Source organism: Papio anubis, chromosome 17 (assembly GCF_008728515.1).
Source record: "Papio anubis isolate 15944 chromosome 17, Panubis1.0, whole genome shotgun sequence".
NCBI classification, from domain to species: domain Eukaryota; kingdom Metazoa; phylum Chordata; class Mammalia; order Primates; family Cercopithecidae; genus Papio; species Papio anubis.
This window is the reverse complement of record NC_044992.1, coordinates 61,779,290-62,067,647: the sequence shown is the minus strand read 5'-3', so window position 1 is coordinate 62,067,647 and position 288,358 is coordinate 61,779,290. Positions and strand designations below refer to the sequence as shown.

Below are 288,358 nucleotides of genomic sequence, written 5' to 3'. Positions count from 1 at the left end.
TTTTAAGCAGCGTGATTTTGGTCAAATCACCAAAATTTTCTGATCTTCTGTTTCTGTATCTGTTACATGAAGGTGTTCACAGTACAGGTCTACTATTGTGAGCATTGAATTAGATGTGTAAAGGACTTAGCACAGAATAAGGTGCACTCAATAAATTACAGTTATTATGGTTTCTTATTTCTAAGATTCCTGGAATAGAATGTGGCTTTAAAAAAATATATGAAGAACACTGTAGTCCTGCAGAAAGGGAAAAATGGAGATTTTAGTTCATTGTGACTTACTGACCTCCAGGGAATCATTTACAATTTATTTGGGTATGTTGAAAATGAGAACTGTGCCAGTCCTCTCAACTCAACAAATTGCAGCTGGTCTGGGCTGGTGCAAAAGGAAAGACTGTTTCCTCTGGGAAGAGTCTGAACTCTATTTAAGATAAGTCTGAGTAAGCATTCTACTTAATAGTCGACCTTACTAGTTAAATGCCAGCTATAAAAATATGTATATAACGCAAAATAAAAGTGATGTTTGGGCATTATGCTTATCATTTGCAATGACATTCATAGAAGGCATTAGAGATGATCACTGCCATAGTTTACACGTGAACCCAGGAAAAATCTAACTTGCTTACCTTAGAGTTACTTAGTTTTATCATCCATCCTTCATATATTTATTTACTTTGTAGCTTTGCTTGCTTAAAAATATAAATGAATACAACTCAGATTAAGTCCATGGATTTCTGAGAATGGATATATCATTAGATTCTTTCCAAAGTGAGGGTTGAGGTAGGTATCTGATGGAATAGAAGGGTTGTTCAAGGTAAGGGGCTGACTCAAAGGGGCTGACTCAAAGTCTTTCCATAACAAGCCCCCAGTTTTATATTTCATTGTAATGTTAACTGTAGAAGTCTGATGCTAAAGTAATTACTTATCCTCTTACCCCTCATCCAACCTTGTTTGGCAACATTGTAAAATGAAGTATGCATATACAAATGACCGAGTCCATTGAGGTTCCTATTCAGAAGGAAACGTTTTTGTCAGCCAATGCCTTTATGATCTGTGAGGTCAATTTTCTGGGAAACTTGAAGAATTGCCTTTGAATTGACATTTGTTTCTAGGCACAAAGCATTTCTGTATAATCAAAATGACTTGTAGGGTAAAGAAGGGATGGAGAAGATTGTTCAAAAATGTCAAGAGGAGGCCGGGCATGGTGGCTCACACCTGTAATCCCAGCACCTTGGGAGGCCGAGGCAGGCAGATCATGAGGTCAGGAGATCGAGACCATCCTGGCTAACATGGTGAAACCCCCATCTCTACTAAAAATACAAAAAATTAGCCAGGTGTTGTGGCGGGTGCCTGTAGTCCCAGCTACTTGGGAGGCTGAGGCAGGAGAATGGCATGAACCTGGGAGGTGGAGCTTGTGGTGAACCGAGATCGTGCCACTGCACTCCTGCCTGGGCAACAGAGCAAGACTCCATCTCAAAAAAAAAAAAAAAAGTGTCAAGAGGATCATAGAAAGTGAAGAAAGTGAATAAACCCCAGAGACCTGCTCCCTGAAAAAACACATGTATAAGGGAGGTTCATTTTGCAGTGAACAGTCTGACATATAAGACATTAGTATGAATGGAAAGAGTCTAAACTAGACCAAACTCACATAAAGTCATGGTATCCCATGTACAGAGTATTTCCTAAAATACAATGAAAAGGACTCATTGGGGATGAAGCTGAGTCCATGCAGGTTTGACCACAGCTTGTATATAATAACCCATGCTAAATTCAATTTAAAAAAATCATTCAGAAAACAATTGCAAAAGGCATGGGCCATTTGATTTGATCTTATCAATTTAGAACTTTGACCTAAGTTATCACAAAATGCTGTACAATAACCTAATGGAAGAATGATCTTTCCCCTTCCAATTGAGAGTTAAATATTTTCTAGATTATACTTTATAGGGAAGAATAACATGTACGATGGAAGATTGTAGAAGTATGCATTTCTGACATAGAAACACATCAGTGGTACTCTAGTCTCTGTGCCAAGGTCATACTTTAGAGGACGCAATTCTGTCCCTTGTCTGGATGCACCCCTCCTCATGAAGCAAAGAGAGAATAAGGGGACATGCCCTCCTAGGAACTGTGCTTCTTTTCTAGACTATATTCCAGGAAAATCTAGAATCATTGAATTTCTTGCCCTAAGAGCTAGAGCCTGCTTCTAGGTTAATCCTCCAAAACCATCACCCATATGTATACCCCATAACCCTAGGTTCAAGTAGACCAAGGTAGCTATTTATAAGGGTGGAGACGTTGAGGGGTGTGGAAGGATCTTGCACCTTGTAGGTGAATATCTGTACAGGCACACCTGCAAGTATTCTCACAGTTGCCTCAGAACCAGGAGAAGTAAGAGACACACCAGGTGAGCCTACAGCCAGACCCTAGGGACTGGCACTTCCTTACTCCTATGTGCCGACAAGAAACTGCAAAGGATCTGAGAATTCTAAATTCAAGCTTGACTAGCCACATCATTAAAAAGCTATAAGCTATATTTGTCAAGACACTTGAATGGAAAAGATTTTATCTAGTCATTTTGACTTGGTTTCCAATATAAATACTTAGGCATACAGTATATGGCCTTCCATATTAATTCTCACCCTGTATCCCACAGATGTTAGGAAACTGCATTCTTCTTGTTTGCATTTGTCTTTGATCCAAGATAATTGATTGTGGGTGCATTCAGAGGGCTGCTAGACCAAGCTGAAGGCTTTGAGGGGCTAGAAAAAGCTCAAAACTTATTCATACCTCTCAACTAAAATACAAGAAAAGGCCAATCTGTTCCTTCAGGATGTATCTAGGCACTGAGGAAACAATATTGTCCAGACCTGTGTCTCCAACTCATCATGTCTATTGACAGTAAGAATAACTATTGATAGGAAGTCAAGCAAAGTTGTATATTTCCAGTGATTTTTTTTCACCTCATCTCTGAAAACCAGAGAGTGATATTTTTGTTGATAGAGTCTTCACTGATTTAGTGCCAGAATTCATGAGAACTAGTTTCTGTTGCTGAATTTATTTTAGTTTATGTGGCTGAAAATGCCTTAAGGATTTGGGGAGATTTTTTTTTTTTTCTGGTTTTGAGCATTATACACAACATTTAAAAGTGCTCTTTACATTTGAGGTTGGATGTTAACATAATTTCTCCTATAAGAGTCTTGAAATCTGCATGACTGATGATAATTATTCTTGATGTCACCTTCTGAAATGAAGCAAAGGAATCCAGGGGCATGTTATGACAGTGTTGATTAATGGTTTTTCCTCTGAGCACTACATCTTGTCTTTATGTTTGCTCTGGCAGGGAAAGATTTAACTGGATAACTCACTTCCCTAGAAGAGTTTTTAGTTTTCAAGTGAAAAGAGTAGCCATCAACCTGCCTGAGCATCCACTGATATCTTCAAAACACAGGACCTCCATTTTTGTTTTCCATTGCCTTGCCAATGCACAGTATACTCAGCACTAATACGGTTTATAAAACCTATGTTTTGCCCCACCATTGTGCAGCGCCTTAGAATCGTAAGCCTTACTATTGTAGCATGAAGAACAAAATCAATAATAGCATTGGAAAAATTCCCATCACTTTGCTTGCATTGGATTAAACAGATAATTTGGTTGTTCATAGAAGCACAATCCACACATCACTTGCCTCTTATAAATATGAGACTCAATGACAGAAGTATTGTGAGTGAGCATCGACTTCAGCAATTAAGATAATACTAAATCTTAGACTAATTTTTGCCTTGTGGTTGAAAACATGGACTTTGCACGTGTTGACTTGTCAAAAGTGGGCTTATTCTCTTCCCTTTGTCAAAGTGGAGATAAATCCTTATTTTGATTCCTCTGTTTGCCCCCAAAAGACAGCCGAGTTTTGATAACGACTCTTGCAAAATGCACTCCCATCTGTAAAATAAATTGGGAAATTTTTTTCTTGGAAGTCTTATTAAAGAGAAGCATTGAAATAGTTAAAGACTTTCAAAAAAATAAACAGTCTAGGTTATTTTGTTCTACACTTTTGTCTGTTTCAGCTAGATTCACTTTAAGCTCTATAAGAAAAGTATTTGCCTGCTTCCTAGTTCTAAAATTTTGTAAATTTTTGCTAATCTTTATTGAATAAATCGTTTAACTTTCAGCTGAATTAATAGTTGCTGACCATTTATAGAAGATATTGGCAACTTTTTTCTCTAAAGGTCCAGGCAGTAAATATTTTAGGTTTTGTGGGCTACATGTGGTCTCTGGTCACAGCTACTTAACTACAGCATTGTAGCTTGAAAACAGCCGTGAATACTATGTAAACACATGTATATGGCTGTGTTTCAATAAAATATTATTTGTAAAAACAAGAAATTAATTTCTAGACTCCTGATCTATAAACCTGGAAAACCATAAGAATGAATACTTTTTGGTCCTTGACTATCTCACTCTCATAAATTGGATCAAGAACTTTTTAGAACAGTATCCTGAGGCATATATAATCCTCAGCAATGGCCACCTAAGGAATCTTTTTTGAGAAAATAAACATGTTTTCCAGTGGATTATATCTAAACCATATAGCCCATAAGGGTAACAGTTGTCCAGAAAGCAACACATTTTTCAGTAAAATGTTCATTATAATTAATGATACCCAATTCTAGGTGCTGTGCTAAGTTCTTTGCAAGCTTTAATCTGTCAAAACAAAGCAAGAATTCCATTGGGTGATTTTATTAATACCACACCCTGATACCAAGTAATATCTCAATAAACTATGATTTTTGACTCTTTCATACAAAGAACTCCATCTGAAAATAGACAAAGTTGGATGAAAATAATACCCTTTTTCTTTTTACTGTATCACTGTGTCAACTTGATAACATAATAAAAAGAGGAAGTTAAAGAGAAATTTTCAGTCTGGATACTTGTTGTCATATAAAGAATCTTTTACTCAAGTCTTCATCAGAAAAGTAAGAGAAAGAGAGAGACGGAAGGAGGGAAGGAGGAAGGGAGAGAGGAAGGAAGGAAGGAAGGAAGGAAGGAAGGAAGGAAGGAAGGAAGGAAAGAAAGAAGAAGGAGGAGGAGGAGGAGGAAAGGAAGGTAGGAAGGAAGGAAAGGAGGAAGGAAGGAAGGAAAGAAAGAAATGGAAGAAAAGAGAGAGAAAGCAAGAAAGTTCTATGAGCAAAACCGTCTATTGGGGGTATTTTTAGACAGGTGGGTTGGGGGATAAAAAGAATATAGATAAGTAGCTCTCCGTATTTAAGCCATTTATAAAAAGCTATATTACAAATAAAAATATGTTTGGTGGAGTAGACAGGAGTTATTTGCATCTGAATGGTACTGGGAAACAACTTGTTCATATATTAATATAATCATTGTAATGTGTTTGATGGCAATAGAATATTACATGAAGCTATACGAGAGTGCTATTTTATTTTAAAAAAATACTGAACTGGTCTGAAGTAAGGACAAACTGTTCAAAAATATTGAAAAAGTAACCTAACACATGTTATTCAATGGATTAATGCATTAGAAGAACACTACCAATTACTGAAAGGTGAACTAAGTTGAATAGGTAAAGCAAATACAAAAATTTTCCATGTGAATCACATGTTTATTTAGAACAATTGTCATTTCAAACGGTTTGTAATCTCTAGGATTTAAGGGATCTGCTTTTATGTTTGTCATCTAAATTTCGTGTATTAGCTGATGAAACACAGAAGGCTTTTCATAAAGATATTTGTTTTATCCCTTCTTGAACTTGAATGGGAGAGCATCAACACCACATTTATCCCCTTTTGAATTTGAATGGGAGAGCATCAATACAAAATTCTTTCTTAGATATCTGCTAACAAATGGGCTTCTTTACCTTTAGCTGTAAATAGCTTTCCTGAAGAAATTCTAGTTTAAGAATAATTGAAAGCCAAAGACCATGTCAGTGCTGTGAGCTGAAGGAATGGAGAAGTTTTTTCAGTTTAAAACACAGTTTGGTGAAGAAGGTTTCAGAGGCATCGATTTGGCAATTGCATTGGCTTCAAAGCATAATCACGAATTTGAGTTAATTATCACACCTTTCATTTTGGAGCAAAACTGAAGTGTGTATAATTCAGAAAATAGGTGTTTATCAAAATCGATTTTTAAAAATTGTTTTTATGTGTCTCTCATGTTTTATACATATACATAATAGTATTCAGGTTTTATACATGAATATATATTAATATTAAATATGAAAGTTAGATCCAACTTTAGCCAAAGGTTTTTTTTTTTTTTTTTTTTTTGAGACAGAGTCTTGCTCTGTCATCTAGGCTGGAATGCAGTGGCAGGATCTCAGCTCACTGCAAACTCTGCCTCCCGGGTTCACGCCATTCTCCTGCTTCAGTCTCCCAAGTAGCTGGGACTGCAGGCGCCCGCCACCATGCCCGGCTAATTGTGTGTGTGTGTGTGTGTGTGTGTGTGTGTGTGTGTATTTTTAGTAGACACACGGCGGTTTCACCTTGTTAGCCAGGATGGTCTTGATCTCCTGACCTCATGATCCACCTGCCTCGGCCTCCCAAAGTGCTGGGATTACAGGCGTGAGCCACCGCGCCCAGCCAGCCAAAGGAATTCTTTGATCTAACTTACCAGGTCTTATCTTGCTATTTGTTACAAACCAGAAACTGGATCTCAGTTTAAGTTAGACTTAAAACAATAAATAAATAAGCCATTTACATATGTTAGGAACTCAGCTTACATTTTTGGTTAATTTGTTGATTTTAATAAATCCTCTGAAGTAATTTGAACTTCATCTAGGCAAGATATTTACTGATACATTGTGAATCGCTTACCATAATTAATTTAGGAATTTATTTATGTCTTGCTATGTCAACAGGAAAGTCTGGGGAACAGAGAAAGCCAGTTTTTCCCTATACGGTTACTTGAATAATATTGTATTTTACGTTTCTTCATCAGAGTAGAAAAGTGGGGCATGCTAAGAGAAAGAGTATGAGGTAGCCAGCTCAAAGCTCATTTTTTTCCCCTCAGCCAGACTGAAATATGCACAAATGTGCCTGTTTCTTTTCTCATCTGAACTTTGAAGGTTGACCTTACAGAGCTAGGAAATTACAGACACCACAAAGAATCAGGTACTAAAGTGAACAGTGTCTAGGTGGTGTATACACACTTAAAAAAAAAGTACGTGTCACAATAGGAAGAAAATAAAGAAATGTCTTATAGGCATTTCTATTTTTAAATGATGCCACACTGTGCCATAGGATGAAAGATCTTCAGAACACATAAAATTAGTCGTAATGGAAACTCCTCTTATTGAATGGCATGGAAAATGGCCTGGGGCTACTAGAGAATAGGGGTAGTCACATGTTATCAGACTGCCTTGCTGTCAGCTTATCCAAAATCCAGTACTCAGAGCTGACTTTAACTCTCATAAATCACATTGCAAAAACATTTTCAGGAATTAGCACAAAGCATCTTATTGAAATAAAAATGCACCATCCATAAGAATAATCAAATACCCAGTCAATGTTACAATGCAAAGGGGTTCTTGCCGTGTTCCTTTTAAGCAATAGGTTCCTCCAGGGTATTGAAAACGAGTCCGTAAATAACGAACACGTACAAGTTTATCCTGTAAAATACATGTAAATGCACAATATTTTTGGTAGAGTGATGAGATTCGGAAGTTTAAAAAGTTAAACAAATTTTGATGATAAATTTTAACTATTGATATTTTGTCATATTTCTGCAAGATCAGAGAGCTTGTTTAGATAAAACCTTACCAGCCACTGTAAGGAACCATACTTACAAGCACTGAGTCCCACCCTTAAAAATCTTATGCTCCAACAAAAGAAACAGAAAATATATCATTTAATACACACACACACAGTGTCACATTCATATATACACTAGAACATAGACAAAAGAAAATACAAAGCATCCCAATATAAATATCTGAAGATAAATATATTTCACATGCTGAGAAGCCACTACATCCATGGAAACCTTGATATTATGTAACACTTATTACATTTATTATTTTAATTATAAAATGTTATAATTTATTAATTCATCTTGATAACAAACTGTATTAGTCCATTTTCATACTGCTATGAAGAAATCTGCAAGATCGGATACTTTAAAAAGAAAAAGAGTTTTAGTGGACTCACAGTTCCACATGGCTGGGGAGGCCTCACAATCATGGCTGAGGGTGAAGGAGGAGCAAAGGCATGTCTTGTATGACAGCAAGTAAGAGAGCCTGTGCAGGGAAACTGTGCTTTATTAAACCATCAGATCTTGTGAGACTTATTCACTGTCATGAGAATAGCACAGGAAAAACCCACCTCTCAATGATTCAATTACCTCCCACCAGGTCGCTCCCATGACACGTGGGGATTATGGGAGCTAAAATTCAAGTTGAGATTTGGGTGAGGACACAGCCAAACCATATCATTCAACCCCTGGCCCTTCTCAAGTCTCATATCCTCACATTTCAAAACCAATCATGCCTTCCTAACTGTCCCCCAAAGTCTTAACTCATTTCAGCCTTAACTCAAAAGTCCAAGTCCAAAGTCTGATCTGAGACAGGGAAAGTCTCTTCCACCTATGAGCATGTAAAATCAAAAACAAGTTAGTTACTCCCCAGATGCAATGGGGGTACAGGCATTGGATAAATACACCCATTCCAAATGGAAGAAATTGTCCAAAACAAAGGAGCTACAGGCCTCATGCAATCTAAAGTCCAGCAGGCAGTCAAATCTTAAAGCTCCAAAATGATCTCTTTTGACTCCATGTCTCACATCCAGATCACACCGATGCAAGAGGTGGGCTCCCACAGCCTTGGGCAGCTCCGTCTCTGTGGCTTTGCTGGGTAGAGCCTCCCTCCTGGCTGCTTTCACAGGCTGATGTTGAGTGTCTGCCACTTTTCCAGGTGCATAGTACAAGCTGTCAGTGGATCTACCTTTCTGGGGTTCTGGAGGATGGTGGCTGTCTTCCCACAGCTCCACTAGGCTGTGCTCCAGTGGGGACTCTGTGTGCTCCCACCACACATTTCCCTTCTGCATTATCCTAGCAGGAGATTCTCTCTCAGGGCTCTGAACCTGCAGCACTCCTCTGCTTGGACATCCAGGCATTTCTATACATCCTCTGAAATCTGGGTGGAGGTTCCCAAACCTCAATTCTTGTCTTCTGTGAACCTGTAGGTTCCATGCCACATGTAAGCTGTCAAGGTTTAGGGCTTGCACTTTCTGAAACCAATGGCCTGTGCTGTACCTTGGCTCCTTTTAGCCATGGCTGGAGCTGCTGGGATGCAAGACACTAAGTCCTGAGACTGCACAAAGCAGCAGGCCCTGGACTCAGCCCAGGAAACCATTTTTGCCTCCTAGGCCTTTGGGGCTGTGATAGGAGCGGCTGCTGAACATGCCCTGGAGACGTTTTCCTCATTGTCTTGGTAATTAGCTTTTAGATCCTGGCTCATGCATGTTTCTGCTGCTGCCTTGAATTTCTCCCCAAAAATGTTTTTTTCTTTTCTACTGCATAATCAGGCTGTACATTTTCCAAACTTTTATGCTCTGCTTCCTCTTGAACACTTTGCTGCTCAGAACTTTCTTTCACCAGACACCCTAAATCATCTCTCTCAAATTCAAAGTTCCACAGATCTCTAGGGTGGCACAAAAGGTCACCAGTCTCTTTGCATAGCAAGAATGACCTTTACTCCCATTCCCAAGAAGTTCCTCATCTCCAGCTGAGACCACCTCAGCCTGGACTTTATTGTCCATATCACTATCAGCATTTTGCTCAAAGCCATTCAACAAGTCTCTAAGAAGTTTCAAACTTTCCCACATTTTCCTATCTTCCGCTGAGCCCTCCAAACTGTTCCAATCCCTACCTGTTACTCAGTTCCAAAGTTGCTTCCACTTTTTCGGGTATCTTTACAGCAGCACCCCACCCTACTGGTGCCGTTTTACTGTATTAGTCCACTTTCATACTGCTGTGAAGAAATACCCAAGAGTGGCCGGGCGCGGTGGCTCACGCCTGTAATCCCAGCATTTTGGGAGGCTGAGGAGCGTGGATCACGAGGTCAGGAGATCGAGACCATCCTGGCTAACACGGTGAAACCCTGTCTCTACTAAAAATACAAAAAATTAGCAGGGTGTGGTGGCAGGAGCCTGTAGTCCCAGCTACTTGGGAGACTGAGGCAGGAGAATGACATGAACCTGGGAGGCAAAGTTTGCAGTGAGTTGAGATAGTGTCACTGCACTCCAGCCTCGGTGACAGAGTGAGACTACGTCTCAAAAAAAAAAAAAAGAAAAAAAGAAATACCCAAGAGTGGGTAATTTATAAAGAAAACTGGGTTTAATGGACTCACAGTTCCACATGGCTGGGGAGGCCTCACAACCATGGCTGAAAGTGAAGGAGGAGCAAAGACACCTCTTACATTGTAGCAGGTAAGAGAGTGTGTACAGGGGAACTGTCCTTTATAAAGTCCTCAGACCTTGTGAGACTTATTCACTATCAGTAGAACAGCATGAGAAAAACCCGTCCCCATGATTCAACTCCCTCCCCCCTCCTCCTCGCTCGAGGACACGCAGGCATTATAGGAGCTACAATTCAAGATGAGATTTGGGTGGAGACACAGCCAAACCATATCACAAACTGTTTTGAGAATTCTATATATTGAGTCTTAAAGTCAATTTAAAGTAGCGATTCGGGCTGCCACAGCTGCTGCACTTTATGAATCTTTGTCTTTCCTTACTTCAAATTAATAGAATTTGAAGCAAGATCAAAGATGAGCTGGCGCCATTCACTGTCGCTATGTCAAGAAAGACTTTTAAAGAGGGAATCCTTAGGACAAGCAAAGGTTTAATGTACTATATTGGGCCTGCAAAGCTGATGGAGCCTTCCAAAGTCCATTGCTTTCTAAGCTGTGCTTGTGTACTGTGAGTGGGAAGCAGACCTTGTCTGGAATAAATGTGGGGGGTGGGGGTGGTGGGAAGTGTATAATTATAATAATTATAAAGACATTTGAAGAAGGCTTCCAAAATTGGCAACGCAGAAATTGTGACATTTGTATTTGGTCATAAAACAAGAAACCAATGAACTCGTAATACTACAATTTACCAGTTGCCTGAATCGTACTACATTTTCATTATCACAATGGCTTTTAGCATTTGCTAGAGAGATTATTAAATCTTTGTCTAGAAGATACAATGGTGAATTCAGAAATAAATGATTCACAACCCTTCAGTGTAGCAAAGTACTTATGAGCTCAGTCTCTAGTACGCTATATATCCCTATAATACTTAACTAGTGTCTATCTGGAGTCAAATTCCTACATTCAACCTTTCCACCTGTAAGAAATTTAAAAGGCTTTAATATTACATGATGCATTCAGTTATTAACATAAAATGTAAATTAATGTAAAATAACAATAATAAAAGTAGCTAAGTCATGCAGTTATTGTAAGGATTAAATGCGAAAATACATGTAATATATTTGACAAAGATCAATAAATGTTAATCATTATTTTAAATTTTATTTATAATATCACCACCACAACTACTATTCAGTGTAATTCATTTATGTACACCTCTGACAGCAAATAAATTTTCTTCTTCTTTTTTTTTTTTTTTTTGAGATGGAGTCTTGCTCTGTCACCCAGGCTGGAGTCCAGTGGTGCAATCTCAGCTCACTGCAACCTCCGCCTCCCGGGTTCAAGCAATTCTTTGCCTCAGCCTCCCTAGTAGCTAGGATTACAGGCGCCTGCCACCTCGCCTGGCTAATTTTTGTATTTTTAGTAGAGACGGGGTTTCATCATGTTGGCCAGGCTGGTTTCGAACTCCTGACTGCTTGATCCACCCGCCTCAGCCTCCCAAAGTGCTGCGATTACAGGCATGAGCCACCGCGCCCAGCTGCAAATAAATTTTCTTATATGGAAATCTGGTTCCTTGAGATTTTCTCCCATTCATTCTAATGTATTCCCTCAGGGTTTATGTAAATAAATACAGCCAATCTTGTACATTCAGTTATTAACATGCCCTTGGTGTAACTTTTTTGTTTTGGTTCTGCTCTAAGATATCCTCAGACTTAAATACAAAGAGACAGAGAGTGTCAGAGGCAAATGGAGAGAGGCAGAGAGAGAGAGAGAAAGAGAAACAGATTGAGAGAGAGGAGGAGAGAGAGAGAAAAAAAGGAATAAAGAGACAGAGAGAAGAAGAGAAGCAAGAAGGGAAGAAGAGGGAAGAGGAAAGGCTTTCTATTCTACTATTCTCTTATGTTTTCTAGATATGTCTATATTCTTTTAATATCCTTCCATTGACATGATCCCTTCACTATTCTGTTCAGTTTTTTCTGAAGGTATTTCAATGTTTTGCTGCGTCTCTTTAATGGAGGATTACCCTGTACAGAAACAATTTTCCCAGGTGTTCTAAAGTGTTTAAAAATAACTGTGGAGCATGGCAAAGAGCCTGAGAAGAAAGTAATCCGTTGTCAAATCTGGTCATTGTTGTCCTATCTGTAGAGGTGTTTCTTTTCCAGTCTCTTTGTGCTTGGTCATTTTTTCTCTTTAAACATAAGTTATTAAATTTGTTTGCCATGAAAGTTTAATGGGAAATTACATAAAAATTTGTTTGTTTGTTTGTTTGAGGGGAGGGAGAGATTTTTCTTCCTTTAATGTTAGGAACAAGAGCTCCCAGAATGATGAGGTGTTGCAATGCATATAAGTAAGTAGGTAATGTGGATAAAGTTTGATCGATAGGTTTGTGCATGTGTTTAAAATAAAGAGGAATAGCAAAGTTCCTGGATAGCTTATTATGTCAATTTAGTAGTCAGGAAAATTCCAAGAAGTGTGAAGAAACTTTAATTTCTGCTATTTAAGGGGGTAGTTTATGTCAAAATTTGTTTTAATTTATTAGAATACAGAACATTTCAGAGATATGAAATTAGGCAATGTTAAATTATCAGATTCCCACATACAAGGGAAATGATGTGATATAATACTTCCTAAGTAGTTTTTGCATGCAATAATTACTGCTCAGTTAAAATGCAAAGTTTAAAATGACATCTGAAGTACAATCTAATTTTTTAAACATTATTATTAGTAATTTTGTGATAATATATGTGTGTATATAGATTCAAAATTAGAGTCATACACCAGACTTTTAGGTTACAGTTTTCTTTTAGAAGCTGTTTATAGAGGACTTTTCTAGTCCACGCTATGTTTTTCTGTAATGTTTGAATAGCATATAATGAATGTACTGTATATTATAACACTTGTGTAATCTGACGAAAATGAAACAGCTAATACATTAAGTGCATGATTAGCCTAGATTTGTAAAACAATAATTCTTTTTTTCATTAAACTTAGTATTTATCAAAGGAATAATAATCTAAATTCTGAACTGTATTATTACATACAGTCCAAATCTCTTAACCATTAAGGTATATATATTCACCCAAGGTGCTTAACTATGAAGTGCTGCCATTTCATCAGAAAATAAACATATCCCCAAAGATCATGGCTTGTATGTAGCCTCAATATTTGGAACCGATTTAGCCACATCAAAGCCATTTTTTTCAGAAAGAAAAAAGTTATCCCCAAGCTGTGGACTTTCAACTCTTAAGCTCTGCCCCAGGAAATACCCCGGGCAACCGAAAGATATAAGGACACCTGGTCTCCAAGCAACCTGAGTTCCATTTAGCATGTAGCTTCATAAAGCTTAATGAGAACTGGCTATCTCCTCCACTTTGGGAGAGACTAGGTTCAGTGAGAACAGGGTGTTCTGGTTTTTGCACTATGTGAATGAAGAGATTGTAAAGCTGTGTGACTCCGAGCAGCTGCCTGAATCAAGCATTGTGGTTCAAAGGAAACTTCTGGTTACCACCCTCTATGGCTATATGGTTTAATGAAGAATAAACCATGGAAGGCTGATATCCTACTAACTCCTATGAAGCATTTTCATTAGTCTGAAATTCTACCGATGCATGTGCCCTGATGACTGTCATTTATCTCAGGGACATAGCAGAGTGCTGAAGTTGGCAAGGCCATGGATTCAAGAGCTGTACTCTCTAGGTTCAAGTCCCGGCCTGTATGAAACCTTAAGCAAGTTATTGAAACTCTCTATGACTAAGTTTTCTCCCTGTATTAAGTAGGAATACTAATAGTACTTATTTCCTGAGTTTCCATGAAGATTAAATGAGTTGATCTTTGCAAAGCACTTAAAACAGAACGTTGAATATAAGTACCAAATCAATGTTTGTTAAATTTAAACAATTACTCATCGTAACTATTCCGGGCATTGCTGTGTATTCTGAATATCAGACGCCATTTCTTAGTTTTCAAATAGTGCTATTTTTTAAATTTAGAGAAAGTTTTGTGGGGGTGCAAATGTACAGCCAATTCACTCTACTCAAGGAAGTAAGGAAAATGATTTCAGTAGAGGTAGCAAGAATTTCCCAGCATGAATGAAAGGTAAGGGAGGGAACTTCAGTCAGAACAATCAACATATACAAATGCAGGAACACATGAAAATACCCATTGTAGTTGAAGGAATAGAGAAAAGGCTGGAGCACAAACAGAACGAAGGTGAGTGAAGGTGGATTAATGATAACTTTTGGGATATATTATGTGGTGATGACCAGATGCTGAAGATTTTGTTAAGAAGGAGAGTGGCAGCAGCAGATTTATGTTAAAGAAAATAAATCTGGCAGCCACAGGGGGAAAATGTGCTGGTTGGAGCAGGGCAGGAGGCAGAAAGAACTTGGAAGAAGTCGCTAAGGAGAGAAATGAGAGCCTATGTTGAGAGAGTGACAGTGGAAGTGAAGGCAGTGAAGATTCTTGAGATGATTTGGACGTGAAGCTGATAAAATGTAAGGACTGGGTGTTGAGGTAGAAGGAAGAATTAAGAATGAATTGCCATTTTAATAGACAAACTAGGAGTCTCGACAAACCACTGCAGTCTTCTTCCGTAGGCTCCTAGGTTTTTTTTTTATTAAAACAGCAACTCATCTTCAAAGTCATGTTCATACTTTCACGTACCACTCTTAAAAGACTAACTGTAGATTAACATCCTTTCCCTAGACAAGAACAAATTTTGCTCAGTGGCATCAGCTTTTCTTAAAATATGTCCCATATTTGCAACTACCTCTTTGCCTTTGCCTAATTGCACTGTTGCTTTGTCTTCCCTCCTCACTATATATCATATATTACTATGTTTCTGCTGGTTGAAAAGCAGTCCATACCTTTAATAAATCATTTAGTGCTCTGATTACAAAATTGAGAGTTTCAGACAGAGAATAAATGTTAATTGCATATCACTGAGGACACCCTAAGTCTTTATTTACTTCCAATAATCGTAGCATATGAATCATTATAAAATCTGTAAAATACATACAATTTTAATGAAGAGCATAGAATTATTCACGACCCCTTTTTCTAGAGATTAGCACCATCAGCATTTTGCTATATTTTTAGAAGAATCACACACACACACACACACACACACTCACATGTAATATATTGTATTTGATATTATATTTTAATAATTTTAATTATAGAACTAACTCAGATCTGTTTTCTCTTTTTGCTCATATGAAGAATTGTGAGGACATTTGAATGGTGTTTATGTACCAGACTACAAAGTACAGAGTCTAAGACTGGTGAAATCATATCCTAAATATAGTTGTCTTGTGAGAGGGCTGGAATAAATAACTGCATTGTAACTCTGCCCTATAACTCTTCTTGGAAGCTCTGTGTTTAAAGAGTAAAAAAGGCCAAGAGTACTAGATGAACAGATGATACTAGCTACTTAATGACAAATAGTTACTTGGAAGATGAGGTGCTGTCTACACAGTCATGTTTTGCAAAGTGAATATTGTATATGACTTCTTACAATAATCTAAATATGTAGATGCAATGAATTTCTTATTGTATTAACTAGTGGAAAAACGTGAAATTTTTCAGGATTTTTGTCACTGGGGTTTGAGATTTCCAGAGGACATAAAAAAGAAAAATCAAGCCATAAGTTTGATGCAAATTCAATAGCGATAATGCAAATATAATATTCCTGGGTTGGACAGAGTCTATGGACAACAAAAAGAGAGAAACAGATTGCTATAATTAAGGGTGCTAATATTCTGGTCATTTTAATTCACAGGATGTGGCTCTGGTTTGAGTTGAATAAGAAGGTGAAAAGTAGTAATATTGCTTTAAATCTTAATACTTCACTGCTGGAAGATGATACTTTCTTTAATGCAAACTTCTTTACAGGCAAAATATGATATGTTCATTTTTTATTGCAGTAAATAAGCCCTTATAGGACCAGTCACAGTGGCTCACTCCTGAATCTCAGCACTCTGGGAGGCCAAAGTAGGTGGATCGCTTGAGCCCAGGAGTTTGAGACCAGTCTGAGCAACATGGCAAAATCTCGTGTCTATGAAAATACAAAACATGAGCCAGGCATGGTGGTGGTGTGCCTAAAGTCCTAGCTACCATGGAGGCTGCGTTAGGAGGATCACTTGAGCCTAGGAGGTTAAGGCTGCAGTGAGTCATGATCGTGCCACTGAACTCCAGCCTGGGCAATAGAGTGAGATCCTGTCTCAAAAACAAAACAATATCAGAAACAAACCCTTATGCTCACAGTTCAAAGAGTCTCTGTTTGCTACCAAATTGGAAACCGTGGTAAGCCCATGACTTCTGTAAGTTTTAGGATATCATAGTTTTAAAATGATATGTATAATCCAAGAGAAAGAGTTGGTATACCTATAAATATTTGTTTATAAAAATAGATATTATACTTCATTTAACATTTCAGAAATAAGTCACATGAGGCCAGGTGCAGTGGCTCACGCCTGTAATTCCAGCACTTTGGGAGGCTAAGGCAGGCGGATCACTTGAGGTTAGGAGTTCAAGGCCAGCCTGGCCAACATGGTGAAACCCTGTCTCTACTAAAAATACAAAAATTAGCTGGGAGTGGTGGTGCATGCCTGTAATCCCAGCTACCTAGGAGGCTGAGGCAGGAGAATTGCTTGAACCTGGGAGGCGGAGGTTGCAGTAAGCCAAGATTGTGCCACTGCACTCCATCCTGGGTGACAGAGTGAGGCTCCATCTCAAACAAAACAAAACAAAGAAATAAGTCACATAAGCCACATTGTTGATCCCAGAACGCCAGGTGTATTCTGAGACGTGTGACTAGAACAAAGCAGGAGATGGCAGGCCCCTGAGGCACCCCCAGTTACCCTTGGCTGGGTCCTCCATGATTTTCCTAATGCCTCTTTCCTGTTAACCTCTCTTCATTAAATTACATCAAAAGCACAGGTTTTTCCCACGTGAGATTATGTGGGGGAAGTTTAAATTAGAAACTTTTAAATTTGTGCAACTGGATTAGAAATTTCACAATACGAGTCTTACCTCTAAACACTTCTTGTTTCCGGTAAGGCTATAGCTTGTCTTTCTTGCCACATTTTGGCACTTCCACTATTCAATAGAACCAGGAAGTGTAACTGAATATGAAAACAGGGTAGAGTAGAAAGAGAAAGAAACATGGAACATAATTTCTGATCATTGATGTAACTTCGCGCAGGGGCATGGGAAGATGTTTGAGCAAATTCTGACATTCTGTGATCTCGTGAACTCCATATCCGCCTTAGAATATGAGTATGAAAATACTGTGATCTGTCTAATAAAGAATTTGACTCTGGGGAAGGTAGGCTCGTACTAAATTGAAAGACAATCCTTTCACTAAAAAGTAAAGCGTTCAATTATATGGATACTGCTAGAAATACATGCAAGCATCTTTATATTTGTTTCTCATAAATAAACTCATAATATATAGATGAATGTTTGATAAGGTATGTCTGACCTAAAACCACCTTTTTGACTGACATGGGGCTTTTCAGTCGCTACAATAGATACTCTGAATGACAAGAAAGAGTTTGGTCCACGTTACAATTTCTTCCCCCTTTCCAAAATGTATGGCTTTCCCAGGAAACAATTTCTCATAAGGATCCATTGGTTTTTTCTTTGATGTTGTAAATTTTGGCTGGAAGAACCAGACAATGGCATACCACGGCTGGGTAGAATTCATCCAAAACCTCCCTGCTCAGGGACCCAAAAAGGCTATTAAAGAAAGACTTAGAAACACCTCACCTCAGCAACATAGCTCTGGGGCGGTGTCCCCTTCCAATGACATTTTCACTAATGTGTTGCCATCGTCCATTTTCTCAGGATATAGTTTCCTTCATGTCTGCATGAGGTTAGGAGGAAAGACAAGGTGCTACAAAAAAAAAAAATAAAATAAGAGTTGATATTTCTATAGCATCTGTTTATGACAGTGTATATAAATAAGAAGAGTTTCCACCCCAGTACAGGACAAGGAAAAATACATATCTTTTTAGAAGTTGGCTTTCTGCAAGTGCAACTAAATGAAAGACCGTGGGGGTGGAGCCGAATATAAATGCAATGTCAGAACAAAAAAGAACCACCTACAAAAATCTTTCCTTAAAAAGCATCCATTCCTAAAGAAGATTCATGGCATGTAGGCTCACACACAGATTTACTACCTACCCAACCCAAAGTGGCCTGTGACAATGGCTTCTTCGAGAGAGAATTTTAAAACTTGAGGGTTTTCTTTCGTTGTTGTTAAAAAAAAAAAAAAAAGCAAATTACATGACTCCTAAATATTTTTTGCCAGTCTAAATATTTAACAGGAGTTGGCATGGCAGGGCATGTCATACTACTTCTAAGGGGATGCATTTTTGCAGAACAATTTATTTGAGAATCAACGTTCAGTGAGACAAGATTAATTCCTAAGACCCTCAGCTGTTAAGAAGTGCATCAATCATTCTGCATGTTTATTTATATTAACATCATGAAATGGATATTGTTTTTGTTTTGCACACACACATATATAAAAATATTTTTAAAATATGACTATGTACACATATGCATAGGCATATGTGCGTGTAGTAATATTTTTGAATGCATGGGGGTGCGAATTGGATGGGATGCTTTTTCCATTTACAGGCTCCATGGTGCACTGCAGGAGTATACCATCCCCGGCTCCCTGGCAATAAATATTAGAAATACCCTCCATGGTTGTGGCTTCCAAAATCATCTTCACATATCCCCAAACACTTCCTGGAGAGTGGTAATGCCCTGGTTGAGAACTGTTCCATGAAACGCTGATAAGCAAGTTGCAGACTGTTTCCTTTTGAAGTCTGGGTAGCTTGAAGCTGACTTCACCGTTTACAGCATTGTCTCTGTGTCCAAGGGCTGTTTGAAGATAATTTCTTCATCAGAGAAAAAAAAAACGTTCAAGTTTGAATTTTGGCAAAACTATAAAAAACAAACTAGAACCTCAAACTTCAACCTAGATAGATGACCCTTCCTTTTTAGGTATTATGTTTTGGTGTTTAATGAATTATTTCAAACATTTTAGAAATGTTAGATTTTACTTTCTATATTTTGTAACTTTCACATTTCTTTAATATGGTTTAAAAAATATTCTTCCAATATATTCTGGGAAATGCAGACACAGAAATTAGTAATATATTAGGTTTGTCTAAAGTGGGAGAAATTAGATCCCTACAATGTAGCAAGCATTGTATTAGATGCTTTGTATACATTTTTTCTTTGCATCCACATACCAGCCCTGCATGGCGGATGCTATTATCACCATTTTACACATGAGAAAATTGAGCCTAACAAAGTTTAGGAAACATTATAAAGTATGAGTAAGCTATATGTCACTTTTAGAACACATGGGTTTAAAAGTTAATGTGTATCTAACTTTGACACCAATAAAAATATTTGACACTAATTAAAATGTAAATACATATTCTCCTATCACATTTTCATGGCATCCAAAGATAGCCCTTTCATCGAAATTAGATTTGCTTCAGTTATTTTTAATGATTGCTCAAAAAAGTGTGAAAGAGAAATTATATCTGTTGACTATTCTAGGGCTTTTCAGGAGACTTAGACTGTTGCTGTATGTCCTGTGAGTTAAAGATAGAACACAATGTACTATTCTGGACCAGATGTAGATACGCCCAGAATATCACATGGAGTCTAGATGTTTGGTAGAAAAACCAAAAAAGGAACAGGCTGCATCTATATGTGGTAAGAGTGTAAACATGGTAAAAAGGAAAGATAAATGACGGACGGCAACTTGCTTGTCACTGCCTCCTCTCCCTCCTCTCCCTCCTCCTCCCCTCCTTCTCTCCTTTCCTCTTCCCTTCTGTCAATCATTCAAGGAATGTTTACTGAGCACCTAGTTAATATCAGGCTTTGTGGTAGTGTTAGTTTGCCCTTTCCCCAAAAAGATTTCCTACTCAGAACATTTTCTCAACTAATCTTTGTCCTGTCTCTGCTCTGGGAGCATGTCCTTAGTTTTTCTGATCTTCTCTCTCTGGTCTATCACAAGTTCTGTGCTCCATAATTACTTTATTGTTATTTTTATTTTCATTAGGCTGATTTTGAGAACCGCAAAGAGAATCGCTGACTTTCTACTTACCCTCTACTCCCTCACTTAAGACCTTCCACTGAGTTAGAATGTTAAGTCTTGGGAAATGGGCTCGGGTGCCCTTTCTCCCTGCTTTTGTGATACTCTGTGACTGGAAATGGGACTCTAGAATTAAGTGAATATGTGATTTTTCCCTTAGTCAGCTAGTACCTCTACATTTTGGTTTTCTAAGAAAACGGTCATTTGTTGGGCCTTTGATTTCATTGCTTTTGGGAAGCAAAAAAAAAAAAAAAAAATCAGCCACATTGCTTAAGATCAAGATATAAGTTGCTTTGAATGGCCTTCTGCAGAATGATCCTTCTTGCTTTGTGTATCGGCAGATACTCATCACTGTCACTGGCACAGCTGTGTTCATTTTTTCATTTCACTGGGCAGGGTTTTTTCTTCTTTCTCTTCTTTTTCTTGTTAATTTTGTTGTTTTGGGTGTCTTGTGAGAGACTGCCACAAAAAGTGTTTTATGCTGCCATTGCTTTGAAAAACACCGATTAGGCAGATTAAATAGATGTAGAGTTACTTATTGCACTTAAATGTCACCCAAGGTAACAGTTCCTCTGCCTACTTACACACAGTAGAATAAACCGAATGACTTAAATGCCAGTTTATTAATGAAGCCCTGCTGAGCTGGATACAGCTGTAAGAATTATAAGTGTCAACCTAAGAATGTTAAGGGTTCAGCTAATATATTGTCTGCCCTGAATTTAATAGGCATAAATTGAAGAATACAAAAAAACAAGTTATCTAAACTAAAGATAAAAATGTGTGCAAAACAATTCATTACATATTTCTTAAAGTTATTAACTTTTCAGTGATTAATTCTGGCAATTATTTTTAACTTTGTGAACATCAACTTCATGAAAACAGCCGCACTATACATTGGAATTGCAATGCATGTAACATCTCCACTTAGCCGGTGTTTGAAAGTTTCTTTTGGATGTGTCCTGTGATACTGTGTAATTTATTTATTCCTAGAGACTTTTAAATTGACTTCTGAAGAATGTTTCCTGTATTTATTGTGCCTCCTTTAATTTAAACAAATAATTGTCAATTGTATAACTCACGAGTTGCCACAAATTATTTTGAGGGCCAGATATATACACATATGGAAAGTGAGAGTTATTATAGAAGTTTGGTAATACATAATTTTTTTCAAAGAAGCCTATACCTTGTAGGACAAGAAAACAACAAGATCAGGTACTCACAATACAATGCAAAAAATTAAACATGGATCATTATTAACCCAGATAAATTGCAAAGAAGAGAATTATCATTTCCCCGGTTTAGTGTAGACACTCATAGTGGTTCTATACAGTATAACATAGTGGATAGGATTAACTGGAGTCACAAAGATCTCAGTTAAATGGTGGCTCTGCCACTCAGTAGCAATTTAATTTTAAGCAGGTTTCTTAACATCTCTCTGACTCAGTTTCTTTATGCAAAATGATAGTGGTAATGCCTACTTTAAAGGTTTTGTTAAGGATTAAATGAGACTATAATGTATATAAAATGTTCATAATAGTGTGTGGCACGTAGCAAAGTTGCTTTTATTTCATTGCTGTTGCTGTTAGAAGAGTTATTTGACTAGGCCGGGCACTGTAGCTCATGCCTGTAATCCCAGCACTTTGGGAGGCCTAGGCGGGCGGATCACGAGGTCAGGCGATCGAGACCATCCTGGCTAACGTGGTGAAACCCTGTCTCTACTAAAAACACAAAAAATTAGCTGGCGTGATGGCAGGTGCCTGTAGACCCAGCTACTCTGGAGGCTGAGGCAGGAGAACGACGTGAACCCGAGAAGCGGAGCTTGCAGTGAGCCGAAATCATGCCACTGCACTCTAGCCTGGGTGACAGAGAGAGACTCAGTCTCAAAAAAAAAGGTTATTTGACCAAATACAGGAAAAGAAGAAAAATTATAGTTACCAAAAAGCAGTAAAAATATTATATGTATATATTTAAATGTACATCCATGTGAGAGGTAAACCTTCATCCTGGGCACTGTAAACAAAGGTATATATATGAAGACAGGAATAAACAAGGTGAAGCCATTTATTAAAATTTGTGGAAGGCCTAACTTTTGATTCCTTCTTCATGATTTTATATTCAAACTTTAAAATCACCTAGACTCAAGCCACTGTTAAAATTTAACTGACACTGCACATATATAAATTCAAGTTGTAGTTTCTCTAACAAAGCTTTGTCTTCACCCTGAAATAAGTATTTATTTAGTATTTGTTAAGTTCTTTTTATAAAATAGCCAAAATGATTTACTTCTCAGTGATTGTACTACTCACTAAAGAGCAAACGGTCAGGAGGACTTAAAATTCACAACCATGTTATTGACCATACTTTTTCAAAGATCATGGCGGCCCCTTTCACAAGTGATGTTTTTATTAAAGTTTCTTCAGAGATTATCCAGACTTATCCTGAACAATTTAACCTTTCCTGTAATTCTTTAAAAGGAAGACATGAAGTTAACAAGATTGCCAAATGCTGGGTTGGTGGCCTTGAGTATTCATTTTCCTTGGCATTAAAAATATTTATGTTTAATTACTTCACTAACTCATTATCTGGTGAATATAGCAGATGAAGTTTATTTAGTTAATGCGTATCTTTATCCTAAGATACAATGAATTGTGTAACACGAGATAGTTTAGATTCATTTGGTTTAATTAAGGTACTCAGGGTCCTTGTAAATAGGGCCTGAAATAATGACGCACACTTTCTAATAGTTTCTAGATTACCATAGGTTATTTAAAAATTGCTTTAAAGTCCTTAGGGTACATTGCTTACTAATTATGGATGTTAAATGATAATCATGTTTAGTAGAAACCTTAGGTAATTTCATTAAATCACAGGATTAACAAATCCCTTTTTGAACATTTGTATACTGTTGGTGGGAATGCTAACTATTTCATCCACTGTGGAAAGCACTTCGTTCCTCAAGGAACTTAAAATAGAACTACCATTCAACCCAGCAATCCCACTACTGAGTATATAACCTGAAGGAAAATAAGTCATTCTGTCATAAGGAACACATGGACTTACATGTTCATTGCAGTGCAATTCACAAGAGCAAGGACATGGAATCAACCTAAATGCCCATCCACAGTTGATTGGATAAAGAAAATGGGGTACATATACACCACAGAATACTATGTAGCTATAAAAAAGAATGAAATCATGCCCTTGGTAGCAACATGGATGGAGCTGGAGGAGATTAAGCAACAAAACGCAAGAATAGAAAATCAAATACCACATATTCTCACCTATAAGTGGGAGCTAAATATTGGATTCGCATGATTGTAAAGATAGGAACAATAGACACTGGGGATCACTAGACAGGGGATGGTAGGAGGCGGGTATGGGCTGAGGAAACACCTGTTGAGTTCTATGCTTATGGCCTAGGAGATGAGATTGGTAGGGACCCAAGCCTCAGAGTCACACGGTCTACCCGCGTAACAACCCTGCGTGTGTACTTATAATACGTTAAGTTGAATCTATAATAAGTTCAACTTATTATAGATACATAATATATCTATAAAAGTTGAAATTTTGAACTTTTAAAAGTTGAAATTAAAAAAAGTATAAAAGTTGAAATGAAACTTATAAAAGTTAAAATTAAAAAATCAAATTCCTTTTCCATTCCTAGGTGAAAATATATGTGACAATATCAAGTAGACCTTTTTCATCCAAGATTGTCATAGGGAAGAGCATGATAGGAAAACTGTTGAAGACAGAATGGAAAATAGCACAGACATTAACAGAGCTAATTTTAACTTGTGTTTCTGTGTATATGTAAGTGCATAAAGCATGTGTATAGCATGAAAAGTTGGGAAACACGTTTGGTGGTTCCCAGGAGTAGTCAGACTAGGAGGCTTATTAGGTAATAGGCAAGAGTTCCCAACTCAGCCCTAGTGGTCATTTTCAACAAAATCTGAATAGAAGCACTCACTGGGTGAGGAAGACCACTGAAAATACATGCCATACCTCTAAAATATTATTAATGGCATAATTTTAATTTCATCTCTTGAAAATTGTGTCATTCTTGTGGAATGAGTTTGAAGATGTTTCCAATTACTGAAACAAGTAGGAAGAAAGAATATGACTTAATCGGTCTTATGTGAAAGAAAGAAGAATTTCTAAAGGTTTTTTTTTTTTAGGCCCCTATAGAATTAATTTTTTACATTTACCATCCTGGAATTTCCTCCCAGAGCCCCAGGGAAACTTGTCTGCCCAGAAGCCTAGACACTAAATAAAACATGCACCCAGGTATTATCTTAATCCTTTTAGACCAAGAATCTCAATTTCTTCTATAGCTCTCCAAGAATCCAAGGATTTTTTTTTCTTTTTTAAATATCCCAATTTTTTATTACATATTTAATAATTCTTCATCTTCTTCAAACAAAATTTTCAGACAAACGTAAAATGAATCAGAGAATCAGGGCTAGTTCTGGAGAATTGTGGGGTTGATAAAACTTGTCTTGGTCTTTCCTACCATTAAGTCACCTACTAAGTTACCTTCTGCTTCTCTTTGCAGAACACTTGCTGTAGGTTACTGTAAACCTCTGAGTATGTCAATAATGCAGTTCGTGCAAAAAATGCAAGTGTCAAAGGAGGGACTTATGGTCTGGAAGCCATTCAAAAATATCAAAGAGATAGATTCTTCAATGGTGTGGAAGAGATATAACCTCACAAGATGTTTCTCAGGATCTGGGGTCAGGCGAGGGACTGATGTGTCCCTTGAAAAAAATGTCCATACCAAGCATGGCAGACCAATGGCAACGACCAGTCTCTCTGCCTAGCAGTTGTTTCATTCATGGCAGATGGAAGGTGAGAGACTAGAAGGAGATAATTTCTCCTTGGTCATTCTCACTTCTGGGAAGGGCTTCACATCAAAACATTCTCTCCGCAGGTTAAACAGTGGATCACCCTGGTTTATGTTCTTCTTCTTGCTTTTGACTGTTGGGCATGAGGAGGAGTACCTTAAAGACCTTAATTATGGAACCCAACCCAGCCAACAAAACTCATGGAATAGATGTACTCCTGAAACTGGTATAGTAGTTTAATAACTCAGTTGACAGAAAACCCACAGGACAGACACAAGGAAGTTTTGCCATTGACCAGTTTAGTTGCCTTATTGATCATGCTTACCCTTTGTAGCATAGACTTAAATTGTATGGCAAGAATGTAGTTGGAATGAGTAGAATTCATGCATTTTAGCATTGTAGGATTCTTTATTTTTTGTTTGTTTGTTTCTTTGTTTTGTTTTGTTTGTTTTTTGAGACCGAGTCTTGCTCTGTCACCCAGGCTGGAGTGCAGTGGCGCCATCTTGGCTCACTGCAACCTCCACCTCCCGGGTTTAAGCAATTCTCCTGCCTCAGCCTCCCGAGTAGCTGCGACTACAGGCGTGCACCACCATGCCCAGCTAATTTTTTACACTTTTAATATATATGGGGTTTTACCATGCTGGCCAGGCTGGTCTCGAACTCCTGACCTTGTGATCCGCCAGCTTTGGCCTCTCAAAGTGCTGGGATTACAGGCGTGAGCCACCACGTCCGGTCAGCATTGCATGATTCTAGGGAGCTGGAAGGTTGAGGAAATCCTACAGTGGAGGATTTATGCCTTGCATAAGTCAGAGGGAATTCAACTGGCTATACTTCCTTGTAATAAACATATCAAAATGCCTGCTTTTGGCTGCTGTATACATCAGCTGTGGGCAGTGATTAACTCCTGGCCTCCTCTACTTCCACTCATGCCATAAGAGGAGGGGAGAAAGAATCTTTACTGGCTGTAAAGTAAGACATATAAAACAAGGCTAACAAAGCACTGTGTGTCAAGTTGCAGCAGGAGCGATGGCAAATACATGGGAATGAGTCAATGTCGGATTAAAACAAATAATGTAATTCATGGAAATCTCTCCAATGTACATGTTGGGATGTGCTGAACAGTTGACTTGAGTGGATTTGTAGCAGCATGTGAAGGTGATTTACATAAATGTGAGCTCATGCCCAGAACACAGATGTGACTTGCAAATTTACAACCCTGGTATCATGGAAGCTGCACACAGAAGCAAACACAATTGATAGTAAACAAAACATTACTCCTTTTGCCTGCTGTTAAATATTTAGTGAACTCCAATACAATGCTGCTAGGATGAGACTTGAATTAGTTAGCCCCACTAGTTGAATTTCTCTGAAGGGCAAAGCCTGTGCCCCCATCCTTACCTGAGAGTGAAAAGATTATATTGTTGCAAATGAGGGTGGTAACTTGGATTCAACTCAAATGGAAGAGTTCAGGAATGTGAACAAAAATAGCAAGTTGAATCAATCCGCCTTCTAGAAGCCTATTTGGTGTGTCCACCTACAAATGACCTGCCCACACCTCAAAAATCAAAGTGTATTTGTTTCTCTTCAGTTCCCTCCCCTCTCCTGACTCTGTTTCTTAATTCAGCCATGCTGTGATTTTTCCAGCCACCTTCTCCCTTCCCATGATTTAAACAGATGCTGAGTCATAAACATTTCTCTTCTGCCATGTCTCTGGAATTGATCATTGCCTTTCCTTTTAAAGTTCAAGTCCTTCTTACCCCTCATCTGAAATATTGCCATACACTCATAATTGATCAACCCATTTCCTGTTTTCAACTTTTATCCCTTTAATCAGCTCTATGTTTTGTGTGGGGTTTTTTGTTGTTGTTGATTTTATTTTATTTTATTTTGAGATAGGGTCTCCATCTATCACCCAGGTTGGAGTCCAGTGGTGAATTCCTAGCTCACTGCAGCCTTGATTCCTGGGCTCAGGTGATCCCCTTGCTTCAACCTCCTAAGTAGCTGGGACCACAGTTGTGCACCACTATTCCTGGCTAATTTTTTTTTTTTTTTTTTTTTTTTTTTTTTTTATAGAGATGAAGTTTTCCTATGTTGCCCAGGCCAGTCTCAAACACCTAGGCTCAGGTGATCCACCCACTTCAGCCTCCCAAAGTGCTAAAATTACAGGTGTGAGCCACTGTGCCCAGCCAACTCTATGTATTTGACAATTAAGTTTCCCACAAGGCACTATGGTTATTTAAAAAAAAAAAAAAAATCTTCAGTCATTGCTCAGGACCTTCTATTTCAGGTTACTTTTCCTTGGCCTACCATTTAAAATCTGCAAGCTACTTTTCCAGTTGCATTCCCCGTTAATGTCTAAATTTAGCTCCCCTAGAACAGGGTTTCTCAAGGAAGCACTATTTCCATATTGGACTAGATAATTCTTTGTTGTTGGGATCTGTTCTGTGTGTTGTAGAATGTTTAGCAGTATCTCTGTTTTCTAGCCACTAGATGCCAATAGCACCAACTGCCCAGTTGTGACAACAAAAATTATCTTCAAACATTGTGAAATGTTCCCAGGGGGTAAAATTCCTGCCCCAGACAAAATGGGTCTCTTGTGGTTATCAAGATATGCTTTAGGTTTCTCATGTCTACATGTGTGTTTGTAGTGGGCCATTTACTTGGAACGTCTTCCCTACCACATCTACCTATTAAAGTCATATCCATCATTTGTGGTTTAACACAAGGCTCCTTATTACCAAAGTCCTCTCATTGTTTTAACCACTGTCCCTTAATACAAGTGGTTTCCTTTGGAATGACATAACATTTTACATATTTCTTTTTATTTATTTACTTCCTTATTTACTTTGGGGTTTTCTGGTTTTTTGTTTTTCAACTTTTATTTGAGAATTGGGGTACACATGCAGGTTTGTTACAAAGGTATATTGCATGATGCTGGGGTTTGGTGTGTGAATGTATCTGTCACTCATGTAGTGGGCATAATACCCAATGGGTAGTTTTTCAACCTTTGCCCTCTTCCCTTCCTCCCCTCTTGTATTCCCCTGTGTCTGTTGTTCCCATCTTTTTGCCCAACACTTTACATAGTTCTTAAAACATTTATCTTAATTTTTACATTTTTCTTTTAATTTGGCTGCTAAAAAATTAAACACAGAAGCAAAGTTCTGGCCTTTATTTAAATGTGTAAATATTTATAGCCTGACTTATGTAAGCTACTCTATATTTTGAACTTTATGTTCTTTTTTTTTTTTTTTTTTTTTTGCCCCTAACCAGCCTATTGTATCTTCTTGTATGAAATTTTTATGGGTATATAAGTACTAAAGTAATAGGCCTTATGTAATTATCTCAAAGTTATCTCACTGATACATGCAATTATATGATGTTCTCTTTTATCAAATGTGACAGAAAATAAACCACAGCCTCTTTAGAGAGAGAAAAGAACACACACAAAAACTAGAGCTGGCTGGATCTTAGAAGCCATCTGGTCCTTCATTTTCCCGTTTACTTGAGGTAACGGGAATAGGAACATTGGAAGGACAAATGGCTTTCCCCAGGCGGTAGATACAGTCTTTTACCCACAGTGCCTGCTCAGAATTTATTGCGTTAGACTAGTTATTCCTCATGTGGGGTCTTCAGACCAGCATCATGTGCACAGCTTGGAAACTTATTCGAAATACAAATCTTCAGGCCCATCCCCAATGTACTGAGTAATCCCAGCTCTTTGGGAGGCCAAGGCAGGTGAATCACGAGGTCAGGAGATCGAGACCATCCTGGCTAACAGGGTGAAACCCCCATCTCAACTAAAAATTCAAAAAATTAGCCGGGCGTGGTGGCAGGCACCTGTAGTCCTGGCTACTCAGGAGGCGGAGGCAGGAGAATGGCCTGAACCTGGGAGGCAGAGCTTGCAGTGAGCCGAGATGGTGCCTCTGCACTCCAGCCTGGGCGACAGAGCAAGACCCCATCTCAAAACAAAAACAAAAACAAAACAAAACAAACCTCTGGGGATAGGGCCCATCTATCTGGGTTTGGTATAGTGTGGGGGTCCTCAAATCTGAACTTATCAGGATAAGTTGGAGGATCTGTTCATATAGACTGGTTATTTACTATGTGCCATATTTAGTGAAAGTTAAATTGTTGTGGATTCTCAAGACCAGATTGTGAAAGGCAGCTACACTCAATATCAAATTAACCACCTGACCTATTTCTTGAAATATAAAACTTAATCCAGAGATCCTCTGTTTATACAATAAAATGTTTTACTCTAATATGGTGGTTTCTGTTTCATCTTAAGATAGCATAATAAGTTTGCATCAAGTTTAAAATAAAGATCTAACATTTATTTGATGTTGATTTTTATCATGTATTACAGGGAGCAGAAATTCTAAGATTAGGAATAGGAAGGCAGGAGAGAGAGTTGAAAGCATGTTAAGCTTTTGTCTTAGTGAGGAAAATAGATATAAATGCTAACAACTCATAGGCATCTTCAGAATGATTTGTTGTAACACAATATAAATATAAGACAGCCACTAAAATAAAAGAAATAATATGTGTATTTATAAGCCAGTAAAAGAAAAAATAAAAGCAAATATGTCAATGCAGTAATGAATGGGAAGGAAAGAAAGAAGAAAGGAAAATACAAAACATGTCAGTGTTTATAATTATTGTAAATATTCTTCTCAAATTTTGTATTTAAATAACACATAAAAATGGCATAGAAAGGTAGAAAAATGAAGGAAGACAAAAAAAGTTAGACTGGACCAATACCAACAAAACTGAAATAGCATTACCATATTAACATCTGACAAAAAATAATCTGAGACAAAAAGTAAAAAGAGGGTTATTTTATTTGGTAAAGTTACAATACTCTGATAAGATTTGACAATCATGAACATGGATGTACCTAACAAAATATCAATAAAATACGAAGCAGGTGCCATTAAAAATACAAGTAAAATCAGAATATTTAACCATCATGGTAGAGACTTGAACACACTTACCTCAATACTCAAGAGATTAAACAGATAAAAAGTATTTAAAATTTTGAATATTTGAATTATACAGTTAACAGCCATATAGATATTTAAAATGTGTACCTAGCAAAAGGGAATGTACTTTAATTTCAAATAGCCATGACGTATTTATTAAAGTTGGCCACTAGATTTTAAATAAAATATTTCATATCTTCTGACACAGTTCAATAAAACTAGATAATAAAAATAAAAGGAAGGAGATAGCCTCCTTTCACAAAAATAAAACAAAACAATAAATAAATATCCAACTGGACGTATTAAAATGCTGTTTTAAATAATCTTTGGGTTATTAAACTACTTAGAAATGTTTGAAAACCATGAGAATGCAACGTGCCAACACCTATGATTTTCGTTCAAATGGTACTCAGATGATATTTTAGAGACTTTAGTGCATTTATTATTGAACAAAAAAGAGTATAGGAAATATCAACTATGTGTTCAACTCAACAATCGTGGATAAGAAACAAAAAGTTATATATTTTCATTGTAGAAAATATTAAAATGATAAATAAATTATTGGAGAAGAAAATAAGAATCACCTACAATTATTTTTTTCTTCCCCTGTAATTATAACATATATAATGGACATTATTTTTTTCCTCCCCTGTAATTATAACACATATAATGAATAAAAAGTAAATCAGGACAAATGCCCCAAATTGTGTGCTGTCTCTACAGTTTCAGGGCTGAATTTCTCCTTTGATCTTAAGAAAGTCACAAGAGAGACTCAAGAATGAGGACTCTGACAATCGCCATGGAGTGCCTTTAGTGTCATGCATGTACACGTAGAAGTTGTGTGTGTGTGTGTGTGTGTGTGTGTGTTTGCACCTGCACGTGTTATGGTGAAGTGATGGACAAGTTGAACCTCCTCAAACCTCTTTTCAGGAATACTACTTTCTTTTTAAAAGATTTTTGCAAAGGAAAATACATGATTCATTTTAGCAGATTTGCCAGAAGGATTTCAGTGACATGAATATTTGGTAAAGATTTAGCCTGCAAAATGAAGTCATGAAAACAGCAAAGGAAAAAATATACCAAAAGAAGTAGTAGGAAAAGAATCCCCTGAAGTCCATTGAGGAAAAAAACCACCTTGGACACAATGTAAGAAAGGAGATTTTCTTATATAAGGAATCCTGATAGAAACACTACTAAACCTCTGCCAAACAGCAGGACACCCTGGTTTGGCTAGAAGTTCTGGGAAAGGCCACCTCCTTCCTCTTGGAAGGCAGTAGTCTTGTTTTTGGTAAATAAAGTCATTTGGTTCAGCAGAGGGCATCTAAAATACTGAAGGCATTACTTGTCTGGACATTGATTCTACTAGGATGTAGGCCAGAAGATTACACTCTTCTTTTCAGAAGAATGAGAATAAGAAGTGACTAGCATGTCCAAACAAGCTGTGAAATCTTATCCCTCCTGCCCCTTGAATAGAGTCCAATGCCCCAAGATAAAGGAAATCCACTCTGTAATCCGATAGGCTTGTTACTGAGCATTTTGCCAAGAACAACACCTTCCCTTCACGTAGTGCCAGGGTCCAGGTGCATAAACTCCAGCCTAATAAACTCAAATACAAAAAAAAAAAAGAAAAAAGAAGTGAAACCTCTTGACATTTGATATAATGTGACTATGGATTTTCTCGGCAAAGATGGAGAAGAATGTGCTTACATGTGTTGCACAAACACTTTACTGCAGGTCTTTTGGCTTGGTTGCTAAGGTCAGAGGACAAACATAGAAACCCAAAATTAGGTTACTGTAATTTTTCCCATTCTCTCTCATGCCACTGAGAGCTCTTTGACAAGCCTACCTTTGAATCTCCAACACCTATCATAGTTCTAGTCATTTGATGGTTGGTAAGCATTTTTCAAAATGAGAAAAGCGCTTTGTTGTGGTTCTTATTGTTGTTTGATGGACTTAGGTATTTGTAATTTAGGGTAAAAACTGTCTATCTCAGAAAATAAAAAATTGCTACTACAAGTATAAGATAATACATATAGTGCCATATCATTTGTAAAGCACTTTTACATAAACCATTTTCCTTTAAATCTCACAAATTCTGTTTTTATTTTTATTTTCTAGTGAGCCAAACAAGGCTCAAAATTTTTAAGGAACTTGCGGAAGGCCACTTTTTTTCACAGCCATTTCTCTGTAGAAAATGAATGAGCTTGCATATAACATTTTACTAAGTGGAACTAAATATATTTTACTATAAAATAAAAAGGGGAGACATCAAACCTGCTGCAAAAAACCTGTAGAAGTTCATTTGAGAATTTCTTAGAATTGTAGATTTCCTTAGGAGGAATATACGTTAAATCATACACACACACGTGTGTGTGCACATGTATATATACACACATATGTACACATATATGTATATGTATATGTATGATTATATTTAACATATATGATCAAAATTATATTTTTTTCAAAAGTTGTGCTACCAAACCAAAAAAGGTGTCAGTGGTCCAGAGGGTTGGACTGGGAAGTAGGTAGGGAGCTGGACAGAAGTAATATGTACTGAGCACTCAATTTCCAAAACTTGAAAATTAGTAAAATTCTTCTCTAAGAGTTAGAGAGCAAAATCAGGGCATGCTTCATCAAAACAGAGATAGGCAAGTCCTTTAAAAGACACAATAACAAACACAAAAGACGTATGCAATCTAAAGAGAAACTGGAATATACATAAATATATAAAAATCAACTCAAACATTTAAAACATTAGCTCAAAATGAATTAAAGATTTAAGTGTAAAACTCAAAGCTATAAAACTAGAAGAAAATACAGGGGAAATGCTTCATAATATTGATCTTGGTAAAAATTTTTAACAACAAGATCTCAAAGCACAGGCAACAGAAGCAAAAATAGACAAATGGAACTACATCTAACTAAAAAGCTTTTGTACAGCAAAGAAAACAATTAACAGAAGGAAGAGACAACCTACAGAATGGGAGAAAATATTTGCAAAGTTTACATCTGTCAAGGGATTAATATTCACTTGTATAAGAAACTTCACAGCAAATATATATATACTCGAGTTGAGAACTTCAACTCTCCCTCCCTGAGGAGTTTTGGACCATGTTTTTAAAAAAATCTTTGGCAGGTATGGGGCTGAGAAGCAGGAGGTCACTGATTAGGGCATGAGAGATTAAAAAATTGGGGAGATATATATACACACATATATACACACACACATATATATACATATATGTATACACACACACACATATATATATATCTCCCAATTTAAAAATGGTCAAAATATCTTAATAGACTTTTCACAGAAGAAGACATACAAGTGGCCACCAGGTATATGAAGAATACTCAACATCACTAATCATCAGGGAAAGGCAAACCAAGACCACGATGAGATACCACCTCACTCCAGTTAGAATTGTTGTTATCAAAACAACAAAAGAAAACAAGTGTTAGCGAGTATGTGAAGAAAAGCAAGCACTTACACATTGGTAATGGAATTGTAAAATTAGTACAATCACTACATAAGCGGTACAGAATTTCGTGAAAAAATTGAAGCTAGAACAACTGTATGATCCAGGAATTCCACTACTAGATATATATCCAAAAGAAATAAAATCAGTGTGTCTAAGAGATATCTGTGTTCCTGTATTTATTGCACAACTATTTACAATAGTCAAGATATGAAATCAACCTAAGTGTCCAATAACAGATGAATGGATAAAGAAAATGTTCACACACAGACACATGCACACCATGTAATACTATTTAGCCATTAAAAAAAAAAATGAAATCTTGTCACTCGTGGCAGCATGGATGGACCTGGAGAGCATCATGTTCAGGAAAATAAGCCAGACATGGAAATACAAATACTGCATGATATCACATATATGTGGAATCTAAAATAATAAAAATAAAAGTTAATATCATAGAAGCAGCAAGTAGAAGAGTGTTTACCAGAGACTAGGGAGGGGTAGTAGGGGTAGGGGAGGATAGGGAGGGATTGATCCGTGGGTACAAAGTTATAATTAGATAGGAGAAGTAATTTCTGGTGTCCATTGCACAGCAGGGTGGCTATGGTTAAGAATAAAGTATTGTATATTGCAACATAGCTAGAAGGTGTTATAGGGCTGTTATGTTCAAGTGCTCATCGAGCAGTAACAATTCAATATACCGAGACAGCGGGAGTTGCTGCAGAGAAAGAATTTAATAATCATAGGGGCATCCAAATGAGGAGATAGGAGAGAACCTCAACTCTACCTCCCTGAGGAGTTTTGGATTGTGTGTGTGTCTTTTTTTTTTTTTTTCTTGTTATTGTACTTTAAGTTCTAGGGTACATGTGCACAACATGCAGGTTTGTTACACATGTATACACGTGCCATCTTGGTGTGCTGTACCCATTAACTCATCATTTACATTAGGTATATCTCCTAAAGCTATCCTTCCCCCTTCCCCCCACCCCACAACAGGCCCCGGTGTGTGATGTTCCCCTTCCTGTGTCTAAGTGCTCTCTCATTGTTCAATTCCCACCTGTGAGTGAGGACATGTGGTGTTTGGTTTTCTGTTCTTGCAATAGTTTGCTGAGAATGATGGTTTCCAGCTGCATCTATGTCCCTACAAAGGACATGAACTCATCGTTTTTTATGGCTGCATAGTATTCCATGGTGTAAGTTTGGCAAGTATGGCGCTGAGAAGCAGGAGGTCACTGATTAGGGCATGGGAGATAAAATCATAAATATGTAGAAACTGCCTTGTTGCACTTAGTTCCTCAGAGGGTTCTTCACACTGTCTGGTGTCAGTGGGCCCTTAGAATGCAAGATCTGGAAAACATCTCTTAATGGAAAACTTGAGGTTTCTTAACATTGAAGAAGTTGTCTGTAGAAGTTAGGAGCTTGTGATGGGGCTACGTGAATTTTAAGTAGTAGGAAGCAAGAAAGAAGTAGGCTCTAGGGAAACCTGATTAATGCTTAGCCATGCTTCTACTCAAAGCTTATGCTTTTGGTAAGAAAACTGACAATTTAGTTTTATTAATTTTATGAGGACAGTTTTAGGGCTAGGCTTTTAAATGTTCTCATCACAAAGAAATGATAAATACCTGAAGTGATGTATAAGCTAACTACCTTGTTTTGATCATGATACAACATAAATATTTATTGAAACACCAAATTGTACTCCATAATTATGTACAATGACAATGTATCGATTTAACAATTAAAAAAATAAAGATCAAGGAATCAAAAAAAAAAAAAAGGATAAGATGAAATATCTGGAAAAGGTAAACTTACTTTGTTAGTGGTTTCCTGGGGCCAAGGTGGGGCTGAGAGGGGAGGATTCTCTGAATCGAGGTACAAAATAAATTTGGAAGATGATGGTAATGACCGTGGTAATAGTTACAAGAATGTATAAATTTATCCAAAGCATAGAAATGTACACTTAAATAACTGCATTTTATTGCATGTAAAATATGCCATAAAGAGATAATTATATAAAAAATCACAGATGAAACAAGAGAAAGATTTCCAGACCTCTGAAATGTAACTTCAAATGGACTGTGTATATTCACTTATGTAAGTAAAGAATGTTTTAATTAAAAGGGAACAGAGAAGGATGATACTAGTTGGCCTTGGAAGTATCTGAAAGAAGAATCCCACAAGCTAAAATGAATAATGCTGATCCAAGCATTGTTCAGGGCAAGAGAGTTCCATCTGATGATTCAACATGACCAGTTCTTTAGTCTGATTCCCAGTTGAGTTAGATGAAAGATGCTGTCTTTGTTTGCTAACATCCTACAATCCTACAGTTAATTCACATGACTTCTCCTTGCTCTATTCCCAAGCACCATGAAAAATTCACAGAGAGTGAACATACACTGACTGTAGTCTTCAAGTGTGTGGTTCCCTTAGCATTCATACTTCTCATTGTAAATAAATATTTTAAGACCATACATCTGGCTCCTAGGGCCAGATGTGCTGATGGAATCAGATGTTTGAGCTTGTGAGACTGGAGGCAAATGCTGGACTGAGTTAATTAAACTTTATTACTTTATGTATCTTAGTGGCACAGTTATTGTACAATTTTTCTTTGTGGAGTTTTAAAGCTGACCATTTCTAACAACAAGGGTCTTGCTAACCACAGGATCCTTTGATTTGCCCAGCACCTTATTGAGTTTCAAAAGGCGAAAAGAGTAGATCTCACTCTTGGTGGTGACAGATAAGAGAACGAAATCCCCATAGAAGTCCAACCTGCAAGATAAGTTTGATGTTTCATGCAGAGTGTGTGCTGAGAACCCCCTTCCGTCTTCCATATAACATTATCTATAAAACCAATATTTCTTAATAATGCATTTTCATGTTATTTTGGAAAAACTCAAAGAGGAGTTGAGTTCTCATCGTGGATTGATGTGGGGCAAAAACCAAAAAACAATCAACAATAGAACAAAACAAAACAAAAACGCCAGAAAACAATGCATCGGAACTCAAAGACAGGAAGAGGACATGGCTGACATTTAAAGCTTTATTTGAGGAAACTCCTTTTGTGCTTGTTATGTACCTCTAGGTAAAAAGACCTGGAAATTCTAGATTCATTTAAGTAAAATTTTCCCACCTTAAACAGCCAAGGACGTTCTTCAGTTCCATTATTTTTCTTTCTTTCTTTCTTTTCTTTTTTTTTTTTTTTTTGCAAGCATGTAACTGGTTTCAGTAAGCATTTAAGAAACATGGCCAGTCTAGTTTTACAAACAACACTAGCTGAACCAGCCACATTTTTTACCTGCAGGCTGCCAGCTTTCCAAAAAGGGAAAAATCCTTTCATATTTTACTTATACAAAAGACTTATTTGCCTTGCAGAAAGTCTCAGCCTCGGGTTCTCACACGTAGTCCTCCGAATCAAGAGAACAGACAAGGCATATTCACGAAGAACACATAGGATTATATTTTTGCTCATCGGACACACCTTGTACCTTTGCATTTTCCTTTTTAAGTAAATTCTATATTGCACTCAACTTCATGCAAATCACTAGCAGGAAGTAGCAACCTAAGAACAAGTACATTTCAAATCATGCCAGCACGCAGGTTCAGGATTGCCCTGTTTCACTAAAGGATACTAGAAAGAAGATGTGTCATTTTCCACAAGCAAATTTAACTCATCAGCCCTTCAGAAGGTATAAAGACCAGAGGCAGACCCTCTAAATTCTAAATTCTAAATTCTAAATTCTAAACCCTCTAAATTCTGAATATTTCCCCCAGGTAAATATTGCAATGGGACGACTGTTGAGGTACTCTCCTCCCACCTTCCTCTATTGTGAAAGAAGCTGTTTATTGCAAGTAGCAACAGGATTTCTTTAAAAAAGGATTTTGTTGCCCTTCTCCGCTAATTGCTTTTTTGGCATTCTCCTGTCCACCTCTTTTTATTATCCTGCAAAATGATCATAAACCTATAGAATGTTTTAGACTACAAATGCCAAAAGGCAGAGCAATTTCAGTAAGCCTGGTGAACCCAGATGGCCTGATATGAAGATCCCCTGGAAATAGACTTTGTTAGAAAAGACTCCACATGCAGATGTCAAATGTGAACCAGGGAAAGATAGAAAGGCAGAAAGTCTCGCTCCCCTGTCTTGGTAAATCTGGGCCTCATTTCAATTAAAACTGAAGTGAAGACTCCTCCTTGAATGGTTCAAATGTCTTGAAATGGAAGGGAGAAGTGAGCTGTAGACTGAGGCAAAAGTACATACTGTATTTATAATCGAACACAGCTTTTTATATAATTACATCCTTGTGCACTTTTTATTTTTGGTTCTTAAACAAAGTCACTCAGATGAAATTAAAGAGTGTGCAGGAGAAGGTGCTTCTATGCTTCCTCCAGTTTCTATGGCAACTCGGGGGCATCTTATTCAGCTGCCTCATTGACTGAGTGTGCTCAAGTGATGCTGGCTGCAACTTTAGCGGAGCCTGGAAAAGGCAGGGAGAGTGCTTTGTTGACCTTATGGCTACCAAAAGAACTCATGATAGGACTGAAGAAAACCTCTGACATGTTAATTCAACTTTCCCTCATTTTGTCATATATGGCGCCATCTGAGAGTGCTTTTGCCGAGAGTGTTTTGGTAGAAAGGTGTGTATACTTGCCTTTGAAATTTTTTTATTGGTAAATAATCTGGTTTTATGTGAAAGTTCCTAATGCAGCTATCTATATAATGTAAAGGAACCTCCTATATACTATTCGACGAGACACTCTCTTTGCAGGACCAAATGAAGAGTTGCTTAACTGGGACTTTAGATGTAAAACTGTATTAGCAAAAATGTAAAAAAACAAAATCCAAGTAAAATGACAAAGTCTGAGACTTGGTTCATTTGTTTGTTGCACTAGATTGAATGTTTGCCAAGAGATGTCTTTCTGTCCATGTGTCAGGACTGGGGAAATGCTGAGGGGAAGATGATTCACAGAACTAAGAGGAGCAGAATACGAGGTCAGAGCAGTCATTTAGCAGGAGGGAGGGAAAGAACAGAGTTCACGGGAGCAAAGTCCTTACAAGACCAATTTAAACTTTAAGAAGAAACACTTCCAAATTTTAGGTTAAACATTGCATTAGGTAACCATGCTGTATTATTGTAACTTTATTAAGAGTCACTTCTGAGCACTACTAATTACAGCAACAGCAAACAGAGTGGCAGGCAGATGATAGAGAATTAAAAATGTTTGGGAAGAAGGAAGAAAAGAGGAGAGAAGGGAAGAGGAAGGTAGGAAGAAAAGGAAGGAAGGAGGAAAGGAAGGAGGAAAGAAGAAAGCAAGGGAAGAGGAAAAAAGGAAGGAAGGAAGAGAGGGAAGGAGGGATGGGAAAGGGAGGGGAGAGGAGGGGAGGAAGACAAGGAAGGGAAACAAGGAAATAGGGAGGGAAGGAAGGAAGGAAGAAAGGAAGAAGGGAGGGAAAGAAGGAGAGAGGAAGGAAGGAAGGGGAACATACATGCTATTTTTGAAATGTCTCTGGCTTTGGAGTCTCTCTATGCTTAATTTTCTTACATTTCCCTAAACCAAGAAATTGTCATAATGTTTTTACCTCACAATTCCATAACTTTTATATTAGTAGAAGCTTGTTTGGGTATGTATGTTTGTGGTCAGAAAGCAGTCTATCAAAACCAAACCAAATATACACAAACATTTAAGTTTTTCTTGAGGGACTGTTTAACCTATAGAATTTCCATTGTAAGAGTAAAAAAAAATATAGACTGTAAAGTAATGTATTCTGATTATGGCTGTGTGTCTATACAAGTATTATGTTTGTAAATAGCTGTTTTTCAACTAAGTTGATTTTAAGGTTATTGTTACTGATATATGGCTAATGGTTTCAAAAGAAGTGACTAGAAGGAGGCTAGGAGGGGAAGAAAATGGTATATATTATATTTTAAAGGTTTTACATATTTTCATTTTAAGATATTTGAAGTTGAGAAAATAGGTTTGTCTCACCAAACTTACACATTAATATGAATGTTTGCAGATGATGTTTATCTAGAATTCAAGGGTAAAAATCAAAACGAGAGGTAGGAGTTACCATCATGAATTAGAAAAGAAAGTGAGAGGGAAGGAAAGCAAGAGAGAGAGAGGAGTTTTTTTGTTTAAGCCAGGTAAGATTATTTATAGACATTTGAGATGTCCTTCCAAGTTGTCATGGCAGAAGGCTGCTTACTTAATCCAAGTCTACTCTCTTGGTGCAGCATATTTTGTAAAGCCTCCTGGGTCATTTGAGCCAAATCAAAACCATTAATAATTAAACAACCAAACCATCTCATTAATTACATGTTCTTTATAGTCACTCATTTGTTGTTTTGTAGGACATGATATTTGCGATCTTAATTATCCAACTTTGTCACTTAAATGTGGTTCTGATTGAGTTCTGGATTTTTCTAAATATAGAATTTAACCTTAACCAAAAAGTTATAAAAAAAAATTGTCACAAATAAAATATTCAAATGATGTGCTCTGAAAACGATTCCCAATAGGGTGTTTCAAAAATACTAGAATCCACAGTGACTTCCCTGCAAAGATATTTAATCTAAGTACTCGGTAATTGGTAGTTATTGTTATACACAAACTTTTTATATCTAAAACCCAGTTACTTTTCTTAGTTTTTAAGACAAAATAAATATATAACCATACCACCCATTTTCTAAGTTGTGATTGATTGGAGACCAAGTTCATATAGAAAACTCTGAGTGCCCAGTACTACATAATAATTGCTTAACAAATTTTTGGTTGAGTTGAATAGAATTTTCTAAAGTCAAGCTCCTTAATTGCCTCAACCTCTTAGAATATAATCTCGAACCTGAAATAAAAAAGATCTCTGAAAATCAATACAATGAAAATAAAATCCCTGCACTGAAGCCGGGTCGTTTGTGTCTCCTCTGGGCCTTCTGAACCTCCCTGCTATTACCTATGATATTAGTCATAGAGGATTATGGGATATCCTCTCTGATAATCTACATTATATAAGATACGATATGATATATGATAAACTTATCATATATGCTATATTATATCATATATGATACAATAACCTATGTCATAATGGGTTGTTCTGATTTATTTGACACAAAGAGTAAGAAGCAGAAAACAAACTAGTACTAGGGGAATTCTGGCAGTGGACGAAATATTAGCTGCTGGTTTCATGCTAAAGAAAGATTAAAAAGCATATCCCATCAGAAAGAGGTGCACATATTAGCTTGAGTCACATAAGGAAATGTTAAATAATATATATTATCTTTTGAATAAGGCAGATAATTGTACAATATTTTAGAAAACCATTCCTCCAAAACAAAAATAATGCCCTTGAGGCGACAAATTTCAGTTAGTTGGAGAGAACCGTTTCCTAAGTTACTATTCACCATTATTATTCTGTTTAGTAACACTAACGTGCTACCTCTGGTTTACCTTGCTTCAATTCCTCCCTTCCGCATTCTTAACTAGTGGGTCTCCCCCTTTCCCCCAGCCATTCTACTTCTTTACTTTCCAAAGGAGGATGACCGACTCCCTTGGTTTGCCCAGAGCTTTTCCAGTTTCAGCACTGAAAGTCTTGCACTCTGGAAAACCCCTGAGTCCCAGGCAAATCAGGACAGTTGGACACCCAATTCCTAAGCCAGGCATTCTGATACTCTCATTCTACTCGTGCTGTGCAGTACTACCTTGTAATTAGATATTTCTCTTTTTATAAAATCATTATAACAACCCTCAGATAGTGACTAATCATTAGGTCACTCAGCTCCATGGTCTGAAATATTCTGAAGAAACACTGAGGTCCTGAAACAAGCTGATCATGGATTTGGTTCTTTACTTCATTTAAAGTGCATAGAGCTAGCCGTCCTTTATTTATTTATGTGTTTATTTATTCACTCACTCAAATTTGGGCAAACAAATATGATTTATTTAATCAGTTTTGCTAGCTTGAAAATGAACATTTCTAGATGGAAATTTGTTTTTTTCTTTGTGGGTATGACCTGGGAAGCTGCTGCTTCTGAAGGCTAGAGCTTGGAGGTCTTGCCTCACTTGTCACTCAAAAGACAGTCCAAGCAAAAGGACTCTGAAATTCCACCCTTGCCTTTATTTTTGTATACGTATTTAATAAAATAAAAAATAGAGGCCTTTATAGCATGCAACTCACTGCCTAGCGTTACCATAACCGGTCTTGCTTAATTATCTCAATTGCCCAGAGGATTGTGTTACACCTTTGGCTGTCATGGGCAGAAAGCAAAAGTATGAATGTGGTCGGGTGCCTGCAGCTTGGTTAGTAACAGAACTGTGTGGTTTCGCCTGGAGACAGACCTAAACAATTCCTCGTTAATTGAAATTAATCTTAAGTTTGAAATTTACCCAAATCCCACAACCAGTGTTTGTAGTTAGTCTACTCCTTGTAAGTTGTTCTCTTCTCACCAAACATTAAATGAGGAATTTAGGAACAGGTTATGAACAAGGCCAGAATTCTGCACTAATGTATGCTGTGCAAACAAAAAGGATGTATTTTCATTACTGAAAAGGATAAAAACTGAAAAGCAGAAAGGCCTTAAATGGTGAAGCTTTTACCAAGCATATGTACGAAAAGAAAGTGCATAGAGTAGTCACAAAAACCCACCACCTAATATTGAGTGGCCTCAGTTTTAAGTCTCAGCACTAATAATTCATGTACGTACTTGGACAAGGTGCTTAACCTCTCTGAGCCTTAGTTTCTTCATTTCTTAAATGAGGATAATAATACAGCCTATTCCATAGAGTTGCTGTTAAGACTAAATTATTTAGTACTTAGAAAGGATTTAGAGTCATATTTGAAATATAAATAATAATTGCCATATTAAAGAAAAAATAGCAAGGTACAACCCATATTTTAGAATGCAAATTTTCTCCGTATTTCCAACCTTGAAAAATATTTATTTATTTCAAATCTGCCAGAGAAAGTGGCATTTCCTTTGGGACTACATATCCTTGGTAGCTTTGTGACCTGAAACGATATATAATTGAGTGGATAAAATTAGGTTTAGATGCAGGTAAAACTGGAATTCAAATACTACCTCACTGATTCATTAGCTTTAAAATTCATACTCAGTTTCTTCACCTAAAACAGGGGTCAACACACTACTGGCCATGAGCCAAATCTAGCCCGCTGGCTGTAGAAGTTAGTAAAAATTTTTTGAAACACAGCCATACCATTTGTTTTCATACTGTCTGTAACTGCTTTCACATTACAAGGCTGAATTTGCATAGTTGAGACAAAGACCCTCTGGTTCATAAAGCCAAACAATACTTATTGCCTGGCCCTTTACAGAACTTATTTGCCAAGTCTTAATCTATAATACAAAATAATAACATCCTGATTTGGTTTCTGTGGGAATGAGATAAAAATAATATGTAATGCAAGAACTCTACACATAGTTGAGACTCAATAAAGAGTAACTACACATTATCACCCATTAAACAGAGAATCAAAATCTAAACTTCATAATATTTTTGTTAGTTTTTTTTTTTTTTTGGCTAGTTTATTGGTCTTTTCTATTCCCTTTCTACCTAGGCTGTTGTATCCAAAAACAAAATATGAGCTTGACTTCCTCAAACTTGAATTAAACTAATCTGCCACCCCACTGCACCTGTCTGTTGCCATTTCTATGGCTCTATTCATCTAACCTCTCAGGGTTTATGTTCTATTGTTTGGGAACATTTGCTTTATGGTGTTTCTAGAGTAATCATACAGGAAGCCCAAAGATTCTTCCACCAATTTGTTTTCAATTTTTAATTTTTTTATTTAGAAATAATAAAATAAGACATAATATATAAAAATATGTACAATCCATGGTTTGTGCAGTACAATAGGAAGACTTTAGATACAAAAAGACAGCAAATGGGAAAATAATAACTATCACGATTGTCAATGGCTAGGATTGTTCAACTTGCCAGAGCCCAGAGCTGAAACTCAAAATTACTAGAAAAGAGATTCTACTTTGCTGAGGGTTAGGGATGGGCAGGTAACTACGCCACACTTTTTTTTTTTTCACCTGAACATTATTAGACACAGAGTGAAAAAGAACTCACTCTACTTCTCAGGACAAGCTTTTGCTTTTACTGAGTGGTTTATTATAAAATATGAAGTGACATTTATTAATTGTAAGGGAAATACGATTTACGGGACAGAGCTCATCAAATAAACATCAAGAGTTGGGGTAGGAGTGTATTGGGAAGAAAGGAAGTAAAGAGAAGAAAGAATGCATTAACAGAATAAAAACAAAGTAAAACAAACTTTTCTAGGAATTTGAAAATGACAACAGTGCTATAGTGACATCCTTAAAATGTCTGATTCAAGTATACTCTTAGAGGGATAGAAAACTACTCCTTTCTCAATAATCAAAATAGAATTCACTTTGTCTACATTTTATTTAAAAATAGGATAACCAGGAATCTATGGCTCCCCCCAAAAATATAGTGCCCTTCCAGATTATGGGCAAAAATTCTTTAAAAGGGAATAAATCCTAAGTAAATTCAACAGGGAATCTGCTTGCAATAGAGAAGCAACACACATCTGGGAATTGACCCCAGATATTCACGGTGAGTCCCCTCCATCTGCATTCTAATGACATGTGTACACTAATTAAGGAGACCCAGTCAAGAAGGACAAATATTTTGAAGGTAAAATGCAGCAATCAATGTCGTGCATTACCTGTGTCTTGGCTCTTGACAAAAAAAAAAAAAAAGAAAGAAAAAATTGCCATTTAAAGCTTGTAACTGTTAAAATGCTAATAACTAGAAAAAGGTTTCAAATGAACAGTCCATGCTGAAATAAATAACAGAAGAACATAGCAATACAAACCTTATAAGGCTGGTATATATTTGCTAAAACCATGCTAACCCGTAGCATATAGGTACTAGCTCTCAGACATTGCTGCACTGACATTATACTTTCTATGGCAATTATTTTTCTTTACAGACCTCTATTTACATTTGGCTTTAAATATGAAAATATCTGATAAACTTTATAAAATGTACACTTTAAAAACATAGCTTCTGCAAAATTTTCTTGAAAAAACAAACCTGTGCACCAGAAATTTTATATTTTTTTCTCTTTTTCAGAAATAAGTTGAAAGATTTCCCTCCCTCTTTCTTGCCCGCCCCCCCATACCCACCCCCTTTCAAATTTCTCAAGTCTTTTTAAGTGGCAGCACTCTGTGTTTAGGGGGAGCCTCTTTTGTGGCCACCCCCATTCTCCACTGTATCTTCATTTAATTTACATATCACTGAATACTCTTTGGTTTGATTATTTTCCTTTGCAAAACGTCATAATAGCAGCAGCTGAAGCCCTCAATATCCTCTCACTGTCAAGAACCAAATTGTTGCCTCTTCTGTAAGTTTTCTTGTCCACTCAATCCCCAATTCCTCCAACTCTTTAAACACCTTCCCAAACCTGCCTTAACATTTGGATCTAAAACAACCACTTGCTTAACATCTCTTTCTCGGTTTCATTGAAAATAACACCTCAGTTTTCAAAGCCATCAAATCTGAAGGCTGAAAACAGCAAAAATTGTCATAGTTTTGCAGGCACGGCATTCAGATATGGCTGTTCAAGAACCAGAGACCATCACACACATCAATTTACAAAATATGTGATTCTAGAACAAGCTGTTTTTTAATGGCATACAGAGATATAATACCATAAGAGAGTTGATTTTGAGACTCCAATTAAAAAGAAAAGTCAGTAACCCCAGAATTCACAAATAGGGAATTTTAAACTAAAAAAAAAAAAAAAAAAAGAGTTCCATTATTGAGCTACAGTGAGGAAAAAAAAAAAATGTTTCTAGCAAGGCAGTCAGCCAGGCAGGGGAGGCTTCTGGAAAACAATGTGTCCTTCCTTAGTAACCTGCTCCAGGGCTCCACAGGAGACAATGCTTAGCTCACATTCAATCATAAGTATGCACACAGAAAAGGGAAATAGCCTTTTTAGACCATTATCTCCTTTACTTGTCATTATGTTGTATTTTTATGACTCTCTTTGACCCTAAAATACTAAGACATTTTCATTACTCTCCTCTGCCATAAAAAAGGCAAGTTTCCTCTTCCTCCTAAATACTTGATCTGAAGTGCTGCATCAGATTGGCTAGTCCACACCTCCCCGTTTCCCCGCTTTGGCATTCACTGCCCTATCTGACACTGTAGGACTCACTCCAGACAGACTGATCAGAGGAACAAGCGTGGAGGCCAGGTGTGGCATCTCCTCTAAGGTGAAGGTGGGCTGGCGATGTCCTGACAGTCCAGGCAATAAATTCAGCAGCAAGGGTTTAAACCCATTTATCTTTCATGCTGGATGGCTCAGTTTTGAGAATGCCAGGATGCCAAGGAGGTCCTATGAAGATCTTATGAAATGAATTTTGGAATGTGCAAAAGGGAAAGCCTAGAAAAATGTAAGAGTACATCACCATCTCGCACACTACACATGAGCCTGGCCAGCACTGCCTAGCAGGAAAGGATGGATGTTGGTATTGTGTGTGTGTGACTTTTACTGCCCCTTTCTTCTTCTTCCTTTTAAAATAAAAAAAAGTTACACGAAAGGACAAAATTTTAAAAAGCACTACACTGACTAGACTTGGTGAGTATGATGCTCTATTTTCTGAATAAGGTGCAAAATGAACCGGCGGTTCAAGGTCTTGCTGAGGTTCAAAGTTATTGTCTCTTGATTTCAAGGCAGCCCATGGGGCTTTGTTTTCTTTTAAGTGTAAGCTCCACTGTGCAAAAATATGCATTATCTTTGGTATTTATTTTAGGTAGTTTAACTTAAAATTTGAGATAACCCATTAACATCATGGAGGAAAAAAACAACAACAACAACCCAGAGGCTACCATTTGGCTAGTGTTACATAATGCCCTTATGTAACAAAGAGAGAGAGGAAAAAAATCAATTCTAGCAAACAAATTACTGGCCTCAAAAAATCAGGCTCTTGTTTTGGCAGTTAATAGCCAAATACTTGCCACTTTGAAGCGCATCATGAGCTTTCAATCAAGTTCAACACTGACTTTAAAATTACACAGAAGGAAAACTACACTGCAACAAAAATACACATTTGTGTTCATGTAGTTAGCAGCTTTTCAAAAATTAAGGCAGAGTCTTGCCTTTGTTATGCCATTAAAAACATCCTTGTTCCCTAAAGAGAAGCATTCTGGATAAATCAAATACCCAACCAAGGCTTGCCTGCAAGTTCAAGTTTTGGAAAAACACAAAACAAAACATAAAAACCCATAACTTATTCTACAACATCTATGTGCCATTGGGTCACAATGGAGGCATGGTTAGTGCTTTATGCTAATCATGGAGCTTACAGTCTTTCTTTGAAACCATTGTGCTTGCCTCAGTCCCTTGTGGCCGCTTGCTTGACCCATCTTGACCAGTACCGTCATCTGTATAACTGTTTTGGGCCTCTGACCAACAGACCGTGTTGTAAAGTAACTATTCCAGAGGAGGAATCAGTCAGTCATATCTCCGACTCTCGCCGTAAGGGCCTGGGCTCTAGAGGTACACTTGCCTGGTTGTGAAGGTCTATGTCAGGGGGCGTGTCCGTACTAGTGCTTTCTGGAACTCCGTTTTCACTGTCATCTTCCTCTTTGCTTGTGAGGGCAACTTCATTTTCATAGCAAAATGAATTCGCATTTGAGAGGATGTATTTCTTTTCTGCTAAGTCTCTTGCACTGCAAAGGGGAGTGTTGGGGACTTCGTAAGTTTTGTGGAACCTGGAATAGTCCACTTTGTAGTAGTGCTTCTCTTCAAAGAGCACAGGCTCATAGCGGTGGCCCCACAGGATTTCATTTGCTAGATAAGAGCTACGGCACTGTGTCGTCATGGCAGTGGCTTCCACCATGCCTTCCAGTATGACCACGATTTCAAAGTCTGCATTGTCAATGTCCTGTTTACTCAAATCATATAAAGGACTGTCTTCGTCTATTTCATGGACTATAGTGATTGGGGACACCAGAAATATACGATCGATTCCACTGTCAAACCCAACATTGATGTCTATTTGATCCAGAGGGATATACTCCCCTTCAGAAGTGATTCTGGATTTGAGGAGCTGTGCTCGGACATGAGCTTCCACCAAGTGGCTTTTCCGAAGATTGCCCACTCGCCACATCAAACACAGCTTGCCATCTCTCATGGCAATCACAGCATTGTGACTGAAGACGAGAGTCTCGTTTCTCTTCTTTGGCTTTGCCATCTTGGCCATGACTGCACCAATGATGAAAGCATCAATGATGCAGCCCACGATTGACTGGAACACCACCATGAAAACAGCAATTGGGCATTCATCCGTGACACACCTGAAACCATAGCCTATGGTTGTCTGGGTCTCAATGGAGAAGAGGAAGGCAGCCGTGAAGCTGTTGACCTCGGACACACAAGCTTTGCCCTCTTTGGATGCATCCAGGTCCCCATGGAGCAGAGCTATCAACCAAAACACACAGCCAAAAAACAGCCATGACAGGACGAAAGCCAGGCAGAAGATAACCAGCATCCACCGCCAGCGAATGTCCACACACGTGGTGAAGATGTCTGCGAGGTACCGTTGCCCCTTCTCACCCACGTTGATGAACTGAACATTACAGTGACCATCTTTCTTCACAAAGCGGCTCCTGCACTGTTGTCGGGTGTGGACTTTACTCTTCCCGTTCCCAAAGCCATTTGCAACTGCCATGGTGGCCAACTTCATACCGTCTTCTTCTGAAGAGACAATGCTGTAGCGGTTGGTTCGCACACTGCCCATCGCTTCTGCTGGGGACTCCAGTGCCTCTGCTTTGGAAAACAGTCTGAGTTTTTGCAAAACGCTTTGGAGAAACAGTTTTGAATGTTCGGTGAAGACACACACACAAAAAAAATGAGGAGAGATGGGTGTCTCTGGGAGCCTCGGGGTTCTACCAAGGTCTGTCTGCTGACATGCAGAGTTACTTTAATAACTCAGCTGACATCCAGAGAACATGTCCTGCAAGAAAAGAGAGATTGTGCATTACAAAATAAGCCACTCTTAAAGAATTCTACTGTCTAAGACAATACATCCTAACAAAAACACATAATCAGGTAAAGATAAGTATACTTCACATTAAATTATAAGGTTTTACATTTCTTTGTATCCTAAGCATGCTTTGTAAACCTTTTATTTAAAAGCATAAAGTCGTTAAACACAGGAGAGTTGTCTGTGACAGTTGTTCAACCAAAATGTCAGGTCACGTCCCCTTTCCCTTATTTTTGGCCAGGGATCTAGAATATTCTATTTTTCAGGTCTACCTCTCCCTTCTCTTATTCTCTTCTTTGGCCTGCCCCACCTGCTACGATCCCTGTTAAGCAGATGAAAGACTGTCTGATCCCAAGGTTTGTCGTAAAATTTTTGGAAAGAGGACATGTTTAGAAATCTTCACGTGGACGCAGTATTGATATTCACTGAGTTGCATGTGCACTACGGGAGAATATGAGAGCCCCTGATGGCAAGGTTGAAATCGGAAGACAGACTATTTTGTTTAAATGATATAACTAGCAGACCGGATAGGCTGAGGAAATGCTAGAGGACGAAAGTCAGATTCCCACCTACAAATATAATAGTGATACGGATTTTGGAGTAGGCTTGATTGAGTGTATCCTGAAAACAGAGGGAACTAGTGGACAAAACCTCCTACGATGGTGAATACTGCCCCTATTGCTTATAATCATCTGAAATGGATCCCAGTTTCTGGATACTGTTTGGGCTTGCTTCATCACTTCTCACACTTCAAGCAATCACTATGCAGAAATGCCTGCTAAGTCTCTATTAGTGCAGGTAATTCTGGCTTGAAGACTTTGAAGACGCAGGTTTGCTCTGGGGGATAGAGAGCAATTCTGTTGCCTAGCAATAAGAGTCCTGAAATTCTCCTGAGATGGGGCTGTCATGTGTAATGACAGGCTAGGAAGTAAGCACCATTGTGCCAAAGGACCAGGTCTTTAGCGGATTGAGATAAGGCAGGAACTCATTTCATGTCAGTCCAATGCTGTGTTCTCTCAGACAGAGACAACTGTGTAAGGACAGATCATAAATGCTAGTCCGCTTACTTTCATTTCCAGCGCTGTTATTTGCTACAGGTTCCTATGGAGAAGGCACTCACCTTTACCTAATATGTGCAAATAGTAGTTCTCAGTTTTCTCCAATTGCCTCATTCTTCCCTAGGTAAGAACTATCTATTTACTTTAACTTGCCATCCTCACTCCTAAGAAACTATTTTCCTTGACTAACTAACAAAAAACTAAGAGAAAGTCTAAGGTGCTTTCTTTTTTTTTTTTTTTACATGGATAAATAAATCAATAATAAATAGAAAGCAAGCAGCCCAGTCCCTAAGGTGCTTTCTTTACCAAATGTGTGATAACAAAACGAATATAAGTTAGAACTGAAAAATAAAGCCCATCCTTAACTTTTCATACAACCAAATCCTTCTGCTATATTAAAGGGGGGCAATGAATAACTCATGAAAGGAGTCAGAGATTTGTTGATGCCTGATAATGAAGACTCCATTTTTTTCTTTTCCTCTAAATCCATTAAGATTACACAGTTAATAGAACCGATTTCAGCCAAGCCAGCTGCAAACAAATAAAGCCATCCATTTACATTGTTTTTGTGCGATCCCTTAAAAAGAGGCAAGGTGCATTGCCTTTGAAAATGCCTTGTTACTGTCTTTTGACTTCTTCTTTATCCAAGTTATTATGCAAGAATGTGCCCCAACACATTTTTCCTGAGATTAGTCATCTATGAAAATTGCAATGTGTGTTACATTTTGGCAGCTTTTGACACCTAAATGATGCTTGGTTTGAAAGTGCCTTTGAATCACTTTATAAAAAGAAGTTACTGTGCTTTCTTAACCTTCCACCTGCTTCAATGTTTTGTCTGCTTCCCTGTGAAGTTTGCACTTGGACCAAAGAAACAAGAATCCTACCCCTCAAGGTTCTAGATCCTGTACATGGACAGCATTTTTCAAGTAATTAGTTCATCTCAGTTGCCTCACATTTCTAAACAGACAGAGACAGCAACACCACCAAACGCAGGTGTACGTTTCAAAAAAAAGGGAGAAGAGCTTCATTTAATGAATGCTTTGTATTCTTGAGTTCTGATTGACTTCAGAACTTTGTATTATAAGCTGACACCAAGAAATTCCCTTTTCATGATTCAAAACAATCCTTCCTTGTGAGTTACCATGAGGGGCCATGAGTAGACAGTGTCAAATTTCTTCTGACTTATTTCTGTACTCCTTCCAGATTAAAACATAACAACCATATGAAATCTAAAGACTGAATTATGACTTTCCAAAAATCTTGACCCCGGGACATTTGTTTGAATTCCACAAATCACACAATACCAGCTTCTTATGAATAGCTTTCCACATTTAGAATCTTGAAAGTGGTCTGTATTGAGAGACTATTATTGTCTTATTTCCATTGCTAATAACGGAATTTGTCCCACATGTGGAGCATCATTTAGAAATTTTACCATTTCTTCCTGGAAAGAGAAAAAGAGGCGTTTCGCTTTTTGGTTTGTTTTGTTTTGTTTGGCAAAATGAAAACTTTTGCCACTTCAAATAGATATGCCCCAAAACAGATTTATGTGTGTATGCATGTGCACACACATATACTATGTATTCAGACTTTTTGTGGAGCTGATTACATAGCTAAAAGCTAGAACCTGTCAGGGTTTGATGGGGTAACGGTCTTAATGTTTCATGGTAAAAATTGTTTTCACTGTTAACCTGCCCACATGCCTGAGCGACTTTAAGCGAGCAGAAAACTTCCTTGCCCCGTCCTCTCTCACTAGCAATTACCAATTCGTGAACAAGCTGGGAAAAGCCATCATTAAAAAAACAGGGCTTACATGCAACTTTATTTCAAGCATATATTCACAATAATGTTTTGAGATGCAATCAATTAGGAATAGATGAGAACACAAAGTGATACAAATCCAGAGAACTGAAATTTGATTTGATGAACGATGTGTAAATTGCCCTTCCAGCCAAAATATTTAAGGGCCTAGATGTAAATTTCATGGACACAAATAATCATTTTTATCCAGGCCATAACCCATGATGTAGAAAGTATTTTTGGGAAATTGAGAGGTTACATGTGGTGCTGTTCATGTTAAGACTATTTATAGGCTGAGCCAAAATTAAGCATAAGCAATGGAAAAAATAGTTCAGCGCTTTAAACTTAGGTAGATGTTAAAGCAGAAAGAGCTATGGATAAATGTAAGGTCAAGGAGATCACATGGTACAAATGGGGGATCTAAATTGCTTTGACTTATAGAGGTAATACTTCCAATATGGTTTATGAATAACTAAAACAAAATCAAATGAGAGTAAATGTGTCCTGAAACACGGTCATGATGTGCAATGAATAAGAAAGTTTCTAAGGATAGGAAATAAAGATAGCAAAAGAAAACGTACTGGGCTGAGAGGTCTGCTAATGAGTGTTTAGAGCAGCTATTTCCCAGCTGACGCCATATAGACCAGCCTGAGTGTGCTCTGGGCACATGTTGCTATGTGAGCACAACTGCTAGGAAAGCAACCTCTTAGAAGCTCAATAAACATAAGGGAGGAGGAGGGGGAAGAGGGAGGGGAGGGGGGATACCCATCTATCTACGTGAGCCCCATGTCTAACATTTATACTCAACGACACTTGGCTTGTAGCACTGCTCAGCACCTGCATATGCTGAAAAACAGACATGTTTGGTAAATAAAAATATACACTTAAAAAATTGAAACATCCAATCTGTGCAGGTAGCTCTTTTCAATCTTTCAGGCTACGCAAAAGTCATACAAGGACGCTACAGCTAACCAGAGATTCTGCAACTGAGGAGTCCGAAGGATGTAGAAAAACTGTGTTCTTTTATTTTTTTAAAAAAAGCAAAATTCACAAGAGTTTAGATCAAATATTTCTTATGGAGACCAAGAACATTAAAAAACAAAGTGTCATTAAAATATGAGAAAGGAGGGCAGGAAGCTAAGTAAAATGGCCTTGACCTTATCCTCACCCTTTCCACCATGCTTCAATTAACATCTCTTACCCCTTCTGAGCACCAGGATTTTTTCCAGATAATGGCAAATAGAAATGAAACATTTGGAAGTGAGCAGGAAAACGCTAACAAGTGTACCGATAATGTACATCAGACACACAACAGTGATTGGCGAGAGGAAATCTGGCAGCCTATTGATTATTCATGTGAAAAGAAAACAAATGGCAAAATGCAATATGGATTCTCTGCATATCCAAGGTTTTCAAATAACACCTTATTTCCTAACAAGTAAAATCTGAATTTATGAAAATCGTCAGAATGCACAGCCTTATCCTAGTGATCATCCTATGATATCCTTACCCAGACACAGACATTAAACTGCCCGTTTCCTATCCTTGTTTTTTTTTCCAATTGTCATGATGAATCCATGCTATGATGCAATCTTTTTGCAGAATCAAGTCGTTTTGACTATTTTGCTTCCCTAAAACCACACTGTCTTCAAGCCAGGTATTACCATTATTACTAAAAATAACAAATTGATTAAGAGAGAGTGATATGTAATGTGAAAGTTTTGCGATCCTCAGGCTCAAATCCAACTCGGGCTCCCGCTCTTCTTTCAGGAAGGCAACTTTGAGACACTCACTCTGTTTGAAACTCACGGCTATACTTTGAAGCAATGACGAAAAAAACAAAAAACAAAAAAACCCGCCAAGGATCAAGAATAGTGCTAAGACCCAAGATTTGCCAAGGTTTAAGACCAGGGCTCAAGACGCACGCCCAAACCCTCAACCACGTTTTCTTTTTTTTTTTTTTTTTTTCCCTTAGAGTGAGAACCGAACACAGACACTCTCGCCCTTGCCTCCAAACCCAGTATCTCGCTACAGCTGGTGCACTGGAAGTTATGAGCACAAACAGATGCTGCAGAGAAATCTGTTTCTATTGCTCAACTGTTCCAAGCATGTCTCAGTATTTTTAGCTCTGGGGATGTTCTGGTGCGCACACAAACTATATAGGCATGATCTGGGACTCCGGAGCGTGGGTGAGCGCTACAGCAGTGTGACAGCTGGGCACCTCTGGAGCAGCGGGGCAGGGTAGGGTAGGGGACGGCGGCCAGAGTCCATTCCCCAGGACACACCGGCAGCGAGCGAAAAGGAAGAAAACACAGCAGCCCTTACCTGTTGCTGGCGCAGGAGCATGGGGACATGGAGTGGAAGTGGGGGGTACAGAGGCATGTAAGATCCAGTGGTTTGTAAAAAGCGAGTGAGCCAAAGCAAACCAGAATTCCCAAGACCCAGCCTGCCGGCGCCGGGAAGGCTGCGCGCTGGCCAGGGCTCCAGTGCGCTCTGCAATATCCTGGGCTCTTTTGAGGCGGTCCGTGCGACACCGGCTCTCCTGGCCCCGCCCCCGGCCGCTGCCGGCCAATCGCAGCGCGCCTGGCCGCGCGGCCGGCCCCGGGAACCGCGACGGGGAGGGGAGGATGCTGCGAGGCGTTGCCAGCGGAGGGAACCTGCCGCCGCCTCCTCCCCCTCCACCCTCGGAGCCCGGCCGGGGGAGTCGGGCCCGGGCCGGGGAGGAGGAAGTTGCGGCCCAGCTGGGACAGCAGCAGGTGGGAAGCTCCGCGCCCGGCTGTTGCGGCTGCCTGATTGCAGCCTGGCCTTGGGCAAAGCTTCCTACTCCGTCTGGAGCCCCACACACTTCCCGGTTCCCCCGCTCGGGGGCCACTTGCCCTGCGTGCTCCTCGAGGGGCCTGCGAGATGCCAGCGCCGGGGAGAGACATTTACCGCCGGGGCAGGATTGTTCGTCGGCCCCGGCACGTCTCGCTCTCCCTTCCCTCTCTGCCGGAGCCCCTCGGCCCTTGGAAGTCCCCCGGGGAGGCTGCAGCGCCCGGAGAAGCCGCAGAGTCAATGGGGCGAGGGACTGGGGCGGGCGAGCAGAGCACCCAGGATTGAGACGCGCGCAAGTGCGGTCACTGCAGCGCCGCTTGGCTGTTTCTTCTCCCGACAGTTCGCGAATTACTTACAAGGAGCCTAGGCTTCTCTGAAGGGTGGACGGCTCGTTCCCTCTCGCCTTGTCCGCCCTCAATCTCTCCACCGCCGCCCGGCACGCTTTGCTGATCTAAAATCAGAACAATTAGAGAGTAATGATTTTTTTGGAATAGCAACTCCTACAGACAGTCAGATCTGCCCTCGCTTCAGCGCCTCCCAGCCCTCATTCCCAGCAGCCAGGCGAGAGCGCGCAGACCCCTAAAAAGCAACTTGTGTTACCCGGCTCTGGATCCTGGAACTTTATAAACTAATCCGTGTGTGTGTGTAAACCGAAGAGTAAGTGCCTATTATTTCTGAGTACTTCGGTGTCCTAACGAAGCTTTGCTTCTAAAGGACAGGATATATTTTAGGAGTCTCCTTCCACTGAGTTTTTTAAATGTTTATTTCCTCGAGCGATCAAATGTGTCTTTTGTGCAGTTTATTTAAACTTCGAAAGGCCTCCTTGAGTCGCTAAACTAATTGAGCAAACTAGCTGGTATTGTGGACGGCGCAGTCGGGATGGATTTTTGTGTGTAGGAGAGGTGAAACTGACAATTCAAGGAAAGGTTCTGTGCGAGTCCCCACCTCCCATCCTCATATCCACACGTGGCCCCTAGGAGGTGCTGGTGAAATACGGTTGCTTAGGTTTTGCAGATACGCACTTAATCCTGCCTCACCAAGTGTGCCTTTTTTCTTCGCACTGAGCAAGGTACTTAAATTAAAAGGGTGTGCAAGAGATGATTCATTCAGTGTAGCTGCTCTGATAGCCAAATGGCGATGTGGTTCCAGTTAATTTGTTGAGATTATACTGTTCACCAAGTCCTGTTACCAACTCTGTTGCCATGAACGTGGGAATAATACCTGCCCCAAGGGAGGTCTTTAACATCTATTGTCATGTGTTATTTATAAACAGCTTGAATTAACACTGTAAAATAGATGGATGTCTAAGAACCTAGGCTGTATAAAAGAACCTGAGGATAGACAAGTTAACTCTATATTAACCAAAAGATAATGAATGAGTTCACCGCTCAGTTCAATAAGCTTCTGAAATATGCTTCCTCCTGGACTTCTAAGAAACAGGCCAAAACTTTAATTATCCTTTAAAACATGTTAAGCCTAAATAGAAAAAGGAAATTAATCACTTATAGATTTTCTCTTCTTTATTATGATTCAGTTGGTGCATCTGTTGATGGCTAAGAATTTTCCAAACCATGTGAATTCAGAGAGGCAACACTTTTGTTGTTGTTGTTCCAGGTAATGAGCTCTCTTTGAAAACCAGTCACTCGGAAAGGGATGCCATTTTTATGCAACTTGGATCGAAATGGTTTTGCTTTAGTATTCTACTCTAATTAGGATGAATACACCACAGGCCAAAATAGTTTCATATGATAAGAAAATCTTTAAAGAAAGGAACACAGAGTTATTAGGTTATGATTGGCTGTATAAATTTAGCTGGGCAGGGGGAGGAAGGTCATAATAAATGTATTCTGCTCTCTCTCATCAATTATCAGCATCAATCCCCTAACATTCTCTCCTCCCAAAGACTGAAGGATGTGCAGCAAAGCTTATTTCTTGAAGGAGAAGGTTCGGGAAAAATTAATGATTTTAATTAGAACTTTCCAATCTAAGTAGAATCATTACCTTAATTAGCTAGATAAGGAAGTATGAAGGATGAAATTTTGCAAATGAAATTTTGGAAATGCATGGTAGCATAGAATACCCCCATTGCTTCATTTTAAAAAAAGAAAATATAAATGTATTTTAATTAATAAACGACTTTTCATCATGTCCCTATTAGGAAAATTCTGTGTGCCAATGCTTTCAGTGTTTGAGTTAATACATCTTTTGAAGTGATGCATGATACAGATTTCTGTATTCAGAGTCTATCTTTTTTGGCTGAATCAGGCCTTATTTAGCAAAAATCCCCATTAGTCTTGGACATGAATGCAATTGGGTGTTGGGATCCATCTGTGGATTAAATTTTTCCAAGGAAATGACAATTATGCTCTTACTGATTCTCTCCACGGTAACCACCTATAATATTAGAGCCAAATATTAGTCACAATCTGGATCTGCAGTCAGATTGTGAATAGCTGTGTGACGCAGAAGGTGATTGTTTCACTAGAAGCACAAATCTTTCCTTTGCATTTATATAAAGATCCCCAACAATTAGACATACTTTCAGACTTCCATTCACCATATATATACAGTTCAATTTCACACTGATAAAAGACGAAACGCTCCTGGCATTTGTATCCACTGGATATTAAAAACCACTTTCTAATCTTCAAAGTAATCATCATTAGCAATAAATAGTAAATAAATCGTTGTCAGATTGCCTGGAAATGTAGACAGGCTGAGTTTGCAATCTGCTGCTATGAGAACAAGCCACGTACTGTGGTGTTTTAAGGCACTGTATGTAATCTTATTTATTGGAAAACAGTTTTGGCCTTAAGTTTCACTTACCGCATTGGTAATATTTAATCTTCGTATTTTTAAATTCAGTGAACGTATTTGTTGAAATAATTACTTTGTACTTTGGCTATATGCTAGGTGAGATGAAAGACAGAAGGGTCCTAGGGGGAGCAGTACCTGTTCTTAGGAGTTCAGAATGTCCAACTGAGAAGACAAGGCAGAAGTGAAACATTTAAATGATCAAACAACAATATAAGGCAGCTTATGATTACGCACTAAAATGGATCAAGCAACAATTAAAACAACAATTTTAGAGAGATTTTGAAGAATGGAATGAAGCAGGGTAAGACTTTGTAATGGAAGATTTAATAAATACGACATATTACTATGTGTAGTGGTATCAAGGATGCTGAGAACACATCAGAAGATAGGAGTGTCTCCTCATTCAATTAATTTCCTAAATGCCCACTATGCCCCAGACCTTTCTATATACAGGTAATCAAGCATATACATTATAAGTTGTTTCTAAGAATAAATGTCAGTTACATGGAAATGAATGAAAGGAACAGTATGTTTTAGTATAACTTTTGATAATTACTCAGTATGATTATAATAAACATAAGCTCTTTCATTTTTTACCTGTAATACAGTAGGCCTATCAGGGTACAGTAGAGCCTTTTCTCCTGCATTAAATGACCCTAGACGAAGCTTATTTAAGCCTTTCTGCTTGTTTTTCCTTCTCCATCAACGTGAGCCTTCCGTTCTCATTTTTGCTTCTGATAATGTGCCTTGGATCTGTCAGGCTGTCACCATGCTCTGCCTAATTTGTTGATTCTAATCTGTGCTGGGCTGATAAATTATGTAACCAAGGTTGCTAAAGTAATGTAAAAGCAAATATGATTTAACATATCTAAAGATGCATTTTTGAAATAGTATGAGCAGATGCTGAATTTGGAGTTACCTTCACTTGCTCAACCTCCTTTTCGGGTAAAAAAGCTTCGGGATTTGGATTGATGGCATCTATTTTGCTTCTCAGAGCATTTAAATGGCTTGGTCTTTGTATTTGCTGTTATAAATAGCTGAGAAAAACTTCTGAGTAAGCGAGATACCTGTGTGTTTGCAACTATCCATACGTTTATATGTATACATAAAACAAAATCATCTACTCATTTATTGAGAAAATATTTGAGTGCTTACTTTATCCACTTATTATTATGACCTTCATTTTCCATCAAATATGTTAAAACCCAAAACAATAAGTGGTGCTGTTCTTTAAGAAGCTCACACTTCCAGAGCCTCCATGTTATTAATTAGTAAATTAACTCTTCTGTCATGCTCTAGAAGACCTCATTCATCTCACATGAGTGAGACAAGTACATTCTGAAAATACCACATTCATTTTAGGGCCAGACCCTACGTTACTGTGTTTCTTGATTCCATGATTACAATGATCATTTCATCTGTGTTTTCTGGGATGCATTAGGTCTCCCAAAGGTAATAAGTTTACAGCCTCAGTTTACCCTCTATAACCACGGATAGCAGTTCCTTAGATCAGGTAGCCTTGCCGTAAGCGCAGGTCATCGGTTAGAAGAGGTGCCAGCTGAGAAAATATCAATCATTATGCACAGACTCATCATTGCCACTGGGGAAAGGCAAGCCTTATAACTGGAAGGGTATAGTATCATCATTTAATCATAGTAATCAAGCAGTAATAAGAAGACTAATAATCAGCTAGGCTGTATGGAGGGTTTTCCAGGAAACAAACACTGCTTTTATGCTTTACAGGATGTGCTATTCTGATATTCTGTATTGCACGTACATTTGCATGGGAAAATAATGAAGAGGGGTAAGATAGGAAGGAAGGAGGAAGTAGAGGAGACAAGAAAATATTCATTAGAAATTATTGGTTCTAAAGGAGACACAAACACGTTCAGTAGCCACCAAGGAAAGTGAGACTGCCACCAGCATCCATAGTCCCCCTCTACAGCACAGTAAGAAATGCTTTTCAGTGCCACCATCAGCAAACTGAATCTCATGTTTAAAACACCTGTAAGAATGTCTCTTTGCTTTAGTAATACATCTTTGGAAGATCGTAAGAGTCACGCAACTTGACTTTTTCCAGAACTTATAAAAACAAAACAAAAAATTAAAACAAACAACACAAACTTCAGATAGCCAAAACGAATCACTATTGTAGACATTTATGGAATATGCCACAAGCTACGAAGAAAATGCAAAACATATTTTGAGTAACGCCAACAACACTGTAATGATACTCTTGAAAGAAAATGTACATACTTGAATATCTAGATTTTCAGATGTGGGCTTTAAGAGTTTGTGGATTGTTTTTTAAAGAGTATTTTTTGGTATTTTAAAAAATTATTGCTAAAATGATGTATGTCTGTTTTGGAAAATGTAAAAGATAAGCATTTTAAAATGTAGAAGAATGTAGGTAAATGTGGAAAATAATATAAATTCATATTCCCACCATTGAAAGATAACCATTATAAAGACTTTGATATATCTTTCTGCGTTTCCTGTATTTCTGTTTCTATTTTTAAATCTATGTGTTATAACTTTTAAAAATTAACATAATGGGTTTTTTTTTAATGAAGAGGTCTCACTATATTCACCAGGCTGTTCTCAAACTCCTGGCCTCAAGTGATCCTCAAACGCAGCCTCCCAAAGTGCTGGAATTATAGGCATGAGCCACCGCACCTAGCCTCTATAATTTTAAGATCAATTATGTCATATTTTCAATACATGAGCATCACACTTTTTATATCATGCAAGTATCTGTCATGCAACTAAAAATTATTTGAAAGTGTATATTTTAATGCTCACATATATTTTATGAATTATAATTAATTCTCACCTATTCTTATACCTTTATATTCATTTTTTTTTCACTCTTACAAGTATTCATTTACCTGGTGTTGGAGATTTTTTTATCTTCGTATCTTTCTCCATTCATTATAGATTTCTAGATGTACAATTACTAGGTCAAAGCTTATGAATCTTAAAGGTTTTTTTTTTGTTTTTGTTTTTTTAAAATGTAGTTCTTTCTAATGAAATCCCAATGGATTGAATCTCAAGGATGTTCTAAATTATGTGACTTTGCATAGTGGCTGTATTGCCCAGTAGGGAGAGGTTGAGCTTTGGGTCAACTTGACATGTGTTTGCAACCTGCCACTTACTAGTTATGAAAGATTGTTATAGGAATTAGAAATAATAAATCTAAAATGCCTAATACTTTGTGATCAACTAATCAAAGGTATCTTTTTATTCTATCACTATTGCTCCTGCCACTAATGATGATGAAAATGATAAGGTGAATAAATCAAACATGTTAACTAGGATAATAAGGCATGCATACAATAAGTCTATAAATAAATAACAGAAGTTTATGTAGTGCTTGATTAAGTGCTAAAGTCATAAATGAAGAGGTAAGCATCTGGGGAACTTAGCAACAGAGTAGTTCTATATTTGATAGGACAGGTTGGCATGAAACAGAGAAAACAGTAAAATGGATTTCACAATTGATCAGAATTTGAATAAATTCATGTATTTAAAGAAATATTAAAATTCAACATTAAACTTGGACCAGAGTTTAGTCTTTCAAGACAAAGATGTTGAGTTGACACTTGATTCTTTGCACAAGGAGAGATCTACAGATGACTGAGCAGAAGGATAGGGTGTGTAAACAGGGCTGTTGGAACATTAATCGGACTGTCATTTCTTCATCCATTGCCTCTGGCTGCAGCCCTACCATCTTATCTTTGCTTCCATTTTTGTTTTCTTAATGTGATTTTCTACATTCCAATTTTTATTTAAAAGGAAATAGAGATACAGAAATTATGTTCCAACTGTTCATGTGAATAGGACCTATACATGTGGACTCCTAACCTGCTGATACCAAATTCAATGTTTATTCCTCTACTTTCTGCAGAGTATAACTTTTCCTAGCATCTCTGCTCAGACAAATCTAGAAACCTAAAATAAAACCTCTGTTTTTCAAAGCCACTTTCTAATTCTCCCTGACAGATCCTCCACATTATTTCTCTCCTAACTCTGAAATACATGAAATTTGAATTTTTGCTCCTTATGCACGACCCAATTCCAAATGCTTGGCTCAATTTTCATGCTTCCCTGTGCAAGAGTTTCTTCCATTTTAAAAATAAATTTGATCAGTGTCTACAGGTTTAATTGAATGTTTCCTTTATCACTGACCAGCTTCCATTCTGTAGGCACTTATCCTCAATTGAGATTTAATGTCAGTGTTCCAATAAATTTATGTTTTCATATTCAAAGTCCTAGTGTATAAGTTACAAATAAATAAAACTTGTATTGCAACTATGCAAAACTAAAATGCTATACCCAACTACTACCAATAACATTAGTGATTTATGATAGCACAATAATATTCATAGCATTATATGACTATTAAAAGAAAATGCAAGTTTTCAGGGGAAACTTTTAGCTCCATGACAGACCAGCCTGTAGTTATCAGTGTATACAGTTTACAGCCACAAAAACCGACTTTGCTATTTATTGCAGAAAAGTACTCAGTTAAAAGTAAGTATTGTTCCTTCAGCAAAATATTCACTGACCCAAAACTCTTTGTGACATTTTACAATGCACACAGCCTCATGCAAGTTTAGACAAGTGGACTTATACTGTCTTATGAGTGCCTGCCCCTAATAAACTACCTCGTAATGCAAAAGTAACATATCTTTCATGACTATTTTGACAAAAGTTTAAAACACATATGATGAAGTTCAACTTTCAGGAACCAAGGACTGCCAGAAAATATTAGTTTCTACATTATATATGCATTTAGAAGTTTACTTGAAATCTGCCTTTTATAAAAGAATGGTATGAATAAGTGAAACTGTACATTTTTTAAACTTGATTGCCATTAAAGCAGAAATTATAAGGTTGAAAAAAATAGGTGCTTCATTAGATTTTTTAATGTACTTATTAGGCTCAAATCCAGACATTTCATCTGCATCATTTGGATTTGAGCTACATACAATTCATTTTAAGTGTTAAAGAAATTAAAGAATTACTATTATAAGCAAATGTTTTTAGAAATTATTTCTAGGATTAGCGATAGAGCAACTCAGAATTTATATCATAGACTTAAATTCTATCACCAGTGTTTCAGCTTCTGATCTTTTTATCACAAAGATCTCATTTCAAAACATGTAGTAATACAAAAGTCTATTCTTTTGTATGGTTTGCATAACTGAGTCACCAAGTTTTAGCAAGGCAGGAACTGACAGTATAAATAATGTTTTGTGTTTTTTTTTTTTTGCAATCTGATTGTCATTTCCCTGCATGTAAACAGAAATATGTGAATACTCACATCTTGCCTGTTAAGTCAACTTGGGAAAAAGTTAGGAGAGCTACCTTTCCCATTTACTGAGATTAAACCTCTTTTATGTGTTAGCACGTGTAAGAATGCTTGAAAAAAAACCTTGAAAAATAATCTGTCCTACCTATCAAAGTCCAAAGCTATTGCTTTTACTGTGTATTATTTTTATATAAAAAAGTAATGCCTTCTTTGCACAGATTAAGTTAAGGAAAGTATATACTTAATAGTTTCATTGGCAGAAAGCAAATTCAAAAAGTATATGAACATGCAGGCACACACTACAGACTCATGCACATACACAATTATATCTGTTGACCCAATGATGACACATCCAAAAACCTCATAAAAAGATGAAGAGGGCTAAGATTTGATTTGCAGTTGCTTAATTCTAACAGAAGAGCTGTGGTCAGTTCTAAGACTCTTTGTCGTAACCTGCCTTCGTGATCTTGATTTTATGATATTTAGAGTCCAGTTACATTTTGCAATTTAAAAAGTCACCTATTCACTCGTTACACACATATTTATTATGCACTAAATTATGAAACATTCAAAATAGATACTGGCAGCTCTCAATATTTTTGAAAAGTAGAACAATCTATAAAGTTCTAAGGCCAAACAGCTTCAACATGTCAGTAAAACATGAGCTAAGTACACATAATTTAAGCAGTTCCCTTAGACTAAAAGACAATGCACATTTTATCTGAACATCTACCTGGTCAAAGTATCATTTAGCCCAACAGCCTTAGTCCCCAATGCCGTATCCATAGTTTCAAAATCCAGATAGTATAACGGAAATTTATACAAGTCTCTTTAATCCTGGGTTCAAAATGAATCAATGCTCTTCTCTAAGTGAATTAAACACAGAAATTAGTTTACTCCTCTCTGTATTGTATCTTCTTTCCTTAAGCATTGCTTGCCTTTGTTCCTTTTTTTTCTCTCCATAGTCCATACATTAATTCAAGTCCTACATAAAGGGGATCGGTACCAAAAAATAGCCGGTGATCCACGCGGAATGCTCTGAATTGTATTACTACCACGATTTAGCATTGAGTTCATTCTGAAAATACAGCTCAAGACCTGCATGATTCCAGCTCCACAGGCTCCACTGAAAAGCATTGCCTATCAAAGCAACACACAGAAAAAGCACCAAACATGCTTGATAATATAAAACCACGCCATACCCCCACAGAATGAGACAATCCAGTCAGCAAGAAAAAAACAATCATTGTTGGAATTATTTCTCCATAATGGAAAGCAATTCTCTGTGAATTGACTTACAGGTCATGACATAAAACCAAAGAAACAAAGAAAGAACTCTAAGCATTGACAGATGTTCTGTGCTCGCTCCTGCCTCCTGAACCCCTCCGAGTCTCCATCAGAAGGCAGCCTGACCTGCAGCCCCTTGCAAGCAACTTAGGAACTGGAGAGCTCTCATACAAAAGGTTTTACCCCTAATTCCACTGAAGACCCCCTCGAACCAAGAAAAAATTTTCTCACAGGAGAATTTAAGAGAGTCTATGGATTCATGCTCGATTTCATAATTTCCTCTCTGTACAAAAACCAGGGTATTTATTTCTCTTACGTAATTTCCAGGGAATCAGTTGCATGACCTGACTTGTATTCTGTTGGTCTACTGAGGGGACCTTACCGTCAGTCACCCTTGGTGAGAACATACCCAAGGGCTGATATATGACTGCAAAGGAACTTAACAATTCCTGGAAGGAAAAGGGTTAAGAGCCAGTAAAAACAGCATAAATTTACACATGACCTAGTGTGATTACGCTTTTATTCTCTTCCTTGGAAGAAACAACAACAATGACAACCTCCATAACTAATGCTTCTGGTCTAAAAAACCTTCTCCCTAAAGGACATGTTTTCACCCACTACCGATGATCTCAACAACTTTCTGGATAGAAAGGACCTATAGACAGAGAGATGTACCTGCCGGTGAGTTTTCTTCCCAAAGGATCTAAAAAGTCCATTCCAGGTCACGGGAAAATCATCTCAACGATTGTGCTGAAGGGAGCAGCCTTGTATGATTGGTTTGTGATGGTTCGATTCAAGCTGACAAGTTCTAGAATGATCATTGTTTTGTCCCAATCTTAACTTGCTAAGAAGGGAGATGGCTTGAATAGCCAGAGGCCTTGACTCCAGAAAGAACTGTGAGTAGATAAAAGCTACTGCAGTGGCTTCAGTTAAAAAAAAAAAAAAGCTGGCCCTGATACCATTGCCTTCCATGAGGCAGAGTGCTCTGCCTTTTTCTTTGCAAAATATAGGAAGAGGATTGTCTAAGCAAGTGAAAAGTAGTTGGGGACAAATAAAGGACACGCATTTTTTTTCCTTTTATAGGTGAGATCAAATGCACCAAAGACTAAACGAAGCCAATGTCTCAGTCCTGTCTGTCCTAGCCCTGCAATAGAGGCGTCACTAGGTGAATAAGCTAGTTACAAACTGAGCTCTCAGTATAGGGTTCTCTGGGGCCAGCAGAAAGGGAGCAGACAGGTGGGCTGCAACCTCTCCCTCCTACTCATATCTCTCAACAACCCAACAATCTCCTTTCCTCTTTGTCTTTCCCTTTCCTCCTCTAGGAATTTTTCATCAGCTGAAGAACAGGGGCATCTGCTGCCACAGAGAGAAGTTGCTTTTTTGCCTTTAGCCACGGATGTATCAGGGTGGTCATGTATTACCCTGGAGAGCCCACAGATGCCACTGACACAGCAGCTGCTCTGACAATAGCCCATCAATTGTACTCTCTTCTCTTTCTCCCCTCTCCTCCTCCTTCCTGCTATCCACACACAAATCCTTCAAGGAAAACCTCTACAATGCTTCCTGACAACAGGGCTGAAATATCTGGACTGGCAGATACCTTAGAAGGGCTATCTTGGAGACTTCTGAATGAAATTGATGGTATTAGAAGTGCTGATGAAGAACTAATTTAAATGGAAAAGGTAGACATCCAGAAAAAAGTAAACATTTAGAGATAGCGTTAATTGGAAGATTTTTATTTTAAAATCCATTCTTAAAAAAAAAACTTCAATTTTTTTGTGTGGAGTGACTTTCCTTGCACCGTACATATGGGCTATTCTAAAATACATCTCTCTCCTTTTAGTCATGAAAAATAATACGACTAAGAGAATTATTGATGGAGAAGTATCTGGGTCAGGAAAATGACCCAAAACCGAGATTTATGCTTTACTGAAGAATATCCTTATATTACTAGACCTGTAGAAAAGAAAACTCTGCATTTTTCTAATATATTTAAGTAAGGGCACCACATGTTCCCTTCTGGAAAGAATAATAAGAGTGTGCAAACTGTGTCCACAGGCCAAATCAAGCTCACAACTTATATACATACAGCTTGTGAACGAAGAATGTTTTTACATTTTTAAGGTAGCAAAAAATCAAGAGAGGAATACTATTTTGTGAGCTTTAAACATTTTATGAAATTCAAATATGTGTATTCATGAATAAAGTTTTATTGGAACAGAGCTATGTTCATTCAGTTACAGATTGTCTCTGACTGCTTCCCAGCTGCAACAGTAGAGTTGAGTGGGTGACACAGGGCGTGTATGTGGGCCCATGCAATCTAAAACACTCACTATCTGATCCTTTATTTTTAAAAAAGTTTGCAGATTGCTGACCTAGAGTAATGCGATGAAGCATCAGGCTGAATTGAGTAAAAAGGATGTGAGAACTGTCTCTCATTTTGATTCTTGGAGGCTGAGTAAATTTGACTAATTTACTTAAATGTTGGTGCTTCCTCATTAAAGTTGAGATAAAATTCAGGGCCAGGCGCACTGGCTCACGCCTGTAATCCCAGCACTTCGGGAGGCTGAGGCAGGTGGATCACGAGGTCAGGATTTCAAGACCAGCCTGGCCAAGATAGTGAAACCCCATCTCTACTAAAAATACAAAAATTAGCTGGGTGTGGTGTAGGGCACCTGTAATGCCAGCTACTCAGGAGGCTGAGGCAGAGAATTGCTTGAACCCGGGAGGCGGAGGTTGCAATGAGCTGAGATCATGCCACTGCACTCCAGCTTGGGCGACAGAGCAAGACTCCGTCTCAAAAAAAAAAAAAAAAAATTAGATAATTTTTTTTTTTAAGGATGCACTAAATAATGATTGTAAATATGTACACAAACAATAAATGTGTCTGACTGTGGTGACTCATGCCTGTAATTTCAGCACTTTGGGAGGCTGAGGTGGAAGGATCACTCGAGCCCACGAGTTCGAGGCCAGCCTGGGCAACCTACAGCAACCCCATCTCTGCAAAAAATAGAAAAATTGGCCATGTTTGGTGGCACGTACCTGTAGTCCCAGCTACTCTAGAGGATGAGGCAGGAGGGTCACTTGAGCCTAGAAGGTCAAGGCTGCAGTGAGCTGTGATCATGCCACCGCATGCCAACCAGGGTGACAGAGCGAGACCCTGTCTCAAAAACAAACAGAATGAAAACCTAATACATGTTATTTTCTGTTCAGACTAATTGTAATTGACATGCTTTGATAAAATACCCTTACATATTAAGTGGCTTCCAAATGGGTTCATAAAATAGAATGAGAAATATTATTAATATCCGTCAATAAAATCAATGAATGTGAATGATTCCACGAAGATAAACTTTTGACCTATTTTTCCACACCGTATATTTTCTTGATTTTTGCAAATCTATCACTAGACTGTTGTAAGCCAGCTGTTCCACAGAGGGATATAGGAGTCTGTAAAGTTTTCAGGCAAATGTTTAACTTTGGGTTGTTTCAACTAAACACATCATGAATTTGATCTCATTGGAGATCATGAAATGCTGCATTTAAGAACTCAAAACACCTTGAATATGATCTCATTAGTGATCATTAAATGTTGCACTTAAGAGTACTTAGTGATTAAAAAGCAACATCAAAAACAATAATTGAATAAATTGGACTATTTTGCAACCAAAATTATATCCTGAAAAGTGTTTAGGAACTTCACTTAATTTTGAATGCGTATTGTACTATTGTTTGATTTTATTTCTTTTATTAAAAAATAGATCTGTTTATACCAATGTCTATATTTTTATCTTTTGCTATGTTTGACCTCAGGGCCAGAATTAGGATGAGGTAAGTAAGGCACTACACCCCTCAGGTGTAAAATTTAAGAGGCACACACACAAAAAAAACCCCGCCGGTAATCAAGATAAACAATACTGTAATGCACTATCTTTTAAATAAAAAATTATGCAAAATAACTTACAATAAGCAAAATAGATCATGTGTATGTGTGCATATAGATTAGTTGGAGTTGTCTACAATAGAAAACTTCAAAATAACAATCTACTAACCAAATAGACATATTTTTCTCTCATGAAAAAACATTTAGAGATGGGTATTCCATGGCCGGATGGGGGCCCCATGGCATTTTGTGAAGGTCAGGCTCCCATATCTTTGCTCCAATATTATGCACACACACACACACACACACACAGGCACACACATATGTGTATATAATTTAACAAGTGACATAGTTGATGTGATTATAATTTGGTTTTTTTTTCTTATGTTTGTTTTCTATTTTTCTCTAAAAATTTGTTATTTCATAATAAGGAACAAAACCTGATATACTCTATTACTTTACAAATACAAAAGAGATATGATTCCATTTTCATTACCTCTTATGTTTGTTTTTCTTATTAAGGCCATGATGCAGTTTTGATCTTCCATTTGCTTAGGTGGCTACAAAGAATGCTGGTAAATGCTCTTTCAGGGCATGCAGAAGTCATATTTCTCTACTCATTAGGAGAAGAAAATCTTTTATCTGTCTAGAAACAACTAAATCATTCACGTAATATTTTGATTTTTAGCTATTAAATGAGTGAAAGCAGAAATAGTTCTAAACCAACATAAATTCACTAGTGGGAGAGGCTCGGGAAAATTCCCTTGCTTGATTTAACAAGGAAAAATAAAAAGTAGAATGCATATTTTCACCATAATTCATTTTGCAGCTTTTACCACCATGCCTCATAGAAAGCAATTCTTGGTAAACTTTCTCTAGGAACCTAACTACAAAGTCATAAATGACTTGTTCTTACTAGATATTTCTAAAAATTAATAGAAGTTTGTTGATTTCTCCCTGAGCCCCTTTAGAACTACCTTTAAGCCTAATGGAATCTTATTCTGTCAGCGTCAAATTGTCAGTTTATTTTAATATCAAAAGCTCGGTATTAAACAAGGCTTTTAAAGCTTCTGCTCATTTGAATATTTTCTTTAAAAGCAAGAGGAAAAAACACATCCTATTATTAACTCTCCTGCCCTAGGTTTGTCATTGCACTGTTAATAATATGAAATGCTAAACCCACAGACAGCCCCTGAAAATAAGTGAAAAGCTTCCTGAAAATATTAGTTTTCAGTGAGATCATGTCTGATGGGTTTGTTTACCTGACATGGATTTTTTTTTAAGAGTTTTCATAGCAGTTGCATAATGGGTATGCTTCCATAGAGGACAATTAGCCAATCAAACCATGTGGCAGATGTGGGTAAAAATTTCAGAACAGCTTCGAGGAATCAGTTAAAGTAAAATGCAACAGAGGGGGGAAAATAAAATATGAAGACGAATGGGATTAAAAAATAATAAATGATTGCATTTCATGAGAAATTCTAGGAAGGGAATTTATCAAACATTAAAGATAAATAAAACCGACCCACAAATTTTGGTGAAATCTTGATGTTCAGAATCTATTCCAATGAAATAGAAACAGCTATGCTAATTACCTCAAACAAAATGGGATACTTCTGAATCCTTTATATTTTAGGACTAAAAAGTTTTATTTAAAAAAAGATTTAGTGGCCAGGCATGATAGCTCATACCTGTACTCACAGCACTTTGGGAGGCTGAGGCAGGTGGATCACTTGAGCCCAGGAGTTTGAGAACAGCCTGAGCCACACAGTGAGATCTCGTCTCTACTAAAAATATTTTTAAAATGGAGCAAGGTGTGATGGCATGTTCCTGTAGAATTAGCTACTTTAGAGGCTGAGGCAAGAGGATTGCTTGAGCCTGGGAGATCAAGGCTGCAGTGAACAGTGATCATGCCACTGCAGTCCAGCCTTGGCAACACAACGAGATCCCATCTCAAAATTAAAATAAAATAAAATAAAATAAAATAAAAAGGGATTTAGTGATTATTGAGGTTAACTACTTATCAGAACTCTATGGACAAGTTAATTCATTTATCTTATCCTGATTTTATTCTCCAAACAAAAGAGGGAGTTGAATAAGACCTTCCTTAAGATTCCATCGTTACTTTTCTCTGTGATATTTTTGGTATAACTAAAATGGCAGAAATTTTGCCTTATGTCATTTGGCCATCTTAATAATTTGATTTACTAGAAATGTAATTGTTAGTATCCATTTTAAACACTTCTGCATGAATCTAAGTCCCCTGGGGGTCATACAATGTAAATGATTACGATAAGAACACAGTTAAATATGTTATTAATTTAATTTTCCCTGATCTGGTGTTTTTAGTCATATAACAACGGCCCCCAACATTTGGGCACCAGGGACTGGTTTCATGGAAGACCATGTTTCCACAGACAGAAAGGGGCGGTTGTGGGTGATGGTTTCGGGATGATTCAAGCACATTACACTTATCCCTAGAGTCTCATAAGGAGCACGTAACCTAGATCCCTCGCCTGCACAGTTCACAATGGAGTTTACACTCCTATGAGAATTGAATGCTGCCCCAATCTGACAGGAAGCAGAGCTCAGGTGACAATACTCGCTCACCTGCCACTCACATTCTGCTATGTGGCCCAGTTCATAACAGGCCACAGGTCACGGACCAGTACTGGGGGTTGGGGACCCCTGTCCTATAACATTCAACATGACATCACCGTATGATTTCTTCTGTTTGTTTTTTATGTAGTGACTTTAATCTGATATCTCTTAGGGTCCACCCAAAGATGCTATTACTATTATTAGTATCATTATAGTTTTCATTAGAGTGTGCCAAACTAAAGACAACTACTTACTTTCTTTATGGCCAGTAATTGCATATCAATTTAAAACCCGTGTTTCTCTGTATCTTTTCAATACAATGTTCTTAACATAGATATGGATTTCCTTCATACAGACTCCTGGAAAAACTTAGTAGACTGGCAGCTTTCATTGCAAATAAGCAGGAAATAAGAAGATAGTGCATTTGATATTTTCAAAAGAGTTTCCTCTGTAAGTATTTGTAAACAAGCATGCCAACAAGTTTTTGCAAGCCTCTGTCTTGCTTATATGCTATGACAGCTAACAAAAGTCAATGATTTGCTGTAGCCACCTGATAAACATCAACTTTAATGAAAACTAAATATCCCTCATTCATATATTGTATCAAATATCCCTCATTCACATATAGCAATTAAGTTTATGGCAGTCACAAAAAGTATATTAAGGTAGAGATTTTTTCCACTATAAATGTCTTTTTTTCAATACTTTAAAAATATATTGAACATTGTTCATTGGGACAGTAGCTACAACGCCTGCTCTAACATACGCCCACGCTCCCCTTTATGAACACTTCATTTATTCACTAAAAAGCTATTGTCAGACTAGAATCCATTCCATCCCTTTCTCTCATTCTCACTTTTTTTTTTTTTAGAACACTAAAAGTGTTCTAAAGGGATATCAAAGAATATATCCCAGAGGAAGGCAGCACTAAATCCATTAAGGAGGCCTGGCATGGTATCTCATGCCTGTGATCCCAGCACTTTGGGAGACCAAGGTAGGAGGATTGCTTGAGCTCATGAATTTGACAACATAGGGAGACCTTGTCTCTACTTTAAAAAAAAAAAAAAGAAAAGAAAAATTGCTTCTACTGTCACTCCCAAAAGTGGGGGGCTGGCTTTAAGGGAAATAACCAGTTTTGACATTGTACACGAGTGTGTAAGAAAAAAACAGCAAATCCATGGACGGAAAAAGTAAGTAAAATTATTATGAAGATGAAGAACTATTTGACTGAAATCTTCATTTCTCAATTGATTGCTATTTAGCTCCAGCATCAACCCACATAGCCAGGTGGTTGCTGTTCTAGGACAATTTTAGTTTAAACAGCTCTTGGTTCTCTAGCTCATGTATTCAGCACTTAGTACCTTCTATTATATCTTAATATGATATACCAGAATGTTTGTGAAACAGTACACAGACCCATGGGCTAGGATAAGTGTTTCTGATAGAGTCCCAACCACTTTTCCTATTTCCCTTCAACAGTTTTTGTAATATGTGACCAAATAGATAAAAGGATGAAGAGCTGGCACATTGCAGAGACAGTGGATCCTGCTCTGTGTTATACTTAAGTAGCAAGAGGTTCTTCTTGAGCTGTAATGGTGATCTTGTCACGTATTTCCAGAACCTCACAATTAATGTTTCAATGGCAGATAAAATTAGTCATCTCTTTTATTGAATTGTGAGTGCATGTGTCATTCACAAAAATGAAACATGTTATATTGGAAAGCTGGATTTTTTTCAACGGATTTAGTTTCTTGGAAACTAAAGTTTATAACAAATGTTATAGATGAAGAGAAACATACAGCCATGCTCAGTCTTATTTACTTTAAAAGTACAGTCTTGGCCAGTGGCTCCCACCTCTCGTCCCAGCACTTTGGGAGGCCGAGGTAGGTAGATCACTTGAGCCCAGAAGATCAAGATCAGTCTGGGCATCATAGTGGACCCTGTCTCTACAAAAAGGAGCTAGGCATGGTGGTGCATGCCTGAAGTCATAGCACTTTGGGAGGCTGAGGTGGGTGGATCGCTTGAGCTCAGGAGTTAGAGACCAGTCTGGGCAATATGGCAAAACACTGTCTCTAAAAAATATATAAAAATTAGCTGGGCGTGGTGGCGCACACCTGTAGTCCCAGCTACTTGGGAGGCTGCGGTAGGAGATCACTTGAGCCTGGGAGGTCGAGGCTGCAGGGAGCCAAGATTATGCCACTGCACTCTACCCTGGGTGACAGAGTGATATCCTGTTTCAATTTAAAAAAATTAAAAATACAATCCTGTTGTATTGCCTGACAATCCTATTTAATTGTCCTAATCTATTTAATCTCCTAGTCTCTGACGTGAGTATTTGCACCTTTCCTGTCTGCATTCAAACCTCTAACAATATCCTTCACTCTGATCTGATTACCTTGCTTCTCACTGCACTGAAAAAAATGGAAGCAGAGAGAACAACTTCAACGTTTAGTTCTCTCTCACCCAACGTGAAATCCACCTCTGTGTCTCTACCTGTGCATGCTTTTCCCTTTTTGTGTCTGTAGCTTAGATGAGCTCTCACCACTCCCTCTACTTGTAGACGAGATCCCTTCTCATGTATTCAAGGACTCTGCATCTTTAATTATCCTTTCTCTCCTACATTATCTATTTTTTCCTTAGAGAGGGATCATTCCCATCTGTTCATAAACATACTGAACTACCTCCCACTAACAAAAGAAAGCAAAACACAAAGAAAGAAAGAAAAAAAGAAAGCTTCTAATGACCCTATATTTCCCTCCAGCTATTACTTCATTTGTCTTCCTTCCTTAGCATCAAGACTTTTCAAATGTTTTCTCTGCTTTCTCACCTCTCATTCTCATTCTCTATTGAACCGTCTTCAGTTAAGCATTTACCCCAGATATTCTTTCCAAAGTATTTGATGCTTGGTTCTGTCACTGACAATCCATCACCTCTCTCTTCCTTGGATCACCATTCTTCTCTGCCTTTTCCCTTATGTCTTGCAATCATTTGAATATAGTCCCTTCCAAATCTTACGTTAACATTTGATCACCAGTGTTGGTAGCGGGGCCTAATGCCTGGTATTTGGGTGATGGGGGCAGATTCCTCATGAATAAAATAATGCCTTTCTATTTACCTATTCATGAGGAATCAACCCTATGGGGAGTGAGTTCTCACTAAGTTCCCATGAGAGCTGGTTGTTAAAAAGAGCCTGGCACCTCCTTCTTGCTCTCTTGCTTTCTCTCTCACCATGCGATCTCTGCATACGCCAACTCTCTTCCACCTTCTGCTATGAGTGGAAACAACCTGAGGTCCTCACCGAATGCAGATGGCAGCACTATGCTTCTTGCGCAGCCTGCAAAACTGTGAGTCAAATGAACCTCTTTTCTTTGTAAATTGCCTAGCCTCAGGTATTTCTTTATAGCAGCAGTAAATGAACTAGGACATGCCTTAACCTCACAGTGTTACAGTGATTCTAGCTCTCCCTCACAACCTAATTCCCTGTCTCCATTTGATTCCTAGGAGGTGTCATTCAAGCCTATGTCATTATCTATCTATCTATCTATCTATCTATCTATCTATCTATCTATCTATCATCTACCTATCTACCTACCTACCTATACAGATGGTTTCCAAATGTGCATCTTATGGATCTTTCTTTCACAATTCTAAATTCACATATACAACTTTCTAGTCTTTGTCACCCTTTGAGTATAAAATGGGTATCTGACACATAACCTGGCCAAAACTGAATCTTAATTTTTACTGTCCCCCACCCCCTGCCCCCAGATTCTCAAATTCTTCTTCAGGGCCTTTGCATGAGTTAAGAATTCTGTTTCTTCAGGCATCCACAGGCTTGCTTTCTCTATTCTGGTTATCCGGGTAAACATTACTGAGAGGTCTCTATTGACTACCCTACCTAAAATGGCACCTTATCTTGGCACCGGTATGTTTCTTTATTTTTTATTTCATTCCCCTTAATGGTACCTGACATTAAATTGCAGTCATGCATTGCTGAGCAATGGAGATATGTTCTCAGAAATCCATCATCAGGTGATTTTTGTCATTGTGAGAACCTCATAGAGTGTACTCACTCAAAGCTATTAATAGATGATATAGCCTACTATGCACTCTGTGATATGGCCTGTTGCTCCTAGGTTACAAACCTATACAGCATGTTACTGTACTGAATACTGTAGGAGTTTGCAACACAATGGTAAGTATTTGTGCATCTCAATACAGAAAAAAGCACATTAAAAACATGGTTTTATAACCGTATAGGACTACCATTGTATATGTGATCCATTGGTAATGAAACATCATTAGACTTAGCATGAGTAAATATATTTGTTTCTTTACTTTCTGACTCTCCCACTATGTATATATAAACATATGTATATTTATATTTTATACAATATATATATCATACATATATATATTTGAGATGGAGTCTCAAATGGCTGGAGGGCAGTGGCGCAGTCTCAGCTCATTGCAACCTCCGCCTCCCAGGTTCAAGAGATTCTCCTGTCTCAACCTCCCGAGTAGCTGGGATTACAGGCATGCACCACCACGCCAAGCTAATTTTTTTGTACTTTTTAGTAGAGATGGGTTTCACCATGTTGGCCAGGCTGGTCTCAAACTCCTGACCTCAGGTGATCTACCCGCCTTGGCCTCCCAAAGTGCTGGGATTACAGGTGTGAGCCAAAGCACCCGGCTGCTCTCCTACTGTATTTTAAGTTCCGTGAGGGAAATACCTTTTTTTTATTTAGTTCATTATTACCTTCAAAATGTCTATAAATTATCTGACACATGATATATATGAATGCATGAATTAATGAATTTTATAAAAATCGAGTACTTGTTGAAAATTGTTATCTCACTGCATTAATTTAAGAGAGAAAGAAATGTAAAAAAAAAAAGGAAGGAAGACAAAGAAAGAAAAAGGAAAGAAAGGAATAAAGAAGGAAGGAAAGAAAGAAGAGAAAGAAAAGACAGACTACTAAAAGAGGCATGATTTACATTGGAAATTATTGTTCATTGCAATGAACTGTGTGTAAGGATATAGAAGATATGAATTCTTGTATCAGATCTACTACTTAATAATTATGTGATTGTAAGTAAGACATCTTCTTCTGAGCCTTTCATTGATAAAGTGGTTAGAAGAAGTACATGGGAGATTCATTTTTAAAATTCTGTGAGTTACATCTGTCACTTATTATACCTATAAATAAGACAGTATTAGAGCATCTTATGATGGTACAGATTGGAATACTAAAAATGTTTACATTTCACAGACAACAAAAATAAAAATAAACACCATATATTGGCCATTTACTCTGTGCTAGATTTTGTCTTAAGGGCCTTTACAACATGTCATGTTTCATTTCATTGTCAGAACAATTTTATGAGGTAAGTACTTTAACCCCTAAGTACTTTAACCCCTATTTAACAAGAAACTGAGGCTTAGATGTTTGAGGAGTTTTCCTAAGGCCACACCATTAGTAATCCATTAGTAATTAGATTACTTGACCTCCTAGATTTCAATGTAAATTAAATGAGAGAGTGAAATGGACACAGAAATGGACAGAGAACGAGAGACTAATATGTAGAGAGTAAGAATAAGAAGTAGAAAAAAATCAGAGAAAAGAGAGAAATCGATACATATAAGGTCAAGAAACAAAGAAACAGAGACAAAGAGACAGAGAGATGGATGGAGAGACTTAAAACCAACACTAGCATGGCAGTATATTTGTGAGAATGCATTAAGTTATCTTATACACTACTTCTTTCTTTCTCTCTCTCTCTCTCTCCTCCTCCTCCACCCAAATTCTATACACACACCCCAATGTACACCCACAGCCACTACTTATAATGACAGAATTATGGAGACTTTGTTGTTTCTAATATTTTTATCTTTAATTAAAAAGAAAAATCATAGCCTTAATCAAATAAGAACTGATGGTATAAGATGGTGGCCATTAAATGTCTGAGTTTGTTACAAAATATATTATTTAGTTCCTAGCAGACAGTACTCTATGGGAAGGTGGCCAATCCTACCTTTCTCTGTTCATCACATCTGGATACTGACATAAGTAGGATTTAGAAAACAGAAAAATCTTTAAACAAATATCACAATTCTTTGAAATGCATACAAATTATGAGATTATAATATACATATTTATAAAGCAAATATTCACTCATGCCATTAAAATAATGTTTATTAAGCTATACCTATATATCCATTAGTGTGATTATTTTAACACAATATTGCTACTCGATGCCTAAATTTTGGCTGCCTTCCCTCGCGGTAAATAGAGTGTTGAATTATCTATTAGATGCTCAATGGATGCCATCCAGATTTTCATGTCTATATTTGTAGATTGAGAATGGCAGTCTAAAGAAACTACAATTTTATCTTCTAAATATGTAATCCATGTTGAAGTAGCTGGGGGAAATCCAGTACATGGAATCTATACTTAGAACAATGTTGTTTGTTGCTTTTCAGTGTCTGCTATTTTCTGACTTGAATGGTGTCCATTATATTTTGTTTATCGGTATGATTGACCCCAAGCATTCCAAGTTATTTTTCCAAATATCATTCCATAGCAGTGGGGGATAAATTAAAACTTAATGGATTTACTTCATGGAAAAAACATGTGTTCTCTTGTGACCACAAGGTGGCACAATAGTGACCAAAAATACTCAGCCTCCTAATAGAATTGCAATTACCAGAGGCATTTACATAATTGTTATTATTAATATTGTTATCACTACAATTATGATATTTCATAATTAAATATCATCCCAACCTTTGGAGAAAAGGCAGAGTGCTTTTGTTTATTTTCTGTCTTCTTTCTGCCTGCAACATCATTAATATTTGTTTTTCCTCCAATCTCCAGTCCCACTAGGACAAGCAGGTCCAGAGAGTTATCATTTTATTTATTGTCCAAAGGTTTAAAACAAAGAGTAATAACTTAAATAATAAGTTACACTTTTGAAGAAGGATAAACACAACTTAATATTGTTCAATGGATCTAATGCTGCTCTCCATTCAGTCTTAGTTATTTCATGACCATGCTAACATTTATTTATAATACAAGAATAAAAATACCATTCCAGAAACTTCGGCTTACACTACAGATTCAGATTTGTCCATTGAAAATTGCTGCTTTTCTGCATCTCATGCCAGGCACAATATTGGAAGAGATCCCAGAATAGCCCAGTGTGCCCTGAATTTATTTTGTGATGGCTTTGTATTGAGAACAGGCCATCTCTCATCATGTTCAGGAGACTGGGAGACCACTGATGCCTGGGAATCTAGGTGTTGCAATGATGGTGAGCTACACTCACTTGAAAGGTATACAAGAGAAACCACCTTTTCCCCAAGTTAAAATGAAATACAGGCTAGCCAGGTACAGTTTGCCATTCATCAAACAAATCACCCACCTGAAGATGCACTCCTTTTCATTATTATTATTATTATTACTATTACTATTATTACTGAGACAGAGACTCTCACTGTTGGCCAGGCTGGAGTGCAGTGGTGCAATCTCAGCTCACTGCAAGCTCTGCCTCCCGGGTTCATGCCATTCTCCTGCCTCAGCCTCCCGAGTAGCTAGGAATACAGGTGCCTGCCACCACACCCGGCTAATTTTTTTGTATTTTTAGTAGAGACAGGGTTTCACCGTGTTAGCCAGGATGGTCTCGATCTCCTGACCTCATGACCCACCCGCCTGGGCCTCCCAGAGTGCTGGGATTACAGATATGAGCCACCGCGCCCGGCCCTGATGCACTCCTTTATAATAACGTGAAGGGTTAGTAGCATCCATAAATGAGCATTTTTCCCCAACTTCCCTAGATTAAGAATTCTGGTATTTTACAAAATAACATGTATGAGGATGCCTTTTATTAGTTTATATCATGAGTGTAAGGTGTCCCCATTGGAATTTTAGTGTTCTACTACAGTTATTACATTTTTCATGGTGCTACTTTCTTCCTGCTATTACAATTGTAAAAGTAATATTTCATCTTTTTTTGAAATCAATTTTTGTGATTTTTTAAACAGCTTCAATTTTCCTGTTTAAAACAGACCCAATTTTAGAGAAGGGCAGTAATAGCAGAACTGAAAACTAAATTCAACAAATATTACTTCAACTGAGTTGTCAAATTATTATCATGGGATGTATAAAGTTGCACAAAGTATTGTAAAGTTGGAACTTTCCAGCTGAATTCAGATGATGCAGTAATTATGAGAATAGAAAAGACTGCACTAAATTACGTATGTACCTAACCCTGTTCAGTCTGCTGTAACAGAATGCCATAAACTGGATGGCTTATCAACAACAGAAATTTAATTCCTGGAGTTCTGAAGACTTGACAGTCCAAGATCAAGGCAGATTCATGGTTTTGTGAGATTCTACTTTCTGGGTCAGAGGCAGCACCTTCTCACTGTATTTCCACAGGGTAGAAGGGGTGAGTGGTCTCTCTCAGGCCTCTTCTAAAAGGGCACTAATTTTACTCATGAGGCCTCCACCCCCATGAGTTAATCACCTTCCGAAGGCCACACCTCTGGATACCATTGCCTTGGGGGCTTAGGATTTCAACATGAGAATTTGGAGGGGACAGAAACATTTAGACCGTAGTAATATGCCCATGAAATAAAAGCATTGTAAGTCAACAACAAAAAAATCGGGGCTACAAGTAGAGCGAGGAAAAATCAGCACGTTTTGTGGCTGTAAAGAACCATAAAGTAATTTAAAGAACATCCATGTCATCAATGTTCAGAAATAGTGGAACAAGGAGGTTACTTTCCCCCAAACCCACAGCTCATTAATGGCAGCCCTGAGATGGAAATCAGTTTCCCTTGGGTGCAGGAGGAGAATATGATCTCATACATTAACCTCCATATCAAGATGAAAACATAAGATATTTTTTAAAATTGTGATAATCAGTAGAGCATTACTATCCTACTGCTAATAATGCTTTGGCTTTCAAATTCCTCTAAAATACCTTGATATTTATGGATTATTTTCCATATTTTCCATAATACCTTGATATAATATATATGGAAGAAAACAGAGAATATTCATTTACTGAATAACTCCTATCTGCCGGATAGTTGGATGTGTGTCTGTCTATACATACACATATATACATGTATATTAGCATACACACATATATTTATAGGTATGTTCATATTCATATATATGCGTTTGTGTGTAAGGGTATCCTAATATACTCTTTGCAATTAGCCCGTAATATAGTTTGAATGTTTGTTTCCTCCAAAACGCATGTGGGAATTGAATTGCCATTGTAACAGTATTACGAGGTGAAACCTTAGAGAGGTGATGAGGCCATGGAGGCTCTGCCTTCATGAGTGGACTAACGCCTTTATCACAGGAGTGGATTCGTTGTAAAAGGGAGATTTTGTCACCTTTCCTCTCTCTCTATTGCCCTTTCTTGTGTTTCCACCTTCTACCATGGGATGACACAACTAGGAGGCTATCCCTCAATCTTAGACTTCCCAGCCTCCAGAACTGTGAGTCAATAAATTGCTGCTTATTACAAGTTATTTGGTTGGTGGTATTTTGTTGTAAGCAGCACAACATGGACGGAGAAAGCCCACAGGTAAATATGATTAACTCCATTTACACTCACAAAGAAACTGAGGCTCAATGACAATTAGAAAATTACCCAAGTTCATACAGCTGCCAAGGGGCACACCTTTAAAAAAGGAATCTGAATCCACTTCTGCCTGATTTAATCATGATCTTCCTACAAACGTATGTCATACATTAGAGAAAAAAATGAATCGTTCTTCTCCCATCTCAAATGTGCTCAACACACCTCTTCTTTCCCATCATGAGATGTGGTTCTGTCTTCTGAGCAGTTTTTGAAAAGCTCTGTGGGATCCACCAGCACATCACAGGCCAGTGAGGTTTTTCAAGTTCAGTGAGTAGCAGCTTAGTTGAGTAGTGATATATTATTTTGGGATGATAAGCCTGCTCCTCTCAGGACCCCTCCAATTTAACTGGAACATGTTGAACAGTTTGAGAATAACACATGTTATTATGATATGAAGCAGTTAAGTACTTTTGGAAATGGCTTTAATTTAATGCCCAGTAAGTAGATAATGCGGGAGGATTATCCTGTATTATATGCAGTTTGATTTTTCCTCTGTTTGGTGCTATTCACTAAGCCTTAGGTGTATCTGAGTAGAGTAGTATTTTATTCTCAAAACTGTATTTTACTGAATGTTCATGCCTCCCACAATGGAAAGGATGTATGATATAAATCATCCAAAGTAATTTTGGTCAGCTAGTACAGAAACCATTTACACTTGGATTGGGAATAATTCATATTTCTTCTACTAAACCATTGCATGATTTTTCCTTTTTAATTTTTTGGTTTTTTTTTTTTTTTGATTAGGTCAATGTTAAAAGTTAAGGAATGTAAATTATGAAACACCAAAAGAGATGAGTTTGCTGCTGGCAGTATTAATTGCCTACAGTGTATTAGCATTCATTATGTGCTAGGCATTCTTCTAAGGATCATATAAATATTTTCTCACTAACCCTTTTAACAATTGTAAGGTGGGTACTGTTACTTTCTTTACTTCACAGTTGAGAAAACTTGGGCCCAGAGAGGTTAAGTAAATTGCCCAAAGTGACACAGTAAGAAAGTAGTAGAACTAGGCTGGGCGTGGTGGCTCACACCTATAATCGCAGCACTTTGGGAGGCCGAGGCAGGTGGATCACCCGAGGTCAGGAGTTCAAGACCAACCTGACCAACATGGCAAAACTCCATCTCTACCAAAAATACAAAAAAATTAGCTGGGTGTGGTGGCGCCCACCTGTAATCTCAGCTACTTGGGAGACTGAGGCGGAAGAATCGCTTGAACCTGGGAGGTGGAGGTTGCAGAGAGCCAAGATCGCACCACTGCACTCTAGACTGGGTGACAGAGTGAGACTCCATCTCAAAAAAAATAAAATAACAATAATAATAATTAATTTTTAAAAAAGAAAGTAGTAGAACTAGAATTCAAACTTAAGGCATTTGATTCTTAATTCTGCACCCTTAAATTTGTAGCTTAATACAGAAAGGAAATCTATAGCTAAGGAAACTGAGAATCAGAGACAGCAGCTCAATTGCTCCAGGTGGCACAGTTAATAAGCAGCTATACCCAGCCCAAGTCTGTGTGATTCCCTCAGGTTGGGCTATTTTCTTCATAGCACTTGTTTCAAGAAGGGAGTACGTCCATTTAATGATAAAAATGAAAACAACACCACCAAAAATCTCCGTTGCTCAAAAAAAAAAAAAAAAAAAAAAAAAAATCAAACAAACAAAAAAACCCTGTTGCTCCTTGTGTTTGCTTATTCTTTTAGGCTGGCCCTGCCAAAAGACTAAATATTTCTGCTTCCAAGGTAAAAGGCTTGGTGGCAATAAATCAGTGTACATAGGTGTGCCTCACTGTACATTAGCATTTCCCTGAAAAGGTGCGAGCTTTTTTTTTTCTTTTAGTCAATCATTGTTTGTGCACATTTTGAAGACGTTTATCTTCCTTTATCAAGGCTCTTAGCAGCTGCCTCCCACATTTGTTTTTCTTTTTTCCTTTGCTTTCCCAGTCTTGCTCAGGCTGGAGTGCAGTGGCGTGGTCTCGGCTCACTGCAGCCTCTGCTTCCTGGGTTCCAGCAATTTTCCTGCCTTAGCCTCCTGGGTGGCTGGAATTACAGGTGCATGCCCCCACAGACAGCTAATTTTGTATTTTTTAGTAGAGACGGGGTTTCACAACCATGTTGGCCAGGCTGGTCTCAAACTCCTGACTTCAGGTAATCCACCTACCTCGGCCTCCCGAAGTGTTAGGATTACAGGCGTGAGCCACTGTGTCTGCCACTTCTTTAAATACTTAATGATCAATAGTACTTCTAGAAAATACTGGCTTGAAATGATCATTGGTGCTATTTACTGATTAAAAAATAGCAATATTTCTACCTTGGGCAGCACCAAGTCTGCTTGTTGCCCCAGGTTGGTCCCTGGTAATTGTGTTTTCTTCTTCTGTCCCTCCATGTGTGTCACTCTTTAGGCAGATAACTCCCGAGTTGGAGGTTTCCTCCTACATAAAAAGGGATCTGATTAAATGAGCTGATGTCCTCCTGAGATCCTAAAAATCTTTTGTTCTGGAATTGGCGGCTAGCAGAGGTTAGCTCTGTCCTTACCCCGGCCCCTATGACTGGCCTCCCTTCCCCAGGCCAACTAATGTCAGAAAGAATCAACCAGCAGCACAATAAATAATTGATCTTCAACATGTGCTTCTAATTCAAATAAAGGGCATTTAACCACAGTATCGCATGTGACTGAAGTATTTTATGTGGAAATTTGAAGATTTCTGATAACTTGCTGTAAAGAAGTTTTCACAGTGACTACATCTCCAGGGGCCCTTTCTATCTCAAGTTCAAGTTACTTAGACAGTGATTAAAGACCTTTTATAGGCCCCTGTGGTAAATGATAGCATAGAGGAAGAAAAAAAAATAGCATTCATTGGCTATGTAATTTAGCAAGACTTAATCTATTTGTTTGAGTTTTCATCCTTCGGGCTTGCTGAAATACTTTAAATAATTAACCTGTTTCTCTGCAGCCTGAAGTGTCCCCAGAGTTTCCATTCCAGGCCTGAGATGAGTGATTATCCAGCACAGATTGCCTTATTTATTTGGAAGACTCTCCATCTCAGTCCAGCTGCTTTTTCTTGGGACAGCAGACAGACCCTGGACATGGTATCCTTTTACGTTACAGTATTTAGAAAGTAGAATAAATCAGCGAGATCCAAGAGCAAAAGGCTATAGTTTATTTTATTCACTTTATTTTTGTTTTTTTCTACTGTCCCTTCTAGGTGCTCAGCAACTGAATCTATCGAATTTCAAAACATGTAGAGGTGTCGACGTAAGTCTCCAAACTCCGCACAGAGAATCCCAAACCACAAGTTTGGACATTTCCAAGGAAAGCAGCACAGGGTGGCAGGATGAGGCAAGAGGCTGCTTACTCCAAGCCAAATCTCATGACCCAACCGCACAGTCGTAAGAGGAGTGCGTTCAGTTGCTTTAGGAAACCAAGAGCAGTGAAAGAAACACTTGGGAATTTACTGGTAGATAAGGTTTTTCTGATCGAAGAAAAGCTACAAAGTAATGCAGACCAAGGGTGATTTCTGGGCAGCATTATGATTATGTCTTTTTAGGAAAATGCCCCTTCTCAGGGACCTTACTTGCTGTCTGCCCACAGATTTATCTGAACTGAATTTCGGTTACTAGTTTTTGCTTTCAAAGACCTCCTATCTAGGGGAACATTTGAAAAGAATTTACCAAGCACTTCCCTGCTGCATAATCTGTCTGTGTGTTCTGTGTTGACGCCAACTTGCATTTTACATGTGGAGCCAAAAGCTCTCTTCTCGGGAGCCTGGGTCATACTGCTCCTTTAAAAATGAAAGTGAGAGAGAGAGAGGCCACGCTGATTTTAGAATTGAGTCAGGGCTTTGTGATTTATAGAGTACCCAGGGTGAATAGGCGTGGCTTCTAGATATCCACAGGCAAATCTTACCCTAAAAGACACAGGACTTTGCACACGCCTTGCAGAACATTCACAACAGAAGAATCAAGGCTTGTAACCGATGAGACTCATAGATAGAATATATTAAACTGAGTAGAATCTGGTGCCTAATAATTTACATAAAAGTGGCCCAGAGAATCTACTCAGCACATGTCCTGGCCAACTCAGAAATTAGGAAATACAAATATTTAAAGAAAAATCTGGATTCCTCTGTGTGTATTTGAAATCCTCTCAAATATGCTAAATGGATGCAGTTTGGTCTCGGTAAGGGATAGAGGGCCTGAGACAGTATTAGCGGAGTTTGATTTTTTTGCCCAACTTGTGCAGTGCCTGCTTTATTGAGGTTTCTGTGGATTTTAGACCATTCACCCTTAGTGAAAGTCCCAATAAAACACAGAATGTAATTATGTTGGGGGGAAGAAAGAAGCAAAAGAGCAGGAGGCCTGGTTAATCCTTTTATCAAGGTAGAAAGAAAGAAAGAAAGAAAGAAGGAAGGAAGGAAGGAAGGAGGGATGGAAGGAAGGAAGGAAAGAAAGAGAAAGAAAGAAAGAAAAAGAAAGCAAGCAAGCTAGCTAGCTATTTCCACAGTGATTGACTTCATCAACTGTCATGGACAAGCACAAGTTGGACCTAAGTTGTGCATCATTTTTTTTTTTCCTACCAGCCTTGTTTCCTGGATAATTTCCCTTAGATATATTGCTCATGGTGTCAATTATAAATCATATTTATTTTCACTCATGAAAAAGACGTCTGGAGATATGCAATCTAAGGCTGCAGTCTTTCCTACCTTTCTAGTTTCCCTTGTAGGGGTGTCCTTGATTTGCATTCTTACAAGGTGGCTTCAAGAACATAAGCTACCAAGTTAGAAGTCCAGATGGAAAGAAGGGTGAGCAGGGAGAGGAACAGGGCATCTGCCAGCCAAGTCAGCTTAAAAGCTTTCATAAAAGCCGCACCCAAAGATTCCTGCTAACATCTCATGTGCCAGAACTATGCCAGTTAACCCTACCCTCCAGCAACCTGCATCGGGACTGGAAATACAGCTGTAATTTTTTTTTTTTTTTAACCTGAACACATTGTTTTCCAATAAGAATTTGATAGGGAAAAGAAGATGATTGGAGAGTCGATGAAATGGAAATTTAAAATATCCAGCTTACTATGTTATTGTGGGGATTAAATCTATGCGTAAATCACTTGATAATACTCACTAATCTGGTGGCACATGAAAATAATATTTTCTTCTCTCTCCCTAGTCTTACTCACTTCTCCAGGGCCCTGTTCAGAAACCAGAGCACACAGTGGAGCAATACCTTGATGCTACAATTTGTTTTTTATCTAATTAACCTCACTGAATAATTTCATTTTGGGGGAAAAAGTAGATGGCATAAGAAAAAATACTCACCCAACTTCTCATTATTGGTAGGGCATTTGAAACTAGAATTGCCATTTTACATAGAACCTGCTCGTGATACTTACAAAAACCACCAACTTTTACTTCAGATATACCTGTTCTACAAGCTTTTAAAAAAAAACCATAAAAATGCTTTACAATGCTGCCTATGTTCTATTTATACGAAGCAGCATTCTTATTTTTGGTGCACTGTACCCAATGCTGACTGCGTCAGCAAAGATACCTTATACCACTGAAAATATAGGTATATGTACACACTTTTTGCATTAAGATCTTTATTATTAAGTAACTCACTGGGGTTGTCAAGTATGTTATAAAATTACACAGATAATTAGAGATAAATATCACATAGAAATGCTGATTTTACATTCTCTTCTGAGTACAAGCATTTGATTATAGAGGCTCAGAGCACAACAAAATGTATTTCACGGGACATTGATGCCCCATTCTGATATTGACAAGGCAAACATTAGCAGTAGCGGACTCAACAAAGCAAAGCAAGGTGACATGAAACTCGATGTAGGTCAAAGGTAAAACAAGCTAAAAAATTTTTAAGTGTTTTTGTCTACTGTCATGGTGACTGTTTTCTACTTACAAGATTGCAGTACTCTAATTTAGCCAAGTAATTGCTGCTGTACAATCCAAATCTACGGTGTGCATAATTTTTTAAATGGAGTGTGCATTCCTCAAGCAGGACTAAAAATCATCTTACTTGGGTCTCTAATATTAAGCTTCAGAACAGTTTTGCAACTTTTGACCTGAACAAATCTCTTATCCATAAAACAACAGGAATAAAAGATTGCACATGTGAATTTAAAAAGCAACTTTATTACTCCCAGGCCAAAAAAAAAAAAAAAAAAAAAAAACCACGAGGGAAAAGGAAGGAGAAAGGGAAGGATGGGGGAGGAGGGAAGAAAGGAAAGAAAAACAAAAAAAAGAAAAAAAAAAACAGAAAAGAAACAGAAAGGCACTCTATCTACCTATACCTATATATTTTACTTTTATTTATAATCCTGGACTATGTAATTTGGTTCATTCACTTGTGTGTTTTAATTTAAATTGAGAGAGAAAGAAAGAAAGATTTTCCAGAAAAAGCAAAAACTGGGTGTGTGTGTCTGTGTGTGTGTATTTAAATGAAATAAATAATAAAAACTGTGCCACATACTTATTGCCAGTGCAGCAACAATGTAAAACCGACACAAAACACAAAGAATTCTGAATGTACCTAATATTTGTTTGATTTATAAAGTTTAAAGTGACTCTTTACTCATAGGCCAGTGGGTGTGGGCTTAAAGTAATCATGACTAACATCTTTGAACATGAAAGTGGAGTATACAACTTTATCTCATGTTATAAAATTTAAGAAATTTCATTGTACTCAGATTATCCACTTACTGTGCATTAAAATCACTTTCATTGAATTCTATCTCACAAAATCCTTCATTTAAATGGTTGTTCCAAGTTCAATAAAACAGTTTCCTGCAATCCACAACTTGAGTCATCTGTGTCTTGTACAGTAACCAAGATTAGAAGCATACATAACTGCTTCTGGGCACAAAGAAGTATCTCCCTCCCCACCCTCCCCCCAAAAAAGTTCTATCCTTTATGTAGCAGCCAAAGTTGCAATCTTTCGGCACTAGCAAGCTAGCAACAGTTTCTCTCCAAGGGTCTGAGAATGTTTCTCGCTGCTAACCATCCCCTCACCTCATCTATATGATCCTGTCCTTTGGTCACGTCCTGGAAGAAGGTGGGACATGAACATAGAACCTCCCCTTCTCAGAGAACCTAGCAAGGTTATGGTTGCCTTATTTCTGGTCTCCATTTGTTGGAGTCAACCAGAGACTTTAAGAGAGAAATGCTGCTCTAAATACTGTTAACTTTTCTTCTGCCTCATCGGTTAGAGAAAAAATCGCTTCTAGCTCTCATTGATCACTACCTGGGCAAGTGGCAGGGGAATTGGTGGCATGGACAATTTCTTACAGCCACTAGCTATGCTCGCTGAAACGAAGACCATCCAAGTGGCAAACCAAGTGACTTGAACTGGTGAGCTGATTTCACAGTTACATTTCTCAACATTACAGCTTACTGAATGCATCTTTTGCCTATCTTGGTTAGATATCATACTTTTTATAGCAAACCTTCATTGTATTATCAATGTTGACATATTTAAAAATGTATTATTTATGCTGTCTTACTTGTCTTTTCATTTTTATTTATTCTAGCCTCCTTCCTGCCTTCATATCCCCATATTTGAATACTACACCTCCAACTGAAGATACAAGTATATAAGATAATAAAAAAGATACATTTCAATCAATTAGGCTTCTTAATAGCATTCTTAACACAAAATTGGCTAACAAGAAAAATTTTAATAATCGAGAACTATGGAATTTTTAGATTATCTTTTACCAAGTTTAACTTACTCTACTTACCCAGCATCATCACAAAACATAGCTATAACACTTTCAAAAAGGCCATGTTTCCAACGACTTGCCTACGGTGATTGGCTGGAAGATAAAATGATTTAGTGGTAGCCCTCATAATCACAAGTTAGGACTACATTTGGGATTCCACAGAGATTCTGTTTAAAGTCAGGAGAGCTTTCTGATAAGGTGTTTCCCTATACTCATGTGCGGCAGAAGTGGTGGTTTCCTCAGGATTTTCACAGCTGCTGACAATGGCAATGGCACTAAATGACCTTCGTCTCGCCTTGGTGTCTGATGTGCAGGATCCTCGAACTGGCGGTGCCTTTTCTATGTGGAGCTGCTGGTCTTTCCAGTCCAATTGCTTGGCACTGCAAAAGGGGGCATATACTTCCACACTCCCTTCAAACTGTAAGCAGTTCACTTTGTAATACTTCCTCTTAACTTCCAAGACATCATTAAACCTATGGCCCCAGAGAATTTCTCGGGGAACATAGGAGCTTCTAGATTGGTGGGATGTTCCAGTGGAATCACCAGTATAGATAAATGTCACCAAAATCTCAAAGTTATCTTTGGCTACTGCTTTGCGGTCAAGGGCATACAGAGGGCTCTCGTGGTCAATTTCATGGACAATAGTTACCGGGGTGACCAGGATGATTTGGTCATTGACTAATTTGAGGTCTTTAAATGCCATTGTCATCCTCCCTTCACTGTCTTCTGTGTAGCGGAGAAGTTGGGCTCTAACTGTTCCTTCTACCACGTGGTTTGGCCGAAAATCACCAATGCGCCACATGAGGCAAAGCTTCCCATCCCTCATGCCTATAAGTGCAAAGTAGCTGAAACGAATGGTTTGGGCTCTCTTTCGAGCAGTTGCCATTTTGGCCAAGGCAGCTCCAATGATAAAGGTATTTATGATGCAACTTAAGATGGACTGGAGGATCACCATGAGCACGGCCACAGAGCATTCTTCAGTAACACAGCGATAACCATATCCTATGGTGGTTTGGGTCTCAAGGGAGAACAAAAAGGCCCCTGTGAAAGAATGGACGTTGTCAACACAAGGTGTGATGTCTGGATCATTTAATAGATCGCCATGATGAAGGGCTATGAGCCAAAAGACAGAGCCAAATATCAACCATGAGAGAATATAAGATAAAGAAAATATCACAAACATATGGCGCCACTTAGTGTCCACAAGAGTGGTGAAGATGTCAACCACATAGCTTCCCCATTCTCCAAAAATGTGCTTGAAGTAGACATTACAGCTGCCATCTTTGTGAAGCAATCGTCTTCTTGCTCTTCTCTTCTCAGCTATAATGTGCTCTGGTGGGTAGCCTGGGTATTTTGTGTCCACATTGACAATATGATAGCTGCTGCCGTAATAGCTCATTCTTTGCTGTGCCCTTAGGGATCCAGGTGAATTTTGTAGTAGTAAGAATTCTAGATGTGTTGCTATTTCTTGGTTTGGGTTTTCAGTTAGAACCTAAACAACAACAACAACAAAAACACACTTTTTAGCTTTTGATGTCCACCTTCATAGAAACTTGCCAAATTTGGAGCAGTGTCATACCATCTAAAATAGCTACTACTTCATCTGAACATCAGCGGCACAGTATTGATTACTCATTTCAGTTTAGAATTCAACCAGTCATTATAGAGGCAAAATATGCAATTAGAGAAAATAACATTTTTATATATGAATAAGGCTTGAGTAAACACTGTGATTATCCCAAATGATGCCTCACTAACTTTTCTGACCTGATATAAAAAAAAAAATCTGCTTTATTTTTGTGAACTCTTCTTGCATGAGGGTATTTAGAAAACAAAGTAATTGCTAATATGAAAAGGCAAAATACAATTCAGATATGTGTCTAGCAGTCATAAGCTTCCTAACTGTTTAAATCAGGCTTTTCCTTAAAAGAAGGATGCAATAAAGAGTTTCTACTTTCATATCATAATGTAACTTTCGTAATTGTTACTGTTGTAATAGGTAATCCCTCACCTTCAGCACCTGGCGCTTCCTCTCCCTTCCACGGAGGCTTCTCTTCCTTGTGTACTTCCCAGGACAAACAGAACTGACAGGGGCACTACTTCACATTAAACCCATTTCCCCCTAGCTCCAGCTTTAGTCTTGAAAGAAAAGAAAAAAAAAATGCATCTTTCTTAACCTCAGTGGAGCTAAAACTACTCCCAGGTAAGCTTTCAGAAAGGTGTAAAATTGCCTCTGCCTTTGTCTCATAACATCCACCCTTTTTTTTTTTTTTTTTTTTTTTGACACTGGCAGCTCTCCTCTTTCCTTCTGAATAGAGTCCCAAAAATGTGCCAAAGTTGCTAATCTCGTTTCTCTCTTAAAGGGAGCACACTACAACTGAACCCTTCTCTCTGGCTTGTCAGTGTTTTCCTGATACTTTCACAGACGTCCTTAGGCAAAATAATTTTTCTCCTTCCAAATTCAGTCTTGAAAAGATCAAGGCAGAACATGCAGCTCTCAACATTTTTAGCATCTATGGTATAATAGGTCAATGGATTTCCCAGCTCAAGTCAAAGTGAAATTTAAAACTGCAACATCAAAGTCATCTTGAGTTACTCCTACACAAAATAAACAAAAAAAAAGAAGTATTGTAGCCAATTTTAATAGCTTAGTAACTATTAGAATATGGGTTTTACACAGTCTACCTGTGCTAGGTGGGATGAAGGGAGTATAATGGGGGGACTTTAGGGAATCTTGCCTCTCTATTGCATAGAAAATGCAGTATGAATAAATACTATTCCTGACATAAAGACCCCTTGGAACGAACCAGGGAAATTCATCACTAAATATGTGTTCAGCACCTTCTCTGCTGCAAAAGGACAGAAAAAGTTAACTTCCCTCCAGTGAAAAAGAATCAATTTTCTTTTCCTCCAGGGATCAGGCCCACTTTACAATAAACTCTTTGTTTAATGCACCACTTAAAAGGATGGACTCCGCTTAAAGCCAGAAACTCCTGTAAGGCATGTATGGGTTTCTCTCTGTCCTCTACCTGCCTGTCGGCCACTTCACTCACCCATCATCCACGTCAGTTTTGATCTGTTACATCCTCTCCTTTCTCAGCACTTCAACCAGGTTCGGGGGGAACCAATTGTATAATTCCCGGATGTGACCTAGGACTGCGAAAATGCTTACTGGACAGTTCAATGTAAAATATTTCCAAAAATTTTGTCCACAATAATAACCATGCTTTGGAGGTTTCCATCTGTCTGACTTGTCATTGAACAATATTTTACAAACAGAAGAAGCTGATGTATGGTTCTCAGTGTCCACTCTCTCAACTGGTTATAGGAGGCATGAAAATGGGATGAAGTATAATCAAAGGCCCATATGATTTCAAATTAAAAAGCAGATACGGAGATAGAATTATTTTCTTGTTAAATGTGTCCAACCTAGTTCCTTCAAGCGAACTACACACATGGTGGGAGTCTGAGAGTTAGAAAACACCGTTTCATAAATCAAGAGCTACTGTGTGACTCTGCTTTTTTCTGCTGCCAAAAAAATAAATAAATAAATAAATATAAAAGGTTTTATTTGAAATGGCATTCAGTTGGCATCATTTTGAATTCCAGGGGTACCAGCAACTGTTATAAACAAGCCTCTTTCTTTTTTTTTTCTTTTTTTTTTTTTTTTGAGACGGAGTCTCGCTCTGCCGCGCAGGCTGGAGTGCAGTGGCCGGATCTCAGCTCACTGCAAGCTCCGCCTCCCGGGTTCACGCCATTCTCCTGCCTCAGCCTCCCGAGTAGCTGGGACTACAGGCGCCCGCCACCGCGCCCGGCTAGTTTTTTGTATATTTTAGTAGAGACGGGGTTTCACCGTGTTAGCCAGGATGGTCTCAATCTCTTGACCTCGTGATCCGCCCGTCTCGGCCTCCCAAAGTGCTGGGATTACAGGCTTGAGCCACCGCGCCCGGCCACAAGCCTCTTTCAAAACACCTTCCAAAGTTAATGAATTTTCAATTAATACAAGTTACAAGTGAACAAATTTGAGTGTGTGGAAAATGTACCCTTGAATAATGTAACAATTTGAGAGATACAAGTTACATCTGAAAATTTGACCCCAAACTCACCGTGTTTCCTGATGTGGTTTCATTATTGTGATCATTAACTTCAACTTAGCCAAAGACAAGCATTCAGCTTCTGTTTAGGTCTATAAACTTATCCTTTTCTTGAATCTCCAACTATATAAATAACGCATTTTAAAAAAGACAGTTGTCTTTAGGCCAAATGATCAATTGTAACCAAATAAATCATATATAATCTGAGCCATTTCTCAGCCTACCCAATGAGCAAAGAAGTCTATGGAGGCCTTTTTGTCACACTGACTAGACGAAATATTTATTAGTCTCCTATTTAGTATTTTGCGTTAATTTGAGCTTTTTTCCAACTGTTTACCATTAAATAATAGAGGCTAGCACCTGTTGATTGACTGGAATTTTATACTTAACATTTGTATTTCTTAGGATTAAAACTCAGCCTTGAAAGTGCTTCGATGCTTTCGTAATTTTCTTGTCGCCATCAATTCCACCATGGGAAAGCATTTGCAATGTTCCTACTTTTGTAATTTTTTTGCATGCTGCTCCCTAGACACCGATGGTGGCTATTGAAAGACTTTCCCCTGGGCCTGGAAGCTGCCAGGTGGGTGGTGAGTAACTCCTCCCTTCTCAGGCCCAGTCCCAAGGCTCAAGACCACTTGCACCAGCAGCCTGCGTCAGCAAGATAGCAGAAACAGGAAGAGAGGAGCCGGAAGACACGTACCTGCTGAAGACCCAGAGGCCGTCCTGGGACCGCATAGCAGTTACATCAGGCTAAGACACTTCCTGTTTACAGGAGACTATATAAACCCCTGCCCCTACTCATGTGGTGCTGACGCCATTTTAGGCCACAGCGCCTCTGCGCCCAGGCGCTCATTAAAACAGCGTGTGGCTCCGCCCGCCTTGTGGTGTTTGTTGGCGCGCTCTTGGGGTTCGAATTGATACAACAGCCTTGCAGCTATTTCATTGGTTTAAAGGTTTTTTTTTTTTTTTTTTAATTGCAAATGAAAATTACTGTCAACTATCATTACAAAACTGTAGAATGTAAAGTTCAAAAGAAAACGCTGAATCAGGTAAGGTCTATTCTGCCATATAATAATGACAAAGGTAGTAAAAGCAGCCATTTCTTTGCCTAGAAATGACTTACAGTTCTTTTATAGATGAGGCTAGAGAAGAGGCAGTGCCCTCAGGATGGTGAAGCGTTTCCTTAGAATGCCATCAACGTTTATTAAATGCGCACAGACACTGAGGAAAGCAGCGAGAGACTCCCTGATTTACTTCATCCCACGGGGAGGACTGAGAGAGGGGAAGGTAGAAGGGACAGTAACCCCAACCCTGATAACCACTTTTCTCAAATCTTACTCATTGTCTTAAGCTCACATACAGAAACATTTCTTAAGCTACTGTGACTAGCAGGATCTGCTTTCAGGCCTCAGCTTTCTAAATCTTTCTATGTATTTAAGGAGAAACTTTTAATAATTTAGCACATTTCAAATAAGCTATACACAGCAAGGAACATTCTCAGCATAACATGCACATCCTGCTTATTTGTCCCCGTTTCCAGTACACAAAAGTGTCTCAATTAGACTCATCAATTTTGAAACAATTCCTCTGCCATTATGCCACCTCCTCTCAAAGTCAGCAACTTACCAGGTAAACTCCTCTTGTAGATTGCTCTTCAAAGGTAAGCTCAAACCAAGGGTACCATACAGTGGTTAAGACACTGGTGATAAAACTGGATCTTTCCTGTAGCATCTACTTAACATAATATATTAATATGAATTGTGTGCTTTGTATGCTTTGAGATGCACCACAAAAAAGGTCTAAAATTTCTTCAAAAAATCCAGTTCTGAATGGCTGTGGTCTTTGAGGTAACAAGTGCCTTCTTTACCATGTAAAGGACCTGAGGTAGCTAACACATGAAGTCCTCAGTATTCAAGTTACTTTCCTGACAACTATAAGATGAGATAAGTTTTGGTGGAAATTTGAGAGCTGATGGGGTGGAGAGTAGAAGAGATGGCCTAATTCTGTATGCAGGTCATTGCCTTTGAAGACAGGCTTAGTTGGAGCTCTGAGGGAGGGGGAGGAGACAGGGGAGGATGGGATCCAGGGTAGGTGAAGAGTAGGCCAGTAGAGGAAGGTGCAGTTGGATGGTACATTTGGGTGCTGAGAAGCAAAGAGAGAGAGAGAGGTATTAAGAGTTAGGACAATGCCGGGCCAAATTAGGCTATGTGGCTATTTTGCTCAAAACCTGTTTTACAACTTTTTGCCTTTGCCCTAGAATTATGCAGGAGCCTGAGGCCTGGAATCCTCCTAAGACATTCAGACCCGCTTAAGTGGAGCTCTTCAGTTGGCCACTGAACTCTTGCTTTACCCAGAACCTACTAGATAACTGTCAATGTTTCTCCAAATGCTCCCTGACTCTCTAACTTAAGTTTCTCCTTTGGTGACAAGTCAGTGGCATTCTCAGGTTTCCTTCTCATCCCCAGAGCAAGTTGTCCTACACCTTTTCTTCCCTTTCTGTTCTCTTCTCCCTCTCAACTCTAACCTCTAACCCTAATCCACCATTTTGGTGAATGTGGATTTTACCCCTCTCCTGATATAACTCTACAGTTTCTCCTCCTGAATCAGTTTAAGAAAGCCTTGTGCCAGTTTGCTATAGAAAGGGGTTATAATATGTTATGAACAAACAACTAACTGAAAGCTGGAGCTGGGAAGAAATCCAGTGTGACAGCATCACTAGTAACATCTGGAGATCCTATTTCTAGCCCAGTTTTTCCTTAAGTTGTATCTACATCCTGATTATAAATCGTACCTCTCCCCAAATGTTGCTCTGTTTTATAAAGAAGTAGAAGAAATGTGGAATCTGGGATTACGTTTCTCCATGGTTCTGGATCTCAAGATTGCACGAAAACAATATAAATTGTAATTTTAAGTTACCTAGTTTAGAAATCAAATTCCCTTAATATTAGTTTGGTGCAAAACTTAAAACCACGATTTATTTTGCACCAATCTAATGAATAGTCTAAAATAAAATGGTTTTCGGTATTGCAGAGAGGGCCTGAATTAGGAGGCAGACCCCAGTTCCAGGTCTGCCCTCAACTTCCTGAGCATCTTACAGAAATAACTTCTCTGAGCCTCATGGTACTCATTCATGAAATAAGGTTATGATACCTATGTCACCACATTACTGTGAAGTTTGAATGAGATAATGAATGGGAAGCCACCTTTTAATGGGTCAGACGCACAGGAGTCATTCAATAATTATTGCTTGAATCTGAACCCCGTTGTCAAAGGCATTCAAACCAGGGGGACTCCATCTTGGAATAGGAGCTGGGTAAAATGAAGCTGAGACCTACTGTGTTGCATCCCCAGGAGGTTAGGCATTCTTAGTCAACAGGATATTTACAGTTAAAAGAATAAGGTAATCGTGTTTACTGAACAGACCTACGACCTAACAGACCCAGGAAATGTCCTGATGTCCTGATATCTTAAGAACAAAAGCATTCTTAAACTAAGAATCAGTTTCACTTTAAAGATAATAATATAGATTCTTGCAGAAGACTGTAGTTACACAAAAATTAACAATCCTTTGTCAAAAGCTCTTGTAGTAAATCACATCTCCCCCATGATTTTTTTCCTTTGTTATATATATAAAAGCATTGCACCCAAGGTGGGCATGTTCCTCCACCTGGTTTTTTGAATGCTCTGCTCTGTCTATACAGTACCTATTCTTTATTCTTTCATTCCTCTGTTTTCTATTTTTCTTTTCTTTGAGACGGAGTCTTGCTCTGTCTCCAGGCTGGAGTGCAGTGGCGTGATCTCGGCTCACTGCAACCTCCACCTCCCGGGTTCAAGTGATTCTCCTGCCTCAGCCTCCCGAGTAGCTGGGACTACAGGTGTGCACCACCACGCACAGCTAATTTTTTTTTGTATTTTTAGTACAGACGGGGTTTCACCATGTTGGCCAGGATGGTCTTGATCTCTTGACCTAGTGATCCACCCTCCTTGGCCTCCCAAAGTGCTGGGATTACAGGCGTGAGCCACGACACCCAGCCCATTCCTTTGTTTTCTTAATAACTTTTTTTCACTTTACTCTGTGGCCCCGAATTCTTTCTCACGCAAGATCCAAGAACCCTCACTTGGGGTCTGGATCAGGACCCTTTTCCAGTAACACCATGAGAGCTGAGTTTCATCCTCTGTAGAATATCAGAACACTTGCTTTCACTCTCTTAAAGGGTGCTCCACTGGCAGAACACTGGCAGAGAGCATGTGGTTCCCAGTATATATTTCTATCGAAGCTCAGAAATGGTATCACTGTTTCTTACCACAAAGCAACCTGGGCCACTTTTCTGTCCTTCCACTAGTTCGTCAAAGCCCCAGGGACAAGGAGACTTTTATTTCTTTCCTCTCTTTTTTTCTTTTTTGAGATGGAGTCTTGCTCTGTCGCCCAGGCACAGTGGTGCGATCTCGGCTCACTGCAAGCCCTGCCTCTGAGGTTCACGCCATTCTCCTGCCTCATCCTCCCAAGTAGCTGGAACTACAGGCACCTGCCACCACGCCCAGCTAATTTTTTTTTCTTTTTTAGTAGAGACGGGGTTTCACGATGTTAGCCATGATGGTCTCTATCTCCTGACCTCATGATCCGCCCTCCTTGGCCTCCCAGAGTGCTGGGATTACAGGCATGAGCCTCTGTGCCCGGCCTTTTTTTTGAAACAGGGTCTTGCTCTGTCACCCAAGTTGGAGTGCAGTGGTGTGATCAGAGCTCATTGCAGCCTCAATCTCATGGGCTCAAGCCATCTTCCCACCTCAGCCTCCCAAGTAAGTAGCTGGGACTGTAGATGTGTGCACTATGCCTGGCTAATTTTTAATTTATTTTTAGAGACAGGGTCCCGCTGTGTTGCCCAGGCTGGTCTTAAACTCCTGACCTCAAGCAGGCCTCCAGCCTCAGCCTCCCAAAGTGTTGGATTACAGATGTGAGCCACTGTGCCCAGCCAACTTTCCTTTCTTTTTACAACCATCAGTACATGGGAGATCCACTGCTCCTTGTCAACACACATATCTGAACAGACACACACACATACACAAACACACACCCATCTATCCAACTCAGTTTAAAAATTGTATTACTATTTACTCCTTTGCTCTGTATTACTTTAGGAACGAGCCTAAAGGAGACAGGACTGACAAGATCGGCAAAGTTGACAGGTTAAAGAAATCCACAAGGTGTTTATCATGCTTACTCTTTGTCTTAAATTGTGTGTACATGTTTTACTAAGGCAGTTCTGAAACTTTCTCTTATTCTTATCTTGAAAATCACCCTGCCCATCCCTGTCTTGGGTGGATGTTAGCCCAAGTGGCTTAGAATTTTTTACCTTGAGCTGGATCTGAGTTGGCAAGGAGGTCAGATAACATGGAATCTGACGTTCCTTTAAAAGACCACAGCTCAGTCTCTTTTCGTTGTATAAGGAAAGCACTTCCCCCAACAGCCTCTACATTCCCCGTGGGAGTATTTGCTACTAATTATTTTCATTCTTGTTTTCTTTTCATTCATTTTTAAAAAAAACTCGAGTTCCTACTATGTTCCATCCACTTTTAGGCACTGGAAAACAGAATTGCAGCATCTTGGAGTTTACATTGGAGAAGCGGGTATCAATAAACATGAAAGCAATACAAAGGAAAAATTTCTGATAGTTATGACTATCATGGAGGACACAAAAGAAAATGCTACTCTGGAGAAGGACCTGGAGCAAGGAGGGAGGTTATTATTGAACTGGGCCATTGGAGAAGGTTTCGTCCAGGGCCTGACATTCAAGTTCAGAGTGAGCTCTTCATTCCTAGCCTTAGGTTAAAATGCTCTCAACTCAGACCTTGCTCCCTATCTTGTTTTGTTTGTTTGAGGTACAGCCACTATCTGGTTGTTAAGGCTCTCACTATTTATAGGTATAATTTGGCTGCAGCCTCCCTCTTTCTAATCTAACTTTAAGACCTGGTTCTCATAAGAAGTTATCATTACAGGAACGCATCTGCATTTTATCATTGAATGCAGGCTTTCCAGATCTCTCACCTGGCTTCACCTGGTTTACATAACAGCCTTTCAACTCATTTATTGCCTCTTTCATCCAGAGTGATCATTTCTGAACCTGAAATGTAAGTATCTCTCCTCCTGCTACCATGGGTACAGTCCAAGCTCCAGAATGTGGTCTAACAGCAGAGTAGTCAAAGGGCAGGAATATGAAGATCAAAGACTTGGATTCTCATTTTTTTTTTTTTTTGCCACATCTTAGCTGCATGGAATCACCATCTGTAAGCCTCATTGTATTTATTTAAATCAAGTGGACAATAGTCGATTTATCTCAAAATTTTTTTTGAGGATTAAATGACATAAAATGAAAGCGCATAATAGCTAACACCTGGGAAGCTGTCTTTTATTTATAGTCATCCTTATCCCTTAACTTTAATAAATCTCTCTCCTGTGATAGCTTATCACACAGGCCTTATCTAGTCTGGGAGAGATGCATATCCAAGCTATAATCTGAAAGAGGAAGAGGAATTAACTCCATAAGAAGAGGAAGCAAAAATGTTTTCCAGGCAGAGAAAACAGTATCTGCAAAGGCTCCATGACTCAAAGGTACACAGAACATGCTTTCCAAAGACCTGAATGTGGGCATGGGTTGAAATGGGGGAGAATTGAGGCTAGAAAGAGAAATAGAGCCAGAGTATAAAATACCTCATAGGTAAAGATTTGGGTCTTTCTCCCAAGTACAGTGAAAGCTATCGAAGTATTTGAACCAAGGGCATTGCATGGTAACTTTTGCATTTGAAAAAAACCATGCTGGCTGTCCACTGGAAAATCAGTTGGGGAAATTTAAGAGCAGAAGGAGGGAGGTAAACCAGAAAGCTATTTCAACAATGAGGTAAGAGATGATCATGACTGAGATTAGGATGAGGCCAGGGAAGATATCAGAAGCCACCTCTCACACGGTGCTTTCTCACCCTTCATGTGCAGAAGGGCCACGTGACCTAGGAGTGGCCAAGCAGAACTTCACAAACTAGGCTGAATCTTGAGGAAATGACACAAGAGTTGCTGACTCCTATTATTTAAAGAATGGCAGGCAGTCAAGAGGCCAGTGGTGAAAGAGAGAGGCAAGTCACAGCTCCCTAAGAGGCAGTCTCTGAGACAAGATTTTTATTTTGCCTTGCCTCTTGTTTCTGCCCAAATCGGATTCTATCTTCTTATATTTGATGCTATAAGCTAAACTCTTCTCTTTTCAATAATATTTTCTTCTGCTGGTGTTAACCAAGGATAATTTTTGTTGCTTGAAAAATAACAACAACAAAAATCAGTTAAAATTTAACTACATGTACCTTTTGAAAAAGTATCCTGGCTGGGCGTGGTGGCTCACACCTGTCATCCCAGCACTTTGGGAGGCCAAGGTGGGTGGATCATCTGAGGTCAGGAGTATGAGACCAACCTGGCCAACATGGTGAAACCCTGTCTCTACTAAAAAAAATACAAAAATTAGCCAGACATGGTGGCGGATGCCTGTAGTCCCAGCTGCTTGGGAGGCTGAGGCAGGAGAATGGCGTGAGCCTGGGAGGCGGAGTTTGCAGTGAGACGAGATCATGCCACTGCACTCCAGCCTGGGCGACAGAGCGAGACCACCACAAAAAAAAAAAAAGTGTTCTATATGCAAGCATATGGTCTCATGACTCTCCCTTAAATCATCATGCCAACTACCAGCAAGCCCTTTAGTTCACTTCTAAGTAGATATTAAATCTACTGAATTCTCCTTGTCGAAACCACTATGTCTTCAGTGGGCTACGGCAACAGTTTCCTACGAGGTCTCCTATTTTTGCCCTTCCTACACGTCAATCTATTTTCTATTCTTTTCTTTTGAGACAGTCTGCCCAGGCTGGAGTGCAGTGGCATAATCTTGGCTCACTGCAACCTCTGCCTAACAGATTCAAGGAATTCTTACATCTCAGCCTCCTGAGTAGCTGGGACAACAGGCACGTTCCACCACACTCAGTTAATTTTTTTGTATTTTTTTTTTCAGTAGAGGCCTACCAAGCACAAACCATTTAGGTTTCACTGCAGCACAAACTGTCTTGAAACCGGCCCCAGTGATTCACTGGCCTCAGCCTCCCAAAATGCTGGGATTACAGGTGTGACCCATTACGCCCAGACCTCTTTTAAAACAAAGTCAAAACGTGTCACTCTTTGCTTAAAACTCTCCAGTTTCATTCCATTGCAATTAATTTGCATAATCTGTATGGTAAGCAGATTGATACATCTAAAATCTGGCCACCTCTTTAAAGTACTTCCTACTACTCTTCTCACCGTTCTGTGATAGGTAGAGATCTTCACTGTATCTTCTGCTTTCACTAACAAACACAGGGGTCAGAAAACTGCAGCCTGAGCGCCAAATCTGAGTATTGAGTTGTTTCTGTAAATGAAGTTTCATTGGAATACAGCCAGACCATTGTTTAAGGTCTCTGGCTACATATTGTTCCTGAAAATGTTCAGGAAATGCCACCCCAAAATATGCCACTTTGGTAGCTGATTACATTAAACTGGGGTTTCTGTGGGACAACAGATGCAGGCAGTCTTTCTCTGGGATCCCCTTATCTGCCTAGGGACAAATCCTCCAAAAAGAACTTCTCAATTGTCATTGATACCCCTGCCATTCCCCAGTTTTATCAACCAGAGATTAACTCATATCCAGAAGGTGTAACTGGAAGTTCATGCCACACCCAGACAAACTTTGTCACAGACTGTCACCTCTTCTTCTATGGACCCCATCATCTTTCCCCCAAATCATTTATACCCCCCCACTTGTCTGCATCCCCACTCTCTTCTCTCTTATAAAGAGGGTATAATAAGCTTTTAAGTCTAACTGGTTTCTTGAGTATTCACTTTTCTTTCCTAGAAAAGAAAATGCACTGGATAAATGCATATACACTTTCTCCTGTTAATCTATGATATAGTTTGGATATCTGTCCCTGCCCAAATCTCATGAATCTCATGTTGAATTGTAATCCCTAACACTGAAGGTGGGGATGCCATGGGGTGGGGTGGTTTGGATCATGCAGACAGATCTCTCTTGGCTTGGTGCTGTCTTCATGACAGTGAGTGAGTTCTTGCAAAGTCTGGTGATATAAAAGTGTGTGGCATCTCTCTTCTCTCCAGACACTTCTCTCTCTCTCACTTGCTTCTGCTTTCACCATGTGGAGTGCTTGCTCTCCCTTCACCTTCCTCCATGATTGTAAACTTTCTGAGGCAACCGCAGAAGCAGATGCGGGCACTGTGCTTACTGTCCAGTCTGCATAACTGTGAGCCAATTAAACCTCTTTTCTTTATAAATTACGCAGTCTCAGGTATTTATAGCAATGCAAGAACAGCCTAATATAGAAAATTGGTACTGAGAGTGGGGCATTGCTACAAAGACACCTGAAAATGTGAAAGCAGCTTTGAAACTGAGTGACAGGCAGAGGTTGCAAGAGTTTGGAGGACTCAGAAGGCGGAAAGATGAGGGAAAGTTTGGAATTGCTTAGTGTTACATGGTTGTGACTAAAATGCCAATGGTGATATGGAAAATGAAGTCCAGGCTGACAAGGTCTCAGATGGAAATGAGGAACTTACTGGGAACTGGAGCAAAGGTGACTCATGCATGTTATGCCTTAGCAAAGAACTTGGCTGCATTGTGCCTCTACCCTAGGGATCTGTGGAAGTGTGAACTTTATAGCGATAATTTAGGTATCTGGTAGAAGAACTTTCTAAGCAGTAAATTGTTCAAGATGCAGCATGGCTGCTTCTAACTGCCTATTTTCAGATGCAAGAGCAAAGAAATGACCTACATTTGGAACTTATATTTAAAAGGGAAGCAGAGTGTAAAAGTTTGGAAAATTTGCGGCCTGGCCACGTGGCAGAAAAGAAAAGACTTTTTGGAGAGACAAATTCAAGCAGGCTGTGGAGCAACCACTTGCTAGAGATATGTGCATAACTAAAAGGGAGCCAAGTGCTAATATCCAACGCAATGGGAAAAAGTCCTCAAAGGAATTTTAGAAATCTTCTAGAAAACCCCTCCCATCACAAGCCTAAAGGACTAGGAGAAAATAATGGTTTTGTGGGCTGGGCCTAGGGCCCTGCTGCTTTGTGCAGACTTGGAATACTGCTGCCTGCATCCAGGTCACTCCAGCTCCAGCCTTAGCTCAAAGGTCCCCAGATACAGCTTGCTTGAGTTGCTGCTTCAGAGAGTGCAAGTCGTAAGTCTTGGTGGCTTCTTTGTAGTGTTAAGCCTGCAGGTTCACAGAATGCAAGAGTTATGAGGCTTGGTAACCTCTCACTTGATTTCAGAGGATGTATGGGAAAGCTTGGGTGTCCAGACAGAAGCCTGCTGCAGGGGTGGAGCCTCCACAGAGAACCTGTACTAGGGAAGTGCAGAGGGGAAACATGGGTTGGAGCCCCCACACACAGTCCCCACTGCAGCACTGCCTAGTGGAGATGTGAGAAAGGGTCACCATCCTCCAGACACCGGAAGAGTAGATCCACCAGCAACCTCCACCTTGCGCATGGAAAAGCTACATGCATTCAACAACCTGTGACGGTAGTCTCAGGAACTAAACCCTGCAAAGCCACAGATGTGGAGCTGCCCAAGGCCTTGTGAATCTACCCCTTGCACCAGTGTGCTCTGGATGTGGGCCATGGAGTCAAAGGAGATTATTTTGGAGCATTAAGATTTTATGACTGCCCTGCTAAGTTTTAAATTTGTGTGGGGCCTGTAGAGCCTTTATTTTGACTAATTTATTCCTTTTGGAATGGGAATGTTTATCCAATGCCTGTTTGTACAAGGCCCCTATTATGTCTTGGAAGTAACTAACTTGTTTTTGATTTTACAGGGTCATAGGTGGAAGGGATTTGCCTCATCTCAAATAAGACTGTAAACTTTTGAGTTAATACTAGAATAAGTTAAGACTTTTGGGAATTTTGAGGAAGGAATGATTGTATTTTGCAATGGGAGAAGGAAATAAAATTTGGGGTGGGCTAGGACAGAGGTATATAGTTTGGGTATTTGTCCCCACCCAAATGTCATGTTGAAATGTAGGGGGGACCTAGTGGGAGGTGTTTTGATCATGGGGTAGAATCTCTCATGGTGTGGTGTCTTCACGATAGTGAGTTTTCATGAGATCTGGTCATTTAAAAGTCGTGGCACGTCCGTCCTCCACTCTATCTCTCACTTGCTCCTGCTTTCACCATGTGATATGCCTGCTCCCCCTTCACTTTCCATCATTTTGTAAGCTTCCTGAAGACCCCGCAGAAGCAGGTGCTGGCATTATGCTTCCTGTAGAACCTGCAGAACTGTGACCCAATTAAACTTCTTTTCCTTTTTTTCAGCATGCATTGGTTTATGTCTTTTTCTTTTTTTCTTTTTTAAAATTATACATTAAGTTCTGGGATACATGTACAGAAGAACATGGAGGTTTGTTACGTAGGTATATACGTGTCATGGTGGTTTGCTGCACCCATGAAACCGTTATCTACATTAGGTATTTCTCCTAGTGCTAAACCTCCTCTAGCCTAGCCCCCAACCCCCGACAGGCCCTGGTGTGTGATGTTCTCCTCCCTGTGTCCATGTGTTCTCATTGTTTTCTTTAAAACAGGTTTAAATTACCTAGGTTTTAAATTACCCAGTCTCAGATATTTATAGCAATGTATGAATGGACTGATACAATCTGCCTCTTGTCAGCTTATTTTGTAGACTCAAGTTCTGAACAGTCATAAGTTCTACTGAATTTACTGAACTTGAGCCTAGAGGGAAAGTCTTTCCTCTGCTACATCACACAAACTTACAAAGTTGAGTAGCTGCATCAGAGGCCATGTGGTCCACAAAGCCTAAAATATTTACTACCTTAAATATTTTCCTAGTTTATTTGAGTCTTTGCAGAAGAGTTTGCCATATCCTGCTCTAAAGCCCAAGGATGTTACTGCCACTGATTAACTTTTTCGTTGATTAGATTGTTCTGTAAAATAAGTTGTAAACTCCATGAGGGCCATGCTTGTCTATTTACCACTATATCCCTAACACCTAAAGCAATATGTGATGTATAGGCACTTACTAATTATATTTTGAAGAAATAAATGAATAAATAATTGAATAATACAAAGATGATATTTATCCTCAAGGAAATTTCACGCCTCATAAGGTAATTAGTACTCCTAACACTACAAAAACATCAGTGCTGACAGTTCTTCAAACACCAATTGTCAATTCCTCCCATTTATCCTACGTGTTCCCTGTTGCAGATACCAGCTCATAAACAGAAAACACAAAAGTTATACTATTTGTTTTCACTTATCATCTTCCTCAGGACCGATGATAGATCTCAGTAAGAAATTTTATATTATTATTATTTTTTCAACTTTTAGATTTGGGGGTACATGTGGAAGTTTGTTATTCAGGTATATTGCGTGATGCTGAGGTTTGGTATATGAATGATCCTTTCACCCAGGTACTGAGTATAGTGCCCAAGTTAGTTTTCCAAACCTTGAAGCCCTCCCCATTCTCCCCTCTAACAGTTCTCTGTGTCTGTTGTTGCCATGTTTATGTTCATGAGTATCCAATGTTTAGCTTCCACTAAGTGGAAGTGAGAACATGCAGTATTTGGTTTTCTGCTCCTGTGTTAATTCACTTAGGATAACGGCCTTCAACTGCATAAATGTTGCTGCAAAGGACATGATTTTGTTCTTTTTTATGACTGTGTAGTATTCCATAGCGTATATTGACCACATTTTCTTTATCCAGTCCACCATTGATGGGCCCTTAGGTTGATTCTATGTCTTTGCTATTGTGAATGGTGCCTTTATCAACATGAGTGCATGAAACTTTTGGTGAATGATTTGTTTTCTTTTGAATATATACCCAGTAATAGGATTGCTGGGTTCTGTTTTAGGTTACTTGAGAAATCTCCAAACTGCTTTCCACAGTGGCTGAACTAATTTACATTCCCACCAGCAGTGTGTAAGCATTCCCTTTTCTCCGCAGCCTCACTAACATCTGTTGTTTTTAAACTCATTAATAATGGCTGTTCTCACTGGTGTGAGATGGCATCTCATTGTGGTTTAGGTTTGCATTTCTCTGATGCTTAGTGATAGTGAGGATTTTTTCATGTTTGTTGACTGCTTGTATGTCTTCTTTTGAAAAGTGTCTGTTCATGTAAAAGCATTTAATTAAATTTGTTAAGTCTATAATTGAATTACTAGAAATGTGACTCCCCTAATATTAATGCATGTTGTCATATTGTCACTTTAAAGATGTATTCAAATGTATACTTTTAAACTATTTCTGGAGGTAAGCTAGCTATGTGTGACAGTAGTCTATGAATCTGGTACACCCTCCAATGCAGCAATTCCTTTCTCAGCATTTTTTTCTAAAGAAATTATTATGGATGAATACAAAGACATGACTACATTGGAGGGCTATTTGTAGTGACAAAATCTGGATGTGAATTAGCTGTTTTATAAATGAGAGGTTGATTTCATAGGTAACAGTACAATCATATGATTACTCTATAGATAGCCATTAAAAGTAATGGAGTAGAAGAATGACAGGAAAAAAATGTGGGCTTTTTAAATGAAAATAAAAACAGGGCTACAAAAATATCTCATACAATAAAGTTTTTAAGTTTAAATATATTTTAAAATGGAGAAAAAACAATGATATACAACAAAATGTTAATTTTGATGTGATTTTCTTTTTCTTCTTCTGTTCACATATTTATATTTTCTAAAATTTAACAGTAAACATACATGGATTTTGCTGAAAGAAAAACAGGTATTTTCAGTTCATACTTCAAAAAATATTAATTCTGAGGCTTTGTAAAGGGGAAACAAATCAATAGCAATCTAAAAGCATTTATTGACTGTTTTAAAGGCAGCTATAAATAGCCCAGCGAGGCAGACAGTCATACAGACATTTAAAGTCAGACATTGATGCTGTAATTTTTGCTGGAACAATTTACAGAAACAAATATAGTGACATTTAATTCATCTAAGTAAAACCAGATCTCATTTAAAACAAGGAGGTGGGGGGAAGAGGGAGTCAGATCACATTTGGCCACTGGAGACCAATTGGGGAAATCATGAAAACAGTGGATAACACATTGGGGATGAAGCAGAGTTAGCATTAAACGAGCATCAAATGCATTTCCCCTTTTTGGTGCCTCCTTTTGTCTCTTTCCCATTCCAAACCATATTAAACTGTTAATACCTTTATTTCTTGGCTTGTATAACAATGTCTGTTTTAAGAATCTTTCTTTTATCTTAGTATTTTCAATAACTTTGGAAAGAAAGTGTTAAAAATTGTGCTGTTTTGCAGCTTTCCTACTTTAAGATCTGTATTGCTAGATGTACAAAACTCAAGTAAATGGTCCTTCAAATGACTGAGTTCTGAGGAGGGCAATTATGTATTCATGATGCAGGTTTGCCTAAATAGCTGACCCTAGCTAGATATTCATAACCTCAAACTACATATTCATAACCTCCAACACCTCATGTAGATATCCCTACAAGCAGTATAGTATAGCGGTGTTTTTTAAAGCGTAGTCAACTATTTGCTTTCAAATTCTAGGGGAACATCTTAACACTTGTAGATTCTCGATTTTCACCCCAATCCTGATTTGGTTGGTCCTTTATTGATTCTTATGTGTTTTCGAGATTGAGACCTTAAGTTTCAAAAATTGAGACCTAGATTCCGATACATAAGAATTTGAGTTTAAATACCTGCTTGATTGCTAGTAAGAAGTAAGACTGGGCACTTTTGCACCAACTAATCAACCTCTTTGAGCCTCTGTTTGCCCATCTGAAAATGCAGATCAGTGGATTGCTATGAGGATGAAAAGAAGCTGTGCTTCCAAACCTCCTTTCATACTAGGTAGTATTGTTTAGTTTTCAATCACAGTGCGTGTAGCTATGACTACAGTCTTAGCCAAACCAAATAACGAATGGAAAGTGGAATTATCTTATGCAGATTAATATCATCGTTCAAGTGTAGATCCAAATGGGGAAGAGAGTTAACTGGCATTTTTCCACCACCATTAATTATAAGATTGGCAATTTCCCAGACTTGTTTCAGAATTCTGTTTAGCATCTAATTGCCTTGACCTTCAGGGAGACATGACAGAACTGCCCAGAAGAACTACAAGTATTGCTAAGAATAGAAGTCATTTTGTACTAGTTACCTGCGTTGTGTTTTTCGACAGAATGACAACACTCCCATGGTGTTTCTAAATGCCAGGTTACCTATGACTAATCTTGAATGGCTCCCATATAGTTTTGTATGGGAGCTGCTTTGGTTGAACCTAACTGTTCATTTCAACACAAATGTAATTTATGGAAGGCATATGTGTCATGACTTTTGACCTTCTCAAAATTTGGTATTTATGGTATGCCAACAGAAATCCAACTCCTATCTCTCTGTTGCTCTTTTCCCATTTGGGAGAACTGGCCTGCAGACTGTCCTCTTTGGCAATTTACAGGGAGTCTATTTATTAGTCTATTCAATCTGCTGGGAATCACTGAACTCACAGATGTGATTTACTCGTAGACCAGAAGCTCCCTGGATAGTGTCTACAATTTCTTTGACCTTTAAGTGATTGAGTTTCTGTTTTAAGCTGTTGCAATGAAAACTCAGGACATCTTTATTGGAAAGGAAAATAAAGTAAGTGTTATTGGCTGATGGCTCAATTCCCATTTTCCCTGTGGATATAGATAAATTAAGAAGGCCTTAATATACGAGACAAAAGATCTTCCTAGGAAGATCCAGATAGATAGTGTCTTGAGATAATACCTTAAGCTATATGTTGCTTGTCACATGAGATTAACTTTCTATTAGTGTGTGCCTTCTCAAGGCCTCTTAGCAGGGAAGCATTACCACTTACTACAGATAATAGAAGATTTAGAGAGCTGATAGCAGTTAGTGTATTTGATAGAATCTTGAATTTCCATGTATTTTTTTTTTAATACTTTCTCTTCCAATCACATTTTTTATTTCCATGATAGTGCTAGAGAAGAAGAATGAATCATCCTGTCCTGATTTGGACGGTTGGAATTTTATTATCTATGAATGCCTATACACACAGCAGCAACCCAAGTTAGTAATATTTTCCTTAAAAAGAGAAGAAAAGACAGCTCTTTGAGAATATAGTCTTCTATGGTGGAATAATATCAAAGTGAGAAAGATGCTGCTAGATCCAAAAGAAAGGTGACTAGCATTAAGACTTTTCCCAGCATTTAAGGAACAAAGATGCTTTCCTGGTATTTGACTTGGGTGGTTAATTCTTGATTTTCTAGGCAAATGAAGGAAGTTGGTGCCATAGATAAGCCATAAAAGGAAAGCAGTGATAAATCAATTTGCATTTGACTTGGAATAAATTATATGCTTTGAAAAGAATGCCCCATTAAAACTGAATTTTTGTTCCCTTGAAATCAAGCTATCAGATGAGAAAGATGTAACCAAGGAGAACATTCTGGGTTGAGCAGAAGGAAGTTTAGGAATTTTAATTTTAATTCCTTGGGCTAATTCTTCCAGCAGATAATCTGCCTAAGAAAATTTCAGTGGTGCTTGCCTTGAACAAATAGGTTTCCTGCATCCACAACGTAATTATTTCTTAGCCAAGAACGTGTATGGTATAGCTACATAGAGAAAGATTTCCAATATGTATTTAAAAATCAGTAATTTTCAAAAAACTAGCCAGGCGAGGTGGTGGGCACCTGTAGTCCCAGCTACTCGGGAGGCTGAGGCAGGAGAATGGTGTAAACCCAGGAGATGGAGCTTGCAGTGAGCTGAAATCCGGCCACTGCACTCCAGCCTGGGCAACAGAGTGAGACTCCATCTCAAAAAAAAAAAAAAAAAAAAAATCAGTGCTTTTAGATACTTTTAGATACTGATTTAATTAAATATTATTTATAACAATTTTAACTGTAGACCACATGGCCTTGTTTTATTTGAGGTTGATTAGAGAAGGGGACAGGGATGAGATGAATATTTTCTCTGATAATAAAATTACCTTTTGCTTCAACTTAACCAAAATGCCATTTGTGCTCATAAATGATAGATAATATTTATGAAAAGATCATTCAGCTGATGGGTTTGGGAGTACTGCAGAACTTTCAAACACAACTGGAAGGATTATACTATAAACCAACACTATTTTTTTTTCATTCATAGAGTTCAAGACAGGAGAAAGAAATACTGGCGCTTTAGCTGAGAATTATAAACACCATTGGCATTTGAACTCCCAAATCTCATGTAATTTTCCCCTGGAAACATAGACTGCATGCCCTCATTAAAAAAAAAATTAGAAACCTGTCCTCAAAGACAGATTGTCAATAACTTGTGAATGTGCCCCTGCCAGCTCCCTTATCCAGAAACATTTATGAGAGAAGACATAATAGGCTGAAGGAATATTTGTCCTGTTATTCATATTTGGCTAAATGTCACTAAAACTTTGTGAAAACCAAAAGAAGTGCAAGGCCCTGCCCATCAACCCCTAGCCCTCCAGGATTCACACTTGGTTCTTGGGTGGTCCCAGGGGCACCTGGGTGTGGCAAGACACCGTCTATGCTGTGCCATCAAGCAAAGCAGGTATCCACGCCCTCTCCTGAGCAGGACCACTCTGATTTCTATTTTTCTTATTTGAATCAAAAAATGTTCTTTATATGAAAGCAACACATTGGGATTGGTGACCGTATTAGTTTTCACGCCGCTGATAAAGACATACCTGAGACTGGGTAATTTGTATACAGAAAAAGAGGTTTAATGGGCTCACAGTTCCACGTGGCTCTGGGGAGGACTCACAATCATGGCATTTCTTACTTGGCAGCAGCAAGAGAGAGAATGAGAGCCAAGCAAAAAAGGGTTTCCCCTTATAAAACCATCAGATCTTGTGAGACTTATTCACTACCATGAGAACAGTATGGGGGAAACTGCCCCATGATTCAATTATCTCCCATCTGTTCCCTTCCACACACATGGGAATTATGGGAGCTGCAACTGAAGATGAGATTTGGGTGGGGACACAGCCAAACCATATCAGTGACCTTGCCTGTCTGTGGACATACGTACCCTGTTCCTTTCCCCAAAAAGATTTTACTACCAGTTTAATAGAACAACACTAATCAAAATCTCAGCTATCCAAGCAGTAATGGTCAGGAAGTCTAATAGTACAACCAAGCGTTCAGTGTGGTACAACTTTGAAGGTCCAGCCCGCAGGCAATCTATGATGCTAATCAAGGTTTTTCTGTGTGCTCCCAGCTTCTGCTTTTAGTGACACCTTCCCCTTAGCCCAGCTCCATCTCCTCTTTTTTGGGCTCAGTGCTGTGTCACTCTCCGATAATCCTAATAGCCATCTTGAAAAGCAGGTTGTATTATATCTTTTGTGTTTTGCAATTTAACAAGCTAAGTCTTAGGGAAACGAAGCCGTTGACTAAATGCCATTGAGTTGGAAAGCATAAAAACTAGCATTGCAGCCCAGGTCTCTATAACTAGTGTGAGTGGTGCATAATGGCTAATGTCACACTCGGGCCCTCAGGTGTGCATATCTTTTGCATACACAGCTTGAACCATGTTTTCTAGAATTAAGGAGATTATATCCTATTCCCTGCACTTCCAGACACCATGGTTGCAGTAAACTATTTTAGCATCTGAGGTCATCTTTAATTTTTCCTGAGATACATCTACTCACTCTCCTTACAATATCAGCCCTTGATATACACACTGGGGGACACAAATACAAGTAGCAAGTGACTGTAACAGACCTCCACCAGATCAAACCATTAAGAATCTAAAACATCAGCAAGGAAAGAGGTCAAAGGAAGCCGAGACTTGGGAGGGGTGCTCTGAGTGAGAGCTAATTGAGTGATGCCTTTTCATGCAGAAGAATGTTTCCAGTTGTGGGATTACGTGGCCACGGGGTAGACTGGAAGGAAGGCTTGTTGTCTTCAGACACCCTTTGGAATGAAGCCAAAGTGTTTTAACACAAAAGGAAAAACAATCCAGTGTGGGTGATGTCACAGGGCATCCTGAGGAAAGCAGCAAGCATAAGCTTCCTACTGCGTGGATCCAAAGTACACAGAATTATCTTGGTATTAATTCCTTCTGCAGCCAGAAGCTGGACTCTTATGGAAGAACTAGCTCTCATCATGAAGACTCAATGCTGGAAATGAGTGTGTGTGCGTGTGCGTGCAAAGTGTGTAGGTGTGTAAGTCTAGTTCCTGATCAGAGAGTTAGAGATCAACATTCCAGTCCCCTCGCAGGCTCTAGGTTGTCTGTGAAATCACTGTGAAGAACCAAAGGTGGTTTTCGCTGGGTAGACAGAAAATCGTCCTGTTCGCCTCAAGGACACTATCAAGCTGTGATCAGAAATTTGCCTTCTAATATAATAATGGTGATTATTAGATATGGGAAGGATGGGGGTACAGAAGAGTGACCCAAAACAAAAAGCACTTTATGTCAGTGGCAACCCTGCATTAATGAAATGAAGAGACATTCATACTATAACAGGTGACGATGGAGAGTCTATTTGTCATGCCAAATTAGAGAAAAAAGAATGCCTGAGACTGGGAAGCGGAAAAGCACATTTCCATCTTCGTGTCTGGAGAAACTTTACAGGATTGAAGTATGTATTGTCATCACAATGGAGAACTGTTTAAGTAGAAGCAGTGCCTTCCCCTTTGAAGAGTTTATATCTCCTGATAGCGTAGGTCTGGACAGCCAGGTTTCCGGGTCCTTCAGCCTTGGGAGATCTTTGCTGATGGAATACAGCTTTCCCAGCTCCATGCTAGCAGATTGTGGGGCTGGGGAGCTGAGAGGATCATCCCAGTGACTAGCAGCAGTTATTTAGGGAGAAGATAGTCAATCTTCAACTAAGTATTATTAGATCTGACACATATGGATGAAAAAGCAATGTAATGGCCAGACTTCTAAGGTCGAAAGCCAAGAGTTTAGGATTGCCCACTGGAGTGTGGCATATTCTGTTCTTGGGACACATCCAGCTATGATTGTAAAAGGACAGAAATTCAGTTGAGCTGCTGGAACAGGCAGTAAAGAGGGGCAGGGCTTTAGTTAATCAGCTTAACAGACACCCAGTGAGAGAACAAGGGAAGAGAAAGGGGGGAAAACCCAGTGTTGGGGAAGTTAGGAAAAGGGATAATAGGCAGTATGTAGATACTTGTGTAGGTAAGAAGTGTGCATCAAATAGGTATGGCAAAAAAAGTAACTGGGATCCAGATATGGAGCTGGGATTTAGGACCTCCAAACTGAGAGAGGATAATCAGATAACAATTATCAGCCAGAGAGGAACATTTCTTACATACCAGGCATTTTATGTCCATGAAATGTGTTTAATTCTCCCAGTTACCCTGAGAACAAGGGATCAATATTATCCCTATTTTAAAGATGAAGAATCGAAGCTTAACTAGTTTGGGGTATTTATTCAGGGTCACAGGATAATAAATGTTGGGGAAAAAACACGAGAAATGTATCTCATTTTATTGCTAAAGTTTTAAGCCTTAGTAATAAAAGGAACTGTTGGACATGGAATCAGAGTAATGGTGGCTATTTGGACCTGAACTCTGGAAAAAATAGAACGCTCAGGCACTAGGACTGGAGCACAGGTTCAGAGCAGAACTCACTACAAGAAATGCTCACCAAGTCCCCTGAGATGAGTTTTAGAGCCACTCACTTAGGAGTTCTAGGAATGACCCATCCCACGACCTGGAGCAGAGGGGCCTGCGTGTGGAATCAAATGCCCTCAGCTCTAGGGATTGGAGAAACTCACAAGCAGGGAAATTTAGGCAACTGATTATACTAAATAGTTATCAATGTCAACCTCAGACGGCTAGCAAAAGTGGGCAAGGGGAAAGGGAGGGAGGAAGGTGAATGGTGTTAAAAATATCTCTTTCCCAGAAAATCAAGGCAAAGATTCAACAAAAATAGTTTTCTAGCCACAGAGAATTCCCAGTGGAAGTAGTGAATGCTGGTTTATTGGGAGATATTTCACATCTGAAATGTAATGTTTGATTCCTGGTACCTCTTTTGTTTAATAGAGGTCACTATAGTGTTGAAGAAGTGGAACAGAACCCTCCTTCAAAAGTGACGATGGTAGAAGAAGCCACTGGGACACAGCCACTTTAAAGCAGATAATTTGATGTGGCCATTTATAGAGATCAAAATGCAAAATGACTGATTTGTCTTTACTAAACTATGCACACACAAAAGAATGTCCCTAGCCCTAACTTTCATCTTGACCCTCATTACCCCTCATGTCAGCCCATCCCAACATAACTTCTCTGACCTCAACTGCGTGACTGACCTGCAGAGATTGGACTCACCAGACGGGCAAGGCCCGGGGTGGAATGTGGATGTGTGAAATCGGGAAAAAGAAAAAACAGAGAAGAAACTATTAAAGATGATATAGACCTGCTTCTACAAAGCTATTATTGAACACCAACTACGCTCCCTGTACTGTAATCTAGATACGCTGAGATAGTCAAAACATGGCCCTGGCTCCAATTGGTTCACACCCTTGAATGCAGTAACAAATACTCTGTATTCGTGTAGGAGAGACAGGGGCCCTGCTCTATGATGCTACAAAGAATGGGGCTAGAATCTGCTTATTTTATAGGGATGTAGATTTAATGTCTGTATCATGAATAATGTTTTTGTTGTTAGTACCTTATGACAGAAACAATCTACTGAGTATTAACTCTGAATTTGGATCAACTTGAAGAATTTCTGGAAGAGTTTCCTGAGTTTGCTAGATGGCTGAACTAGAAAACGCTGAAGTTCTCTTTTAACATTAATATTTAAAGGTTTTATGTTATGCCATTTTCTTATTAACTGGTAAACAGCACTCCAATTTTATGAGATAAACAGTGATGAAAGTCTTTCCAAGAAGACTGGAAATAAACAGTGTCAGACTTCACCTTCTCAATAAAGTCAAAAGACTTGAGTCTTCTAATTTTTTTAAAAAAATAATTGTGAGCCATATTTGTCACGCCAACAGGACAGATCATCCTGACCCATGTTTTGGTACTATCTGTGCCTTTGCTCATTGCACTGACTTCTTAATTTTATCTGACCTGTTTTCATTTTCATTTTGTAATTCTGCATATGGCTCAAAGAAAACAAAACACTCAGACTGGATCAAAGATTTTCTGAGCAACAATTTAAAAAAATACAACTCAGCAGAATGGCTACAAGGGAAGTTTCTAAGGATAGATGTTTCTGTTTCTTACTCCTGTGTTTCAGGGTGCCCCTGAATCTCACTGTGATGTTGGGTGTGTTGCATCTTGAAGGTGACCCAAGCTCAGGTTTTGATGATAGGGCTGCTCTTAGGGTCTTATCAGGTTCTTATCGTGACTTGTGATTACAGATGTATTATTAAGTGATGCAAACAAAACAGTGCCTTTACTTTCATCAGTTAGATTAGATTTTTGAGTCAGTCTAGTTTGTTTGAATCTCATCTCCAACATTTACCTATGCAAACTCAGAGCAGTTATTTTACCTCTGTGTTCTCTGTCTTTTTAAAAGGGGCAATTATATAAGAATTAAATCAGATAGCATTGTAAAATACTAGGTATCTCATAAATGTCAGTAGTTTTTGCCTGAAGCTTAAGCTGTCAAGCAAAATAGGAACTTCTACTTTGGCTGGTTTGAGGCAGCTACTGTGACAATGGTAGAAGAAACCATTAGGAAAAAACCACTTTAAAGCAGGTATTCTGATGTGGCCTCTTAATAAAGATCAAAATGAACATTGTTTGTCTCTATTAAACTATGCACACACAAAAGAATGTCTCTGGCCATAACTTTCTTCTCGACCCCCATGACTCCTCATGCCAGCCCATCCCAACATACCTTCCCTCACCTCATCCGCATGGCTGACCTGCAGAGATTGGGCTCACCAGACAGGCAAGGTCCGGGGTGGAATGTGGATGTCTGAAAGCTGAAGATTAAATATTGCAGGTCAGAAAACCATGGCAGAAGCAGGTCAGGGCTGGTATGAATTGTTAGGGGCACCTTTGAGATTACAACTGTATCCCACCTTCCTCACTGCAAAATTGCAATTGGCTTGTATTTTCTTAACTTGAGAGCAAAACATGTATTCTTTGGAGTTGCACCACTTGGTATATTACTGGGAGCTTAGGTCTTAACCCCCTATCACTCTCTATATCAGTTTCTCTCCTCTCTAAAATGGAGCTAACAATAATTGTCTCCATTTACTTTGTGCTCCCTGTGTGCCAGGTACCATATCAAATGAAATTAAATAATATCTAAGATATAGATGCTAGTAAAGGCTTTTGAAAAGCAGGCAGAGAGAAGTTCAGTAATTTGGGGGAAGGTCACACTGCCAATGCATAGACAATTTGGTCTCTACCTTGCACATTGTAGACTTTCAGAACTTCCAATTAAAAAAAAAAAAGTGAGCCATATTTGTCATGCCGACAGGACAGATGATCCTGACCCATGTTTTGGGTCTGTGCCTTTACTCATTGCATTGACTTCTTAATTTTAGCTGACCTGTTTTCATTTTAACTTTGTAATTCTGCATATGGCTCAGTGATAACAAAGCACTCGGACTGGTTCAAGGATTTTCTGAGCAACAATTAAAAACCCCACTCCATCTGAATTCTCAGGATTACTTCAAGATTCATGGGGAATTTTTTAAAAGGCAGGGGAGGGATTTTAAACAGAAAAGCTTAACATGTTTCATAAATAAGTCATTTACGGCTAAACCCATGGCCATGTGTCTATACTGTCTTAGCATTTTCACATAGATAAGTTGCCTTCCTTCAGCTTGTGCCACTTCTTCTAGTGAAACGGAAACCTGAAGGCATGGAAAATAGTAGGTGTTGTTTACTCCATAGCAACAGTCCAGATGACGAATTGAAAGAAAGCAATGAGTAGAAGAAAAACATTAAAAGTTCAAAAGCCACGTGCTTTTATACTTAGTCAGATTTCAATGCTTGAAGGGCTTATTATTTATTGAAGTTACCTTTTAACAGTTGTTTTTCTAAAGAGTCTTTACGGCATTTCTGTCTATATTTTTAGTTGTGAAGAGGTAATTAATCCCAAATTGATGACAATGTATTTTATTACACAGTTTCAAATTCCCGATGCTACTTTGCTGTCACTTTGCAACAGTGGAAGAGTGACAAAGACATAACAAAAAAGACAGCTTTATGAATGACTGTTTTCCACAGGAAATGAAAGATTCACCTCTTCCACGTTGCTCCACGTCAGTAAGTTATGTCAGCTGGCTAAGTCATCATCCTTTTAGTCTCTCTCTGTCTCTGAATGTTACTTCCCTTAATGGATCTGCAAATGGCACTGACATTTTTAATCTGTTTGGCTCAGCGTTCCCCAGAGATTATACGAGAGAAAGAAAACCTATTCCCAGGCATAGACCATGCCTCCATAAAGCATGACTACTGAGCCAAAAAAAGCATCATAAAGGTGCTTATTAACAGGGATACATACAAAAAGGATGAGCTGAAGAGAACAGATAAGCAATTATTTCAGGCTTGGAACACTTTTAATCCATGACACGATCTTACCTTAGTGAAAGATGATGAAGTGCAGATCTGAACCCCATGTCCTTTTCATCTTGTAAGAGCATCGTAGCTGAGCATCTCACAGGACCTTTTCTCTTGGCCCTGTTAGTGCCCTTCTGAAGCTGTCAGCACCTACCGCCATGGAGATGAGAAACCCCACAGGAGAATCTCTCTCTTCTTTGCCTTTCCGGATACATTCACCACAGACAAAGGCCACTGAGTTCTCAGCCTCGCTCTAGTGAATTGACACTTTCTTTAACTGGTTCCCATGCCTACGCATAGTAGATAGTCTTGCCAATGGTGGCGGACAGAAAACAAGAATCAAGAATAGCCTTCTTCCATGCCCATTTACATCTTTGTTTTCTGATCAAACCTCTGGAAGCTTATATAATAATAAAAACCTTTTCATATCACAAAAGTGGCCACACATTACCCCTAAATTTCTTACTGTCCTGGAAGGCTGGATTTTCTCTTACTGACACCTCCAGGTCCTGTACAACCTCTTCCAAGTGTGTTCTTCTTAAGTGTAGGTGCTCTGTGATTGTGACAGCACAGATTTTTGTATGCAAATGTACACTTTGTCTGTGTAACCCTATACCTATGGCAAACAGCATCTTGCCCCACATCATTTCATCTGGGTTTCAAGGAAGCGTGTGCCCCCAGAAAGACTATCAACAAGCTCAGTAGTGACTCCAAGGACAAAGTGTAGATGTTCTTTCAACATGCCGGTCTTGTTTTGCAGTTTGTTTGTTTGCTTCCTCTAAATTTCAGAGAAGGAGGAAGTTTCCTGTTAAGAAGCATTACTGGCCAGGCGCAGTGGCTCATGCCTGTAATCCCAGCACTTTGGGAGGCTGAGGCGGGAGAATGGTTTCCGCTCAGGAGTTTAAGACCAACCTGGGCAATATAGTGAAACCTCATCTGTACTAAAAATAAAAAATAAATTAGCTGGGCATAGTAGCATGTGCTTGTAGTCTCAGCTATCTGGGAGGCTGAGGTAGGAGGATTGCTCGAACCCAGGAGATCGAGGCTGCAAGTTTGCTAGGATGACGCCACTGAACTCCAGCCCGGGTGACAGAGTGAGATCCTGTCTCAATAAATAAATAAATAAATAAAATAAAATAAAATAAAAATGAACCATTACTCAAAAAATGGCACAGTAAATACTTGTGCTATTTACTCAGATGATGGAACTGGTAGAAAAGGAGTTTTGGAGTGAGGGAATCAATAATTGGTGTTTTATTGTGGAAAATTTGAAATGCTTTCTGACAACAAAATGAACATGTCAAGGAGACAATATATTAGTCTGGAGTTCAGGGGAGAACTTCAAAATGGAAATATAAGATTGGAAGTTATCAATGTACATAGAGTATTTGCAACCATGAACATGGATGGAACAATACAAGAGTCAGAATAGTTAGAAAGGAGGAGGATTCCAGTGACTAAGGCCTGGGACAGCCTAATTTAAGATTGGGAAAATGAGGAGGCTCTAACTAAGAAGACTGAGAAAAAGAATTGCTTGAAGTAGGAGGAAAAATTGTGACACATGATATGAAGTAAAGAAAGTGTTACAAGCAAAAGGCAGTGTGGTCAGGCATGGTGTCTCACCCCTGTAATCCCAGCACTTTGGGAGACTGAGGCAGGAGGATTGCTTGAGCCCAGGAGTTCACGACCAGCCTGGGCAAAATAGTGAGACGCTGTCTTGACAAAAAATATATATATTTTAAGTATATATATTTATATGTGTATATATAAAAATATATATAATATATATAAATGTGTAATATATAATATATAATATATAAATATATATAATATATATAACATATAAATATATAACATATAAACATACATATAAATATATAATATAAATATACAATATATAAATATATAATAAATATATAAATATATAATATATAAATATATATACTACATAAATATATAATATATAAAAATATATATATAAGCTGGATGGTGGTGCACACATGTAGTCCCAGCTACTTGGGTGACTGAGGCGGGAGGATCATTTGAGCCCAGGAGGTCAAGGCTGCAGTGAGCCCTGATCATATCACTGCCCTCCAGCCAGAGCAGCAGAGCGAGACCCTGTCTCAAAAGAAACCAAAACCAACCAAACAAACAAAAAAGCAGAAAAGGAAAAAGAAAAAGGCAGTGATCATCGGTGTTCGATACTAACAATAAGTCAAGATAAAGACAAAAATTGACCATTGGATTTCGCAGTGTGATGTCACTAGTGACCTTGATGAAAAATGTCACAACAGAGTTTTGGAGATAAATGCCTGATTTGACTAGGGACAAGTAAAAACAGGGTGACAGGAAGTGTTGGAAGCATGTAGGAAGCCTACAGAGGGTGCCACTGTCAAATGGAGTAGGAAAATGTGGTGATGGATGGGAAGGGATGTGGAGGTCCAACTGGGGTTAATTGTTCAGGGAAATGGTTATATGTTTTGTTTTAATTTTTCACATAAGATTTTGCCAACTGATTAATTTTTTAAATTAAGTAAGTGTCCTGCAATTACTCTTGTGTGTCATTGCCATTAAAAATAGCTACTTTTACAGGTAGCGGTGGCTCACGCCTGTAATCCGAGCACTTTGGGAGGCCGAGGTGGGCAGATCATGAGGTCAGGAGTTCGAGACCAGCCCAGCCAATATGGTGAAACCCCATCTCTACTAAAAATACAAAAATTAGGCGGGTGTGCTGGTGCACGCCTATAGTCCCAGCTACTCGGGAGGCTGAGGCAGAAGAATTGCTTGAACCCAGGAGGCAGAGGTTGCAGTGAGCCGAGATTGTGCCACTACACTCCAGCCTGGGCAACAGAGAGAGACTCCATCTCAAAATAAACAAACAAAAACCCAAAAAACAAAAAACAAAACAAAAGTACTTTTGGTGAACATGAAGAAGGCGTCCTGATTGGTTTCGTAGCTTCATTGTAAAATCATGGGGAGAGAATGGAATACTATTTTGAATCAGCCACTGGGTCCTTTGTGCACGTGATGTTACTAACCACTGGTTTCAACTAATCAGGTGAAAATGAATAATTCAATCAAGTCTTTTCCATCTTTTTCTCTCTTTTGTTTTCCGCATCATGTAAAATACTTCACTTAATTTATTCTTAAATAAAACATTGCTTTTATAATCAGATAAAACAGTATAAACTATAGAAAATATAAATTCTGTGATAATACTTTTCAGTAAACATTAAAATGTCCTAAAATCCACAGTTTAATTGTAATCTAATTCTAAACTACTTGTTCACTAAGAACATTGCTTGATGAACAGTGAATGCTTAATACTTAATTCTTTAAAAAAATGGATGAGTGGCTGATTAACATAGCACTAAGGAAATCTGCAAGTATTGGTAGTGGGAACCTGTAGTCCCAGCTACTCAGGAAACTGAGGCTGCAGAATTATTTGAACCTGGGGGGCAGAGGTTGCAGTGAGCTGAGATGGTGCCACTGCACTCCAGCCTGGGTGACAGAGCGAGACTCTGTCTCAAAAAAAAAAAAAAAAAAAAAAAAGAAATCTGCAATTATAATCATTTATCTCAAAAATGATAATTAGCATTAAGGCTATGATATAGGTCTGAGTCTTTTACAAATCAAAAGCAAAAATGAAACACCAGATGATTAAATTGAGTCTACTTAACCTAGCAGATTGATATATTAATGATAGCTAGAGATAGATATAGTTTTTATATACATATAGTTTTTATATAGCTTTTTTAGTACTATTGAGAAAGTACCTAAATTGTTCTCAACAGAATCCTTTTAAATGCACAGAATATTCTAGACCTGGATTTCTCAACCTCAATATTTACGGCCAGAAAATTTCTTGTTGTGGGGAGATGACCTGTGGTTATGGCATTTAGTTTAACAGCATCCCTAAACTCTTCCCACTAGATGCCAGTATGACCCCAAACCCTAGTAGTGACATCCAAAAATGTGACCAGATATTGCCAGATGTCCCTTGGTGAGCAAAATCAGCCCAGGTTGCAAATCATTCTCTAGACTCAAAGAACCAAGTAGACAAGTTTTATTCTTAGTTAGTAGAATGTATAATAGACTATGGATTCACAAAATATATAAATAGCATTTCTTTCATAAAATACAGTAAAGGTGAATTATTTAAGGAGGGGGTAAATGTGTAAAATGTGAACAAAAGGGAGCAATGTTTGTACCACCGAATTTGTGCTGTGGCAAAGCTTGTGAAAATATAAACGTATAAGTAGAAAGCTGCACTTCAGGAAAAATGGGTAGGGATAAAGCACATTTTCATGGAGGAAGGAGTGCAAATATTGGTTTTTCAGAGAATCGTGTTAAAAATTGGTTTAATTTCTTATCTTTAAAGTGAGAGGTAACACAGTGGTTAAGAATTGATATAAAGTGTCAGTCTGTCAATTAGAATCCCGGGTCTCACTACTTTAATACTCTGTGCCTCAATCCCCTACTCTGTAAAAGGAAGATAATAAAAATATCTTAGCTCTTAGCAGAAGTAAATGAATTCATATTTGTAAAGCACTTAAAATGGTACCAGGTAAAAATAAATGTCATCTAAGTGTTTGTTAAGTCTGATTGGGTGAATATAAAGAGAGATGTACATAGTTCGGTGAGTGAGAGTAATGTTTTCCGAGTGGTTAAAAAAAAAGAACAAAAAACACACAGAAAATAAAAAGTAACAGAGGAATTTACATGACTGAAGAAATGGGCAGAGAAGCATCAGGTAAGATGAAAGATCTGCAAATGAAAGGCACTGCTCTTGGAGAAAAACTGTACCACGATTCTTCTGACAGTCAGTATAATAATCAAACTAATTCAGTAATTTGAAATAGTGAAAACAGTTGTCTGACTTATATGTAATACCACATAGGCACTAGGAAATGAACAAAATTTTTAATTTTTACCGATTTTTCTTATCCAGCTGAAATTTTTAAGTTGTTCTGTACAGCCTCAGGCCCTGCTGAAATCCTGCCTTCAGATAGACCCCAAACAAACTTCACAGGTGCCATTTTTGCCGGCCGGAGGGCTTCCTGTTATTCTAACTGCCTGGTTACCATAGGATATAGAGGAAGTGTCTGAAGTCCTCACTGCTAAACGGACTTTCCTCCTGTAGATCTCTCACACGACTTATGATTCTAAAGTTATTTGAATCCCTCTGATGTAGTTTCCTTTCTTTGACCAAACTGTGCTGCAGTGGAATTGATGATCCTAATAGATTTCAAAATCTGAAATCATAAATAAATCAGTGATGAGTTGGCTAACATGTAGTCCTTCCTCTCAAATTAGTGATCATCATGTAATTTTAAAACTTAACAGTGAGGCTTAATAAGGATTTTGGTTTAGGTCACTTTTTTGTGTGACTTTGAGTGAATTATCTTTTCTTCTCCTTGTATCTACTCCCAAACACACATAGTACCAGGCAAAGACCCTCTGAGGATTGCCAAAATGACTGAGTGAAGTAATGCCATCAGAAGATTCAACCCACAGTATGAATCATGAGAAGGGCATTAACACCCAAGTATTTATTGCCCCAGTTCCTCCACAACACCCCTCAAGATGGCTGGCTGTCTCTACTTGAATGTTTTCATGGACTAAGACCTCATTCACTCTCAAAAGCATTCTATTCCTATTTTATGATGACTCGACATTACCCATGAGGAAGTCCTTCCTTAAACGCAGATAAAAATGTGTCTCCTTATAGTTTTCACAAGATCTTCCTGTCCTCATGCTGTCCCCTGAAGCTCTGCAAAGCAAGTCTTGTACTATTCCAGGAGCCTATTCCTCACATAAACAAACATTTTGTAGTTGCTTCTTTACCTTCTAACCCAGTCTTCATTTCTTGCAGTGAAAAATCTCTAATTCTGTTATTTTTCTTAATATCTGTAGTGATTATTGAATCTGTCACTTTTGACAGAGAAAAGGGTAGGGGCAAATGTGAAAATCATGGATCAGAAGTACATCTGGCATCAATCAATACTGCTGTGATATATGGTCAACTTATTCATAAGAAGTGGAGTGCTGGTGCATTTTAACTGCCTCTCTGGAGGAAATCAAAGGACTGATTTGTAGAGTTTCCCATTTCTGTGGTGTAAATACTCCACGCATGGCTGCTGTCAAGTCACTGATAATGAGGCTTCAGAATGTGGATTTGATAAGAGGTGTAAACAGTTAGCTCTTGTGAGCTAGTAGGAGCTGGCTCAGGCACTTAGAATTTGCTCAACACCTGGTTAATCTTTGAATGTCTTTAAAAAATGTTATATATTTTAATCCATAATTATTGAGGTGCTGTTTGACCAGCCCCATATCAGGCCAGATTCTGTTCAAAATTCTACTTCAAAGCTTCCATTCCACTCAAAATTCAACTTCAAAGCTACTATGAGTGGAGGAAATACATAAAGTCATAGAAAAAGCCTCTAGCTTCTAATATTTGAGTCAGAAAAAGATTAATCTTTGATGACAGTGCTAGAAATGAAATTGGGCAAAGTTCACATATCAGTGTACATTATTATTAAATATGTACATTTATATGTACACACACACATATAAATGCAATTATCATATATCACTAGGCCATAAAGTTTTTTTTTTAAATCAAAGGGAAAAGAAAGATTTAAACTGCTGTCTTGTGAGGCATACTGCAAAAATGATTTGTCTTAACATTTTAAATAATTTTCCTAAACTCAGTAAGCATTTAAGTCCTTATGATAAATTAAGAAAATTTTATGAATATTCAAGTTAGAACTGTACTCATAAATAAAATTATTTTTATGTTTAGCCTTTTCCACTCTTGATTGACTCCTAAATTCTTCAAAGCATGAATATGTTTGCTTTTGTTCTCCAGTGAATCCATTCTGCAGTAGTTACTTGTTGAGTCACATTTCCCCAAGGGTGCAATTTACACCCTTAATCTATTCATACTGAACCAAACTCGTTGAGACAAACTGTGTTAGCACTGAATGAGAGTTAGCAGGAAAATTTTTTTAAATTATTACTTGGTTGGGTCATGGGATCTAAAATGGGAAGAAGTATGAGATAGAGCTGGAGTGGTCAGCAGCATCTGGCAAATCATGTTAAAGTATTTGGATTATTCTAGGAAAGCATTAAAGAGCTTTGATCAGGAGACTAACACAATCTGATTAGCATCAAGATAAAACATTGAAGATTTGTATTTAAGATTCTGGCTGCAGTGGTGAGAACAGATTGGCCAGATAAGTGATGGGGAGGTCATGATGGAGGATATTTCATGACCTAGGGAACAGATTCAAGAGGGACTTAGGAGTCACAATCAACAATAATTAGAAATCCATAATGGAGAAAAGCGAAGAAAATGGAGGTGAAGGAGCAGAGTAGAAGGATGGGAAAGAGTCAAGGTTCTTTCCAAGGAAAGAATGGACACAGATGCAATCAGGTCTATGGATGGTAGACAAGAAGTTTGTGATTTTATTTTCCCTGTTAAATAGGGGTAGTGGGTAAAGGAGACAGGAGTAGATATTTGAAGACAATGGAAAATATTTGAAATAGTCACTGTAGAAAAGTTGAAAACTATGCTATATGGGGCTGCGATGAGGGCCTGTTCTTAGTCACATTTCCTCGAGAATCTAATAGAATATGTATGTTTTTAAAAAGCATTCCTGGTGCTCCTGATAGAGCTCCTATTTCTCCATCCTCCTGCTCCTGACCTGCTCCTCTCATTTCTACTGAAACCCACCAAACAATATAAACACTTTTTAATTTAAAAATTTTAATAAGGTAACTCATTCCATTCTTGGTTCCTAGTTAGACCCCTAGATGGCCTTTCTAACAAAAACAGTGACATTCTCACAAAATGCTTGCTCCAAAAATGTTTGCTAGAGACTTCCCAGGACAAATACTGACATCAGCGGGGAGACGGGAGCGCATGGGTCGTGCCATCGACGTGTCCTTTGTGTGGATCCCCGTAATGTAGTCAACGAACAAACCTCCCAGTGAGGTCATGTCTCGTTTGGGGTTGAATGGCTAATTCTGTATCTGTGATCACATTAACAAAAATGCACATAAAATGCCCAGGAATTTTTCCTTTGTATGATTCTGAAATTAAACTTACACAATGTCATGTCTGCAAAATGAGCATTTCACCATGGAGATTTCTTTGACTGTAATAGGGTTCAAAAGAGAATAGAGAAAATTTAATATGTTAGGACATGTTACCTTTTCAGTTGGCTGTGTCACGTACCTTTCTGCGCTTCTGAAGTATCACATTTTAAATGTAGGTTGGTCTATATTCTAAAAAATAAAGTTTATATCCAAAAACCCTGACCAAGTTACTAGCTGTAACTTGCTCTACTGGTAGAAACTGTTGAGAACACTGAGGCAAAAAGTCTAATATCCATTCATGCTCGTTCTGAGATGCTTGATTCCCAATAAAGGAGAAGGTTGCTATCACCTATTTATGAAGACAGTGCCTTCATTATTCACCCCACTTAATGTACATATTGTCACATCAGTAGTACAAAAGATTGTTAATTTAGAAATATAAGCACCTATTATGATGTAATAATAATAATCATAGTTAATATTTATTGAATAAGCATTACATATTGGAACTTTGGTAATTGTCTTATAGAAATTATGCTTTAATCCTTAAACAACCTTAGAAGGTAGGTACTAATGTCACCATAACAATTTTTAAATAAACGAATTAAAACTTAAATAAGTTCATAATACTTTTCCAAGCTTACAAGATGAATAAAAGGTATTGGCAGAATTTCAATCGAAACAATCTAATATCAGAGACCACACATTTCTCAGTGAATAAGGGCAAAAAGGACCAAAGAAAATAGAGCCAATTTGAACTATCCACAGCTAAATGTCATATGACCTCTAAGTAGTTCCACAAAGAAAACCACCACCTCAATCAGACTGTATGAGGACACTCACAAACAGTGAGGCTTTTGCTGAAATGAACTGGAAAGAGGATTGGGTAATGTAAAATGCCAAATTATCACAGATTTGAGCTAGATCAAAGGGATCTTGACCCAGGTTTGAACCAGCTTCAACATTTTTCTTTTGGTACCACATTTGATATCCAGTGGCCCTAAATGATTTCCTAAATCTGTACAGGGCTAATCTTGCCATTTAAAAGATTCTGTATGGAGATCCTAATAAAGATTGTGGAAATCAACAATGACCATCTGGACCAGAACAAGCAGAGGTTATTTATCAGGAGCTTGCAAGAAAGTTGGGTACTATCACTTTCGTTGGCCAGAGACTCACAGGCAAGCAGAGGAGTGGACAATCTTTATAGTAGAAAAAAAGGGAAAAGCTTCAAGTTTGCCCTGATCAAAAGTTGTTGGCCTGGGGAAGCCGGAGGTAGGCTATGTGGAAGCCGGACATCCTCTATGAATGGTTTGGGGAACACATTTCCTTTCTCTGGTTGGTTCTAGGTTAGAAGTGAAGGCAAACATAAGGAAAGCTGGGAGTCATTGACCAGGTTCTGACCATTTTGGGCCAATGGCTACAAAGGTTATGACTGGGCTTCCTGGGCTGGTTCCTGCAGAGACTATGGTCAGAGTTGTTTTGTCTTATATGGTCTGGCCAGTATGTATTTGTATATTCAGCCTCTCAAGATACAAAAACATAGTATGGTGGTAAATGCTATGTGGGACAGCAGCTTTGCACAAATACCTTTCTTAAGCCTGTAGCTCACACCAATACTTACAAATTGAGTGATTTGTGAATTAAACAAACAAAAGTAAATTGCTCAGAGGCTCACATAAGTTGAATCAATAAAATAATATCTAATTGCTCTTTTTTTAGGTAAGCTTGGTTTTCTTAGAAGTCTGTTAGCCAACATATTAAAGGTTGGCTGATTTAATTATAATTGAATCTGTCTGATCTTAATAAAACCCACTGTGACAAATGCTCAGTGATGACTGGTGATGGTTTTCTGTGGACAAATTATACGGCCTTGCAATACAGGATTTGGAGAGCAAGAGTTCCTGCCATTTCTGAGGACTGGTTAACTCTAGCCAGTAAGATGCGCTGTGTTCTTAGAAACATGGTTTGCCCACAGTGCATTTACTTTCAAGTGTAATTCTATGTAGTGCCCTAAATTGTTTTAAACCTGCGGGGGATAATGGTATAATAAATTTCAGCCCTATCCAATCTACCACCTCGAATTTGTTTAATCACAAAAAAAATTAAGAAACTATATTTTGTCATTCCCCCCACCTTTCACCTCATTAATAAATAAGTGTAATGGATGGTTATGATAATTTAAATACCTCACCTGCCCATCCTTTCATTCTAGATGATATCTGTAGATAAAATACACACTTTTACTAATTGTTAGCAGTTCAAGTTTTTTCAACTTTTACAATTTCTCAAATTTCTAATTGCAAGACTAACTACTGTTTTCATCATGTAGATGTTTTCTCTTATAGAAAGATTCAATTGATATTCCCACCTTTCCAACTTCCCTTACCCTCCAAAGCTTGAAACTATTGCTATTCCTGCCATGAAAATAAAGACCTAAAGACAGTCTTGGCCAAAATAGTTGAGACAGTTATTCCATGGAGACAATTCTTGAAGGTTACTTTTATTTTCACTTTGAGTTTTTCCAAAGCCTTAAGTAAATGCAAATGTCACAATTGTTATTTCTCTTTAGGCTATGAATTCTGGAAAATATAAAGGAAGCTTCAGAACACAGAGCTGTCTGAGGCGCAAGAGACATTATGGAAGAAAACCTGAGTCATGAGACGTTGCGTCAATACCAAGTCCCAATTTAAACCAAGTTTATAGGATAAGTATTTTTTACAATGCTTCATGTCTTTCACCTTTCCCTAATCCATGGTAAATTCTTCCCCTTATTTGCTCTTTTTATTTGTTTTTTTCCTTACTCCTTGTGAAACACGTTCTATTTTGTTTGTTATCTGTACTAAGATCGCCTGCTTGCTGACACCTAACCATATTCCAATAGTTATGGCAAATTACAGAACAATTGGTCATGCCTCTTGAAAAGAATGGAAGATTTAAATAATAAGTAGAAAAATAAGTGCTTCCATGTGGCATTATTTTAACTCCCCATAATGGCCATAAAAAACTAAAAGCACAGTAAAAGAAAGAATTATTAGTAAGAAAATGAAAACAAAGTCATCCTTCCTTTCACTATGTTTCTCTACTCTTTTCTAAGGAAAGCATGGAATCTCCTAGAGTCTCTCATTTTCTGGTCATCACTATCTATCATGGGTTAGATTGTGTCCCACAAAAAGAAATTTTGAAGTTCTAACTCCTAGTACCTGCAAATGAGACCTGATTTGGAAATAGGGTCTTTGCAGATGTAATCAAGTTAACATAAAGTCATTAGACTGGGTCCCAATCCAATATGACTGGTGTCCTTATGGGAGATCTGGACACAGACACACATACAGAGAAGTTCACGTAAAGATGAAGGCAGACTTTGGAATTGCACTGCTACAGGGAAGGAATGCCTGGTGCTAGCGGAAGCTAAAAGTGGAAAGGGGACATTCTCCCTTAGAGGCTTCAGAGGGAGCCAGGCCCTCCCAACACTACACCTTGGCTCAGACTTCTAGCCTCTTGAACTGTGAGAAAATACATTTCTGTTGTTTTATGCCACCCAGTTTACAATACTTTGTCATAGCAGCCTTAGACAAATAATACTGTAGAGCATCCACACTTGCATCCAAAAGGTTATTTCACCTCTCTTAGATTTTCTTCCACTTCTTCCTTTCTGAGGAATCTTTTACTAACTTTCGACCTTTGCAAATTGATGGATGTGTCGGTTAATTTTATGTGCCAGCTTGACTGGTGAAGGGTTGGCCAGATAGCTGGTAAAAACATTACTTCTGGGTGTGTCTTGAGGATGTCTGGCATTTGAGATTAGCAATTGAGTCAGTAGACTGAGTAAAGAAGAATGCCCTTGCTAATGTGAGGGGCATCATGCAATCTGTTGAGGGTCTGGATGGAACAAAATGGTGGAGAAAGGACAAACTTTTTTTTCTTTTTCTGGAGATGGGGCATCCATCTTCTGCCATCAGCCATCAGAGCTTCAGGTTTTTAGACCTTTGGACTTCACATAAAATTTATACCATTGGTTCCCATAATTCTCAGACCTTCTTAATCAGACTGAATTTCAGCACGGTTTTTCTAGTTCTCCAGTTGCAGATGGCATATTGTGGGACTTCTTAGCCTACATAATTGAATAAGTCAATTTCCATTATGAATCTCCTCTTATCTATCTATCTATCTATCTATCCATCCATCGATCCATCGATCTATCCATCTATCTATCATCTGTCTATCATCTATCTATCTATTGGTTTTGTTTCTCTAGAGAACCTTGACTAATACAATGGACTAGTACATATTTCAATTATTTCAAACTGTAAAACCAACTGCCTCTTACATAACTCATGCTCTGAGTTTGTTTTTCAGAAATGTCATTCTTAGGTTGTAAAACATCCCATGGTCAGGAAGTGATAAAAATCTTAAAATGTTGTTCTTTGACTTCACATGGTATCTACAGATCACTGCATGCATATTTTCTTGGAGGAAGGTAAACTTGCATATATGGTTTATTCCATAATTGTAAATATACAGGCTAAAAGTAGAAAACACTTACGTAAAAGATGTGATTTGAGTCATTTTGATCCTATATGGAAACTAAGACTCATAAAACAATAAAAACAAAATGAAAAGCAAAATTAGGAACTTGGTATGGTTCATCCCAATGTGCTTTTAGGTAGATGTTTTAGGATTCTGTTATTTATAATGCAAAACAAATTTTAGACTTTTGGTGTTGTGTAGCATTCATTTTTCTGTCTTATGAATGAGGCTTAGCTTATACAATGCAAATAACCACAACCCCCTTCCAACCCAATAAATTACAGCTCTCACCCAAGCTGTCACAGGACATGGAATGTTAACATTCACTTACATAGATTGATGAACTCCACACTCCTCAATTAAATGTAAATATTGCCCTGGAAATAAGTAAGGGAGAGGTGACGCTTGATAAAGTAGATCAGGATGATTTAAGGGTATGTGCTCAATTCAAGCAAAGCAGCCCCTGAGTGTCTAATGAAGCCTTACCTGGGTAATAGCAAGAAACTAAAGGCTTATCTGGGACAATAGCAGAAAACTATATTCTGCAACCAGTAGAACAGATGCAATAGAAACATCAGAGGAGGGGTGTGTGTGTGTGTGTGTGTGTGTGTGTGTGTGTGTGTATGTGTACTGGGACAAAGTGGGGTGCTGATGGAAGGAGCACTCCAAACAAATACTGCATGTTTACTTGTTTGCAGCAAATCCTATCAAGGAGAAAATCCCATTATTTATCATTCCTAAGCCTAAATGTTGATGCTTTGACCCTTGTAACTGCGTACTATTCCACAGGCCTCTCCTGCACTGTGCTGGAGGAGGGTAGCTGGTTGCTAGCAAATTTATGATGTATAAGACATGATTCTAGTCCACAGGAAGTTAGTAAGCTATTTAGAAGGCAAGATATAACAAACAGGAAATTATCTTATCACTTAAATTGTGTTTTGACTTTAATTTTATTTTAGTTAATGGTCAAATGAGTGGGAAATGGTCACAGATGATGGTCAAATGAGTAGGAGAGGAAGTAGACAGCATGAATGAGTTCTGAGAAGGACCTACTCATGATTGGTGTAATTCTTCTGGAAAGGTGTCATGTAAAGGGTAAACTGGGCTATCACTTTGAAAGACACGTTTAGATGGATAAAAGTCAAGTAGGGGAGAACTTAATATTCTCCAGATGGGAGAAAGAAACAAGGCATTTTTGTAAAGTGGGAAGGCTGGAGTCATATAAGAGAAGTGGAGGCAGAGAAGGCCAAAATATCAACCTGGGTCAAAACTGGGAAAACATTCACCAGTTAGGCTAAAGATTTTGAATCTTTGTTTCGTAGCCACACATGTCCTAAATAATACTTCTGAGCAATATTTTTGTTACATTTCTGGCAATTGAGCTAGACAAAATGGTTGACACTTTCATTTTTCAGGTGATCTAAGTGGTTTAGCAGTATTGTGCACTATTTCATATATCCCTGCTAACCCGGGTAGATGAATCAAAAACTACTGAAGAGAAACTGTAGAGCCTAATCATTCGAAATGATACTCTTGGGTTTTTAAATGTCTATCATATGAACTTACTAAATGCACCCAATGAATTGGCAACACATTCAGTAAGTAGGACTCTGTGCCAGAATGAGGTTCATAATTCAGGCTAGAAAAGAAAAGTACCTGGGAAAATAATGTCCAAGTGTTTCCATTGACCTCAATTACCCAAATAATGTGTGCAATGTTATCCAGCCAAAATGTAACAAAGGTGATCTGTTTTCTACTAGCTAAAGGTTTGTGGGATGACAGTGTTTGTAGGTCAGCTTTTCTCCTTATCTTAGAGTTTTCAAGCCTGCAGAATTTTCTTTAAAGGGAAAAACAAAAAACCCAGAACAATTACCCCCATTCAATTACAAAATCACCGCCATCAGCCCTTCCATCCCTGTCCCTTAGGACAGAAGCAGAAACAGCAGGTTCTGCCTAGATCCCAGTTGCCCTATTTTACCAGCACAAATACTTTGGCAGGAAGGTAAGTAAGTGATTAAATCTGGGGTGGAGGCGGCTAAAAAAATTAATGCTTGGGCAAATGATTTAACAGTGTCCTTGAGGTGCAGTGAAACAGCTGAGGCTGGATGGAAGTGGACTACACTAGTTTCCCCATCAAGATCCCCTCTTTTAAAGCAGCAGTGCATAATTTAAGCTTGGACCCACAGTGGTGGAAGCAGTTATTGCCAGGGTTACAAAGTGTTAGCAGGATCTGCCTTTATCTTGAGTGTGATATAATTAGAGATTCTAAACAGAGTTAGTCAGAGCTGTGTGTTCTCTGTAAATACTGGAGTAACTAACTTTTAATCTTTTTATGTACATATAAATTTGATAAACAGAGATGTGGTAACCTTTTGAAAAAATGTCCCATGCGGTTGTAAGTCTAGTTTATAGCTAAATATTTTCCCTCCTTCCTAGCAAGTTAAGATTATTTAATAGAGTGCCCTTGGGTTATAGACTACAGCAACTATGGAAACCCTGTAGTTTTATGCTTCAGTAACTGCAGGCATTATGTTTTTTTTCACTGCCTCCCTCAAGTCACAAATTCCACCTTTGGGAACTATTAAAACATACAAACAAACAAACAAACAAACATTTTAAATGGCTTTGGGTGATGTTTTTCAACTTCAGGAATCTGGAAATGCTGAGAGTTAAATAAAAGTAAACATACTGCTTCTCTCTTTTCTAGTAATTAAAACTCATAGGCAAATTTTGCAAGACTCTTAAATAATTTAAAAATAAAAACTTACAGGGCCAACTGAAGTGGCTTAGACCCCAAAATTCCTGCTGTAGAACAGTCCCCAGAAAAAGAGTGAAATAATTGAGGATAGCGTGGCCCCAAGCATATGGCATGGTACCTGGCACAGAGTTGATACATAACAACAACTGTATGAATTGAAACCATTTATAGGTTCAGGAAGAGGACATACAGAGATAAGAAGAAGAAATTGGCTTGACTTGCCTGTTCGTACCCCTGTGTTCCATATAGCAATGTAGGACCAAAGTAGCTGGTTACAACATGAGAAAAGCAAAAGAAAGAAAATTTTCATATGTTCTGGTGGAAATGAGACTAAAAACCTTTTCTCATTAAGTTTTAAAATCGACTTTAATTTTTTAAAAGTCAATTTTAAATTCAATTCTATTTTAAATTGAATTGACTTTTTAAACTGAGGACTTTTATATTACCAAGCCATATTAGACCTATGTATTTTAAGTCATTTAAGTCATAGGACTAAAATTGGCCACTGGGTGAAACTATTGTGGTACAATGGTCAGAATCACATAAATAAACGGGTCATGCCACCTCCTTGATTTTTTTCCTAAGGTTCTTCATTAGAAAAAAAAAAAAAATCACTTGACTTGACTTTGATTTCTTTTCGATGGCAGTCACTAACCATTTTGAACATAGCCAAAGTGTACCATAAATTACCCAAAAGAGGTAACTTTTCTTTCCATAGAGGACAAAATTTAATGAATAATTTGGAATTAACCCTGGTGACAAGCTTTAATCCCCTGGGAATGTTACCATTTCTAAAGTGCCTGTTATGAGTTAGTTGTTTCAATTTCATTGCCCCAATATCCCTAAGACAGGGGTCCTCAACCCCCAGGGCAGGGACCAGTACCAGTCCATGGCCTGTTAGGAACCGGGTCGCACAGCAGGATGTGAACAGCACAGCCGGCAAGCAAGCATTACCACCTGAGCTCCTCCTCCTGTCAGATCAGCGGCAGCATTAGATTCTCATAGAAGCACGAACCCTATTGTGAACTGCACATCGGAGGGATCTAGGTTGTGCGCTCCGTATGAGAATCTAACCAATGCCTGATGATCTGAGATGGAACAGTTTCATCCCCCCTCTCTCCTCCATCCATGAAAAAATTGTCTTCTACAAAACCAGTCCCTAGTGCCAAAAGGGTTGGAAACCATTGCCCAAAGAGCTCTTTATCACAGCTATCATTGATCCAACTTGAAAAGAAAATAAAAGTTTTGTAGTGGTAAGGTGCCTTGGCCTAGACCACTGGTTTTCCAACTTTTTTCTTTTTCTTTTACTTTTTTCTTTCTTTCTTTTTTTTTTTTTTTTTTTGAGACAGAGTCTCGCTCTATCGCCTAGGCTGGAGTGCAGTGGTGTGGTGTGATCTCAGCTTCACTGCAACCTCTGCCTCCGGGGTTCAAGCGATTCACCTGTTTTAGTGTTTGACATTTCCTTTTACATAATCCCAGCTGTTAAACTAAAGATCAGATCATACATTGTCATATTTTCGTTATTCTTCCTTTGTTCATTGTTGGTACTTTTCTGATTTGATTCCTCAGGAAAACAACAAATAACATTTGTGGTAGCACTTTGGAACTTAAACAAGCCTTTTACATCAATTGTCACATTTTGTTATTTATTTATTTATTTATTTTGAGACAGAGTCTCACTCTGTCATCCAGGCTGGAGTGCAGTGGCACAACCTTGGCTCACCACAACCTCTGCCTCCCGGGTTCAAGCGATTCTCCTGTCTCAGCCTCCCGAATAACTGGGATTACAAGCACCTGCCACCACATCCGGCTAATTTTATTTTTGTATTTTTAGTAGAGACAGGGTTTCACCATGTTGGCCAGGCTGATCTCAAACTCTTGACCTCAAATGACCCCCCACCTTGGCCTCCCAAATTGCTGGGATTTTAGGTGTGAACTACCGTGACTGGCCGCCTTAAGATTTTTCTATGACAGAAGTAAAAGAGGAAAGAGGACACTGTAGTGGTTGGATAGTGAATGAAAGAAAAACAGATGCTGGAATTGAAACCCTGGAATTTGAGTTTCCCTATCTGTCATATACTAACATATCGCTTAATTTACCTGAGTCTTAGTATTCCTATTGCCATAAGAAGAATTCTACTACTACTTCCTCTCACTACTCTCACAGAGTTGTTTTAAAGATAATGTCTGTAATCCCAGCACTTCGGGAGGCTGAGGCAGCTGGATCACCTGAGGTCAGGAGTTTGAGACCAGCCTGACCAACATGGAAAAACCCTGTCTCTACTAAAAATACAAAAAAAAAAAAAAAAAAAAATAGCCAGGTGTGGTGGCGGGTGGCTGTAATCCCAGCTATTCAGGAGGCTGAGGCAGGAGAATCGCTTGAACCCGGGAGGCGGAGTTTGCAATGAGCCGAGATTGCACCATTGCACTCCAGCCTAGGCAACAGAGTGAAACTCTGTATCAAAATAAATAAATAAATAAATAATACACTGTGACAATTGATGTAAAAGGCTTGTTTAAGTTCCAAAGTGCTACCACAAATATTGTTTGTTATTTTCATCAGGCATCAAATCAGAAATTGCACCAACAGTGCACAAAACAATAACAAAAAGATGCCAGTGATCTTTAGTTTAAAAGCTGCAATTACGTAAAAGGAAACACTAAAACGAGGTTTATAAGGACCTTCAGAAGCCCTGTCATCCTCCACATGAATGCACTAATCGTTTCTAGGATAGGAAAACTGCCACATTTTTTCCCAACTTAAATAGTAAACATCCTATTTCTTCAAGAGGCATTCTTCCATGGATGTTGAAAAAAAAAACGATGAATAAATAACCTTTTTTATAAAATAATTTCTTGATCAGTAAACAATCTTAACAGCTTTTTGTCTTAAGCAGTGCAGTTTTCTTTTATTCACAGAACACTGAAAATATTTTACCTTTAAAACAATTTTCTTGGGCTCACCTCTGGCTTTTGTTTGATACTTTTTCTGAAAACATGCATTTGACTTCACTAGTAATATGTGTTCTGAACCAATGAAATGCAGAATTTACTATGCAATAAATGGCAAGCAAAATATTTTAGTGGATGACTTCAGACCATTGTTACTCTTCATTAACTAATTATAAGAAAAAATAAAAATTAAGATTGCTTCTACCTTCTCACAAAAATTCTCATTGTTAAGTATTTCCATATCAAGAGCAATGTTTCTAACAAATCAATATTTGTATAATATTTATATTATCTTGAATTAAGTAAGTAAATACTTTTTAAACTAAAAAACCTGTCAAGGCCTATTGGGCTCCAATTTTATTGACATTTTCCCCATCAAATAAATGGTGTCACAGTTCAATATTTGGTATAAAAGGCAACGAACTTCCATCTGTCATTAGGACCATAAAGAATCGTTGCCTTTTTCCCCATCAATAAAACATTACTTTTCTTAGATTTGGTATTATCTTTGTTCAATGGAGTGAAATCTTTATTGATTTCTGTTGGCAAAGTTCTGTTTGTGTTTATTGATTTTGATGGAGAGAACAAATTCTTATGCTGGAATATCTAGTGTTCTACCCATTGAATAAAGTGAAGATCTTCTCTGTGGTTTGCTTTTTTTTTATTCCTTACATGCTTTGATAGAGAAAGAAGTTGTTAGTGGTTGATGTATGAAATGGAATACTTCAATAAAATCAATCATCAGAGGCATAGAGCAGAATCGAGGTGGTAGGGTTTCATTCTCCTTTATTATTTCAATGCCTGAGCATTTCTCAGAATTTAACTTGGAGTTATGTACAAAGGTGTCTTGACTAGTGGGTATGTAATCCAAAGAATGCATTCATATAACTTAGCATCCCCAATGATAACACAGATATGAATTTATGGGGAATTGAGGTTCTTTTTTTTTTCCCTCATACCATTGCTTTTTTATTTGCATACGTTTAAGGGGTGCAGGTGCAGTTTTTAAAAATTATTATTTTACTTTAAGTTCTAAGGTACATGTGCACAATGTGCAGGTTTGTTACATATGTATACATGTGCCATGTTGGTGTGCTGCACCTGTTAACTCGTCATTTACATTAGGTATATCTCCTGATGCTATCGCTCCCCACTCCCCCTACCCCCTGGCAGACCCCGGTGTGTGATGTTCCCCACCCTGTGTCCATGTGTTCTCATTGTTCAGGAATTGAGGTTCTTTAGAGGACATACACTACTGGTTAAAAGTCCACGGCTTTACTACAATGACCTAGTTCAAATCTAGCTATGTCATTTACTGACTGTGTGACTTCAGAACATCACGACCTCTCAGTGCTTCTGTTTCCTTATCGTAAAAATAAAATCTGTTATGAAAACTCAATCAATATTTTTAAAGCATTTAGAATGGTGCATGGCACATGTTTAGAACCCTGTGTTGTGAAATTAAAAAATAAATGGAAAATGTCACATCTGCTGTAAAATGACACATGTTCCTTTGTTATTGGCAGGCGAGCATTGTGTAAGTGTCACCGTGTAGTTGCATACGGTCCACAAAAGATTCAGAAATACTTTCTTTTTGTGACTTTGATGACAGAACATTTGAGATGTGGAAATAAGCCCTTTAGCAAGATGATGATGTCACCTGTCATTGTGACACTATCTTCATGATACAGAGAAAACATGGAGTCTTTGAAATACACAAAATCTACTCAACTAAGTAGCCTTGAAGGAAGATAAACTGAGGCAGAAGATTATGATGAAACCGTTGGCCAAACACAATCTAAGAAAGAAATAGAACAAAAATTTATAGAAGATGGTGCCAATAAGCAAGTAGTTTTCACAATATAGGTTTGGTATACACATCTGAGGGTCTATTTCCTATCTTTAAATTTTATTATTATTATCAGTGATCAAGGAATTTTACTAGTGTTTCTTAATGTATCTCTGTCATTTTCCTCAGCTTAAAGGAGAGATAAGCTACATGAAAGCAGGGCAAACACCTGTGGAAAGTGGTTGGTGGATTAGTAAAATCAGCATAATTCCATGAGCAAAAGGATTGGGGTTAGTGTAGGGGACCTGGTTGCTATCCATTCAGCACCACCGCTCTACCGAAAGAAATGAAGCAAAGACCAGGGAATCTTACAGAATCCAAACTTATTAAAATGTCTACCATGAATGGATTCCTTTGTGTTTTGCTTTTAAAAATAGAGGTAATCAAACATCAGATAGTCAACATGAGACTCTGAAAAATTATTAAAAGTTTAACACTTCCAAAGCTCGTTTGTGTGTATTAATCTCATTTTATGTGTGTTAAAGAAGCAAGCCATTCTATCACAACACGCATCAGGTGGATTATGACTCTCTCCTACCACTTAGTGTACTCTTTGATGGCAGGAACTATGTTTCTATCACTTGTTTCATATTCTGAATGGACATGTCAGAGGTGGTATATTTGGATTGTACCAGTTTAACTAACTGAGACTACATGTCTCAGAATTCCATTCCCTTCATAGTTTCAGACCATGGGAGTCATTTTGCATGACTTATGTAAAGTGGAAGTGAACCAGTAGCCAATTCTTTTCACAACAAGTCACTGTAGTGCACGAGGTGCTCAGGTGACCCGCGCAGTTTGTCACTGATACACTGGCACACATTATGGATCGGCAGGTGAGCCCACTGCGCCTACACATCCTGCTGCTCTCCTCTTTCAGTTTCTATGGCTCCCGTGTTACAGAGGGAGGGTACTGTGCTGCTGGCCATCCCTGTTATCTGGTTGGAGGCTCGAAAGCCATGGGACACCAACATGGGCTTCATTTCATCCTGTTGGCTTCTAGCTAATCCTCACTGGTTTCAATATGGTATCTTCCTCCACTTCACACCCCTATGTCCTTCCAGCTGCCTGCCCTACAATTCAGACTCCAGTGCCAGACACAGGGATGACATCTTCACATAGACTATGTGACCAACTGCATAAAGTCAAATTTTTAGGATATGTTTTATATATATATGTACACACACACACACACACACACACAGTTGTGTGTCACTTAACAATGAGGATATATTCTGTCAAATGCATCATCAGGCAATTTTGATGCTGTTTGAACATCACAGAGTGTATATACACAAACCTAGATGGTATAACCTACTACACACCTAGGCTGTATGGTATAGCCTGTTACTCCTAAGCTACGAGCCTGGACAGCATGTGACTGTACTGAATGCTGTACACAGTTGTAGCACAATGGTAAGTATTTGTGTTATCTAAACATAGAAAAGGTACAGTAAAAATATGGCTTTAAAATCTTATGAGACCACCATCATGTATGCACCCCATCATTGAACAAACTGTCATTGTGCAGCACATGGCTATACACATCCATATGTGTATATGTATGTATATACACACATACATACAATACAGGTTGATCATAACTCTATGTCTATATAGTATATATCTAATACATATATATAACATATAGATATATACACACCATTTTGGACTTCTCCTTTTCACCTGCTATATATATTATATTATATGTCTCTTTACATATTTAATATATATAATATATATAATCCCAGCTACTCGAGAAGCTGAGGCAAGAGAATTGATTGAACCTGGGAGGTGGAGGTTGCAGTGAGCTGAGATCATGCCACTGCACCCTAGCCTGGACAACAGAGCAAGATTCCACCTCAATAATAGATATACATATTCTCCAAGCAGTTCTGCTTCTCTAATCAAACCTTGACTGTTCGAACCTATTAACTGTTTGTTGGGGGAATGTGTAAATGAATGAGGGAAATATCTTTATTTTATAGATGAAGAAACTGATGATGGAGCATTACTAACTTTCAGATAATAATAAATGTATAATAATAGGAAGACAGCAACTCCTGACTTTGGGCCCAGTGTTCTTTCTACGGATCCACAAATGCCTCTTTTAGTCTATCTTACTTATCCCCCAGTATAGAGAAGAACCGAGTCTTTGTAGGTGAATTTCTACTACAATCTTAAGCACTCCATCCAGGCGTGAAAAGATGTTCCGGCCACCGACTCCATAAAGACAGTGGCAGCAAGTTAATACCAATGTATAAAGCACAGGGAATGGGCAACTTCAAAAGAGGGGAGAGCCTTGACAAGCAATTACCATGTTTTTGGTGTTAGTTGTAGTTCCATTTCTTGGAAATACCTACCTTACCTCTGAACCAAGGGTCTTTGATAAGTAGGAAAACACTAACTAGCTTCTTTTATCTCTTCTCTGCTCTCCACATGTTCAATTAAATTCTCCTCTCTAGAATCAGTCCCAGGTAACTGGGAAAGAGTTCAGTATTAGAACTATAGTTTCAAGTGATTTGGGGGCCTAGAAATGGACACTAAAAACATTCTCCCATTTAAGTTACTCCCTAGGTCATACTCACTTTTGTATTCCATTTCACCCCCTGCCACTCTGCTTTTATCTTCACACCAAAAACCTTACACTCTGAACACTGAACTTCTCACATTTCCCCAAGTCTGTTAGGCTCTTTATAATTAGGCAGACAACTTTTCTTCCTTCTAGCTAAAACCTAAGTACTGTATTACTTCCACAATAAAACTTCCCTTGATTTCCCAGGCACAGTTATTTTTTCTGTGAGTGGCTTCCTTTGCTAGGCTTTGATTTCCCCAATGTCAGGGAGCTGATGGACTAATCTTTACATGCCCTACTGGCCAATAGAATGAGTCACACTGCACCTCTACCTAGAAGAAAGGAAAGAACATTTGCTCAATTCATGAAGCCAAAGTGTAAAAGACAACAACCTTCTGTTTACTGAGTGGCAGCATGGTCACTGAATGCTACTATTTCGATGTCTAAAATAACCAGGTCCACAATATTGTATTAATGGTATAGCAATTATCATGGTATTACTTTGTGAATAATTAACACAGACACTTATTTTACAGAAACACACACATGCACATACAGAGCATAGTGACTCTGAACAACTAACATCTCGAGGACACAATTTTGGACTTCTCCCTCTCACCTGTTAACTCTGCTAACTCTGTACCCCTGTGCTTCTGATGCACAAGCTGCCCCAACAGAGCACAACTAAATTCCATACACAACTCGAGAAACAGTACCCACTGCTTACAAGAGCAAAAACAGGGATGAGCTAACTCAATAGTGCAGAAACACACAAACAATATTCTGCCTACAGCAATATAATGCATACAAACATTGTCCTGATTTCTATTGTACTTGATTCCTGTGTGTGGAAAGTGCATTTTGCTTCTGTTTGGTTTTGTTTGGGTCTGTGATTTGCTTTGTTTAGTTTTTTCTCTCTGAATGTTTCTTTAGCTTTTAACCTCCAAGCGCAAATGGCCTAATCTTATCTTCAGCTCCATATTGTTATCTAATACAGTTAAATAAAATTTTAGTCATGAGGAAATGAAACCACCTCCTATTCCCATAAAGCCTAAATTTAAATGTGTGTAAATCATAAGGCTTAGATAATTTGTTCAAATTAGCCACACCACGTACTCCTTGGGCGTAAGGTTGAACCACCCACAAATTGGCTCAATTCTGATCCAAATGAAAGGCAAGTTGAAAAATAAAGAGGGTTCTTGATATGACAGTCCTGGTGCATAACTCATCATCTCTAACACTCTGGCACTTTCCCAAATTTTGGTTGCAAGTCTGGGAAGGATTTTGCTTTCTCAATAAAATAAATAAATAGAACTCAATAACAGACTGCAAGAACACTAACAGGTCAGCTAAGAACCGAATTCATTCATCAGATATGGCTAAGTGTGCCTTATGCTTGCTGACTGGTGAGAGCTACTAAGTCCTAGTTTAGCAGACCCCATGTGCTATCTTCAGTATAGGAAAACCTTGAATCAGAGATCTAGCAAACAATTTTGTGGTCCAGCCATTAGGCCAGGTACCTTGTTATGTGAGCTTACTTTAGATTATCTTCCCAAAGTAGAGATAGAATGTCCTGAATTACCCATTGTTCGGCTCAGCCTCACATGAGATGAGGAGAGTGCATAGTTGTGAAAAGACTGGCCAAGTTTGTGGGTGAGCAGATATTTTTCTGGGGCAGAGCCAACTAACTAATCAAGTACTAACCAAACCCAGGAATTTTCCCTCACAAAATTCATCCTTTAATAGTACTTCTCAAAATTTTCCATTAGAAAAAATAAACCTTTCAAAGCAGAAGAGAAATGAGTACACTACCCCTATTACTACCCGAAATCCGGGGGTATTTGAGGATATAAGACAAATGACTGTGCCTGAGCTCAAAATATTCCACAGTCTTATGATATTTTTTATTTTAGTCTTAAATATAAATATATATTTATTGTTGGATGTATATTCATACCTGCATTATGAAAATAATTTTTAAAGTGTTTATCAGTAAAATTACTTAGTTCTTTTACTCCCCATCCAAGTTATTGAGTGAAATTAATGCTTCTAAAAGGTATACGATGTTATTCTCATGGTTTCTCAGAGATCTTGGTATGTTGCTACTACTATAAACACAGTTATTCAGAGGCAGGACTCATACATGTGAACTGCATGGAAACATGGAGGAAATTATATAACAGCCAAAATATATGATATGGATAGTGATTTTAATGGAAGAGGAAGCAATGTCACAGTGTCTCAAAAATAACTTACTCTTTACCTCAATTAAAAAAAATCATTTTCTCTCTAACCAAGTTGCATTACAAAAAAGCCATAGTATTAAAAACACTGTATTGCCAGATGTGGTAGCTCACACCTGTAATCCCAGCGCTTTGGGAAGCCGAAGTGGGTGGGTTACTTGAGGCTAGGAGTTTAAGACCAGCCTGACCAACACGGTGAAAACACATTTCTACTAAAAATACAAAAATTAGCCGGGCGTGGTGGTGGGTGCCTGTAATCCCAGCTACTTGGGAAGCTGAGGCAAAAGAATTGCTTGAACCTGGGAGGCGGAGGTTGCAGTGAGCTGAGATCGTGCCACTGCACTCTAGCCTGGGCAATAGAGTGAGACTCCATCTAAAAAAAAATAAAAATAAATCATAAAATAAAAATGCTGTACTAAATTAATGGATGCTTCCATATGCAAATGATGGCATTTTTAGGCAGCTCCATTTTATGAAATTTAATATTTATATGGTTACTAAAGTATGATTCTTAATTTCTCTTACAGAAATGGAAGCTTGAAACATAGAATGTCTAATAACTGGATGGCAAAAGACAATCAGGATGAAGTTGGATTCTGTTATCGTGATGTTTCATTTTATGTGTCAACTTAGCTAGGCTATGGTACCCAGTTGTTTGATAAAACACCCATCTGGATATTGCTAGGAAGATACACATTAGATGTGAGGAAGATTTCTCATCTGTAGACTTTCAGAAAAGCAGATTATTATCCTCCATCATGTAGATGGGTCTTATCTAATCGGCTGCAACCCGTAAGAGCAAAAACCAAGGTTTCCTGGGAAAGGAGTTCTGCTTCAAAAGTGTAACATACAAATTCCGTCCAAGTTTCCTATTCAGGCATACTCTGCAGATTTGAACTCATTACTGCAATGTCAACTCGTACTAGAATTTCTACCAGCCCGCCCTACAGATTTCATACTCGCCAGCCACCATAATTGCTTTAGCCAATTCCTTAAGATCTCTCTGTGTTTTTCTCCCTCTCACTCTCCTGTATCCTGTTTCTTCTGTTTCTCTAGAGATCCTTGACTAATAACCAAACGTTAGGAGAAGAAAAAGACCGTTTTAAGAGAACTGTCAGAGTTGCTGACAGTGGAAAATCTTGTAATAGAGTTCATAGTGAAAATGGTATTTCAGTGTCTAAAAGTTCTTAATTCCACAAGCATGCCCAGGACAATATTAACCTGCCTCAAACCTGGCTATCATCCTCTTGCCTTCCTGGAAAAAAGTTCAATTGGTTGGTGTGCTAATTGTACCTTAGGTTATGATGGTGCTGGACCACTGCATGGCTCTTAGTTATTTACAGACATGCCTTTTTCTGCCAGGCTGGGGGCAGGGACCAGGTCTTTGTTATCTTTGTCCCCAGACTGTCCAGTACAGTGGCACTTAATAAATGTTTATTGATTGCGTGAGAACATGGCTCTGATTTAAAATGGGATATAATAAAAAATTAAAATTTACCTAAATAAGAAGTGTTTTTGGTCATGTTTGCTAGAACACACATTTTTCTTAAAAAAATAAAATAAAAAAGATAAGTGAATATTTGTTTCTCACTTAAAAGGAGAGCAAATCTTACAAAATACAATCTGAAGTCATGTAACCATTGGGAGTCTTTAAAGCTATTTTTGTATAAGGAAAATAAAATTAGGAATGGAGGTGATCTTTCTGGAACATGATAAGGTAAAAATCACCTTTTTTGTGCAGAGTTGTTGGATAAATCTAATTTGGGACTGTTTCTTCCCCAGATGATTGACTTTTTAAAATTTTCTTATACACCTGTCAGCAGTTTCAGATCTAGTTTTAGGAGGGGGAAAATGCAGAGCCACGGTAGCTGGTAAAAGTTGCATTTAATAGTGAGAAGCCTCTATTAGAATGTTGTGTTTTGCATCCAAATCCTTGATTTCAGAGTAGAACTTTCTGGAGCAAGGTGAGGGAAAAAATCTGATCCTATCTTTTTCATTTAAAAGCAGCTATACAAAAAATAAAGTCATCTACCCCTTGTGTTTAACAGAGTGAAAGAACTGCAAAGCCTAGAGTCCACAGGGCCTAAAGCATGATGATAAAAAGAATTCTCCTCCTAGTCTGCAGAGACTAACCAGCTAAGAAAGCAAAATGTAACTATCTTTGTACAGGAAAGCATTCTTCATGCAATGCATTTCAGAGTACCTCATGCAATGCATTTCAGATAAACCATTTTGTTTTTCTGAAGCTGGGCCTTTGGGCCTAAAAAATTTATCCAAGAATCAGCTATTTGAGTTTACTTTCACTTCCCATAGACATTTCAGAAGATGAGTCCTTATTACCATGGTTTCCAGCAAGGGGACCATTTGGAGATGCCAAAGCTGATGGATGGACTCACCAAAATTCAAGGGAAAAAACAAAACAAAACAAAACAAAAACCACCTAATAAGGAAAGAGGCATTTGGAGAAAGACTTCTAATTCTTTTTACTGTACATGAAATCTACTATTACTTAGATTTCTTAGTTGCCTGTCTCTTGACTACATCTGGTTTGAGCTACAGAGGGCCTGGCTTCTGTGTTGAGATTTGTGTTTCCCTTACAAGTTTCATGTTGGTGAGTATGTTCTTAGCCTCAGCACAGCCTTGATGTTCAGAAACCTTTTTCTTTACTCCATTGGGTACACTGGAGGAGCCTGTCTTCATTTGCTCTCATGCTTACGCTAATTCTGCTCATTCTCACATCTATATTTTGTTCACTTCTTTCATCAGCCTGTCATCCATAATACTCCTATCTCTCCACCTGTCTAAATCTACACTTCCCATGGTCTTTTGTAACCTCGAAAACCTTCTCTGACACTTGTAGCTTGCAGAATCGTATCTGTATTGGTAAAAATTATGGCACATCTAAACGACCTCACAGATTCCTTGCTCCTCTCACTCCTGCAATTTTGCTTCAGCCACACTGGCCTCTGCTGTTTTGTTAACTCGCCAAGCACACCTCAGCTTTAGGGCTGTTCCATCTGCCTGAACTACTCTTCTCCAAGGATTCTACATGGCTCACTTCCTTGCCACCTCCAGGTCTTGGGCTAAATATCACCCCCTTAGCGAAGACTTCTTTGACAGTTCCATTTATCATGGAAAATGTTGGGAGGTAGCTTTGAAAATGGCTCCCAATGATCTTCTTCTGCTGGAACTCAAGTTCTTACATAAGGACAAGTGGTGGGCTTTACTAATTTAACAAAGAGAATACCTGGATTGTTTTGGTGCCAAATATTGACTTTCAATATCCTTTACATATTTTGCCTCAAATTATACATTTTTTCCATTTCTAATTTTCAATTAATTTATATCCAAGTCTTAACTTGCACTCACCACTAAGCTATATAATAGAAGAAACATGTATTTTTCAATATCCTCGAAGACTCTTGTTCAGTCCCAAGTTGAAATTCTTGTTGAGAAAAACATATCAAAATCAAATATTGAATTCCCCTCCCAATGCAGTCTTTTCTTCCAGTTTCAAATGTTATCAGGGTCTTGTTGTGTATGAGACTAATAATCTTAGATTTATCACAATTATCATGTTCTAAAAATAAACTTAAGCAGGATTACATCTCTTAGTTACTCAAGCTTGCTCTCTCTCTCTTTCTCTTTCTCTCTTGCTTTTGACTTGAATTGAACTCTGGACCTTGTTCACTTTTAAATTCTTTTTGGCTGAATTTCAGGAATTCCTTGAACGTATTCTGCAAAACAGCTGTGGTTTGGGTACTTCATGTTCCTTTATTGGTTAAAATCTGACATAAAGAGTGGCTGGTCTACATTTCCCATACTAAAGTAACAAAGGTGCATTCATGTATTTTTTTTATTCTTAAGAATCTGGCTCTCACTAGCCATAGGAGTAATATTTAGCAGAAATACTCTAGTACTCTTTTTCTAAAGACCTTTCAGTCCATATAATACGCATGATCACAATTCATCTGGCTTATAGAAAAGTTATTATTTACTACCTAAATATAACAACAAGGGAAACTGTTCAATTATATATGTTAGAGAATTCATGGCATCCAGAGAGCAAAGTTTTACAAGCTCACACTTTTCTGAATAAATACTCAAAATAAAATTTTAAGATTTTAATTGATAAGAGAAAAAAAAAGCTTTAGAGGGATTAAGGTGAAAACAAAAGGAGAAAATTCTTCACTTTCAATTTATGTTAAAATAAATGCAGAAAAAATGGATCTTTTATTTCCTTTCAATGATTATACACAACTCTAAAAACAAGTCAATGTATATTTTCTCTGAGCGTTTTAAGGGAGGGGGCATAAAATACATATTTTTCAATATTTGCAGTTGTATGTTCATAAGTGCATAAAGATGCAATAATCTGGTTCTGAAAGACATGACAGAATACTCCATATGGTATGAATATAATAAAGCCACTTTCAGACATTTACAAATATAATAGCAGGCAAGGGCTGTTTAACAGACTCCGTAAACACCAATGTGAGACTACTTTTGACCAAAGCTTCAAAATAATTTAAGGACACACTGTTTGATTCCTACTTAAAGCAGTTGGATAAAAAATTATCTTCATTGCATTTAATTGATCATTAATATTTACATTTGCTGGAAACAGAGCGTTGCTGCTCTCCAAACACAGATGCCAGCAAGAGCAAAACATAGACTGAATGACGCTGTATCCATAGCAATAATAGCACTTACCTTTATTCACTGTCCCCACAGAGAATCTAAGAGCTAGGTGCTCTCAGCTGGGCAATAGTAAGAATGCTCTTTAGTTAATAATAAAGGAAAGAAAAGCTCCAGACACCAAGAACCTGAGTTAACCATTGACACTGGTTTGTTCCTACAGTTCCTCCCTGGGATCTACATAGGTAGCCCCTGGCATCTTATCAAGCAAGCCATAGCCAGTCAGCTGTGGCAGCGATTACCTCACCACCTCTGTACCGCTGGAGGAGGTACAGTGTGAAGGTCACCCAAGTATATCCTGACCAAGTTTTTACTTGATCAGGGATACAAAGGAAGAAGATTTGCTGGGCCAGAAATACGCTCAACGATGCCAGTAAGTGACTCAGATATTTACAAACAGGATTGTTAAGAGATGACCTATGGAAATGCCCATGCTAGTTTTCAGACTCTGTTGGAACAGGACAAATAAATCCTTTTCATCAGAACTGTTTGTCTACATCTTAGCAGCTGAGGATTGGGATTGCATGCTGATGAAAAGTGAGACAGGCTAATGACAGGTAGTTAAGCATCCATTCAATCTTTTATTTACCAAACCTTTAATGGTTATTTGTCCTGTGCTGCACAGTTCCACAGAACTGGAGTTCACAGCTGATGAGCCCTCTGACTAATCAACATGGATGGCAGAAACTGGGGTTGGAAAGTCTTCCTTTCCTCAATGCCAGGAATCAGACTGAGATGGCGAATGCAATGCACGCTGTGGTATGGGTTTTGCCTGGCAGTAAGTCCTAATGGGTTAAATAAAATGGTGAGGTGGTCACGTGGTCAGTGATCTCCAGGAGGTAGAAAAGTGAGTGATCAAGGAAGAGGTATGTTTGTAATGCTACAATCAAGAGAAAGAGCCAGAAAATGTGAAAAGCAGCCATAGGGAACTAAAGAAATAACCACCCGAAGCTCTTCAGAACCTGGGGGAGTTGTGTCCAGGAGTGCTCAACAGAAGTGTTATGCTAACGAGGAATTAGTTTTTCCCTTACTCCACAGAGCAGTGGCAGCCAGGGGATCTAGGGAACTGCGTCAGGCTTGGTTAACACTGCAAATTTAAGAGGACTTTTCTAGGTTCTTGCTGTTTAAGGGCTGTTAGAGTTTTGTTTCCGTTTTTAAAAGCATACACACTTGAGGAAGTGGACTTCTATGTTGGCACCACCACTTACTAGCTGTGTGACACTGAGAAGCTGCTTAACCTTTCTGCTACTCCATTTTCTCATCTGTCAAATGGGGATGATAATAGCAACAACGACGACACCTATCACAGATAGATAATTCGTGTTCCAAACTCTTAGCTGTCACTAAGGTATTCACATTCTGATAGGAAGACCTGTTTTGCAGCTTGTTACACAATATCTGCAGAAGAGTTTGAACACCCCAAGTGACGTATCTTTTCACTCATCAATAAATCTCAGGTAAGCAGTGAATATGGAGGTTACCTTTTCTGTTTAAAAAAAAAAAATTGAAGACTAAACAAATGCCTACATTTCCATGACAATTGCAGCAACTCTCATTGTGGTTTATCCATGATGTTATTCAATATTATCACTTAACGCTGCTCGATTACTGCCTTGTTTGAAAGCACAGCACACTTTGTTAGAGTTCTATCCCAAAAGACTTTTTAAACAAAAAACACAAAAATTGACAAGACTCCCTCTGCTCTGCAAAGACAATTTCAGGAAAGGTGATTTTGTGTGGGTGAGTGTTTGGATTGATCTGAGAAGATGAGGCATCTAAACACAGCGTAAAAACAGACCATGGAGAAGAGCAAGACAGGAGGCAAGATGGGGAAACTGGATGGATTCCCAACTCCAACTGAGTCAGATCGTCACTGCGTGGCTTCATTTCTTTGTTTGAAGTAAATTCCCAGAATATCAGACACATCCATACTTACATGTAAGTAGAAAAACACTTTCGAAAGCCAAATAAATAAAAATGATATCTGGATTGGCTTTTCTGTTACATGTCTATGCCTCCTCAGCCTACCTTAACTGAAAATTAACTTCATTGAAGTTCAGCTTTTGTGAACTTTAATCCTCCCCCAAACAGAAAGAGAAACTGAGGCAAATTGAAGCAGCATGTTCAAGATTTGTCAAATTACAAGAATTTGTTACTTGAATGTAGAAGTCTAAGTGATAAATAATTGTCTTTTTCAATAATCTGTAATGTATTGCTGCTCTGAGATTTCAGTATTGGCCTAAGAGGAAGTTACATTGTACAAAGGGGTTACTTATCAGAGAGAACACTCTAACTCTGGCATTGGAAGACTGTGACTTGCTCCCAGTTTTTGTAAGGACTCCAAGCTAAGAATGGTTTTCACAATTAAAAATAGTGGGGGGGAAATTAAAAGAAGAAGAATATTTGTGACATGAAAATTATATGAAATTCACATTTCTTTGTCTATAAATCATGTTTGTTGGTACACAGGCCTATCCCTTTTTTTTTTTTACTTACTGTCAATGAAGGCTTCATATTACACAACAGAATTCAGTGACCTTCAAGACCTCAACAGAGACTGTGGTCCTTAAAGCCTAAAATATTTTGCATCTGGCCCTTTACAGAAAAAAAAAAAAGAAAAAAAATCTAGCTAAGCCATAAAATTCACTCTTCTCCAAAGGAAGGTTCCTCTTTTCTGATTAATGATTTTCCTCTCACCGTTAAGTCCAAGTCAACTGCATTTCTATGACTTAAAATCCTATCTTTCCTTCAATATTCCTTTTACTAACTTTTCCTTGCCTACTATAAATATCAATAAATAATTTCAAAAATAATAATAAAGAATAATACTCTTTAAAGGCACTATGTTTTTCATTCTATATATTTTAGCTTTTAGTTGAACGTCTTATTTCCTTTACTGAACTCTAAATATTAATGGGTAGGAACTTACTAAATCTTATTCATCTTTTTTTTTTTAATTTTTAATTTTTGTGTGTTTTCAGATGGGGTTTTCCTGTGTTGTCCAGGCTGGTCTTGAACTCCTGGACTCAGGCAATCCTCCCGCTTCAACCTCCAGAGTAGCTGGGACTATAGGCATGCGTCATTGTGCTTGACTCCCTCATTCATCTTTGAGTCCAACCAAGTGACTAACAGAAAGCTAGAATTCAGTACTAATAATACTAAGTAATGAATGCTTTTCTGAATTAAGCAAACAAACATATTAGGAAAATAAACCTGTTTGTCTTTTAGAGGTTTCTTCACCTTTTTCTTCAGTTTACTGTCTTAATGAGCTTCCCTATCACTGTCCATCGTCCATCTCTCCTGAGTCCCAAGACCTTCTTGCTGCCCTGATACCACAGCCTTACTAGGTTGTGCCCGAGTTGTGTCCTCTTGCTTCAGAATCCCAGTTCTCAAAATGTTCCTCTGAAGTGTCTCGATCACTTGAAGAGCTCTGTGTGTTTTATTGTGTTTCAAACCCTCCAGACCATATGGAATCAGAGGCAGAAGGAAAAGGGGGAAAAGAGCCAATTTGAATTTTCTTCCTCAAGGAGCAATTTTCCTAAGATTGAAATGAAAATTCCCATTCAGCATTTTCCTAAGATGATGTACTGTACTTCAACAATTATTTAAATAAAATGGATGAAATTGGCTGTATCGTTTGAAAGAATCTGATACATTGAATCATGCTACATTATCTCTCCCAGAGTGGGGAAAATGGAAAGAATACCTTAAAAAATCTTTCCTGGATGTTTAAGTTATATAGGTTTATTGTGGATACTATGAATAAGAGTGCAAAGAGGGGAGTAAAAAACAATCACAAGTCTCAATTTTCTTTTGTCAAATTATTTCCAGTCATTTTCTCTACTGTCTTAAGATAAAGTTGAGATTCAGTCAGATTTACAATTTTGAATCTTGCTTTTTAACCCTAGTCAAGGAGCTCTTGTCTGAATGCAAAGGAATGCATTTCCAACCATGGAATTCCCAACATGCAGGAGCTTTGAGTGAAGCAGATTTTTAGAGCATGTGTACTGGCTTTTTGGTACTCTCCAATCACAGTCACATTGACTGATACGATCTATGCTACGTTTTGGGGATTACTTGAAACCATACCTTGAGAGAGCTTTATAAACTATCATGTATCCACCAGATGTGACCCAGCATTTGAAGGGCATCCCCAAGTATTAGGTAAATTCTATTCTGCAAGAAGTGCTTATAAATTGAAAAGTTATCCTTCTCCCCTCCCCCCAAAAAAAAAAAAAAATGCTTTGCATGGGAATAGGAATTGTGTCGAAGGTAACTGATTTCATTTCAAAACATGCCCTCATTTTAAAGGCTAGTTTGCTCTTATTAATTCTTTTGCTATCCAAGGAGAGATTTCAAATAATTACTTGGATACTTCAAGCCCCAAACTCATAACTGGTTTCATTACCACATTGACTATTTTATTAGGAGGTACTTAAAGGAGATTAATCTGCCTTTATCACGTCCTCAGTTCTTCACTTTTCATAGAAGGTATAATCCTTTTCTTCCCAACTTGTACTCTTTCAAACCTCAGGAATGAATTGCAAAAATGAATATTCTTATTGCCTCACTGCCTTCCAAGATAGCTTTTTCTAATGCTTTTCTTCCCCCTAAAATAAGAATTAAAAGTGATATTTCTTTTGACAGCTGGTAACTAATCCCACCTTAGCAGGAAGGAGAACAGGAAGCCAGCAAAGGAATTTTCCATTCCCGTCTCTTTTAATTTTCCCTCACATCAGGTATTTTTCAAAATCTAGACATTTCCATTGAGTCTGTATATCTTCTTGTTTTGTCTACCAGAGTCACGTGTTCTTCAACTTCTCCTCTGCTGATGAGAAACCTGACTGAGTTTATGTTTGTATTTGGAGGAGAGAGAAATTGAGAACTTTTGAATCTCCAAAGGGAATATAATTGAAATGTGATGCCTTTGCTTATGCAAACAGACTTTTTTCCTTTTGTAAAGATAAAGTTCACACAGCTAGTCCATCAAACCACAAATCAGAATGTCTCATGTTGTAACAAGAGCTACAGCTTTGATTCCTACAATAAGTCTCTTTTGGTCTGCCTGGCTGCCTTTCTCTATTCCTTTCCCATCTCTCTCCCTCCTTTTTTTTCTCCCTCCCATCCTTCCTTTATTCCTTCCTTTTTTTCTTCTGTTTAATTTAAGGACTCTGTATTTTACTATGCTCCAAGCCCTCCAAAATGCATAGAAGGTGCAGAAGATAAAGGAAAAATAATTAACTCAAATTTGTTTTTCCAAGGAGCAATTCAGTTCAGCATTTTCAAAAAGAAAACAATGTATTCAATTTTTTAATGAGGATTTTTTTAAACGATGAGATTAGTTTTCTAAAGCTAATGGCTTGCACAAAATGTGACCGAAGGGTATTTAGGTAACTTGATGTCATTTCCAATGAAACAGTGTATCTAAGAGGATGTCTACTGTAACATGTTCAGTTACATATACTAAAAACAGCTCTCTAAAACTGAAGCAGACTTTTTCTGAAATGTGTATCTGACCCATATATGGCACAAATTTGCCTGGAAGACAGTAGGTGAGAGGGGAGGGGTGGAAAAGTGAGGAGTAAGTTAGAAGGAATAAGTTAATGAGTGCTGGAAGTAGCTGGTAGAGGCAGAGCTAAGCAGAAGGAAACGGAATAAAATGTCCTTATGTTATTTAACAGCTGACAAAAGTAAGCAAAAGAGGAGAAACGGAGTCACAGAGCGTTCTGAATTTTCTTTATCAGAGGATGCGGGGGTTACTTATTCTGAAGATTTTTCACTTCTTCAAAAGGAAATTCTTCAATGGCATCAATTAGGTAGAAGCAGCCAAGCATAGGGGCAACATCACCAGAGAAAAATCAGAAAATGGAATTCTCCTGTGAACAGAACTAACCAGATGTTTGACCCTTGTCAAGACACTATTTCTTTGGATCTTAGTTTTCTACTGTGCAAAATAAAACGGTTGGATGCCCTCTATTATCTCTTCTAAATGTACAATTGTTTCCTTTCTTTTCTGCATATTACAATAAAATGAAACTACATAAATAAGGACATAAATTTTGTCTTATTTTTCTTCCACACAGAATACTCCAAGTTTGGCACAGGGCTCAGCCCCATAACATGTGATCAATAAATATATATTTAAGGAATGAATGAATCTATGTAAGATGCTATATTTATACAAAGGCAAAAAGACTGATACATTGTTTCTTTTTAAAAAAGATTAACAGCCGAGATCGCGCCACTGCACTCCAGCCTGGGAGACACAGTGAGACTCCGTCTCAAAAAAAAAAAAAAAAAAAAAAAAAAAAAAAAAAGATTAACGTAGCCATTGGAATATTTCGTATAGGTGGTTGAATTGGATTCATGTAGACACAGTCTATCTGACAACAAAAAAATATAGTCACACTTATATAGTCTTATAATTTCATATGCTATTGCCCCAATGTAAGTGTTCTCATTAATTATGACTCTTCAAAATGGAACAGTTGGGTATATTTTTGCACATCTCCATCTCATTGTCATCTACACAGGTTGCTAATATTACGTTGATTAAAATATAGATCTAGGTAGGCTAGAATGAAAAGAGTTACTGTTCATATTTTACAAGCTCAGAAATCCTGAATTTGGTTGTGGATCTGTATTGTGCTGCATGGAGATAAAATAGAATTTCAATTTTCTTTTTTTCCTTCTTTTTTTTTTTTTAGCCCCCAACAAATTGACTGGCTATATTTATAATGCTCAGTTGTTTCAATAGCTTGTAAACCACAATCCAACTTAGGAAAGAACATACTTCATGTTTTAACTATTTGCTTTGATTTGTGCATGAGACAAAAAAAATGAATGAGCCAAACTTAACAAAATTGTATAGACAAATGACTACATACAATTATTCTAGAGAATTTATTTTGCATTTATGATTTCCTTTATCCTAATCTCTGCATTTCAAAAAACATAATACACTGTCTGTCACACACATGAACACACACATACACACACACACCCCACACACTACTATTTCAGATATATACATATTAAGGATTGGTAGAAAGATAAGAGGTTAGGTGCAGGTATGTTTAATTCACATTAAACATTAAAATCTTTGCAAGTGTGTTTATATAATGTTAAAATAACAAGATGGCAAATTAAAATATTTTTATTTAGCATTTGATTCAAATATGTAAATATTTAGTGCTCCGTAAACTAAGCACCTGGGTGATAAATTATTTACTTCTAATAAAGATGCTTTAATGTTACATCAAATGGGCTATATATTATCTAATCCCAAGCCTAAACCACTACCATTTAAAAATTTAATGAAAATGAATTGGATATGAAAACAGTTCAATCTATGTTATAGAATAAAACTATAATAGACAAAAATAGCACCCTCAAAGATTATGTTTAATATTATCCCAAATAGGTAAATAAAATACGTGAGTTTTAGTGATTTACAAAACAGGTATTTTAAAGTAAATTTAGAACAAATAAAATCAATGGTGTATCCACAAAGTATTTTAAAAAGGTCAGTGTTACAGATCATTACATTTCTAATGCTGAATTTAGAATGGGGTTTAAATGAATTTGCTTTCTCCTCTTATGCAAATTGATATCTCTGTGGAGGGAGGGGTGATAGAAAAAAACACACAACAGTGCATGCATATGTGTGTGATGTGTGCATGTGTCTGCTTTAACTGAAAAACTAAGAAACTAATGAAATAACACTCCAGTTGTTTAAATGAATAGAATGTTCTCGAGCAGGTAAAATGTTAGGCTTTATTGAAAGTGAGAAATAGGACTGTTAGCCCTGCATTTCTGATTCCTGAGCCCACCAATCTTTCTTTGCCTGCCCACAGAGCCAAAAGCCATATAATATCTCAGCAGAACAGAACATGTAAGGTTAACCTTCTCCTTCCACTTGAACCAATTTTCACAAAATGGAATCTAGTGGAAACACACACACACACACACACACACACACACGGCTCCCCAAATGCACATTGAAAAGTAATCCATTTTTTCACTCATCAGATAACAACACTTAATGACTTGGGTAACTCAGCTCCACTTTCCTATGGCCTTAATGAAAAGGCCAGTTCATTCCATTAGGAAATCAGTGAGATGAATCGTAATGAAAAACTGTGAAATTCTGCCAGGATTTAGCAAAGGCCATGAATAGCCCAGCTTAAAAGTTGAATTTCTTGTTTTCCTTCCTGTGTGGCTCTCTTTGAAAAGACAAGAAAATGGTACATTTGGGCTTCGGAAAATCCATCACAGAGTATGAGGCACTGCCAACTGGTTAGGTTCATCCTAGGTAAATAAAAACCATGGGGGCATTAGGAATACAACGACCAGAGGACAAATTTGAAAAAAAAGACAAAGCAGCATGTTGAGATTTTCTTGCTACTATAGTGAGGGTGGAGAAGAAATCCTATTTCATAGAAAATAGCACTTGCAGGGCTCAGAGTCCTGGCACATTAAAGTGTTTGGTGTCTCGTGTGCTTGTCATCCATGTGTTCTTTTCTGCCAGCACACTGCTCTCAGTGAGTTACGCTGTTAGTTCCACTATAACGTGACATAGTGGTCCTCAAAATTACCATACTATGCATCATCTTCAGTAAAAATCACAGGACTTTCAACAAAACAGAATTGGGAGCATAACACTCAACAATGTTACCAGAAGTACATTTTTTAAAAAGACAAGGACCTTGGCTAAGCATGGTGGCTCATGCCTGTAATCCCAGCACTTTGAGAGGCCGAGGTGGGAGGATCACTTGAGGCCAGGAGTTTGAGACCAGCCTGGGCAACATAGGCAGACTCCCTCTCTACAAAACATAAAAAATTCAGCTGGGCATGATGGTGCCTGTGGTCTCAGCTGCTCAAGAGGATGAAGCGGGAGGATCCCTTGAGCCCAGGAGTTTGAGGCTACAGTGAGCTAAGATCTTATCACTGCACTCCAGCTTTGGGAACACAGTGAGACTCTTCCTCTTAAAAAATTAAAAATAAAAAAATATGATAATAAATAATAAAAAATAAGAACCTAATGAAAAGGGTAGCATAGTTTTGCACATGGTCATTGTTAAGAAATGCATAGATACTATAATAAATACGACATTTTGCCTTGAAAAAACTGAAGTTTACTCATGGAAGTGGGCACTGAAAGAAATGTTTGCTGTTTTTGAGTTATCGTGAAATTGTCTGAAATCTGATGGTAACTTGTAACACCAGGATGGGTGAGCTTATACCGCACTGTGAACTGAGGTGGCTGGGAGATGATTGATTTTCTGCGTGTATTCTTACATAGATCAATTGAGCTGGGTGCAGATTTTATTGCATTTACTCTCAGAGGCAAAATTTCACATTGGCAAATAGAAAGTTGGCTCAAATTTTATGCTATGCTCAAGCAGACACATGTTCAAATTGTTCCCTCCTATATCAAGTGGACTGGAAGTAATTTGCATTTTAAAAACAAGTCTTATAGTATAATTGACTCTATTCTTGGATTATAACTATTTAATGCCTAAACAGTCAAATGAAGAGTGAAACTTTTTTTTTTTTTAACTCCATGGAGATTGTCAAAAACCTGTTTGGTGTTTTGCAGACATACAAATAATTCTACTTTTATATTTTTCACCTTTCCACAGTAATACTGTATATATGGTAGCCAAAGAAGTTGTTCAAGAGTTTCTTTTATTCTTATACATGGAGTGCCTTAGTGACTAGATTATGTTATCCTTCCAACTCATCTTCCATCTTTTATCCTAGACTTCAATTTTTAATTCTGCTATTTGTTTCAGATCTCAGTTATAGCATTCTAGAGCATATCAGCTCACCAGTGTTACACTCCAGGAAATTTATCTTACCCTTGAAACATTCTTTCCTTTTTGTTCATCTAAAGTTAGATTTGGTTGCTGTGGTGGTGGTTCTTTTGTTGTGGGCTTTTTTCCCTCAATTCTGTGGCACCAGTTCACTTACATAAAACACCCAAAGTAAATGCTTTTCAATACATCTCATCTGGTTTTTCAGCCATGTGCAGATTTACAATCTTCTCTGTCTAGGAATCTCACTTTTCCTAAAGTATTTTACAAGGATCCAATGTATATATAAAACAACAGGAACACCCACACCACGCTTGGCCTCTTTTCCATCATGTTTTTAATGCTAACCAAAGAAAACAACCTATAAAACACGCACACACGTATGTACACGGCAGATTTTCTTGTAAACATCCCTTCCATGATTAAATTGATTCCTGAGGAATTGGCTAAGATTACCAGTACCAAAGGTCATTTTCAAAACTTCCTGTGTCCCTGAAAATGTTTTGTGTTAATAATATGCATTAGTTTTATAGCCACTTAAGAATATCCCTTTTATGTCAAAGCAGAAACAGAGAGCCAAGATGAAAACAAGGAGAAAATCCCAACACCTCTATAGAATCAAACGCATATCGACTTTTGAAAATAAAAGCAGAGTTTTGAAAGACCCACTAACAGATTCAGTCTCTTGATACTTTATCTGAAGGTCTACAGACAGAAAGCAACGGGAAGCTGTCCCATTCAGGGACAGAATCCATGAATTGATCTGGACAGGATGATAGATGAGGAACAGGGGAGAAAGTCAGGGCTAGGATCTCTCTCACACACACACAGACACACACAAAAACAGAGGAAACAAATTCTCAATGTTCATAAACTTCCCAAACAAGATTACTTTGCCATTTTTAAAAAAGAAAATAAGGCTGGGCACGGTGGCTCACGCCTGTAATCCCAGCACTTTGGGAGGCTGAGACTGGCGGATCACCTGAGGTCGGGAGTTCAAGATCAGTCTGACCAACATGAAGAAACCCTGTCTCTATTAGAAATACAAAATTAGCCAGGCGTAGTGGCGCATGCCTGTAATCCCAGCTACTCAGAAGGCTGAGGCAGGAGAATCACTTGAACCCAGGAGGAGGAGGATGAGGTGAGCTGAGATCGCACCATTGCACTCCAGCCTGGGCAAAAAGAGTGACAGTACGTCGCAAAAAAAAAAAAAAGAAAAAAGAAAAGAAAAAGAAAAAAACTTTAGAGAACTTTTAAAACTTCACAACATTTAGGAATTTTTTTAAAAAGTATGAATCAGTAAATATCTATCTATCAACCACCCCTGGTCCTTCCTGGGGAACTTGGCTTGTCCTGCCAAATGAATATAGTATGTGAATGCGATATTTACTTTCTAGAATTGAAAGGAAATCGGTATATGTTTCATACAGGGAGACAAGATTTCATTGATGCCTTACCTATATTCTTTGAAGACAAATGTTTCCATTCCCTTTATGAAAGCAATATATTTTGCTTTGTCAGAATGACAAATTGAAATACGAAACACAATTCACTTTCATAAACCACAGATGGCTAGAGAGTCACTTTTCTTTTTTTCTTGAATACTAGAAATTATCAAAACCTGAAGTTTGATTGAGTAACTATCCCAAATCTCCCAAGATTGCTCATGAGCTTTCTAAAGTTTTAGGCAGACAAGGGGAATTTTTTTTTTTTTTTAAATCAGATTCTTTTTAAAATGGGAACTCAAATTACCAATGCCCTGCCCTTATTGGGTTACTGTTGTCATATGCTACATGAGATACTTTGTCTCATATGATTGTAATTACCAGCATAACCAAGCTATTAGAGTACTGCATCATGGCCAGCCTATAATACTGCCTAAAGTGATTTATCAAAAAAAAAAAAAGAAGAAAGAAAGAAAAAGAGCTACAGATAAATGAGCTATAGGAATTCCAGGGGCAGAAACTTTGAATTGTACTGTGTATTCGATTTGATAGCCTGGTCTGAAGCCCACTCATTTGGTCCAGCTCAGATATTAGTATTTGGAGGAGAGCAAAAAACAGTGTAATCAGCCCAAAGTACTCATGTCTCCTCAGTTCTAAGCTTGTGACAGGTGACATGTGTATAGATCCTTGGGACAGAAGGGGTAAGAAATGAGAAGAGCCTCGTGGTGAGAAAAGCCAGCTGAAACTCCTAAATATAAGTGCAAGTTGTTTGAGTAAAAAAGGGGAGTCAGTGGGAGAAAATTCCACAAGGAAATTATCATGTCGAGCTATGAATAGCAGCTATCTCCTATGTAGCATTTGCTAAGTGTCAGGCAGTCTGCTACGTGCCTTGTGTGTGTTATCTTGCTTAATCCTTCTAACCCTCCTTGCAAGTAAATACAAAATCATTACTCCCATTTTACAAATACAAATATTAGCCCGAAAAAGTTAACCTCAAAGGCACACAGCTAGTAAGGGTGCCAAGTTCTCTTCATCAGCGTTCTCCCTCCCACTCCCATCCTTTTGCATATGGTACCTGGGGCAGACTAGAAATGACCTGGTCGGTGTCTTTAATCTAAGCAAGAAATGTACTCTGGACTTAAAATTATTTTTTTAGGTGTTCTGTAAAGAGGAAAATGCACATTGGCAGAGCCCAGGAATTGACTGAATGTTAATTTTCCTAGATGTTGCAATTATTTTGAAAGGAAGTAGGAAGCAGCAGGAGCCAAACTTCCTTTAAGTCTCATCTTCACCATGAGTGGGCCAACGTGTTGTGTTAGTCATTTTTCTTCCTTCAACTCTCACCATTTCTTAAAAACCTTTCTTTTCCTCTGAGTGTTGGAACAGGGCTTATGTTGTCACTGAAGTCATCTGCAGGGTTAGTTGCGAGAAAACACCAATCTCTCTTGAAATAAGCACGCTTACTGGAGGTCACACAGGGCACTTGATTCATTTCCTGGAACGATTTTGAGCCCTTGAAACTGATACTGATTTGGAAGTGCCTGGATGTTCTGAACACCCAAACCACAGTATCATTGTAAAAAAAGAAAGTCAAGAACTGGTTCTATGGGATTACCCTAATGGCACTTTCATTTGACACTATAAAGAACAGGTTGAAATTTAAGAACTTGAGAAGATCTCAGTAAAGACAAAGAATTATGAGGTTGGAAAGGGATGTTCATTCTCACTTCAAAATCTGCAGGAAAAGTTGCCCAGCTTCATTTGTTCCTTAACTATATTTTAATGACAACAATCCTGTATGGTGACCTCCCCAGAGGGTTACTTCCGGTCAAACAATGTCAATTATAAATTTTAAATCTCACGAGACTGTTTACTTTAGCATTCAATTACCCAAGCTATGTTACTAAATGTTATTATATTTATTTATTTATTTATTGAGATGGAGTCTTGCTCTGTCACCCAGGCTGGAGTGCAATGGCACAATCTTGGCTCACTGCAAGCTCCGCCTCCTGGGTTCTTGCCATTCTCCTGCCTCAGCCTCCCAAGTAGCTGGGACTACAGGCGCCCGCCATACCCGGCTAATTTTTCGTATTTTCGGTAGAGACGGGGTTTCACCTTGTTAGCCAGGATGGTCTCGATCTCCTGACCTCGTGATCCACCCGCCTCAGCCTCCCAAAGTGCTGGGATTACAGGCGTGAGCCACCGTGCCCGGCTATGTTATTGTACTCATGGGTAAAATGACCAAATTTCATGAGGAAAAAATAGATCAGGATATATGGTCCAGGCAAATATGTTTCTGATTTGTGAGCTCATTTCCAAATAAACCACATTTAATTATCCCTTTGATGGATTGCTTTTATTAAAAAAACACCTGAGGGAATATAGGCAAACTGCCATAGAAAACCTGATTTCATGGTAATGGGGCATCTTTCCGAAGCATGAAACAAAAATAACTGTCACCATTTTGAAAAACCTTAAAGGCTTAGCAACCTCAATATTCTACCATTTTTATTTATTTTTAAAAATTTTAGTTTATTTTTTTTCAAGACAGAGTTTTGCTCTTGTTGCCCAGGCTGGAGTGCAATGGCGCAATCTCAGCTCACTTCAACCTCCGCCTCCTGGGTTCAAGCGATTCTCCTGCCTCAGCCTCCTGAGTAGCTAGGATTACAGGCATGTGCCACCAGGTCTGGCTAATTTTGTATTTTTTAGTAAAGATGGAGTTTCACCATGTTAGTTGGGCTGGTCTTGAACTCTTGATCTCAGGTGATCCACCCGTCTCAGCCTTCCAAAGTGCTGTGATTATAGGGATGAGCCACCATGCCCAGCTATTACCTTACTTTTTTTAAAGGAAGAAGGAAAAGAAGAAAAGAAAGAAGGGAGGAAGGGAGGAACGAAGGAAGGAAGGAAGGAAGGAAGGAAAGAAGGAAGGAAGGAAGGAAGGAAAGAAGGGAAAGAAGAAGGGAAAGAAAGAAAGAAAAAAGTTACTTATCACCTTGAAAGTTAGAAATACATTAACATTTACATTTCAAGTGAAAGTAACTGAGTTAAAAGATGTGATAATATTTTTAACATTAGCTACTAGTTACAATATTTTGAAACTCATGCAAGTTTGCTTTGAAAACACAAAGGACTCTCATGTATTAACCCGTTAACACACATAAGTCCACTTCAATTTTTTTTTTTTAATTCTGTCTATATAATCTATTTTCTACTATTCAGGATCATCAGTGTGGAATGTTAGAGAGTCAGAGAACTAGAATTCAGAATTAGAGTTACAATTTTGTCACATCTAGTAGGCATAATCCAGTGTAATCCAGTTTCACTCCAAATTCGTTTCAATTTTGTCCTCTACTTTCTTGCAGTACTTTGGTCCATGCATTTCAGGAAAGTGGGTTTTTACAAATCATCAGGAGGGAGAAAAAGCCTGGAGGACCAAGAGAACAAAATCTGCTCTATCCTAGAAAAACTGTCCTCTTTCTCTTTTTCTTTCTTGTCTTTGTCTTCTCCTGGCCCAGTGATCCCTTGTAAATTTCCTAAAAGTCTGGCTGAGGTCTAGATAGAATTTCAAAATACATACACACAACGGTGGCCAGTGAGGTGGGAATCTCCACACCTTAAACCTTACAAGAATCATTTATAATAAGAATAGATACTTACAGATTTGAGTGAAAGTTTGTTGTTAAACTGTTGAGTCATTTCCAGAAGTCAGACTTTATTTCTTCTTACTTCTACATCACTGAATTAATTTAATCTACCTGAGACCAGAACTCAGGAAGATTCGAGGTCTATAGTCTCACACCACCTACTGTTCCCCAGTTTTACATTTATAAGGCTCAGCTGCTCCACCCTGCCCCAGTCTCAGTTAAAATGAAAGGTTTGTCATAGGGGCTAGAACACATCTGTAGTATGAAAATATTTGGGCAAAATTTGTATTGTGTATCTCTTACATATGGATTAGTTTGTTTGCCTAATTGAAAAGGTCTAAAGCCTAGAATCATTAAATATACTGAACCAGTCACTTACTAGAGACCCGTGCATCTTTCATAAACTCACTCCTGCTCCTTCCCAGGCAAAATGTGCTTCCAGAGCACATTGTTCAGGCTCAAGTATCACATTTGTAACTATAAATTCTGATGATTTCTTTGAATATCTCTCTTCCCCCATCATACTATGAACTCCTCAAGGTCCCGTCTTTATCATCTTGGTATCTACCACCCACCCTCCTGTCTCCCCAAGCCTTCATGGTAACTGAGAGGAAACAGGTGCTCAATATGTACTTCTTAAATACATACAAAAACAAACGAAGAAAGGACCTTTGGTTGTCCTTCCTGTGAATTAATGCCTGTTCTTAAGACAAAATTGGGCATATGTTATTTCGCAACTACAGCTGGCCCTGTGTATCCATGGGTTGTGCATGCATAGATTCAACCAACCTCAGAGCAAAAATATTAAAACAAAATAAAAACAAAAATACAACAAAATAATACAAATAAAAAACAACACAGTATAACATCTATTTATATAGCATTTCCATTGTAAGTAATCCAGAGATGATTTAAAAAAAAAAAAAAAACGTGGGACGATGTGTGTAGGCTATACAGAAGTAATATGCCATTTTATGAGTGACTTGGATCCTGAAATTTTAAAGTCACCAAGGGCCCCAGAACCAATCTTCCATAGATACCAAGAGGTTACTATATCCTATATCCTTTCTCAGAAAGTGGGCAGGCACTGTGAGATAGAAATTTCTTCCTCAGTCTGATTTTGTCTAATCTTTTTACTATGCCATGAAGGCAAAGCTATAAGCTTCTCATTTGCTGAAGGCAAGCCTGCTTTTTGATTGCATTTTGCAGCCTGCCCTCTGCTTTTCAATTACTCTCATCACACAAAAACACAACGTCATACTTTGGTATGGTTACATCACTGCAAGAGAATCCACATTTTTCCAGTCTATTAAAAATGACATTTATTATTTATTGATTCTATTCAAGATTAATATGTTTTGAAGGCCTGCTATGTTGCTCTCAGGACTCAGAAAAATAAAATGAGATCTCAATGGTTGGTTGTTGCAAATAGATACCTTCCAAGACTTTAAAAGAATTAAATGAAGACCAACTTTTCTTTAGAATTCTGGCTGATATATCTTAAATAAAGTTTCCTATTGCAGCCATGATTTTGTGGTAGGATTAAAACGATCAAACTGGATAGTCTGAATTTCAGAAATCAATCACTCCTGTTTGTGCAAGAATTCCAAGGAAGGAAAAATGCTGCAGAGGTCAGAGGGCTCATGGTAAGAGAGAAAAGTCCACAGACCCAGTTTCAAAGATCCACCCCCACTAGAAGTGTGATATTCAGCAACAAGACACCTGCATCTGGCGAAGAAAGAGGCTTTCAGAGAGTCAGCTGAAAAAGAGTAGCAAAGCCCCAAAATGAATTGCCTTTGCACCTTTAAGTCTTAAGTAGTAACTGAGAGTTTGTAAGTGTCATTGACAACATTGAGTGGAGGGATATTATGAAGTTGCATTTTTCAATTTTCTCCAGTTGCAAAAGAAAATGTAACAGCTGAATTATAAGTCAGGGCCACAGTACTGCCAACAGAGTATGAAAGCAATCCAAAGGGTTTTGCTTCTGTGCATGACCCAGCAATTCCAATAGCGAGAAGTTAGAATGGTAAATTTCCTAACATCTGAAGTCTCTGTCAGAGTAAAGGCAACACCTGACTGATGCATTATCTTCCTACTGAGGCTCTGCATTTAAGAAAAAATTTCAAGTATTTGCTCAGGTAAGTGAGTCTCTCAGACTGAGAGAGAGCCATACATCTCTGGACTTTTAACTCCAGAAATATTTTTAAAAGTAAGAAACACTTTTAGAGGTTTAAGAGAGGTGGGCTACCTGAGCTCTGTTTCTTACCAGCACAACAACATCACCAGATCTTCTGCAATATTAAGATGAAAATATATTAAGACAAAAGATATTATTATCTGAGAAGCATTGGAAGAATCACAGACTCCATCAATTGGTGGCTAGTAATGTTAAATTTACTACCACCACCACCAACAGAAACAAACAAAACAGTTTCATAGACCTCTCTTACTTGGGTTGGTGTATTATTCTCTGACTACTTAAATGCTAATACATTCATGCTTTAAAATCTCTCCTTTAAAGTTCATCTGTAATAGAAGAGATAAATGTAACACAGTGAGCCTTCAGCATTCATGGTAAACGCTAAGGGTTGATACTGATTAGAAACTTACCAAAAATTATGGGAAGAGTCTCTTGATGAAATAAAATTTGAGCTTTTAATTCAATTAAATTTAGCTTGTAAATTAAGAATAATTGGGACTTGCTTTAAGGTTTTTAGGTGGAACTTCAGGTCATGTTTCTGTTGATTTAACAAATGACATAGAAGCTCTTATTTTTCAAATACATTTTCCCTCCTGGGTCTCTAGCTCTTTAAGGATTAACTGTTTAAAATGATCTAATCTTCCTACTTGCAGACAGAGACTTAGCTCTAATAATATGATTAATTCATTTCTCTATCAAATAATAACATGAAAAATATTAGATTCAGGGAATAAACCCCAAAGTCTAATAATTTAAAGATATAATCAGATATATACTATATAAAATAATCCTGTCATTAGATGTACCTCTCATTTTAAAATATAATAAAACTTATAGTTTAAAAACCTAAAATCAGCCCTATGAAACATGTTAGAAGCTTGGAAGTTGCTGCCACAAGTCAAAGTGAAACTGCCTTTGCAAAAAATCTTAAGTGAGGAAATTATATCAGTGAAACAGATCAGACCTAACTGACCCCATCTTCCTTCTAACCTTGAAACTGTCTTTGTTCATTCCGGGGTGTAGGCCAAACTAGCCTTGGGAAGGAATTTGTAGTTTAAACTCTGAAATAAAATGGATAACAGTCCTTTCCTGAAAAGCGCCTTCTTGCCTAGGGACCCGTCTGCCTTTGTAGGACCAACAAATTAGCTACAAGATTAGAAATGACGGTTTAGGGGCCATGCAGCCTCTGACTGCAAGAGTCTGAACCTCCCCAAAATCGCTCCTGGGAATAACATCACTGTAGTAAAGTCTAAGATCAGTGTTTGAGCTATTTACAGACCCTGCATTCTGATGTAGCATATGACACCACCCAGACGACACCACCCGGACTGATAATACAGCTCAGCCAGTTCTGCAATCCCACCTAGGAATGTAAGCCAGCAAGAACTCACTTCGACCTCCTATGAGTTTACCTTCAACGCAACCAGCCAGTACTTCCAACAAACTATCCTTAACAACTCTGATCGGGAAGACTGATTTGAGTAATAATAAAACTCCCATCTCCTGCATAGCCGACTCTGCTTGAATTACTCTTCCTCCATTGCAGTTCCACTGTCCTGATAAGCCGGCCCTGTCCAGGCAGTAGGCAAGGTGAACCCTTGATTACAAAAGGATGAAGAAACTGAAGAATCAACAACTCTTAGATCGATCAGAGAAGCGAGGGCACAGGGCAAACTGCTGCCTTCAAAATTGGATAAGTCAAGAGGTGAATTAAAAAAAAAAAAAAAATCACAGCTTAGTAGAACAGAAACCTCCAAGGGAATCAGTTTTGAGTAGGAAAACCTGAACTGCAATTGATGAATTGATGAATTTCTGGAGGTCAGTGTAAACAAGTCCGAAAGATAAAACTCCAGGGAGATCCAGTCCTGGAGTGGGTGGTTGAGGGGAGGAGAGACACACTTTTGAGTTTTGCCTCCAGGAGTTACACCAAGTTCTCACGGTAAATATTGGCAGAAAAATTTTAAAAATTAAAAATCCCCTCATGCTTCTGGCATGGGAAGGGGAAAGGAGGCATTTTGACATCACTGGAGAGCATTCTTGTCTTCTTAAGAAGATCTCTCATCAGGAGAAACTAGTTAACTAGTTAACTCCTATACCGGCAGAAAATTTTTGCCAAAGACATATCTGATAAGGGACTATTATTCAATATATACAAAGAACTCTCAAATCTCAACAATAAGAAAACAAACAATCTGATTGAAAAAATAAGTCAAAGACTTAACAGCCACCTTATCAAACAGCCACCTATCATATGCTTTTTCATAAGCATATGAAAAAACACTCCATATCGTATGTCATTAGAGAAATGCAAATTAAAAAAACTTGATGTCACTCTATACTTATTAGAATGATCAAAATCCAGAATACTGACATTAAATGCTGGGGAAAATGTGGAGCAACAGGAACTCTGATTTATTGCTGGTGCCAACACAAAATGGTACAGCCACTTTGGAAGACAGATTGGTGGTCTCTTGTAAAACTAAACATACTCTTACCATATAATCCTGCAATTGAGTCCCTCAGTATTTACCCAAAGGGGATGAAAACTTATGTCACACAAAAATCTGTACTCAAATGTTTATATAGCTTTATTGATAATTTCTAAAAATTCAAAGCAACCAAGATGTCCTTTAGTAGGTGAATGGATAAAGAAACTGTGGTACATGTAGACAATAAAATATTATTAAGCACTAGAAAGAAATGGGCTTTCAAATCATACTAAGAGGTAGAGGAAACTTATATGCATATTACTAAGTAAAAGAAACCCATCTGAAAATTCTATGTACTGCATGACTCCAACTATATGAGATTTTGGAAAACAGAAAAAAGATCAGTGTTTTCCAGGAGTTAGGGGAAGGGAAGTATGAACAGGCAAAGCACAGGGTATTTTTAAGGCAGTGAAACAACTCTATATGATACTATTATGATGGATAGATTCCATTATAAATTTGTCCAAACCCATAGAATGTATAACACTAAGTGTGAATGCTAATGTAAAACTGTGGACTTTGATAGTGATATGTCAGTGTAGGTTCATCAGTTACAGCAAAGGTACCCCTTTGGTGGAGATGTTTGATAACACGAGATGCTATGAATGTTTGAGGGCAGGAGACATGCAGGAAATCTGTGTACCTCGCACTTAATTTTGCTACAAACCTAAAATGGTTCTAAAAACTAAAGACTATTAAAAAAAAAAAAAAAACAAAAACCAATCATTCATGATAGCTTCTTCACTCAAAGGAAAACAGCAAAGATGCAAAATGTTAGTGTTACATATGAATGTTAAATGCATAGGTTGTCAGAGAGACTTTCAAGTGTCATTTCTTCTCTATGGGCCTCAGTTTCCTCATGTTTTAAATGTAGAACTTGGTTCAAAATGATCTTTAATTGTGATATAGCTCAACCTGAAGCAATTAATTACAAAAATGAATACTCAGGAACAAACCGTATTATTTATTCCAAAGACAATAATACAGGCACTATACTTCAGACAGAAGCATCTAGACCAAAGCTGACAGCATTAATTTAATACAATAGATAGAAAAGGAAATCTTGTTTGGTATTATACCAAAAACTTTAAGTTTTTTACTTACCTACTCACAGGCTTAAACTTTCTTGCTTCAGCCCTTTCTTTAAGTTTCTCTTGTTATCTCTGGCTCAGAAAAGCACTTTTCCTACTCTGGTTAATCTCTCTTATCCCCTTTTATCAGAATCTTGGTCTGATGTCCAGTCCAGTTGGTCTCTTAGGACACCTAGATATCTGTGAAATTCTAAAGCTGATATTATGCTGACACAACGTTCAACAAATGTTCTCTCCTTCAGCCAAACCACATGATCACCAAATATTTGGGGAGAAACACACATGAGATAGATGCATTCAAGGAAACAACATCAAAGCATCCATTACTTAATTTTTCTCTTGCCCTGGAGATTCACACCCTGTTTGCCAACACAGGCAGCCTCTGAGCTTCAAGTTGACTTACAAGTTGACAATGTGGATTTTACGGAGTCCAAGATTCAGAAATAATCACAGACTATGTCTTTCACATCTCGACACCCCTTAACGTTCGAACACATAACGCACATTGCTATTTTACAATCCTATAAAACTCTTATCCATCTTTTTTGTGCCTCACACAGGTTTCATCAGCAACTCATTGGCCAGATATCATAGTTATTAATCATATGCCAACTCTTTGCTCTTATCATACTTTTATTTTACACCTGCAATATTGTAATATAATTACATTTATACATGTTTGAGTCTCCTCACAGACTGGAAGAACCTCGATGATAAGACCCATGGCTGAGTCTTTGTCTAAATCCTTCACAGAACCTATTAGAGTGTCTGGCAAATAGGAGGTCCAGATAAAATATTTTTAGAGCTATTAAATGCATTAAAATGTGAATTAAGCAACAGATCCCTCTACTTAGAAGAACCTTCAAAGGCTAAGAGGTAATTTGCCTTTAATCCCTCCAGCAATGTTGTGTTATCCCTCCAGCATTAACATTGAGCACCTCTATGTGTTACTAGTTCTTTCAGTGATGTAGAAAACCACAAAAATTTATTGAAAAATGGAAAAATGAGTCAAAAAAATGCTGTCCCATATGTCTCATATGTGAAGAACGCTCATTATAACACATGTCAACTCTCAGGTTATTCCACAAGTGTCATTCACTTCTGATCCAAGTTTAAGTAACAGTAATCCAAAATTAAGTAACCAAATTTAAGTATGAGAAAGTGACAACATGACTGTAAAATTCAAATAAGAGAATAGATCTATTAGGATGTCTAAGAAAAAAATGGGGAATTAGAGTCATGCAAGTGAGTTGAATTATTGGGTGCTAAAATATTATAAACTTGTAACAATTAAGTCAATGATGAAGAAGTCACATTATACCAGCAGATACCTCTAAAACACTAGGTTTCCCTGAAGCAAATTCTAAAAAGTAGAATAGCAAACTATTTGATAAAGAGCACACCACACACTGAGAAAGGAATGTATATTCAATAACAATTATTGCAGTAGTTGCCTAGCTATTAATTATTATTATTGGGGTTTTTTTTTGAGACAAGAGTCTCCCTTTGTTGCCCAGACCAGAGTGCAGTGGTGTGATCTTGACTCACTGCAACCTCTACCTCCCAGATTGTTCAAGCAGTTCTAGCGCCTCAGCCTCTGGAGTAGCTGGGATTACAAGCACATACGACCATGTCCGGCTAATTTTTTGTATTTTTAGTAGAGCCAGGGTTTCGCCATGTTGCCCAAGCTGGTCTTGAACACTTGAGCTCAGGCAATCCACTTGCCTTGGCCTCCCAAAGTGCTAGGATTATAGGCATGAGCTACTATGTCCATCCAGTAATTGCCTAGCTATTTAGACAATAAATCAGTTTAGACACTGTCTCCATACTATACACCAAAATAACATCCAAAGAAATTTTTCAAATTAAACCATAAGGAAGTTCAAATAAAATAGAGGTAAAAGTGTATTTGATCACCAGATAGGTAGTGACCATTTAAGCGAGGATGGAAATGTGCCTTCACTATCATTATCATACGTAGTGTTTATTGAACATTTTCTGTGTGCTAGGTAATGTGTACAGTGATTTCTTCACATGCTGTTCTCATTGGGTTCTCAAAGCAAGAATGTGATGTCGATACTCTTAGTGACTCCATTTTAGCAATGTGGAAGTTGAGGCACAGGGAGTTTTAGTAACTTGCGAAAAGTTACATGGCTAGGAACTGGAAGGATTACGGTATGAACCTGGACCATCTGATTCTAGAAATTGTGCTTTTAAATTTTTACCATCTAAAATACGTATGGTGGAAATAAAATTGGAGAGGAAAAGACAAAATGATAAGAGAAAAAACAAACAGACAAATGGGCCAAGAAAGAAATGAAAATATTAAAATAGAAATACAAAAGGAAAATAAATGTAAAAAATGTTGAATTTTTGTAACCTGCCATGTGCACACAAACCTAATACATTGAGATATCTTTTTTTAAAAAAACATAAAATTCATGCAGTCTTTTTGTTTGTTTGTTTTCCTTTACACATGATTGTACTTAGAACTAGCAAGATCTTAGGGAGGGATTACTTAGGCATTGCCAAACTGCTTTCCAGAAATGACACACCAATTTACATGCCCAAGTGGCAAAAGAAGAAAAAGGCTTAAAAATATTTGTAGCTTTTGACCTAGAAATTCTACTTCTAGGAAACTATTCTAAGGATAATTTTGGAAATGCAGACAAAGTTTTAACCATAGAGATGTTTGTTGAAATTTTTTTATTAGAATAGAGAAATGTGAGGAATCATCTAAATTCCCAGCAATAAGAAAATGGCTGAGTACATGACACTTATACTATAGCCAAGAGGTTGGCAAACTATGGTCTGTGGGCCAAAGTCCAGACCACTGAATATTTATCTATTTTTACCTGCTTTTGTGAATAAAGTTTTATGCAAACACAGCCCTGTTCTTTCATTTATATATGGTCTACGGGTGCTTTCATGATTCAAGGCGAGAGTTGACTAGTTGCTGCAGAGATTGTAGAGCTTGCAAAGACTAAGTTATTTATTATCTGGACCTCTACAGTAAAATGTTGCCGATCCCTGTTGTCCCCAGCCAGTTATATTGTTTTTATTTTTTAAAAAAAGTTTAATGGCGAGGGTTAAATGTGAAACCTGTAACCTTAAATTCAATAGAAATCTATTTATTCTGATCTATTAACACAATGATTACTTTGTGATAATGATGCCAATAATAATAAAGGTGTGGTACAAAAACATTGGTATTTCACAATAGCCAATTTTACAAGGTAGTGGGTTTATATTATGATTGTAAACTTACTTAAGCTCAAATATCTTTTCTGGTAATTTTTTTCTTAGTACTAATAATTCTGACAATGTGTATCATATCTTTTCGCCTCTACACAACCAGTACTGCACAAATATTCATCTGTGATAACTTATGAAATTTAAATATCCAGAGGCCAGCAAAGCTACTGCCAAAATGATGTCATTTATTTTAGTAAGGACAACTTTTTTGCCCAGCTGACTTCCTGATCCAATGACCATCCTTTTTCATGGTGCATCAAATTCTGAAATTAGCTGACTGACCTATTGGGTAACCATTGCCTGGAAAATTGGGTCCCTGTACCACTATGCTTGTTTTTGGGATCTTGAGAAATTACAAAGATGACGGTGGACCGTCCCTAGTTGCTCCACCTTTTAAAACAAACAATGCCTTCCAGCTAATAAATCAGCAGGAAGGAGCTGACAGGACAGAGATCTGTGTTCATTTCTCTAAGTTGTTTTTGTCTGGTTCAGAAATCATTAGCACCTGATAGTAGTTTCAACGTTCACCCAGTGGGAAGGGAAGGGGTAATTCCCAGGCCAGCTTTCTGTCAGATAGGAGACAATTCTATGCAGACAATACTTTGAAGATAAAAAGACTTGCAAACTTCCTTTTTTTTTTTTTTTTTAACTTTTTAAATATGAGACAGGATCTTGCTATGTTGCCCAGGCTGGTCTTGAATTCTTGGGCTCATGCAATCCTCCCAACTCCTTAGCCTCTCAATTAGCTGGGATTAGAGGCACTTGCCACCATGCCTGGCTCTGTGGCTTACAGATGTTCAAATACTATGCACCAGGGCCTTAACAGAATTGCTAATGTAGTTGTCATAGTAGTTCTATAGTAGAAACAACAGCAAAACCTTCAAGAACAATAATTAATTACTAATTACTTTTTAAAAATTGGAGAAAATAGTATTGTACCAAAGAGTAAAGAAGACAAACTAGAATTTCTATTAAAGAATTGCCTTTTTCAGGAGGTGCCTATATGATTCACAATTGCTTCCTAATAACTGAACTAGGAAATGGGAAATCAAAATTGGCTCTGAATTCAACTATTTCTGTAATAATACAAAATACATCCATCATATTTGGGAATAGATATTACATTTTATTTGTTTAGGGGATTGGATATGAACAATACTGAATGTTTAACTTCTAGTTTGTTTACTTGTTTATTTATTTTTTTAAATAAGCCTACAGTCTAGTCTTCCTTTAAATGTTTTTTGTGTACTTAATGTGTTACAAATACAGAGTATTTGTAATACTCTGTAATTTACAAATTGTAAATACTCTGTATTCGTAATATGTATGGCGAATCCAGAAAGTAAGAAATTACAACCTTATTTGTTAGGAAATTCAAAGTCCAGAGAGAGATAACAAGTAACAACAGGAAAAGGAGGACAATAAGTGAAAACTTGGCTGTATAACCAAAAGCTAAGAGGAGAGGTGGGGAAAAGTTCACAGGTAACTTAAGGTGGTTCTTCAGGACAAAAGAAGAATTCTTTGGGTAGTCAGGGTAAGAGAGGTCCTTTCAGGTAGAAAGAAACCATGTGAAAAAGCAGAAGGCAGGAAATGGCTGCGAGTAGCCAGATTCCGTGGGAACTGTGAGAGACTTCAAAGAAAGCCTGGAGGTATATGAAATGTAGGATTGCAAAGAGCTCTATGTGCTGAGATAAGGAGACTGGATTTATCCTCCAGGCAGTGGAAAGCCGATTACGTTTTTTTCTAACATTTTAGAAGTATCAATCAGGCAACACTGGAGAGGATGGATTAAAAGTTCAGCGGAGAATCGGGGGCAGAGGCTGGTAGGATGTCATGGCAATAATAGAGAAGAGAGATGATAAAGCTTATTAATGTGATGAGCAGAAAAGCAATTATATGAAATATTTAGAACAGCAGTGGCCAACAGAATTCTAACGAAAGCCACATATGTAAGTTTTAATTTGCTGTTAACCACATTGAGAAAGTAAAACCAAGTATATGCAATTAATTTTAATAATGCATTTTATTTAACCTAATAGATAAAAAATACTGTCCTTGTAACGCGTAATTGATACAAAAATCATCAGTGAGATATTGTACATCCTTTTTAGGTACTAAGTTTTCAAAATCCAGTGTATACTTTAAACTTAGAGCACATCTCAGTTTTGGCTAGCCACATTTCAAATGCTCAATCACCACATGTTAGTGACTGCCATTTTGGACAGTGCCAATTTAGAAAATAGAATCTGTGAGACACATGGGTCAATTGGATAAATGATGAAAATAAAAGAATAATATCTACCATTCATTGAGTACTAAATATGAGACAGGATAATAATCATATATTATCTCATTTACACTCATACAATCCTGTCAGGTAGAATTTTTTTGACACCATAATAGGCTTAAAGAGATTAACTAGATGAAAATCACATAACTTGCGGTGACAAAAGTTGAACAAAGGTCTGTGGAATGGGATGGCTCAGACTCTTAACCACCAGACAATACTGCCTTTGAATACTTGTAAAAGTGGAAAGAGGAATTGAGGTTGATTCTGATCATGCTAGCATGAAAAAGCTGATTGGCAGATAATTATACCACTTATGGCTATTGCTGTTAAGCGAGAAATCACAGGTATAAAAGAGAAAGATAGCTGTTTTTAGAGTTGTTGACTGAAAAATATTATTTCCCCCTACTGTTTGTTTATTGGCTATTGTGCCAAACTAGAGTACAAAATCTCCGAGTACAGATATTATTGTCTGTTTGTTATTGTTGTATGACAAGTGCCTAGAATAGTGGCAAGCATTCTGTTGGTATGCAAAAAATATTAAATAAATAAATGGGTGTATGGATAGATGGATGGATGAATTAATATCCATAAGATACCACTAATGAGAAAATTGGTGAAAATTTCAGGTAGGAAATAAAGATTTAGGAATGACCATATTTAGGAGATAGTTAAACATGGGATATTGACTAAGAGCTCACATAAAAAACATAAATACTGAGAAGAAAAGGGAACCACGGTGGATGTTAACCCAAGGGGGTTTTGGAGAAAAATGAAAATGGAGAAGGAAACCAGGAAATGCAATTCAGAGAAGTAGAGTAAATAAAGGAAATAATCATATTGAGAAACTCAAGAGAGGTGAGACTTTCAGAAGAAGGGAATATGCTTCCATGTCCAATAAAGAATTGATGTCACCTCTATAGAGATTGTGGTGAGTCCACTGGGTTTGGCAAGATGAAGTTCATTGGCTGCTTCATAAGGCTTGTTTTGCTGGAAAAGAAAGAACAAGAAACAGGTCGCTCCCGGTTGAAGAATTAACTGCAGTCTGACAATTGAGAAAATGAATAAAGATACTTGACTGTGCATTGCTTGTTATAATGACTGATTGGAAGCAAAACAATTTCAAAAATGAGAGACTGGTTAAATAAAGTACACCCTTATTAGTAAAGCAGACATAATTCTTGTAAGCTTCTATTCAGGTATACAAAGAAGTTGCTTTATTTTTCAACCCAACTTTTTTTCTTTTACAATAAGGAAGCAATCCATTCTGGAAATTCCCCTTCCTCACCCTTGCAGTCATTTCTAAGTTACTGAATTCTTCAGCAAAATAGGGTGATGGGAGAGAGAGAGGAGAAGGATTAGGCAACTGGTCATTGGTTGGCATCTGTGGGTATATGATCCACGTGTTTATTATTCAGTCTTACTCTTGGCTGTGGTTGTCTCATTTCCCTCTCTTATTGAGATGTCCACATGCTTGTCTGGTCCTGAATGCTGCCACTGCAGATTTCTCATGTGATGTGCCTTTGGCTCAGGTTTCCTTCATTTTGGCCAACACATTTGTGTTCATCTGACACCCACGTCCCTTACAAAAGCACAGAAAAGTTTGACCCTTCTCCCAGACCAGTCTGCAGCCACAGATGTCCTGGGACTGCACCAGATTCTCTCTGCCTTACTTTTATTGCTGCTCAACTCTTATGATGGTGGTGTTGGGAAATTGGGAATGCCACGCCCAATTGCTCTCTATTCTCAGATCACATCATTTAGGGATTCTCTATCTTCCCTACTCCCTAGGTTGAGTATGAAAAGGGCATAACACAAGCCTGCTTATTTCCAACTCTCAATCCCTCACTTATAAGACCTAGTTATGGGCTGGGTGCGGTGGTTCATGCCTGTAATCCCAGAACTTTGGGAGGCCAAGGCAGGTGGATCACTTGAGGTTGGGAGTTTGAGACCAACCTGACCAACATGGAGAAACCCTGTCTCTACTAAAAAAAATACAAAATTAGTCAGGCATCGTGGCACGTGCCTGTAATCCCAGCTACTCGGGAGGCTGAGGCAGGAGAATCACTTGAACCCAGGAGGCGGAGTTTGCAGTGAGCTGAGATCACGCCATTGCACTCCAGCCTAGGAAACAAGAGCAAAACTCCATCTCAAAAAAAAAAAAAAAAAAAAGAAAAAGAAAAAAAAATCCTAATTGTGGTTCCATGAACACTACCGACAGTTATGGCATAAAATTTTCAACACTAGATTCCTGAAATACTCATAAACTCAACATTTCCTTTCTGCTATCTCTAGTTCGTCTACTTTGAGTTATGAAAGTGTCTTTTTTAAATGCTGCCTATGCTTCTTCAGTAACACATTTAGGTTAAGAATATTAAGTATGGTATATATGGAGAGACTGAGAAGGAGGTGGTGATGAGCAGGTGCAAGGGTATGAGATGGTGTCAGGGAGGGTGTACAGGAGGAAACACATTAGTTCATACTTCAAAATATTATTCAGCTACACCATGGAATACAATTTACCCACTAGCAATGGCATCGCAGATTGATATGCAACGTAACTCAACTATCTTCCAACCATTAAAAATGTAATATTTATATTATAAAATAACGTGAACAGTATAGAACCATTTTTTGCTTCCAAAGTACCTTTATGCATAGAGGTATCCTATAAATATATAAAAGTTGATAACAACGATCATCTCTAGTTATTAATATATGGTGGTGCCTTCTGACTTCTTCTCTGTATTCCTGTATCTCTCTCTTCTAGGACTATTCTATTTTTTAATTTTATATAAGGAGCATGTTTTCCTTTGCAACAAAAACATCCTCAGTTTTCATTTTTTTCAAAGCTGTGGAAGGCAGAAGAGTGATGGGTAGTAGCTGGAAGCAGATGCAAGGTCAAAGGAGGGTTTGTTTGGAATTGCAGAAATTTGTTCATGTTTATAACTGAAAGGAAGGAGCCAGTAGAGAAGGAAAGGCTGAAGATATGGAGAAAAAGGGGGTCATTGTTGGGGCAAGGTCTTAAAGAAAAACAGAGGGTATGCAATGTAGGATCAAGAGTACAACTGGAAGGATGGCTATCATCCCGAAAAGAAACACTTCTTTCTTTAAGAGAGAGAAAAACAGATGTATTTGTATCCCTAAACATTTATAGGAGAGCAGAAACAGTACCAGGCAGAGCATAAGGAAGCCACGTGAGAGTTCATCCTCCTGGGGATGAGGATGGGCCTCTCTGAAAAGGGTTTGAGACAAATAGCTTGCCAGACCTTATATGAGAATAGAAGAGCTCACTGAAGACAAGGAAATCTTTGCCCTAATTGCCCAATCATACTGAATGAGCAGTTGTAGTAGGACCTATACATTTTAAAGGCACCAAGCCACACATCTGTAAAATTTTCTCTGGCTGTGCTCAAAGATCTGAGTAGAGGAGCAGAGAGAGATTCAGACTCCAAATTTTCAGGGCAGAGATATTCAAATAAATGGGGTGAAAGGGTTTGAGTTTGTCAGGATGCTTCATAAATCTAGTAATAGCCAAATAATATATTTGAAGCCCTTGAAAAATGAAAAGCCAAGAGGCAGCTCAAAATTATTTTTGTCTTCTGTTTCAGTCACTGAGGTCACTTCTCTTTAGAATCATGAAAGTGTCCAGTAAATAACCAGCTCCTTTTTCTAAACAATCTTCTCCCCTGGGAAGCACAAAAGCAGATTCTTGCTTTTCAAAGAAAACAATCATCTTTTCTAGGAATTTTGGACCTCAGAGTAATCCATAAAATAGTTATTGCAATACATTGGCTTCTTATTATTCTTAGGATTCTTTCTCTCAGCATCAAAGGAAGAAACCTCCAGATCAGGTTATGACCTTCCTAATCAGAAAGAACAATGTCTTCCTTTGCAGTTGATGCTTATAAGTCTTCCACCACACTTTCCTGTGGCCTATTGTAATTTTCACATACCATAATCCCTCAGTGATCCTGCCTTTCTAATAGGGGTTTCAGTTTTATCTTCTCAGAGAGAACAACACAATCTAAGAGCTATCTAATTCTTTAGCTTTTGCATTTTTCCCTTCTTAGCATTGGAGTTATTCCAGAAAACAGCTCTAGTCAAAAGGACTATTTACATCTATCATCGGACATTATTATTGAGGAAACACAACTGCATGCAGATATTGCAGTGCCTTTCGCGTGCATAGAAATGATCATGATGAAAAAGCACTGTTTCAAAGATATGAATGGACGTGAAGAAACCTGTAAACCCAGGTTTCAATTCAGGAGCCGTCTTTACTTTCTCTTAAGCCCTATTGAAAAATTGGGAACAATACTTTACATCACTTATTATTTACACAATTCTTTCCCCAAGTATTCAATGATTTTCTACTACCTGTTTCTATCAATCAAACTTTAGTCTGCACGCAGAATGTGGATGATTCACTGGCCCCTGTTTCTAACCTCTCAGGCTATTTTTCAAACCCTTGGAGCCAGCTAAGCAGCTTTGCTCATGATTCCTCATACAGGTCTCAAGTAATGCTGCTCAACACCTTTGCTCTTGCTGATGGCTCTCCCTACCCACTCTTCACTTACCCTCTTACCCAATGCAAGACACCTTCTCTAGGGACCTCTGCAATTAGCCATCTTCTGTGATCACTGGTATCTCTGGACAATTTGAACACAGAACCCTCTGGGACCCTTTTAAAAACACACATTCCCAAATGGTGGTTAACCAGAGGCTCGGGCTGATAAGATGGATAGAGAGGTGTTAGTCAAAGGCTACAACATTTCAATTAGGAGGAATAAGTTCAAGACATGTATTGTACAACATGGTGTCTATAGTAAATAACAATATGTTGTATTCCTGAAAATTGCTAAGAGTATATTGTGTTTTCAAACCCCCCAAAATGACATGTGAAGTAATGCATACATTAGTTAGCTCAATTGAGTCATTCCACAATGTATACATATTTCAAAAAACTTGTTGTTCATGATAAATACATGCATTTTTTACCTCTCTAGTACAATAAACAAATAAAATGAATAAATAAAATAATAAAATGAAACAACCTAGTAACCATACATTAAAAAAAAAAAATAAAAATTCCCAGAATCTCATGACTGGCACATCTAAGTCTACAGTCCAGCATGCTTCCTCAACTTCAATGTGCTTATGAATCATACAGGAAAATTACTAAATATGCGATTCTGATTCACTAGGTCTTTGATGGGGCTGGCAATCCAACACTTCGAACAAGTTTCCAGGCAATGCCAATCCTGTTGGTCCTCAGTTCACACTGAATAGCAAGGGGATAGTGTAAGACTAGGGAAGTTGTACTATTATTTTTTTTTTTTCAAACAATTTTGATGCAACCAGCCTAGGAACAATTAATCAATATGCATTTAGGAACTACCACTCCCTACTCTTCTGGCTGTTGGCATGTGCTCTCCTGCTCATTGCAGTTATTTATCTATATATAGGTTTGACTTGTATCCTCCACTGTCCTGTAAATTAGTGAAAAGTACAAGGATATTTGATACCCCTTCAGACTCCTCCACTGAACAGAATGTCCACAGAGTCAACGGCCAATTAATATATGTTAAAAAAAATGAATATTGCTGCTGCTTGATATTAAATTATTGGACAGAAAGTGACTTCAGGCCAGGCTCCGTGGCTCACGCCTGTATTCCTAGCACTTTGGGAGGCCAAGGCGAGCAGATCGCCTGAGTTCAGGAGTTCGAAACCAGCCCGACCAATATGGTGAAACCCTGTCTCTACTAAAAATACAAAAATTAGCCAGGTGTGGTGGTGGGCACCTGTAATCCCAGCTACTTGGGAGACTGAGGCATGAGAATTGCTTGAACCCGGGATGTGGAGGTTGCAGTGAGCCGAGATTGTGCCACTGCACTCCAGCCTGGGCAACAGAGCAAGATTCTGTCTGAAAAAAAAAATAAGAAGAAAGAAAGTGACTTCAAAGAGGTTGCCATAATAAATGCTAAATGCAGAGTGAAAATGAGAAATGATTTTAAATTTGAGATTTTATTTGAATTTTAACATACGCAGCTTCCATTAAGTAGGAAGGATGTCCACAAAGTCAATGGCCAATTGAAAGGATACATATTAAAATCCATGGCTTGGCCTCTCTGGTGACACCTCGCCATGTTTCTCTGCCATATTTATTATTCATCTGGCCTTGGATTTGTCTTAATTACAAGGTGCCTTGTTTCCTTCTTCTCACACCTGATTTCAGGATGCTGAGGTCAAACCCTCTGCTTTTCAAGTTCCCTGCATTACACTGTACCTTGTTTTGAACACCTGAAATGCATAAAATCTAGGGTTAACATGGATTTTATGTTGTCCTTTGGGGCAGGAAAATATAAAACCTGAGCTCCAGGAATTGCATATTTCCTGTTTTTATTGGTCATAAAGCTTTCATAGTGGGGCAGGTGGCACAGAGACAAAATCGACTAAATCCTAGCAAGTCTCTTTCCCAGATGAGGGCTAGCCTCTCCTTCCATATGAAACCTTATTAAGACACCTGCACAGAAAACCCACTGCAGTGCTCAAGCCCATTTTAAGTATGCAATTCAATGGTTTTTAGTAAAGTACCTAGTGGTGGTGCATCTGTCTCACTATAATCCAGATTTATAATGTTTCAATCATCACAATAAGATCCCTCAGGCCCCTTCATAGTTAATGCCTGTTTCCACCTCAATTCCAGGTAACCACTAATCTATTTTCTGCCTCTATAGATTTGTATTTTCAGGACTTTGCACACAAGTGGAATCATACTATTACATGATATTTTGTACCTGGCTTATTTCACGTAGCATAATGCATTCAAGGTTCACCCACATCATAGCCCGAATCAGTGCTTTATCTTATTATTGCTGAATAGTATTTCATTGTATGAAAATACCACATTCTATTTCTCCCTTCACTAGTTAATGCACATTTGAGTTGGCTCCACTTTTTGTCGGTTATGAATAATGCTGCTATGAACATGCATGTATATGTTTTTTTGTGGACATATGTTTTCATTTCTTGGGTAGAATTTCATTTCTGGGTTATGTGATAAATGTGTTTCACTGATTAAGAAACTGCCAAAGTGTTTTCCAAAATGGCTGTACTATTTTACGTTTCTTTCAACGGTGTGTGAGGCTTCTGTTTCTCTGCATCCTCAACAATTGTCATTGTCTACTTTTTTGTTATCACCATCCTTGTGGATGTGAGATAGAACCTCATTGTGGCTTAAACTTGCATTTCCCTAATGACTAAGATATTGGGCATTTTTTTTTTTAATGTGCTTACTGATCATTCGTATATCTTCTTTGGTGAAAAGTTTCAATAGAGTTACTTTCTTCTTATTGTAAAATTGTCATAATGCTTCTTATTTCAACTGATTTCATTTATATGTGGATGACAACATAAAACGTGCAAAGACCAACCATTCTCCAAATAGAAAAGGGCTGAATAGGCTGGGCACTGCGGCTCACGCCTGTAATCCCAGCACTTTGGGAGGCTGAGGTGGGTGGATCACCTGAGGTCAGGAGTTCAAGAGCCTGGCCAACATGGTGAAACCCCATCTCTACTAAAAATACAAAAAACTAGCCGGCCGTGGTGGTGCATGCCTATAATCCCAGCTACTAGGGAGGCTGAGATAGGAGAATCAATTAAACTGGGGAGGTGGAGGTTGCAGTGAGCCGAGATTGTGCCATTGTACTCCAGCCTGGGTGACAAGAGCAAAACTCTGTCTCAAAAAAAAAAAAAAAAAAAGGATGAATAATATTAATAGTAGATATAACAATAAATACATTTTAGGAAATGTATGCTTCATGTTATAGTATGAAATAAAAATGTTTTATTAACCCAAAAGTTTTCCATTAATTAACTTGAATTTCAATTGACACAGTTCAGTTTTTTTTTTTTTTTTCTTTTTCTTAACTCTCTTCGCCACCCCTCAGTCCTACCCTCTATAAACCTAAATACCACGGTAAGCTATTACAGCATTGGGAACAGATGGTGAAGGTTTCCATAAAATAGAAAGGGAAACAGACCTGTCTGAAGTAAGGTAAGTAAACACAGAGCACATGAATGGTGAGAACTAAAATAGATTGTTAAGTGCAAATTAAAAATAGAAAGCATGATTACTCAACTTGCTTTGGGAAAAAAAATCTTTTTAGAAAATGGCTAATAGAAAGTGTGCATAAATCAAAAAATTTTTAAAAGTCTTTGGAACATGGCCATACAACATTATTGGGGACAATAAGTAAAACATTCAGCAACAGTAAAACAGAGTAGAAGAAATTATCTAGATAATTTAGTAACAATTCAAACTTTTATAAGAGAATGCTTTTTGTCTTGTCTTTATGAAAATAAAAAAAAAAACTGTTGACGTAAATTAAACAAGAGGATATTATTCTCTTTTCCAGTTCTATTTTATGGATAGTCACAAATATTAAAAGGAAGCCAGATTTTCTTCTTCTTTGAGTTTCTTCTATTAATGAAAAGAGAAAATACGGAGTAATCACTATTGTTACCGACAACACAGGTTATTGCCTTGAACTGAGCCAGAAGACTCTTAGTTTGCTTATTGCTGTTATTAATGTTGTAGCTTTTGTTCTTTATTTGTTCGTTCTTCTGATTTAATATCCATATTTTGGAAAAAATACATAAGACTTACTTTAATTTCCATATCCTCTTCACAAAATAGAATAGAAAGTGTAAAGCCTTCTCTGTGTGATGGAAGATGTTTTTTCAGTCTTTGAAATCATGTGTTGTCTTTGGAAGGAACTTCTGTTACTCTTCTCATCACCAATTTAGATCATCACAGGCTTTGTGGAGTGACTATATATACATGTCATGTATGAACAGCATTAAACGATGGTTATTATTAATATCACCTTACCTTTGTGGGGTTTCCAATGTACAATACTTTCATACACATTGCCTCACATAATAATATATACCTCACAGTATAATTACAGGAGTTATTATACCCACTTACAGATTTAAAAATTGAGACTCACAGAACTTAACTAGCCAAAGAAATACAACCAGCAAGCAAGGATGCCAAGCCTTAAACTCTGTTTCATCTGATTCCAAATGCTGCACACTTTCGAGATACAACTTTCAGTTTACAGCTAGAAGAGTTCTTCAGAAGAAGCATTAGGATAATAATACAATATTAATTACTTATTTTAATAATTTACATTTGCATAAATAAGTAATTACATTTCTAAGAGGTACAAATAGAGAATCATTTTTACAGATGTTTCTTTTCATTAAAATCTTAGCGGTGAACAGAATATTTTGAAGCAAAAAATCTAGAAAGACAGAATAAGAGTTAGTATTTGCATCTCCCAAGAACCGACCTGCCTTACTCCAATTCCTTTGTTTATATCCGCATTTTATTTCTCTCTGGGAACATGCAAATGAAAAGTGACTACAAGCATACAGGAAATGCAGATGAATAACTTAACTAGGAAACCCAGACATGGTGTACAGGCCTTGAAATTCCACTGTTTGGCTTATTTAGTTTGTCTTATTGGAGGCAGTGTTCTTAATTCCATTCTTGGCCACACCACTTTCACCTATGAGTGAGACCCACATGAACAGAGAGACCACAAAACAAAGTAAATTTCTTGGGCAGAAGCCACCTTCACCAGACTCTAGTAGGACCAGTTCTACCTAATTACTTTAGAATTCTTCCCCCTGGCAGCAGACAAGGGAAGTGAGGAAGGACTGGATACAACTGGAAAATAGTCTGGCTGGCTTTAGGATATGAGACCAAGGTCAACCTTTCCTACCCTTTGGGGTAAAGCCCACCCACTCAATTTTCAGGCGAGATGATGGAGGGTCCACTTCATCCCTTGAGCCATGGAGATGGTGGCAGTGTGGCAGAACAGGAGGAGCTCTAACAGCCTTAACCTTATGAACCTCGTGACTCCTTACTTAGTTTCAGCCTTGCCTTAGAAGGTAGTTGTAAAGATCAAATGGGAATATTCTTTGTGCAGTGACAGGCACACTCTCATTAAATGTGGGGTCTCTTCCTTTTCTATGTGAAAACCAGGTGTAGCATAAAACCTCAAGTATGGTACATTTGAAAGAGAATAAGAAAGGCGGAAAAGAAAGGAGATAGAAGAGGCAGTTACAATGATATGAAAGTTGGTGTTTCAGATAACTCATTGATAAATATACGTGATATATATATACACACACACACACACACACACAAACATTTGGTATAAAATTTAGGGGTAGTATCAAGGCTGGCATAAGCACATGATTTAGTTCTTGCTAATATTCTTACTTCATCTTCTAACACTCATTCTCCTTGTCTGAATACCTTGCCTTTTCTTGGAAGAGGATATTATTTAGGACAGCAAGTTCAAAGATTTTTTCTATCCAGAAAATTCTGCTGTCACTTATCCACATAATCTTACTCTCACTAAATCTACATCCGATTGTATATCATGCAGCTTCTTTGACCACCTATTTAAAATAGAAATTCCTGATTTCACTGGCAGTGTCTTTTTCTTCTCCTTGTTGCAAGCTTTCCAATGCACTTACAATGACCTGATAAAATATATTTACTTTATAACATATATATATATATATATTTGTCTATTTGTTTATTATGTCTCCACTCCCATCTTCTCCATGTTACCCTAATATTCCAGGACTGGAAAAAGAACATTGTCTTGTTTATTTCTGTATCTATAGACCCTAGATTAATGCCTTGCACATAGTAGTCGCTCAATAAATACTTGCTAAGTGCATGAACAAATATTTACTTCTTCATTTCAGACTCTAAACTAGGAAAAGTGTGCATTTCAACAACCCTAAACCATACAATGTAATGAAATATAAGTTAATTCCACATATGTAATGCATCTTGCAAGCCTTACTTAAAAGTAATTTCATGAAGTTATGTAAATATGTACAAGGGAGTGCAATGCCTTATCATTGGCCATGAAATCCTGGCAGAAAACTAACATTGTGTTTCCATGTTGAAGGCCTTCCTGTGTGGTCACCAGCTTCTATGTTATCAGTTCATAGGAGTCTACACCTTTTTCCTTTGAGTCACTTCCTATGAGCTGCACATTTGATTACGGTAATTAAAGAAAACGTCTTCCTATGTGAAATAAGGTGTAAGAAAACAATCAAAAAAGTAAAATGGTGAGAACATTTCTCTGAGCAAAAGCAATTTCCCCTTTGAAAGTGTTCTCTATTATGGTCTCTGTGGAGTCATCTATTTTCAGTCTATTACTTCTCAATGATGAAGAACAAACTCATCTCAGGGAACTAAAATACCAAGATAAGTCACAAAGGTCACAATTGGTAGTCCTTGTCAATCAAAATTCATAAGGTACAATTTCATTAAAATGAACTCACAACAGTAACTTCCAGAGAGCTAGTAAGTTTCTTTAGGAAGAAGACTGCTCCTCTTGTATTGTATGATATTAACAGCATAACATATTAAAAAGATATCTTCCAGAACAACATAAAAAAGACATCTTCCAAGGTTCTTCTTTACAGAATTTAGTTTATAAGATCCTGAGGATTCTACATCCAGTATCTCCAGAAACTTATGCAATTTCCAAATGGTTCTTTTTACTTAGAATTATGTTCGATCATTTAACACGCAGTTGGAACCTTTGTTACGTACATTACACTGTGCACTGTTAACATTTTAATTATAATGTTAAAAATCAAGAACCTTTGCATACAAATCACTGTGTCAGGTGCGGCTAAAAAAACAATGATGATCAAGGTATGGTTTCCTATTTCAAAGGGTACCCAACTTAAGTGGTATGGACCATCAAAATATATATTATCTATATAGCGAGAAAGCATAATAATACTACCAGGAAGTGGATGATAAAAGGAAATGAATGTCTCAGACACAATTGGCTAGAAAAACAGGGAGAAGAGGAGGAGATGTCGTTTTCAGGCTATGGCAGGTAAATGGCTTATCTTGGTCACCATCCCAATGGAGGGTGGAGGGAAAAAAATTTCTTTTGCCCTTTGATCCCAGTTGGCTCACATTAGCAAAACCATAAACTACTCTAGTTACTATCTCTAGAAAGCTTTCTCATCTGAGCACGTATTGCTTTGGGCACACAAATGATACTATATAGCAGTAGATGCATATGTGATAAATTACTTTTATAAACTTTCACACAAGAGAACTTAGCTGTTCTCTACCTTTTTCGTCCATCAATAAGGATAGTACCTGTAGATGGAATGCATTACTAGATTCTGAAAGAAGCCAATCCTTGTGCTTGGTTAGTGTTGACTCTTTGCTTGCTCAAAGGGATTAAACATGAAAGTATCTCAAGAAGTAATGATATGCAAAAGTATGTTTCCATCCCCATTTTGGGGGGAGAAAAATGGTAGAGAAGCATCAGTCACACTTTGTGTCTTTGTGAGAGACAAAGAGTATAAAATCTGATTTCCCAGCATCTAAACATCCTTTGAATATGAAGCGAAATGATAAGCAAGAGAAGCATATCATTTATCATCTAAACCTGAATACATTTTGGAATAAAGGGAGCACTATTAATCATTACTCCTGAACAACAGACTAAAATCATGGCTATTGCTGCACACCAGGACTTGTGGTTACTCAAAGGATAGGTAGAGGTTGATATGGTTTGGCTCTGTGTCCCGACCCAAATTTCACCTTGACTTATAATAATCCCCACATGTCAAGCGTGGGATCAGGTGTGGATAATTGAATCATGGGGGCAGTTTCCCCCATGAGGTTCTCATGATAGTGAGTTCTCAGGAGATCTGATGGTTTTATAAAGGGCTTTTCCCCTTTGTCTGGCACTTTTTTTCTCCTGCCACCATGTGAAGAAGGACATGCTTGTTTCCCTTTCCACCATGATTGCAAGTTTCCTAAGGCCTCCCCAGCCACGCTGAACTGTAAGTCAATTAAAACTCTTTTTTTTTTTTTTTTTCAGACGGAGTCTCACTCTGTTGCCCAGGCTGGAGTGCAGTGGTTGGATCTCAGCTCACTGCAAGCTTCGCCTCCCGGGTTTATGCCATTCTCCTGCCTCAGCCTCCCCGAGTAGCTGGGACTACAGGCGCCCGCCGCCTCGCCTGGCTAGTTTTTTGTAGTTTTTAGTAGAGACGGGGTTTCACCGTGTTAGCCAGGATGGTCTCGATCTCCTGACCTCGTGACCCGCCCGTCTCGGCCTCCCAAAGTGCTGGGATTACAGGCTTGAGCCACTGCGCCCGGCTTAAAACTCTTTTCTTTATAAATCACCCAGCCTCAGGTGTGTCCTTATAGCAGTGTGAGAATAGACTAATACAGAGGTGGAAATATACTTTGTACTATAAAACAAAAGGAGCATTCAGTATATTTTGCCTTTTCCTCTGGTGATACGATTTGGCTGTTTCCCCACCCAAATTTCATTTTGAATTGTAGCTCCCATAATTCCCATGTGTTGTGGAAGGGAGCTGGTGGGAGATAAGGGAATCATGGAGGCAGTTTCCCCCAATATTCTGATGGTAGTGAGTAAATCTCATGAGATCTGATGGTTTTATAAGGGGCAACCCCTTTCACTTGGCTCTCATTCTCTCTTGTCTGCCGCCATGTAAGATGTGCCTTTCACCTTCTGCCATGATTGTGAGGCCTCTCCAGTCATGTGGAACTGTGAGCCCATCAAACCTCTTTTTCTTTATAAATTACCCAGTCTCAGGTATGTCTGTGTCAGCAGCATGAAAACGGCCTAATACATCTGGGAACCTAGACCCTGGACATATTAACAGCTCAACTAATCTGAAGCTGTGGCCTGCATTTGAAACTGAAGAAAAAAGGAAGAGAAGTGAAGGTATAGAGTCAGGATTTTTTTCACTGTAATCTTGAGATTCCCAGTGGCATAACAACAGATATTTAGAGACAGTGGATACTGGCAGAGCAGCAGCCAGTGTCAGGGGTGAAGGCACAAGAGACAGAAATATCAAAGGTTTGTTTGTGAACAGTAATACCATGAAGTCCGTTGGGGACTCCTTGGCTGTACCTTTCCTTCCTTGATTTCTCCTTGAGTCTGGTTCTCCAGCTTGAATCTGAGCGCTATTATAGATCTGATCAGCACTCCCTTTTCTGTTTAAGTTAACCAGAGTGGGTTTGTTGGTTTCTGTTCCAAACAAGAATTCTGACTAGAACTAGTATGTTAGATTCCATAGATGATGAAGAAGATGATGATTTTTCTCTTGACCATTCTAAATTGAGTGCCTCACTTATTAACTGGGGATTGCACTGACAATATAATAGCATTTCTCTAATGATATCTTTTGATTTTTAAATACTTTACTAAAAATAAGTAAGAATTTTGTAACCTAAATCTTTTCCCTTTCTAGTCTTCTAAAAAAAGAAATCAATAGGGGCATTATGAAAGAAAGAGCCTGAGATATTTTAAGAAGTCACATACTGCTCAGTTGAAATAAAATATTCAAGCTTTTGAGGCCCTTGTCAAATTATTTACCTTCATTTTTAGATGTAGCAGCTGAAGTACTGAAATAAACAAATATTCATTTGGAAGATTACAGATGGCGAATATTAACTGCTGCATATATCAAATTTTTAATGGAGCTTTATAATTATAGTTAATGGATTTCGTAATTGCTAGGGGCCTAGGGAAATGGAGAAATGTAAAGGATGCTAGAAAGCCAAGGAAGATAAATATTTGTTGGGATGGAGATATATAACACACTCATTGAAGTTTTCTAATTTAGGAGAATATGAATGGAGAGCATGTGGTCCTTGTCTATGAATTGGAGATCCCATAATAATAATGCAAAATCCACAATTTTCTACCAGAAGACAATTACCAGAAGACCTCAGTTAGACTAGTTAGAATCAAAACTTCTATTAATTTGGTTTAGGAGTCCGTGAATTACTGGGAACCACCTGATATTGCTGCAAAATGCGTGAGGGGAGCTGGAGCAGTATGAGTGACCTCTTTTTAAAGAGAATGGAAAGGGAATAGCCCTAGAGCCCTGTAATTAGATTTGATCTGCCTTAGGACACATTCTGCTTATTCGGATAACAGCTTGGGACCCAATTCAACTTCTTGTGAATGGCTATTAAAGATGGGAGACCTAGCAGCTGCCAAGCTATGATCCAAGGTTAATTACCAAGCATTCTTTCCATCACATATCATGTCCAGCACAAGGGGAAAAACCTAAACTATAAGACAATATTGCTTTGAGACCCAGGGTGGAAAATTAGGATATAATGAGCATTTGGTACCACTTGTTCCTTCCCAATCCATTGAAGCTACATAAGTAGAACTTTTTTTTTTTCCTAAGACATTATTAAGAGTGTAGAATTGCATTGGCTAATGAAAATGGGCTAAAAAGAAGTGGAAAAAATAATTTCCTTACTCAAGTATCCCTCTAGTTAACTTAAACTCTATTTGAAACAATACATTACCTTACCACATACATTTTTTGACATAATTAATAGTCACAAAATTTAAACAGAGGACTTGCAACATCCTCCTGGGATTGTCTCAGAGGTGACTCGCTGTACGGAGCAAAAGACAAAGAATAAAGATGGCTGACTAGACACAGCTAGGAAGAACTTCTCCCATCTAAAGCCATCAGACTACCAAGCAGACCAGCATACTCCAAATAGAGATTCTTCTGAAAGAATGTGCTGAGAGTGGATGAAGAGACAATGCAGACACAGGAGCTGATGAAGGAGGAAGTTGGGAACCCTGTGTGCAATTGACGAACACCAGAACTCATTCCTGACCCTGAGCCACTCCTAAGGATAGTAGTGTGTGAAATAACTGCAGTACAACCTACTCTTGCCACAGATCTCCCGTGTCCTAGCTGCAGATCTTATTACCCCTGTGGACATGTAAGTTGACAGGGAGATCTGCCTGGAGAGTCGGCAGAGACAGAGCCTGAATCTATGCAGAGCCCAGGGAGTTTGGTGTAGGGATAGCTGCAAAGGAAATCAGCAATAGGTGCCTATCTCCCAAGGGTCTCTATACTCCCCCAGCTGGCTCTGACCTTTGCTAACAGTCAGGCCTGCAGAGAGCAGGGTTGTGGAACCAGAGTGAGTAAGATCTATGTGCCCCCTTGTCTGCCAGTCCCTTCCGGAGTCCTACCTGGAGGCTCCTTTGGGAGTGGAGACCCAGTGTGGCCTCCACTGCTCTGCTGGAGCACATTTGCGAGTGACCACTGCCATAGCACTTTTATCAGCAGCCCCCAGCCACCTGCTGGCATGCTTTTTTTTTTCCAGTTAGCTCCTGCTATCACACTGGAGCACTTTCATTGGCAGCCCCCAAGGGGGTGCTTTTGCAGGACCCTGGGAGCACCTTGGGCCCCCCAGCACAGCTACTGCTTGATTGTGAGGGGCCAGAGGGCAAAGCTATCAGCCCAGTCCCAGCCCCCTGGATTTAGAGAATGTAACCCAGGAATGCGGAACTGAGCCTTGGCCCTCTGAAGGCATCTAGAAATGAAGCCAATCTACCATACCTCAAGGGAAATGAAGAACGTAAAAACAAAGAGCCCCATCCAAAGGATAGCAACTTAAAAGAATAAAGTTATATTAGTTCTCACAGATGAGAAAGAACCAGCACAAGAACTCAAACAACTCTAAAAGTGAGAGTGTCTTCTAATCTCCAAACAACAACAGTAGTTCCCTAGCAATTGTCTTTAACCAGATTGAAATGGCTGAAATGACAGATATAGAATTCAGAATCCAGACAGCAAAGAAACTCAGTAAGATACAGAAGAAGGTTGAAACCCCACTTAAGGGCAACAGTAAAACAATCCAAGAGTTGAAAGATAAAACAGCCATCTTAAGAAAGAACAAAACAACTTCTGGATTTGAACAATTTACTATAGGAATTTTAGAATTCAATTGGAAGCATTAATGACAGAATAGGCCAAGCTAAGGGAAAAATCTCAGAGCTTGAAGACCATTCCTTTGAATCAACACAGGTAGACAAGAATAAAGAAAAAAGGATCAGAAAAAGGAAAGAAAAAACACCCTGATTTAAGAAATGTGAGAGACTGTGTAAAGAGATCAAACATATGGACTCATTTGGCATTCATGAAAGAGAAGGAGAAAGAGTAAGCAACTTAGAAAATGCATTGAGTATATGGTCCATGAAAATGTTCTCAATATCACTAAAGAGGTCAACATGCAAATTCAAAAAATTCAGAAAGCTTTTGTGAGATACTATACAAGACAACCATCCCTGAGGCACATGGTCATCAGATTCACCAAGGTCAACACAAAAGAAAAAATCTTAAAGGCAGCTAGGGAGAAGGGGCATGCCACTTACAAAGAGAACCCAGTCAGGCTAACAGTGGATCTTTCAGCAGAAACCTTACAAGCCAAGAGAGATTGGGGGCCTATTTTCAGCATCTATAAGGAACAGAAATTTAAACCAAGGATTTCATATTCTGCCAATCTAAGCTTCATAAGTGAAGGAGAAATAAAATCCTTTCAGACAAGCGAATGTTAAAGGAATTCATTACCACTAGAACTGCCTGAAAAGAGGTCCTTAAAGGAGTGCTAAACAATGAAAGAAATGAAATGAAAGGTACCTGCCACCACAAAACACGTAAGTACATAGCCCATGGACACTATAAAGCAACTGCACAATCAGATCTACTTAACAACCAGCTAACAACACAATGACAGAATCAAATTCTCACTTACCAGTATTAACTCTGAATGTAAATGGGACAATGCCCCATTTTAAGTGGGACATGAACACTTAAAAGGCATAGAGTGGCAAGTTGAAAAAAGAAGCAAAACCTTTCTGTCTGCTGTCTTCAAGAGACTTGTCTCAGATGTAATGACACTGATAAGCTCAAAGGAAAAGATTTCAGAAATATATATCATGCAAATTGAAAAAAAGAGCAAGAGTTGCTATTTTTGTATCAGATATAACAGACTTTAAGCCAACAATGATCAAAAAGGATAAAGAATAGCATTATATAATAATAAAGGGTTCGATTCAACAAAGTAACTATCCTAAATATATATGCACTCAACATTGTAACACCCAGATTTATAAAACAATTTCCTGGAGACCTATGGAGACACTTAGATAACCACACAATAATAATGGGAGACTTCAACATCCCACTGACAGGATTAAACAAATTATCGAGGCAGATAATTAGTAAAGCTATTCTGGACTTAAACTCAACACTTGAACAATTGGACCTAATAGACACAGAACACTCTATCAAACCACAAGAGAATATACATTGTTCTTATCTGCACGTCACAGATACTCTAAGATTTACCTCCTGCTTGGCTGTAAAGCAAATCTCAAAGATTCAAAAAAAAAAAAAAAAAAAAAATAGAAATCATACCAAACATACTCTTGGACCACAGTGCAATAAAACAGAAATCAATAACAAGAAGGCATCTCAAAACCATACAATTACCTGGAAATTAAACAAGCTGCTCCTGAATGACTTAGGATAAAGAATAAAACTAAGATAGAAATCAAAAAGTTCTTTGAAACTAATGAAAACAGAGACAACACACCAAACTCTTTGGTAGATAGCTAAAGTAGTATTAAGAGGAAAGCTTACAGTGCTCAATGCTTACATCAAGAAGTTAGAAGGATCTCAAATTAACCAACCTAACATTGCACCTGGAAGTACTGGAAAAGCTAGAGCAAACTAACTCCAAAGCTAGCAGAAGAAAAGAAATCACCAAAATCAGAGAAGAACTGAGCAAAACTGAGATGAGAAAATTCATACATGAGAAAAATCAACAAAACCAAAAGTTTGTCCTTTGAAAGAATAAACAAGATTAATAGACCACTACCTAGATTAACAAAGAAGAGAGATTCAAATAAGCATAATCAGAAATGACAAAGTGATATTACCACTTCTCCACAGAAATGCAAAAAAAACCCTCAGAGACTATTATGAACTTCTCTATGCAGACAAACTAAAAAGCCTAGAAGAAATGAATAAATTTCTGGAAACACACAATCTCCCAAGAGTTAACCAGGAAGAAATTAAAATCCTGAACAGACCAATAACAAGTTCCAAAATTGAATCAGTAATAAAAACCTACCAAACAAAAAAATCCCTGGACTAGATGGATTCACAGCTGAATTCTACCAGACATATAAATAAGAGCTAGTACCAATTCTACTGAAACTATTAAAAAATAATAATAATAATGAGAAGAAATATCCCACTAACTCATTCTATAAAGCCAGCATCATTCTGACATCAAAGCCTAGCATAGATGCAACAAAAATGAAAAGTTCAGGCTAATGTCTCTGATAAACAAAGATGTAAAAATTCTCAACAAAATACTAACAAACCAAATCCAGCAGTACCTCAAAAAGTTAATTCACCATGATCAATTAAGCTTTATTCCTGGGATGCAGTACTGATTCAAGATATGCAAATCCTTATAGATGCTGGATATTAGACCTTTGTCAGATGCATAGTTTGCAAAAATTTTCTCCCATTCTGTAGGTTGTCTGTTCACTCTTTTGATAGTTTCCTTTACTGTGTAGCAGAAGCTCTTTAACTTTAATTAGATCCTATTTGTCCATTCTTGTTTGTGTTACAATTGCTTTTGGTGCCTTTATCATGAAATGTTTGCCATTCCTATGTCTAGAAGGATGTTGCCTAGATTTTATCCCAGGGTTTTTAAAGTTTTGAATTTTACATTTAAGTCTTTAATCTATCTTGAGTTAATTTTTGTATAGGGTTTGAGGAAGGGGTCCAATTTCTGCATACGGCTAACCAGTCATCCCAGCACCATTTATTGAATAGGGAATCCTTCCCCCATTGCTTGTTTCTGTCAGATTTTTTGAAGATCGGATAGTTGTAGGAGTGTGGCCTTATTTCTTAATTCTCTATTCTGTTCCATTGGTCTATGTGTCTGTTTTTGTACCAATACTATGCTTTTTTGGTTACTGTAGCCCTGAAGTCTAATATCCAGCATGTGTAAGGAACTTAAACATATAGTCATGAAAAAAAAAAAGAAAGAAAAACCTTAGAAAGTGGGCAAAGGACAAAGTGAATGAACACTTTTCAAAAGAAGACAGACATGTGGCCAACAAACATACGAAAAAAAGCTCAGCATCACTGGTCATTAGAGAAATGGGTATCACCACTGCACTCCAGCCTGGGCGACAGAGCAAGACTCCGTCTCAAAAAAAAAAAAAAAAAAAAAAAAAAAGAAATGGGTATCAAAACTACAATGAGATACCATCTCACACCAGTCAGAATGGCTATTATTAATAACAGATGCTGACGAGGTTGTGAAGAAAAAGGAATCCTTATATACTGTTGGTGGGAGTGTAAATTCGTTCAGCCATGGTAGAAAGCCGTGTGGCGATTCCTCAGAGAGCTAAAAACAGAACTACCATTCGACCCAACAGTCCCATGCCTAGGTCTATATCCAGAGGAATATAAATCATTCTACCATAAAGACACATACACGTGTATGTTCATTGCAGCACTGTTTGCAACAGCAAAGACATGGAATCAACCTAAATGCCCATAGAACTATAAACAGACATATTAGTACAAAACTTTATTCTAAAGAATGATGGAGTATAAATGGGTCAAACTCTATCTTTACCTGAGTGCCAACGTACAACGGGAGAACAATTCTTATTCCGCTTCCAATCATGTGTGTCTGCCTGCAAAAGGGGAGGTTGCTTTGTTTGGTTTGTTTAGTTTTGAATTAGTAGAGTTTTTGTTTTGTTGTTTTGTTTTTTGACACAAGGAAATATACCTCTATTTCTCTTCTCAGTGTTATTGTTCTCATCCTCTCCAGCTCTAGGTAGACAAAGCGTGTATTACAAAAGACAACTGGAACCAATGACATGCTCTAGATTAAAAAAAAAAAAAAAAAAAAAAGATGATATCTCTTTTAGATTGAGGCAACAGGGCAAGATTAAAGATTGGAATTAACCAGCGCATTAGGCAACACCAATCAGAAATTGTTTCTCTTATCTCTAAATAAGTCCTAGTTGGAATTCATTTTTGCAGTAGACAGAAATAAAAAATTGCCACATTGAACCTATAGCTTCAGAAATCTGACTGATTTATCCACTTAGTCAAGGAAATCATGAAAGACATTGCAATGTGAGAAATCAGCATGTCTATTCATTGATGTTCAGCAGCCTGGGAAATAATTATATACTTACCTCAGAAAATAAAGCTGCCTGAGGCTGGGCACGGTGGCTCACACCTGTAATCCCAGCACTTTGGGAGGCCAAGGTGGGTGGATCACGAAGTCAGGAGGTCGAGACCATCCTGGCTAACACGATGAAACCCTGTCTCCACTAAAACTACAAAAAATTAGCCGGGCATGGTGGCGGGCACCTGTAATCCCAGATACTCGGGAGGCTGAGGCAGGAGAATGGCGTGAACCCAGGAGGCGGAGCTTGCAGTGAGCCAAGATCACGCCACTGCACTCCAGCCTGGGCAACTGAGCGAGACTCCGTCTCAAATAAAAAAATAAAAATAAAAACAAAAAAAAGTTGCCTGGACTCGACTGAGACCTGCCAGTCCTTTCCCGTTGCACATCATTACAGAGGGCACTAGAGGCCTGTGCTGCTGTATGGAACAGTAGTTGTTTAAAGATGCAATATTTCCTTTGCAATCTTTGTGTAACGTTTGTGCATTCCTCACCCCTTTCTCCAATGTTCTCAACTTGTATATACAGATTACTATAAGCTGCATTATGAAATCAGATGAGGTTATGCCCTCCAGACAGTACAAAATAATTCCTTTTACAGATAACCCTGGAGAATTTCTTTATAAATGTATAAGATTTACTTCACATGATATAAAGTAATACAGATGATTTTTTTTTTCTCTCACAAAAGAAAACAGTATTAAAACCAGAAAGGGTCTATTTGTTGTTTTCTGTAACTGCAGTGTTTTCTGCCTTCATGTCGGATGTCTCATTAAAAGACACAACTCTGAAGAGCTCACTTTAAATACTACTATCTGCTGAAAGCAATGAAATAGGCAGATCAAGCTGGAAACCCTTTAGTGCTTTTAAGTCTGTTCAATGTGGGGTCAAGTGGATGCTACAGACCCTGATTTCAGCAAACTGATTATTTCTGTCAAGGACTACACTTCTTGTCTGGCTCCTAGCTCTCTTTCCTGGGGACAATTATGGCAGACTGATTATTTTCTGAGTGACTGAAAAGTTTAGGTTTTTATTGTGGCCCATGTAAGATTCTATTACTATCTTAGGATGATGAGGTTTCCACTGGATAAATTCACTACTCTGTGGTCATGTATTTTACGTAGTATTACCAAAAAAGGATACAACAAAGGTATATCCTTCAAAATAAAAACTATTTTAAAAGGAAATTTTAAATTGATCCCTAAAAACCTGTTGTTTTAGGACATGAATCAGCTTAGATTGTTACAGAATAGATTAACCTAGATTGTTCTGTGTAATCTCTACCTTAGACACTCATTTTTACATAACCTCAGAAGTCAGCCAGCTCAACTTCTTTATTTTACGTGTGAAAAAAAATAAAACAAAACAGTATCAGGAAGGTAAACCACCTCACTCAGAGTCAAAGAGAAAATCTAAACTGCATTTGCACCATCCTTTATCCACATGGTTGTTACCCAAATTCAAAGGAGAAATAAGATGAGAATAAATGGTAAGAGAAAGTTCATGAATACATTTCATGGGCAGATCAATCTTGTCACTTCGGTTATTCGGTAGAATTTCTCCACATAAAATTAGCTACTGTTAACCGCATTCTAATTCCTCAGTTCCCCAATTTAGGGAGAAGAAACTGAAAATACACAGTTTCTCAATTCAGTTTTGGTGGAAGACCTGTAGTAAATAAAACCAAACTATAAAACATAATGAAGATGACATCAAGCTGTCTGGCATAAACACTTGCAGGTAGCTCTTTGCGTGCCATTTAAAGAGCCTTAGAATGAGATATGAAATTAGAGAAAAACGTTTTATGAGAAAATATTTAGCAGGAAGGTGTTATTAGGAAGGCAAGTTATGAGAATCTGCACCCAAAAAGAATCTGATTTAAGAAATGGATGTATGAATATTTTTGCAGGAAAGGATTTTTCTTTTCTACTGTAACCAGGATTAGCACACAGCAATTTCAAATCAGCCTATGGCCATGATTTTTCTAGGCAAATCATAATTAAATTATAAAGCATTTAATATTAAAACTTGATGGACAAAACTGATGTGAGGAAATTAATCCAGAGCTTTGTTAAAGTCAAGATAGATCACATATATCTTATGTCCTTTAGCAACCATATTTGTCAGTCAGTCACAGATGACTCAAATCATTCAGCTACAGATACTTGGAGCTGGCAGAGACTCAGAGATTAGTCTGGATGGTTTGAACTTATTCAGTGCAAAGAGACAAGGAAAGTGGCATATCTATCAACGGAGCTGCCGTTGAACAGGGCTTGGGAATTACTGCACTGCTAGGAAACCAGGCAACTTTGTAAAAGAGAATTAATTATGCCATGATTCATAGTCACTGGCTGTACTATAAATACTTTTATGGAAGTGTTTTTCTTTTCCTTTTTCCTTCCCATTTTTTTTTTTCCCAGAAAGGCTGTGTGGATGAGTATTGCTTCTAGGATTCACATATTAACATCTAAAAATCATAGAATGTTAGAGCTGGAGGAGTCTTTAGAGTTTGCCCAAGGTCCTTCACCAGCATTGTACAGGTGAGGAAACTGAAGCCCAGAAAGATTAAGAAGATTTCTGGAGGTCATAGAGTTAGTTCCTGGCAGGCTGCAAGCTGAATCCCTAAATCCCAGAGCAGACCGCATTCCACTACACCTTGTCATTTTCCAGTGCGGGCAAGAGAAGCGCCCTGGACAGGGCACTGTTTCCTACAATTAGATCTCAGCCCCAGAGCCGTCTAACGCTGGAGAACCTGAAGAATTTTCTTCGCAAAGTTCACTGGCATTTCTGATCATTAATTTAATGAGAAGGTATTTTTAGCTTTTCTCCTCTCTCGTGTGCATTCTTCCAACTTGCTTTCAGAGCTGCCAGCTTCAAGCTTACAGGACAGAATAACGTTAATATGTTTCTTTTAATTTAAGAAAATCATTTCAGTAATCCTTTAGAGAAGTCCTTAAATGCATAAAGCATTGTGAATGCAGATATGAATAAAATGGAATTCCTCTTTCTAAGTAGCTTACAGGCTATTGTAGAATAGAGAATAGTAGGTTTCATCAAGGAAGGTGGTAGCAGAGACATGTGAGAAGCTAGAATAAATAAGCACTACTGTCAGACCTTACTAAGAATCAGACGGATTTAACCTCAAGGTATTGCTTGCCCACTTCCTAGCTATGAGAGAATGAGCAATTTACTTAAATATGTTTTGCCTCAATAGCTTCTTCCATACAGTGGGGGTAACTAGCAGCTACCCTGTAAGGTTGTCATGGAAATTTCATGAGGCAATGTATGTTCTTGCAAGGGGCACACGGTAAAAATGCAATGTGTGGTTGTTATTATTAATATATATATTTTTTGAGACAGAGTCTCACTCTGTCACTCAGGCCAGAGTGCAATGGCACAATCTCCGCTCACTGCAGCCTCCACCTCCTGGGTTCAAGTGATTCTCCTGCCTCAAGTTCCTGAGTAGTAGGATTACAGCCACGCACCACCACTTTCAGCTAATATTTTTTTGTATTTTTAGTAGAGACGGGGTTTCACCCTGTTGGTCAGGCTGGTCTCGAACTCCTGACCTTGTGATCTGCCTGCCTCAGCCTCCCAAGGTTATTATTAATATCAATTGCACATACCTAGAATGCAAAATTAACTGGGAAAAGCACAAGCTGAGACTGTGGAGCAGAGTAGATGAGGAAGTTACTGACTGTCAGGAAGACACAATAGAGGAGGTGCCCTTGAGAAATGGTTAGGATGCCAATAGGTAGAGATGTAGGGGAAATACATTCCAAACAAATTTAAAACACATATCTAGCACCGAGTCAGGACGAGTATGGACACTTTGATCTTAGGACATAAGAGGAACAGAAATAGATGAGGCTAAAAAGGGAGGCTAGGACCAAGATCCAAACCCATAGAAAGTCTTTTTGTGTCTAGGAACTTTTGCATAGTTATGAAATTATCTCTTTTATTGTTTCGACATTAGAGCTATCTAATCAAATTCCAATTATCCGACCTTCCCCTTATGTACACAGACATAGCAAAGCCTCAGCCCTTGCTTCCTCATCCCTAATCATGACTGCTCTGATCTAAGATGCCTTAAGATTTACCTAATGCCTGTTGACTTAGGAGCCCAGGATTAAAAAAGGATGCTACAAAATGTCACAGTCAAGAACTGCCCGAGGTCACCTGATGAATAAATGTAATGTGGTGTCCTGGATGGGATCCTGGGACAGAAAAAGGACATTAGGGATGTCCAAAGACATCCGAATAAAGCACAGACTTTAGTTAACATTAAACTATTAATATCGATTCATTAATTGTGGCAAACTTACCGTACTAACATCAGCTATTAAAAATAGGATAACTGAGTGCATAGCTTATAGGAAGCCTTTGTGTTACTTTCACGATTTTTTTCTGTAAATCAAAATTTATTCTGAATTTAAAAGTTTACTTTAAAAAAGGATGTAGCCCTCAGCCTCCTGGGTAGCTGGGATTACAGGCACTCGCCACCACGCCTGTTTCTAATATTTGTTTTTTTTTTTTTTTTAATAGAGATGTGTTTTCGCCATGTTGACCAGGCTGCTCTCCAACTCCTGACCTCAGGTGATCCGCCCACCTCGGCCTCCCAAAGTGCTGGGATTACAGGCGTGAGCCACTGTGCGCGGAGAATCGTTTGAACCCGGGAGGCGGCGGCTGCCGTGAGCCGAGATCACGTCACTGCACTCAAGCCTGGGAACAGAGCTAGACTGTGTCTCAAAAAAAAAATTAATAAATAAATATTAATAAATATTAATAAATAAATATAAAGGATGTAACATTTGAAAGGCGAAAAATTGTTCCTGGGCAGACTTATATTATCTTCCTTAACTTGCTGGTCTGGTGTATGCTTACCAAAGAAAACCTTCTAAACTACTCTTTCAACTGTTCCTTTTGAAATACAGATGTTTTAACATGGAAAAAACATAAAAATATTTTTAAACATAACTCATCGTAGCAAATTATTTGAATAATCCCCTCATACTTTTTTCTTTCAGAAGATTCTTCAATTTAACTGCTTTTAATTACATCCAGTTGCACCGGCCCCTACCAAGTTGCTTTAAACAGCCCTTCTAGTCAACAGAGCTGCAGGGAAAAACCTTGGTTGATACAGGTCACTAGGATGCAGGTGCAAGCCATAGATATGAGATTCTTGTGCATGGGCCAGTAGAACAGCTTTGGGGCTCCTTGGTTGTGGGTTGCAGAGCACAGAGAAAGGGGAGGTGGGAGAATCATCTCAGTTTTATTAGATAAGTGGTTCTCAACTAGGGGCAATTGCCTGAACCTTAGGAATATCTGGTAAGGTCTGGAGATACTGGGTGGGGGAAGGAGAGGAAATTGCCACAGATATTTAGTAGATAGAGGCCAGAGATACCGCCAAAGACTCTCCAGTGCTCAAGCCAGCCCAGTCCCCAAAGAATTCATATCTAGCCCAGTATGTAAATAGTGCCAAAGTTGAAAAACTTTACATTAGATAGAGAAGGGGAAATCATGCATTTGCTTCCATTTTCTTTTCTTTTTTTTTTTGAGACACAGTCTCACTCTGTCACCCAGGCTGGAGTTCAGTGGTGCGATCTCAGCTCACCGCAATCCCTGCTTCCCGGGTTCAAACAATTCTCCTGCCTCAGCCTCCCGAGTAGCTGGGATTACAGGTGCCCACCACCATGCCCGGCTGATTTTTATATTTTTAGTAGAGACAGGGTTTCACCATGTTGGCCAGGCTGTTCTGGAACTCCTGACCTCATGTAATCCACCCGCCTCGGCCTCCCAAAGTGCTGATGTTCATAGCTGTGAGCTACTGTGCCCGGCCTTGCTTCCATTTTCTATCCCCCAAAGAAATTAATGACTATCTGAATTTATAAGCAATTCATATTCTTGCAAATGGTAGGAAAGGTGGCTGCTCAGCCATTGTTACTATGAACCTCTTGTTAGGGAAAATGCTTGTAGAAGATTGACCTTGGGTCAGGTCTCACATCCTCCTGGTCCATCTTTTACTAGGACCGTGGGCAGCCAGCCAGCAGCAGTATGATCTGACAGCCCCTTATTTAAGCCAAAACAAGTGTCTTTCACTTCTGCCATGGACCCTCTCTCACATCCACACAGTGCAACGATTATAAAAACATTCCCAGCACCAACACACGTGAATCCTGGATGCTCTAGGGAGTTACTGCCCCACGGGCCAACACTTGACCATTGGAGATGGAAGCTAGTGAATAAATACCCTTTTCTTCTTTCAGATGGGCAATTCTAAGCTACATTACACCCAGTTGCTTAGAGGAACACTGTAGGGCCAGGCAATGGAACTGTTGTGCCCGATGGAGATTAACTTAAGAATGTCCCTATTAATTGACTTCTCTGTCATCCTTGACTCATTCTCCCCAGTTCTCCACTCCTTGTATCTGAAGTTGCCTCCAAAAATGAGCTGCCCACACACAGCCCTTGCCCCCAGCTTTGCTTTCTGAGAAACTTAGGCTAAGAACTTGTTCTTTAAGATATTCATCAAATATTTTCCCCTTGAGTAGTAGATTTGGATTACTACAGGTTGCTCAGACTCTCTTAGCCCTGGTTGCAAGTAATAATAATAATAATAAATATTAACAATAATAAAAGTAATTATTTATGGTAGTCTTCCTTACAGAAAAAGAAACTGAGCTTCATACTGTTTGAAACTTGCCCTAGCAGCGAGCCAGGATTTGATCCCACTCGGCCTGAGCTCAAAATTCTTACCACACACAATGGCTAGAAGTTTTCCCAGAAGCAATACAATGTCTTGGTAGAATGTCTAAGAACAAAATATTTTATTCTAAAAAAAAACCTTATTACTATATCCTGACCCACTTGACTTTCATGGATATAATGCAAAGTCTAATGGAAAGGATATTTACCATCATGTTGGAATTTCAAGTGTGGCATGTCTATATATATATATAGTTATTGATTATAACTGTAGGACAGCAAAGTGGGTAGAAGACGGGTCAGTATAGAAAACACTGAACATATGTCTAATGACTGTGTGTATGTGTGTGTGTGCATGTTTTTATAAAAGTGTGTGTGTGTACGTGTGTGTATATTTGTATGTGTCTGTGTGAGAGACAGAGACAGGGAGGTTTGAACCTCAAGCTCTGAAGCCTAAAGATAAATTATAATTAGTTTTTGTAGCTCACTGCTTTATATTTTCAGAGCTGTCGCACTTCATTTGTGAGAACACTCCAGAGCTTTCTCCAGCTGCTGATTCCAAACCAGCTTCATAGTGAGTGAGATTGTACAGACAGGGAAGTGGCTTTGCCTTTACAAAATTATGAAATACTAATACCCTTCATAATATAATGGTGGTCATCTACAAATGGTGGTGCTCTTTAACTCATGTGGGGGTGTGTGTGTGTGTGCGCATATGATGAAATAGCCACAGTTAAGGCTGCCGGGGCACTAGTGTTTGAATCAAGAAACCTAAATGTAACTTTCCTTAATCATTTAATATAGCCCTAAATAATAATGAGTGTAGTTAGTTGTAGTGGTAGTAGCAGTAATTACAATAAACACATACTTTATGTGTCATTTTGCTAAATGCAGTATTTACATTACTTCATTTCAATTATCTCAACAAACTCATGTAGCGAATACTATTATTATCACTATTTATCAGATGAGTTATTAATTAAGTGTAGAGAAGTTAACTTATCTGAAGAGGCATGGCCAACATATAGGATACTCAGGACCCGAATCAGAAGTCTCAATGTCCCTAACTCTTTGTCATTCTGTAACTCTATAGAACCCTCTGAGCCTCCATTGTCTTACCCATGAAATGGAGCTGGTAATGCTTTCTCCAAGCAGGTGTTCTTGTAGTGAGAATATTTATTTTATGGAAGGTGGAGAGGGGAAAAGTGGTGCCAGGGGCTTAACTAGAAACTATTCCATGGAACCCACAACTCAGTCTGCCATTTTGGGGCATCACTTTTAGCAGCCAAAAATGTTTGTACAAGATATATTTGAAGCATAGTCGATTATGCTCAAATTAACAACCTGCCTTTATACCTGAGAAAAATTACTCCTTAAGATGACCAAAAAGTCCCTGTGTGTTCTGGCTCCTGCTTTTCTCTCTACTCCATCTCCTCGTTCACTCCATCCAGGCATCTTAGTCTTTTTGATTTTTCTAAAATACCCCAACCTTAGTCAGAGCTCCAGAACTTTACCATTCACAGCTGCTGGTTCTGGGAAGACTTTCAGCAAGGTCAGACAGTTTGAAAATGTAGACATGGAGTTTGTTCTGTTGGCCCCCTCAGATGACCAAGCCCACATAAGTCATACACAATACTTCTTCCGAAAAACCTCTTTAGTCTGGTTAATTACCATGTTAGACCTGGGCAAGAAGGGTTGCTGTCCTGAGCCTAAAAGTGTCGAAAGCCTCACTCTGTCCTCCCATCAGCTTCAGTCCCTTCTACAGGGCTAGGAGTCTACAGGATGAAAGGAGCATATGCCCTCCTGGTATCCACAACCTCTCCCCTCTAGACCAAAAGGACTAAGATTTTTCTCCTTAAATGTTCCTGAACCTGCTTCCAGGACCTACACAGGCCTCTTCTTTTTCCCTAAATCTGACCTTCAGATGCTGAGGAGTCACACCACAGGTGTACGCACCCTCTGGGCTCCAGAGGTTACCAAGGGGTGGCTGAGAGTAGGATGTGGACAGAGTTTTGATGTCTGGACTAGGATATCTAGTCCATATCCTAGAACCCTGGAGGCTTCTTACATGGTAGGAAGGACCCAGGGATGAGAAGAGATTGGGGAACAGGCCTAGGGATGGGGTTAGCTCTCCTTTATGCTGCCATGTGCCAACAAAAAATTTCAAGGAAGGCAAGGATTCTAAATTCAAAGCAGGCTTTCCAGGTTGTTATGAAGGCAACGTGTCAAGGTGTGAGAATAGAAAATATTGTATTAACAGTTTGTTAGCTAGATTGATAACTTTTAACTATTTAGATGAGGGTGTGTGGGTCACCATTTGTACTGTCACTATGAGGCCCAAAGATGTTTAAGGGAGGGCCTGGGTTCTGTTTACATGCTGTGAAGGCCTTTCCTCAATCTTTAAACAAGAGGTTCCCTTTTGTCCTTCAGATGCCTGGATACATGTTATCTTCTGAGAAAGGCCACCTCTGACTGCTCTGTTCTTCCAGTACAAGTTCTTCCAGTAACAAGCAAGCCATTCCTGTGTCTTTTCTCTATTTTATCCACAGAGCTCATTTATTTCCTTGCTTTTTATACCTTTATGCCTGAATGGATGCTCCTTGGAAGCAAATTTTCCTTCTTTACTGTTTCATTCCTAGTGTCTATAACATAAAATAAGTGTTCCACCAATACTTGCATGATGAAAGAATAATAGAATATTAATCTAATAGATAAGTTAATAAAATACATTCACATATGTGCACTTTTTCCTTAAATAGTAATAATAAGCAGTTTTTTTAAAAAATTTATTTATTATTATTATACTGTAAGTTGTAGGGTACATGTGCATAACGTGCAGGTTTGTTACATATGTATACTTGTGCCTTGTTGGTGTGCTGCACCCATCAACTCGTCATTTACATCAGGTATAACTCCCAATGCAATCCCTCCCCCCTCCCCCCTCCCCATGATAGGCCCCGGTGTGTGATGTTCCCCTTCCTGAGTCCAAGTGATCTCATTGTTCAGTTCCCACCTATGAGTGAGAACATGCGGTGTTTGGTTTTCTGTTCTTGTGATAGTTTGCTAAGAATGATGGATTCCAGCTGCATCCATGTCCCTACAAAGGACACAAACTCATCCTTTTTTATGGCTGCATAGTATTCCATGGTGTATATGTGCCACATTTTCTTAATCCAATCTGTCACTGATGGACATTTGGGCTGATTCCAAGTCTTTGCTATTGTGAATAGTGCTGCAAATAAGCAGTTTTAACGTGTCTGATGCTTTTCTAATGCCAGTGCACAATGCCTTCCTGTTTATTTTGGGCCTCTTAGGTAGCCAGCTAACTAGAGAGCTCATACCACTAAATAACTATTGTGAGAATGGAGCAGGAAAGAGAGGCAGTAGATACAGGATTCATCCATTTGTATTATGTTAAATACAATGGTTATCGCACTATTTTACCCATTCTTTTCCTGAATCCAAGGCAAATAAACAAACTATGCAAAGAAATCAAACATGACTTCCTTTTGGTCCTATAAGAAGATTGTTCATGCTATGCTTGTTAGAAGAGTTACATGTATACCCATTATCTTCAAAGACTAGAGAAAATATCAAGGAAACGCATTTCAATGATGATATGGTCAAGATTATATAGAGTTTCTTATATTAATAATAAAAAGTTCACTTTCTGAAAAAATGCACACATTGTTTAAGATCTTCACACAGTTTATATATTTTAATCACTCCATAATTATAGAATTATTTTAAATAATAGCAATAATTATACTTGTAGTATTTAATGTCAATATTTCCACAAATTATATTTAAGTAAATAAGTATATTGTGAAAGGAGAGGGATTCAGGATAAGGGGTATGTTCAAAAATCTATTTGTTTTTTTCATTGTTGAAATAAAAATCTCCCATCTCAAAATCTTTGTAAAAGGATACCCATGGAAAAAGAACCTATTACTTTATTCTCCAGTCAAAATTAAAACTGGTACGCAATGGCCACATCTTCTATTTATATAAAACACAGCTTTTAACATAGACTAATTTTCGTCTGTAAAAAATGAAATTGAGATTCAGTAAAGATGGATTCAAATGCAGTACGTTAAATCTATTGTTTTAAATATACCAGGTCATGCATGCTCTCTGTTTTCCCTCCAACCCATTTCACTCCCCTTCTTTCTCCTTTTGAACTGCTGACCTGAGTTAGTAGCCAAACATAATAATACAGTGTTTGATTCTCTGGAAACCCATAAAATTACAAACCAGCAACCACTAGGATGTTGGCAGAATTTCTGTGGACAGCAACCAGCATGGTACTTTTTTTCTTTTTGAAATGAAGCTGTACATTGCAATTGTTGATACAGTACCAAGGAAGGTAATAGCGTCCACCATATGTCGCCCCCACCACCTAAGTCTTTTGACTACTTGAGATGGGGAGAGATAATTCATCTATTTAAAACATGAATGCCTTCTCTTTTAGCTTTTACTATGTAAAGCTGCCTTTTTTTTTTTTTTTACTTTTTTATTTTTATTAAGCAGCAATGGAGTTGTATAGTACTATGCTAAGTGCGACAGAAGATAAACATATAAATAGAACATACTGGTACATGCCTTCAAGAAAAACAAAATCTAATAAAATCTAAAATCTAATGGGACCTTTAAGTTTTACTGGAAATTAGAGACTCGTTCTTGTCAACTGCAACAGGAATATTTGATTAGTCGTACAGCTGCACTGAAATGATACACACACACACACACAAAAGACAAATTTTCAGGTTCCAGAACTAAAGAGGCAACTCAAGTCAGAGAGATAAGCTTATGAATGGATACGCTAGGAACTCCAGGATCTGAGACTAGAGATAGATCACAGAGACTAGAGGCTGATATTTTAATTAATATAGAGGCTGCACGGATCTAGCATTTGATTGAGAATTAGAACTGAGGCCCTTACATCAGATAGGTTAGGGCTAGCTTTGACCCACTACAAGAGATGTGCTAGATAAAACCTAATCAATGGTCCATGAATATGGCATTAAAAATGCACATATCTGCCTGTGATCTTCTTAGTAGGAGGAGACAATTAAGTCTTTCATTGGAAATAAAACATTTCAGACCAGCACCGTATATCAATATGGGGTAAAGTTTATGTTACTTACATGGAACTTGTTTCCCCAATGTGAGAAATCGACATAAAGACAGGTCACAAGCCCTTGAAATTTCAGGAGCAAACTGCAGAGCAAACTGAAAGCACACACAGTTTCACTGAGAAAAATAAAACAACAACCTCTGCTGAAGATGCCCACAATAAAATAATGATAAACTGCCCAAAGAAACAAAACATGAGGTCGGAAAAACAAACAGGGATATTAGTATACATAAAATTTGAAGTAACAGAATCATGTAAGAAGACTGTAACACAGATATAAGTCAAATAATTAAGGATATAAAATAATCAAAACACAAAGACAAAAATAAACACATTTGGGGAAAGACAGGGAAGTCCAGAATTAAGATATGTGATCAAAGCAAGAAAAAAGATCATTGGACAAATTAAACTGCTGTTGAAATGAGAATTAGTAATCTGGAAAATGGAACTGGGAAGTTATTCAGAATACAGTACAAAGAGAAAAGGAAATTCAGAATATAAAACATTAACAGAAATAAGGAAGACAGAATAAGGAAGTACAAAAATGTCTAACAGAAATTATAACAGGAGAAAGTAGAGAGAACAGAGAAAAAAAGAAATATTTAAATAGAGAGTAGCTGGAAATTTTTCAGAATTGCTGGAGATTTTAAATACAGTCAGACATGTGGTTTTAAAAAGAGACTCAGGAACTCTTGAGCCCAGTGGTAGAATGGATTAATATGCCTGCGAATAACAATTAGAAGCTGAGCAAAATGTAAAAAACATTTTGAAGGCACCGTAAAGTGAGGCAACAAGCAGAAAGCAGGGGGCTTTGGATCTTTGAAACGAGGAAATTACACTGGGTGAGAGTCCCATTTAGCACAGTATCTTCCCCAGAAGGCTTCCTGCATTCTGTGTAGTATGAAGTAGCTGAGACTTGTCACACTGCATGCGCAATTTAATTCAAGATGAAGTATAAACAAGAATGTAAAAAAAGCTAAATCTAAAACAGCTCTAGAAGACAGAGAATACCTTCCCTACCCAGGATAGACAAGACAGGATGTAAAAACATTATGAAGAAAACTGATAAATCAGACTTCATCAAAATTAGAACATCTTCTCTTCAAAGAGCACCAGTAAGAAAAATGAAAATGTAAGCCATGGTCCAGGAGAAAATATTTATAATTTATCAATTTGAAGAAAGCACTATATTCAGAATATATAAAGAACTGCTTGCGGCTATTCAAATTTTTCTATTTTGTGTTACATTCGTTTTGGCGGTTTGTATCTTTCAAGGAATGTGTTCATTTCATCTAAGTATCAGACTGATTGGCATAAAGGTATTCAAGATATTCCGTTACTATCTTTTTTTTTCTGGTTGCATTCAATAGCTACACAATACAGTCTTTATAAGGGCAAACTGAATGTTTGTCAAGTGTTTTAGTCCATTTTGTGTTGCTATACAGGAATATCTCAGACTGGGTAATTTATTTTAAAAAGAGGCTTATTTGGCTGATGGTTCTCCAGGTGGTAAAAGCATGGCACCTGCATCTACTTGACTTCTGGTGGAAGCCAGAAACCAGAAAGGAAGCCAGAAGGGAAGGTTTTACTCACGGCAGAAGGAGAAGGGGAAGGAGGCATGTCTCGTGACGGAAGAGGGAGCAAAAGAGAGATGGAGGCAATCCCAGGCTCTTTTTTAACAACCAGATCTCCCATGAACTCATTATCATGGGGAGGGCACCGAGCCATTCATGAAGGATCTGCCCCAATGTCCCAAACACCTCCCACCAGGCCCTACCTCCGACATTGGGGATCACATTTCAACATGAGATTTGGAAAGGATACACATCAAAACATATTATGCCCCTGGCGCTCCAAATTTCACGTCCTTCTCACATTGTAAAATACAACCATCCATTCTCAATAGCCTCCCAAAATCTTAACTCATTCCAGCATGAGCCTGAAGCAAGTTCCTTCCACCTATGAGCCTGTAAGATCAAACACAAGTTATGTACTCCCAAAATAAAATGGTGGCACAGGCATTGGGAAAACATCCTCATTCTAACAGGGATAAATTAGCCAAAAGGAAAAGGCAACAAGCCCTACACAAGTCCAAAACCCAGCAGGGCAGACTCAAAATCTTAAAGCTCCCAAATGATCCTGGACTCCATGTCCCACATCCTGGGCACACTGATATGCAGGGTAGGCTCCCAAGGCCTTTGTGCAGCTCTGGCCCTGTGGCTTTGATAGGTGCAGCTTATATGGCTGTTTTCAAAGGTTGGAGTCTGGTGCCTGTAGCTTTTCCATGCTGAGGTTGTAAGCTGCTGGTGGCTCTTCTATTCTGGGGTCTGGAGGACAGTAGCCTTCTTCCCACAGCTCTACTACGCAGTGCCCCATTGAGGACTCTATCTGGAGGCTGCAACCCCATATCTCCCCTTGGCATTGCCCTAGCAGAGGCTGTTTGTGGGGGCTCTGCCCCTGTGGCAGACTTCTGCCTGGGCACCCAGGCTTTCTCATACCTCCTGTGAAATCTAAATGGAAGCTGCCAAGCGTCTCTTGCTCGTGTATTCTGTGCACTTGCAGACTTAACACCATGTGGAAGCCACCAAGGCTTATGGTTTACACCCTCCAGAAGCCTGAGCTGTGTCTAGGGTCTTTAAGCCATAGCTGGAGCTAGAGCAGCAAGGATGTAGGGAGCAGCCTCTTAAGGTGACACAGGACAGTGGCATCCCAGGCCTGGCACCTGAAACTATTCTTTCCTCCTATGCCTCTGGGTCTGTGTTGGAAAAAACTGTCCGGAAGACATCTGAAATGCCTTCCAAACTGTTGTCCCAATGTCTTGACTATTAGCGTTTTGCTCCCATTCAGTCATGCCAGTCTCTCTAGCAAATAGTTGCTCTGCAGTCTGCGTGTATTCCTCTCCTGAAAATTCTCTTTCCTTATCATGTGATCAGGCTGCAAAGTTTTAAAACTTTTATGCTCTGCATCCCTTTTAACTAGAAGTTCCAACTTTAAGTCATGTCTTTGCTCCCATATCTGATCATGGGCTATTAACAGCAGCTGCACCACATATTGAATACTTTACTTTAGAAATTTCTTCCACCAGGTACCCGAGGTCATCATTCTTAAGCTTGACCTTCCATAAATTCCTAGAGCATAGACACAACACGGTCAAGGTCTTTGCTATGTCTTAAGAAGAATGGTCTTTATTCCTGGTCCCAATAAATTCCTCATTTCCATCTGAGATCTCCTCAGTCTGGCCTCCACTGTTCATATTTCTACCACCATTTTGGTCACAATCACTTAAAAAGTCTCTAAGAATTTCCAAACTTTATCTCATCTTCCTGTCTTCTTCTGAGCCTTCCAAATTCTTACGACATCTGCCTGTTTCCCTGCTTCAAAGCTGCTTCCACACTTTCAGGTCTTTTACAGCAATGCCTCACTCCTCAGTATGAATTTTCTGTTTACTGTTTTTTGTTGCTATAAAGGATGTAACCGATACTGGATAATTTATAAAGAGAGGAAGTCTGTTTGGCTCATGGTTCTGCAGGCTATACAAGCACAGAACATTTATCCGCTCAGCTTCTGGTGAAACCTCAGTAAGCTTTTACTTATGGTGGAAGGCAAAGTGGGGAGCAGGCATCTCACATGATGAGAGAGGGAGCAAGAGATAGGAGAGCTCCTAAACTCTTTTTAACAACCAGATCTCATGTGCACTCATTAGATGGGGAAGGCACAGAGCCATTCATGAGGGATCTGGCCCCGTAATTCGACATCCCATGAGAGCCCACATCCAACATTAGAGATCACATTTCAACATGAGATTTGGAGGGGACACACATCCCAACCACACCACCAAAATAAACTATATACTGGATCATATGAACCAAACACCATATGCAGGGTAATAAAACAAGTCTTAACAACTTTCAAAGGTTTGAAATCATACATTGCATGTTTTTTTTAATCTCTTCTTCTTTTTTTTTTTTTTGAGGTGGAGTCTCCCTCTGTCACCCAGGCTGGAGTACAGTGGCATGATCTCTGCTTACTGCAACCTCCACCTCCTGGGTTCAAGTGATTCTCCTGCCTCAGCCTCCTGAGTAGCTGGGATTACAGGTACCTGCCACCATGCCCCACCTAATTTTTTGTATTTTTTAGCAGAGACACGGTTGGTCTCAAACTCCTGACCTCAAGTGATCTGCCCGCCTCGGCCTCTCAAAGTGCTGGCATTACAGGTGTGAGGCACCGTGCCCGACCAATACATTGCATGTCCTGTGACAACAATGAAATTAAATTGAAAAGCAATAGTCACAATAACAAAATATCTAGGTATCTAGAAAAATCAAAATATTTGATAATTAATTAACAGCCTTCTAAATAACCCATGGATCAAATAAAAAATAGCAAAATTAACTAGAAAATATATTGAAATAAAATTAAAGAAGACGTAATATATCAAAAATTGAGAGATGTAGCTAAAGCAGAGCTTAGAGGAAAATGTATGTTCTTAAATGCTTAATATCAATGTTTAAGCATTTAATACTTAAAATCAATGCCTAAGAATTTAAAATGATTAAAATCAATAATCTAAGTTCCAGCTTAAGAAGCCAGAAAAGCAAGAGCCAAAACAACACAAGGTAAATAGAAAAAAGAAAATAATAAACATAAGAATGGAATTTAATTAAATAGAAAACAAAAAGGGGAAAAAATAGATAAAGCCAAAAGTTGGCTCTTTGAAAAATGTAATAAAATTAATAAACCTCTAGCTAACAATTTATCTATTTAAACAAAATGAATTTCTAACTAAACATATTCCCATAAAGAAATTTCCTGGCTCAAGTGGCTTTACTTAGCAATTCTGAATCAAGATTTTTTTATGTTCATTGCATGAGAAGTTTCAATATTAAAACAGAAATGTTCTACCCAATTGATCGACAGATTTCAATGCTATCCCAGCCTACATCCCAACAAATTTTTCTGAGAAGTTGATACACTGATTCTAAAATGTATATGGCCATCAGAAGAACCTGGAGGAGCAAATATATATATTTAAAAAGTTCAAAGACTTAAATCACCAGATTTTAACTTGTAATATAAAGCTATAATAACTCAGATAACATAGTATTGGTATCAAGATACAGATATCAACAAAACAGAACAGAAAGTACAAAAAATAGATTCATATATGTAGTCAATTGATTTTCTACAAAGGTGTCAAGGTATTTCATCAGAGGAAAAGATGATTTTTGTTACAAATTGTGCTGAAACAAGTATTTAAAAATAAAATTAAAAAATCTCAAGTCTTATCACACATCACATACACAAACAACTCAAAATAGATAACAGGCCACAATGTTAAGAACCGAAACTGTAAAATTTCTACAACAGCTATTAAATCTTAGTGGTAAGTGCAGAGGTGTCTAATACAAATTTGTATACTATTCTATAATATTCTGAATGTTGAAGCATTCCACTGCATACTTTAACTTCAAAACATTTCTTGTTATCTTCCTTAATTTCTGAGCCAATTTTGGGTATGCCTAGCTTATTTCTTTCTTAAATAATGTATTCCTCAGGCTTCAACTTTTCTATCTTATTCTAAAAGTGCTTTTCTTGGAAGATCACAGTTCTTCTCTGGTCTCTCTCCCCATGTGGTCAAAGATCCTCATACAACTCAGGAATTACTAGCCCCGAGCTTCAGATTTATTTTGCCTACTTTCAATTGAATATCTTCACCTCAATGACACATAGACAAATAGAATTCATTATAACCTAATCTAAAAACATCCTTCTTCATGTCTCCATCTTTTCTATTTTGGCTTAATGGCTTTATATGGCTTGGCTTGTCTAGAAACCCAAGAGGTCTCTAGACTTACTTTTCCCTTTTATCACAACATTCAAAGAGTCACCAAATAATGTTGATTTCATCTCCAAGGTTTTATTGAATATTTTCACCTTTCACATTTCTGCTGAAATATTGGTTTTCTACCATACCCTGAATATATACCCTATATAGTCTATTGGGGTCATGTTGCCCTATATATATGACCTGACAATATATTATCTGTGCTGCCACTAGATCTATCTTCTATCACAATCTGATGGTAACCTACTGGTTAGCCCTATCTCAGACACTTCCATACCTAACACTCCAACCTTGCAAAACTACACCCTTATCCACTAAATATGAATTTCATGCTCCAACATGGTGTTCTATTAAAAAAAAAAGTTTTCTTTCCTTCACTACCTACCAAATGCCAATTCACCCTTTTAGCTCTCTGTTCAATTTCTCCTTCATAAAATCTTCCTTGCTTCCTTAGACAGATTGAGCTACTTTCTTTTCTATTCCCATAGTATGTTTTTGTGAATATTTCTAACAATAGTACTTGTCACACTGTATATTTATTATTGCTTGTCTACCTCTCTTTTTGATGGAATTTGAGCTTATCACAGGCAAAACCTAAGTTTTACTTTAAATAATTACTAGCACAGTGCTTGCAGCATAATCAATACTCAAAATACGTTGAATAAATTGATATAAATGGATGAATTAAGAAACAGAAGAAGTTTTTTTATTGTTCTTCTAAAGACATCTCTACCTCCAAGTCAAAAATACTGCTTTCCATTAACTTTGAAGATCATACTCATTGAGATATTTTCATGGATGAAGGTCTTTAAACTTCAGTTATCATGGAAAAGAGAAGATAACTTAACATTTATTTTACCTTCTGTAGACATTCCAGTAAGATAGATGGTTTACCTACATGATCTCATTTAGTCCTCACAGCGGACTTTTAAGATATTGTTAGTTTTCGGAGTAGCTAACTGAATTAGTTAAATCAGGTTTGGTTATGAGTAATAGAAAATATAACAGTGACTCCAACAATCGTCATGGACTTAAGGTCCTTCAATCTTGCTACACTACTACTCTCTACACCTTGGTCCAAACTGATTATTGCACTCCTGAAGGGAGGAGAAAAGAAAGGGAAAAGAATATGTCTCTTCCTTCCAGGAGGTTACACCATTGCTTTCATTTATATATCACTGGCCGAACTTTGTTACTGGTGCACACTAACTGCAAAGGAATCTTGGAAGAATTGTCTTATTTAAGATATTTCTAATCCTACCTAAAACTCTGGGGATTTATTGCTAAAGAATAAGGGCAAAAACTCAGATTTTTCATGGTTAAATTGTAATATCTACCTTGATAAAGTCAGACTTCAGAACAAATCCCTGAAAGCTGGTGGTCCTTGGTCCTGACCAGTCTTATCTATTCAGAGGCATAATGTTTTGCTAAGCCCTTTCCTTTTTTGTTCAATAGTGAACGTTTATTTTAATTTGTATGTTTTGGATGCTTGTGCACTTAGCACATGAAAATATTTATGGGGTCAGAAATAAAGAAAATCAAAACTGTTTGATGTCTGAAAAGCCTTGAGTTAATTTCACAACAATTTTTCATCTTCTTTTAAAGCATGAAATCACTCGTTGCTGGTTTTTTTTTTTTTTTTTTTTTTCCGTTTTTTTAAGTCACAAAATTGAAAAACTCCAATACAGTTTGAGGGCTCCCAAGTGAACTCCCTTAGGATGAGAAAAAGAAATCCAAATCAAACTTAATAATTTGTGTTTTATTTAGAAACATTTATCCTTTTTGAATTCCTCACAACAAAGTAAAATAGTGAGATACTCATGGTTCTCATTTGTGTTGTTTTAAATCACTATTTTGAAAAATGAAGATCAAAAAGCTAAATCTGGTTAAAATTTCCTCAAACCAGGAAATCCCATCAGGTATCAAACACAGAAGTCTTACAAAAACCAGGTTTCATCTCAAGCAAGAGCTTTATGCAATTCTTGCAAGAAAGATGCAAGGAAGACCACTTTATTAGTGTTGAAACAAAGAAATTGGAACGTGGTCCTAATTGTGAACAGACTCCTTAACATGCCATCATTTCAGACAAAACGGAACTGGAGGTCAATGATCTTCTTTTGGTGGTGAGTTACGTAGAATGAGCTGCCTGGGAAGGGTGAGAGAACAGATAACTAACTTTACTTTGTTATCTGTAGTCTGTCGTCCGCTGACTTGCTTACTTTTTTAAAGGGTGGCCTACATGGGAAATGTCTTAACATATTCCATGCAGCATAAAATAAAAGACCTTCATGAAGCCAGTCAACATCCAGACATTATTTTCAACTTTTTCTTGGATTAGGATTAAGACATCAATCAATGCTATAGGTTATCAGAGAGAATGACAATTCTTTTTTTTTCTTTTCTTTTTCTTTTTTTTTGGTTTGAGACAGAGTCTTACTCTGTCGCCTGGGCTAGAGTGCAGTGGCGTGATCTCGGCTCACTGCAAGCTCCACCTCCTGGGTTCACTCCATTCTCCCACCTCAGCCTCCCGAGTAGCTGGGACTACAGGTGCCAGCCACCACGCCTGACTAACTTTTTGTATTTTTAATAGAGGCAGGGTTTCACCATGTTAGCCAGGATGGTCTCAATCTCCTGACCTCGTGATCCACCCACCTCGGCCTCCCAAAGTGCTGGGATTACAGGCGTGAGCCACCGTGCCCTGCCAGAGAATGAAAATTCTTAATGAATTGGAGGCAGAATAACATATTCCCAATTGACCAGGTGCAGTGGCTCATGCTTGTAATCCCAGCACTTTGGGAGGCCGAGGTGGGTGGATCACCTGAAGTCAGGAGTTCAAGACCAGCCTGACCAACATGGTGAAACCCCATCTGTACTAAAAGTACAAAAAATTAGCCAGGCATGGTGGCGGGCGCATGTAATCCCAGCTAATCAGGAGGCTGAGTCAGGAGGATCACTTGAACTTGGGAGGCGGAGGTTGCAGTGAGCCGAGATCATGCCATAGCGCTCCAGCCTGGACAACAAAGGCGAACCTCTGTCTCAAAATACTTATATATATACACACACACGTATGTATATGTATGTACATATATGTATATATGTACACGTGTATATGTATGCATGCATTACATGTATGTATACGTATATATGTATGTATATATGTGTGTGTGTGTATATATATTCCCAATAATGGTCATGTCCTAATCTCCAGAATGGGGGCATATGTTATATTACATGACAAAGGGAAATTAAGATAGCAGACGGAATCAAGGTAGTTGATGAGCTGATTATCCTGGACTATCCAGGTGTGTTCACCATAATCACAGTGTTCTTAACAAGAAAGGCAGAGGAGTCAGCATCAGAGTGCTGTAATGTGAGATGAAAGACGACTGGCTGGCCATTGCTGACTTTGAATATGGAAGAGGGTCATGAGCCAAGGAATGCAGAAGGTTGCTAACCACTGAAAAGGCAAGAAGACAGATTAACTCCCATAGCCTCCAGAAAAGAATGCAGCACCGCCAACACCTTGATTTTAGCTCAGTGAAGCCCACTTCAGACTTCTGATCTACAAAAATATAAGTTTATAGGTTTAGGTTTTTCAAATCCATTAAGTTTGTAGTAATCTGTTACTGCAGCAACAGGAACTGAATATGTCCTTAACACACCCTCTTAGTGTTTTTTTTTTTTTAATGAATTCCTGCACAGACTCTCATCTAGGATGGAAAAATTGATTCTTGCCATCCTAAGTCCTTTCTCAAAAGTGTAGAGAATACCTAACTCCAATGCACTCAGAGTAATTTTGCCTGGCTAAATAATTGTTAACATATCTGTTATATATTAATAGTCTGTTCCTAAAAGATAGACTGTACTTACCTAGTGTCCCCCCAGGATCTAACAAGCAAGCAGCACTTCTCATTTCTATATATTATCTTCAAATAAACAAATTAATGCTTGTTACCTAAAATTTTATAGCTAACTGAAATCTTCAAGCAGTTCCCAGAATTTCAACTTGTGGAGTACCAAGTGCTTCTGAGTTACACACTTGAGCAACAAAACTGAAAATGCCTGAGGCCACCCAGTTGATACTGGGATTTCTTAGCACTGCCTTTTCATGCTTTCAAAATCAACTTTAATTACCAGTTGAAATTCAGCCCAATTTGAAAGTGTGCAGTAATTGGTATGTAAACAAGTCCAAGGTGAAGATTTTTAACTACTGAATGCTATAAATACCAAATTAAAGCTGCTGGGGAGAGCGCAAATTCTAAGCATTTAAGCTGATGAATCTCCACTGCCTAGAAAAGTGTTAGGAATCTGATAAACATTAAATACGTGTTTGTGGAGTTAACAAGTGGTCTAACCCTGTTCTCCTGACACTTGGTGATCCACTGATCATTATTAAGTTGAAGTATGAGGCAACTAGAGGTACTTACTGGATGTGCAGCAGAAAGTAGGTACATGGCCCAAAGACCAGTGGAAGTACACAGAAAAATACCCACCAAAACCACTCTATGTGAGGCAGCTATATTTAATGAAGAATCAAGGCCAGACGAGGTGGCTCATGCCTGTAATCCCAGCACTTTGGGAGGCTGAGAGCCAGGAGGATCACCTAAACCCGGGAGTTTCAGGCTACAGTGAGTTGTGACTGTGCTACTGCACTCAGCCTGGGTGACAGAGTGAGACATTGTCTCAAAAAAAAGAAAGAAAGAGAGAGAGAGAGAGAGAAAGAAAGAGACAGAGAGAGAGAAAGAAAAAGAAAGAAAGAAAGAGAGAGAAAGAAAGAGAGAGAGAGAAAGAAAGAAAGAAAGAAAGAAAGAAAGAAAGAAAGAAAGAAAGAAAGAAAGAAAGAAAGAAAAGAAAGAAAGAGAAAGAAAGGAAGGAAGGAAGGAAGAAAAGAGAGAGAGAGAGGGAGGGAGGGAAGGAGGGAAGGAGGGAAGGAGGGGAAGGAAGGAAGGAAGGAAGGAAATAAATGAAGCCTAGCATTCCTCTGCTCTTCCTAGCATCAACTTCTCCTCCGTTTTCTTAGAAATGATTGTAAACATTAGTTGTAGCTATTTTACTGGATTTCAATTCCAGTTACAAAATGAAATATTGTGGATGAAATCTTTGGTGTTTCTATTCATATATCTTTATTTAAAAATTTACATATAGTAAAATTCACTCTCTGTGGTTTACAGATCCACGGGATTTGATTCACAATGGTTTTAGCACTTCCAAAAATCCCACACATTCTCCTTTGTCAGTCAACTTGTCCTCCATTCCAAATCCCAGGCAACTATTGATCTGTTCTCTTTCCTCATCATTTTTTTGCCATTTCCAGAATGTCATATAAATTGAATCATTCGTATACATATAGCTTCTTGGGTCTATTTTGTTTCACTTAGAAGAAAGCATTTGGGATTCACCCCTGTTGCTTAGTCAATTAATTTAATTGCATGGATATCCCATGATTTGTTTATCCATTCAACAATTGAAAAACATTTGGTGAGAATGATGGTTTCCAGCTTCATCCATGTCTCTACAAAGGACATGAACTCATCCTTTTTTATGACTGCATAGTATTCCATGGTGTATATGTGCCACATTTTCTTAATCCAGTCTATCATTGATGGACATTTGGGTTGGTTCCAAGTCTTTACTATTGTAAATAGTGCCACAATAAACATATATGTGCATGTGTCTTTATGTCAGCATGATTTATAATCCTTTGGGTATATACCCAGTGATGGGATGGCTGGGTCAAATGGTATTTCTAGTTCTGGATCCTTGAGGAATCGCCACACTGTCTTCCACAATGGTTAAACTAGTTTACAGTCCCACCAACAGTGTAAAAGTGTTCCTATTTCTCCACATCCTCTCCAGCACCTGTTGTTCCCTGACTTTTTACTGATTGCCATTCTAACTGGTGTGAGATGGTATCTCATTGTGGTTTTGATTTGCATTTCTCTGATGGTGAGTGATGATAAGCATTTTTTCATGTGTCTGTTGGCTGCATAAATGTCTTCTTTTGAGAAGTGGCTGTTCATATCCTTCACTCACTTTTTGATGGGGTTGTTTGTTTTTTTTCTTGTAAATTTGTTTGAGTTCTTTGTAGATTCTGGATATTAGCCCTTTGTCAGATGAGTAGATTCCAAAACTTTTCTCCCATTCTGTAGGTTGCCTGTTCACTCTGATGGTAGTTTCTTTTGCTGTGCAGAAGCTATTTAGTTTAATTAGATCTCATTTGTCAATTCTGGCTTTTGTTGCCATTGCTTTTGGTGTTTTAGACGTGAAGTCCTTGCCCATGCCTATGTCCTGAATGATATTGCCTAGGTTTTCTTCTAGGGTTTTTATAGTTTTAGGTCTGGGTTCCTTTGGTTTAGTCCCTCTTCTGGCCCTCTTCCCTCCTCTGGCCCCTGTGAGCAATCTGCCTATCTCACCAACAATCCAGTCAGATCTCTCTTATTTTCCTGTGCTCTAGAGTAAACTGTCTCAAATTTTTAAAATTTGCATCCTTTTTGGTATCAAGTCTGCAAGTAGTTCGTTTAAAAGCCAGGCCATTATTTGGAAAAATAAACTCAAAGTTACCATGCTGTTCATAGCAGCATTTTCTTAATACGTGAAGAGCAGCAATAATCAAAATGAGAAGGATGAAGACTTTAAGAAAATGGAATAGTTTTAAAGCACCAAACACTATCACAGGGCACTTAGGGTATTAAAATTTCCATCCAACACAGTTCATTTAATACTACCCAGTCAGTGCCACATGAATTACCCTTCTGTTCTTTTTCTTATTAAAGTTATCTCAATTAAGTCGTTTTCTCCAAACTTTGAACTTTTAAGGCAAAAGAGAAAGATAAAATCTGTGGGTTCCTTTTGTAACAAGTTATGTTCTTTCCTAATGAATTTTCCATGACATCTATTTAGGAAAATCTCAGAAGACACCAAAATGAGATAATGATGGGGTTTTATATTTATCAAAGGCAACCTTACCCCCATGCACAAATACACTAACTCCCCATTGCATGGTAGGACGCTTTTGTGTGCCCAGAGGCACCGTCAGTGAAAGGGAACTGGTTCTAATGAAAAAGATCTTGCTAAATCCTCCTTGCTAAAAGCTGGAGCCATCTGAGCTTGACTTTTCTGATATTTCTATCAATTTGGCCTCACTTTTGTTTTTGATATATATATACACACACACACAAGTATATATATACATGTATATATATATCAACATATATATATGAACACATACATATATACATACATGTGTATGAATATATGTGTACCTATATAAATACATATTTTATACACACACACACACAAACACTTTTGCCTTACTTGTTCTGCTTTCAGGTTGAACTTGAGAACACATTTAAGGAAGTTCTCAGCATTAAGGTATTTTCAGAGAAGGACTCTTCATGATGCAGGAAAATGAGACTTCGTTTTTGATTTTTTTTTTTTTTTTTTTTGAGACGGAGTTTCACTCTTGTTGCTCAGGCTGGAGTGCAATGGCGTGATATCGGCTCACTGCAACCTCTGTCTCCTGTGTTCAAGCAATTCTTCTGCCTCAGCCTCCCGAGTAGCTGGGATTACAGGCATGCACCACAACGCCCAGCTAATTTTTGTACTTTTAGTAGAGATGGGGCTTCGTCATGTTGGTCAGGCTGGTCTTGAACTCCTGACCTCAGGTGATCCACCTGCCTCAGCCTCCCAAAGTGCTGGGATTGCAGGCGTGAGCCACTGCGCCCGGCCGAGACTTTATTTTTTGAATGTTTTATACTTGTTCTCAAGTAGTGCCTGACTCAGGCAGAGGCTTTTGCCACCAGTCATAAAGTGATGAGAACCCTTTAGGTTGAAAATACTATAACTGTCACTCTGGGAATCGAATAGCTTTAATGAGATATGTGCTTTGCTTGCTAGTTTTTTCAAATGCTACTTAATTTATTATTTAATAGAGAATGTGAAGATCTATAGGTCCGTAATCTAAAGAGTGATTATTAAGACACGTAATGTCCATTTCTTTCTTTATAACCACCATAGCAGGAAATTCTTTGATCTTAATTTTAACCACAAATTCTCTGGAAATACAAATCATGCTGGTCTCTGGTAATATTTTAAGATGTTTATGTATGTATTTCCCTATTTAAGATGAGGATATATCAGAGTCACTTCAGCCTATAAGTTCATCCAGCTCTTACTGAGAATAATGTTCATGCTTTTCCTCAATCTCTTCTCCACAATATCAGTTCCCCAGGTGCTCCCCTGTTACTTGTTTCTCTCATTCTCTAAGTGTTTTCATTTGCTCCTTGACCTTCAGTAATCTCCTTCCATTAGTTACACCAGCACATCCAAACCTATGCCTCAGGCTGTGGCATTTTACCTTCAATTCAGTCTTGATTTCCCAATTGACTAAAGACCTGAAGAACCGAGTGTTTTGCTGGTACCACAAACACTTGTAAAAATGAATTCTCCACTACCTGGCATTAAACCAGTGTCTCCTTCAGATTCATCTCTTCCTGCTAAATGATGCTCCATTGGTCCAGACACTCAGATACCCAAGCTCTTGTCTTTTGGACTCCTCTCTCAACATCTATACTCAGAAAATATCTATACACAGTTTGATTGTATTTTGTTTTCCCACAATGTATTTTACTTTAATATTTTCATTGCTGTGTACTCAGTATCATCAAGTGATATACATTAATTAATCCAGGCATTAAGTAAGAGGCTTAATTATATCAGCACTTGGCAATCCATCCACATCCCAACCATCTTGATGGCTACAAGACAAGTTTGCCAAAATTCTACTTTAACAGGTTATTTTCCTACCCCCAAACACCAAATAGTTCCATTCATATAAAGTCTAGAAAGTCAAAGTTCTGACAACTTTACTCAAGGCTCAAGGAAGGTTGACCTGTACTTTTTCAAGGCTTGTATCTTGCTACTTCCTTATATGCACCCCATACCCCAGCAAAACTTTTGCTTTCAAATCCCCAGCATGGCATATTTTCAGCTGCCATACCTTTGTCTATATTCTGTCCATCTACAATTGTTGTCCAACTTAGTCACCTAATGAAATCTAATCTTTCCCTTTAGAATGTGTGCTCCACTTTGATGTACATTAGAATAAACTAAAATGATTGTTAAAAATTCAGATTTTCTTACCCAATCTCAGAATTTTGATTGAAGAAGTTAGAGGAAGGACCCAAGAGTCTACATTTTTAACAAATCCACTTGAGCGATTCTCATACAGATGGTCATGGGACCAAAAACATTTGAAAAACATTGTAAGGACCAAAAATATGGACTGTTTAAAGTTTTCTTAGATGTTACTGGTTAAAAACTATTTCTTTTTTTCGGACTACATCAAGCATCTTTATTAAATCTAAAAGGAAGTGAATTCACTACCAGACAGCAGCCTGAATTAGCATATTAATTCCATCCCGAATTAATTAACTAAGGTCTGTGACACTCTTTTGTAGTCTGTAGAATGTAGTAAATAATAGTACCCGCTTAATAACATTGTTTTAAGCTATGAGAAGCACTTGGCCTGCGTCTGGCACAGAGAAAAAATTACATATTAACTATTATTGCATTTCTTACCATAGGTTCCTAGACACAAAATATTTTTATGGCTTTGGATTATAATCCTGGCCTCCCTTTTCAGTCCCTGTCAAACATCAGGTTTATTTTTGAACATGCCCTTTCTCCTTAACCAATCATAGAAGTTCCTACAAAGTGGTGATTATGTTTATAGAGTGTGCATTGAAGAAAAAAAAAAAACTCAGGTCAGGTGTGATGGCTTACACCTGTAATCTCAGCACTTTGGGAGGTCCTAAGTAACTAATTGAGTTCTGGTGGAGGTAAGTAGGCAAATGCATTTTCTTCATTGAAAATCAAATAAAACCAAGTGTACAAAGTACAGCTTAAAACTAAGGATCCCTATGAATAGTATCCGAGTTGGGTTCTTACCTTTATAAAACTCAGAGGAGTAGATTTTCAGGCATGACATCCTGTGTCCTACTTTTATGGTAGAACAGGAAGTAGACTAACAGAGAGGAACTCTATGGGGCCCATGAGCTGGCAAACAAACAAACAAAATGACTCTATGTCTAGGAATGGTATTCATACTCCAAAGTCTTTGGTCCATCCAGGATATCTTGTGTCTGTAATGTCAAAACTAATAAGAGAAAGGAATGAAGACAAAGTCCAGAAGTCTGACAGCTGCTTATTTCCTATTGGAAGCCATGATAACTCATGCCTGTGTGATTAAAACAAATGGTTGAGACATCTCAATGATGTCCTATGGATCAGACAGCAGTGACCAAATATTGATACCAGAATACAATGAAATAGTCCTATAAACCAGCCATACCAAGATTTCAAAATTATTGATTTAATCCCGTATATTTTCCCAATTGTCAACACTCAACATTGGATACCCAGCCAAATGTCTTTTTGGTTATCTTTAAAAATCAAACACTTTATACTTCCCTGAGTGTTTGTTCCATAATCTCACATGTTTTTACTTAGATTTTCCTGATAGAGTGCCTATTTTTAAAAATCTTAGCTTTCTCCAATATTCATACTTATTTTATCTTTTTCCATCACATTGCAGTAACTCTCCATCAGTGTTGTAAAATTTGCTTCTGCATTGTTGCTTTTTCTACCACAGATGTATATTAAGACATTACTAAATTCAGAAATTAACTCTGAGATCCTGTTGCAAATGTACCCATCTTGCTGCTTTTGACCCCATACACATCTTTTGGCTAAGAGTAAGAGGGAAAGAGGAAAACCAATGCTCTTATTCATTCCAGAATAAACAATATTTATAATCCCAGACCTGTGGGAAGCATTTCCAAGAAATACGGATCATCACATTGGCTCTCGTTACCAGAACTGTGCAAGGCAAAGGAAGCCCCTCAAAACACACTGAATTATCAAATGGGAAAAAGGTCACATTTACTGGTAAAGAGTCATTCTTTTCCTCATTCATTCAACAATCATGTTTTGATTATACCTTATGAACAAACTGCTGTGCTTGTATAACATTAACTCTTTGGGTGGCATATCTGTCCGTGTCCCAGCAAGGAAAGAAAAAGGCCATACTCAATGGACTTGAGGAAGATTTAATAAAGAAACTACTAGCAAAATTATGGGAAGAGTTCAGAGAAATCAAAAAACAGAGGCAAAAACTACAACACAGTGGTAGCCTAGGGCTAGTAATACCGAAATTGTTATTATCCCTAGGCCTAAATGACAAAGGAAGAGAGATGTTACTGGATCCTGGCAGGAGAGACTCCTGTAGAGGAACTGCCATAAAGAGAAGATAATGTTCGGGAGAGGGACACAGGCAGCCTCAGTTGACCCCACAGAGAGAGGCTTAGGGGTTAGACAAAGTGACCTTACTCTTCTCTCTTCAATTGTAGGCTCCCACTGGCTGAACACAACTGGATTTCAGAAGACTTAATGGAGCCTGTACAGGTCAGCCTTCCAGGGTGCAGAGCAAGATGGAGAGTGATAGAGTAGATACAGAAGAGCAATCCCAAGATAGCTCACCCGGAGGACAACACTCACTCTGACTACCCAACTTCATTGAAACTAAAAGAAACTTCATCTTGCTTTAGAGGAAAATAATCTTGGCCAGTTTGGGCTGATAAATAGACTGCTGTGTATATTTTACACTTTGCAGAGATGTGGCAGATACCTAAAATCTGTGTTTAACGAACTGAATAAAAATACTCTGATGTATATATTTAACTTCCAGATACCTAATAATGAATAGTGTGGTGCACAGATTCTAAGGAAGCCCCCATGATCCCTGCTTCCAGGTGTCCATGCCTTTGTGAAATCTGCTCCTCTTGAGTGTAGGCAGGATCTGAGACTAACCTCTAACCCATAAAATTGCAAAGGTAATAGGCTGTCCCTACTGTGATTATGTCATTCATACAATAAAGGTGCTGATGTCACTCCTGTGATTATATTGCGTTACATAAAGCTGCCCTGCTAGCAGGCTCATGCTGGAGACTTTCTCTCTTGCTGGCTTTGAAGGAATGACCTGCCTTGATGTGAGAGGTTTGGGGAGAGAGCCACGTGGCAAGGAACTGTGGGCAGCCTCTTGGAACTCCTGGCTAACGGTCAGCACAAAGCCAGAAACCTCAGTTTATAACCACAAAATGATGAATCCTGCCAACAACCTGAGTGGGTCTTATAGTGGATCCATCCCCCAGTCCAGCTTTCAGATGAGAACCCATCTCTGGCCAAGAGCCTTTGCTGTTGTTCTTGGAATTCATTGTGGGGTTTTTTTCGGTTTAATGGAGACGTAGTTGACAAATTGAATTGTAAAAATTTAAAATATACAATGTGATGATTGGATATATAGAGATACTGTGATAGGATTACTACAATTAAGTTAATTAACTGTGTTAGGCTATTCTTGCATTGCTATAAAGAAATAATTGAGGGCTGGGCATGGTGGCACATGCCTGTAATCCCAATACTTTTAGGGGGCCGAGGTGAGCACATTACTTGAGGTCAGGAGTTCGAGATTAGCCTGGCAACCCCATCTCTACTAAAAATACGAAAAAAAATAAATAAATAACCAGGTATGGTGGTGGGCACCTGTAATCCCACCTACTCGGGAGGGTAAGGCAGGTTTCACTTGAACCTGGAAGGTAGAGGTTGCAGTGAGCCAAGATTGTGCCATGCACTCCAGATCAGAGACAGAGTGAGACTCCATCTAAAAAAAAAAAAAAAGAAAAAGAAAAAGAAAAGAAATAGCTGAGACTTGATAATTTATAGAGAGAAGAGGTTTAATTTGCTCACAGTTCTGCAGGCTCTACAAGAATGACATTGGCATCTGCTCAGCTTCTGGGGAGGCCTCCGGGAACTTTTACTCAAGGCTGAAGGCAAAGCTGAAACAGGCACATCTCATGGCCAGAGCAGGAACAAGAGAGACAATGTGTAGGGGAAGATGCCACACACTTTCAAACAACCGATCTCATGAGAAATGAGAACTCACTCACTATTGTAAGGACAGTACGAAACACCTCTAGCACTGAGGATCACAATTCAACATGAGATTTGGTGAGAACATATATTCAAAATAACACATCCATCACCTCACATAGTTACCGTGTATATGTGTGTGTGTGTGTGTGTGTGTGTGTGTATGTGTGGCAAGAACATTTAAGATCTACAATTTTAGCAAATTTCAAGTATAGGATACAGTATTAACTATAGTTACCATGCTATACATCAGGGATGTAGAACTTAGTTATCTCATATCTGAAAGTTCGTACCCTGTGACCAACATCTCCTCATTTCCCCACCCCTACCCCCGGCAACCAGCATTCTACTTTTTATTTCTTTGAGTTTGACTTTTTTAGATTTCACATATAAATGAGATCATACAGTATTTTTCTTTCTCTGCTTGACTTATTTCACTAAGCATAATGCCCTCAAGTTTCATCCATGTTGTTGCAAATGGCAGAATTTCCTTTTTGTTCAATCTGGCAGACACCTCGATTCTAGATGGATCCTTTCCAAAAGACCCAGCTAAGCCACACCTAGACCCCTTACCTACAGAACCTGTGAGATAATAAATGTGTCTTGTTTTAAGTCATAAAGTTTGGTAATTTGTTATGTAACAATAGAAACTAATATAAATGAGTATTTCATTTTTCCATATTGCATTATTGAACCCCTTATAATTAATATTCTCTCACATTCCTAGAACTGGGCCTTGTGGCTCAGGTATTATTTTATTCAATATCATGTAGGACTTTACCACTTACAAACTATTTTCATAAGTCTTAAATCAACTGTTCATTGAGATAAGCCCATATTATTAGTCTCAGATAAAGGATAAAGAAACAGAGGCTATGAAGTTTGAATTGACGTACCCAAGGTTAAATACTAAATGGCAAATTTTGGCTTTTGTCCCTTGACCTCTGACTACAATTCCCAGTAGTAGTCACTGCACTGCCTTTTTGCACTCTGCTGCACTGCCTTTTTAAATTTAGTTCCAGATGATTAAAAAAGTGCTAACAAGCCACACCTTCAGTCCTTAGAAGGACCAGCTACATTAATCCAGCTCCTCAGAATGGCAAAATGCCTTCTCTTTCTCTCAAAAACAGGTATGTTACTGGCTACAAGATGAAAATTATCTGCCAGTAGGAAAATTCCCATGGAAAATTCAAAGTCTCCTTTGGTTAATCATGGCTCAGCAGCGCATCCTTACCTAAAAGTCACGGTTTAAATTGCAGTTAGGAGTGTTACTAGAAGCAGCAGCAGCAGCAAAGACATAAGCTAACATTCAGAAACACTTACTGCATAGTCTACCCAAGCTTAATTGTTTATTCCTTAAAATAGCCGAAAATGAAAGGACTTTGGCAAAATCCCTTATGATAAAAGCCCAGACTCAAAACCTTATTAGAGATCAAAGCAGATGGCAATATTAGTTAACAGATTTTTTTTTTTGTAAACTGCTCTCTGCTTAAAAAAATGTTTAAAAGTAATGCAAAAGACCTACAATTTACCTCTTTGTGAATGGCCAGCGGTGGAATTCTATCTGTGAGGTCTGCTGTTGGTTTGATCCAAAGAACAGTGAATGGCAAATGGCGTATATGACAATCTCTTTTGAAATGGAGCAGAGCATTTTCTATGATGGAGATCAAAGGCGCTAGTACAACAAGTCATCAAAGTGGGCACCTGTAATAATATAAAAAAGAGTGATTGAAGTTTTCCCACCCTTGCGTTTCACATTAGTCCATTTGAATAGTCATCATTAACATTTCTCCCCATATTTGTCTCTTTACTTAGACCTATTAGTATCATTGGAGCTATGAGAGCTTAAGAATAATTTTATAACAAATAAGAGATTGTTTAATGTTGCCAAACATTTAATAAGCTTCTAGAAAATATTCTGGGCCGGGCTCAGTGGCTCACGCCTGTAATCCCAGCACTTTGGGAGGCCGAGGCAGATGGATCACAAGGTCAGGAGTTCGAGACCAGCCTGACCAACACGGTGAAACCCAGTCTCTACTAAAAATACAAAAATTAGCCAGGCATGGTGGCGGGCACCTGTAATCCCAGCTACTCGGGAGGCTGAGGCAGGAGAATTGCTTGAACCTGGGAGGCGGATGTTGCAGTGAACCGAGATCATGCTATTGCACTCCAGCCTGGGTGACAGAGCGAGACTCCCTCTCAAAAAAAAAAAAAAAAAAGAAAGAAAATATTCTGTTTTAGTTTGGCTCAAAATTTGGCCCAAGATGAGAGAATTTGTTTGATTGTTGGTTGCTTGTTTTTCTGAACCTACATTTTAAAAGATAGCAGCTTTGGAAATAAAGTTTGATCCTATGATTCAATCTTAGAATGCTCTTGCTGTGTGTCTGTGTGTCTTTTATCAGGGCCCTTGATTAGAAAGAGAAGAGCCTTTTTGTTCCATCTCTCCCTGTTATTATATTCATTATGAATCTTTCCCTTTCTTTCTGCCAATTAGGACCGGTCCCAATATGGCGGGACCTCCAGAGTACTACCGCTGTCTCTCATGCACGACTCTTTCCAGAAATCCCTTGACTTGAAATTCAATCCTTTTTTTAATGAGAAAATACAGTACCACTGAATCCCAAAGCATTTATATTTAAAGCTTCCATGACCTAAAGCCTTATCAAGAGAAAATGAGAATGATACCATTTTTACCCCTACCTAAACACATAAGCTCACTGCATGCCAAATATTTTAAATATTTAGCCCTTGTTTCTTGACCTTGTGCAGAGTAGCTTCTTATCATAGTGTCACTTCAGGAGAATCAGGCAGAGGGACTTGGGTTCTAGTCCTGACTTCACCTTTACAAACTCTGAACAAAATTCAATATATTATATATTATGTACCTCTTTTAAGGCTGTTTTCTAATCTATAAAATAGTAATAATAATCATGGCTTCTTGAGGCTGCTGTAAGGGTTGAATGAATAGTACAGAAGGCCTTAACCCATCATCTGAGACATGGGGAGTCATTTAAAGGTGTTATTATTTCATGACTGAAAATAGCATATTTTTCTCCAGTTGCCTTGTTCAAGTATTCCGTCAGTTCCCTTTGGTTTTCCCTCTTTCTTATTTGACTAACTTTGCTATAAACATCTGGACACTGTATCTGAATTGTACAAAGGAAAGGCAAAGAATTGAAAAGGGACCAATTTATTCTAGTCATAAATTTACTTTGGAAATTAGGTTTATCTTCATTGATTAATGATGCGGGTTCAGGACACACTACTCCAAAATACGTCACCTTGACACTTGAGAAGACCGCAGAAGTAAGATCTCTATGACCTTCTCCCAGTCCTTCCCCTTTGCAGGAGGTCATAAAAACTAGGAAGAGTTTGTCAGAGCTCAGAAACCAATATCCCCAAAATATGCCATTTTTATGTTTATAGAGCACCCTTGATGTAACTAACTCCATTTTAGAAAAAGTTTCCATTTTATATTTCATAGGACACTTTGCCTTCAAGGGTAAGATATTTTGCTTAATAAACAAAAAAATAAAGACTGCATCAAACCACAAGGGTAAGATGTTTTGCTTAATAATCAAAAAAATAAAGACTGCATCTAACCAGATAAGGACACAAACCAAGTACACTCTTCCACAATCAGTTCTCACCAGAGGACTCTTTAACCATAAAGGAGCATGCCTTCAGCAGCTCCGATAGGCCATCTTAACTGACACCACCTTCCAGTAACTTGTGCTAAGAACTCAGCATCTGCCACCAAAGGCTCTGCCATATCAAAGACTCTTCCTTGCAATATCCAGGGACTTTCAGGCCCAAACCAGGACTCCTTTTACTGCTTTGCTCCCCCTGGATCGGTTCATTAATGCTTTCTCCTCTTTTTCCTTTTGTTGTTAAATATTACTTTTTTGTTGTGGAATGTTTAATCTATAACATTTACACATGATTAAGTATACTGTTATGTACGGTTTGCAATACTGACAGACTTGTGGAGTGGCCTGAGCCTGTGTGTCTGCAGTACTGACTACTAAGTGAACGGGAAGTACTAGGGAGAGTTACCTCCGTGAGAACTCATTGTAACTCATGACTTTTGTGATTGAAACAGTGTTAATAAAAGCCTGACATTGTCAAAAGACATAAATATGTGTAGAACTGGTTATCTCTAACCTTTCACTGCTCATGACAGACATGCTGAAATGAAGAAGTTTCAAGGTCTCTCTGACAACCTTCCCTCCATACCATCCCTCTCACAGAAGATGAAGGCTCCTTTATCTGCCTAAGATCCAGACCCACCAAGCAGAATAATTGTTTTTTCTTCCTCTCCTTGTTATCTCACTACCTATTGCAGAAAAGACCAAGAATGTAACTGCACCTGAGCAGATCCTTTTACACGTATAATGATGGTCTCCAAGAATTATTAAAATTCCGAAGAGAACTACTACTTATAAGTTAATATCTTTTCCTGGATCCATTCATTCTCCCTAGTAACTCTTTCAACAGAATTCTTCTTCTCTCCCCTCTCATAATGTTTTTTTAGGATCCAAGCCCCCATTCTTTCTGTAGCCTCAAGATGGTATATACAATTTTCCACTTCATTGGGAGGTAAGATCTTTATTCTGAAGTCTCTCATGCTCACTTTAAATAAATTCATATGTATTTTCTCCTATTACTCAATCTACCTTATGTCAGTGATTTTTCAGCAAACCTTTTGGGGACCAAGTGCCTTGGCTTCCATAGTTATGGTGCCTTGGGCAAAATCACCAAAGTCTTTCTGTTCTTCTGGAAGCCTCAGTAAAAAGACCCAGGAACTTAAGAAGCCAGCAAAAGGGGTAAGAATTTCTTACCAGCTATGGTCCTGCTCTCTCTTTTGGTCAGTCCAGTAGAGTAGATGGTAAAAATTACTGTTTCTCTCCTCTGCAAGGTTTTTATTACTGGGTAAAAGGGGCCTGTGTGACTAGTCTTGGGGTATAGCAACTCTAGAGTACTTTTTGGCATTTTGTGATATGAATATTTATATTGTTTGATCTCTTTCTTCCAAGAAATATTTTTGTCTGTCTTTGTATTTCTGTGTTCTGTCATAAAGAGGGGTACTGGTTGAGGTTCCCTCTCCTCTTGTTTATGTCCTTGAGAACTCGACCTGTGATCAAGTGAGCTCTTTCTCTCTTGGTTCCCACCATCCGTGGGGCATGATTTCTGGGTCAGGTCAGATGGCCAGTCTGAAAATGGCTGGGAATCCAAGACTTTTTCTGTTTCAAATGTGTCAAGCTTGTCATAAGAAGTGCCATTCATAAGCAGCTTTTGTCATCTTGACCTGTGCTGCCTGGTTAGTGCTGGGCAAGTCTAATCCCAGAAGGGCCTACCCAATGTGACAGATTAACTGGTCTGTGACTCATAGCCCCCAACAAATTTGGGGGTTACAGGAGGCAAACACCATTTTTAACTGTCTATAGCAAAAAGAGTCTTTCGCTATCTCAGCCTATTTCTGGGAAAATGGGGGAATCTTCGATCTTTGGAATCACTTCTTGTCTAAGAAAGGGTGTTGGATTGAGTTGCTATTGGAACTAAATACATCATTGAAAATTCAATGGCCAAAAGATCCATTCCTTAAATTAGACTCCTAAAAAATGAGAAATAAAATAAAATAAAATTTTAGAGATCCTTTATTCCAAACAATAGGAAGTTGGTATTAAAAGAATCATATTAATGTCATGGCAAACCTTAAAAATTATTTCAACTAAAGAGCAAAATCTGAGATAAAACAAAGTTACACTCACGCAGGCCACTTTGGATTCCATGCAACATTCACAGTGGACACTGCTCATTTTGTAGTCTGTTGATTACAATTCCCATTGTGGCTTAGGTTAGCTTTCTGCTCAGGGAATTACTCCCTCTTGGTTTGATATTTGTATGACTCTTGGGATACCAATTCATTACTAATCTTTTTCCCTTCCTTGGACAGTATTTCATTTCCTGTCTTCTTCCATCTGTGGGAGGTACACAAGGTTTTGGGGCCTTTGTGTGTAGATGAACGGCTGAGAAGCTGAGACCCTAGAGAAGATGGCTGGACAGACATATGAGTTGTACTCCATTTTTAGCTGGTGAAACCCTCCTTTATTTAAGCTGTCTTTAGAATGGTTCTGGATTTTGTGCAAAGGCCATAAATATCAGCTGATTGTCTTGGCTAAAAACTGATAATAAGATACTTGAAAAGATGTTTTAAAGAATTTTAAGGTTAAAACTCAACTTAATTAAAAGCTAATATCCATGCTATATATTATATAGTGTACTATGTATATATAGGATATATATACGTATATACAATTATATATAATTAAAAGCTGATATCCAAGCCAAGTCACATATATGTGTGTATATGTATATTTTACACACACATATACACACCCACACACACACGTATATATAAATACACACACATTTTTAAGGATTTTCTGCTTTTCTCTTTAAATTCTGTTTCTGGGATTTTTTTTTTTTTTTTTTTTTTTTTTTTTTTTTTTAATAAAACTCTCCACCCCCCCCCCCCAAAAAAAAAAAAAAAAACAAAAACATGTGCTTGTATGTTTGTCTGTTCAAGTGCTGCTAATAAAGACATACCCAAGACTGGATAATTTATTAAGGAAAGAGGTTTAATGAACTCACAGTTCCACATGGCTGGGGAGGCCTCATAATCATAGTGGAAGGCAAATGAGGAGTAAAGTCACATCTTACATGGTGGCAGGCAAGAGAGAGCTTGTATGGGGAAGTCCCATTTATAAAACAATCAGACTCATAAGACTTATTCACTACCATGAGTACAGTATGGGGGAAGCTGCCCCCATGATCCAGTTATCTCCACCTGGCCCCACCCTTGACACATGGGGATTATTACAATTCAAGGTGAGATTTGGGTGGGGACAAAACCAAACCATATCATTCAGCCCCTGGACCCTCCCGAATCTCATGTTCTCACATTTCAAAACCAATCATGCCTTCCCAGCAGCCCCCCAAAGTCTTAACTCATTTCCGTATTAACTCAAAAGTTCACAGTCCAAAGTATCATCAGAGACAAGGCAAGTCCCTTCCACTTATGAGTCTGTAAAATCAAAAGGAAGTGAGTTACTTCCTAGATATAATGGGGGTACAGGCAGTGGGTAAATATACCTGTTCCAAATGGGAGAAATTGGCCAAAACAAAAGGGCTACAGACTCCGTGCAAGTATGAAATCCCAAAGGGCAGTCATTAAATCTTAAAGCTCCAGAATGATCTGCTTTGACTTCATATCTCACATCCAGGTCATGCTGATACAAGAGGTGGGCTCCCACAGCCTTGGGCAGCTCCTCCCCTGTGGCTTTGCAGGGTACAGCCCCCATCCTGGCTGCTTTCAGGGGCTAGTGTTGAGTGTCTGCAGCTTTTCCAGGAGCATAATGCAAGCTGTTGGTGGATCTACCATTCTGGAGTATGGAGGATGGCAGCCCTCTTCTCACAGCTCTACAAGGCAGTGCCCCAGTGGGGACTCTGTTTGGGGCCTCCAACCCAACATTTCTCTTCCATACTGCCCTAGCAGAGGTTCTTCATGAGGGCCCCACCTCTGCAGCAAACTTCTGCTTGGATATCCAGATGAGAGGCATGCAATGCATATAATAATCACATCAGGGTAAATGGAGTATTCATCTCCTTAAGCATTTATCCTTTGTGTTACAAACAATCCAATTATATTCTTTTAGTTATTTGAAAATGTACAATTAAATTATTTTGACTATAGTAACCCAGTTTTGCTATCAAATACCAGGTATTATTCATTCATTCTTTTTTTTTTTTTTTTTAACCCATTAGCTATCTTCATCTTCCCTACCAACCCCAACTACACTTCCCAGCCTCTGGTAACCATCTCGCTATACTCTATGTATGCAAATTCAATCATTTTAAATTTTAGCTCTCACAAATAAGTGAGAACATGTGATCTTTGTCTTTCTATACCTGGCTTATTTCACTTAACATAATGATCTCTGGTTCCATCCATGTTGTTGCAAATGACAGGATCTCATGCTTTTCCATGGCTAAATAATACTCCATTTTGTGTAAGTACCACACTTTCTTTATCCATTCATCTATTGATTGACACTTATATTGCTTCCAAATCTTGACTATTTTGAATGGTGTTTCAGATAATATGGGAGTGCAGGTGTCTCTTCAATATATTGATTTCCCTTCTTTTGATCATATACCTAAGGATAGTATTGCTGGATCATATGGTAGCTCTATTTTTAGTTTTTTGAGGAAGCTCCAAACTATTCTTCAGAGTGGTTATACTAATCTATATTCCCCCAGTGTACCAGTGTTCACTTTTCTCCACATCCTCTCCAGCATTTGTTATTGCCTGTCTTTTGGATATGGACAAGTGGGGTCAAATCAAGTTTAAAAGCTTCTGTAGAATGAAGGGAACAATAAACAAAGTGAAAAGACAATGTGCAGAGTGGGAGAAATTATTCGCAAACTACTCATCTGATGAAGGATTAATAATCAGAATATATAAGCAGCCCAAACAATTTTACAGGAAAAAATCTAATAATTTGATTTAAAAATGGGCAAAAGATTTGAATAGACATTGCTCAAAAGAAGACATACAAATGTCAAACAGGCATATGAAAAGGCATTCAATATCACTGATTATCAGAGAAAAGCAAATCAAAACTAAAATGAGATATCATCTCTCCCCAGTTCAAATCATTTGTTCATTTTGTTTATAAATTTTCTAATTTAATTGCTTTTTTTAATTAGTCAAGTGCAGTAGTGAGAAGGGGGAAGAGCAGAACAAGAAGTAAGATCTGTAACGAACTGTGAACAATCAATTGAGATACTTCACTATCTTCAGACTGGCCTGTTTATTTTTCTTTTAATGTTCAGTTTGAGAGTTCTTTGTGTATTCCAAGTAGAAGCCCTATGTTGAATCTTGTGATTTGCAAATATTTCCCTCTAGTCTGTAGATTAACTTTAGATTAAATTTTCATTCTCTAAATGTAGTCTTTCACAGAGCGAAAGTTTTTAATTTTTGTGAAGTCCAATAGAGTAATTATATTCTCTTATGAGTTGTGCTTTTGGTGTCATATCTAAGAACTTCTCATCTAGCCCTACTTCCTAAAATTTTTCTTGTTTTATACTAAAGTCTTTTAGTTTTATATTTTATATTTAAAACTATATTACACTTTGAATTACTTTTTGAATGAAGTAGTAGGTTTAGTTGAGATTAAATTATTTGCCCTTGGATATCTAATTGCTTTAACATCATCTGTTGAAAGAACTGTTCTTCCACTGAACCGCTTTTATAATCTTTTCAAAAATCAGCTGGGTATATTTGTGTTGTTTAGTTTTGGGTTCTCTCTTCTGTTCCATTGATCTATGAGTCTATCCCCCAACCAATATCAAAATCTCTTGATTATTGTAGCCGTATAGTAAGTCTTAATGTTGGATGTAATAATCCACCCCACTTTATTCACTTTCAAAGTTATTTTACTTAGTCCATGACCTGTGCCTTGAGACATAATTTTTAAAATAAATTTTACTATATCTGCAAAAAAAATTTTTTGGAATTTTGATATGAATTGAATTGCACCTGTTAATGAAGTTGAAAAGGACTGACATCTTTATTATGTTGATTCTTTCTATCCATTACAAGGTCATCTCTCCATTTATTTAAAAGCCCTTTGCATTTGTTCCTTTGGGTTCTGTAATTTTTGACATAGAGGACCTACGTGTACATTGTTAGATTTGTACCTAATTATTTCTCTCTTTTTTGAAATAATTGTAAATAGTCTTGTATTTTTAATTGTGTTTTCCACATCTTCATTGCTAGCATATAAAAATATGATTTATTTTCGTATGTTGGTCTTGTATCCTGTGATCTTGCTAAACTTACATATTAGTTCTGGGAGTGTTTAAAAGATTGCTTGGAATTTTCTATGTATACAATTATGTCATTTGAAATAGAAACAGTTAAATTTTTTTTCTATTCAAACTGGCTATAGTTTGAATGCATCCCCCAAAGTTTTTGTGTTGGAAACTTAATCCCCAATGCAACAGCGTTAAGAAGTGGAACCTTTAAGAGGTGATTAGGTCATGAGGACTCTGAATGTATTAATGATGTATTGAAGAAGTGACTTAATTATCTCAGGAGTGGGCTCTGGATAAAAAGGATAAGTTTGGCTCCCTCATATCATCCCTTCTCCATTCCTCTCTCTCTTTCTTTCTTGTACCCTTGCCCTTTTGCCTTCTGCCATGGGATGATGCAGCAAGAAGACCCTCACCAGACGCAGGCCCCTGCACCTTGAACTTCTGAGCCTCCAAAACTGTAGGAAATAAACAATTTTCTTAATAAATTATCCAGTCTGTGGCATTCTGTTATAGCAACACAAAATTAACTAACACAAATTTCAGTGTCTTTATTTCTACTGTGTGCCTTATTGCACCAGTGAGAACTTCCAGCACTATGTGGAATAAGAGTGATGATAGCAAACATCTTCGCCTGGTCCTGATCTTAGGGGGAACTGATTCAGATTCTCACCATTATGTATAATGACAGCTTTTGTGTTTTCTGTAAGTGATCTTTATCAATTTGAGGATATATTTCCCTCTATTACTTATTTTTAGAGAGGTTCTTTAAAATTATAGATGTTGAATTTTGCCATAGATTTGATCTTCATCAACTGATATGATCATGTGATTAGCCTGTTAATATGGTAGATTATAATGGCTTATTTTCAAATATTTAAAAGCATTGCATACCTGGAATAAATCCCACTTGGCTATGGTGCATATTTTTTTTTTTTACATATTTGCTGGATTCAAGTTGCTAATATTTTGTTTAGAAATGTTATGTCTAATTTCATGTTATATATTGATCTTGTACTGTCTTCCTCTTGTACCGTCTTTGGTTATAATATCAAGGTAATTTTGGCCTCATATAATGACTTGGAAAGATGCTGTAAAGAATTTCTATTTTTTGGAAGATGCTACATAGAATCAGTGTAAGCCCTCTTTAAATGTTCGGGAGAACTCTAAATATTGGAGTGACTTGGATCTTGGCCATAAAACCTTGATTCTTTTCTATCTACATTCTGCCCTCAGGAAATTTAACTTTAGTCTATTTTAAAATATGTTTCACCTGCCAATAAATCCCAAATTTATATCCCCAGCTCCATTCCGTTGCACTTAGAATAAATCAAACTTTCCCAACCATAGGGTATCAAATTCCTCACTGGCCTCATTTTTAACCAGTTCTTAAGTTAGGTCCCTGTTTGTCTGCTAGGGTTGCATAACGAATGACCATAGGTTGAGTGGTTGAAACACCAGAAATTTATTTTCTCACAGCTCTGAGCAAGGCTAGAAGTCCAAGATGAGGGTGCCAGCAGGGCTGGTTTTTGTTCTGGTGAGATCTTCCTTCCTGCTTTGCATATGGCCTCCTTCTCACTGTGTCCTCACATGGTCTTTTCTCTATGCATGAAGAGAGAGAGAGACAGACAGACAGACAGAGAGAGAGAGACAGATCTGGTGTCTTTTCTTATAAGAACACCCATCATATCAGATTAGTGCCCTGCTCTTAGTCTTCTTTTAATCTTAGTTACCTCCTTAAAGGCCATATCTCTAATGCAGTAACAGTGGGGATTAGGGCTTCAGCATATACATTTTTAAGAAACACAGTACAGTCCCTAGCAGGACCTACTCTTACTTCCTAGAGTCTATACACCTTGATTTTCTTCTCTAAATCAAGGACACCCAGCTCATTCCTGTCTTAGGAATATGATTTTGTGATTGCAATTCCTGAAGCAGTCTTTCCCTGAATCAACATGTTTGGATCATTTTTATTTATTATATCTCAGCTCAAATGGAATCTCTCTAGTGAGTATCATGCCCTGACAGCCCAAGCCAAAGTTTTCTCTACATCTTGGTCATTGTTTTCTATCCCATTGCCTTGTTTAATTTTCCTTATATAACTTACTGTGATCTAAATTATCTTTTTCTCTTTATTGGTTTACATTCTTTGTGCCTCTGTCTCTAACACTAAGATATAAGCTTCATGAGGACAAGAACTGTTTCTTTGGTTCACCTCTATATTCTGTGTCCCTTGTCCCATTTCTGGTACATGGTAAAGGACAAAAAAAAATTTGATAAACTTTGAATGAGTGGGTTTGATGTAGTTAATGCAGGCAGATTGCATGGGACCTATTCAATATATGGGTTTCAATGTGCTTCATGGTCTTACAAAGTCCCGAGAAATGAGCCATGAATAAGAACCTCTGGCTTGTATTTATATTTTCAAAAAGATTAGTGAAAATAACTTTATAATTTGTTGATTGTAAAAAATACATCTAAGGACTTTAAATTCCTATTTCCTAGGGTTTAGGGGGAAAAAATGATAGCAATACTAACCATCTTAATTTCCTCTAGTTTCCCAGATCAGAAATGAAGACAAATAGCACAACTTCATTCTTTGGATTCTTCCTTTCTAATTTATCATCCAGAAAGTGCAAAGGACAATGGATATTCATCTCCACGTATACAATCTAAACAGTGCATGTGAAAGGAGAAGAGAAGAAAAATATACACATATACCACATTATTTTCAAAAAGGAATCGTATTCCTTACCCACAGAGTGTCCTCCATTGTGAATTTTATGATTAATCATCCATGCACCTGAATGTAATTGGCTTTGTTAGTACTTTACTTATATTTTGCTTCCCTTTACCTGCAAGATAGTTGTTAATGGATGAAATTTGTTCTAAGTGAAGTGATAGGGCTTCAATCTTTGAATAAAATTGGGATTCATAGGAAATTTACATTTGCATCTTTCAGAGTTATCAAATACTCAGGGGCTTGTAAAGAGCACAGAATGTCATTTAGATTGAAGTCAAAAAAATAGCTTATTTTTCTTATGCTGCATAAGAGATTTAAACTTTTAAGAGATTATCTACATGAGAAGCTTTGGTAAAAATTTCAATGCTTTCTTGAAAACACATGATCAGAAATGCTGAGGAAAGATACAAAAACTTTGCTGGGTGATCATTTTCAGGTTATTAAACTCTTAAATCATGTATTTTTAAATGATTTATGTTTGTGGAAATTTCAGTAATGAAATAAAATTCAGAAACATCTGCTTCAACAAGCACATTCTCCTGAATTCAGAAAACTGAAATAATTTGTGAGCCAAGACTATGTTCACATATTTTCTATTTCAAATGTAAATTAAATATAACACTTGGGAGATTATGAAGAATATAATTTGGCCCGGAGAAAATGGCTGCCTCAATTGAACATTCTTTCTTAGACTGAAGCTGTGTCCATGTTCCTCGGTAGGCACCCAGAGCAACTCAGGTCACTGTGTGATTTCCTAAAATCAGGAGATCTTTTGCATGGCACGCTCCCTCAAAGTGAATAATGGTTGGCTTCCGGAGCTAGATGTTTTCTGGACAATTTTTTTGTAACACATCATAAAAATGCAACCCCATCTTCTTATTTACCTTAAGCACATTTCATGTCAGATTCATGGCTTTGTTTCCACATATTGCCTTCCTAACTACTTCTCCCGTGAGGGGCGAACCCTCTCCTCGTGATCAATATACCTATAGCATGGAAGGAAGAAAAACAAAGGTGTTGGAAGAAGAAGATGGAAAACCCATCCTGATGAGACAGTTGTTGGCTAGTTCTTGAAGACAGCTGTACATAAGACTGTATTACCAGCAGATGTATTTTAAAATAGTGACATGATCACACATGAAGCTGGCCCAGCAAAATACTGTTCCTGCACTAAGATCCAAGATCCCCTGAGTGATGTAGAAAAGGCAAGAAATTGTTTCTATCGATAATGAACAGACAGTCAACACATTAAAATAGGTTTTCAAAACATAACAGACACACAGGGTATGTTGTAAGAGTTATAAAATAGAAAAAAAAAATATGTTTAAGCCAATCTTCAGTTTCTTTTAGTAGACTAATCAAAGAGCTTAGAGAATTGCATATGAATGACAAAAAACTATATGTAAGAGAATATAAATATATATACAGGCAGATATCCTAGATAACTAACATATTAAGCCTTAGAAGTAGTAAAGTATTATTATTTTGCAAGATTTACAATAATGATTCTGATCCAAGGGCTATTTTCCCCCCAGAGGCCATTTGACAATGTCAGGAGACAGTTTTGGTTGTCATGATTGAGGTGGGGCTTGGAGAAGCTACTGGCATCCAGTCAATAGAGGCCAAGGATGCCACTAAACATTCTGCAATGCACAGGACACTCCCTCACCCACATAAAGAATATTCTGGCTCAAAATGGCAATAAAGTCAAGACTGAAAAAACCTGATACAGACGTATCACTTGGGCAGACATACAAATGGACTTTTAAGAAGTCTTAAGTCTATGGCTGAGTTTATTTAGGGGAAAATATCAGATACCTGCAGCTAAATAAAGAACACTTTTTTCCACCTCAGTTCTCAAAAAACTCAGTCAATACATTCTTGTTCCCACTGCCACATCATAAAAGATATGTTTGTTTATTGAATTTCCTAGATGAGGGAGAATAAGAAAATTTCAAGTTATCTCAATCATTTCCAGAGGACCTCAGCAACTAGGACATCATACCTCTTACCTGAGGAAAAAAAGAAGGCAAACATTTCAGGACTTTTCTTTTTTTTTTTTTTTTTGGCTAAAACGGAAATGCTACAAATGCATTCACTTTCAAACTGAGATGCAAGGCATTTTATAAGCTTTTGAATGCCTCTCCAAATTTTTCAGGAGTTGCTACATTGAAAGGCTATAAACTTAGTTGCAATAAAATAGACATTATTTTTAATTGTTTCCTCTCAGCCTTATCACATATATGTACAAAAAAGAGTGGCATGGAAAATTATTATTTACAGTTCTGAACAGCTTTCATACTGTCATCATTCTATAATGTAAGGTGTTTCTGCATTGAAAGAAAATATACTGCGGCAGCAATGTGAGGAAAGAAAAGCTACAAACTACCAGGTGTTCTTGAAACCTTGTACAGATACTTATGCAAATAATGTGTATTTTTTGTAACTTCACTGATTCCAGATATCATTATCGATGTGGAAGACTAGGCCAGAAGAACTTGTCTCCAACTTTGAAGGTCAGTGTTAACCTCACCACATCCAGGCTCTCTGAACATTGAGGCTGCCTAAAGAATAGTTCCAGGAACTTATCCAATTTGATTTGCTTTTCCAATATTAAAATTTGAATTTTTTAACTGAACATGCCAATTCCTAAAAAAAATAGCATAAGAAAAGAAAACCAGGGTTTCTTGCACTAAATATCTGGGGATGCCAAACATGCCCATCAATGAGTTAGACCAAAAATCTCTGAGCTTGAAGCTTTGTAAATAGATAATTATTTTAGCTGGGCTGATTTTTTTTTTTTTTTTTTTGTCTGTGAGTTCCCCTTGTTCCATCTAAACTTTTGGCATTCTAAATGTGTATTATGCAGGTTAGTTCACTTGATAATAATGACTGCACTATACATCTTATTTGACTGATTGGCTCTGTACTTAAAGAAACTGTATGAATGTTCCGTTTTCAGCCACGTATAGTCACAGTATACATTATCAGGGTGATATTCAACTGAACTGCAAATACAATCTTAGAAGTTTTACTGTTGTAAAAGGTTGGGAATCACAGGAATGCAGTGATCTGAAACTATTAGCCATGGTATTATGTCTTGTTTGCTTTCATATACAAATTAAAACAAAGCAAACCAAAAACTGCAAGAAGAAAATAATATGATATAAATAAATTTGGTAAACCTAGCAAACAAGTAATTTTCTGTTTTTTGGCATTGTCACTTCTCTCCTTACCTTTGTTTATTACTAAAAATGATACTGTGTTCCCAGTGAATTTCAGAATAAAGAACAAAGTGAGTGACGTAAAGTACAGATAATACTGTATCTTACAATATGTGAAAATTGTTTTACAATGATTGGTTTCTTTTCATTCAGACTTCAAACCAGGGCACCAAACAAGACCTTCAAGGTTCAGAACAAAGTCAGTGTTGACTGACTTTGAAAGACATACAAAATTGGATTTATTACTGAAATATAAAGAAATATACAACTGAACATTCATGTTAGAAATGTTTAATCCCAACAAGATGATATTCACAGTTATTTCCATTAATTTATTTCTATGGAATCTTTGCTGTGTAATTTGTATCTTGGTTACTCATTATCATTTGACTGAAAAATAATCAGAATACATTTTTTAAAACCACCCATTGAGGTTCTTTCACATGAGAGGCAAATAATTTAATGATGACTTTCTAGCATAAGCTGCATTCCAAGATATTTGACCTGTTACCCCACATGGGACCTGTATATTCTCCCTCAAAATATGTCTTTGGTCTCAAGACACAGTCACAGGAGCACCAAGTGAATGTGTGGGAATGGTTCATGCCAAGACACTTTCAGTCCTGGGAATGTGATCCAAATCACACACCATTAGCTGCTTGGGAGTAGCTGTCATCTTTCTGGAAGCATAATAGCAGATTCAATCTGATATTGAAACTCATGAGGCTGATAAAGCCCTTTTCTGCAGGAACATGCTAACTAGAAGGAAACAGATCAGGACTTGGGTGTAGCAACTTGAAAAGAGAAATAAAACATGTTGGGACATACTTGATTGTTTCAAAGACTTTGAACAGAAGAATTCACCCACATATTGGGTTGTAGCAGGATTAATTAGTAATGCTGCTATAACAAAGCATACTTAGAAAAAAATGATGTATGGCAATCTCCCTCTCATTTTCCTATTATATACACATAAAAACAGACAAAAGAGCGCAGATGCCCCATGGTTCTAAGTGTCTTTGTTCACTTTATGCTAAAAATGTATCAGGAGGGAATGCATCCTTCATTTTCAGTTAGTTATAGTTCGTTTTTATTTTTATTTTTCATAATGGACTTTTATTAATCATCTGCTACATTTTGAATAATGTATCTCACTAAATTCATCACATAAAGGAGGAAGCCATGGATCTGACAGCTTAGGGTGACAGGCTAAGCCTTGTGTTAGAACTGCATGAGTATTTTTCTTTCCACTATTCCATAGCTACTTTCAAACAGGTTAAAATTACCTTTCTAAGCCCTTTGTCTTCTTCACAGAGGATATTTTTCTGTATCATTGTGGAGCTTGTTTGTGCATGGAGAAAACTGTAAGATTCTGGTGAATTACATTAAGAAATTAAATATAAACCTAACTCATACAAACACCAACAGCAAATGGAAGGCAACTAACTTTGGTGAGCCCTGCTAGCTATTTTACTTCCCAACATCCCTTTAATTTCTGTCCTTGTTTCAGAAGTGAAAAAAAAAAAAAAAAAAAAAAAAACAGATGTTTGGGGCGATTCAGAAGTCTGTGGAAGTTGAAGGTGTTAATAAATGATACTCAGATCTGCTTTATTCCCAAGTCTCTTCTTTTCTTTCTACACCACAAATTCTCCTTTGTAAAACTAAAAGAGGGTAATAATAATTCCTGGATGCCTTGTTCTGGCAGAGGCACTAACTCACATCATAGAGCATCCAGTTACTTGGCGATCTCCTTGGACTCTAGAAGCCTGCTCTCCCTTTGTCCAATTCACAGCATTGCCCACACCATTGAAATCTTACAAATGTTTTTCCGTTTGTGGATTTTGAGAATTTCAACATTGAAATTTTATCTAACTGTTGATAGTACTATAGTATGTGTTTACAAAAAAAAATTATTTTAAAAAATGGAATTCATTTAGGTTTCTTCATTATATTCCTATAGATTTTTTTTCCTGCAGAAACCCAGTAATAGAACCTAGTCTTTCTCTGGCAAGTCCCCATCATACATTTGGTACTTGTTCTTTAAAAAGGAACAACCATTAAGGGTAATAAGAATGGGACTAAATGTCTTCTATGAAAAGATTCTGGAGACGGTGTCAGTGCTTTCTTTAAACATTCCCTTAACATTCCTTAGAAAATATTATTTTTAAGGCAATAGCACACCATATGAAGCAAAATTGTAGTAAAAAGCTTTTATTTTGTTACCTTCTTAAAGTGCAAGAAAGGTAAAGACAGTTGTTAAAAACAGAGTCAAGCCTACTGATGCATAAAGCTATGGTTTGAAATTCTGATAAAAACAATTTTCATCATGCTGGATCACCTAACTTTAAACTCATAAGTGTCCTTGATCTAAGTCTAAATAAAAATAAAATGCTTCAGAAAAGAAACACCCAGTATTAATAGTTCTTCTGAAACATTTTTAATTTTTTCCATCTGGTTACTTCCAAGAAAAACTATTCAGGATTTCCAAGTAATGAAGAATCAAGCTAGGTAAGTCCTACTCACAGAATTTCAGAAAAACTACCAGAGGGAATAAAAAGTGCTCTCAAATTTCAAAGGCACAAGTTTTTCCCCACCAACTCTAGCACATTTCATGACCTTATAACCAAGGTCATGCAAATAGATGATCCACCGGAACAAATTATCACAATGGCTATGCAATGTCTCTAGCTTTTTATGATAGTGTTGGCCAAAGCAGGCTAGATGGCAATAAGAAAAACTAGAATTTTTATATGGCTAATTTTCAATCATACCCAGACTCTGTTACCTTAACAAGCACAAATATCCACACAGTAAATTATCCATTTCACATTTATATTCTTTGGATAATTAAAGGCATTATTTTTACAAAGAGAAAAAAAAAAGTTCCTCTTTGATTCTCTATTAAAAGCTCAAAAGTTGGGAATGAGCAAGAAATAGGAAATGCCTATTCCAATAAGTAATGAAATTCTTTATCTAAAACTGCCTTTGTATCCTCTTCCACCCATGCATGCAATTGACGTCATCATTGTCACAACTTAGCTGGATTATCCAATTTATTGCACATATATTCTACTTTATAAGTAACTGCAAATGACAATGTTTCTAAATTTGCCATCACTGCATGACAAGAACACCACTTCTTTCAAATTTATATAACTTTTGACTCACATACCTGCAAGCATATCTGTCTGTCTATCTATCTATCTATCAATCAATCAATCATCTATCTACCTACGTCCCTATATATCTATCTGTGTAGAAGTCATTTAAAATTTGTATCAATGTTATGGGAAAACACTACTATTTTCTGTATTAATGAATGAAAAAATTGAGTCACAAAAGGTGAAGTAATTTGCTGAAGGTACTACAACTAATAAATGGTGAAACTTGGAATCAAAATTCTGTGATCTGACTCCAAAAGTCGAAGTCTTTAACCACTTGTAATTTTAACTCTCATTATGATATGTATGTACTCTATTACAGCAATTAACATATAAAGCAATTTTTAACTTCTGCACAGTGGTGCATCCCTTTTTGACGAGGATACATTCTGAGAAATTTATCATTAGGCGATGATGTTATCTAAACATCATAGTGTGTACTCACAAAAAACCCAGATGGCAAAACCTGTATAGCGGGTTGCTGCTCTTAAAACTGCAGGCAACTGTAACACAGTGGTAAGTATTTGTGTATCTAAACATAGAAAAGGTGCAGTAAAAATACACTATTGTAATCTTACAGGGTCACTGTTGTATCTACAGTTTATTGTTGATGAAACAACATTATGTGGTACATAACTGTGTATGTTTATTGCCCTAATAGTTTGTAAGCTCCTCAAAGAAAGAAACATTTTCATTTCTACATAATGAGCAGCTATCACAGGGGCTAGCACACAGGTAAAAGAGGTATTTTTAAATAACTGTGTAAATGGTCAACGAAACGAGTCACATTAAAGTCATTTTTGTTTCTCTGACAGCTCTGGATTTTCAAGGTTGAAAAAAATACTATTTGTCAAAGCCAGCCTACCAAATGGTTCTCCCAGTGATCCTTATCTCCTAATACTGTATAGTCCTTCCATATACTGTATCACAGTTTGTGTGACCAACAGAATATGGCAGAATTGATGGTTGGTACTTCTGACATTAAGTTATAAAGGGCTGAAGCTTCCCTTTTGGACCTCTCTCTCAGATTTCTCATCCTGGGAGAAACCAGCTGCCAGGTCTTGAGGAACACTCAGGCAGCACTGTGGGGAGACCCATGCGGTGAGGAACTAGGGCCTCTGGATAACACTCAGCAGAAACTGAGGCCTTCCAACAACCCCATGAGTGATACTAAAAACAGATCTCCCAGCTCCATTCAAGCCTTCAGACGACTGCAGCCTGGTAACAGCTTGAATGCAACCTCACAAGAGACGCTGAGCTACAAACAGCCAGCCAATCCACTCTTGGATTCCTGACCCTCAGAAACCAATAATAATAAATGTTTGTTGTTTCAAGCTGCTAAGTTTTGTAGTAATTTGTTACAGAGCAATATGTAATTATCATCCATTAATATTAACAGTGAGATGGTGGCAAAATACCAACCCACAATGTGGAAGTGGCTTTAGAACTGAGCAATGGGCTTTGAGGAAAGGGTTAGTGACAGTCTGTAGTGCCTTGAACACACCGTCAATAGAAGTCTTGTGGTTTTTCCTAAAGCTACAGGTGAGGGCTCACAGGTAAATGAAGTAAATGTTGGAAACAAGAGAAAGAGGGATCTCATTATGTTGTAGTAAAAAAAAATAGTCATGCTTTTGCCTGAAGTTATGTGGGAAGTAGAAAAAGTTCTCAATGAACTGAGTGATCAATAAAGATATATAGATATCAATAAAAATAGATAGATATCATTTCAGCAAGTGATAGTTATATTAATTATTGTTGTAACATTGTAAAGGAAATCTTTTTTTTTTTTTTTTTTTTTTTTTTTTGAGACGGAGTCTCGCTCTGTTCCCCTGGCTGGAGTGCAGTGGCGCGATCTTGGCTCACTGCAAGCTCCGCCTCCCGGGTTCCTGCCATTCTCCTGCCTCAGCCTCCCAAGTAGCTGGGACTACAGGCACCCGCCACTGCGCCCGGCTAACTTTTTTGTATTTTTAGTAGAGACGGGGTTTCACCGTGGTCTCGAACTCCTGACCTTGTGATCCGCCCGCCTCGGCCTCCCAAAGTGCTGGGATTACAGGCGTGAGCCACCGCGCCTGGCCTGTAAAGGAAATCTTTAACAGGAAGACAAAAGGGCCACTTCCATGGTAGATTTTGATACTCTTCAAAATATTTACTGCCTCACATTGAGATATCCTTCTCTCTTGAGGAAGAGTTTTACACCTTCATCCTGTTGAACTCTGACATGTATATGTGACTTGCCTTAGCCAATGAAATATGAATGTGGTAGTGGCAAACACAAGTTTTAAGAGCTAGAACATGCTTCACTATTTTTATTTTCCCTATGATGAAATAAATAGATAAGATTTACTACATTAGTCTGGGTCCTGGAATGAAGATTTCTAAAACCAGTCAGCAATGGGAATGTAATGTAAGCAAGAAATACATGTTTGTGGTTATAAGCCACTGTCATTTGCTTCCTAACCTAGTGTCTCCTGATAGGTTCAATTTCAGACAAGAAGTAGAATTGGAGGATCAGGAGTACTTTGACTCATGGACCACTGGAAGAAGACACTACAGATAGATAATATTGCAGAGACAGGGGCATCAAGGTGTATGAGATCATGAGAGGATTGTGGATGTCTCAAATGTAATGCAGAAATTAGAGCAGAAGCTCTAACCCAGCTGCCATAAATTATAAATCAGTGCTTATAGTTGTATATGATACTCAGATCTTATTGTTTTCTAGCAAACTTGATTGATATACCACTTGATATGGTTTCTCTGTGTCCCCACCCAAAATCCCATCTTGAATTGCTGTCCCTATAATCCCTACATGTCAAGTGAGAGACCAGGTGGAGGTAATTGAATCATGGGGTTAGTTTCCCCCATGCTTTTCTCTTGATGGTGAGTGAGTTCTCACAAGATCTGATGGTTTTATAAGGGGCTCATCCCCCTTAGCTCAGCACTTCTTCTTCCTTCCGCTTTGTAAAGAAGGTGCTTTGCTTCCTCTTCACCTTCTGCCATGATTGTAAGTTTCCTGAGGCTTTCTAGCCATGCTGTGAGTCAATTAAACCTCTTTTCCTATGTAAATTACCCAGTCTCAGGCAGTTCTTTATAGCACTATGAAAACAAACTAATATGCCACTAAACTCCAATTCATAAAAATCTGAAATGTCAGTAACCTGCTACCTCCCAACTCTATGTTCATTTTAAAATAGTTGACCACAAGATTCCAGACAAAATTCACCATCTTTTAAGTAATAAAGAATTAATGAAAGAAAATTCTCAAATACTATATTTAATAGGTTTTAATTTGGGGGGTTATTTTTTAGTCATTTATCCATGTATGAGTTAGTTTGACCGGGTCACCTACTCCGCCTTAAGAAAATTTGCCCACCTATTATGATAAGGAGTCACTGAATTATGAGGAATAGAATAATATGCCCCAATTCTACATTACAGAGTTAACAATGACAGTATTTTAGAAGATGAAGGTTAAGTCCATGAAAGCACAAGGAAGGAGATCACTGGAATAGTTTAAGGGAGATGTGTTGCATTCATAACCGAAGAAAGTAGAGAAGTAGGAAGAGACATTAAAGAGAAAAGAAGTGGGAGAATGTAGTCATTGGGTGGAAATGTTTATGACAACATTGTAGGAACATGAAGTACAATATGTATCACTTGTGTGAGATTAAATTTTTATTCAGGAATGATCACTCCATTCTTTCTCATCTTTCTGAGAGGAATAGGCATTAGCAACACTTGGGCATGTAACATACAATAATGGGGTGGGAATGACCTATGTTCCAGGCCTAGGCCTTAAGTGGCATAATTTTTTTTCTCTCTCATCATCTTTGGGACTTCTCATCCCACATCATGAGAACATTCCCCATCCAGCCGAGTAGTCTCAAAAGATGAGAACACTTGGAGCAAAACTGCTCTGAACATGTGGCTAGAACCCAAGACCAGCTGATCTCAGCCAAGATCAGCCAAATGTACCCTTCCCACCCAGCTGCCCTAAGTCAGAAATCAATGCTTATAGTTGTGTGACACTCAGATCTTAATGTTTTCTAGCAACATTTGATTGATACACCACTGAAATTTTTAAAAATCAGAAATATCAGTGACTTACTACTCCCAATTCTATGTTCATTTTAGAATAGTTGACCACAAGGTTCCAGACAAAATTCACTATCTTTTAAGTAAAAAAGAGTTAATGGAAGAAAATCCTCAAATATTGCATTTAAAGTGTTTTTATTGTGGGGTTTACTTTTAGTTGTTTATCCACGTGTAACTATGAAGAAAGACATATAGTTGCACTTGTTCAAATTTCACCTCAAATCTGAGAATATAGATTTTAAAAATTATTTTAAGTTATCATGAGAAGCAACAGCATAAAGCCATAAAAGCAGTACATATGTAAATGATAGTTTTACTTAGTCTTTAAGAAACAAGCTTAGGTGAATCAGTTATATGTTTCTGGGATATGGTCTTGTCCAAAACCCATTAGAAGAAGCACTTTTAAATTTTCAACCTTTACATCATTTTTAAAAGTTCTTTTTGGCTCTCTTGTTGGTTTGAAATAAGGCACATAATGTTTTCATCTTTATTAGTGCAAATAAGAGCAAATAAAAGAGTGATAATATATAGGGAGAGAGTTTATTTGCAAACTTTTAAAAGTAGTTTACTTTAATACCCAATTCATTTGCAGATTATAGTCTAGATAACAAGAGCACATCAAAAACTGTAATAAAAATTATTGAACGGTTTGCAAGATATATTCTCTTATTTGAATTAAGCCTACTTCAGGGGGTCGTGATTTTTCCCTTTTTATCTAAATGCTCATAACCTGGATAATAGCCCTGGTTTGTTTCTGAAATATTTTATTTGGGTTTTGTAATTTGACAGAAATGGACTACAAAGAAAGCAAAGTGAACTGCTATAATGTATGTCTAAAATCTATGCCAATGATACCCAGGTGATGCAAAGGTTACTAGAGAATGCCAACTGACTGGAATGACCACTGAATTGATGGGTTAACACAATATCTTGGGAAAACAATTTTGTCTGTGATATATGAGGAAGTCTCAATTTGGTGCAACTTTCTGTTTAGATGTCCTAAATGTTTGTGGGTTGGTGTCACCAATATATTGCCCCTCTACTGTTCAGCTTTTTTAGTTTGTTTTTAATTATGGAAGTAATATAACAGCATTATGATAAGATTACAAATAATGTAAAAGAGATTTTAAATCATTTTAACATCGCTCCTATTTTCACTTTTGTGTGTCCTTTTCAGTCTTTTAATAGAGTTTTTTAATTCATTACTAAGTGCCAGGCAATGCTTTAGTGCATGTAAGTCTCACGAAAACAATAGAAAGTATTATCTTCTTTTTAGAGAGATGAGTTGGAGACTTTAAATAATGTCCTTAAGGTAACCGAGCTACCAAGTTCCATGGCTGTGATAGACGACTAGTTGTTTGATTTCCTGACCCAGACCTCTTAAATATGTACCTTATGTAGTTATAAATATAGTGTAAATACAATTTTATGTCCTATTTTTCTAACTCAATGTTGTATTATATTTTCATGCACAAAAACATAGTTTGTTATTTTAGCAGGTTGGTTTTCTTTAATTTAGATATGCCCTAACTTTCTTAACTATTCTTCTATTATGAGATATTGGATGATTTTCAAATTCCCATTTTCAAGTTTTATAGTTCTCAAATTAACACTATAATTACTATCTTAATGCACCGAGCTTTTACATAATTTAGTCGCTTCTGTTTTCTTCCCCTAGAGGCTAAAAGGTTTGGAAATTCTGAAGATTTTTAAAAATGTGTAACATCTAAATGGGACTTTTCCATTGTCTCAGTTTGGGCTACGATTTCAAAGCTCAAAAGTGTATGTGATAATTACTGTACCTTCTGAAGAGAGATGCCTGATCTTTTAAATGTGAGCAGCAAAAGGGTTTTCCCAAAACAGATTCAGTTGCTCTTAGTCCTTCACCTACCTTCCCTTATACAACAAAAAGTAAGTATTCATTAGCGGAGTTGATCAACTACTTTTTTGGAACAGTTGTCAGCATTGTTCAGTATTTCTCTTTCCTTCCTCCATGCTTTCTTAACTAACCTCAGGCCAAGAAAGGGAATTTAGATCTTGATATGTGAGGGATGTGGAACACAAAGAGGCCAGCTTTTGCTTGGAAAATTTAAAGACAGGAGATTGGTGGGAAATAGTCCTGATGGCTGAACACGGAGAAAAAGTGGAGCCAGTGTGGACCCTACAGAGGATAGTGAGGCATGAATTACCTGGAAAGGATCCCAGCATGTGACTTACGTGCAAGGGCTAAAAGACAACAGCACTAAGAGGCTACAGGAAGATTACTCAAGAAGCAGGGGTTCAGGTGGATGTCATTCATAGCCAGCTAGTTGGAACACTGCCCAAGTTAGTGAATAATATAGCAGATTGTTTTCCCTGACTTTTTCGAAGAACCTACAAAATATCCTCAGTAGGAAAACAGCATTTAGGTATCTGCCTGGCTCCAGATTACAACTGTGTTGATTGATAAATAACTTTTCAAACCTGGTTTCTCATATCTACCCAACATCACTAAGAGGGGGTCAAGAAATAACATCTTGAGTAAGGGAAGATGAAGGAATAAAGTGGAAAAATAATGAAGTATCTACTTTCCTTACTGTAATTTTCCAAGTACCACATCAGGGGTCCAGGGGAGAAGCTTAAAAGAGGATGAGACAATAAAAGATTTTGTGGTTTTGTTTTGTTTCTTAAGTTTGACTAGGCTTTTGTACATCAGCTCTACTGGTAACCTAAAGATTGATTTATCAGAAGTTTTTGTCCAGGGGCAAGGATGGAAAATTCAACACAGAATTTAACAGGCTGTTGCAGAAGAAAAATACCATCATTTCACAATTTCACCCACTAAATTCAGGTTATTCAATCAACAAATACACACATTTTCAAGTTGCATTCTAAAACAGTTTTACAAATTTATAATATCATCAGCAATGAAGGATAATCAGTCTGATGATATTCTCGCTAGCTTTAAACACTCTATTTCTGTATTTACCATAATTTAACATGTGAAATAGGATCTTAATTTATGATACTTTCTTATTATTATCATAATTAAACAGTTTTCATTGGCATATCTGCTATTTTTATTTGCTCATTTATACATTTACTATAACATCGACCAATAAATTATTAATTATGCTAATTATTTTCTTATAAATTTGCATGAGGCATTAAGAGATGAACTCAATCCCCTATTTAATGTAACCATCACTGTAATATGTGGCTTGCCTTTCAACAGAAAATAATTTTTTTACATTAGAAATTTTTTAATGTATTGAAATTTCAACTGTCAATTTTTTCTTTAATTTCAAACTCTTAGGAAGGAAATGTCCATTTGTTTCTTTATTCTTTTGTCATGAGATTTCTAATGTTTAAATGTTTATTTTCCATCTAAAGTTTATTTGTGTAAAGCTCAGAATCCGATCAGCATGAGTTGAGTATAACAAATTGGCTGGAAAAAACCTGTTGTTTGCAGGATATTTCAAGTTTCATCAATATTCATATTCTATTAATATTTTAAAGCCCAATTATTCTCTCTCTCTAGCAAAGGCTGAAGTGACTTTTAACAATAGATTTTCTTTCCAGAAAAGAAAAAAAAAATCCAAACAATTTCTCCCTTTGTAAGTATAGAACTGCCTAAGCTCAGTCTCTCTTTTTCTGCCACATTCACCCTCTTCCTCCCACCCTCACCACCATTAGAATTTACACACCATCCATTGTCAGGGACGCAAACTCCTCTACAGTTTGTTAATGTCCAAGAAAGGCCATCACCTCTGAATCATTTTTTCCCCCCACACATAAATCCCTGGGCCAACAAAGAAAAGTGGTGTTTTTCCATTTCCATAATTCCTGTTATTTTAAGTCTATCCCTTAACCAAAGTGGCTTTTTGGTTTTTTTTCCTTGATAACTCACAGGTTCAAATGTAAAAATTTATTATTACAAGGAACAATTATGAGGTTCAAAGCATACTGTGTGCATTCCATGCTCCTAGCTTCTCGTACTGATACACGGAATAAAATATTTGTGGTTGTCTATTCGCATGAAGTGGATGGGATCCAACCGCTGGTGGTGAGAGGCTTAATGAATGTCTGCCTTCGTCAGACCCAACAGGGATCTAGCATCATGGGAGGTTGCCCAAGTGCCATATTGCAGGCATCTCAAAAACAAACTTTTGACCATTTAACTTATTCTTTCCAGTTACTCTTCAACGTCAACAATAACAACCACCAAAGAAGAAAAAATGGCTTTGCTTCTTTTCTTACTTTAAATATTGTCCCGGATTTTAAGATTTCAAGATCTCTTCCCCAAAACATTGAACTAGAGAAACTACTGACCTTTTTGAACACCTTTGGGTTTTGTTTCTTCAGTGCAGCATGTTCAGTATTGTTTTTGTTTTTTTTTGAGACGTAGTCTCGCTCTTGTCCCCCAGGCTGGAGTGCAATGGCACAACCTCGGTTCACCGCAACCTCCGTCTCCTGGGTTCAAACGATTCTCCTGCCTCAGCCTCCCGAGTAGCTGGGATTACAAGCGCCTGCCACCACGCCTGACTAATTTTTGTATTTTTTGGTAGAGACGGGGTTTCACCATGTTGGCCAGGCTAGTCTCGAACTCCTGACCTCAGGTGATCTGCCCGCCTCGGCTTCCCAAAGTCCTGGGATTACAGACATGAGCCACTGCACTTCACCATGTTCAGCATTTTGATAACTCCCTGCTCATAAAGTCTTCCTCATTTGATGAGATACTTCATTTACATGGTTAAATGAAACAAAAACAAAAACAAAACACAACATTCTTAATAGTTGCTATTTTCTTGCTGTCTCTGTTTACTTTTTTTTTTTTTTTAGTAAGACTAGGACATAGTAGTTCCCTCTTCTGTGCTCCTATATAATGTTTGTAACTGCATAATAGAACAAAAAATGTATTTTACTTACTTGTGTGTATGTTTGCCTCGTCTGGAATACTGAGAGCTTTTTGAGGTTACAGATATATCCAGTGCTTTTTATTTGCACAGCACATAACATAAAGTCCAATACATAATAGGTAGTCAATAATGCACTTAAGTAAATGAATTACCTCTGATTTGTGTATGATACTTGGAATGCCTCAAGATTTTTAAATCATCTGCACATTGATATCATACTATCAACAGATCTTCTGCTGTTAAATGTTCAATTAACTATCAATAACAGCTCTTAATACTCTAAGCAATACTGTCCGACAATATAGCCAAATTTGGCATACCCAGATACTTAGTTTTATGCTTTTTGGTGTGACAGAGACTGCACATATGCACTAAAATCCATTGGCATTTCCCACTGGGCACACACACACACGCGCGCGCGCACACACACACACACACACAAATACATTTTCTATCATATTTTGCAATTAAATATGGCCATATGACTTAATTGTGACCAACAGAATGTGGGCAGAAAAGATGTTAATTAATTTCAGGCCCATTTTATCACAATATCCCACAAGTGATTCTTGTTGCATTTTTCTATTTGTCCCTGAAAAGGGAAGGATCTGAGAACCTATAATGCAGCCTTAGGATAAAGATCAGATTAAGGAAATGAATATTCACAAATGTTATTTCAGAGCGCCTCATGGAGGCTGACAGATGAGGCTGGAACAATGAAGGTCCAGGTCATGTTGTTTCATGGCAAAACATATGGTAAAACCATTTCATACATTAAATAGAAAGGCACAACACACCTCATGAGCCTATAAGCCTGTAGTTTTTGGACGTGAGGACAAGAGATTGATAGGAGAGTAACAGTGCCTATTTGCTACTATTGGCCTTTGGTAGCAATATATTACAAGAAAGAGATGAGCACAGACAAAAACAGACTTATTTTGAAGCAGAAATTGAAGTGGATATGTATCCAGAGATCAATAACTTTTAGAGTTAATAAACCTGAGTGCTTCTGCATCCTAATTAAGACAAATTGGAAAAGGCTCTGAATGACAACAATCAAATAACATTATTGGTAAAAAAAAAAAAAAAAAAAAAAAAAAAAAAAAAACAGACAATTTAATATAAAGATTAGATTAAGGAAACAGTATTCAAAAATATTATTTCAGATAGCTTCAGGGAGGTTGGGAGTGGCTTAGAAGGTTATAGGTGAGGAAGCAAAAAATAAATCAGTCATGAGAATTATTACAATAAGAAAACTTCAAATGTAGTTATTGGTACATGGAATTGACTAGAAGCAAGACAATTTAAATGTCTATTAGTTTGGGGAAAATTGTTTCCCTAAGGATTCTATGAGCATGGACTAAAAATATTGACTTCTTAAGCTTTAAGATTAGTACCGGGTCCCCCAACTTTTATCAGCACCAGACATAATCCCCAACTCCCACTTCCTGAAGGTCATGGGAAAGACAGACAAAGAAGAATCTCTCAGAGGCTGGAATCAGCAACCATGGAGAACACTGAAGAAAGGAGATTCTAGGGAGCGTAATTTAGGAATAAATAAAAGATTTTTTTTCCAGCCAAATAATAGGACCCTTAATATCTGCCTAGCAGGATTTCAAAATTGCTATGGTTCAGTAACAGCTGAATGCCTCTCATTTTTTCCTTTGCCAAACAGGTGCCTAAAATGTTTTCCTGTATCTATGTATTGTCCCTGCATGATATGTGTATGCATGTGTGCGTGTGTGTGTGTGTGTAAATACATATCATTTATAGGTTCAAATAAGCCACCTCAATTCTGGTCTAGAGAGATGAGCATCACTCAAGGATCCTGGACTTTGAGTTTTATGCAATGACTTGTTGGGACCTTTAGTTTTCCACCTTCAGAAAGGACACCTGTGTTCCATGTGTGACAGGAAAAATGGAATAGAAGTTTGGTGAACAAATGGATAGAACTGGCACAGACTGACTAGCTCTTCATCAAATGTATTTTCTTCATGTTCTAAGCACATAGATAGACTATATTTCCTAACGTCCACTGTACTTAGGTGTAGTCACATAACTAAGTATTGTCAATGAAATATAGGTAGTAATAATTTTCACTGCCTCCAAGCCTGGTGTATAAAACCACACACACAAAAACCTCTCTCTCTTTCTTCATGTATTAACTGAACAGGGAAGGCTATCAAGCTCAGTAGGAAGGCAGATACAGAAGACGAAAGGAACCCGAGTCCCAGAAGAGTCACTTAGAGGATTGCTTTACCAGAAACTCCAGATGTGAATAACAGATAAACTTATTACTTAGTTAAGCCATTGCTATTTGTAGCTTTTCTCTTACACTCTGTGTTAAGCAGAATGACAACACACCCTCAAAGATGTCCACTTCCTCATCCTTGGAACTTGTGAATATATTAAGTTATATGGCTGAATGGGGGAAATTAAGGTGGTAATGGAATTTAGGTTGCTTGACAGCTGATCTTAGAAGAGACAGGCTATCCTGGGTTATCCAGATAGGCTCAATGTAATTACACGGTCCCTAAAAATGGAAGAAGGAGCAGCAGAGGAGATGAGAGTGACGCCATATCAGGACTCAACTCACTGTTGCTGGCTCTGAAGATGGAAGACAGGGGATAAATGCCAAGGAATGCAGGTAGCCTCTAGGATCTGGAAAAGACAAGGAAATGGATTCTCCCTTAGAGTCTCCAGCAGGGAAGGTAGCCCAGTCAACACCTTGATTTTGGTCCAGTGAAAAACACTTCAGACATCTAACCTAAGATCCAGAAGATAATAAATTTGTATTATTTAAGCCTCTAAGTTTGTGGTAATTTGCTACAGCAGCAATAGAAAACTAATACACAGCCATTAACATTACATTTATTAAGTTTAAATTACATGGCATTGTATAAATCCCTCATGCATCTCCTCCTTTCAGCCCATCAAAACATATTCTCAGATTGTTAGTTCATATTCAGTATAAATTTCTATATAACATAAAATTAATACCTTCCAAAGAGATTTGAACTTTAGGGGGAAATCAAGTATTATAGTTAACACATAAATCTCTACCAGATGGAAATTCAATCTGGCCTAGAGACTGGGAGAATTATTTTTGCATCTGAATGGCAACATATAGTTCTCTTAGTTTACCTTTCAATGTTCCAGAACCATGCTTTCTCTGATTTTAGATTACCATTTGTTAAGGAGTAAGGAAGATGGCTGGGTGTGGTGGCTCACACTTGTAATCCCAGCACTTTGGGAGGCTGAGGCAGGCGGATCACCTGAGGTTGGCAGTTCGAGACCAGCCTGACCAACAAGGAGAAACCCTGTCTCTACTTTAAAAAAAAAAAAAAAAAAATTAACCGGGCATGGTGGCACATGCCTGTAATCCCAGCTACTTGGGAGGCTGAGGCAGGAGAATCAGTTGAACCTGGGAGGCAGAGGTTGCGGTGAGCCAAGATGTGCCACTGCATTTCCAGCCTGGGTGACAAGAGTGAGACTCCGTCAAAACAAAAAAACAAAAACAGAGTAAGGAAGCTACTAAAACTGGGGAATTGAGCTCTAAGATATCTAATCAACAACAGAGATAGGTTATCTGAAAACAGAAAAATTACTTAACCACTCTGGCTTGTTTTCCTTTCTCCAAGATGAAAGCCATTAGTGTTACACTAACTGGTCTGGTAGATCTCTCTTGGTTCTAAGCTGCTATAAAGCAGATGAGTCTATATTTCTCTAGTGGCTCCCATGCAAATTAGTTTATTAGCAAATATAAATTTTTACATGTTTGACTTTTTCCCACTCTAATTGTTCTTATAACTGATATGCAACTAAGAAGAAATGTGACAATAGTGGGTAGGACAGAATGACCATGCAGGTATTCAAATTCCTTCTTCACTTAATTGTCAACTGGTTAGGAGAAGTGGGATAACTTCCTCTTCTGATGGAGGGAAAAACTGACCAAGGTATTGTACATAAAGTTTCATCAGCAGACATCAGACTTGGTTCATACACGTGGTAGTAACAATCAAGCAAAGATGGAGGAAAGACAATAGACAGCATCTGGGAAATGGTACTGAGAAAGAAGTGGGACACAAAATCTCCATTAGCAGAGAGACAACAGCAGTCTTTGTGCGGTTTACTGTTATAAAATTCCGAATAGGAATTCTGTTTCACAGCTGTTACAAGAGAATTGAAATACAACTGTGTCCAATAATTGAAAAACAGCTGTTCATTCGCCACGTCTAAAAACAATTATATAGGAGAAATTGGCTTGGCAGTACAGCAAAAAAAAAAAAAAAAAAAGTGTAATTACTTTTAATTGCCAAAGTGGGGAAGCAATCCGACAGTGGAATACGAAATTGTATGACATCATGAAATCTACTTTTCTGATAGTTGAAAAAATGGTTAACATTTTCTCTGCCTGCTATGCTCTCTGAAGGCAGGAAGGAGTCCCAGTTCATCTCTTATAGGCCCTTGGAGACAGCATTGTGATGCCAGTTTCATTTGTCTATTTTTCCTCTATATATGTACAACTGATACGTTTTCTTAAGACTTCCCTTTACAGTAGCTATTTCCCACTCTGCTGCAGACGAACAAAACCAGAAAACTAAAGGGAAATCAGTGTGAGTCCTGAAAGTTGTGCCCTGCAGTGGGGATTCCGCATGAAACACAAAGACAGGACACAAAATATGCTACTTTTCAAGTCACATTTACAAGACTTCTCTTTTACCGTAATTCACTCACCAAAAATACAATTGCATAGTCCTTTAGCATTCTGCAGTATTTCTCAGCACCAGCAAACAGGCAGTAAGGACTTTTTCACCAAGAGCCAAGAATAAAGAGAGTTTGTAGCCTTCTATGAGGATCTGGTCACTCTGAACCGTCAAGTAATCGTGGGAAGTTGATTGTCAATGCTCGGGTAGCAACCCTTTCGACTATGTGATGACCTGCTTTTTTGCTTGCTTTCTATTAAAAAACTGTATTTGATTCTGTGCAAATTCATAAACCAAACACAAAATTCAGGGGTTAAACAGTTCAGTAAACAGATGAGACAGACATGCTAATACACTGGAAACATGCTATTTAAATTCAGACTAGTTAAACAGGATGCCCTTTTGTCACTGACCAAATTGTTAAATTGGTGCCTTGGCAAGAGCCTTTTGTACTCGTCTGAAGATTCCCGGGATCCAAACCTCTGTGGTATTAAAACAAACAGAGTAAATATTTTCCTTGAAGTTTACATCCAAGATCTAAATATTTCCAAGCATGTCAAACTCACTTTTCTCCACCGCTCCCTGCAGGGTCCATGTAGACTTCGGCTGCCAAAGAACCCAGTTGAACTTGCCTTGGGAGGGGCCTCATCCCTGAAGACAGGCAAAGCTCAGAGCCAGAAGCAGAGCGTCTTGCAGCTGTGCTGCTCTGCTTGGCAGAAGGAACTCACGCAGCAGCAGGTGTGCTATCTGCTGACTTCAACACACAGAGAGGGGGGAAGGCTCTGTCCTTGCTGCTTGCTCCCTGAGCTTGAATATCTGCCATTCCCTTTTACCTATTTGCAAAGAAGTGCCAAGAACCTACCCTGGGAAACCTGCATTTCTCTTCATTAGCTTTAAGGGTGTAAGTCAGCTTTCTAGCTACATAACTTTTAGCTCTACTTAAGCTAGTTACATCTGCAAAATAAAGTGATTCCTCTGCAGAATCTAGCACAGAATATTAACAAACTGTGTTTCTCCTCTGTCTCTGTCTCCCTTGTTTCATATTGTTTTCCATCCAACATGCAGCTGAAGTTCTCTTGGAAAGAGAATACATAGAATCACAAATGAGTACCATATCAGTATTTTTTTGGACCCTGTATCTTGGGGACTTACTCTGAAAGTGTCCCAGCATAATTGCAAAGACAATGCTCTGCTTTTTTGTTTTTTCTTCTTTTGTAGTTACTGACAGTAAATTTTCAAACTGCCATCTCAAATTCAGTGTAACTGAACTCAACCAGAACTAGTGAATATAACTACAGGTATCAATACCTTTGCCTTTAAACTCAATGAGGTACTTCAAAGTACCTCATCCCATCTCTAAGAAACGCACTTACATTTACCTGGAGTTACCTAATATGAATGAGCCCGGTGCTGCACTGGCCAGACCTTCCTTCACTGAAGAACCTGTTGCTCTTCAGCTGTAGGCAGATGGCCATAAGCTGGCTGCCCTTCCAAGGACTGCCTCTGTTACAGAGAGCAGCCTTGCCCGAGGACACACCCCTTTACAGGCAGCCCACATCCAAAAACTGATCAAGGAGGGAGTGTAAGGGCCTGTTCACTGCAACTCATCTTGAGAAAATGCTGAAGGGTCATTCGAGCTCTAGAAATCTCTATGAGATTCACTGCAGTTGTGATGGGTCTCCATGGAAGCGCAGCTTCTTTCTCTGCCCTGTCTGCTTCCTTCCCCTACCTCGAGAGGTGTTGATTCCAAGGATGCACCTTAATTAACATAATGAGCTCTTAATTTCATCCCAGAATCTGCTTCCCAGGAACCCTAATCTTTGCTACATAGGCTCATATGAAGCCCATTTTGTGGGGAGTCATGTCTGCGTTTGATGCAGGCATCCAATCAGTCAAGTATTTGATTAAATGGGTACAATGTATACATTTATATCCATAGTAAAATGCAAAAAGAATATCTACTCCCATCTTGGTAGAATATATAGTCAAGTTAGAGAGATAGTATAAATATATGAAAAGGTAACTCATTATGTAATAAATGATAAGTATCAAATGGTTACATGGCATTAGGACTTATCAGAAGGGAAGACTGATTTTAGGACAAAGTAGTTGCTGGTTCTCTGAGGAGCAGTAAGTTTATTGTAACCCATTATTATCTGCAGACTGTTCTTCTATGAAAGTCAACTCCTCAAGACATACAAGAGTCTTTACCCTAGAAATGAGATTGATTCTGAGTAGCCTTCCTGTTGCTCTGTACCTCATGATGAAACTGCTGGACAACTCACAATGGCAGTAGGTCAAAAACATACTTCCATAAATACTTTTTCCATGAGATCTGCTATAGCTGGCCCTCTTCTTCCTGGGTCGCTTAGGTTCCCAGGGACTCTCCACTTTCCCCATTCAAACTCCAAAGCATTGACACATAGTGAAGTTGTCTTGCCCTTCTTCTGGCTGAGCTGGTTTGCAGGGTTGGCCTTGCCAATGCAAATCCCCAAAGCTAGGTCTTGCTCTCACCTGTCTTGACCTTGCCTTTCTTGGTACCTTCATTGTTTCCATTTCTACCTCTAAGTTCTCATCTCCATTTTGCCCCCTCTAGATTCTATCAACCCCCTGTGATCTCCCATCTCCAATGTAGAACAGAATTTGCTCTGCCTTTTTACAAAATCACAGTCCAACATGGAGGCCTTGGGCAAACCATTTAATCTCATTCATCTTCAGTAGTCTCATTTACAAAATGAGGATACTAATTCCTACCTCCTGTAGATGAGAATGATAATGATTAATGAACTGACTTGAAAGCAGGAGTCTTCTGGGAAGAGGTAAAAACAAAACATAAACATAAAATCCTTGCAAAAGCCATTACCTAGATTTACTGTATACCAAGCACTGCATAAAGTGTTATACCATAATATATAACCCTCCAGTAGAAATTCCAAGGAACTGTGACAAAAAGCTGTGTCACTTGGGAATTAAAATGTGATTTATCTTTGGTTACTCTGACTCTATTCCAGATGTAATCTGAAACAACTCCCTGCCCATTCTTGCACAAGATCTCTTTCCTTTCTTCTTTTTCATTCTCAATCCTACCCCATCCTAAGTTAAGCCTTAGCAATTTATAACTCATCTAAAATGCTGCCTGATTGATTTTCATGACTCTGATTTGAATGTATCTGCATAATTCCCCTGCCCCTCTCAGGCTTGGAGCCAGGTAGGGAATAGCTTCAGGTGGGAAGTGTCCTATCTGCTAGGATGGGGTTCTTGTTATCCACAGTAGAAATAATAGCAGCAAGATCTGAAGTGGTATCCTGGAGCAAGGCCAGCATCAAAGCTGTGATACAAAACAAGATTGCTAATCTGAGGAGGACATAAAGCATAGAACATGGGCGAATACTAAATCAAAACAGAGCATAAATAAGGACAACCAATGAACAAGCTATACCTAAACACATATGAAAAGGTTAAGTGGGAACTATTTTTAAAGTGGAGAACATATGACTTTTTAAACACTTGCAAAAGTCATGCAACCATCATTACAACCTAATTTCAGAACATTTTTATCACCTCAAGAAAAAAAACCCATATCCATCAGCAGTCACTCCCTGTTTCCCCCTTGCCCCAGCTTCTGGCTACGCCTACTCTGCTTTCTGTCTCTATACATTTGCCTATTCTGGACAATGTGCTTTGGCTTCTGGTTGGCATTGTTCTGCTGGATGTATTGAAAGAAACTGAAATGTGGTGCATTCTTTCCTGTATGCCTCCATCAATAATTCACATCATGTGTTATTCTGATTTTGCTATCCCTTTCATCAAGATTTTAACACCCTCTTCTCTTCTCTTCCCCTCCCTTTACACAACTGTTTCCATTGCTCCTTTGTTTCACATTAAGATGCTTCATCATAAATTCCATCCAACAATTTTGCACCCCCCTACTTCCACATGTGCCCTTTAATAGGAATCCGAAGTGTACATATTATTTAAGACTAGATCTAATGCCACCTCCTCCACCGTGTTTCCCTAGATCAATCCAAGAAGTTAGCTCTTTTTCTTTTATGACCTCTATCTCCTGGAGGACTCTGTACCATTCCTTGGTGGGTAGAAATATGCACTCCTCTGCTGTAGTTATTTCTCCCCCTTGACTGTAAGTTTCTTAATTAATGGTACCATGTTTCTTTCTCACCCACAGTTCTGGCACATTGTGAGCATATAGTAAGTGCTTGCTGAATAAATATACAAACAAAAAGGAAATTGCATGAAATACCCTAAATAACCCCCACTTAGATAACTGTTACATAGAATTCTGGAATTAAAGACCAAAATAATACTACCATATAACAATACAGTGATTTGACTAGATACTTCTAAACTTTGGATACAATAAAATGTGTTAGCGAGCATTATAAATTGTTGGAATACACTTAAAGGCACCTAAATTAATGGGAAACTTGTCACTTAAAAATAATATAATCATTAATTTTAAAGTGAATGAAGATCATTTGCCCAGTGACTTCAGATTGTTATTCTACTGAGATTTAGATTTTGATAAAAATTTGTAATGAAGAATCTGTATTCAATAGTTTCTCCTTTCTTTTCCAGCTATCTTCTTCAACCCCTCCATTCTATTTCCCTTAGGTGAAAATGATAATACATTGCCATAATAATTATTCCTATACACACACAGATCCACTTATAACCTTCATTTTTCTCAACACAATTTGTCAGCCTGTCTTCCCAGCGAGTGTGCTTTGAAAGTGTGAAGTTCACTCAAACAGGTTTCTTTCTTTTGACACACATCTTAAAAGGTCATTAGTTAATTTATTGTGCAAACATTTAATGGAAATCCTGTCTTATGTGAAGCACAGTGTTATAAAAAAAATAACATGCTGGCCAGGAGCGGTGGCTCATGCCTGTAATCCCAGGACTTTGGGAGGCCGAGACGGGCGGATCACAAGGTCAGGAGATCGAGACCATCCTGGCTAACACGGTGAAACCCTGTCTCTACTAAAAATACAAAAAATTAGCTGGGCATGATGGTGGGCGCTTGTAGTCCCAGCTACTCGGGAGACTGAGGCAGGAGAATGGCGTGAACCCGGGAGGTGGAGTTTGCAGTGAGCCGAGATCGTACCACTGCACTCCAGCCCGGGGGACAGAGCGAGACTCCATCTCAAAAAAAAAAAAATAATAATAATATGCTAAGGCCTCTGTCTTTATGGTTCACATGGTTTTGTAGTGGATCAAGATGCCTAAACATAAGTTAAAGAGAGATGCATGCAGAAAAGAGGTTTAGGTAAAGTGTCTGTGACTTCAGAAAGTGTTTGGATGGTGAAAAGATTGAGCTGTAATAAAACTGTCTTTTGACATGCTTGCTTTTATCTGATGGACCTATGAATCTGCTCAATTTTCCTTTTTGGTCTGCCTGCTAGGAATCTCAGAACCATTTTTTTGTGGTCCACCTTTAACTATAGTATAATTTGACCTACAGTATAAATTTAATGCATTGATGGAGTCCCTTACTTTTTCTTATTTTGCCACTTCAATTTTTTCTTTGTCTACTTTTTGGGTTTTATTTATTTTTACTTTTATGTATCTCTTCAAGCTACATAAAATACGTGTGTGTGTGTGTGTGTGTGTGTATATATATATATATATTTTTTTTTTTTTTTTTGAGATGGAGTCTCGCTCGGTTGCCCAGGCTGGAGTGTAGAGGCCTGATCTCGGCTCACAGGAACCTTCGCCTCCTGGGTTCATACAATTCTCCTGCCTCAGCCTCCGGAGTAGCTGGGACTGCAGGCATGCACCACCACACTGGGCTAATAAATACATGTATGTATATTTTTAATGATGTGAGACATAAGTACTGACTAAAAATAATTCTGAAAAAGGCATACTAAAGAGAGCTATAGAATTGCTTTATTGTTTGACCCTCTTCACCCTGAGTGTGTGTGTGTGTGTATATATATTTGTACCCAAGACTGGGCAATTTACAAAAGAAAGTGTACAAAAGAAAGTTTAATGGACTCACAATTCCACATGGCTGGGGAGGCCTCACAATCACGGTGGAAAGTGAAAGGCACTTCTCACATGGTGGCAGACAAGAGAAGAGAACTTGTGCAGGAAAACTCCCCTTTATAAAACCATCAGAGCTCATGAGACTTATTCACTATCACAAGACTAGCAAGGGAAAGACCTACCTCCGTGATTCAATTACCTCCCACCGGGTGCCTCCCACAACACATGGGAACTGTGGGAGCTACAATTCAAGATGAGATTTGGGTGGGGACACAGCCAAACCATATCATTAATTTTGTATAAATTTAAGGGGTACAAGAGCAGTTTTGTGACATGTATAGATTCCATAGTGGTGAAGACTAGGCTTTTAGTGTAACCACCACCTGAATAATATACACTGTATACATTAAGTAATTCCTCACTCATTACCCCCTTCCCATGCTCCCACTCTTCCAAGTCTCCAATGTCTATTATTCCACACTCATGTACATGTGTACCCATTATTTAGACCTCACTTACAAGTGAGAACATGCACCTCTACATATGACCATTTGTTATTTTTTAATTTTTTTTTTATTTTTTGGTAAGATGACATCTCACTATGCTGCCTAGTTTTGTCTCGAACTTGTGAGCTCAATTGATCCTCTTGCCTTGGCCTCCCAAACTGCTGGGATTACAGGCATGAGCCCTCATGCCCAGCCCCACATTTTCTTTATCTTCAGTTTTATTCTATTGTGATGGTTAATATTGAATGTCAATTTGATTAGATTGAATGATGCAAATTATTGTTACTGGGTGTGTCTGTGAGGGTGTTGCCAAAGGAGATTAACATTTGAGTCAGTGGAATAAGAGAGGCAGACCCATCCTCAATCTGGGTGGGCACCATCTAATCAGTTGCCAGCATGGCTAGGATACAAGCAGGCAGAGGAACCTGGAAGGACCTGACTGGCTGAGTCTTCTGGCCTCCATCTTTCTCCCATGCTAGATACTTTCTGCCCTTAAATGTCAGACTCCAAGTTTCTCAGCATTTGGGCTCTCGGACTTACACCAGTGATCTGCCAGGGGTTCTCAGGTTTTCAGCCACAGACTGAAGTCTGCGCTATTGGCTTTCCTACAGATGAGGTTTTGGGACTTGCACTGGCTTCCTGGCTCCTCAGCTTGCAGACAGCCTATTGTGAGACTTCACCTTGTTATCATGAGTCAATTCTCCTAATAAACCTCTTTCATATATTCATCTATCCTATTAGTTCTGCCCCTTTAGAGAATCCTGACTAACACAGCTATCTGTTATCTGTTGACAGACACTTAGGCTGATTCCATATCTTTGCTATTGTGAATAGTGCTTCGATAGACATACAAGTGCAGGTATCTTTTTGATATAATGATGTCTTTTCCGTTGGGTAGATACCTGGTAGTGGGATTGCTGGATGTAATGGTATTATGTTATATTTTTAGTTCTTTGAGAAATCTCCACACTGTTTTCCATAGAAGCTATACTAATTTGCATTCATTAAAATGATCACACTGCCCAAAGCAATCCACAGATTCAATGCAAGTTCTATAGAAATACCAACATCATTTTTTTTTACAGACTTAGAAAAAACAATCCCAAAATTGATATAAAAACATAAAAGAGCCTGAATGAGCAGTTATTTTTTCTGTCATCATACCATTCACCTGAAAAATTGCAAAGGTTATTAATTAGAGAGGAAATACTTTTATATACTTATTCATGGTGTACTGATTCAGATAGCCTAATTTGAATTGTTTGGTATAATCATAAAGATATATTTGAATGAAAAGCAAAATAACCAATTCTAGCAAATGAAAACACTAAATATGCTATCTATGGTCACTTTTTTCTAGCACTGAAATACCAATCTGTATAAAGTTAATTAACAAAAAGGTAATCTACGTAAAAGGAAAAGGTAATCTATATAGATGTAACTTACATTAATATCTCTTGAGTGAATCATTGAGTAAACAATATTTTCTGAGTCCACATTACTATTTAGAATACACTGGCTAGATATTTTGCATACATTATTCAATTTGATCCTCAGATCAGTCTTAAAGGCATATATTATTTTTCTCATCTTAGAAAGAATAAACTGGTTTATAATGAAATTTATATTAGTAATAGAAGCCCTGTTCTCAATGTTTTGCATGAGTTAATTCTTTAATCCTCTCACAAAACCAATGTGGTCAGATCTATTTTTTTTTATTCTCATTTTATAAATGAAGAAATAAGGAACAGAGATGTTACATAAATCATCCCATGCTATACAGTTACTCATGAAGCTGGGTTCAAACCCCAGCAGTATGAGTCCAGAGTGTTTACCCTGAATTAACTAATTTCCCCAAACTGATTTTACTAAACAAATGGCAGACATTCATGTTTTACACTAAAATTTATACCATGTTGCCTTAGGATTCAGCTCAAACCACACACCTACTATCTACATCTTTTCTGTTGGTTTCAGACAGAATTTATTACTTCTTTTCCTGGGTTTCCCTAGAGATAGATAGATAGAAAACAGATAAGAGATAGACAGATAGGTATCAAAAGTAGAATAAATACAAGTATACATGAACAGCACTTTCTATATTTTCTTTTAATATGTATACGTACCTTTTTAAAATAAGATTTCCTTAAAAGTAGGGATTACTTAATGAAATCTCTCTTTTAAAATTAAATGTATTTTAAAAACATAAATAAGTCAATGAGTGAATAAAATAAAAACTTCACAACATATACATTTGGCCCATTAAAATTTCATCAGTACCTGAAATCCTGCAATGAAAGATTTATTATTTTGGCTTAAATCCTTTTATCGCTTGGAAAGAAAAGATTCTGACAAGAATTGCTATATCAATTCATATCTGTCTTTAATATTTTCTTATAAACACATTTACTAGAGCTTTTCCTAATAATAATTTTGATGAAGCAAAATACAGACAGAACAAGAACACACTACATCTTTCATAAGGTCACCAGAGAGAACCATGGATAGAAGTTAAGGACAATTGAGGTGGATACCAGGAAATTAATTCTGAAGACTATAACTTTTGGGAGGAAATCTTGACTTTCTTAACATTCTCAAATCTTATCCAAAGAAATATCATCTTTGGATATTTTTTCAAATACAATTCTTTTCTGAGTAAGGAAAGTAAGGAATGACGAATTGGGGGGTGTTAGGTAGATTAAAGTCAACAGACTCATAAGATTTCAAGTTGTTATAACCTGCTGTCCAAACCTGACCTGGGCAACAGAACCAGCTGTGGGCACTTGAAAAGAATATCTTACCTGTGTCCCAGTACATTTCATTTAAATCTCTATATGCTAAAAAAATAAAAATAAAAATATGGCCGGGCGCCGTGGCTCACGCCTGTAATCTCAGCACTTTGGGAGGCCGAGGCAGGTGTATTATGAGGTCAAGAGATCAAGAACATCCTGGCCAACATGGTGAAACCCCGTCTCTACCAAAAATACAAAAATTAGCTGGGCATGGTGGTGCGTGCCTGTAGTCCCAGCTATTTGGGAGGCTGAGACAGGAGAATCGCTTGCAGCAGGGAGGTGGGTGTAGTGAGCCAAGATCACGCCACTGCATTCCAGCCTGGCAACAAAGCAAGACTCTGTCTCAAAATAAATAAATAAATAAATAAATAAATAAAAATAAAAAATAAAAAAAAAAGAAACAAAAACACTCAAGAAACTCCCCCATGTGATTCTAACATAAGAAGTTTGGTGACAGAAAGCAGACCTATGTTTACACACCAATGCTTTAGACTGAGTTTCACCACCCTCTTATTGATAGCCTACCCAACACGGACGGGGGTTGGGCTACCTCTTCAAATATCTCCCAGCCTTCTAATATCAATTTCAAGCCATCAAGACCCATGGTAGTGGTACTGTTGGTGGTATATGTTGCACCAGGGCCAGACTCATGGGTATGCAACCTGTGCTGTCACACACAGCCCTACAGTTAGAAAGGTCCTGTGTGTGGTCTAATGATCTACTATCACTTTTTCTGGAATTCTTAATAATTTTAACAAAGCCCCTCTCTATATATATAATATAATATAATATAATATAGTATAGTATAATATAATATAATATAATACATATAATATATTATTTTTTTGCATTGGGCCTCACAATTACATAGCCAATCTAGGTGGCTCTCATTAAAGCGTAGGGGGATAGGTGGAACACTGGTGGACAATAATCATTAGCAAATTTTTGAGCCAATCAATTAGATGAATAATGTAGTCACTAGTTAGGTGTTACTACATATCCAAAGGATTCTTGAACGAGTCAATTCATTTTGCGGACTTTATCTTGATCTTTAGAAAGAAAAGAGAATATTGGCATTGATGACCCCTAATACCCTACCCAGTTCTAGTACTGTGGCAGAAATTGCTGTATGTTCAGCAAAACCTGTTTCCTTTTATTCCTCAACACACAGCAAGACTACATGTCCCAGCTTCCCATGCAGATGAATGTTGCCACGTGTATTAATTCATTAGGGCTGCCCTAACAAAGTATCGCAGACCGATACTGTGTTAAGCAAGAGAAATTTATTTTCTCAAAATTTTGGAGGCTAGAATTCTGAGATCAAGGTAGCGGAAGGGCTGGTTGGTTTCTTAAGATCTCTCTCCTTGGCTTGTAGATGGCTGACTTCTACCTATGTCTTCACATGGTCTTTCCTCCGTACCCATCTGTGTCCAAATTTCTTCTGCTCAGGACACCAGTTATATTGAATTAGGTTCCACCTAATAACTTCCATTTTAACTTAAGTACCTCTTTAAAGGTCCTGTCTCCAAGTACTGTACAGTCATGTTTTGAAGTACTGGGAGTTAGGACTTCAACGTATGACCCTGGGGGAATAAAAGTCAACCCAATACATCATACAATGGAGTTTTGACCAATAAAACACAGGCAGGAGTCACAAATACCACTTTCAGTTCAATTCTACATACACATTATACACACAGTCCTTTAATCTCTTTTTCTCTTTCCAGATGACCAGGATAGAGACCACCCTCCAGGCAATCTTGGAAGCCATGTGGTAAAACCACACAATGGAAGGATCATGGATCCCTGAGTCACTACTTGGAGAAGAGCCACTCCACCAGAAATGCCCACACAGAAATATGATATGAATGAGAAATAAGTGATTATTGTTTTAGGCTCTGCAATTTGGGGGATTTTGTGTTGTAACAGCTATACTATCATACCTAAAATAATCAATCAATGAGGACTCAGAGAAATCAAAGTATCATATTTGCTTTACCTCAGGTAAGCAATTAGTAGTTAATAAGCATTTACTCAGTGTTCAGATCTGTTCTCGATGCTGTAAATTACAAAGAAATAAAAAGCACAGTGTCTCATTTCAATATTGCTCATAAGGCACAGACCATAAAGATGCCATTAAATGCTGAAGTGTGGAGAAGTACCTCTATTTGACAGTTTTTTAAAGTAGTTGATCTATGAAGCCTGAAGGATGAGCCATGAAAGGCTTCGTTTGATGAGTTGAACTTTGACCTTCAAGGTAGCCTGGGAGGGATTTAGATAAGTGATAGGTATCCCAGCAGGGAGGATGATCATGAGCAGAAAGTCAACGTAAGAAAATAAAAATAAAAAGCCAGGCATAAGTGGGAAACTGTGAAAATTCTGCCCAACAGAAGCAGGGAATCCCACTGAGCAGTGCTGGGTAATAAAGAAAAGCACCAAGTCCCAGCCAGACTCAGGACAGACTAGAGAGCTAGGTAATTATTTTAAGCTGGTTTACTTCAGTATAATCCAGCCTCTAACTTGATTGGGAAAATCCTTCAGAAAATTATCGTGTCATTTTCTTTCGAGCTTTTACTTGGTGTCTTTTTTCCTTGAACACTTTTTTTTCTAGAATCTGTGAACAGACACTAGTAGAGAGTTATAACGCACACTCCCCTTTCCCCCTCCCAAAATGGCTTATGACCTCACTTGTCTTTTGTTTTTATTATTTTTATTCTACTATCAGTCTAGTTTCTCACACACATTTTAATCTTAGGGGTTTTCCAAAACTTTTCCTTATTAGAAATGAATTCCTCCCTTTCCTCATAGCTAATGTAACTGGGGTTAATTTGGAATTAAATAAAATATCATCATCATCATCATCATCATCATCATCATCATGCCTTGCTTCCATTCGTGGCTACTTTAACTGTCTTGCTTCCCTCTTCTGTGGGCCATTTGTTAGGAGACTCTAGCCAGCATTTCCTGCAGCACTCAGTAATGCCACAGTAATAGTTTTTCCATTGAAAAATACCACCAAGTACAATATTTCCAATGGAAATACCACAAGAACAGTGTTTCCACTGAGCATACCGCAAGTAGAGTGCTTTTGTGGTATCTAAATTTTGAGATGAACTCGTAATGCTCATCTTGGATTCATTATAACTACAGCCCCTACTCTTTGGAAAGCACTGAAACGGGGATGGAATTTTTATCTGTAGTTAAAAAAATTCAATAAAAATAAAAGTTAGATGATGCCAAGACAATTTTGCACTTGCTTATGTGAGTAAAATATAAATAGATTTAGCAAGTAAAAGAAGGGGGAAAAACTTTATAAAAATGTGCAGAGAGGCTTAACAGCTGGGAAAGCAAGGATATGTGTATATGTGTGTGCGTGTGAGAGATAACATTTAAAACAGCTCAGCAGCTGGTAGAGCAACAACCTGTAAAAACACTTAACATTTACAGCCACTCAGTGGCTGGAAAACCAACTTCTCATAAAATCGATTTAACATTTTTGTCGCTGGTGAAGACATTTAATGCATGCATGTTTATATATCTGTGTTTATACTGTAGCCCCATGGACTTCAGTGGGTTTTAACAATCATAAACTGGAAGAGAACATTTGAAACTATGGAAGGCATATAATATTTTTGCACCATTGGCCATAATAATGGCTATCAACACATATAGAGCTCTTTTAGATATGTTGGTAAGTGGGCCTAGAGTCCAATCAATGATAGTCCCTTCATTAACTTTTGTATTTGTACCATCTCACTGATCTGTAGTGCCCTACTTTAAAAAGTCATTAAAAACAAATTCCAGTTGGAAGCATTCTCTTATTTTCCAGGAGTTTAAGAGTAAGCCTCTTAGATCCTGATCTGCCTGCAGTTTGGCAAACAAAGTTATCTGTCAGGATAGTCCAATTTTTTCATTTCCCTTGTTATGTCTTAAATCAATTCAGTTAAAGAGGGTTACGATTTTCTATTTTTTTTTTTTTTTCTTTCAGCTGGTTTGGTTTGGTTTGGTTTAGTTTTGTTTTTTCTCTGCTTAGTTTCAGGTAATGAATTCAATTACCAACTGGTCAAAGAGAATTTCTTTTTTTGGTGGGGTTGGGATGGACAATTTTAAAAAGTAAACGGAATTTTTAAAAATGTTCTTAAAACTTCTAAAGTTAATAATCCTGGAACAAGTAATACTGAAAAGATGCTAAAATGCTAACACATAGGCCACTATTTTATAGATACGTGACCTTGGAGATAGAAAAGTCACAACATCTTGAACCCTCAAGTTGCTATTTTTAGAATATAAATCATCATACCTGCTTTTTTACCCACCTCTCCAGATTGTTTTGAGGCTCAAATGATATAATATGTAGAAATATGTATGTTCAGTTGATGGTAAAGTACTAGTCATAAAATATTATTTTGAAAATCAATAATAGAACTGTAACTCTCAAGCTTCAAACATTGAAAAGTTAAGCACATTTTAAGTAAAGCTGAATCAAAATTATAATGATGTATATGGTTCTAGACTCCCATTAAGTGACCATTTTTTAAATCCCTCTGGAGGATAAAAGTTAGAGAAACTGGAAAATTAAGAGATAGGTAATAGGTTGGTGCAAACATAATTACAGGTTTTGTCATATTAAAAGTAATGGCAAAACTCGTAATTACATTTGCTCCAACCTAACAGATGAGTAAAAAATGATTCACTCTGAATCCAGGTGAGCATTTTCATCTGCTTCCTTCTCTAACCAGAGCCCACCCCTGAACAGATGCATTCATGTGGACAATTGCTCATTCAGCTATTTCACACCCATTTCATTTTACTTAGGGGTTAAATCCTTTTTGTTGTTTGTTTGGAGAAAGAATTCGTGTTTATTTACAACAGTGTTTTCTAAAAGCAACACTGAGAGGAATAAGATCCTAGACTATTGCAACATTTCACTATGTTGGAGCAAGTATGATGGAGCTGCTGCTCTTCTTTCTTCTTCTTCTTCTCCTTCACCTTCTCCCTCTTCTTCTTCTTCCTCCTCCTATTTTTCTTCTTCTTCCTTCTCCTCCTCTTCTTATTTTTCTTCTTCTTTCTCCTCCTCCTATTTTTCTTCTTCTTCCTTCTCCTCCTCCTCCTCCTCTTCTTGTTTTTCTTCTTCTTCCTCCCCCTCCTCCTCCTCTTTCTCCTCTTTTTCCTTCTCCTTCTCCCAAGGATAGAACTAGACAAAAAAAAAAAGGACTGCAAACTCCTTTCTCCTAGAACTCATGGAATGGAACCCAAATGACATTGTTACGTTTAGTGTTATGATCTTAACTAAGGATTTTCCCCTGAAAATGAATAGAAACCCCTTAACAGATAAATAGAGAACTGAAATTTCAATTCTAACAATTCCCTGAATTTCTAGGCCACTGACTTGTCCAGATTAAAAAAAAACTCATTAAAGTTTAAAATAGACATTAAGACTAGAATCTCTGGCCGGGCGCGGTGGCTCAAGCCTGTAATCCCAGCACTTTGGGAGGCCGAGGCGGGTGGATCACGAGGTCAGGAGATCGAGACCATCCTGGCTAACATGGTGAAACCCCGTCTCTACTAAAAATACAAAAAAAAAACTAGCCGGGCGTGGTGGCGGGCGCCTGTAGTCCCAGCTACTCGGAGGCTGAGGCGGGAGAATGGCGTGAACCCGGGAGGTGGAGCTTGCAGTGAGCCGAGATCGCGCCACTGCACTCCAGCCTGGGCGACAGAGCGAGACTCCGTCTCAAAAAAAAAAAAAAAGACTAGAACCTCTAATTCTAGCCAAATATGCCCAAATCCATCCCCCTTTGACTTTACAATTGAATTAGGTTCAAGTGGTAGTGCAAATAAAACATGTAAAGGAAAATAAAAGTTATAAAATGTTAGTCATTTGGGAGAGCTCCATAGAAGACTTAATCGCTTTTAACTGGGTAGAAATAAAACCAAGATTTGGAGAGGGCTGCTATTGAACTTGCCCATAACCTCGTAAAGATACATATTGTGTGTTCAAGAATAGGAATGCATTTAAACTTCATATCAAGAAAAGAGCAAACAGTAATGCCTTAGTGGTGAAGCTTGGATATTTTAACCTCATAGAAAACAACAACAACAAAAAGAAGAATGTTTTAAAAAGTTTAAACTAGAAGGGTGTGAGTTAATGCCACAAAAAGTCTTAGCGAATACCTGGGTTCTAGGTCCCTAGGCAGAGTTTCCACAGGACCCCAAACTGCTATTCTTTCTTCCCTCCCTGGTGATATCCAAATAGTGCAGGTTAACCACAGACCCCAGCAATGCGCAGTCATCTTTCCTGTGCGTAAGTGACAAGGCCTTTGATAATAAAGAGACATCCAGCCTGGAGTGGGGGCTTACGCCTATAATCCTAGCTCTTAGGGAGGCCAAGGTGGGCAGATCACTTGAGGTCAGGAGTTTGAGACCAGCCTGGCCAACATGGAGAAATCCAGTCTGTGTTGAAAAAAATACAAAAATGAGCCAGAAATTGGTTGAACCTGGGAGGCAGAGGCCACAGTAAACTGAGATCATGCCACTGCACTCCAGCCTGGGCAACAGAGTGAGACTCCTTCTCAAAAAGAAGAAGGAGAAGGAGAAGGAGAAAGAGAAGGAGAAGGAGAAGGATAAGAAGAAGGAGAAGGAGGAGGAGGAGAAGAGATGTCCAAAGCTCTAAAATTATAAACAAGAAAAATCAAGAGCTACTATGGCTGAATCAGAAGGAAATGAGAATGGAGAGTCAGTAGTGCACCTGGCCCCAGCTTCTTCCCATTCTATTGCTACTAAAGCCAGAGAGAGCTTCCTTTAGACACATGAATGCATTAGGTAATGGGTTAATTATACTTAGGCTTCCTAGATAGACATTATAAAACAGCATATTCTTGGAGGAACTAAATTTAAAAGGTAGAGGAATATGGAAGATGCTTGTATCCTCTTATCAATACTTCTGTGACTTAAGGGAAAATAAAACTGTCATTATAGACAGGATATAAGTAATCAATGTTTGCTAATGATTTATAATTAGTTTAATATCCCACATCTCAAACTTAAAGCATTCAAAAAAAATCTAAATGCTGGCCAGGCACAGTGGCTCATGCCTGTAATCCCAGCACTTTGGTAGGCCAAAGCAGGTGGATCTCCATAGAAGATCCTGACTTGAGGTCAGGAGTTTGAGACCAGCCTGACAAACCTGGTAAAACCCCATCTCTACTAAAAATAAAAAAACAAAACAAAAATGTGCATGGTGTGTTGGTGGGTACCTGTAATCCCAGCTACTCAGGAGGCTGAGGCAAGAGAATCACTTGAACCCAGGAGGTGGAGGTTGCAGTGAGCCAAGATCGCACCATTGCACTCCAACTTGGGTGACAGATTGAGACTCTGTCTCAAGAATTTAAAAAAAAAAAAAATCTAAATGGTAAATAAAATGTTATGGAACAAAACAGGTAAGGTATCCACTTGATGAATTGTTCTTAATTTATATATGTTTTTACTACTGGCCAATAGATTTAAAATAAGCGAGGTACAGAGAGGAAGGCAATTGGCAGTATAAAAATATGAGGATAAGAAATAGCAAGAGGCTTCAGTAAAGATACAGTTGGATCTGGGAGAGAGAAAAAAAAGCAGTTTAAAAAAAAAAAAGAAGAAAAGGGCAGGGGAGAGCAGAGGAGAAACTTCTGGAAAAAGATACTCTCTTGGCAAGATGAATGGAAAATAAAACTGCAGAATGAAAGACTGCTTAAAGAGCAGTCCCTAATCTTCTGCCAACACAGGCTAATTTGTATTTCTGGAACTAGCAGAAAGGATGTCAGCTGAAGCTCATGTTAGAGTCACCTTGCAGCAAATGTTCCACTGCACATGTGCAGTCAAGAGGGAGTGGGACGAATTTAGGTTTCACAGAGTGAAGAATGACTTCAGGAACTCCAAACATCCCATTCCTGAGCTTCAACTTCAGAACATATGCTCTCTCTTTCTAATTGCACATAGGAAATAAAGAGAACAGGGTCTGGGCTGTCAATTAAAATCTAAATTTGGCTCCATGTGAAGAGAAATAGCAACCATCCAGCTGTAAATGCTTCTTTAATGAGGTATGAAGAACTAAGCTTGTCACCAAGAAAAAATTTCCAGTGGAGGATTCTAAGAATTGAAAGAGGTGAACAAGCTACGCACACTCCAGATTACCATTCTCATTCTTCAATTTGTTTTGGTTACTGTGAAAAGGAATCAGTTTAGTTTCTTCTTTTTCCACATTGTTTTCCATGTCATGATGATGACTATTAGATTGTAGTTCCCTAGAAAGTAACTCTTCCTTTGGTCTTTCTTTCCTCCTTTCTGCCTCTCCTTATAGCCTTCTTCTTCTTTCTCCTGCCCGTCTTTACAGCTTTCTTGTAAACTCCATTGAAAGTATAGAAAAAACAGTTTGCTGAATTTTCACAAAATAAGCCTGCAAGCATAATCAGCACTCAGATCACAAAATAGGAAATTTCTAACATTGCAGAAGTTCTGGATGTCCCCTTCCAGTTACTACGAAAGGTCATTATTGTTCTGAGTTATAATAACATAGATGAAAGTTGCCTACATTTGAACTTTATAGAATGAGAAACATCTAGTCTACTATCTTCTGGGTCTGGCTTCATTTTGTCTGCCGTTATGTTTGTAGGCATAATCCATGTTGCTGCCTGTCACAATAATTGGTTCATGCTTATTCTCCATTGTATGAACATATAGCAACTTTATTTATAGATGCTTCTATTAAAAATTATCACATACGTTTTTTGGTGAACATGTGTATGTACATCTTTTGGGTATATCCTTTTGGTGAACATGTGTATGTACATCTTCTGGGATATACTTAGAGAAATAGACTTGCTGAATTATAAAATATAATTTTCTCAGCTTTAGCTTTAATAACCATTTGAACGCCCTCTTTGTCAAGTTCTTATTCAAACTTTATGCTCCCTTTTCTATTGCATTTTTGCCCTTTTACTCTCTTAATGGTTTATTTTGAATGAACAGAGTTGTAATTTAACATAGGTTTATTTACCCACCTTCCCCCCCTTTTATGGTAAAGGAGCTTTTTGGGCCTCATTTTAAAAAGCTTTGCCAACTTGAAGATCACAAAAATACCTTCCCATTTCTTCTTCTCGAAGCTTATTTAGTTTTAGATTTAGACCTGCATTTCATCTAGATTGACTTTTGTGTACAGGGTGAGGTAGAGGGTGGAGTAGAGACAACTGCCTTCACATAGTCAGCAGGACAGAGAATTGAGGCCACCTGTGACATGACGTAACTATTTGTTCCAGGGAATTCTTACAAACCAATTTCTCCATGAAAAATACTTTCTTTATGGACGAGAGTACCTCTTCTGTCATGATAATTGATTTCTCAACAGGGCAAGCAGCTCATGTATCAAAAATCAGTTTCCTTATCTAGACTTATTTCAAGCCTGTCTTTGTGTTCACCAATCCTAAATTCCTATGAATCTGAATTTTCCTAATCTCAGTCAGTTCCTAGTCTTGAAGCATCTTGCTTTAACCACTTAGACCCAAACCCAAAGTCCCAAATACTTCTCTCTGACTTTTGTCAAACAGAATCTAATAAACTTTGCTCAATCAATGAGTTTTTTGGTGTTTTTCTTAGGGGTTGACAACAGAGAAGAAAGATGTTTATCTACTTAGAACACTAAATCGATTTAAGCCCAATAATTGAAAAGGCCACTCTTTCTAAACTCTCCTGCAGTCTCACCTTTGTAAGAAATCAAATAACTGTAAACGTGTGTTTTTTTATAGGCTTCTCATTTTGTTCTATTTGTCTACCTTATACCAATACCACACTTTCAAAAATATTGCAGCATTATTACTCTTAATATCTGAAACTATGCATCCCCAACTTGGTTGTTGTTCTTTGAGATTTTCTTGGTTGTTTTTGGCCCTTTCCATTTCCAAATAAATTTTGGAATCGGCTTACCAGTTTTCAGAAAGTACCTCCAGTGACTGCATTCCACCTATTGATCCGTTTAGGATGAATCATAATCTATAAACTATTGACTCTTCCAAATATGTATGTATTGATTTAGGTCTTCTTTATTTCTCTCGCTAATGTTTTCCAGTTTTCCATATAGACATTTGGTACATTATTCCTAAATATTTTGTTTTGGTTCAATTATAAATGGTATCTTTTTTATTTTATTTGTATCCAGAGACCTTGATAAAATAGCTTCTTAATGTAAATTCTTTATCTGTAGATTTTTATGTACTGTCTACTCACACAGTCATGCTTTTGTGAATAAAAACAATTTTCTGTTTCTCCAGTCTCCCTGTGTGTATGTGTAAAAACTTTCTGTTGGCAAAGTGGCATTTTTTCTTATTGCAGTAGGTTTGATCAATGTGTTTTGGGTAATCTTTTGTGGAATTTACAGTTGACAGAGGCAAGGTTTATCTAGTTCCTTTGAATTTCCATTTATAAAATCTGGGATTAGAAACAGAAGACCTTAGTTCAATTGTGTTATAAGATAATTTTCAGAAGGATAAAATTATGACTTTCATGAAAATATACAATAAACATGTGCGTCAATTTTTTAACTCATTAACTAATGAGGAAACTCATAAGATGTTAAAATCAGTCCAAAAGAAAATCTAAACACAGATGCAAATACAGGTAATCACAAGTTCTGAAATAATGTTTGTTAATAGATGCAAAATGGATCACTATCTACCAGTAAAAACAGATATTTGAATTATCTATTCCACAGGGTAGAAGTCAATTATAAATCTGCTAGACAAAACTTATTTGCATGTCAACACACAAGAATCATTTGTGTTCCTTTCAGTTTTCCATAATTTACAGAGTTGTAAAGTGCCTGAGTCGATTAAAGGCTCAGATTCCTTTACAAAAAACACTCAGTATTTCATTGAAAGAACACCCACAGATCACATGTCCACTTTCAAATCATTTATGGTTGTACCTGACAAATACAAAGAATATATGATTTGCAATGTAAATTAACACCTTTGAATATCAACTTTTCCATCTGTAAAATGAGAATAATAATTTTATCTCACAGGGTATTATGAAGATTCAGTGAGATGATGATCATGAATATAATGAAAATGTATAAAGATATATAAACACAAACCTATTATTTAAATCCACGATAATACTTATCCTTACAATAACATATTTACTGTAAGTGATACAAATTCAAACTTATTTCAGTTCTCCATTAGGCTGCCACATATTCCTCATTACAGCTTTTTCAAGTCCATAAAAATTCTCCCTTACTGTTTGCAATTCTTATTCTATTTGTCCATACAGAAACACCTTTGAGTAATAAACTAAGAAGGTGAATTCATAAACATTGAATGTCCTTATGCCCTTTCAATTAAAGCAAATTAAACCAATCTAAGTACCTTCTAATTTCCTTCTCCTTGAAAAGAAGACATACACTGTTTGAAATTTCAAGTCACTTTGGGTAGAGAATGACCTTAAATTACCAAAAGGAGATCTAGTAGACCCAAATCCTGCAGAATCTTTCTTTGCCTTCTCATTTCCAGGAATGCAGCTGATTCTCAATAAGTGTATTTCTGAAGTAATTGCTAAGTTTAAAAAACATGTTTCTAGTTATCATTTGCGAATATACTGATTCCCAACTTATTCTGTTGGTTTAAATAGGACGTATTTCTTAACATATATTAGCTAGAGAAATCCACATAGAATTATGAAAGGACTATACTAGTAAAATGTTGATCAGAGTTCAAATATTATAGTTCTTTATTTTAATATTTCTGCCACTTTGGCTTATAAATGTCTATAGTGATACTGTAATGAATTCTAGAAGATGGTTTTATAGACAGAGACCTAGACATACAGATGTAGCTATAGATGTATACACAAATAGTCCTGTATATTGACATATACACATACATATATACATATAAGATTACAGGTTATCTTAGAATTCTACAGAATGCCTTCAACTCCTTCAGTCAGTACCAGTCATTTTTATGAGGATTCTAGAAGTCAAGTTAAAAGTTCTACTTTTATTTTTATTTCCATGAAGAATAAAGTAAATGTTAATGTCTTTTCCAATTGACTAAATTACTGTCCAAATGAGAAATAAAAGACAGCTGGTTGATGGGCATTGTCCCCATTATTTAATGGTGTGGGAGCTTCATAATAACAATAACAGGGTCATAGTCTATGATGCTAAAATACACCATAAATATCACACAAATTCCTTTATACTGTATATTCCTTCTGATCATAAGAGCTGTTTGTGGCCTGGCATGGTGGCTCACGCCTGTAATCCCAGCACTTTGGGAGGCTGAGGCAGGTGGATCACCTGAGGTCAGGAGTTCAAGACCGCCCGGGCTACCTTTATGAAACCCCATCTCTACTCAAAAAATACCAAAAAAAAAACAAAAAAACAAAACAGTTGGGCATGAGATGCTGCCTGTAATCCCAGCTACTCGAGATTACAGGAGAATCGCTTGAATCCAGGAGGTGGAGGTTGCAGTGAGCTGAGATCACACCACTGTACTCCAGCCTGGGCAAAAGAGTGAGGCTGTCTCAAAAAATAAATAAATAAATACATAAATAAATAAAAGAGGAGCTTGCACCCTCTGAAGCAGCAGCACAGGCTGTACCTGGACCCATGAGACATGGCTGGAGCTGGAGTGGCTGGGATGCAGGAAGCAGTGTCCTGAGGCTGCGCAGGGAAGCAGGGCCCAGGCCCAGCCAATGAAACCATTTTTCTCTCCTAGGCTTCTGGGCCTGTGATGGGAGAGGCTGCTGCAAAGGTCTCTGAAATGCCTTTGAGGCCCTCTGCCAATTGCCTTGGCTATCAGCATTTGTCTTCATTTTAGCTATAAAAATCTTTGTGGCCAGCTAGAATCTCCTCCCCTGAAAGTTGGGTTTTCTTTTCTACCACATGGCCAGGGTGCAAATTTTCCAAACTTTTATGCTGTGCTTCCCTTTTAAATATAAGTTCCAGTTTGGGGTCATTTTCTTTTGCTCATGCCTATGAGAATAGGTTGTCGGAAGTGGTCAGGCCACATCTTGAATGCTTTGCTGCTTAGAAATTTCTTCTTGCTAGATACACTAAATCATCACTCTCAAGTTCAAAGTTACACAGGTCCCTAGAGCAGGGACACAATGCAGCCAACCTCTTTGCTAAAAGTGATCTTTGGTCCAGTACCCAATAAGTTCCTCATCTCCATCTCAGACCTCTTCAGCTTGAACTTAATTTTCCATATTACTATCAGCATTTTGGTCACAATTTAACAAGTCTCTAGGGAGTTCCAAATTTTTCCTCATCTTTCTATCTCTGCCCATTACCCAGTTCCAAAGCCACTTCCACATGTTCAGGTATCATTATAGCAATGCCCCACCTTTGATACCAGTTCTCTATATTAGTCCATTCTCATCTTGCTCTAAAGAAATACCCGAGACTGGGTAATTTATAAACAAAAGAGATTTAATTGACTCATCGTTCTGCAGCCTGTACAGGAAGCATGATACTGGCATCTACTCAGCTTCCAGGGGCAGGAGGCTCAGGAAACTTACAACCATGACAGAAGGCAAAGGGGAGGCCAGTAATTTACATGGCCAGAGCAGGAGAAAGAGAGAGAGGGGAGAGGTGACACACACCTTTAAACAACCAGATCTCATGAGAACTCTATCAAAAGAACACCATGAAAGGGATGGTTCTAAATCATTCAGGAGAACTCCATCCCCATGATCCAATCATCTCCCACCAGGCCCCTCCACCAACACTGAGGATTATAATTCGACATGAGATTTGGGCAGGGACACACATCCAAACCATATCAATTAGTTTTCTTTTATAGTAATTAAAAGTAACAAAAGATGAGTCTTATGTTCCTTCATTTACTTCCTTTCCAGTTCCCTTTATTTCTTTGTTCAGGTTGAAGTTTCAGTCTCATATCATATTCCTTCTGCTTATGGAATCTATCTATCTATCTATCTATCTATCTATCTATCTATCTATTTATTTATTTATTTATGTATTTATTGAGACAGAGTCTCGCTCAGTCACCCAGGCTGGAGTGCAGTGGCGCAACCTTGGCTCACTGCAAGCTCTGCCTCCCAGGTTCACGTCATTCTCCTGCCTCAGCCTCCCAAGCAGCTGGGACTACAGGTGCCCACCACCACACCTGGCTAATTTTTGTGTGTGTGTTTTTAGTTGAGACAGGGTTTCACCATGTTAGCCAGGATGGGTCTCGATCTCCTGACCTCGTGATCTGCCCATTTCGGCCTCCCAAAATGCTGGGATGATAGGCGTGAGCCACCGTGCCCGGCCGGAACCTTTTTTAAAGTTACTGGAGTGCAGGTCTCCTCACAATAAAGTCTTTCTTTTTGTTTGAGAAGATGATTATTTCTCCTAATATTGAAAAGATACTTTTTCTAGGCAAAGAATTCTTGGTTGACAAGTTTGTTTGTTTGTTGCCTGTGAGCACTTCAAAAATACCACTCTGCTGTCTTCTACCTTTCATGGCTTGTAATGAGAAGTCTACTTTAATTCTTCTGTTTATTTAACTGTTTAATGTCTCATTTTTCTCCAAATATCTTCAAGGTTTTTCCTTTATAGTTAGTTTTCTGCAGTTTGAATATGACATGCTCAGGGGTGTGTGTGTGTGCGTGCATGCATGCACCCCTCTCTCGCTCTCTTTCACTCCTGTTAAAATTTTATTCTGGTTGGTGTTTTCTAAGCTTGTTGGATCTGTTTTGGTGTCTATCATTTATTTTAGAAAATTATCAGCCATTATTTCTTTACAAATATTTTATGTCCCATTTTCTTGATTGTTTCCTTCTTGGATTTTTATTACGTATATGTTTCGTCATTTGATATTGCCACACAGCTCTTCCATGCTTTATTCTGTTTTCTTTCATCTATATATTTTTGTACTCCTCTATCTTTTCTCTTTGTGTTATAGTTTTGGAAATTTCTCTTGACCTATCTTCAGGTTCACTGATTCTGTTCTTGACTATGTAGAGTCTATTGGTGAACCTGTCTATATGGGGTAAAAAGTGTCCCCCACTCAGTTCACGTTCTTTCCATGACCTTGGAATACGACCTTATTTGGAAATACTGTTTTTGCCGATCTAATGCATCAAGATGAAGTCATTCTGAAGTAAGCTGGCCTTTAATCTGATATGACTGATGTACTTATAAGAAGAGGTGAAGAAACAGATACAGACAGGAAAGCACCCAGTAAAAACACAAAAGGCACACAGGAAGACAGCCATCTGACAACAGAGGCAGAGACTGAAGTTAGGCCTTCACAAGCCAAGAAACACCAAGGATGGCAGGCTACCATGCCAGCATGCATCCAAGAATGTCCTGTGAATAAAGATGGAGTCCGATATTGGAGTGATGTGTCTCTAAGTCAAAGAACACCAAGGATGTTGGCAACCATCAGAAGTTAAGAGAGCCATAGAACAGATTCTCCTGAGTCCCAAAGAAAAAATAATAATAATAATAACCCTACAGACACTTGATTTTTGGACTTGGGCCTCTAGAGCAGTAAGAGAATAAATACCTATTGTTTCAAGCCACCTACTTTGTGGCATTTTGTTATAGTAGCTCTAGGAAATTAATACAGTGTCAAAGATATTCCTTACCTTTTTTTTTTACTGTTTTTCCTTTTTAGCATTTCCATTTGATTCTTATAGTTTCCATCTCTCTGTTGAAATCATCCATCTTATGTCACGTTTTTCTTTTATATTAAGCATATTTATTTTACATTGCATTGATTAGTTATAACATTTGTGTCATATCTGAGTCTGGTTGTATTAATTATGTTTTCTCTTGGCAGTGCATTAGGTGGAGTTTTGTTTGTTTCCTTTTTTTTAGTATGTCATAAATAGCGTTTTTATGCTTAGAAGGGCTTGTCTTTCTTCTGCTGAAACTTTAGCATGGATTTTGAGTCAGTCTATGGCAGGACTAACGTAGGCTTGGGGTTTGTTCTTGCTGTAGTTTCCTTAGTGTACCACAGCGTCAATTTCCTCTAGCATTATTTTGCATTTAGGTGATGGCTAGTTTGTCAGAGTTTACTTTTTTTCTCAATTTCGGTTCCATTGTCAGCTTTAAGTCTTTCTTTTGCAGCGTGCCTCAGACAGCATCTCTCTCCATGTTTTTGTCCCTCTTCCTGCACTATTCCACTGTACTTGTGATTCAATTCTTATTAACCTGGTTGAGTGAAATGAAGCATTCTTATTTTTATTATTGCTATCATTATCATTATTATTATTATTGTTTTGAGATAATAAATATCTCACTATGTTGCCCAGATTCAAACTCCCGTACTCAAGGGATCTTCCCAAACAGCTGGGACTTCAGGCACATCCCACCGTGCCTGGCATTCTTATTGTTTTTAATAAGCCTCAGGCTTTGGCCAGCACTATGTTCTTGGATCTTGTGAATATGACCGTCTCAGTGCTTCTGATCCACCCTCAGCTCTTATTCCCAGTTTATCTTCCTGTCCCTTTCCCAGGATTAGAGATATAAGTTTTGGGGTGTGTGTCTGTATGTGTGTGCTTCTATTTCGTCCCCTTAGCTGTAATAGGTTTAACCAATGACCTAAATTATAGAAGTGCTTCTTGCCCTCCTTCCCCCTCCTGAAGTAAAGCTCTTGTTGCATCAGTGAAACGTGAGTGTTCATGCCCCTCCTACATTGACTGCTGCTCTCCTCCCTTGGTGGCCTACACAATGAGAAATCCTTTCTTAGGACTTTCACCAATCTTCTTGTGAGTATCCAGTGAAGTCCATGGACAAGCTCCTGCCAGATGGTGTGAACTCTTCCTCTATTGGCAACCTCTAGGGCCTCTGTACTCTCTCTAGCTTATATTATACATGGTCTCCCCTAACGCATGAACAATTCTAGCTGACTTCTTCTTAGCTGTTTCTTGTTCTATCTGTCCCATGTAAGCAAGTACTTGGATATATAGTGGCTGGGTTTGGTGGCTCATGCCTGTGATCCCAGGATTTGGGGAAGCCAAGACAGGAAGATTGCTTGAGCCCAGGAATTCAAGAGAAGCCTGGGCATGGTGGTGGATGCCTACAGTCCCTGCTTCTCAGGAGGCTGAGGTGAGGGGATCGCTTTGGCCCAGGAGATCTAGACTGCAGTGAGCCATAATCACACCACTGCACTCCAGCCTGAGCAGCAGAGAAAGACCCTATCTCAAACAGACAAAAAGGAAAAAGCACATATATATAGTGCCCAAGAAAGTGCCAAATTCTGTGCTAATCAGAGGATTCAACAGCAAATCTTATAGTGGAAAACAATCTTGAAAGTTATTGTAATTACTTACTAAGACAATCCTGCTTTAATGCACATAGTGATTTATTCAATTTTCTAAATTTAGACTTACTAGATTTTAAAAATATGTGACTTAACTATATACCTTTGATATTTTATATAAAGTCAATGAATCAGAAAACAGTAGTTCCTAAAATTTGTCTGGAATTTATGACGATCTTACTTAATGGTCCATTAAATAATTACCTATTCTGTTCTCTAGTAGAGATTTCTATGGTAACAATCCTGCCCAGCAATTATATAGCTTATTCTTAAATACTCCCAATGTTGAAAAGTACATTTGCTTCCAAATCATCATCATGCAATTTTTGCAGGACTCAATGGGGCATGGAATCATTTAGGATTCTAATAGGAATAACATATACCTTTCTTTATCAATCCATATTCCAGGGTAACCTATAATTGTTAAATTATAATTGCTGATATATTTATCTATAATTGTTAAATGATTGTGATGTTCATCTCTTGCACCAGCCCTAGCCTCTGCCAAGTAGAATAAGCATTCAACTAGTCATCTCTCCACTGTAGCTAGCAAAGTTCCATATGGGTAGGACTGCTAGAGGTTTTACCCCCATCCTCAAAACCTTCAGTTTGAAAAAACCATCACAAATACTTTATGCCCAAATAATTATTCATTGCTCATTGACTCACATATCTGCTTTCCATAGTTGAGCTTTTCATCGAGTTTTACACTCTTGTATCCAACTGCTCGATGCACATGTTTGTGATTTTTATGAGAATCTCAACTATTATCTTTCTGATCCTATAGCCCATTCTTCTTCCTTCATTTTTATTTCAATCAATGGAATCAATGTTCCCTGAGCTGGAGACCAGATACCCATTGTAAGGCAGCCTTGTCCTTCAAGGGAACATTGAATCATAGTCTTGGTTATGCTACCTCCTAAATGCTTAACTATTTTTCAACTTCATCTTCATTCTTTTGCCCCAAGCTTGAGTTGGAGGACTACCACCCAACTGATCTCTTTGCTTCTGGCCTTGTCAACCTCGAATTGTCTTCCAGACTCTTCAATAACCCACATCTTGGGAATGACCTTGATCATAACCTTTCCTTATCAATGACTATAGGATAAAACCAAGCTCCTTAGCATGACATAAAAATTGCTTTCAGGTATTCCCACTATCTATATTCCACTCATGTCTATGCTACTTCCTGTGCTACTTCCTGCCTTAAATTTATATCCAAATATCCAACAAACGTCAGTCTTTCCCATTCCATGTCACAAGCACACATACACATCTCGAAAAATTGTTTATTCACAATTTTTTTCCTTTGCTTATGTCACTTTTAACTACAGTAGTTTCTCACTTCTTTACTCTTTCTCTCTTTTTTGAGACAGGGTCTTGCTCTGTTGTCCAGGCTGAGTGCAGTGGCACAATTATGGCTCACTGCAGCCTCAATCTCCTGGGCTCAAGCAATCCTCTGGCCTCAACCTTCTGAGTAACTGGGACTACCGGCATGTACCATCACATTGCTGTTTTTGTTTGTTTGTTTGTTTTTCACAGAGATGGGATCTTGTGATGTTGCCCAGATTGATCTCAAACTCCTGAGCTGAAGGGATCATCCTCACCTTCAGTTCATGCCTGTAATCCCACTAAAGCACTGGGATTGCAGGCATGAGTCACAACTTCTGGCCACTTTACTATTATTAATCCTCTTTCCTGTTTTAGTTCAAGTGTCATTTCCTCTAGGAAGACTTTCTTGATTGTTCTAAGTTAAGTTAGGTAGCACCTCCATAGCATTTTGATATTTGACATTTATGCCTCTGCCACCTCCCTTTTTAGATTAAATGTACTTCTCAAGAATAAGGATCGATTGATTTCCTTCCCTTCCCTTCCCTCCCTCCCTCCCTCCCTCCCTCCCTTCCTTCCTTCCTTCCTTCCCTTCTCTCTCTCTCTCTCTCTCTGTCTCTCTCTCTCTCTCTCTTTCTTTCTTTCTCTTTTTCCTTGAGACAGAGTCTTCTTCTGTCAGCCAGGCTAGAGTGCAGTGGTGCAATCATGGCTCACTGCAGCCTCAAACTCCTGGGATCAAGTGATCATCCTGCCTCAGTTTTCTGAATAGCTCGTACTCTAGGTATAAGCCATCACGCCCACTTGACTAATTTTTTAAAAATATTTTTGTAGAGATGCAGTCTCTCTATGTAGCCCAGGCTGGAAGAATGAGATTATTTCTGACATAATCTTTATCATCTCCGAGCCTACCATGGTACTTACAGTAAAAACTCAGCAGATTTTTGTTGTTGAGTGAAACAACTTCTGCAACTCTTGAATATTTCTGGGGTAGTCATCCTTCTTTCCCAACCAGATTCTATCCAAACTGGTCTCTTATATTCCCAGGATTTCTCTGGTCTGCCAGCCGCAGAGTACTGGATCCTGGAGGGATCCTTTTCTGTATTCCAGCTTATGATCTTCTCTTTTTTCCATGTCTCTAGAGTCCAGAAATTTCTGAAGATCTGTGCTTTGTTTTTGACAGAATTTCCCTTGTGATCTCGGTTCGTAACTGTCCCTCCAGTGCTATACACCATGGTTAGATGTTCTTTGTTTTCAACATCTGCCCCAGAACTAGAGCTTCTGATCCTTGCTGAGTTTTGGCTTCTTTTGTTCCTTGTCCTCTCTTCCCAATGCCATCAGAACTGCAGTCATTTTCCTGCCATCCCAGTAGTTTCCTGCCAAAGTCCATAGCTTGATTCTCTGCTCCTCTAAAATTTGCCACACGTATTAGTCCATTTTCACACTGCTGATAAAGACATACCCGAGACTGGGTATGTCTTTACAAAAGAAAGAAGTTTAATAGGCTCACAGTTTCACATGGCTGGGGAGGCCTCACAATCACGGCAGAAGATGAAAGGCACATCTCACATGGTAGCAGACCAGAGAAGAGAGCTTGTGCAGGGAAACTCCCCTTTATAAAACTATCAGATCTTGCGAGACTTATTCACTATCATGGGAATTCCATGGGAAAGACCCACCCCCATGATTCATTTACCTCCCACCAGGTTACTCCCACACCACATGGAAATTGTGGGAGTTACAATTCAAGATGAGATTTGAGTGGGACACAACCAAACCATATCACCACATAACTGGCACCACACCGCCACACATAGAGCTAATCCTAGATGTCATGCCTATGGAGGCACCCTTAGCAGCCTATGTGAAAAACCACATCTTCTGTACCTGTCATCAACCAAACTTTTCTTAATTTAAAAGTCGTGATAGCTTTTGGAGGCCTCTATCTTTTCTAACTTCCCACAGAAAACCTTCAGTATTGCCAAACAAATCTGCCTCAACCATAAATTACACTTAACATTATCTATATAACCCTGGTTAAATCAGCATGAGTAGGCACTTGAAACATAAATTGGTTTTACACCTGGGTTCTCTCTGAGAATATGGGCAGCTTTTTTTTTTTTTTTTTTTTTTTTTTTTTGCAATCTGCTTGTGTCCTACCTTTCCAAGTTACAGGGGTGTAAAACTGTGGTCACTTTTATGGACTAGTTTATGTGGGTGGTTATTAGGCTTCCTGTGGAAGTAGTTTCTCTGGCTTAGAGTCTGGGTGAGAGATGAATTTCCGACATTAATTAATCATCTGAGCATTCTTGTTATAATATTATGAGTCTCTAATATTGTTAGCAACCAGCCCATATGTTAGGAAAAAATAACAGCTTTTAGGACTAATCTATTTCTACCACAAGATATATCTTAAAAGATGTATTGAAAATTTATTACTTATTTCCAAAATGCCTGCAAAGAAGTAACTTTAATGTTTAATTCATATGTGAATAGGACTATTTCTTAGTATGAGATTACTCCCTCCTGATTCCAGACAATTTAGTTGTTGGTTAATAGTCTCTTTTTACTGCATCTTCAGTATTTCACCCTTATTAAAGAAAGAAATACCGAACACACATAATGAAAAGTTATGTGCTCTAGCAGCTTGTTTTTGTCCATTCCTCGTTTCATATCCACCTGTAGCATGTGTTATTTTGGGTAACTATGGTCAATGTTCTCTGATCGCTTTTGGTGAAACAGACTCTCACTAGGGAGACCAACTTGCTCCACGCACAAGTTTTCAGAGCTCAAGTTACCAGAGAATTTTAATATCACAACTATTCAACACATTCTGTGATCTTATCAGAGCCATGAGATTTCACAGCCTGAAAAAACTCTCAAGATCACCTAACACACTACCCATTTCTTAGATCAAGATATTCCGGAAGGTGAAGTGACTTGTGCAATAAGCTGGTGGCAGAATAAGAACTCTTCTCAGGGCCAGGGATGGTGACTCATGCCTGTAATCTCAACACTTTGGGAGGCAGAGGTGGGTGGATCACTTGAGAGTAGGAGTTCAAGAGCAGACTGGGCAACACAGGGAGACCCCATCTTTACAAAAAAATTAAAAAATTAGCCAGATGTGGTGGTGCATACCTATAGTCTTTGCTACTCAGAAGGCCGACATGGGAGGATTGCTTTAGCCCAGGAGGTTGAGGCTGCAGTAAACCACAATCCTGCAACTGCGCTCCAGCCTGGGTGAGAAAGCGAGACCCTGTCTCAAAAAAGAAACCAAAGAAAGAAAATTTCTCGGATCTCCTGACCTACCTACATCCCTTGTAATTCATTTATTTTTTTATCCATTCACTTTTCTATACAAATACTTGCTAAGTACTAATTCATGAAGTGGACCCTTCCAGAGCTACGAAAAGATGAGCAAGAGAGATGTGACTCCTGCCTTCTTTACCTGTGCATTC

At 38.0% G+C, this 288,358-nt stretch overlaps 2 protein-coding genes and 1 long non-coding RNA gene across 8 annotated transcripts; all 3 read right to left on the bottom strand.

The window, feature by feature from the left end:
- Positions 1-43,318: 43,318 nt before the first annotated feature.
- On the bottom strand, positions 43,319-54,205 carry KCNJ2 (potassium inwardly rectifying channel subfamily J member 2). Its single transcript, XM_003913353.5, has 2 exons — positions 54,026-54,205; positions 43,319-48,812 (listed from the first exon to the last, which is right to left on the bottom strand). The coding sequence occupies exon 2, from the start codon at positions 48,594-48,596 to the stop codon at positions 47,313-47,315; it is 1,284 nt and encodes a 427-aa protein (XP_003913402.1). The 5' UTR covers positions 48,597-48,812; positions 54,026-54,205; the 3' UTR covers positions 43,319-47,312.
- A 31,452-nt stretch (positions 54,206-85,657) lies between these two features.
- KCNJ16 (potassium inwardly rectifying channel subfamily J member 16) lies at positions 85,658-225,917 on the bottom strand. Of its 5 annotated transcripts, none has more exons than XM_009191106.4 (2): positions 225,785-225,917; positions 85,658-89,305 (listed from the first exon to the last, which is right to left on the bottom strand). In XM_009191106.4, the coding sequence occupies exon 2, from the start codon at positions 89,210-89,212 to the stop codon at positions 87,956-87,958; it is 1,257 nt and encodes a 418-aa protein (XP_009189370.1). In that variant the 5' UTR covers positions 89,213-89,305; positions 225,785-225,917; the 3' UTR covers positions 85,658-87,955. The 5 variants fall into 5 exon arrangements, with proteins under 5 accessions (XP_009189370.1, XP_009189367.1, XP_009189369.1 ...); XM_009191103.4 differs by lacking the exon at positions 225,785-225,917 and adding an exon at positions 146,202-148,678; XM_009191105.4 differs by lacking the exon at positions 225,785-225,917 and adding an exon at positions 124,721-125,048.
- A 9,140-nt stretch (positions 225,918-235,057) lies between these two features.
- LOC110741641 lies at positions 235,058-261,910 on the bottom strand. Of its 2 annotated transcripts, XR_002518194.2 has the most exons (5): positions 257,525-261,910; positions 254,849-254,913; positions 237,759-237,860; positions 236,670-236,803; positions 235,058-235,733 (listed from the first exon to the last, which is right to left on the bottom strand). It is a non-coding gene; the product is annotated as an uncharacterized LOC110741641 (long non-coding RNA). The 2 variants fall into 2 exon arrangements; XR_002518193.2 differs by lacking the exon at positions 257,525-261,910 and having other exon boundaries at positions 254,849-255,529.
- Positions 261,911-288,358: the final 26,448 nt, after the last annotated feature.

What these genes read in the sequence shown, in the direction of transcription:
- KCNJ16 (XM_009191106.4), bottom strand. Translation starts at nt 89,212, where the DNA reads ATGAGCTATTACGGCAGCAGCTATCATATTGTCAATGTGGACACAAAA.
- KCNJ2 (XM_003913353.5), bottom strand. Translation starts at nt 48,596, where the DNA reads ATGGGCAGTGTGCGAACCAACCGCTACAGCATTGTCTCTTCAGAAGAA.